This window comes from Geotrypetes seraphini, chromosome 2 (genome assembly GCF_902459505.1).
Source record: "Geotrypetes seraphini chromosome 2, aGeoSer1.1, whole genome shotgun sequence".
In the NCBI taxonomy this organism is placed as follows: Eukaryota; Metazoa; Chordata; class Amphibia; order Gymnophiona; family Dermophiidae; genus Geotrypetes; species Geotrypetes seraphini.
In genome coordinates, this window is record NC_047085.1 from 183,834,549 (window position 1) to 184,122,906 (window position 288,358).

The 288,358-nt window shown below is 43.6% G+C and overlaps 2 protein-coding genes across 2 annotated transcripts; one reads left to right on the forward strand and one right to left on the reverse strand.

The window, feature by feature from the left end:
- The first annotated feature begins 29,038 nt into the window (after positions 1–29,038).
- Positions 29,039–212,851, forward strand: RIPOR2 (RHO family interacting cell polarization regulator 2). The gene is made up of 22 exons (XM_033934958.1): positions 29,039–29,277; positions 72,533–72,659; positions 86,563–86,715; positions 94,751–94,829; positions 97,815–97,838; positions 104,002–104,055; positions 116,423–116,572; positions 118,244–118,307; positions 129,633–129,676; positions 135,568–135,693; positions 139,186–139,334; positions 148,864–148,990; positions 159,870–160,547; positions 176,935–177,119; positions 177,736–177,904; positions 181,625–181,760; positions 189,598–189,759; positions 190,457–190,615; positions 193,495–193,694; positions 200,996–201,079; positions 203,563–203,653; positions 209,294–212,851. The coding sequence occupies exons 2-22, from the start codon at positions 72,559–72,561 to the stop codon at positions 209,392–209,394; spliced, it is 3,036 nt and encodes a 1,011-aa protein (XP_033790849.1). The 5' UTR covers positions 29,039–29,277; positions 72,533–72,558; the 3' UTR covers positions 209,395–212,851.
- A 23,428-nt stretch (positions 212,852–236,279) lies between these two features.
- GMNN (geminin DNA replication inhibitor) lies at positions 236,280–280,263 on the reverse strand. Its single transcript, XM_033934972.1, has 7 exons — positions 280,126–280,263; positions 276,364–276,427; positions 251,047–251,148; positions 239,464–239,611; positions 239,034–239,116; positions 238,829–238,939; positions 236,280–236,798 (listed from the first exon to the last, which is right to left on the reverse strand). Exons 2-7 carry the CDS (start codon positions 276,418–276,420, stop codon positions 236,631–236,633), a joined length of 669 nt encoding a protein of 222 aa, XP_033790863.1. The 5' UTR covers positions 276,421–276,427; positions 280,126–280,263; the 3' UTR covers positions 236,280–236,630.
- Positions 280,264–288,358: the final 8,095 nt, after the last annotated feature.

Consider the following 288,358-nt stretch of genomic DNA (forward strand, 5'->3'; position numbering starts at 1 on the left):
CATCAACAGACACAGTACCCGAGACACCTGCAGCCTCCATTTCCCACACTTGTCACAGCCACGCTATGTACACTACAGAGCTCCTAGCACACGTCGTGCTGCTTCAAGCACTGAAGTGAAAGTGAAACAAGGTTTACTGCAATTGCATCATCCACTCCCCAATGTTGCCTACCTGTGCATTATTTATGAAATGACCCTCATAGATTGAATAGAAGGAGCCTTCAATAAGTCTCTAGATTGTAACTGCAACAGATGACCGGGTACATACTTCTCCTGTAACGAAACATCCACTTCAGGCAGTAATCTGTGTACTGATTTATATACCACAATCAATATCTTAAATTAGGCTCTCCATATTATTGGTAGCCAGTGAAGTTCTGCAAGTAGAGGGGAAACATGTGCAGAGCGAGGTAGTCCACCAATCACTCTCGCCGCAGCATTTTGAGCCACCTGAAGGGCGTCTCAGTAACACATTGTAGGCTCTGGATAAATGTGATCAGTAGGACTCTAGTTCTTTTTTTTTCTTGTTGTTATTGTTGTAATTATTGTTTGTTAAACACGCATAAAAGATGAGATTGATTATCCATATTGCTTTCCTAGCTTACTACAAATTTTTTCTTTGCCATTGTTGAGGGTTAGATTTCACTGCAGTTTTCTGTGCAGCATGTGGAGTTAGGTGTAGGTATAAGACAGGATGACCATTAGCAGCACCATCAAAACAAAACAATGTGATATGCTTTATAAAATCAGTTCTGGCCCTGAGTAAGCAAGTAGAGTTTCTTATCAAAGTGGCTTTATTTAATAATGTCAAATAATTATTTTTATGATACTACTTAAAGCTCGTTCTAAAAGGCATTAGCCTTTCCAAGTCACTTAATCCTCCATTGTCCCCAGGTATAAAATAAGTACTTGTATATACGCAAACCACTCTGAATATGGTTTTATAATTACATAAAAGCAGTACAGGCAGTCCCCGGGTTAAGAATGAGTTATGTTTTTAAAGCTGTTCTTAAGTCGGATTTGTATGTAACTCAGAACTTGTAGGTTTTAAGATTCTTGCTCTTACCTCTGCTCCTGACAAACGGGCCAACTGTCCCTACCAGTGATCCCTTTAAGGTACAGCATTCCCAACCACACACTGTCCTTAATTGTGGCCATGAATCATTCCAGAATCTACTAAAGGAGAAGTGTAGGAGTCTATGCCACTGGAAATACTGTTCAGTGAAATCAAATGAAGCCGCAACTCTGTTCTTAAGTTCGAGTCATGCTTAAGTTGAACGTCTGTAATTCAGGGGCTGCCTGTATACAAGTGACTGGAGTAGAGAGACCAGATGGACCAGTCCAGATCACATTAAGTCTGACTTAAACTTATATGTGGTTAAGCTTGCAGATCATAAAGTAAAAGTAGAAATATCTCTGCTACCAACACAAGGAGCTCCAAAGCCCTGACTTGTTCTCACAATTTCCACACTGTAGCAATGCATGTTGTAAAATTCATTCATACCCCCCTTATGACATGTCATTGGCATCCTGGTGCCTCACTCAGTCCTTCTATATTATACACTGGATACACAGCCAGTAGTTTTCCATCAGGACTAGTGTCTTCTAGGATGACTTTTCCACCCACTGCTAACAGCTCAGCAGATCTAGTAGATAAATTTTGTTTTGGTTTCGGGGGGGGGGGAGGGAGGAAGGTTGTTCATTTGTTTTATGTTTTTTGTTTTTGCCTTGTTGTATCCAAATTTCCTCCAGGTCAGAGCTGGTGAATTCTTGTATTTGGTATCCCTGAGTTTGTAGATGTCATGATATATTCCAGTATGGGAGTAAAGCAGCAAAACAAGGGATTCACTTCTAGATTTGAGAGGAGAGATAATGCCCTCTAGGATTTGCCTGGAGGTAAGACAAACTGTGACAGTATGGTGTTGGATGTCTCGGGTCAGAGCCCTCCCTCTAATCCTTCAGTTTTCTCCATGTCACTTCCAATCTCTCTGGTCTTTTCCAGTTACTCCAATCAGTTCCAGTCACTCTGATCACCTCTGAACACTTTAGCCCTGCAACCCTGTTTATCATTGATTAGGTTAGGCTTACTGGGGGTTATGCATATATCAGCATTCATCCCCTTGAGAGTCACCTGAGAGCCCAAATGGCTTTCCCTCCCCAGCCTTAAAACTCATGGTGGCCTAGTCTTGATTCCCTTTCTTGCTCGGGGTGAACCTTCATCCACTACTCTTTGGGAGAGGTCAGGGAATTCCCTTCTCCTTTCTTTTATCCTAGGACTCAGCCACTATTTCCAGTCCCTTTCTGTCTTCTACTGAAAGCCTTTCTGTTCATCCAAACCCAGTTACCTTTCCCATAGGAAATATGAATGCAAATGAGTTTGTTCCCAGTTTTTAGACCCAGGTTGTTTTACAATATTGGTTTTCTAATAGTTGTGCCTTCTTCTCTTACTGCTGGTGGCGGGATGTACATCCTGTCACAGACAGATCATTAGTGATTAACTCTGGTGAACTGACCATCAGTAAACTGATATTAAATCTGGAAAAATATGTGTGCATATACTTTAATCCACATTTTGGGGAGGCATTTCCAGTGATATGTTTTGGGCAGAGTCAGACTGTGATATATTTCACTATTATTAATGTGAGAGCCATTGAAAAGCAAGGGTATTTTAAATGAGAGAGCTAAGTGGAGCTCAACATTCAATCTGCTGCTGCTAGAACTTATATAATTATCTACCTCCATGCCTGAAATCAATTTTTGTAAAGATGACTGTTCAACTTAAACTAGTGATGTTACAGTGGTAACCGGTTTATGTGTCTTGCCAGACTAAAATCCATGGGAGTGAATTGCTTCTCTGGACATTGATTTGAAGACAGAAGGTTATCGGAGAGCTGCGGTACCATGGCCTACCCAAACCACTTAGGAGCTACCAGTCTACACATTGATCTGACATGATGTATTCACTTCGTATACTGCCAACTAGAGAATGACACGGTGACAAAATTCATCACCGTTCCCGTCCCCGCGGATAACCGCGGGAAATAATCCCTTGTCATTTTCTAGTGTCTATTTCAACCTCAGTCCTTCTACACCAGCATTCTTCAAAGCAAAGCTTGTGGGTCAGTGGTTGTGGCCATTCATACTCTGATTCTTCCCTCTCTCCTTAAAGAATGACATGAAGATGGTTTCCCGCGGTTATCCGCGGGGATGGGAACGGTGATGAATTTTGTCACCGTGTCATTCTCTACTGCCAACCTCAGAAACAATAATAAAAAAAAAAAAAACATTTAAAAAATCTTAAGTAACCAACTTTGGGTTCAGGGATTTTTAGTTAGGAATGAATTCCAATCGCTTAATCCATAGTTCAAAGGAAAATTCAAGTCTTAACTTTCCTCCTAAAATGGGGGGTCATTCTGATCTTGGCTCTTTCAGAAGTTTATCCCCCAGTTTAGGACTGCAAACCAGCAGACACGTACAGCCAGTGGTGGTGATGGTATGTTACTATTGGTTCTTGAAAACAAACATTTGCAGTTATTAGTGCTAAAAGATGTCAGTGATGGATTCACTCTGTTTTGGTGTCTAACAGGTGTTAGGCTTGCTGGCGCTGTGTTTATATAAAACATGAAAAACCCCCAAGGGATCTTTTGCAAGTGAGAATGATCCTTTGGGTATTTCTTTGCAAAGAACTGTTACTGCATCTAACATAAAAGATTGCTTTAATTACAGTGTGTAGCACAGTCCCTGGAACACTACACATTTTTCAGGAGGAACATGCTGGAGAGGCATAAGCTTTTAAGGCAAGAGTCCACTTCAAATATTGTTACAACATATTCCTAGAAACATAGAAACATGATGACAGATAAAGACCAAATGGCCCATCCAGTCTGCCCATCCGCAGTAACCATTATCTCTTTCTCTCTCTAGGAGATCCTACGTGCCTATCCCAGGCCCTCTAGAATTCAGACACATTCTCTGTTTCCATCACCTCTACTGGGAGACTGTTCCACGCATCTACCACCCTTTCTGTAAAAAAAAGTATTTCCTTAGATTACTCCTGAGCCTATCAACTCTTAACTTCATCCAAGGCCCTCATTGCAGAGTTTCCTTTCAAATGAAAGAGACTCAACTCATGAGCATTTACATCACGTAGGTATTTAAACATCTCCATCCTATCTCCCCTCCCTTTCCTCCAAAGTATACAGATTGAGATCTTTAAGTCTGTCCCCATATGCCTTATAATGAAGACCAGATACCATTTTAGCAGCCTTCCTCTGGGCCTGGATATCAGGGCCTCAATACCACAGGGGTAGGGAACTCCGGTCCTTGAGAGCCGTATTCTAGTCGGGTTTTCAGGATTTCCCCAATGAATATGCATTGAAAGCAGTGCATGCAAATAGATGTCATCCATATTCATTGGGGAAATCCTGAAAACCTGACTGGAATACGGCTCTAGAGGATCGGAGTTCCCTATCCCTGTCATAGAGGTTCTCAATCATAATCAGAAGGCCAAGGAAATGTATCCAGCTCAGAGGCATGGACCCTGAGGCCAAGAGGAAATTGAAGGGATGCTTTCTCAGATTTTATATCCTGCAGGCTATGGCATAGCTTAGATTCCAGCGCTGCGAAATTCATAGAAGCACAGAAAATGACAGCAAATAAAGACCATATGACTCATTCTGTCTGCTCATTTATACCAACTATTAATTTCTACGGTCTCTTTCTCTCCCTTAGAGAACTTCTGTGCTTGTCCCATGTTTTCTTCAATTCAGATACAGTCCTTATCCCCACCACTTCCATCGGGAAGTTGTTCCACCCATCCACAACCCTTTCCATAAAGAAGTATTATTAATTTGGTTTACCATAGAAAGAGTAGAATCCAAAACAAATCTCAGAATTCTAGATGAATATTCAATCTTTAGAGAGTCACCCGAACCTAATCGTATAGAAAAAGGAGAATTATTTGTAACAGGACCAAACCATAACAGCTATATGAATAAAACAAACTAAACATTACTTCCTTTTCAGAGGGTTTTCAGTCTGCTAAATTGTCAAACAACAAAAAATGTAATCATAAAACAATATTTTTTTTTCATGCATTTACTCCCATATTATAACTTTTATATTGGTGCTTAGGGTTACCATATGGCTCCAGAAAAAAAGAGGACAAATAGAGACATCCAGGTTTTACTTCCATGGTAAGACCCGGATATCGCAATCCGTCCTCCTTTTTTTGGAGCCATATGGTAACCTTAGCTTTGGTCATAAATTCATGGAGGCGTATCCTAATGGTTAGAGCAGTGACCTGAGAAGCAGGGAAACCTGGTTCAAATGCCCTCCGTTGCCTTATATACAAACCTACAGGATGAACATAAGAATTGCCATACTGGGACAGACCAAGGGTCCCCTCAAGCCCATCATCCTGTTTTCAACAGTGGCCAACCCAGGCCCTCAAATATCTAGCTAGATCCCAAGTAGTAAAACAGATTTTATGCTGCTTATCCCAGGAATAAGCAGTGGATTTCCCCATCTAGAGATAGAAAAATAGTTAGGGCCTGTTTTACAAAGCCGCACGGTAACGGCCCCGAAGCCCATAGAGATTTAAAGGGTTTCAGGGCTGTTGCCGCGCAGCTTTGTAAAACAGGCTGTTACTGTACCTGAATATACACCACTTCAATAGCTTGAAGATATTTCTATAAATAACAACACCTACATTTAGTTTAGCAAATGATAGTTAACCCTCAAATGTATTAGAGGTTTACTGTAGAAAACATTTACTTGTTCTTACTCTCAGGGATCCAGTTATTTATTTATTTAATTCGTTTTCTATCCCGTCCTCCCCCAAAAGGCCCAGGACAGGTTACAGGTCAACATACACAATATACAGTTAACAGGTTACAATTTGCCATAGCTACAGTACAATTTTTTTCAGTTCCAGAAAGGACTGCTTTGCAATAGAAAGGTATTTTCTCTCTGGAAATTGAACTCTTTGAATCTGCTGGTACGCAGGCCTGATCGGGGTACCCACTACTGAATTCTCTGCACTAGTGTTTCTCCTGAATAGATGGTTCTCTCACTGCTGCTCTCCTTAATTTCTCCTGCAAAGATAATGTCCTCTCCTTTGACACAGCTCAGCATTTTATAGGGTCAGTCACTGATTTTCACTTCCTTCATTCCCCTGTGCATTGCCTGTGTTATTCAGGCACCGGCTCCTCCTTGAAGTAGCCAGGGAAGCAGAAAACCAAAGGCCAGGCCCCATCCATGAACTAATTTTCTGGTCCTGAGTCTCCTTCCTGCCAAATGGTATCTCCTGTTACTGCATAAGGGATCAATCCTGGTGCATTTTGGGAACTGCAGCACTGATGTCAATGGATAGAATTATGGACTGCAAATACTACACTGCTTTGGGATGTCATTTTAAAACCAGGACTGGCCATAAATTCTCCCTTCTGGAATGGGTAACCAGATCACCCTACACCAGAGGTGTCAAAGTCCCTCCTCGAGGGCCGCAATCCAATCGGGTTTTCAGGATTTCCCCAATGAATATGCATGAGATCTATTAGCAAACAATGAAAGCAGTGCATGCAAATAGATCTCATGCATATTCATTGGGGAAATCCTGAAAACCCGACTGGATTACGGCCCTCGAGGAGGGACTTTGACACCCCTGCATTACATAATGCCAAGCTGTCTCTGACAAGAAGAATATCTAAACCAGAGGTGGGCAATAAAAGTCCATGAGGGCCGGAATCCAGGCGGGTTTTCAAGATTTCCCCAATGAACATGCATTGAAGCAGTGCATGCAAATGGTCCTCTTGCATATTCATGGTCTAAACGCTCAACACTCCAAATGAGAACTATAAAAGTCCTCTCTCTCTCTTTTTCTCTCTTGGGAAAACTAGAAGAGTAGCAGTAATCGAATTGAACCCAGTCCAAATCAAAAAAATTCCTGAAGCATTATTAACCTTTTTTTTTTTAACCTACAGAGCCTTGTATTAGCCTACAAACCACTAACTTCTCTGATAAAAACTAACAATCATATTCCAAATTCCACTGTGTAATACCTGGTTACATTCTTGGCAGGAAGTGCTAGCAACTGTTTGCAAACAGATCAGAAGGGTGGAATTAGAAATTTAAGCATAGTGTGGTCTTCAGTTTTAGAATACTGCAAAACTTGATGGTTACAATGGTATTGCATGCTCCTATTTACTTCATGGAAATTATGTTAATACTCATGTCTTAGTTTAATGTTCACGATGTCAATCTAACTGAGATATATGTACCTGCATACATTAATTCCTTTATTCAACTGCTCTCTGCAAGTCATGTTTATTGTTCTTTGTTTTTGTACTTTTGTGTTTTGATTAAATTCAATAAAAAAGATTGAACTTTAAAAAAAAAAAAAAATTTAAGCATAACTTACCTTCTTTCCATTGGATGTTTGGGCCCCTGTTGCAAATGTTTTCAAACCTCTGTTCCTTTTGTATGCAAATTATAATCCTTCTTGCCAGAGATCTGAGCACAAACAAGTATGACATGCTTTGTCATCCTGCTGCGAAACACTCAAATCCCACCCCCCCATTCCACTGCATTATTTTCAAAACAGAAGCCTCCAAATGTACCCTCTGAAGATTATTGATAATTTGTATTCATTTCTTCAGAATAGGTGTAAACTTGCGCAAGAGCATTTAGTCACCAAATCTATTTTCTAAAGATACCTAGATGTCTATTAAATAGAATCAAAATGAGCATGAGTTAGGATCTTTCACACAGCCACCCTGTTTTGCATTTACCCCCATGAAGGCAATTTCCTGGGTAGATGAGATATTTGAAAAGTTCCATCCTCCCTGGGAGGTAAATGTTATGCAGTGATGGTTCTTTGAGTTTGGTTATCAAGACCTGTTATTTTGGTTTGGCTTCAGCTGCTCTTTGCTACCCTGGACTAGTCTGTCTAACAATGATATTAGCCCTGCCTGGCTCCTTTTCATCTCCCCTGATGCAGGGTTGTTTTTACTGCATTTGGAGAAGGAAGGGATGACACTCAGGGGCTGATGCAGAAAACATTACCCTAGGTTTAACTTGGTTGTTACTGAGCAACGCAGAAATTATTTCAGTGTGGGTCTTAACTTGTGCAGATACCTCTGTCCTCTTTTTCTCTAATCCCCCACACCAACCCCTTTACTTTTTTATTTTTTTGCTTCTCTTTTCTTTCCTTATAATCTAAATTGTATTTTCTCTCTGCCTGGAATTTGGTCTGTGGTAAACTGCCCTGATTGCCACACACAGAAAAGAGAGATATAACAAGAAACTAATTGAGCATATCGCATTATAATGCATGCTAATGTGGTTATTAACGATTCTGTGGCCATGCAGAACAAAAGGTTGTTGACGCACATTGTGCTTGGGAATCTTTTCACCAGGTCGGAGACAGTGTAGAAGGGTTAATTGAGAGAAGTCAGTAGATGTCTAATGGCATCCTCTTTCTCCAGCTCGACCGCCTGCCCTGGACTGCTTTATGCAATGGTCTTGGTGGTCTCTCGACACTGTTCCCTCTAAGCCAGTGGTCTCAAACTTGTGGCCCAGAGGCCACATGCGGCCCGCCAGGTCCTATTTTGAGGCCCTCGGTACGTTTATCATAATCACAAATGTAAAATAAAACAGTTTCTTGATCATATGTCTCTTTAGCTATAAATTGCAATATTATTGTTAAGACTTAGCTAAAAGGAAAGATTTATAAACTATAAAGAGTTTTACCTCATGCAAAATTGTTATTTCTTTAATAAGACATTAACTATTTTTTCTGAGGCCCTCCAAGTACCTACAAATCCAAAATGTGGCCCTGCAAAGGGCTTGAGTTTGAGACCACTGCTCTAAGCTGAGTGGGAAGTCCTGCAACCATAGTCCTGCAAGTAGGTGGTGCTGTTTCAGCATCCTGTTTTCAATAGTGAGGGGGACAGGCAAACTCTGAAGCACTCCAGGGAACCTTTGCCTGTTCCTAGCAAATGAAAACACAATATTGAAGCATCACCCTCTACTGGCAGCATTGTAGTTGGAGGACTCCCACTCAGCTTACAGCAGTGGTCTCCAATGTGCAGCCCCCTAAGGTCTAGATTCACTAAACGGACCTACCGATCTGATCCGGGTCTGATCTATGTCTGGGGGGCTGATTCACAATGCGTTCTCAAACAAATGAGGATGCTCGGAATCACACCCCCGACTGCAGGGATCGCTGAATAGCGATCCCCACGCATGCGCAGACCATCTGTAGATGATCTGCGCATGCATACAGAGCAGCAACCTTTTATTTTTTACTTTTTTTACTTTTCTTTTTCTCGGCGAGCCCGTAGTTTTAGCCCACTTTAAACCCGCAGGTTAAAACCACAGGCTCGCAGTGCAGGGAAAGGCAGGAGAGTCGGGACAGCAGGAGAGATTCAGGTCAGAGAGCAGGGCGGCGAGAGGAGAGTCGGGGCAGGAGAGCAGGAGAATCCAGGCGGAGAGCAGGAGATGCAGTCGGAAAGCAGTGAGCGACTGGTCCTCAGCAGTCGCTTCTTTTGTTGATCGGCCAGCCCAGTCGGCGTTCCAGATTTGTTTAGTGAATCGCTGCCTACCTACATTTGAATGCCATTCCCCCTCATTTGCATGCGCAGATCGAGGGATGATCGGGCACAGGTTAGTGAATCGGGTCAGAGGCAAAGGGGTCGCTAAGTGGTCCAGACTTGATCGATGGGCTTAGTAATCTAGCTCTAAGGTCCTCAAACTGTTGGCTCAAACAGTGGTGTAGTGGAGGTGGGAGGCGCCCAGGGTGGTAGCACCCCCCATTTGCCCTCTTCTACACCCCCTCTCCTTCCCTGCCCCCTCCTGCTGGGCGCATTCCCCTTCCTTTCCCCGTACCTGTGCGAGCAGCATCTCTAACTTGCTGACCATTCTAGCATTGGCTCTCCCTTTGATGTCACTTCCTAGTCACAGGACCCGGAAGTAATATCAGAGGGGAGCGCCGAGGCCGGCATGAGCAGCAAGTTGGAGCTGCTGCTCATGTCAGCAAGAGCTGGAGATACAGTGGCAGGGAATTGAAGGCGCATGTGGAGCGGAGGAGGAGTAGGAAGGAGCATGGGAGGGGAGGTGCTGGCACCACCACCAAGATGGCGCCTGGGGTGGTCCGCCCCTCCCTCCTTACTATGCCACTGGACTGAAATGCTCTTCAAATCTTGTAAATGCATTCATTTCAATCTTGCCCCATGTGATATAGTAACTGCAAGAATTTTCTACTGTTGACAATACAAAATAAAGTGAGTTTTTGAAATATATCCTTAAATGTTGTAGAATCAATATCAGCATAAATTTTTAATGTTTAATATCCAGTCTGAACAAACAAGTCAAGACGGTCTACAAAGTTAGTAATATGTGTAAGCTTGAAATCTTTTGTTGGCCCTAAGGGGCAAATTCTATGAAAAGCGCCTAAAAGTTAGGCGCGGTGATGTAGGCACTATTCAGCGCGATTCAAGTACAGTTGGGTGCTGTTTAGTGAATCGCACTGAGCAGCACCTATTTGGGCACCTATTTTGGAGGCTAGCTCTAGGCACAACTAAAAGTTAGGTGGCCCTGCGAGTACTTAAGCATGCTTAAGAGCAGCAATTCTGTAACAAGGCGCCTAACATGTATAGCGCCTATTTTTTTTGAAGACCGCCTAAATTTTTAGAGGTGCCTAGTTACAGAATCATCCTTTCTTGCTAGGCGCCTAAGTTTCAATTATTGCTGATTAAAAAAGCTTAATTGGGCTTGCTGTTCAATTTAGATAGGCGCCTATCTAGTTGGGCCCATCCAAAATAGGTGACTAACATTAGGCGCTGGTTACAGAATTTGGGCCTAAGAGCTTTTTTGTATTCACACTTTGGTCCTCTAAATCAGTGTCCAACAAACTTTCTCAAGCCACGACACATTAAAGTTAGTGGTTGTGGTTTGAGGCACCTGGAAGTGCGAATATCACCATGATGACATCGCATGCATGTGTGACATCATCATGTCGCAGTCCGAATGTGTGTGAAGGTCCTCCAGGCAGGCCCTGAGACACCAGTGGAGGGGGGGGGGGTGCCAGAAGATAAGAGGGCCAGAGAGAAGGATAGGTGCTGGCGTCCACTGATTGCCTACAGGACATGCCTCTCACCACGAGAGGCATGTCCTGTAGGCAGTCAGCTGGTGTCGGCACCATTCCTCCTCCCCAGTGAACCGCAGCACACCTGAAATCTCAGGAGGCACACTAGTGTGCCGAGGCACATAGTTTGAGATGCACTGCCTCATCTTCATGCTCTGCTTACATGGTTAGCTTTTATTCATGTGAAGTGCCATAGATGTACTCTTCCACTCCCCATCTATGCAAAACAACAACAGTTCACGAGCTGTGACGTTCTTGATGGTGCTGAAATTTCTTCACACACTCTTGGAGAAAGGACTGTTTGTTGCTTACTCCACACACACACCTTCAAGTTGACAACTGTGGTAAAGGTTTCTGTTTTTTAACATGACACGTGGATAATTTGGTATTGATGTATCCAATTTTAATTAATAACGTGAGGCAGATTTACTGTAGTATGCTCTGTCAAGCTAAAAATAGAACCCTTGCAGGGGGGGAGGGATACTTAAAGGGTTGAAGATTCAGGACAGGACTTTCCAAACCTCTCTATTGACCGAGAGCCAGATAGGCTTATGATATAGTCACAATCCATAGGCATGGAGATTAATGTATGCAAATGTATTTCATGCATACGCTTTGTGGATATCTTTAAAACCAGGAAAAGGTCTTACTCTGATGCACCATTTACCATTAACATAATGGTTCCTTTTACAAGTGTAGTTTCTGTTGAATCACTTGGTAGAATGCTCTCAACCCCACATCCTCACTTTCTTCTGTCAGACTCCGACTTGAGGTTTACTTGTCATCTTTTGGCTCAGTTTGTAATTTCACTAGGCAAAAATACTTCCACCGGCCATGCCATGTTCAAGAAGTTCCAGAGTGCACCGTCACCTTTCAGCTACAAACTGCTGGAGAAAAAAAAAAGTCCTTTACAGCAGCTGTAGGAGCAGAAAAGGTGATGTGGGAGGAGAGCCTGAAGGGCAGAGGCCTACAGGAGGTAAATAATAGCAAACAATATGTGTGGGGAGAAGAAATGTGAAATTATTTGCAGACAGCATAGCAGGTGCATGTACAACAAATCTAGCGATTCTACTTATTGCCATGGTTTGGGTCACGGCAACTGAGCACTTTCCCCACAGACACAAAGGCCTCTAGACTTCGTATCTCTGTTGTTATGATTCAGTTGATTGGCTCAGAGCCTTTCCCCTGCTCTCCTTTTCAGCGCTAGATAGTTTCAAGGTGCTTAGCAAGAATATTAAGTGGGAAAGCATGGCATGCTTCTGCGGAGGCACATGTGCCCGCTTTGCACTTGGTTGCTAAGCAATGTGGTGAGCTGCAAAGTGCAGCTCGCTCCAGCCCTCTTGTGTCTCTGTCCCATGGGCCACTTGAAACACCGATCATAGGAGGCAGAAGGATGCTGTGGATCGGACATCCCCTCGCAGTTTGCACAATTTGCAAAGTGCAGTTTGTCATAGTTTTTGAAAGCTTTAGGAGATGATGTGCAAGAAGGTGCAGCCTGTGTATATCTATTTAATGTATAATGAAGTATGGGGGAGCGTATCGATTATATGCTTGAATGAGATGAAAGATAAATGAAAGAGTTCCCTGTTTTAAGTCTTGTATTTCCTCCAAAGCTACATTTTTTTGCCAGTTTGAACGGCATTGATCCTAACATCGTGTGCTCTGGGAGTGTTTTGCTCTCCCGCTTCTTCCCAAATACTGGCTTACAGCTTCTTCTTTTTATAATCCTTTAATTAATCAGATCCTTATTTCTTCCTCTGCACTTGCTCTTGGCAGAATAAGGATGGTGCCTTGAGATTTTCTGTCAGGAAGTGTCTCTTTTCTTTGGGATGAGCTCAGATGACCCTCAAGTGCAAGGCTGAAACCTGAGAGTGGATGGAATCAACAGAGCAGAATCAGTAAAGAGCAGACTAGAAGATTTTTACAGTACACTTCTCTCTCCGTATTAACGGTTTCAGCATTCATGATTTCGATTATTCACGATTTTTAGCTTGCTGGCTCCTCCCCCAAAATTACATCAGCTTGCATAGAGAAATCGCTGATTCCAAGCATTTACAGAGAAAATCGCCAATTCCCAGCACTTTCTTCACCATGTTTTGCCTCTCCTTCAGGAACAGGCCAGGTCTCTCACCATGTTATTCGTAATTTCACCATATTCACGATGGTTTTTAATAGAAAACAGCGAATAACATATGAAAAAGTTATTTGAGGTTTTTCTGTATTTGCGATTCTGTTAATCCCCTATCACAACGAATACGGAAGGAGAAGTGTACTTATCTGTTGCCTTTTTCTGCTTCTCTGATATCCTAGCAGCTCTTCTAATTGCTGTGGATGTTTTAGAATCTGGCAGATTCCCAGTGCTGTTCTGGGCTTCCCACTCATTTGGAACCAGGACTGGGAATTTGCTCCATTAACAACCTGGGATTTTTCTCTGATTTTATATCATTTCCTGCTTTAGTATGATCTGTATATGAAGGTGGTTTGAAACGTATGGTAAAAAAAAAGCAAGTTAAACAACGTAGTCTCCATCGAGGACTATACATGTACTCCGGCGAGTTTCCAGTTTTATCGTATCATAGGAAAAATAGCGTACGCAAAAACTGGAAACTCGCTAGATTACATGTATAGTCCTTGATGGAAACTGAACCCTAAATCTGATCATCGGGTGTCACTGTTACCACTGAGCCACCATGCCCCTCCTCAGGTAGCTGTGGACTTAGAAGTCTAGTGATTTGGCGGTAGAGTTTATTAGTTCAAACAGAGGATTCATAAATCACCTCAAGTAATAATTTTAAATCCTACTTCTACCAATCCTTTTGCAGCCTTGAACTTGGCAAATAACCTCAGGGAAAGAGATTGGGGTAGACTATTAGGGATATTAACCAGGCATCAAGAGAATATCTGAAACACTCGAGTTCCAATCCTGTTCCCTGCTGACTCTGTAATATCAAATCCAAGTTAAAAGCCCACTTTTTTTGAAGCTGCTTAACTCCCACTCACTGTCAGATACCTTTACCCATTGTATCATTCCTTCTACTAGAAACTTCCCAACCCTGAGATGTCCTATGTCTGTCTGTTCAAATTAGATTGTAAGCTCTTCTAAGCAGGGACCATCTATTGAATGCTTAATGCACAGCACTGCATATGCCTTTCAGCATTATAGAAATGATAAATAGTAGTAGTAGTTATCTTTCTGTGCCTCTGTTTACTCAACAGTAATTGGGACATGAGACTAGCATTGCCCCATGTCTAGGGTTACCATATGACTCCAAAAAAAGGAGGATATATTGAGACATTTGGGTTTTACTTCTACTAAAAGCAATGGAAGTAAGGAGGACAGATAGAGACATCTGGGCTTTACTTCTATTGAAAGCAATGGAAGTAAAACCCGGATGTCTCAATCCATTCACCTTTCTCTGGAGCCATATGGTAACCCTACGTCCCCCTCACTAGGGTTACCATAACCATATGGCTTCAGAAAAAGGAGGATGGATTGAGACATCCGGGTTGTACTGTCATTAAAAGCAATAGAAGTAAAACCCGGATGTCTCAATCCGTCCTTTTTCTGGAGTCATTTGGTAACCCTACCCCTTACTATTAGAAGCTGCAAAACTGGTAAGCAAACATTCCACTGCAGAGGTAGCAGCTTGTATGTTCCTAAAATATTAAACCATGGCACATCACAATCTAATTTGTATGAAAAGTGTTTTGTGAACCAAATTTATTATTAACCTCCTGGTATTTAACATTATAACCTATGTAAAATTTCACTTATCTCTCTATAGATCAGAGACCTTAGAGTGCCAACATCTAATTTATATTATGACTAACTTTGAGCAGTATTTTAATTAGCATCTTTTTTATTTTTATTTGGGTTTTTGACCTAACTAAAAAAAAAAGTACCCCTTGTGTGGTTTATATTTTTGTCTGCAATTTTGTTGTGTGGCATCCTGAACAGCATTGTACATCATAAATTAAATTACTAGTGGTACCAGAACTAATTGCCACAGAAAAGCTTCCCAGCTTTCACATTGTTATGGATGAGGATGCTGATTTATTTATTTAGATTTATATCCAATCCTCCAAATAATACAAAAATGAAAAAGATTAACCAAAAACAATCAGATACACAAAAGGTTAATCAGCAAGGAGATTGAATTAATTAAATGAAGGAAAGAATCTCAGAATTGCCATTCCAAGGATCATAATATTATTATCCATATAAGGAACCTTCATATATTGGAAGTAACTGTGTATAATACTTTTCTTCAAAATTTAGTAATTACTACTCAAAAAAAATTTGTAATTACTTATTTTTAATTTAAAAAATTTTTTTTAATAAATTATCTTTTTTATTGACTTTTGTTTTTTAATGAGAAACAACTTGTGAAAAAATAACTTTTTCGAGAGAAACTTGTGCAAATAGCATTATTAAGAACACTGTTAATGGTTCAACATATAGATTTGTGCAAATAACGTTGATATTTCAACAAGTTAATGCAAAAAGCCTTTTTCTCTCATCATTGGGTCACAGCCAACAGTTATAATTGTAAGCAAAAGCACTTATCTTTCAGCTTGAGTTAAATTGTTGAACGGCACTGGGTGGATTGCCGCAATAGCCCCCAAGTACAGTTATTAATACAATGAGGTCATAGTTACAAATACATAGCTACAAGTTCATCGTTATGTCCCAGGAATTGCATAGGACAGTTTAGAAATGGGCTTTTACAATTACCATTTCAGTTACTTCAAGGTTGGCTCCCTGTCTTGGTACAGAAATGCTTTTAAAAAGTTTTCTGAACCTGAGATAGTGGCCACAAGATCATTGTGTAAGTGGCAGTTGGATGGATAAGGTAATTTGCATGGTAGACTTTAGCTAAATCCCCTCACACCTGTAATGAACCTTGAAGCTATTGAGAGTATTCAGGCCTAGGGTAATGGTGCAAGTTTAGAACATAAGAATAGCCTTACTGGGTCCATCAAGCTCAGTAGCCCAATCTAGGTCACTAGTACCTGGCCAAAACCCAAGGTGTAGCAATATTCCGTGCTACCGATGCAGGGCAAGCAGTGGCTTCCCCCATGTCTTTCTCAATAACAGAATATGGACTTTTCCTCCAGGAACTTGTCCAAACCTTTCATAAAACCAGCTTCGCTATCCGTTCTTACCACATCCTCTGGCAGCGCGTTCCAGAGCTTAACTATTCTCTGAGTGAAAAAAAAATTTCCTCCTATTGGTTTTAAAAGTATTTCCATGTAACTTCATCGAGTGTCCCCTAGTCTTTGTAATTTTTATCGGAACGAAAAATGGATCCACTTGTACCCATTCTACTCCACTCAGGATTTTGTAGTGTTCAATCATATCCCCCATCAGCTATCTCTTTTCCAAGCTGAAGAACCCTAACCATTTTAGTCTTTCCACATACGAGAGGAGTTCCATCCCCTTTACCATCTTGGTCGTTCTTCTTTGAACCTTTTCTAGCGCCACTATATCTTTCTTGAGATAAGGAGACCAGAATTGAACGCAATACTCCAAATGAGGTCGCATCATGGAGCAATACAGGGGCATTATGACATTCTTAGTCTTGTAAACCATCCTTTTATTTAATAATTCCCAGCATCCTGTTTGCATTTTTGGTCGCCGCCGCACATTAGGCGGAAGGTTTCATCATATTGTCTACAATGATACCCAGATTCTTTTTTTGAGTGCTAACCCCCAAGGTGGACCCTAGCATCCAGTAACTGTGCTTCAGGTTATTCTTCCCAATGTGCATCATTTTGCATTTGTAAACATTAAATTTCATCTGCTACTTGGATGCCCAGTCTTCCAATTTCTTAAGGTCTGCCTGATTTTGCTTGATGTCTCAGTAAACTGCCTAGTTTATAGGGTTCCAGTAGCATCTTGTTTGTGTCAGAGTATGTCCCTGTGGTCATGTCACTGGAGGCATAGAGAAACTTCAGCTGCACAATCTGTAGTTCTGTCACAGAGTTGATGAAAGAGCAGCTTGGATTGGATCCATGGATAAGCAGTTACTAGAGAGAGTAGGAAAGTGCACAAGAATGAGATCCTTGAGCAGTCGATAATCAGTGCACATATTTGGGGTACCTAGAAACAATTATTAAGGCTTCAACCCCATTTGTCTGGGAAAATATGTCGACCAGTGCTTTCAAGTATAGAAATGAATGTGTCTTTTGTTCTGAGCCCTGTTTCATCACTCTCCTTCCCCCCCCCCCCTCCACTCCCTTTATTCTGGCATTTGCTGCGTACTGGTGACCCAGATGAGCCACCAAACTTTGGTCTGACTCAGCGTGGCTTTTCTTATGTTCTTATTTTATCTTATTTCTCAATTCTCCGTCACAGCTGCCCTAAGCCTATCATCTCTGCTACTGCTAAGTGTTTTCATGCACAGCTGCTTCCTGCAGGTATCAGTTTCTCAAAAGCTTTGCGAAACCACACTCTTCCTTGGTTGAAGTATACGTCAATAAAATATCAAAAGATATGCTTTAGAAGAGGACATGTGAAAAACTGTATACGTTAAAAATACCAGATTAAAAGTTCATCCTTGTAGGGTGATCGTCATAGTTTTCAATTATTTTATTTTTTTTAGCTCATACATTTGTCAGTAGTAGTTCAAGGTACAGTATGTATTTCTCTGTCCCTAGAGGGCTCACAAACTAAGTGCAATGGCTGGTTTAGAGGGGCATTTTCAATATGACGTCTAAATCCGATTTGGGATGTTTTGGGGAAAACATTCAAAACTCCAGTATAGAAAATGACCATTTTAAAATTAGAAAAATGTCTTTATGTTTGAAAATGACCATTTTCTAGATATTTTGGACTTTAATGCGTTTATCTTTTAAGACCATTAAAAAAACCCCACAACAACATCCAACAGAAAAATGCACGCAAACAAGCCATTGGGATGTAAGATCATAAGAATTACCATACAGACTGATGGTCCATCAAGCCCAGTATCCTGTTTCCAACAGTGCCAACCCAGGTCCCAAGTACCTAGCTAGATCCTAAGGAGTAAAACAGATTTTATGCTGCTTATCCTAGGAATAAGAGTGGATTTCCCCAAGCCATCTCAATAATGGCTTCCCTTTTAGGAATTTGTCCAAGCCTTTTTTAAACCCCTCTAAGCTAACTGATTTCACCACATTCTCCAGAAATGAATTCCGGAGTTTAATTATACGTTGTGTAAATAAATATTTTCTCTGGTTGTTTTAAATCTACTACTTAATCCTAGTATTTTGGGAAAGAATAAACAAGTGATTCACATCTACCCTTTCCACTCCACTCAGTATTTTATAGACCTCTATCATATTACCCCTGAGCTGTCTCTTCTCCTAGCTGAAGAGCCCTAGCTGCTTTAGCCTTTCCTTATAGGGAAGTCGTCCCATCCCTTTTATTCAAGGACACAGTGAGTGAGGTGCAAAATCTGTATATCCCCCAGATTCAGAAAAGGGTGCAAAAAGAGCCGAACAAAAGACCCGGCGTGGATAACTAAAGAAGTGAAGAAAGCGATAGGGGATAAGAAGAATTCTTTCAAGAAATGGAAAAAGGGCAAAACCGAAGAGAACTGGAAAGAACACAGGAAGTATCAAAAAGAATGTCACCTCGTGGTTAGAAAAGCAAAAAGAGAATATGAAGAGAGGCTAGCCAGGGAAGCACGAAATTTCAAACTGTTCTTCAGATATGTTAAAGGGAAGCAGCTGGCTAGGGAGGAGGTGGGACTGTTGGATGACAGAGATAGGAAGGGAGTGGTGAAGGAGGAGAAAGAAGTGGCGGAAAGACTAAACATGTTCTTTTCATCAGTATTTACAAAAGAGGAACCTGAACAAATCTTCAAAGGAGGCCAAGCAGAAAAATTAACATCCACGAAAGTAAGCCTCAAAGACATACACAGGCAGATAGAAAAATTAAAAACTGACAAATCACCAGGCCCAGAAAAGAACTAAAGGAGGAAATTGCGGAACTACTACAGCAAGTCTGTAATCTATCCCTGAAAACAGGCGTGATCCCGGAGGATTGGAAGATAGCCAATGTTACGCCCATCTTTAAAAAGGGATCGAGAGGTGACCCGTGGAACTACAGACCGGTAAATCTGACCTCGGTCCCGGGGAAAATGGCAGAAGCACTGATAAAAGATAGCATCGAGGAGCATCTAGAAAGGAATAAACTTATGATAACAAGCCAACATGGCTTCTGCAAGGGAAGATCGTGCCTGACGAACTTATTTCATTTCTTCGAAGGAATTAACAAACGGATGGACAAAGGGGACCCCATAGACATCGTATACTTAGACTTCCAAAAAGCCTTTGACAAGGTACCCCATGAACGCCTACTTCGGAAACTGAAGAACCATGGGGTGGAAGGAGACGTACACAGATGGATCAGGAATTGGTTAGAGGGTAGGAAGCAGAGGGTAGGAGTGAAGGGCCACTACTCGGACTGGAGGAGAGTCACGAGTGGTGTTCCGCAGGGGTCAGTGCTTGGACCGCTGCTATTCAATGTATTTATAAATGATCTAGAAACAGGGACATAGTGCGAAGTAATAAAATTCACAGACAACACCAAACTATTTAATGGAGCTAAGACTATAGAAGACTGCAAAGATTTACAAAGGGTCTGAACAAACTAGGGGAGTGGGCGACGAGATGGCAGATGAAGTTTAATGTAGAGAAATGTAAAGTCTTGCACGTAGGAAACAGAAACCCGAGGTACAGCTACACGATGGGAGGGCTGTCATTGAGTGAGAGTACCCAAGAAAGGGACTTGGGGGTAATAGTGGACAAGACAATGAAGCCGTCGGCACAGTGTGCAGTGGCCGCTAAGAAAGAGAATAGAATGCTAGGTATAATCAAGAAGGGTATTAAAACCAGAACAAAAGAAGTTATCCTGCCGTTGTATCGGGTGATGGTGTGCCCGCATTTGGAGTACTGCATCCAATATTGGTCACCGTACCTAAAGAAGGATATGGCGATACTCGAGAGGGTTCAGAAGAGAGCGACACGCTTGATAAAGGGTATGGAAAACCTTTCATACGCTGAAATATTGGAGAAACTGGGGCTCTTTTCCCTGGAGAAGCGAAGACTTAGAGGGGATATGATAGAGATTTACAAGATCATGAAGGGCATAGAGAAAGTAGAGAGGGACAGATTCGTCAAACTTTTGAAGACTATAAGAATGAGAGGGCATTCAGAAGAATTAAAAGGGGACAGATTTAAAACCAATGCTAGGAAGTTCTTCTTCACCCAGAGGGTGGTGGACACCTGGAATGCGCTTCCAGAGGGCGTGATAGGACAGAGTACGGTTTTGGGGTTCAAGAGGGATTGGATGATTTTCTGAAGGAAAAGGGGATAGAAGGGTATAGATAGAGGATTACTTTACAGGTCCTGGACCTGATGGGCCGCCGCGTGAGCGGACTGCTGGGCATGATGGACCTCTGGTCTGACCCAGCAGAGGCATTACTTATGTTCTTATGTTATCATTTTCATCACTCTTCTCTGTACGTTTTCTAATTTTTGAGAATTGCACACAGTATTTGAGGTGCAGCTGTACCATAGATAGATACAAGGGTATTATGACATTTTCATCTTTGTTTTCCTAACATTCTATTTGCTTTCTTAGCCGCCACACATTGAGCTGATGGTTTCAACGTATCCTCAACAATGACACCCAGATCCTTTTCCTGTGCAGTGATCCCTAACATAGAACCTTGCATCTGGGGGTCCTCCACCCATCGCAGGCAGCCTTTTGGCCTACTCTCTTTTTGTGGGCATTGTTTTTTGTGGTTGATCTATAATAGTTGTATTTGCATTCCCATTCCTGGACTGTTTGGCTTGGATTCTGTATAGGACGCCTGTCCCGGATGTCCTATACAGAATTGGAACAAAACCTGCCCAAAGTAAACCCAATTCTGTAACTGACATCCATGTTGCAGATGCCGGTTACAGAATCAGGTTTTTGTTTAGATGCGGCCGCTATACTTAATCACGGCAAGGGATCTCTCTTCTGCGATTAGTATAACGGCCACGGCTATGGCCACCAGTCTCCCCTCCTCACCCCACCTCCCCGACATTTGCGGCAGGAGGGTGCCCAACCCCTCCTGCTGAAAGAACCCGCCAGCCCCGAAGATCGCCGGCAGGAGGGTACCCAACCCCTCCTACTGGACCCTCCTATAGCGGGAGGGGCCTTAGGCACCTGGGCCAATCAGACCCTAGGATCCTGTGGGCTGGGCAGGGGAAGGGCGGGTCCGCCTCATTTGGACAGAGGAGGGCCTGCTGGCCGGATGGTGTGAAGACCCGCCCGGCCAATTTGGAGGTAAACCTGAGGGGGGTTCCGGGGTGGAGGTTTCATTGGGGAGTCTGGCAGGAGGTGTTGGGCACCCCCTGCCGGCGATCTGTGGGGGGTCCAGCAGGAGGGGTTTGGCACCCTCCTGCTGGTGATCTTCAGGGGACTATTGGGTGGTCCGGAAGGAGGGGTTTGGCACCCTCCTGCCGGCGATCTTCGGGGAGGCCGTTGGGGGGGTCCAGGAAGGGCAGTTGGGGCATTTTGTTTGGGGGGTTGGGGGGGTCCAGCAGGAGGGGTTGGGTACCCTCCTGCCGCGAACATTGGGGGGGTTGGGGAGACTGGCGACCATAGCTATGGCTGCTATACTAATCGCGGCAGGGAGATCCCTTGCTACAATAAAGTATAGCGGCCGCGTCTACTTACCATGTAGGCCAGCATTTTGCTAGCCTACATAGTAAGCAGCTCCCTCTCTGCTAGGGAGACCCGTAAGGCCACCTAAGGCTAACGACTAGCCTTAGGTGAGCTTAGGCGGGCTTGCGGGCCTCCCTAGGCTTCCGGAGGCGCCTTTAATATAGGCGGCCTTCCTTGGGAGCATTATTTTAGAAAATGTGCCTCCCGATTGGCTGATTAGACAACTGTAGGACGCCTACAGCTGCCTACAATTGGGACGCACTTTGCAGAATCAGGGCCTCTGTGTTCTGGCTGCGTCCTGTTTTCTATGCTTCTTGTTTATTGGTTTGTCTTGGCTGTTTTATCAATAAAAATTATTTACAAAAAAAAATAGAACCTTGCATCACAAAATTACGGTTTATTTTCCTCTTTCTCACATGCATCACTTTGCACTTGCTCACTTTTTTTAAATTTATTTATCAATTTTACATAATATTAACAAGCATATACATCTTGTACAGAAAGATTGCTTAAATTAAGAAAATGATTTTATATAATTGAACAAAAGGAAAAAAGAAAGAGATATAAAATATATTCCCCATTTCTAATTTAAGCAATCACTAGTCCACAACATCCATATCTATGATCCAAGACTTTCAAAGAGTGATATTTAACAAATTACAGGAAATCAATTTAAAAGAGGAAAAAAGAGTGACTGAAAACTATGCCCGGGAGTAACCTAATCATTAGATCTCAGTTGTTCCTTCTTTCTTAAGATGTTTCAAAGCTATGAAATTAGTTAGGTGGGTAGAATTGAAGAAAACATATTTGTTGCTTTTTTACATTGTGGAAATTAAGAACCATAAAAAATATTTTGATCCTTTATCGTACAGACTATTGGTGCAGGCATTAGTTTTATCTATTTTAGACTATTGTAACATTATCTATTTAGGAGCAGCCAAAAAAATTCTAAGGAAATTAAGGATAATTCAGAATACAGCTGTTCGATTGATTTTTGGTTTAAAAAAGAACGATCATATTATCGTTTACTTCATTAGCTGCCTTTGGAGGCAAGAGTATTATTCAAATTTTCCTGTATCTGCTTTAAGCTGATATCGGGATTGTCTCAAGCTTACCTTTTTCCTCATTTTGTGTTGCATAGACCATCAAGAGAAACTAGAAACTTCTACTTATTTGCTTATCCAAAAATTAATGGGTGTAGATACAAAACCTTCTTAGATAGGACCCTAGCATTTCAAGCTGGTAGGCAACAATCTTGGTTAGGTAAGCTATGTTATAAGAACATAAGAACATAAGAACTGCCTTCTCCGGATCAGACCTTCGGTCCATCAAGTCCGGCGATCCGCACACGCGGAGGCCCTGCCAGGTGTACACCTGGCTTAATTTATAGTCCACCATATCCTTATATGCCTCTCTTAAGGAGATATGCATCTAGTTTGCTCTTGAAGCCTAGGACGGTCGATTCCGTCATAATCTCCTCTGGGAGGGCATTCCAGGTGTCAACCACTCTCTGAGTGAAGCAGAACCTCCTGACATTAGTCCTATTACAGTTTTCAGAAATTAATTAAGACCACTTTGTTCGATAAGTTTATTACTTAGTGAGTTTTATTATTGAAATTCTATTTACAAATATTTGTATTTTTTACTGTATTATTGTATTTCGCTGATTGTCCAGCTCTTTTTAGTGTAAACTGCCTAGAACTTTTGATTATGGTGGTATAAAAGAATAAAGTTATTATTATTATTATTATGCACAATACACTTACAAGGAAACCTAAGAAAAAAACATACCCCCCTCCCACTGAAATTACACCAGATTTTAGTAATAAGAACTGTCATCTTTGCTTTTGGGTCTCTTTGGTGACATCTGGAAAGATCTGTATCTTTTGACCCAGAAACTCTTTGCTCCTATTTTTAAAGAACATCTTCATTATCCAGTTTTTATCTGGTGCCAATGAAACAGTTACCAACAAAGTTGCTGGTTTTTACCAGATCTTTTACTGAAGTTTCCAATAAAGTGGTAACATCTAATTGAGGTTCATGTTGCACTTGATCCACCAACTGTTGCTCCAAAATTCTAGCAGGCAGATAATATGCTTGAGTAAATGGTGGAATGAACTCCTCAGAAACTACCAAGATTTCTAGGAAATATTTCTTTAACATCTCCCTATGGGACATAGAAAAAAACCCTAGGGAAATTTTTGAACCTCAAATTATTGGCTCGATGGCCATTTTCAATCATCTCCAGCTTCTGCCTTATATTAACACAGTCCTTAACCATAATGTCTTGTACTTGTTTGACCCCTTTTGTTTCAACTTCATTTTTTTTCCAACTTAGATTTAATTGAGGTCATTTCCAAATGTATCTCTTTCAAGTCTTGCTCTTGTTTATTTAACTTCTTTTCTACCTTGTTAATTTGTGGAGTCAAAGAATTTCCTAATTTAATAACTAGGTCCCAAAGAGACTCCACTGTGATTTCAGCGGGTTTTTCAACCATAATAGAACTAGCGTGTTTTGTAAGCAAAGTCTCACCTCCCAAATTTCTAGTTTGTTGGTCTTGCTCTTCCTCCCTCTTCTTCGATGTTCCAGCCACAATATCACTCTCAAGACTCAAAAAGTCTTTCGGGATATCCGTCTCCAAGCCTCACGGTCTACAGACGCTGCCTCGTTGGACGTGCCTGATTCCTGTGGTGAGCTGGTACGTTGTGGTTGGGGGGAGTGTCTCTAGCTTCAGGGCTCAGCGTGACCTCTAGCCCTAAGACTTCCTTAGTGGCGTCACTCCGCGCCGCTGGGTCCAGCGGGCGATTCCCCGATATTGCTGACTTCTGCTGAAGGTGGTTCAGGAACTGCTCAATTGTTACTGAAGGGGGATTCTCTGGTCGCCGCAAGGCTCCTGCGACACTTCTCCTCCTCCTTTTCGGCACTGAGGAAAGTCTCAGTCGAAACTGAGAAGCAAAAAAGCAGGTAAATTTTCAAAATTGTAATGAGTGCTTCGGGTAGCTTTCCCGTGTTTAGTCACTCGCAGCTATCTTGGATTGCACTTGCTCACATTAAATGTCATCTGCCATTTTGTTGCCCAGTTTCCCAGTCTCTCAAGATCCACTTGCAATTTTTCACACAGATATCTCAGCAGAGTAGTGGGGTACCCTAGAGGTCACTGCAAAGAACTTCAGATAAAAGATCTCAGGTACACATCTCACCATAACCCGCTTATATTGTATAATGAGTCCTCCAAAACCCACCCCAAACTTACTATACCCATCTGTATACCACAGCAATAGCCCTTATGCTATTGTAGTTCTTCCTTTTACCCTCTCTAAAAAAGTTTGTCATGGGTAATGTCTCTCGTTTACATGTTTTAAGATGCCTATTTTTCAACTGTAAATCGCTTAGAAATTTCATATAAGCGTTTTTATCAAAATTGTAATAAAACTTGAAACTTGATGCCTGCAGGTGTCATCTTTATGTAGGTACAGTAGTAAGGCATTATTAAAGCGCCATTGTCTGGGCTTTGGAGGAGGTGCCATGCCTTTAATATTCAAAACAATGGCTGCGTGATCAGAGATGGTGATTGGTAGGATCTCAGTATCTTGAACGGCAGTGCATAAGGAATCGCTTACTAGGAAGAAATCAATTCTTGAGTACGAGGCATATGGGGGAGAGTAGAAGGTGAAAGCCTCTGTATCTGTATGCATATGTCTCCAAATATCTAGCAGATTGGTATCATTTATTAAGTCTTGTAAGGCGTACCATGCTCTAGTTTTTTTATATGCGCATTTTGATTTTCTGTCTATATTGGGATTCAAGACCAGATTAAAATCGCCTGCCACGATCAATTTTGAGGTAGATTCTTCTAATAGTGATTGAGTAATGTTATGAAAGAATTCTGGGCGATCCACGTTCGGACCATATACATTAAACAGGCACATGATCTCACCTGCAATGCAAATCCTGACTTTCACCCAGCGCCCATTCAAATCTGTAAAGGAGGAAATAATGGTTATATTATTATTCTTTCTGATTAGAGTGATAACACCACCTTTCCGATCCACAGCAGGAGAAAAATATGGAGACAAAAACCAGGGCAGGTGAACCTTGGCTGATGCAGTGGCGTCCAAGTGAGATTCCTGCAACATGATAATATCAGGTTTAAGACTGTCTAGATAAGTCAGTATTTTTTTTTTGTTTGATTTTGTTGTTGAGATCCTTTGTATTTAAAGATATGATTTTAAGAGACATAAATAAAAGAAGTACAATTCAAATGCATGAAAAATAGAACAAGTAGTACAAGTGGATAACGTACCAGACGTGCACACATCTTAAAGGAAAACCATACACATATTGGGAGGCATGACAATTGATTCTGAGACTCAGAAGTGATATTAACTTGTGATAGACACTCTGTACTAACCGAGGTGGTCCTAGAACCACCTTTACATAACAAAAGTGTGAGTGCAGCAGAGTGAGGCATGATGCCAGCACAAAACCCAATGCTCCCTCACTATATGCAGATTTTAATATGAAAAGGAAAAACAATTAAGTTCAGAGTAGAACGCAGACAGATAGTAAGCAGTGATCAATGGCAATAGAGAACATCATATTGCTGAGTTATCAGCATCAGTCAGGCAGAAACATACAATTAACTGATATTACAAGTAGACTAAATAAAATGTACTACTATTGTCATAGGCACTATCAGTCAATCAGTCAGACCTGATTTATTGGAGTTGGTGAGTGTTGCTCAATAAAGGTGGCCAGCTCTTCCGGATCAAGGAAATCTTTGGTGGTATTGTTCAGGGTGACTCTCATGCGGGCCGGGTAGAATATTCCAAATCTGGCATTCAAAGATTTGAGCTGCGGCCTGTAAGAAAGGAGCTGTTTACGCCGTCTAGCCGTTGTTTTACTCAGATCTGGAACAAACAAGATGGTGGAACCCTCGTGTTTAATCGGGGCTCTGATCTTTGCCCTCTGCATTATCTCTAAGACATGCTGGTATCTTAGAACTTTAAGCACCACAGGTCTAGGTCGTGTATCACCGGCCGCAAGGGAGGATGGTACCCTGTGGGCCCTTTCAATTTCAAATTCTCTGTGGAAGGTGAGATCCAGTAGTTGAGGTATTAAAGATTCAAGCTGTTTGATAAGACCGGTATCTCTCCCATTCTCCGGCAGCCCTAGAATTCGAACATTGCAGCGCCGGGATCTATCACTGCTGTCCTCCAGCTCTCTTTCTAACATTGTAATGCGTTTCATCTGTTTTCTGAGATCAACTCCCTGTTGCGTGGTTGTCTCCATCTTGGTCTCCAACGTGCACACGCGGGTCTGTAGTTGGGTAAAATCAGCCACCAGGTTCTTTATTTTTTCATTCATATCATCAGTACTGGCCTTTGTTTCTGTGACAAGCTCCTTCAATTCGCGGAGCTCCGCTAAGATTTCGGCGTTAGTATCGTTGGTGGAGTTAGGGAGCGGGGCCTTAGAGGGATAGAGCGGCTCAGGCTTATGCCTTTTACTCACTTTTTTTTCTGCCATTTCGGTGAAAAGACGGTTTGTGGCACTGTTTAGTCCTTTGTATGGACGTGGCTGCGCTCTGCATTGATTTTAGACCGCGTTCCGATATTGTTTTTCTCTGCTTTTAAGGAAAGCACGCGGGAGCCAGGATCTTATGCCGCCATTGCGCTCGGGCTCGAACACGCTCCCCATGTAGGTACAGTAGATTTTGGAGGGCTCATACATTTCTCCAGAAGTGTACTAAGTAGATTGGGATATAGGCCCGGTTCTCCGTCTCTACAGTCCACTGCACCGACCACTAGGCCATTCCAGGAACTTGCTTACTGCTCTAAAAGGATTGGCCATAACATCTGAATTTGTCATACAAACTGTTATGTACTGTTTCTTTCACATCTTTGGGTGTTAGGAGGAGATCAGTGACCACTAGGAGAGTAAGGGTGGGTCATGCCTTAATCCCTCCAGTGGTCATCCTGGTCAGTTTAAGGACCTTTTTGGCACTTATTTGCTATTGAAACAGGTCTAGCCTAAAATGTCCAATGTTTGCCCCGGATATTTTCTACAATGTTCCATTATTGCAGAAAAATTGCCAAAATTATAAGCCTGCCCTAGTCCGACCCAAACCATGCTCTGAACATACTCCCCTGAGATTTAGACACACTGCAGACAGACTGTATAGAAAAGCGTCTACAATATGGGTTTTGAAAATAGCAATGTTTTAGTGAGAAAAACTTCCAAATGCCACTTTATTGCATTTTAAAAAAATGATTTCTCTTTTGAAAATGCGCCCTTTACTCAGGACCGTCCTGAGCCGGAAATGTGCCCTGTGCAACACGCTCCCTAGAGCTCCTATCCTGCCCACTGTGTCGCAGCCGAGTAGGGAAAGCAAGAGACGCAGTTTTGGAGCCCCCCGACTCTCTTGTGCCTTGTGAGGCTGCATTGCCCACACACGCAGCTTGCTATGGCCCTGATTTACTGTACTAACAGGGGTCACTGTGGCACAGACTCCCATGCCACTGGTTGACTGGAGTTTAAAGTTGAACACCACCACATGTCACCCAGGAGAGGAATCAAGAAACCCAAAACCTGCTGTCTAGGAAAGAAATGGGATAAGCACCGTGAATGGCCACAGGATCTGAGTTTTATATAAGGCAGAGAAGACAAAATCCTGGAGAAGTGCCTGATGAGAGCCTTAGGGGAGTACAGAGGGGCAGCTTTCATCAAAGAAAAGCATGGATCATCTATATGAACAACACACTTATCTTTGACAGTTCTTTCTCCAAAGTCTTTGCTTTTCTTATTTGAGCACTTTGTGACTGAAGCAGCAGTTATACCAATTAATTTGTCCCCGCAGTTTCTTCTGAGATATTTTGAGCACACCAGATCAGCCAACATGGCACAGCTCACAGCCACTAGAGCCATCCCTGTGCAGCGGGGATGCCAAGCCTGTATCTAAGGAAATGCGGTTTTGCTGAAGTGTCTGTGAGGACCAGGTGCTTGAATGAACTGCTGAGAGGAAACACACAGGCGGTTGTGCTTAGTGAGAAGTGGATGGCAAGCAGCTGCCTCCAGCTCTCTCCACAAAGCGCACATGACACCACCGTCAAGAATCTCTCTTGCTCTCCCTCCCCCCCCAGTTACTTTACCAGAGAGAACAGTAGCTGTGTGCACCAGTGCCAGTTAGACCAGCCAGTGATTAAAGACACGCCGCTGAGTGATCTTTTTTTGTTTTCTTTTTCTTTCTTTTGGTCATTTGCTTGGTTTTGTTTTGTTTTTACATGGAACTAGCTAGCACTACCTGAAGTCGGCTAGAAAACCCAAGGAACATTTACTATGACACTTTTCTGGCCAAGAGGGAGTTTAAGCACTGAGCCAGGGGCACTAACCTCCAGCCCCTGCCATGGAGTGAAGCTGCAAGCTTAGGTAGGTACCTGTCTGCTGTTTTTACTGAACTCTGTCGCAAACTGAAAGGGGTCTGCATGTTATTTCTCATTTCCATTAACATGTTTTTCACTCCATCTTTTGCTGTAATTTTGTGTGTCAGATATCCTGTTGCTGGGTTACCATTACTGGAGCAAGAATGCTTAGCTAACTGCTGAAATGAACTGAGATTATAAGAAAGAGAGAGGGAAGAAGGGAAAAAAGAACGAGAGAGAAAAGTCTTTGTGGTTGTACTGCAAAACAATATATGTTACATTAGCAACATATGAGGAGACTTGGAGGAATGCAAGTGTTAGACTCGTAGCGGTGAAGTGCTTCAGAGTAGGACCATAGAGTATATTGGTCTGAAAGGTACCAAAAGGACTGGAGATAGCATCGTTGTTTTGGTGTACTGAGACCTGGGTTCAAATGCTAAGCTTGACATCTGCTCCGTGAGCTGGCCTAGTGCCAGGGGTTCCGCTGTGGCAGCATTCACTGCGCCTGGTGAGGCGGGATTTTCAGCAGTGATATCTAGTGGCTGGAACTAAGATGCATGAATAGGGCAACATATTTGCAAGAGAGTCATGGTCTGCATTCCCTGACCAGGAACTTCCACTGCGATGGCTGGCCTTAATGGGCCTGAATGTTATAAAATAGGAGATAAATTGATTATGGGTAGATGCAAATGAAGGTGCCTGGTCCCCCACAGACTAAGTCTGACTGAGCTGAAAGCTCAAAGAAGTAGGAGAAACCTACTGGGCCAAACGAAGACATAAGATGTTCTGAAAATTTATCAATGTGCATAAAACTGAGGGATATCTACTTATCACCACTGTGAAATACTTAGATGGAAAATACTAGATGTAAAGGAAGAGAAGACACGAATACAGCAACAGCTTATTTTAAAATGTCTACGTGCCGGCAGTTACTAGGAGGTATTGGTCCACAGCTTTGGAATCAGTTGCCATGTAAAATTTGAGATTTGCACTGTTATATCTCTTAGAAAGGCAGTTAAAAGTTATCTTTTTTTCCCTATATTTATCACATAAGTAATCTGGAATTATATGGGTTTTATCTATTGATGCTTTTTAAGAAATTTTGTATTTGATCTTGTCTTATTGTAATCCGTCTTGAGCTGATTGGTTAAGCAGAATATAGAAATGGCTAGATTAGATTAGAATGTAGTACAGCTCCCCAACATTGCTACACCTTCTTGCTTAGAGATGTAATGGATGGAAATCTGGGTTTGTGCTCCACTTTTGAGGTTATAAATATCCAGTGAATAGCATAGACATAGAATGGCAACTAAATTCATGCAGTGGCATAGCAAGGATGAGAGGTGCCCGGGGCGGTGGTGCTCCTCCCAGCCTCCTTCTCCGCCTTCCCCCCCCACCTCCACACACTCTTTCCCTGTCCCTTCCTGCCGCACGCGTGTCACTTCCTTTTCCCTATACCTCTGTAACATTCCTGGTGCGAGCAGCAACCCCCAAGTTGCTGTTGCACCAGTGTTGGCTCTTCCTATGATGTCATTTCCTAGGCATGGGTCCAGGAAGTGACATCAGAGAAAGAGCCAACACCGGTGCGACAGCAGGTTGGGGGATGCTGCTCATGCCAGGAATGTTACAGAAGTAAGGGAGAAAGGAAGCGTGCGGCAGTGTGGGTCGGGGAAGGAGCAGGGGGACAGAGGGAAGGAATGGTGCCTGTGCCCTCACCAAGATGGCAACTGGGGCAGCCCCCCATCCCCCGGCCCTCTCCCTTATTATGCCACTGAATTCATATAAACCATTTTGAGCTCCTGGGAAAACTGTAAAGATAATTGAATGAATAAATAAATAATATTGGGTAGAGCACGGCAAACTGCACTGTTTACACAAGAAGCCCTTTGCTTTTCTTCTAAAAGTTGTTTATTGTTTATGTTTATTGCCATGTATAGACCACTCTGCTTTAACATCAGTGCAGTTTACAAAAAATTATATAGGAAAAGAACACCATATTCATAAGTATAGGATAACAGAATTTAATTTAAGAACAAACTTATATACCGTAAATCTACAATTCTCTGCATTGAGAAAAAAAAATCCCTAAGGGTTTAGTAGTAGCTGTAACATTACAGTCCTCCATAAGCATCTATCGAAATGCTAAGCCAAAAAGGTAAAAAAAATAATAAATGAAGACTTCAAGACATTAGCTGTAACATTATAATCCTTCCTATGGCATCTATGAGAATGCTGAGCTAAAAGATAAGTTTTCAAAAGACTTTTTAAACTTACAGTAAGAGAGTTCACACCGTATTTCAATTGGAAGAGAATTCCACAATGGCAGAACAGAAGCAAAGAAGGGAAAATTGCGGGTGGATACTAACTTAACTAGATGAACTGAAGGCAGAGTCAGTTGATGGGCCCTGGATAAATGTAAGTTTAGATCTGGTCTGTACGGAACCGGACATTTTACCAAGTAAGCAGGTTGACCAGTAAGTAGTACCTTAAATACTAAAGTCAAAGCCTTATGCATTAACCAGAATTTCACATGGAACTCTTTAAGAAGAGGAGTCACATGATCACATCTATGGGCATTGGTTAGAATTCTAATAGCAGTGTTTTGCACTGTTTGTAATTTTTTGATAACTACTGATGGAAGCCCAATACAAGCCCAATACATTGCAATAATCTAGCGTGGAAGTGACCAAGGTGTAAATGAGACTCACAACAAGATTTATCGATATAAGAATGAATAGATCAAATTTGACACAGTGTGAAAAAACAGGAACTAATCACTGATTTCAGTGATTGTTGTGGATGAAATGGCAATGATGAATCTAATTGGACTCCTAAAGACTTCATAGTATTCAATAATTGAATAGGCTCAGAGCGCAAAAAGGGAGCAACAGATGGGGAATTAGGAGAGCCGGAAATCCACATCCAAGTAATTTTCTGCAGATTCAAAACTAATTTATTTTTATAGCTCATTCATCGATCATGTCAAGACATAATTGTATCGGGGCTAAATTAAGATTGGCTAGACTTTGAGGAAAAATTAACAAAATATCATCAGCATAAAAATAACTTTTAATTTGGTGTTCCTGAATCCTTAGAGCAAGAGGGCTCAGAAAAATATTAGATAGCAAAGGGGAAAGGACAGAACCGTAAGGTACTCCATATGGGAGGTTACAAAGAGATGAAAATGATACTTTAAATGTAATGACAGGAATGATTCAAACCAACTAAATACAGTACCAGAGATTCCAATGAATATCGCTCAATTTGACCAGAGAAATAGGCATTGCTACTCTACGGCACTGAATTAACTATTCACGTCTTCTTTGGAGCTGGTTAATCTTGCACATATCCAGGTGTGTGGTCTTCTGTTGGTGGCAACAGTAACTATGTTGTCATGAAGAGGAAACGTTGGACTCCTGCATTCTCTCAAGAGAGTCTTCCTTTCTTTTCTTCTGTTGAACCACAGGAAATGTGCTAGATGTTGATATCTGTCAATCACACCTTTATGGCCATGCCCAACTGTACCGCTCATGTCAGATTACTTAAACTATTTAGACACATTTATAAAAGTGGTTTGTGCAGGGTTGTTCTTCAGCTTTATGTGCGATTAACCAATTCATACACTTTTGTAAATGCAACAAAGAACTCAGCATTAGAGCTCAATGATGACCAAAGGTAGACCCAAGACTTTCAAGGAACATTTTTATAAATCTGCCATTAAAATGTGGGTATTTAATCAGGAATTTTCTAACCAATGGCTCGACACCTCGGTTCCTTGGGTACTGGTTAATTATGATCTATTTTTTAATGCTTATCCTATTGAAAGAATTGTAGTTCCTTTCTTATCTCTGTTTTACATTGTATTTTTTCTAGATTGTTCACGGCTTTGCTCTGCTACTTACAGTTAAAGGTGGTTTAAAAAGTCCTAAATAAATAAATTGGCTTTATTCAATGATGACTTTTTCCATAGACACAGAATAAGGTTCCATACTGCTATAGGTTGCACATGACTTGACTAGTATACTATGGCCAAGACAGAAAAATAAAATAAACAATTCAGTGCCTTAAAGTAGCAATGCCTACTTCTCTACTTTGACCAAATTGAGTGATATTCTGCCCAATTCTATCAACATTAGTAGGATAATCTCATATGTTTGAGATTATATTTAGAAGATCCAGTGTAACTACGCTTGCTATTGCTGATCTCTTTCTCCAGTGAATAGCTATACATTTACTCTATGCTACTGAATAAGAATCACTATTATGAGGGTGTGATGAGAGGGTTAAGGATATAACGGATGTATTGAGCAGAGAAAAAGTGAGGCCTAGCAGCTCATGTCCTTAATAGCACAAGAAAATAAAAACACTTGGCATTATAAATGAAAACAATTGACACAATGTGTGGCCTGTTCTATTTGGTATCAGTTGTGAACTAGGTCTGATTGGTGGGGATGAAGGGTGACATAGGTGGGAACGAGGCAGGACAGATGATGACACTGTTTTAGATTTTCTTTTCCTTTACTTAATCTGCTGATGATGATTGAGTAGTCTGAGTCCAAAGTAGAGGGGGGCGGGGCTCAGTCAGGCCCAACTATTGCTATGGCCTCAGAGCTATTCTTTGGGTTTTTGCCAGGTTCTAGTGACCTGGATTGGCCACTGTGAGATGAGCTACTGGAATTGATTGATCATTGGTCTGACCCAGTAAAGCTATTCTTATGTTCTTATATTGACTGATTTTATTTATTTAAATAATTATAATCAGTAAATCCACAATTCCAAGCGGGTAACAAAAATCTTACATACATAATAAGAACATACAAATTGCCGCTGCTGGGTCAGACCAGTGGTCCATCGTGCCCAGCAGTCCGCTCATATGGCACCCCTTTGGTCAAAGACCAGTGCCCTAACTGAGACTAGCCCTACCTGCATACGTTCCGGTTCAGCAGGAACTTGTCTAACTTTGTCTTGAATCCCTGGAGGGTGATATAAGCCACAAAAATACAAACAAATTCATAAAACAAACTCCTCCCCCTTAACAAAACACACATTGGGATGGTTTTTGTGGCCCAGCAGTTTTCCTCACTCCTTTCAGCTCCCAGATCAGCTGAAACCAGCTTTACTGGGCTACAGTGCTTGGAGCTTTCATTTGGAACAATCAAGAAATGTTTCTGATATAATTCCCAACCCAAGGTCCCCATTACACTGATAGTCCTTGACCAGAGGCCACAAGCCATAGTCCCCTGAAATGCCTGGTATACAAGGACACTATGTCTGGCCAATAGGTGTCAGAGGTGAGCAAAAGGTTGGATTACTTTTCCCCAGAAGCTCTGAACACTGCCCTTACTTTATCCTTACTGGACCAGGGAATAAAAGCTACACCCTGGGATTTTCTACAGGGTCTCTCGTACGAAGAGAGACTGAACAAATTGCAACTCTACACTCTCGAGGAACGTAGGGAGAGGGGAGACATGATCGAAACATTTAAGTACCTCACGGGACGTGTCGAAGTGGAAGATGATATTTTCTTTCTCAAGGGACCCTCGGCCACAAGAGGGCACCCGCTCAAACTCAGGGGCGGAAAATTTCATGGCGACACCAGAAAGTATTTCTTCACAGAGAGAGTGGTTGATCATTGGAACAAGCTTCCAGTGCAGGTGATCGAGGCAGACAGCGTGCCAGACTAAGAATAAATGGGATACCCATGTGGGATCCCTACGAGGGTCAAGATAAGGAAATTGGGTCATTAGGGCATAGACAGGGGGTGGGTAAGCAGAGTGGGCAGACTTGATGGGCTGTAGCCCTTTTCTGCCGTCATCTTCTATGTTTCTATGTTTCTATGGAAATGAACAGTGCTGCAACTGAGTCGCCAGACCAGCCACACTTTTCAATTACATCATCAATAAAACTAATACCAAAGAAAAGAAAATAATTCAGAACAAAGAAGTACCAAAAAAGCAACCTCTGAGAGCAAGGAAAAATCTTTTATTGTAGCTTATTTTTATAAATTTCCATTACAAAGCCAAGTAAATCCAAGTAACACAATTGTCCAATCAATGCATATTGTTCAAGGAAACAAACCAATATTTTAAAGTCCACATCATGGAAAGAGAAGAAGCACAAACCAAAGCATAAAACAATTAAAAAAAAAACAAAGCCATAAAAAACTTAAATTCAATATATCTCTCTATGGAGCACTTTTACTAAGCAGCATTAAGCAGCAATACTGCTTACCACCTCTTAAAAATGCTGCTAGCAGGCCATGATCAGGAACCACAAACTAACTGCAGGATTAGTACATGCAAATTTATTTTTTAGCATGGGGGCATGTTTGGGCATAAATTGGTTAACATGTGGACACTGGCGTACGCTGGCTGATTAGTGCAGGATTAATATGGGAGCTCTTACCGCCTACAAAATAGGTGACGGTAAGGGCTCACACGCTAATGGCCACATGTAAATTTTAAAATTAGTACATGGCCATTATAGGAAACGTCAAATTGGGGCCATTTTAGAAACATGCTAAACGGTGGCCTAGGCCCCAAAATGTCTCCATCATAAAGAAAATCAATTTTCTTTGCATGGCCTTATTTGTCTTTTAAGAAATTTTCCAACTGTAGCAGCTCAAAGAAAACAGTTCCCTGATGGGTAATCTAGCACTTATAAGGAAGATCAAGAAAGAAAGTCATCCCAACTGTTATCACTTTGGGCTTTAATATTTTTCCTACATTCCTACAAAGCTGTGGTAGTGGATGCTGCTGTGGTAATCGCTCCGATGTCCAAAGGAATTTAATGGGCCTCAGAGTGATAAAAGGGCCCCAACGTGAATATATTGAAATTGCTTTTCATTGAAAAAGGATATTGCTTTCTGTGGACAGAAGATCAACATATTTTTTGATGTGTCTAGATCAGGGGTAGGCAATTTCGGTCCTCGAGAGCCACAGGCAGGTCAGGTTTTCAGGATATCCGCAATAAATATGCATGAAATAGATTTGCAACTCAAGGAGGCAGTACATGCAAATCCATCTCATACATATTCATTGTAGGTATCCTGAAAACCTGACCTGCCTGTGGCTCTCGAGGACCAGAATTGCCTACCCCTGATCTAGACACATTGATCTTCTGTCCACAGAAAGCAATATCCTTTTTCAAAGAAAAGCAATTTCAATATATTCATGTTGGGGCTCTTTTATCACTCTGATGCCCATTAAATTCCTTTGGACATCGGAGCGATTACCACAGCAGCAGCCACTACCACAGCTTTGTAAAAGGAGCCCATAATCACTGGCATAGCAAGGGTGGGAGGCACCCGGGGTGGTAGACCCCCCCTTGCCCTCTTCTCCGCCCCTGCTCCTCCCCCCACCACATGCACGCCCCTTCCTTGTACCTGTTTAGTTTCCCTTGTGCGAGCAGCATCTCCAACTTCCTGCCTGCGCCGGCTCTCCCTCTGATGTCACTTTCTAGTCATGGGACCCGGAAGTGACATCAGAGAGGCATGCTGGCAAAGAGCTAGAGGTACGGTGAGTGGTATTGAAGGAGTGGGGGAGGAGTGAGAAGGCAACTAATAAATTGTATATGAATAAATGGATTTATAATATGTATTAATACATCTACTTCAAAAACAATATCACTGATTTCCTTATTGAGTATTTAAGTGAAATACTCAATAAGGAAATCAGTGATATTGGTTTTGAAGTAGATGTATTAACACATATTATAAATCCATTTATTCATATACAGTTTATTAGTTGCTATAATGACTAAAATCAGTTCAAGACTTTATTTAAATCGATTGATTGTTATTGAATAATATTTTCCCCCCCCTTTTTTTTTTTGTTATAACTCTTTCGATATAAGGGGTTGATATATTTTTAAGACTTTATTGTGTAATATCTGCATGGAGGAGTGAGAAGGAGCAGGGAGGCAGAGAGGAGGAGAAGTGCCAGCACCCCCCACCAAGATGGTACCTAGGGCGGTCCGCCCCTCCCCTACTATGCCACTGCCCATAATTAGCATGTGCTGAATGTTAAGAAGCCCATAGGTATTAATGAACTTCTTAGCTTTTAAAGTGCATTAATTCTATTAGCGTGCACTAAGCTTTAGTCAAAGATCCCCTTTATCAGATTCTTTAACACAATCAAGGTGGCCCTAGAAGATACAGTATATCATCATGGGATGATTCCAAAAAAAAGCTGTTAAATCAGAGTCTTATCACATGAGTAGAAGATATAGCAATGGGAATTCAACCACACAAGGATCTGGGATACTTCCAAGATCTGCTTCAAGGCTAGTTCAACCTTATTGTTACTCTAGAGAGAAGTGTTTGGGTTGTTTTTTTTTTTGTTTTTACCTTTTACGCAGCCTTCAGGAGAAACATGGCTACGTCAGGCACATGTGATTGTTTGAATTAAAGCCCTTGCCCTTACATTATATTTTTGTTGGTCTGCTGTTTGATCTGCCATTCCTTGATAATCCCAGGCACCTGGCATATTAGTGGCACCAAAGGGATAAAATGTTCCCCTTTGGTTACGCCCCTTCAGTCGCAGACCCACACTTGTTCCACAGAGAGACTACCTAGTATTTATATAGGAGAGATGGTGCCTCCAAATGGCATTAGAGGGGATGGAGATAACTCCCTAGCAGACCCAGTCCTATTCCAGCTATGCCATCAGTCTCTGGCTTACACCCCAACTACCTCCATAAACATAGTGCCATCTCCCAGGATCCATGCTGGTTACTACCTTCTCTCTTCAAGGAAAGATAATTTGATGGGCCATTATTAAGACAGAATTAGTGAAATCCACTGCTTATTCCTAGGGTAAGCGGTATAAAATCTGTCACCTGGGTTGGCCACTGTTGGAAACAGGATACTGGGCTTGATGAACCTTCAGTCTGGAAACTCTTATCTCTGAGAGGCCCTATTGCCTTAAAGTAGGAGATACAGATGGAAAGGAAAATAAATGTCTATGAAATGTAATAAAAATGTATAGCATGAAAAAACAGCAAGAGACTGATGAATTGTCTTTTAAAATTTAGTGAAGAGAAGAAAAATATTTTAAATTGTATAGAAACCGAGAAAATATTGGCAGTTGAAGACCATCTGGCCTATCCAGTCCACCCATCCATACTATGTACTATCACTTCCTCTCCTTTAGAGATCATCTGTGCTTGTCGTATGCTTTCATGAATTCAGTCTTGATCTCCACCCCTCCACACATCCACCACCCTTTTTAAAAAAAAAGTGTTTCCTTTGTTTATTCCTGAGTCTATCCCTTTTTATCTTCATTTTATGCCCCCTCATTCCAGAGCTTCCGTTCATTTGAAAGAGACTTGTCTCCTGTGCTTTTACGGCATGGAAGAATTTAAATGCCTCTATCATATCTTCTCTTTGTCGCTTTTCTTCCAAAGTATGCATATTGAAATTGTTAAGTTTGTCCCCATATTATTTCTAATGAATACCACTGACCCTCTGGACCAACTCCATCCCATTTATATCATTTTAATGGTGTGGTCTCCAGAATTCTACATGATACTCTAGATGAGGTCTTACCATATTCTTATGCAGGGACATCATCCTTTTTCCTTCTGATCATTCCTCTTCCTATGCACAAAAGCATCCTTCTGGCTTTTTTCTTGTTGCTTTTTCTACCTGTTTGGCCACCTTAAGATCAGTGGCATAGTAGGGAGGGGGCGGTCCATCCCAGGCATGGTCTTCCTAAGGGCGTGGCACCCCTCCTCTTCTCCTTGCCGTGTGCGTGCACCCCTTGCCTTCCCGCGTTGCCCACATCAGCATCAGCACTCTCTCTGATGTCACTTCCGGAATACGAGTTCAGGAAGTGACATCAGAGGGCGAGCCGACACCAACATGGGCATGCTGCTCATGCCAGAGAAGTTAAAAAGTTACAGGGAAAGTGAAGGGGGCAGGGCATGCACGGCAGGGAGGGGTGGAGGGACACCACTGCTTACCCTTACTACACCACTGCTTAAGATCATTAGATAAATCACTCCCAAACCTTGCTCTTCTTCCATCTACCATTCATTCTGTATACTGTACTGCTTTCTCAACCCTGTGTCTGCCACTTTTGTACTTCCTTCTATCACTAACATATCTAAAAAAAATGTTTTGTATACCCATGCTCCCATTTTACCCTATTGACTGACTACATTCGGCTCCTCTGTGGATGAAGTGGTGTGGTAGCCATGTTAGTCCCTTTTAAAGGTAAAAAATAGAAACAAAAAAACAACAAAGATGATGCCTTTTTTAAAATTAGTCTTAGGTCCTTTTTTACTAAGCCATGGTAGAAGTATCTATCACAGCCCAGAGCACTAAATATTCTGATGCTGCTCCGACGCTCATAGGAATTCTATGTGCGTGAGAACATGTAGCGCTTCAAGCTACAGTAGAAACTTCTACCGCAGCTTAGTAAAAAGAGAGGTTAGTCCAATAAAAATAATATCATCTTATTTTCATTTCTTTTATTTGTTTTATTTCTATTTATAATCTTCTATGGAACTTGACATATTTTATATTGTATGTAGCACATGCGCACCAGATATAAGGATATTGAACACTCTAGGTAAACTTTCAGTCTTAGGTTCCCTTCAGTCTGTGTATATATGATAATGACAAGAGAGTGAGGGTAGGAGGTAAAACTACAAATTTTCAATAGGATGGGGGGAAGGGAAATAACATGGTGTCTGTCAAGATCCAGCCTAAAAGATTAAAGGAAGGTCTTCAATTCAGAATTAAATCAATCTATGGATGTCTGGAGTTGGAGCGATACAGGGAAGGAATTCCAAAGCTGAGGTCCGTGAACTGAGAAAATTCCATGTCGAATATGATCGTGGATTGTTTCGCGATCTGTAGTAATCATAAGCTGAGTCTGGTGGATTGATCTATGAGATCTGGATGGGACATAAGGTATGAGTAAATGTGTTAGATAGGGTGGCTCTCCTGAGCTAAGTACTTTATGAATTATTAAAAATGTTTTATAAGTGATATGATGAATGATGGGAAGCCAATGAGCTTTTTTTTTTTTAGAAGAGGAGTAATATGATCGAATTTCTGAGCATTATGGATTAATTGAATGGCCATATTTTGATTCATTTGTAACCTACGGAGATCTTTTTGCCTAATGCCTGCATAAAGAGAATTACAGTAGTCAAGTTGTTTTATAACTAATGAGTGGAGTAAAATGTTTAATGCTGAAGGATAAAGTAAAGAGCAGATCAAACATATCATACGTAATTTGAAGAAAGAATGTTGCACTACTTGAGCGATTTGAGAACTGAATGTCAACTGTGAGTCTAATGTTACACATAAGATGCAGTCTTAAGTAGCTGAAGGGATGGGAACTTCATGAAGGAGAGGGCAGGTAAACATGATGGACTTCGATTTATTTGGGTTTAATTTGAGTTTGTGTCGGGTTAGCCAAGTTGTGATGTGAGTGTGTTTATTATTAGTCTTAGTAATTTCATGGGAAGAACAGGTGTCCAGTGCATAGAGAACTTGGATATTATCCACGTAAACAAACATATTGAGTCCAAGTGTTTGTGCCGTTAGCAATGGTGACAAGAATAGATTTAATAAGAGAGGTACCTTGGGGTACACCTAAATCAGGTTTGAAATGCCTGGAAGAGGAATTGAAAGTCTTGATAGTATAAGACCAGTCTGTAAGATAGGAAGTAAACCAGTCTAGAGAAGTGTTTGTGCGAACTATTTGACATAGACGATTAAGGAGAAGAGAATGATCAATAATTTCAGTCTTCTAGGCCCCCCCCCACCTCTTCCACCCCCCAAGATTTTAAAAATTAAACTTAACTCTAATATCATCCTTCTCAAAATTATCCTGTAATGTAAACACATACATTGGACACCTCACTTTTTAATATTACATTAGAGATTTCTATTCCGCAATTACCTTGTGGTTCAAGGCGGATATTAAAGTTAAAAACATACATTGATGGTTCTCTGAATTTGTGTGTCTGTCAGAATCTATTATGGTTTGACTATACTATAGCTGCTTCTTGCCCCACCCCCGGAGATTCCACCTTAGGCAGCTGCCTGGTTTGCTTGATGGTTAAGCTGGCCCTGATCAGATATATTCCAGAAGAGCGTGAATGCTTCTGATTTGAGCCTTACTGGTAGTATCCCTCACAGCATTGTGAATGTGATGTGTAAAGAATGTTCAAGTCTGCTTGAGGGTAATTTTATAAACATTTTTCTACAAATATGCTCCTTACCAAATTACTCCATGCGTACAAGTACACACATTTAATGTGGGCGTGTCCTGGGTGGTTTGGTTAGAGCATGAGCAATTGAGTAGAGTCTTCATTTAGGTGTGTACTTTACAAAATACATGTATACCTCCTCCTGAATAGGGGACGATGTATGGGAGTTCACTTTGCCCATGATTTCTGCAGGAGTTTTGCTAGTATTTTATAAACATATACATAGAGAATAGGCATTTCGAGTGCTCGTTATTCTGTCTACACAAAGGTCCCTTTACTAAAAGATTGGTGCATGTATGCAAGGAGGCATAGCCCCTGATGAAATCAGGTGTGAAACGGTTGTGCAGCCATCGGGCATGAAAGATAAGTGCCTTCCTTTCATAGCACCATAAGCACTTTAAATTTATACTGGTATTGAGCCTGTGAAAAATTAAAGAAAAGTTTGGGGCATACGTCATTTGACCAAGACCAATGATGAATACACTACCCCAGTAAGGGCATGAAAAATATTCAAGTAGTGCCTTGGGTATTTGAGGTCTGGTAGTTCAATATCACTTGATATCAATTTGGTCTCTATATATATGATTATTAGTGTTTTGAACAAATTTGAATTTTTCTTCGTTTGGAGTAGTATTTTATAAAAACACATAGGTACGTACAGCATGTCTCTTTATGAAATAGACTACAAATAAGCAATTTTATGGGGAGGCACGATGGCGACAGCAGAGCGTGTGAGTGCAGGCTCCAGCTTCAGCGGTACAATTTCTTTGTAAAAGTTGTTCCTACTTACTTTTCTGATGCCTAAAAGAAGAGGGAGGCAGAGGATTAACCCTCCACTCCTATCTGCAACATCTACACCATTCCAGACTAATTAATCCTTTACAGTCCCTTCAGTGATTTTGGGCGCTTCTGCTGCTGAGCCGCAGGAAAGGCTCAGCTTGGACGGCAAAACTTTGTTGAGCCCATTGGGGCCTGACCCTCCCCTAGCTCCCGGAGAGGTGGCTGGGACACACCTTCATGTAGAGGGCTCTCGGGAATTGCCAAGGAATTGTCATTGACCGCAAACCCGGAAGGGGAAGCCTTGATGCTTTCGGCATCATTGCAATCTAGCTGGGGAGGTGCACTGAGGAGGAGCGGTGGTGAGTCCGGAGGAGACACGAGCCTAGATGGAAACCAACAAGAGCCGTCCTACTTACCCGAGCTCAAGCCGCTCAAACCCTCCAGTGGTTACACTGGATTCTCTTTGGGCAGCAATTGAAAATCTTCATTTGGCATGTACTGACTTCATATCATTAACTCTAAACATTCCAACAAAAATGACACAACTTGAGACTGAGGTTCAAAAACACATTGAGAAAATGGGGAAAATTGAGAAATCTATCTCTAAGATGAAAAGCGTAATGAAACAACAAGTTATGGACAAAGCTTTGTGTCTAAGAAAAACTGAAAATTTGGAAAATCAAAATAGGAGTTTGAACTTAAGGTTGTTGAATTTTCCTGTTCCTAAATTCATAACTCCAAGAGACGTTTTTAAAAGTTTCTTGACAACTTATTTGAAGATTCCTGAATCTAAGGGCTCCTTTTACTAAGCTGCGGTAGCGTTTTTAGCACACGCTGCAGATTAGCGCGTGCTGCCCCCCACGCTATGCATAAAAACTAATGCCAGCTCAAAGGTGGCGTTAGTGTCTAGCGCGCACGGCATTGCAGCGCGTTGTAAGCGCACGCTAAAACCGCTAACGCAGCTTAGTAAAAGGAGCCCATAGTATCTCATATGTTTCTTCTTTGGATAGATATGCTCTAGAATTGAAGTAACATTTTGTGAAATCACCTTCTATGGCTGACTTGTGAACACTGGTGAGATCGTGAGCACAACACTATTACTCTGTGAAGATTCAAGCAAGGTCATATTAGCCCTGAAGAAACGGCTTAGTGCTGTGAAACGTTGGCTTTTTAACAGACTGCTTTAAACACTCACAGTGGTTTCAGTTGCAAAATATCTCAGTCCTCAATTATTTTAAACCTCAACAGCGAGTTGTCACTCTATGGAAGTTTTTTAGCCAATGATGTGGAGATGGTGGTTTGAGCTTGAGCTCTGCAAAAAAACCTGAGGCTTTTTCTTCCATTTGAGCAGACTCTCAGCTATCTTTAAGTGGAGGTTTGTGTTGTTGTTTTTTTGCACTACTTGACTTGTAAAGCAGCATAAAAGAATAGCTGCTTGCATATGGAGCTAAAACAGAGAGACTTCCAGAGACTGGAAACTAATAATAACTTTATTCTTTTATACCACCATAACCAAAAGTTCTATGCCGTTTATACTAAAAAGAGCTGGACAATCAGCGAAATACAATAATACAGTAAAAAATACAAATATTTGTAAAATAGAATTTCATTTATAAAACTCACTAAGTAACAGTGGCGTAACAAGGGGGAGGCGGGGGGGCGGTCTGCCCTGGGTGCAAGCCCCAAGAGGGTGCACAACTGGCCACCCACCAGGGAATAGGCTGCCGTCGGGGAATAGGCTGCCACTGCCGCCATCAGGAACAAGCCGGCACCGAGTTCTCTCTCCCTGCTTTTCTTCCCCGCGGGGCCGACCAACTCTCATCACCCGATGTCAATTCTGACGTCGGAGAGGACATTCTGGGCCAGCCAATCGCTGCCTGGCTGGCCCGGAACGTCCTCTACGACGTTAGAATTGACGTCGGGCGGTGAAAGTTGGTCAGCCCAATGGGGAAGAAAAGCAGGGAGGGAGAACTCGGCGCCGGCCTGTTCCCGATGGCGGCAGTGGCAGCCTTTCCCCGGCGGAGGTGGCAGCAACATGTTTCCCAATGTCGGTGGCATGGGGGAGGGCAGGGAGAAAGAAAGAAAGGGGGCAGGGTGAAACAAAGAAAGAAAGAAAAAAATGGGGCATGGAGAGAGAGAAAGACAGACAGAGAAAGAAAGGGGGCATGGAGAGAGAAAGAAAGAAGGGGGCAGGGTGAAAGAAAGAAATGGGGAATGGAGAGACAGAGAAAGACAGACATACAGAAAGAAAGGGGGCATGGAGAGAGAAAAAAAGAAGGGGCAGGATGAAGCAAAGAAAAAGTTGGAGGAGGGAAAGAGGTCTGGAGGAGAGGAAGCATACAGGAGGCTCAAAGAAGGGAAGAAATATTGGATGCACAGTCAGAAGAATAAAGTGCAACCAGAGACTGATGAAATTACCAAACAAAGGTAGGAAAAATGATTTTATTTTCAATTTAGTGATCAAAATGTATCTGTTTTGAGAATTTATATATGTTATCTATATTTTGCACTATGGCCCCTTTTACTAAACCGCAATAGCGGTTTTTAGCGCAGGGAGCCTATGAGCGTCGAGAGCAGTGTGGGGCATTCAGCGCAGCTCCCTGTGCTAAAAACCACTATCGCGGTTTAGTAAAAAGGGAGGGGGTATATTTGTCTATTTTTGTATAGTTGTTACTGAGGTGACATTGCATAAAGTCTGCCTTGTCCTCTTTGAAAACCCGCGGAATATAAATGATAATTAGCATTTTCTCTGTGTACAGTGTGCTTTGTGTTTTTAAAATTTTATTGTTGGTAGATCATTTTGACTTGGCCACAAAGGTAAGGGGGAGGGAGGGGAGCTGCTGAAAGACATCTAGTAATCCTTGCAGGCTTGACTGTGCAGGAATTATTTTTGTAAAATCATGTTTTGTTATGTGACTGGCATTATTTAGACTTTAATTTCTATGAATGAATAGAGTGAAAATGATATAAAATTACTTGCTTGTTTTTATGTGCGTGCGCTGAAGGAAAGTGGAGAGAGAGTGGGCTGAGAACGCTGAAGGGAAATGGGGAAGAGAGAGTGGGGAGAAGACGCTGATTTATAAATTGACAATTGTACAGAATATTGTTTCTTTTTATACTTTAATATAATAAGTTCAATATAAAACAATTCAAGGCTTGTGTGGATGGAATCAGGTGGTTTGCGAGGATGGGGACCGAGCATACGGGGATTAGTCCAATAAAATGGTATTTTCTTATTTCTCGTTATTTGTTTTATTTTTATTTGTTAATTTGTAAAGTGGTGATTGTTATGTATCAGTTTTTTCAAATTTACATCTACTGTCTATATTTTGCACAGTGTTAGAGGACATGTGTTACTGTTTTTGTAGTGTTGTGGTGTTGCATTGTATGCAGAGTCTGTTTTCTTGGCGGTTCAGTTTAACTTTTGTCTACATATTTCTATTTTTAGTTTGTGATTATTCCATATTGGGCGAGGGTGTATCTCTGTTCTGTTTTAGAGGTCTGCACGGGAACGGGGATCGTGGGAATCCCCCCCTAGCCCACAGGACTCCCACGGGGACCCCCCTCTAGCCAACGGGACTCCCTCTTTGGAAGCAGGGTTCATCCATATAATATAATGGACACGTCAGCCTTAGTAAAAGAGGGGGGTTTATAAGTTAATTACCTGAACAGAAAACAAAAAAAGGGTTCCATCAAAGAGATTCCACAAGGAAAACAGCAGCGCAAACACAAAAGAAACTGTGGAATTGATGATCCTGACAGAAATAATTGCTGCTTTTTATGGGGACGGGCGGAGATGGGGGTAATTCTTTGTGGGGATGGGTGGGGACGGAGAGGATGCTGGCGGTGACGGGTGGGGACGGAGAGGATCCTGGCGGGGACAGGCGGGGATGGGTGGGATTTCTGTCCCCATGCAACTCTCTATTCTGTGTGTATGAAAAGAACATAGTTTTCAGTTCGCATTGACTGCAGGATCAATTGACTGTGCGGGATCTGGCTTGTTTAGTTTTACAATGTATGTGTTGGTGTTCTAGTGCTCACTGCAGTGTTTAAGATGCTGCCTTTTCCTAGGTACACTCTTGTTGTGCGATATGTGGATTGTTACTAAAAATCATATTTTTATATAGATGGGGGGGTGTCAAAAAATGATGGACCCCGGGTGTCACATATGCTAGGTACGCCACTGCTAAGTAATAAACTTATCGAACAAAGTGGTCTTAATTAATTTCTGAAAATTGTAATAGGATAACATAGCTTGCTGAATACATTTACCTAACCAAGATTGTTGCCTACCAGCTTGAAATGCTAGGGTCCTATCTAAGGTCTTATATCTACACCCACTAATTTTTGAATAAGCAAATAAGTAGAAGTTTCTAGTTTCTCTTGATGGTCTAAGCAACACAAAATGAGCAAAAAGGTAAGCTGGAGACAATCCCGATATCAGCTTAAAGCAGATACAGGAAAATTTGAATAATACTCTTGCCTCTAAAGGCAGCCAATGAAGTAAACGATAATATGGACTAATATGGTCATTTTTTTTTAAACCAAAAATCAATCAAACAGCTGTATTCTGAATTATCCTTAATTTCCTTAGAATTTTTTTGTTGGCTCCTAAATAGATGATGTTACAATAGTCTAAAATAGATAAAACTAATGCCTGCACCAATAGTCTGAACGATAAAGGATCAAAATATTTTTTTATGGTTCTTAATTTCCACAATGTAAAAAGCATTTTTTTACCACTAAGTTCATGTGTTCTGCTAGTGTTAAAAGTCGGTCTAGCGTGACTCCCAGAATTTTGATAGATTTAATAATCGGCTAGTCATGACCATTAAGATGAAGCAATGAGTTTGGTTTTTTGTCATTGGGACTAGCCAAGAAAAGTTTGGTCTTTTCCGTATTGAGTTTCAGTTTGAAATTAATTGTCCACTGTTCTATCTGAGTCATAATAGAAAATTTCTGGTTTAAAATCTCATACTGAAGATTCTGTGAAGAGTGTCTGATCAGTGTGGACATGGAACAATGAGCACAAGCGAACCCCCTCAGCACGCTGTGAGGGTAACATGAGGATTCCCAGGAAATGTTCTCTAGCAAATGAGTCAGAAGGTCACTTCCTTTGAGAAACAGCATGCTTGAAAATTTCATAGCTGTACTCTGAGCAGGATATCTAACACTGGAGTAAAATACATATCAATGATTTTACTATTGAACTGCAAACATTGATCCTGAAGCTCTAATTCAAAGCCATTAACAGAAGAAGGTTTATTCTGGAGAAAGAGCAGCATGCTTGGATATCCTTGAGAACCTTATCTAGAAAAGGAATGAAATCAGATACCTCTGAAATGGAATTCTGAACTTTACCCACTTGACTAGCATTGGAAGATCTCAAACTGTGTCCACTGGTATATTCCCTGTGTAGAAACTCAATAAATATTTTGTGCGTAAAGAAAAGCCAGAGCAGATGGAGCAACAACTTTGGAGTTCTCCAAAAGTTATGTCTGCAAGGGGGTGCTGAAAAGTTCTCAGCCCAACCAACCAACTTCCTAAATTCTGAGCATTATTTTGCCACTGTAGCTGAAGAGAGTGTTATCTTATTTTGTTAAGTGTCAATTTACAAAAATGAAATTCTATGTTTTGCCATCGTTTCGGTTCATTGATTGAACCATGCCCACGTCATTTTCTTCTTGGTTGGGCTGAGGACTTTTCAACACCCCCCTCGTAGTACTGGATCTAGCTATCAGTACTGTCACTCTTCCTTTGGGTACTTTTACCCACAGTTCCCTATACCATCTGATCAATCACTTTTTAAAGAATCTATTCTGTCCACACATTGTATATTCTTTGCATTTATACTATACTGCCACCTTGTGACATGTTTCAATTAAGGGAAAGGGATTGAGATTTGTGTACTGCCTTTCTGTAGTTATACAACCACACTCTACTACTACTACTGCTACTACTATCATCTAGATTTATACTTTCTAGAGTGCCGAAAGGCTTGTGCAGTGCTGTACATTTAAATATTCAATAGACGGTCATTACTCAGAAGAGCTTACAATCTAATTTGGACAGACAGGACATCTCAGGGCCGGGGAGTTTCTGACCGAAGGAATAGATATCTGGAAATAGATATCTGACAGTCATTGGGGGGTTAAAGGTTGAAAGCAGCTTCACAAAAATAGGTTTTTAGTTTGGATTTGAATACTGCTAAATACGGAGCATGACGCATTGACTCTAGCAGCCTGTTACAGGCATACTGCGCGGCAAGAAAGAAAGGACAGAGTCTGGAGTTGGCAGTGAAGGAGAAGGGTACGGATAAGAGGGATTTGCCTGATGAACGGAGTTTGCAGGGGGTGGGGGAGTATGGGGGGAGATAAGTATGGAGAGATATTGACAGACTACAAAGTGAATGCACTTGTAAGTTGGTATGAGGCATTTGAACTGTATTCGGAAACGGATGGGGAGCCAATGAAGTGATTTGAGGAGAGGGATAATGTGAGCATGGCGGCTTTCAGGGAATAGGAGTCATGCAACAGCATTTTGAACAGATTGAAGGGGAGAGAGATGGTTGAGTGGAAGACCTGAGAGAAGTTATCTAAGCAGGAAGTGATGAGACTGTGGATAAGGGTTTTGGTAGTATGGTGAGAGAGGAAATTTTGTTAATATTATAGAGGAGGAGGCGACAGGTTTTAGCGGTTTGTTAGATCTGAGTAGAGAGGAAGAGAGAAGAGTCAAAGATTACTCCAAGGCTGCGAGCTGACAAGACAGATAGGAGGAGAGTGTTATCCACAGAAATAGAAAATGGTGGGAGGTGGGAAGATAAGGAGTTTAGTTTTAGCCATATTCAATTTTAGATGGCAGTGAGACATCCTAACGGCAATTTTGGTCAGGCAGGCTGAGATTCAGGCTCAAAATGGTTTACCATACATACAGGTACATCCCCTATCTGTCCTGGTGGGCTCACAATCTAATGTACCTGGGGCAGTGGAGGACTGAGTGACTTGCCTAGGAGCAGTGCAGGATTTGAACCCACAACCTCAGGGTACTGAGGCTGTAGCTCTAACCACTGTGCCACACTCACCTTCTAGCATTTAGCTGGACCCTTTGATCCAGTTGGCCAGGGCAGTACAGTAGAATCTTATATATCTGGCCCCCATGGGGATTGGCTGATACCGGATTACTGTTTTTCTGGTTAATTGAGTGTGTGTTAGAAATCTTCTCTAACACACTCTCAATGACTGGCCAATACAACTCCATCACCAGACTATAAATGTTCAAACCAATAACTTCCCTGTAATCTTCTGGATATGACCCGAATCTCATCCTTTTATAATCCGCCTAGAACTGCAAGGTATTGGCAGAATAAAAGAAACAAATGTAATGTAATGACCCCCCTTTCTCATTCCGAAGCACCAGTGTGACAGCAGTCCTGAGCCGCAAAGCCCTTACTCCCTCAAGCCCCGAAGTGGCAGTAGCAGGAGGCGATCCTGAGCTGCAAACTCCCTTGCTCCTTCCCTCCCTCCTTCCCTCCCTTCCTTACCCAAGCGCAGTTGGTCAGCAGGAGGCAGTATCAAAACAGGCTGCTCGTGGCCTGCCCTGGCAGGGCCTTTCCTCTGATGTGTCGGAAGTGACGCTTCAGAGGATAAGCCCTGTCAGGGCTGGCCACGAGCAGCCTGTTTTGAGGCTGCCTCCTGATGACTGGCTGCGCTCAAGTAAGGAAGGGAGAGAAGGAGGAAGGGAGGAAGCGAGGGAGTTCAAGGCTTAGGACCCCTGCCTGCTGCTGCCACTTCGGGGTTTGAGAGAGGGAAGAAGGCTTTGTGGCTCAGGACTGCTACCAATAGGAGTCAATATTTTCTCACTCAGAGAATAGTTAAGCTGAGGAATGCATTGCCAGAGGTTGTGGGAAGAGCGAATAATGTAGCTGGTTTTAAGAAGGGTTTATTTCCTGGAGGAAAAATCCATAGTGTGTTATTGAGAAAGACATGGGGGAAGCCACTACTTGCCCTGGATCGGTAGCATGGAATATTGCTACTTCTTGGGTTTTGGCCAGATACTAGTGACCTGGATTGGCCACCGTGAGAACAGGCTACTGGGCTTGATGGACCTTTGGTCTGACCCAGTAAGGTTATTCTTATGTTTTTTTGTTCTTATATTCTAGCCCAGTCTCCTTTTTGCAACAGTGGCCAATCCAGGTCACAGTACCTGGCAAAAAACCAAATAATAAGAACATTCCATGCTACCAATCCCAGGGCAAGCAGTGGCTTCCCCCATGTCTGTCTCAATAGCATACTATGGACCTTTCCTGCAGGAACTTGTCCAAACCTTTTCTTAAACCTAGCTATGCTAACTGCTGTAACCACCTTCTCTGGCAACGAGTTCCAGAGCCTTGGGGTAATCTCTTCATAAAGGCGATTAATAAATCACAATAAATAAATGAAATAGCATGGCATGAGTACACAGCATGCTGTGATAGATGGTGAGAACTGGGCAAGTTATGGGCAGAGAATGGAGGTGGGCTCATTGGCATTAGCACATTTGCCGAGCAGTCACTTATGCCTGTACCTACATGTAAACGACGGAATGCTGTATGCCAGTTAGGATTTTGTGGGCACACAGAAATCAACATGACTTGCCATGCTCCACTGGCTATTGTACACCTCATAAGGTTAAATAAAACACCTGCCTTACTATTAACTTTTTGTGACATGCACTGCTTGTATTTTGGATTTAATTCATGAAAGGGCTCAGCCTTCCCTGCCCAAGCCCGCGCACGGTTATTCTTATGTCCTCTCACTCTGCTCATTTAAGAGGCAAACTTACACAGAAGACAGATGGGCAGAAACAGGGACTGACTCTCCCACCCACAGACCTGTAGCAGTGGACAAGAAAAGAGCTCAGTCTAGTTTGTCCATGCGTTTACTTCCACCCTTAGAGCAGAGGCATCAAAGCAGTGTACAAAACCAAAATATAACACAAAATATTAAAGGAGCATCATAAAGTTTCAAGTTTCAAGTTTATTAGATGGCTTGATTAACCGCTTTAGACAAAGTTTCTAAGCGGTGAACATTTAAAAAGCTACATAGCTTAGGTAACAAAACAGTCCATACAATTAATAAATAAACTTATTATACTAAAAATTAACATTGTTTAACACAAGGTAAGGAGGGATGAAATACAATTTGTAAAGTAAAGAGGAGACATCAAAGGGAAATACAAAAGGGTAATAAGACATTTAGGGGAATAAAATAAGCAAAGCAATAAAATAAAAGATTAACTTGCAAATGCATAAATAACACAAGTAGAAAACACAAAGCTTAAAAATAAATAGTAACTGGAGCCAATTAAATGCCCTAATCCAGGACTTCAACAAGAGATGTTTTATTGTCCTCTGGAAACTGCGTACTATTAGGAAATATTTTGATTTTATATCATTTAAAATCCTGGTTCAATCTTCAATCCTTTCAATATTGGATAATTGTAATGTTATTTATCTGGGCTCGTATAAAATTACTACTAGGCAACTAAAAATCATACAAAATACAGCTTTTCGTTTGATTTTTAATCTGAAAAAACACGATCATATCAGTGTATATTATCAAAAGCTTCACTGGCTACCGTTTGAGGCTAGAGTGCTATTTAAATTTGGATGCATTTGTTTTAAAGCTTTATTTGGCTTAGCACCGGCTTACCTTGTTTCTCATTTTAGTTTTTTTATTTCTAAGAAAAATATTTGTTGATCTGGTTGGTTTTATTTTCCTTCAGCAAATGCATGTCGTTACAAAAATTTTTTAGATAGGACCTTAGCATTCCAAGCAGGATTAATGAATTCATGTTTCTCCATTTCTTACTATCAAAGGTCTTAAAACCCACTTACTTAAGCAATATAATATACATTATTGATTTTTATATTATCGTGTAGTTATAATGTACTTTTAATCTTTTTATCTATACTTATTTTAGGGCTCCTTTTACAAAGGTACGCTGGGGCCTTAGCGCATGGAATAGCGTGCGTTAAATTGCCACGTGCGCTAGCTGCTACCGCCTCCTTTTGAGCAGATGGTAGATTTTTCAGCTAGCGCACGCTATAGCACGTGCTAATCCGGTATGTGCGTTAAAAACGCTAGCGCACCTTTGTAAAAGGAACCCTTAGTTGATATTGTATTTTCCTTGTTCATTAGTTTTAATGCTTGTATTAGTTACTTAGAATTTTATTATGCATGATGTTATTATTATATTGTATGCTGAGTACCTATTGTGTAAACCGCTATGAACTGCTGGTGAGGCAGTATATAAAAATAAATTATTATTATTAATGAAAAAGAAGGTCTTTTAGATCCTGCTTAAACTTATGGTAAGTGTAGAGTACAAGAAACCTAGACGAAAACAAGAGAATTGACCCAATGATCTCCACAGACAAATCCAAGAAGAAACAAAAAAACAATGTGGAGAAATGATGTTCCTGAGATGGGCTTTATTAATATTAAAATAATATTAAAACTTGGTAAACCACATGAAAACCTCTAGGACGTAGTCCGCTGAAAAGCTTTGGACCCTGGACCCAACACAGTTCGTGTTTGTCTTCTTCAGGGGTCCCTATGAAGTCCTATGGTAAAGATACGTGGATAAAAATGCCAGTTGGAAATAAACTGATCCCTAAAAGCTGTTTGCAGGACAGGAGCTCAAAAAGCCAAGAAACTTGACACTCGGACATTGGGTTTTTTATTTTGTTTTTTTGGTTTGTCTGTTTAGTTGGTTCATTGGGACTGGGGGGGAGGTTACCTCTATTGAACTTCTGTTTTCCTTCTATCCCCTCTCCTGGGATCCAGTTGCCCTCCCTCTCGCATCCTACCAACATTGACCATCAGACCTCTTGCCAGCCCCCTTTTACATTATTTTTAAATAAATAGGAGTAGCATTGAGCTAATTTTAAGTATAGTTTGTGAAGCCTCCACATTCTATTTAGCAGTCAGATGGATAAAGTGCTTAGACACTACCCTCCCGATTCTATAATCTTGCATACACATTTTCACACGTGGAGGGGCATAATCGAAAGGGACATCTAAGTCCGTTTACGTCCATTTCGCAAGTTGTCCAAAGTCAAAAAGAGCCTAAATCCCATTTTGGAAAGAGACGTTCAACGCAACGTCTTTTGACTTTCGAAAATCGTCCAATTATACGTCCTGAAGATCTGATCGTCCAAGCTGCTAAAACATCAATCTTTAAAGCACATTTTCGTCCAACTGTCCGTCCAAGTCCAAAACGTCTAGAACAAGCCCTGTTGGACGTGGGATGGGCCTGCAAAGTGATGGACAGAATACTCAGACAGGGCACCTAAATAGTGGGTACCTTACTGCTGTGAACTTCACAAACAGGGTGCCATGTCTTCTCCTCACTACAGCTCCCTTATAGGTGACGGTGAGCTCCCCAAACCACCTCCAGAATCCCCTAGACCCACTTATCTACCACCTCAATAGCCCTTATGGCTGCAGGAGCCACTTATATGCCAGTAAAAAAGGGTTTTGGGGTGTATAGGGCAGTGCACATGTTTAAGTATCAATGCAGTGATTACAGGGGCTTATGGGCATGGGTCCTCCTCTCTATGGGTCCCTAACCCACCCCCAAGATGACTTAAGCTGCCTCTGTGCTGGACGACTAGGCTTTCCTATGCCAGGCGGCCAGGTGATGATGATCTGGAGGCTGAATTTTAAAGTTGTGATTAAAATTTTTATGGGGGGGGGTCGGTGACCACTGGGGTAGTGTGTGGGGGTCTGTTTTATGTGTTTTCAGTGCATATCTGGTGAGTTTAGGTGGTTTTTTGTGACTTAGACCATGTTTCAAATGGTCTAAGTCACAACATCCAAGTTCCGTCGATCGTGGGCTGTATCACTTTTGGTTATACATGCTGTACGACTAAGTCTAAGCCAGCCCACGTCCTGCCCAACTCCCGCCCTCGACATGCCTCCCGAAATGCTCCATTTAGCTTTGGACGTTGAGCGGCACTATGAGGGCCTAAGTCATTTAGAAATACATCCAAAACCCGGTTTGATTATCAGCGCTTGGACGTTTTTGAGAAATGTTCGTCCAAGTGCCGACTTAGGCCGGTTTTTGGACGTTTTTCTCTTTCGATTATGAGCCCCTTAGTGCACAAAATTTCACACAGAGGCTGTAGAATAGGTGCAATTATTGGACTTAATTGGCACTAATATAGATCAAATCAACTCCCTGGTAAACATGCTCTTCTTCAAGCTGAGGCAACTAAGAGCTATATGATCCCTTCTCAACCAAAGTAACTTTAGGATGGTTGCACAGGCTGTCTTGCTACCACAGCTGGATTACTGTAACTCCTTGAACTGTGGCATCACTGAAAAGGAAAAAAGATTGCAACTACTCTAGAATACCATGACCAGACTAATTTTTGGAGTAGGCAAATTCGAAAGGGTCAGCCCACTGTTGGGAAAACTGCACTGGCTGCCAGTGAAAAATAGAATTTCTTTCTTTCTTTTTTTTTTTTTTAAATTCTTTATTCATTTTTATAACTTACATCAAGTGTAACAAAAAGTAACATCATTTTAATTTAAATAGATCACTTGAAATTCTATAATTAATCATACTCAATATATTTTATCCCATTCCCTCCCAACTCTTCAATATATTATAACACATATATCATATAATAAAGACTTTCCTTTCATTCAAAGCACCTAGTGAAAATTCAAAAAATTATCCCCCCACCCCCCATTTTTTCATTTGTACTAACCAGGGAAATTATATTTATTAATTGTAATAATTTGTTAATGGCCCACACACATCTTGAAATTTATTAAAATTTCCTTATTGAAGAGCTAATGTTCTTTCCATTTTATAAATATAAAAAAAAAAAAAGGAATTGACCCCGAAATATCCACAAAGAAGAAAATCCAGAGAAAACCCAAAAAACTCTATGGAGTGACGATGTTCCTAAATGGACTTTATTTGAAAGTGTCAAAGTTCCAAAGGTACACTGAAATCATCCACATAAAATAATTCCATCCACTTAAAAAAAAATCATCCACATAAGAGCCTTAAAGGACCTAGTCCGCTAGGGATACAGGACCCAACACGGTCCACGTTTTGACAAAAATGCAAGCAGTGTCTCACTTCTGGCTCACCACACAATTGTTTCCCACGTACTCGCCTTTATAGGACCCCCAGGGACCCCTGAAAAAGACTTTTTGTCGAAACGCAGAGCGTGTTGGGTCCTGTATCCCTAGCGGACTAGGTCCTTTAAGGCTCTTATGTGGATGATTTATTTTTATGTGGATGGAATTATTTTATGTGGATGATTTCAGTGTACCTTTGGAACTTTGATACTTTCAAATAAAGTCCATTTAGGAACATCGTCACTCCACACATTTTATAAATATGACACACTGAATTCCAACAAAAACTAGAATTAATTTCAAGATTGCCTGCATGATCTATAAAGCGATCTACAGAGATAATTCTACAGGACTTGTATTGGACATTAAGATTCCCTGTTCCTTCCACACCGCAAGAACAACGTAGCACTTTAAGCTGTCCTTCCCCTTACCTAAACATGTTAGACAGAAAAAAAATTATTTGAGTCCACATTTGACTCCCTGGGGCCCAGTGTGGAACAGCCTACCCCTAAGCTTACGTCAATCTCCTTCTTATTACAACATCAGAAGAGCTCACCTCTTTTCCTCATAATGACTGATCTCAACCCAACCCCGCCTTGGGCATGCTTAAGCATCCCTATGCATCTCTGTAGATATGCTACAGATGCCTACAATGAGGGCATCTGTTCTCACTCACTTTTTTTCTAAAAACATACATCCTAATTGGCTGCCAGATGAAATTTAGGCCCACATTTATGAAGCCATGTTAGCCTTTATTATCATCAGCTGTGGCAGTATTAGCTCCAGCGCTCATAGCAATTCTAAGAGCGTCAGAGCTAATTCCGCCATGGCTGGCAATAATAAAAGCCTAACGCAGCTTCATACAAGGGGGAGGAGGGGGGGTTAGTGCATTTGCCTCTTTATTGTTTTACCTACATTCAGGTTTGACACCCATCTCATGTTATTGCTTTTCCATTTAACTTTTCTTTCAGATCTTGTTGCGTGGGTGATTTCTGCCAGATTTCTACCCTGCCTGCCATAATGCTATTTAGTCCTATCTAATCTCTGTTCTCTTTTTGAGGCTCTCTCCCATTGAGAAGCTACAACTGTTGCACTTGCTCTGTGTTAGGAATAAACAGGATCTGGAGGAGGAGAGAGAGAGGATCTAACTCTTTGAACATTTGATGAAATGCCAGGCCACATTTCATCTTCATGCTGTTTCTTGTATCCCCTGGGGGGGGGGGTTCTCTTGTGTATTTTTGCTAGAGAGCAAATGGTGAGGCAGTGTAGCAGCCCAATATGTGAACATATTGTATGACCATCTTGTGCGTGGAAGGATTTTCAGACTGTGCAATGATAAGTGGAATCTGTATGCTTTTGATAATGTTTATCTAATTGGTGCTTGCAGGGTCTACAGATATTACTCTTCTCCCTCTGTATTCACTGTGATAGGGGATTAACAGAACCGCAAATACTGAAAAACCGCAAATAACTTTTTTATATGTTATTTGCTATTTTCTATTAAAAACCATCATGAATATGGTGAAACCGCAAATAATACAGTGGGAGATCTGGCCTGTTTCTGAAGGAGAGGCAAAACACGGTGAACAAAGTGCTGGGAATAGATGATTTTTTTTTCTGTAAATGCTTGGAATCAGCAATTTCTCTATGCAAGCTGATGTAATTTTGGGGGGAGGAGCCAGCAAGCTAAAAACCGTGAATAATCGAAACTGCGAATACTGAATACGGAGGGAGAAGTGTAATTCATCTGCTGCTATTTTCAAGACTGACTGGAGGCATATGTGAGCTCATTTCTTCTGTCCCCGGCTGTGCAGACCTGAAAATAAAAATGACACTTATCTACCGTCAGCTGCCACACTCCTTCCTCACAGTCACCCACACTCAGGGTTCCTTTTACTAAGGCACGCTAGCTGATATAGCGTGCGCTAATTGATTTAGCACACGCTAAAGATTAGCGTGTGCTAAATGCCAATGGGCCCTTAGAATATAATGGGCGCATTAGTATTTAGCGGGCACTAAATCGATTAAAGCGCACTAAATTGACTAGTGTGCCTTAGTAAAAGGCCCCTTCAGTATTGGTCCTAGTTACTCTTCAAAAGTAACTAATCATAGTTACTAGTTACTTCTCGGCTTAAAGTAATTGGTTACAATAATTCCATTATTCCTTTAGGGAAGTAATTGACTACTGATTATAGTTACCTGCTTAGAGTAGCTAATTGCTTTTCATTACTCGACACCACATCCGAGAACACATACGGTAAAAGCCTTATGGTACGTGAAAAGGTAAAATATCTTCTGCACAACCCCAATGTGAATATTGCATAACTTGATGCTTATTTCAAGGAGGTTTCATCAGCTCGTGCCAACCACATCCTCTGTCATGTCAGGTCCTGTTGTTCTAGTTACTGTTCAAAAGTAATTCATTACAGTTACTGGGATTGTGAATAAGTACTTAATGACTTTATTGATTACTGCAAGAAAGTAATAATAATAATAACAGCTTATATACCGCAATACCGTTAAGTTCTATGCGGTTTACAATAGATTAAGCAAGGTACAAATTGATTGAATTTAGGAGGGGGGAAGAGGAGAGTTAATAGGACCGGAAATGCGAAAGTACAGTAAACCTTGGTTTGTGAGCATAATTCGTTCCAAAAACATGCTCGTAATCCAAAGCACTTGTATATCAAAGCGAATTTCCCCATAAGAAATAATGGAAACCCAGACGATTCGTTGCTCAACCCAAAAACTTTCATACAAAATACCGTACTGTATACAGTAAAAATAGAGAGAGTAAAACAAATTAACCTGCACTCGCAAGACCTCGCTCATTTAGAACAGCCACTACACTCCCGCAGCGTCAGAGAGAGAAGAGCCATCGGCTCAGTTGTGACACAAGTATGTAGCGCGCACTTTTATTGCAAGACCTCGCAGCGTCAGAGAATAACCATCAGCTCAGTTATGACACACATATGCAGCGCGCACTTTTATTGCAAGACCTCGCAGCGTCAGAGAGAGAAGAACCATCGGCTCAGTTGTGACACACGTATGCAGCGCGCATTTTTATTGCAAGACCTCGCAGCATCAGAGAAAGAAGAACCATCGGCTCAGTTGTGACACACGTATGCAGCGTGCATTTTTATTGCAAGACCTCGCAGCGTCAGAGAGAGAAGAGCCATCGGCTCAGTTGTGACACACGTATGCAGCGCGCATTTTTATTGCAAGACCTCGCAGCGTCAGAGAATAACCATCAGCTCAGTTATGACACACGTATGCAGCGCGCACTTTTATTGCAAGACCTCGCAGCGTCAGAGAGAGAAGAACCATCGGCTCAGTTGTGACACACGTATGCAGCGCGCATTTTTATTGCAAGACCTCGCAGCATCAGAGAAAGAAGAACCATCGGCTCAGTTGTGACACACGTATGCAGCGTGCACTTTTATTGCAAGACCTCGCAGCGTCAGAGAATAACCATCAGCTCAGTTATGACACACGTATGCAGCGCGCATTTTTATTGCAAGACCTCGCAGCGTCAGAGAGAGAAGAACCATCGGCTCAGTTGTGACACACGTATGCAGCGCGCACTTTTATTGCAAGACCTCGCAGCGTCAGAGAGAGAAGAACCATCGGCTCAGTTGTCATGCATATATACTATATGTACTTGTATTGCAAAACAACACTTGTTTATCAAGTTAAAATTCAATAAAACATTTTGCTCGGCTTGCAAAACACTCGCACACCAAGGGCTCCTTTTACAAAATGTGTTAGGGCCTTAACTCGTGCCGCTACTGCCTCCTCATGAGCAGGCGGTAGTTTTTCAGCTAGCGCGCGCTAATCCGGTGCGTGCGCTAAAAACACTAGCGCACCTTTGTAAAAAGGAGCCCAAAGTTACTCGCAATCCAAAGTTTTACTGTAATTAACTGCGGTGACTAATAACTGATAAATCAGTATCACACAACACTGCCCACACTAAGGGGTCCATGTACTAAGGCGTGCTAGCCATTTTAGCATGCGCTAAACGTTAACGTGTCCATTAGTCTATGGACACGTTCGCATTTAGCGTGCGCTAATATTTAGCACCCGCTAAAATGTCCAGTGTGCCTTAGTAAAAGGACCCCTAAGTTGCAGACTGGTTTGTGACTGGTCAACCAGTAATGAGAACCAGTGGGAAGTAGATTAGGATGCAGCAGAATGCGGCAATACCTTCTAAACAAGAGGCATATAATTGCTGCAGGAGAGAGAAATGAAGTCAGGGTTCAGATCCCCTCTGGGCAAGTCACTTAATTCTCCATTGGATCAGGAACAGGCTTTATTTTATTTTATTATTTTTTTGTATTTCTTGCAATCATCCTATAATTCTGAGCGAGTTACAATACAACATACATAAGAGCTAAATATCACTAACAAAACGTCATAAAAATAACTTCACAGTGAGCAAGCAATAAAAACGGTGACATAAAAGAAAGTGAACAACTCTATCATTCAAGGAAAACGTTTCTTAAATAACATAACCCCTCTTTTACAAAACCGCAATAGTGCAGCACTCTATGAGTGACGAGAGCAGCGCAGAGAATTCAGCCTGCACTAAAAAATGAGATCACAGTTTGGAAAAGGGGGGGGGGGGGATAGATGCCAGTGTGAGCGAAAGAGGTGGCAAGATATAGGTAGACACAACAAACAGAGGGAAATTGAGGATTGGATAGTAAGAAAAAATTAAATGGACAGAGGCAGAAAATAGATTGAAGAAAGCTGAAAGGAAAAGGAGAAGAGAAAATTGTCAAGTGAACAGGAAATGCTGGCAAGACGAGGAAAGCAGAAACCAGAGATTGATACCATTACAACTGAAAAAAGTAAATAGCCAGACAACAAGGGTAGAAAAAATAATTTTAATTTTAGTTTAAAATAAAATAGTGTGGTAGCTGTATTAATAAACATCAGTACGTAAATTTAGGAAAATGAAATACAAGGGGCCGCTGAAATGTTCTCAGCCCAAGCAACAAAGTTGGGATAGTCTCCATCAAGGGTTATACACTTACCCCCTCATACTAAGGGCTCCTTTTATCAAGCCGCGCTAGCGGTTTAACACGCATAATAGTGCGCGTTAAACTGCCGGCCGCGCTAGCCGCTACCGCCTCCTCTTGAGCAGGCGGTAGTTTTTGGCCAGTGCGGGGGTTAGCGCGTGATGAAACATCACGCGCGTTAACCCCGCTAGCGCGGCTTGATAAAAGGAGCCCTAAGGTGCGCTAACTGATTAGCGCACGCTAATCGAATTAGCGCATGCTTAACGCTAACGTGTCCATAGACTAACATGCACGCATAAGCGTTTAGCGCACACTAAATCGATTAGCGCGTGCTAATCAGTTAGCGCACCTTAGTAAAAGAGGGCCTTAGTCCAGCAATTTTCCACTTTTTTTTGTTTCTTATTTTTCTGACAGAATGAAAAAAAAAAAGTGCAAAATCACTGGGACAGTCTCGAAGGAGACTGTCCCAACTTTGTTGGTTGGGCTGAGAACTTTTCAGCGGCCTCCTCGTACCATTAGTAACAGAAGTACTGCGAGAGGCAGCTGGTAGACAATGAAGGGATTCTTCTCTGTTGTATTCAAAAGAGCCCCTACTGTCCCTTTTGAGTGGTTCTCATACAGTGGGGAGCAGTGTTCTTTTTAAGTTGAACTAAGCATTCACTATCTGAATTTAACTCAGAGCAACTATAAACTACGGCGGAACAAATAAAGAAAACATGCACACGGATTTCTTTCCAAGTGCTTGTGTGCGTGCGCATGTCTGTGATGTATCTGAAGAAATGTTCCCAAGGTAAAGTAGAGAAAATTTTTGCTCACATCAGCTCAGAGGGACCATTGGAATCAAGTATTTTGGCTAGCCTAGTCATAGTGGTCAGAGACGCAAAGAAGTGGTGAACGGTGACAAGGTTCATGAAGCTTCTGCACAGAGGTGTAAGCTGGAACAGGAAACCAGCTCCTACCACCCCCACCACTTCTAAGAAATAAAGGAGAAAAAGGAGGAGCAGTTGAAGAAACTGAACGAACAACAGGGGATCCTGGTCCAGAGAAACGGGAGAGGATGTAGAGCAGTGGTCTCAAACTTGCGGCCCGCCAGGTACTATTATGAGGCCCTCGGTATGTTTATCATAATCACAAAAGTAAAATAAAACAGTTTCTTGAGCATATGTCTCTTTAGTTACAAATGACAATATTATTATTAAGACTTAGCCAAAAGGAAAGATTTATAAACTATAAAGAGTTTTACCTCATGCAAAATTATAATTTCTTGAATAAGACATTAACTATTTTTTTCTGAGGCCCTCCGAGTACCTACAAATCCAAAATGTGGCCCTGCAAAGGGTTTGAGTTTGAGACCACTGATGTAGAGGATGTCCCTGGGATCTACAAAGAAAGGAGGCTGACGGTGGTGTTCCCATGTGGACTAAGCCAACATCTGAAAGTGTACAGTAGTAAAAGAAAATAACAGAGCCAATATAGAGCAGAAAGCCCTGAAGGAAAAAAACAAATGACTGTAAGTGCTGTTATTATTTTTGCTCTATGACTTTGCCTATAGATTTTTGCTGTTGCGAATTTTGCCACTTTTGCATAAAGGCTCTATTTGAAGTAAATCTTTGGATTCAGAATGCCATTTCTGGCCTGGACTGAATTAATGTGTGGAGTGTGGATTAATTTTGCTATCATCTCCTTAATGTACAGATATTGGACCTGCCCTGAACCCACCAACAAATCAAATATATTTTATGTAAGTGCTCCCTTCCCCCTTAAGACTGATCCAGGCAGGGAAGGATTACACCCAGTTAACCCACTTCAGGTGACAAAGCCATTGTATTGTAAGGCCCAATGTAATGATGGTTTTAGAGCAGGGGTCTCAAACGCATACCCTTTGCAGGGCCACATTTTGGATTTGTAGGTACTTGGAGGGCCTCAGAAAAAATAGTTAATGTCTTATTAAAGAAATGACAATTTTGCATGAGGTAAAACTCTTTATAGTTTATAAATCTTTCCTTTTGGCTAAGTCTTAATAATAATATTGTCATTTATAGCTAAAGAGACATATGATCCAGAAACTGTTTTATTTTACTTTTGTGATTATGATAAATATACCGAGGGCCTCAAAATAGTACCTAGCGGGCCGCGAGTTCGAGATCACTGCTTTAGAGGGCGCATCTTGCTTGGGGCACCAGCACCCCTCCTCCTCTCTGCCCCCTTCCCATTACCTCCCTTTGCTGTGCGCACCCCTTCCCTTCCCCCTTTCTAACCGACGCGAGCAGCCACCAACTTGCTGCCCACGTCAGATTCGGCATTCTCTTTGACATCACTTCCGGGACCTGCACTAAAAACTCAACTTTTTTGTGTTTGATTGAACCAGCCTTGTACTAACAAAAGGACTTGTTATCTGTGGATTACAACATTACAGTGACCCCTGATGCAGGGGTTTTTCATTCGCTGAAACACAATACTGTGTCGGGTCCACAGTTTGTGTATGTCCTTTATTGGAATAAACAAGACTCTTTTACATCAGTGATCCTTTGTGGAGTGTTCATTGTCCGTTCCCACTGTTTTTTGTGTTTCTCCTAGCCAGACCAGATTCTCAGAACATAGGGACTCTGGCAGGAGTGGGAAATCCCTGCATATTCTCTGACTGTGTCTGCTCAGATGTGGACATCCTGGAAAGCAGGGTGAAGATTATTTCATCTCATAGACACGAACCAGGGAATCCCCTTTTGTATATCTGTTCTAAGACACAGGTGTTGCAGAGCACCAAAATGTGCATTTTTCATTATTACTTTTATTGTGCCATTTGCTTGTGAGTGTTAATTGTTATCCTTTTATGTACCATCATTGGGGACTTTCCAGTTAAAGGAATATTTTGATAGAGGGTGGTGGAGTCCTTTGTGCATTTTCCTTGTTCAGTTATTGGATTGTGTTTTCCCAGTGTAGACATTGATTCTCCGGGACCCATGTGGTATGCTCTGTGTGCTGGAAGCCAGGTTTTTAAAGAATTTTCTTATAATTTAAAGCAACAGGCACCATTGAATAAATTAGTTTGTAGGGTTTCTGAGGAAACCTTGCCCCCCAATGAACAGAACACTGATTATAAGTAAGAACATCTAACAAAAAGGTTTGAAAGATCTTTAGGATAACATCAGATATAGTAATTTTTAAAATATGTTCTACATATTCACCTTAGACATTAAAAGAGACCAGAACATGATAAGTAGGAACAAAGTGGTCCTCGACCACCAATGTTTCCAGGTTTTTACTCTGAATACCTGTTCATTTCACACTACTCTGACTTTCCCTCCAGCAGCCCCTTGATTTCAGCTGACATACATCTACATGTTCAGTTTGACTCCTGTAATTAGAGAATGGGGATGGGCCCACATTTTAGAAAGTCCATCTATTTCAACGGACTGAGGCCTAGAAATCCCTGCACAACTTCTACAGTATTATTTGCAACTTGTAGAGCACAGCGTAAATCCAGGATGTTCTGGTGTGCCTAGATAAGTAGTAAAAGCTATTTTGGAAAATATGAAAACTGAGGGCTGTAAGTCAGTTTCTGCAGGGACAGGCCTCTGCAGTGAGGTATTACAAAATGAGAAACTGCCATGCCTAATCAAGCCACACTTACTTTTGGAACTTTATTTCTGCCTCACTAAAAGATTTCGGTAACTAATGGGTAATCTTACGGAATGCTCAGCAGGCTCATGCTGCAGATGGATTCTTTTTCTTTTACTTTTGAATATGGATGAAGTAGGCTTTATCCTGATGCAGACTGGCTTGGCTTGGATGTGGTTGCCATGGTAACTCCTTTACTTCGGCCTGCGCACCATCGTACAGCATATGTGAGACTTCATCGCTTACAATGAGAACATTAGAGGCCTAAGACAATTCTTGGCCACACAGACATTTCTCTCACAAAAAAGGCAAAAATCAGATTAGCTAGTTCAGACTTGTCCAGAGTTTACAGAAATCCATTTTACACATGAATAAATGACAACAGCAATGAATTAAAAGTGGTTACAGCTAACCAGTAATATTCTCTAACTATCTTGTTCTGTATTGGAAGTTAAAACAACTTGTAACAGAGTAAAATATCTTAATGGGAGCATGGTTGAGTGATGGGTAGCCCAGATGGAAGGTACTAGTCAGAGGGATATTTGGCATGAATTTAGCCTGAAGGAAGTGGTTAAAATAAATAAGTAAGCAAACATAGGAAGAGGGAGCATGTGGGAGCCACCTGGATTCTGTACAGCATTGCATTCACGTCTATTGACTGGATGTCATTGCCTGCCTGGAACAATTTGTGATGATAATCAGCAGTAATTCTAGTGTTAAATTTGCTAATCTAATGCCAAATTGACTGGAAACTAAAGACCCTTGCTGGTATTCTAACTCCTTATCCAAGGCACTCTAATCTCCAGGATTTTTGTTTTACTTACAACAGCAGGACAAAGGGCACCTCAGGGAAAAACTAAAGCCCACTAGAATTTCCAACACAAATGGCAAGAATGCCAGAGCATTCAACTGAAACCGCTAGGGGATTATTGCAATTATGATTCAAATTGCATAAAGTTAGAACAGCATTCATTCAGGGAGAACCTCCCTCGGAAGAAACGTGTGCTATGTTGATCAGATTCCAGTGCTTTAGGTGCTCATAAACCATAAAGACGGTGAGGATCAACTCTATAAAGGGCACTAAGAGATTAGATCCCAAAATCTAGGTGCTAAGCTAGTGTTCTATAATAGCAAATTTGGGCCCCTAATACTAGGATGTTAGCAATTAGCATGGGTGTCCAACCTTTTGGCTTCCCTGGGCCGCATTGGCCGAAAAAAATGTTTCTGGGGCCGCACAAACTCGCAAACGCTGCAGCAAGACAGCGGAGGGGGCCGGTAAGACGGTAAACATCCGGAGGCAGCAGAGGAAAACACTGCATTGCCCTCGACCGGGGCCGTACAAAATACTTCACGGGGCCACATGCAGCCCTTGGGCCGCAGGTTGGACAGCCCTGGCAATTAGGCACCTAAATTTATGTCAACACAAGAAAATGTATTAACATGGAAGGCTATTTTCGAAAAGGACTGACTGGCAAGAGAAACACTGCCTTAGAGGGCACTGCTATGAACTTCATATAAAGTAGGGGTGTCAAAGTCAGTCCTCGAGGGCCACAATCCAATCAAGATTTCCCCAATGAATATGTATGAGACCTATTTGCATGCACTGCTTTCAATGCATATCATTGGGGAAATCCTGAAAACCCGACTGGATTGCGGCCCTCGAGGACCGACTTTGACACGTGTGTTATAAAGGATATCAGATGTACATCTCACCATATGCCCCTTATAATTTATGATAAGCCCTCCAAAACTCCCCCAAAACCTACTACAGTATAATCTTGTTATAATGGACTTCAAGGGACCTGGCAAAACAGTCCGTTATATCCAGAGTCTGTTATAACCAGAGTTGCATTTTTTAAAAACTTTATTTGAAACAACGTACAATCAATGAACAACAGTCACTGCAAAAGCATATCAGCAACATCAATAACAGAACTCAGCAAAGCACTGGTATGGCATGAAATGATTGCAAAACCAGAACAACTAAAAGATGTTCTAACTAAAGCATTATATCATACTGTACTGGAAAGAAAAATAATCTGTCATTTTCTTCTGGGCTGCATTTCTTTCATTTGTTTTAGTGAGGTACGCATTTTGATACTGTATCACTGGCATGCCATGCGCCTTGTAGGCAGAGCCTGCATGTCTGTTATAGCCGAACAAAACTACAGCTAAAAGCTAAAATTGTTTGTCTGTTATATGTGAAATTTTGTTATATGCGAGTCCGCTATATGCGGTGCTTTTCTGCATGTTCGTAAAGGTGCACAGCCAGGACCAACGGACCTCGTCTGCTATAAATGATATTCTGTTATAAGCGAGTCCGTTATAACGAGATTATACTGTATGCCTACCTGTCTCCCACCCCAATAGCCCTTATGGCTGCAAGTTTCAAGTTTCAAGTTTATTAAAAGTTTGATTAATCGCTTAATCTACATTCTAAGCGATGTACATGTTATTAAAATTACAATAAAAAGGGGAATCATATACTAAATAAGACTGAACACATTATTGACAGAAAAAAATACAAAACGGGACAAAACATGATACATAAGGAAAAGGGGGGGTAAAAGTTACAATATATGTTAAAGATAGAAAAAAACAGGTAAGGAAAATACATGAGGAAGGGAAAAAACTGAGTATTTCAGTAAAAGATTAGAGGTAAAAGAATTGTTGTTAATTTGTGTAGAGAGGATTAAATAGAAAAGGCATCTTTAAAGAGAAAACTCTTCAGGTTACCTTTGAATTTCTCTATGTTTGTTTCTTCCCTTAGATAGATAGGGAGAGAATTCCAGATTTGGGGTGCTGAAACAGAAAAGATAACTTGTCGTCGAGTATTAATGAATTTAAGAGAGGGGACCGATAGCAGATTTTGTTGTGTGGATCTTAATGTTCGATTAGTAGTATATGCAGGTGGTACCTGAATGGGAATAAGGTAGGGTTGATGTGGGCTCATGTCTTATTATGTCTTTGGCCTCTCATTTCCTCACTTATGCATTTCTCTTTCTGTCATATAGCCTTATTCAGTTTAAATCATTTCATTCATATTTATTTTTGTTCACTCACCACAATCATTGCACCTTCATTTCATATCACTCGTTGTTTTATCTTTATCACTCTCAATATATGATCGCTATTACCACATCACAGACAATTCACCATTAATTCATTCCATTTGGTATAATCATACATTTATATATTCTCATAGGACCCCAGAAGAAGGTTTCTCATTACTGAAACACGGACTGTGTCGGGTCCACACCACAATTTTTTACTGGTGTGTTTTATGGATTCATATTCACTTGCATCGCTTTTATTTGTGAAGACAAACTTTTTCATTAAGACCATCAGTGCCAGTTTTGTTTTTGCTTGGGCTCATACTTAACATCATAGATGTTGTAGTTAGAGTGCCTTATGGGTCTGGCTCCTTCTCTCTGTGGTTCACTAACCCATTCACCTGGCTACTTAAGACACCTGTATAAATACTCTAGGCTTTCCCATACCAAGTGCTGCTGTTCTAGACAGGTATGTACTGTTTTATTCAGATCTTTGGGGGGTGGGAGGGAATTAGTGACCACTGGGGGAGTATGTGGGGTCATTACTTAATCCCTTCAGTGGTCATCTGGTAAGTTTGGGTACCTTGGTGGCACTTAGATGCTTCTAAAACAGGTCTAGCCCAAAATGTCTAAGTTCCATCTAGGATATCCTGAGAAAGGTTTATCGCTGCAAGATGTCCAAGTCTAACCCGCCCAAAGTCCGCACAAAGCCCACCTATAACACACCCATAACATGCCTCCCAAGATGCCCCCTGTGTTTAGCACCGTGAGACACACTTCCTGGACCTCTCAACCTAATGTGGCTCCTTATGATCTTGGGCAAGTCTATTAATCCTCTACTGCCTCAAGTGCAAATGTGGATTGTGAGCCCTCTGAGGATAGGAAAGCTCCTATTGTACCAGACTGAAACTCGCCTGGAGCTATAACTGAAAAGGTGTGAGCTAAATCCACATCCAGTACATATCCAGCTATAACAGGAATCTCAAACTCAATGAATTGATACCTTGTTCAACTCAGTGAGATCAATATTCAAAGCGATTTAACCAGCCGGAAACAGGTCCTGCCAAGTACTCTTATCTTTATGCAATAGCCCATAGCCAGTTAAATACTGAACATATAGGGTTACCAGATTTCTTCTCGAAGAAAAGAGGGCACGTGGCCCTTCCCCCCTGCCATGTTATGCCCCCGGCCCGCCCTGTTTCACCCTTACCCTCACCCCTTCATCTCCTTTCCCAAGTTCAGAGTCTTGTTTGGAGGTGTTCCAAGCATGCGACACAATGATATAACATGTCATCGCCTCACATTCATGCATGCTCGGAGGCCTTCCAGACACGGCCCTGAGCTTGGGAAACGCGGACAAACTACCAGGCTTTGAAAATCCATCTGGACACCTGGACAGCCCTCTAAAAAGAGGGCATGTCTGGGTTTTCCAGGATATCATCTGGTAACCCTATGAATATCGCACTTAACCAGCTATGTGTTAGCTAGCTCCAGAACCCCAGTGCCAGCTCTAGAAACCCGGTGATTGGACATGGCCCAGCATTGTATTTCTGAGTTTAACGCTAGCAGTGGTTAGCAAAGAAATTGATCACTGCTGGATGGATATTGGGCACTGTGCTTTTATTAAGGAGATAGTTACTAATGTGATGGGGAGGAACACACTATTTTTGACCCTTAAGTTGTGTTAGATGGCAAAATCCAGTATTGTAGTATAAGTCCCTATGGGCATAGGGTGTAAGTAAAGAAGGCGTATATAGATTGAAGAGATAGAGTAATAGAGGTTAAAAAATAAGGGACTAATTTTGGAGAATAAAATCCATAAGACATGCAGTTAAAGGATGATTAGCACTTCAAGTTGTGAAACCAGTGAGTTTGCCAGTCTTATTATGATGCTGATTACATGTAGGGGGAATTCATCAACAGACGCTATGCATTAGCATGCATTAATCATGTTAGTGTGCACTAAATGCTAAAGATGTCCATAGGGATATAATGGGCATCTTTAGCATTTAGGCCCAAATTCTGTAACCAGCGCCTAATGTTAGGCACCCATTATGGAGGTGCCCAACTAGATAAGCGCCTATGTAAATTGAATAACAAGTTCAATTAAGCTTTTTAATCAGCACTAATTGAAACTTAGGCGCCTATCAAGAAAGAGCGATTCTGTAACAAGGCGCTTCTAAAAATTTAGGCAGCCTTCAAAAAAATAGGCACTATGCATGTTAGGCATGGGCATGGCTTCGTGTTAGACGCCTTGTTACAGAATTACTGCTTTTAAGCGTGCTTAAGCGCTCACATGGGTGCCTAACTTTTAGTTGTGCCTAGAGCTGGCCTATTTATTGGGTGCCTCCAAAATAAGTGCCGCTCAGCGTGATTCACTAAACAGCACCCAATTTTACTTGAATCGCGCTGAATGGTGCCTAATTTGGTGCCTAACTTTTGAGCATTTCTTATAGAATTTGCCCTTTAGTGCATTATTATGTAAATCAGATAATGCAGCTTGAATTCCACATGCTGCGTTATGCATGGAAAAATAGCAACATCTGAAAGCTGATATTATATTTCTTGCCCAAAAGCATCAGGCTGCTAACACACAGACCTGGGCGCCATCTTAAAGGAACCAGAGCGACCCAGCCTCAGCAGACACATTTTCAAACTTTTTTGCAAAGTCTTCCCACCCTCTCAAAGATCCCTCCAGAGGTCCCCACCCCCAATTGACTGGGTGACCAGAGAGGGAGTGTGCTAGATGCGGTTTATTTAGATTTTGGCTAAGCCTTTGACAATGTTCCTCAGAGGTATCTAATAAATAAACTGAGTGCCCTCAATATGGGTCCCAAAGTGAATGACTGAGTCAGGAAATGAGTGGACGATGACAGAGAATATTGGTCAGTGGAGATCGTTCTGAGGAAAGGGATGTTACTGGCCACAAGGGGTAGGAGTGACTAGGGATCACTCCTATCCTGTTCCACTAGACCTCCAGGGATTGTTTCAGGTAGACTCAGGGTGGGGGTGGAAAGCCTATGGGGAGGGGTCTTTGGCCTAGGATCTTGGACTAGGGTTTACATGGTTGCTTATAGAGAGGGAGACTCAATTCATGGGGAGGTCTTTCCTTGTCGAGGAGGGGAAAGAGAGCTCTGTCTATACAGCTTTGCCCTTTTAAGATATGTGAGAGGGGCTCGATGCTTCTGGCAGGAAAATAATGAAGCTTGCGAGGTTGATCAAATGTTGTGTCATTCATTTACCATGGGAGTCCTTAACTTGTGGTACTGAGTTACCATAAGTTAATGACTTCTGTAGTAAACTGAGCTGTGGTAAAATGCCATATTAGAACTTCCTTTTTAAAAAATATTTATAAAACTTATGTTACCAGTAAACAATTTTGAGTCAGCAAAAACTGATTTTTCCTTATAATTCACAATTTGTTGCTTTAGGGCTCTTTGGACAGTATTTTATAGGAATTTTTTTGTTTTTGTTTGCTTATTATGCTTTTTTACAATTTTTGTATTTTCTTTTATGCTTTTCTTTTTCCTTCCCTTCTTTCTGCTTTTTTTCCCATGCCTCTATCTCAGGGATAGTCATTGAGAGCCGGAGCCAGGTCAGGTTTTCAGGATATCCACAATAAATATGCATGAGATAGATTTGCATCTCAAGGAGGCAGTGTATGCAAATCCATTTCATACATATTCATTGTGGATATCCTGAAAACCTGACCTGGCTCCGGCTCTAGAGGACCGGAATTGCTTACCCCTGATCTATCTAGTTTATCTTCCCCTTTTCGGCTCTCTCTTGCTGGCCCTCCAACCTCCAGGTTCCTTCTTTCCAACTTTTTCCTCTTCCCCAGGTCATCCCAGCAGGTATCAGGAAGTGTCTGAATTTACTCATCTCTGCTTTACGTTCAAATAGTCGCCATTTCAGACAGTGAAGAAGCAACTTTAGAGTGTGCTCAACTGCCCATGTTAAATAAAACAGATACACATTTTAGTTGGATAGCAAAAAATAGTTCATTAATCATTGATATGCACAGTGCCAAATCACTTGAGACAAGTGACATTTCACACAACCCATACAAAAGCAATCATGTATAAGCTTAACTCACTGAAATATCAAATCACAACAAGCTTATTAGCACTGTCAAACAGAAGAACTGGCTTCACTTAGAGTCCAGATGGCTAATGCAAGTGCCAAATTGCCCAGTTCTAGGAGGGAGATTTTAAACCAATCCTAAATTTCTAACAACCTCATCCTCGTACATTATGAGACCTTTACCACTGATTCCAGTGGCAGAATCAAGGATTACAATAGAGATCAACTGAATTTTGGTTTGGGTTTTGATACTGAAATCGGTCCAGAATCCATATTCAACCTTGTTTCAGTCTGGCCAAAAATGCTTGTGCATTTTTGACCTGAAACTGAATTGTGTCCCACCCCTCTCTCAGAAGGAATTGTGTCCCTACCTGCAACTTTTCTTCCCTCCCTGAACAGATAGCGCCATCTTCCCTCCCCCCCCCCCCAACAACAACTAGACAGGGTCATAAGAACATAAGCAATGCCTCTGCTGGGTCAGACCTGAGGTCCATCGTGCCCAGCAGTCTGCTCACGGGGAGGCCCAACAGGTCCAGGACCTATGCAGTAATCCTCTATCTATACCCCTCTATCCCCTTTTCCAGCAGGAAATTGTCCAATCCTTTCTTGAACCCCAGTACCGTACTCTGCCCTATTACGCTCTCTGGAAGCCATTCCAGGTGTCCACCACACGTTGGGTAAAGAAGAACTTCCTAGCATTCGTTTTGAATCTGTCCCCTTTCAATTTTTCTGAATGCCCTCTTGTTCTTTTATTATTCAAAAGTTTGAATAATCTGTCCCTCTCTACTCTCTCTATGCCCTTCATGATCTTATGTCTTATAAGTCTCTATCATATCCCCTCTAAGTCTCCTCTTCTCCCCTCCCAGACCCACCTGTGAGCCATCCCTCCTAGGCCTTCCTTAAATCCTGGTGATCTAGCGGACTAACTAGGGCAGCAGCAGTTCCCAGATGTTCCTGCCCTTACCATCAAAATTGCTGCCCAGGCCTTAAGGGGCAGTCTTGTGTTTGCTGAAGGTTGTGGCAGCTGTTTTGAGAATGGAGCCTGACCAGATAACACAGCAATTTTAAGATAATTTGTTTCACTACAGGTCTAAAAAGCAATACATTAGCAAACAAAATGTTAAATTCATTTCTGAACATTAAATGGACTTCTATAAAATTGCCCACCTATGAGCAGGAAAGCAATGGACATATTTTATAAATGAGGTTCAATTGTCGGCAAATCAGAGATTATGCTTCTCCATATTTTCTGATTCTTCTCACCTGCTGGTTTTGGTTTCTCCATTATTACATCTAATTTGTGCCTCAGTTTGCTTAACTGTTCTTTTGTTGTCTTGCAGAAGTGTCATCCAGACTCCCAGAGATCATGTCAGAAGGATCCCAAACATTCTCCCTGGGAGGCCCCAATGGAATTCTTCGAAGTCAGTCTTTTGCGGGCTTCAGTGGTCTTCCTGAAAGAAGATCCAGGTAAGTGCAATGCCATTTGTAGCCCTAGATATAGAGTATGTTTGTTTGCCCATTAAGAATACATTTCTTCATTTTTAGTTCAGCTTATGATACAATAGTGTTATTAATCATTTATAAAGAAACATCAGCGTCTCTAGCACTCTGCACAGACATGGAGCACAGAAATAGATGAGCATTGTTCACATTGATGTTTTCATGTGCTTCTAATAATATACCACAAGGGGTGGGCTAATAACTTAAAGGAATAGGGTGTGCAAGAGCACAGCTGCTAGAGATAAGAGTCCCAGGGTGATTGCAAAACAGCGACATCTAGTGGTCAGACTCAGGATACATGTGTACTATATTCAGTAGTGCTGCCTGATTCAGGGGAAAGTTTTTCGATTTGATTCAATTTGGCCAATTGAATCAATTTTTCTATTTGATTTGCTTTTCCCACCCTATTGGATGTTTTTTTTCAAATGCCATGGCGGGTTTATTTTATAGCCTCTTCACCCACCCCACCCCCCCTTTGCCCTCTCCAATCCCACACCGATGCTGTGGTGTAAACAAAAAAGACTTTTCCTCTCTCTGTTAGGTCCTAGCTCACGTTCGCTGTTTAACACCAGCTCTAGCAGGATACACATTTCAAATCTGACATATTATAATCACAAAAGAGAAAATAAAATTATTTTTCTACCTTTTGTTGTCTGGTCATTTTATTATTCAAATCATGTTGGTCCCAGGCTCTGGTTTCTGTTTGTCTTCTGTTAACTCACTCACCAGAGTCTTCTCCCTATTTGACATTTTCTTCTTTCTTCATGCTCACCATCCATCTTCCATCTCTATATCTTCCCTTCCACTGCCATGTCAAATATTTCTGTTTCTTTACTACTGTCTACCATCTCTCTTCTCTCTCTCTCCCTGCCTTGTGTCCTGGGTCAAACCTCCCTATTCCTCTCCATACAGTGTCTTTCCCTTTCTTCCTTCCATTACCATGTGAAATAGTTCTTTCTCTCTCCCCATGCACCATCTCTCCCTACCCTCCAACCCAACATTTCTCCCTCTCTCTTCTCCATGCATATCTCCCTCCTCTCCACCATATGCAGGATTTCTCCCTCACACCCCTTTCTATCTCTTTCTTGCATCTCTTCCTTTTCTCCTCTACCCCATGTCCAACAATTCCTCCTCTCGCCTCTCTCCCCAAAAGTGTAGCAGCTTTCCATCCTTTCTATTCCCCTGTGCAGCACCTCCCATCTGACCCCCCCATCCCATCTTCGGGCCTCCCAAAACAGCAGCAGCAGCAGCAGTGGCCGGCAGAGGCAGAGTTGTGAACAGGCTGCTTGCAACCTGCCCTGCCAGGGCTTCCCTCTGCCGCATCATCAGTGATGCAGCAGAGGGAAGAGGGAAGACCCCGATAGGACAGGTGCAGGTCGTGAGAAGCCTGTTCAGAGTGATGCCTCTACTGACCAGCCACCACCACTGCTGCTGCTGCTTTAGGAGGCCCGGAGGTATGTCAGGTCTCACCAGGTGGGGGGGGGGGCTTTTGGTGAGTGAGTCTGAATTTTTCTGACATTAAATCAGTGAATCAATTTGAATCGGCGAATCAGGCAGCACTAGTATTCAGTGTCTGAGGGATCCTACCCAATGGTTCAATTCTCACTGCAGCTCCTTGTGACTCTGGACAAGTCACTTAATCCTCCATTGCTCCAGGTACAAAACTTAGATTGTGAGCACACTAGGAACAGAGAAATTACCTGCAAACTACCACAGAAAGGTGGTATACTTTCCCCTCCATATTCGCGGTGGTTAGGGGCAAAGCTGGCCCGCGAATATTAAAAAACTGCGAATAATATTTGGGCTGCTTCTGCCCCAACCCCCGCTTCCCTCCCAGCTATTTTAAGCTCTGTAAGTCCCCCCTTAAGCCTTACCTGGTGGTCTAGCGGGTTTTCGGAGAAGGAGCGATCTTCCCATGCTCCTGCCCCGTGCAGATCGCTCACAGGAAATGGCTCGAGAGACTATGGGAGCTCAAGGCAGCCATTTCCTGTGAGCGATCTGCATGGGGCAGAAGCATGGGAAGATCGCTCCTGGCCCAAAAACCCACTAGACCACCAGATAAGGCTTAAGGGGGGACTTACAGGGTTTAAAATAGCCTGAAAAATGAAAATGCATTTTTTGGTTTTGAAGGTGCCTTTTAGGATAAGGCCCTCCGTTTGTAGTGCAGAGACTTGAGCCAGAGACTGAAGAGATGTAAAAAGGCTTTTATTAAACAAGCATATATGCTGGACTTCTGGGCAGAACTGGCTGCATAAACAGAAGACCCTGAGGATCTCGGACACAAAGGTTATATAGGGTCCTAACCAGTCCAAACCAGTCTAACCAGCTCTGGCCAAAAGGTAAGAGCAGAGAGAAAAACAAAACCATAAATCCATCCTATAATCTATACATCAAGGCTAGCTAACAGCAGCATCCTGTTGCCCCCTGGCCGTGACTGGTACAAGACAGATACAAAGAACAGGCCTGCATACAGTACTGTGATATCTCAGAGCAATAATATGGAGTCTCAGGTTGCTGTTTTTAGTTTTACTACCCACTGATCTAAGATGGAGTTTCTTCATATACACCGTGACCCAGCTATGTCAGCTAGCTAGGGATCCTTCAGGTTTAAAACCACAAATAAGCAAATCTGTAGATACGGAATTCGCGAATACGGAGGGGGAAGTGTATATCGAATGTTTGACTCTTTATCCTATTGCAGAGGTTAGGCTGGATAGAAGTTGGGAAAAAGTCAAAAATACGAAAAGGCCGCTGGTAATGACATCTGCTACCATGGTAACCCAGGGGAGGCCTAGTTCCTGTCAAATGGAAGGAAATGCTGGATCAAAAAGAGTTGATGCTGAACTGCTTTCTGGCCTATTTTATATAAAGGATTTCTGCATAGAGAGTTGGACATTTGGGTTTTCTATTAGAGGGAGAGAATTGGGAAAAGGAATCGTAAATACCAAAGGTTCTGGCATAGGATAACAGTTTTGAAAATTACCTTTTTGTATTTACAATTTCTGCAGGTATAACAGTGCAGAAATGGGCTTTTACAAAGTATTATCTGGGGTTATGAGCAGATGCACTGCATAGTGCCATTCTGAATGGATTTTTACCTGCTCTAGATGAAGGAGCTCCTTGGGGAGCAAAGGTCAAAACTGCAGACAATGTATAAATGTGTGTAGGTACTTTCCCAGGGACAATTTGCTTTTAATCTGAAAATCCAGCAAAGTGCATGGAGTGAAAAGTATACAGCAGACCCTCAATATTCGCTGGGGTTAGGGGCAGAGCCGGCCCGCAAATATTGAAATATCATGGATAACTTTTGGGGCTGTCTCTGACCCACCCCCCGCATCCCGGACCTTCCCCAGACCTTCCCTGGTGGTCTAGCGGCGACATGGGGCAGAATCGATCGTCCTATGCTCCTGCCCCGTGCAGAGCTGTCATTAAAATGGCTGCCATGAGTTCCTGTTGTAGTCTCAAGACTACAACCGGGAACTTGCAGCAGCCATTTTGATGACAGCTCTGCAAGAGGCAGGAGCATAGACCACCAATGAAGTTCTGGGGAAGATCCAGGATGCAGCATTTCTAAAAAAAAAAAAAAAAAAATTGCAAATAACCAAATCCGCGGGTACTGAAACAGTGGATTTGGAGGGGGCACTGTATATAGTATATATGGGTATGCACGTATATAATTAGACACACAACAGGTGGTTACTATCATGCAGACGGCACATAGAGCTTCCTATGGATGTAGTTTGGGGGAGCTGTGATGCAGTTGCATGTTATAAAATGGGGTCATTGGAGCAGGGGAAGGATTTGAGACTGATTATGGGTATTTATTCTAGAAAGGCACATAGGCTTAGATGCAGTAAGAGGATCAGTAAGACCGTGTGGGTCTGTTCTGACTTGATTTTTTGGCTGATTCAGAAAGAGCTATTGATGCACTAAAAGGTTTGCTTGCACATGATTTGTGCGGAGATTCGTTGAAATCCCCAACTCTCCTGTATGACTGATCACTGTGAGTGCGACTCTCACACATGCGCAGAGCCAGTAGGGGAAGCCCTGAAAGCAGCCTCCTGCCACTCAGCTATTTTGGCAGGAAACCTTTTTTTTTTTTTAATGGGTAAAGATGCTGTGCATGTTACACAGGCATAATATCTGCCCCATTAGAAAAAAAAGAAAAAACCACACACACCCTCCTCTGCTGATGACAGCCCTACCTGATGAACCGGCACTACAAACTGGCACCCCCTCCCCCCCCCCCCCCCCCCCCCCCCACACACACACACAAACACACATGCTCGGTAGTGAAAACAGCAGGAGAAATGCCCATTTCCTCCTGCCATGCCTACTCCACCCCCTACGAAAGAAAATTGGCAGAATGGAAGCCCCCAAGGCAGAATTAATTCGTCGAGGGCCCCTAGGCATACAAGCATACTGGGCCCCCCTGCCCCGCCTCACCCCACCATGTGCCCAGTCGGAAACAGGAAGCTGCGTCAGAGGGAAGCTTTGGGCAAGCAGCACCGCTTGCACAATTACAGTTCCCGTTGCCTTTCTTACCCACGTTGCTTGCTTGTCTTACTTTCCGTCGATGGGGGGGGCTGCGTTGCCGATCGGGGGGGGGGGGCCTGCGTTGCCGATCAATGCTATAGGCGTCCATTGCCATTTGGAAAAAACAATGTTGATGCCTTCCTTCATCAGGCCCCCCTGACCATTTCGGGCCCTAGGCACTTGGCCTATTGGTTAATCCTGCCCTGCCCCCCTCCCCCGAACCATCCTCCTGCTGTTTTCATGCCGTGGGGGGGTCAGTTTGCGGTGCTGGTGCCGGTTCATCGGGAAGGGCCGTCATCGGTGGGGAGGGTGCGCTTTTTTCTTGACCAGTCACTTTTTTTGGATCACTAAAAGCGATCATTTTTTTTGGTGCATCAGGAAGCCATGTTAGAACATTAGTCACTCTACTAGTTTACATGGCATTTTAATATTAAGAGCTTATTTGCACGGTCGGATCGGGGAATGAGCGATCGTGCAGAAAACCATGTGTTGAGCCATTTTCTGCATTGGGTTGGCAAATGCGATCGTCGCTAAGGCAGTTAAAACAGGTTAAAACTTGCTTTAGTGCATCTGAGTTATAGACGGCTGCGGTGCCTCTATAAAACCCTTCCATCAAAACCCCCACAAGCTCAAAAATCTTAAAAATTAACAGCCTCATAAAACAGCTTCAAATACAGTCTAATAATAAGTAACAATGCATACAGCATAACAGTTTCAGAAATATAAATGTACTGTAGGACCATCAGAAAGTGTAACAAAAGAACAAAAATGTTCCTTCCATAATATAATCATCGGTCCTAAAAACTGAAAAATTGGCATTATATTTTTTTAAGCAAAAGCTTCTCCCAAAAATGTAGTAGGACTTTTGTTCAAAAATGCTCAGTTTTAAGTGTTGGGCAAAAGTCCCACATCACATCTTGCACAAGATATTTCATTGATAGAAACATAGAAACATAGAAAAAGACGGCAGAAAAGGGCTATAGCCCACCAAGTCTGCCCATTCCAAATACCCGCCCTCTGGTTTCACTCCCCTAGGGATCCCCTGTGAATATCCCATCTTCTCTTAAAGTCCGACACGCTGTTGGCCTCAATCACCTGCAGTGGGAGTTTGTTCCAATGATCCACCACTCTTTCAGTGAAGAAGTATTTTCTGGAGTCGCTATGGAACTTCCCTCCCCTGATTTTTAGCGGATGCCCCCTGGTGGTCGAGGGTCCCATGAGGTAGAAGATATCTTCTTCCGACTCGATACGGCCCGTGATGTACTTAAATGTTTCAATCATATCACCCCTCTCTCTTCGTTCCTCAAGTGAGTACAGCCTCAGTTTATTCAGTCTTTCTTCATACGTGAGATCCTTGAGCCCCCAGACCATCTTTGTGGCCATTCGCTGAACCGACTCGATTCTCTGCACATCCTTCCGGTAGTGTGGTCTCCAGAATTGAACGCAATACTCCAAGTGAGGCCTCACCATGGACCTGTACAGCGGCATCATAACTTCAGGTCTCCTGCTGACAAAACCTCTACGAATACAACCCATCATTTGCCTTGCCTTGGAGGTAGCTTTCTCCACTTGATTTGCAACCTTCATGTCATCACTAATAATCACCCCTAGATCACGTTCCGTCGTGGTCCTGGCCAAGGTCTCACCATTTAGTATGTAAGTTCTGTGCGGGTTTTTCTTACCCAGGTGCATTACCTTACACTTTTTAGCATTGAAGCCTAGTTGCCATGTTGCCGACCACCGTTCAAGCAGTAGTAGATCTTGCGTCATATTATCAGGTAAAATGCTTTTACCTACTATGTTACAAAGTTTGGCGTCGTCGGCGACCATTGATACCTTTCCTCTAAGTCCTCGGGTAATATCTCTTATGAATAAGTTGAATAGAATCGGGCCCAAGACCGAGCCCTGCGGCACTCCACTGATCACGCCTGACGTTTTAGAAGGGGTACCGTTTACCACCACCCTCTGAAGTCTACCACTCAGCCAATCCTCAACCCATGTAGTTAGAGTGTTCCCTAACCCTATTGATTTCAGTTTGTTCAATAATCTTCGGTGTGGGACGCTATCAAAAGCTTTACTGAAGTCCAAATACACCACATCCATTGATTCTCCGGCATCTAGCTGCCTAGTAACCCAGTCAAAAAAACCAATCAGGTTAGATTGGCAGGATCTGCCCTGGGTGAATCCGTGCTGGTGTGGATCACGTAGGTTTTCTTCGTCTAGGATCATGTCGAGATGTCGTTTGATCAGTGTTTCCATGAGCTTGCACACTATAGACGTGAGACTCACTGGTCTGTAGTTTGCCGTCTCTGTCCTGCATCCCTTTTTGTGGAGTGGGATAACGTAGGCGGTTTTCCAGTCCAAGGGGACTCTTCCTGTGCTTAGGGAGAGATTGAAAAGAACAGATAATGGTTCTGCCAGGACTTCACTCAATTCTCTTAGTACTCTGGGATGTAGGTTGTCTGGTCCCATAGCTTTATCTACTTTGAGTCTTGATAGTTCGTAGTAGATGCAACTGGGTGTAAACTCGAAATCTTGAAACGGGTCCTTCTGGTTGTCTCCCGTTTGAAGCAGTGGACCAGCTCCCGGTGCTTCACAGGTGAAGACTGAGCAGAAGTATTCGTTTAGTAATTCTGCCTTGGCAGAATCTGATTCTACAAGGCTACCGTCCGATTTCTTCAGGCATTCTATCCCGTTTTTGTTTCTTTTCCTGTGACTAATATAGTTGAAGAAGGATTTATCCCCTTTTTTAATGTTCCGTGCTAGATCTTCTTCCATTTGGAGTTTGGCCTCTCTGACTGCTATTTTGACAGCTTTAGATCTGTCTAGATAGTCTTCTTTCGCCTCTCGTTTACCTTTATGCTTGTAGGTGATAAATGCTTCTTTTTTCTTTTTAACGAGGTCCAAAATTTTTGCACTGAACCATTGGGGTTTTTTGTTCCTCCTGTGTTTACTCATTGTTCTTGTGTAGCGGTTTGTTGCTTTGTGTAGGGTGGACTTCAGAGTCGACCACATATCCTCCACATTGTTAGGTAGTGCTTGTTTATGTAACTCCTGACGGAAAAAATCTCCCATACGGTCAAAGTCTGTGCCTCTAACGTTGAGAACCCTAGTTGCCGTGTTTGACCTTGAGAAACCTTTCTTAAGGTTAAGCCATACCATATTATGGTCGCTGGAGGCCAGTGTGTCTCCAACTGAGACATCCGAGACGCTATCTCCGTTGGTGAGTACCAGGTCCAGTATCGTTTGGTCCCTGGTGGGCTCCAACACCATTTGCTTGAGTCGTGCACCCTTTATGGAGTTCAGAATTATTTTAGTGCCACATGTAGTCGCGGAGAGTGTGTTCCAATCTGCATCGGGCATGTTGAAGTCCCCTAACAACACTGTGTCTCCCCGTAGAGTGATGTTCTCTATGTCCTCTATCAGTTCTAAGTCTTTGTCTTCTTGTTGTTTCGGAGGTCTGTATATCACACCAAGGTATAGGCATTTTTCATTTCCTCTGGCCAGATTCACCCAGAGGGATTCCCCAGAGTATCTAACATCTGTAATCCTGGTAGTTTTGATGTTATCCTTAGTGTATAGTGCTACCCCTCCACCTAACTTGCCCTCTCTGTCGCGACGTAGTAGATTGTAGCCTGGTATAGCCATATCCCACACATGCGAGTCTGTGAACCAGGTTTCTGATATTGCTACCACATCTAGGTCAGCGTTTATTATCTCAGTCTCTAATTCTAGAATTTTATTGCCCAAGCTGTGTGCATTAACATACATAGCCTTCCATACCTGTGAAGAGATCCCCTTTTGGGTTAGAGTGACTCCTAAATTATCATTGATATTTCCCTTTAGATTATCATGGATAACATGCGTACCTACCTTAGACCCAGAAGTGTGTGTGTGGCTCGCCTCCTCAGGATGGTTTCTTACTGCTCTGGAATATAAATAAGTGCCCTCCCCCAACTTACCTAGTTTAAAGCCCTGTGGAGTAGGCGGGCCAGGCGATGTCCGAATACGTTCTTACCTCTCCTGGTTAGGTGTAGTCCGTCGGGTCCCTGTAGTCCCTGGAGTGTCTCACCGTGGTCTAGGAATTCAAAGTTCATCTCTGTGCACCACATGCGGAGCCATTCGTTAGTCCGTTGGATACGCTCTTCTCTAGCTCTGCCTTTGTTTCTTACTGGGAGGATCGATGAGAAAACCACCTGCGCTCCTATCTGCTTCAGCTTCTTTCCCAGGGCTCCAAAGTCGTCGGGAATGTTCTCCGTGGTACTTCTGGCAGTGTCGTTTGTACCTACATGGATGAGAAACATGGGAAAATGATCATTGGGCTTTATAAGTTTGTCTAGGCTGGTGGTGACATCCCGGATCCTGGCTCCGGGAAGACAGCAGACCTCTCTTGATTGTAAGTTGGGCCTGTAAATTGGTCCCTCGGTGCCCCTTAGCATGGAGTCCCCAATGACCACCACTCTTCGTTCCTTCCGGAGGGGCTGATCCGTGAGCCCTGGATTTGAGGTTAGGTGCTGAGTATTCTCCTGAGCCCCTTCCGTTATTTCCGTTGTTTCCTCGGTGTTCCCTTCTTGTAGGATTTGAAATCTGTTTCTGAGGGTGAGTTGTGGGGTAGTTGTAGAGTTATCCTGTTGGAGAGAAAAAGAAGAAGAAGAGAGTGAAAATGAGGTGGATTTTCTTTGCTTGCCCGTAGAGGAGGTTACCAGTTGCCAGGGGCCGGCATCTCTAATCATCTCCTGTACTCCAATCATTGATTTTAGGGCTGTAGGTTTGGGGGAGTCAAGGATGGACCTGTCGTGGGTTCGCTCTGTGATGTGAGACAGTTCCAGGATAGCCTCGTCGATGAAGGCCTCGTCATCTCTGATACTCCTCAGTCGCTTTACCTCCTCCCTGAGGTTCAGCAGTTCCTGCACGATGTCCTCGTCTGTGTGTCTCTGTCCCAGCTCCTCTGTCTGCGTAGAGACTGTAGTGAACGTTGGGAGTGGAATGGTCACGGTCTGCACAGAGACCTCTGCCCTCTGATCCGTGTCACCCTCTTTCTTCTGAGTATAGACCTTGGCCATCCCCTGGATCCCTCCGGACGCTGGGGTGTTGATCTTGATAGTAGCCTTGCTGCCACGTGTCCTCCCTGCCATTTCCGGCAGATTTATTTCTGTAAAAGAGAAGGGTTGAGATATCAGAGAGTTTGTAAGGAGAACGGTGGAGAATGAGATATTAGAGAGTATGAGAGATTAGATAGAGAGTAGAGAGTATGAGAGATTAGAGAGTCTGAGGGGTTCTAGGGAATATTGACTATCTGAATGAGAGTATGTAAGAAAAGTGTATGATTGTACGAAGAAAATAAAGGTGTGTCTGATAGAGTATGAGAATGTAAAGTTTATATTAGGTCTGTATAAGGCCCTTCTCAAGACCCTTCGCAAAGGCGCTCTCGCTAAGGCGAGCGCCTTTGCTGCTCGCCTTCGCTGCGCACCGAATGGCTGCGCGCCGTTGGCTCGCCTCCTTTTAAGGAGGGGCCCGGCGCCTACTGCTGATGCGGTGGGGGTGGGCGGAGTTACTCTTGCCGCTAACCCGAAGTTGTTTGCCGCGCGCCTCGCCTTACACGCGCTGCCCCTGCTTGCTGAGAAGTCTCCTGCTTCCTCAGCCCTTCTCAGCCCTCTCGCTGCTCTCGCTGCAGTGGCGAAACCGTCGGCTCGCCTCCTTTTAAGGAGGGGCCCGGCGCCTACTGCTGATGCGGTGGGGGTGGGCGGAGTTACTCTCGCCGCTACCCCGAAGTTGTTTGCCGCTCGCCTCGCCTTACACGCGCTGCCCCTGCTTGCTGAGAAGTCTCCTGCTTCCTCAGCCCTTCTCAGCCCTCTCGCTGCTCTCGCTGCGAGGTTCAAGATCTTTTATAATTTTCCTTAAATTTTCTAATTCTGGCTTATATATTACTACTGAAGAAATATTTCCTATGTACAGCGTCAACATCTATGAGACAAACATGTTTTTTTCTGTAATATAGATCTTTTTGGACCCCTGTTAGGTTACACAAATTAGACAGTTCTAAATCTAATAGATGCTGACATTGTCATCTAGACATTGGGACCAGTGGCGTAACTAACATATGTGACACCTGGGGCCCATCATTTTTTTACACCCCCCCTGTCTGTATGAAAACATGATTTTTAGTAACAATCCACACGTCACACATGAGTACCTAGGAAAAGGCAGCATCTTATATACTGCAATGAGTAGTACATCAATACACCCATTGTAAAACTAAACAAGACAGACTAGTACGGATCAATCCTGCAGTCAATCCTAACAAAAAACCATGTCTTTCGAGCACACAAAACACCTTCACCTAGTATGGAATATGTAATCACAAACTAACCCCTCCCTCTTTTACAAAACTGTAGTGTGGATTTTAGCAACAGAGGTAACAGCTCTGACACTCATAGAATTCTGAGCATTAGAGCTGCTACCACCACAGCTGGCGCTAAAAAACGCTCCACAGTTTTGTAAAAGGGGGGATAAAATAGAAATACTTAGACAAAGGTTAAATTGAACCAGCAAGAAGCTGGACTCTGCATACAATGCACCACAGAAAAAGTGACACATGTCTCCTAAATAAATAAATAAATAGAAAATTTTTTTTCTACCTTTGTCTTCTGTGGTTTCTGCTTTCCTCATCTTCTTGTAACTCTCTTCCTTCCATCCACTGTCTGCTGTCTCTCTTCCCCTATATGGCATCTTCTCTCCTTCTATGCCCCTTCCAGAAACTGTATGCCTCCCCTTCCATCTCTCCTTTCACCCCCATTGGTCTGGCATCTCTCTCCTCTCCTTCCCTCTCCCACACCTCTCCTCTGCAATCCCTTTCCATTTTTTCCCTCATTTTCCTTTTCAATTTATTTTCTGCATCTGTCTAGATTACGTTCTTACTACCCTCTCATCAATTTCCTTTTTTACTGTCTACCTAAAGCTTGCCACCTCTTTCCCTCACCCCTCAAGTGTTTTCCTAACTCAATCCTTTTCTCCTCCATGTGCCCTCCTTTTATTTATCCCCTCCTTCCATCATGTACCCTCTTTCTCTAACCCTTCCATCTAGTACCTTCTCCTCTCTCTGTCTACTTCCATCCAGCGTCTGCTCCCCTCTTTTTCTCCTCCCATTTCCTTCCTGCATTTGCTCCCTTATCTCTCCCATCTGCACTTCCATCCAGCATAGGCTCCCCACTACCATCCAATGTCTGTCCTTTCTCTCTCCATCCACCCCTCTTCAATCAGCATCTGCCCCCTTTCTTTCCCTCCAAGATCCTTCCCCCTTATGTCTCTCCCCTTTCTCTGTACAACAATTCCATCAGCACCACCCTTCCATACCACCCTGCCCCCTTTCTTTCCCTCCACCACTCTTCCATTCCAGCAGTCCTGCTCCTTTCTCTCCCTTCATGCAGCAAGGTCCTGCGATGACTGTAGCTGCCGGCTGCCAGTCCACCCCACTCCGACGTACTTGCTCTGGAGCAGACTTGGCAGCCGCATGCTGGAAGGTCCCGCGATGACTCGTCTGCTGGCTCTGCTCCGGAAGAAGTAAGTTATGTTGGAGGGGGTGGGCCCAGCAGATGCAGGGAGTTGCGGCAGAGTCCCGCAATGACTGCGTCTGCCGGGTCCACCCCCTCCGACGTAACTTACTTCTTCCGGAGTAGAGCCGGCAGACGAGTCATCGCGGGACCTTCCTGCACCTCAGCGCAGCTGCCCACTCTGCTGCAGAGAAAGTAAGTCAGAGGTAACGTGACCATTTATTTTTTTCATCAAAAGGGGACATCTGTCATTTCTTTCTTTCTGCACTCAGGCCCAACAATTGTCCCTTTCTATTCCCTCCCTCCTTCCTTCCCATGTCCTTAGCGCCTCCAGTGCTTCCTTCTCGTGTCCTTAGTGCCCCCAGTGCCTCCATCCTGTGTCCTTAGTGCCCCCAGTGCCTCCTTCCCGTGTCCTTAGTGCCCTAGTGCCTCCATCCTGTGTCCTTAGTGCCCCCAGTGCCTCCTTATGTCCCCCACTGCTTTCCAGATTTTGTCCACCCCCAAAGCCAGCCTGCCTGCCTGCCTAGTATCTCCCTCCATCCCTGCCACGCTAAAGCCAGCCAGCTTGCCTGCCTACATCCTTCCCTCCCTGCCGCGGAAAAAAAAAGCTTCTCCTTCCTTTCCCCCGGTCCGCGCCAGTGCAGTCTTATCTCCCCGTTGCTGCTGCTAATCGCCGACAAGAAGTCTTCTTTCTGATGTCAATTCTGAATTAGCAGCAGCAGCAGGGAGATAAGACTGCACTGGCGCGGACCGGGGGAAAGGAAGGAGGTGCAGGTCCAGTTGCACAGTAGGGCAGGAGGACCCGGATCTGGCTGGCTGTGCACCCCCCCAAGGCGTGCACCCGGGGCAGACTGTCCGTCCCCCCCTTGGTATGCCACTGATTAGGACACTGGATCAACTGTTGTTCTATTGCTCTTTGATACTTAACTTTTGGAGATCAATATGGGGTAAAATTAACAACATATTAGAATCATCAATTCCACTGACGTATGAGGTGATCATATGCAGAACATTATTACATGTTAAGCCCCTATGGATCGATATAAATGCCGTATTTTCCTTATAATGACTTGGATAGCTATGCAGATGGTAACCCGAAATTGGAAGAATTACGATCGTCTAAATTTCCCTTTTTGGTGGGTAAATCTGTGCTCCAGCTATAGATATGAAAAAATGAATGCCGATAGTTTGGGGCACAGTAATTTTTAAAAACTGGTTTGGGGCCCGTTGACATCTTATATTACTTCACTATAGCAGGTCTTTGATTATAAGTCAGTTTTTGTTTCTTTTCATACACATCCAGGGAAGGGAGGGGGGGGATATTTCTGTCCTTTGAATATTTACACTTGGGATGGGTGGGAGGATGGGAGGATATTATTAATTTGGTTAGGGTAAACTTGTTGGGAAAATCTATATCTCTGTGTTTATTGAATAATCATTGAGTGGGTGGTTATGTATAATTGTAAGTAGAATGTGCTTGTATTGACGTATTATATGTTATATATTCATGTATTGCACTACTGAAGTATGGAAAATCAATAAAGAATTTTTTTTAAAAAAAGAAATATTTCCCAACCTTCCCCCTCCCACTGTATTTTAACCTTCCTGCAACCTTCTCACCCCTCGATATTCATGTGCAGTCCTTGAGGCCCACCAAGTTTACAGACTATCCCTAATGAATATGCATGAGAGAGATTTGCATGCCCACTATTTCCATTGTAAGCACTGTATCCTCCTATAAGATGTTTATTGGTCACAGTTGTTTATTGTGGTTATTTGTCTAGGTGTAATTCTTTTCTTGGAAATTCTGCCACACCCAAGAAACCCCAAGCCAAGCTGAAGAAAATGAATAACTTGGGCCACAAAAACTGCACTCCAAAGCAGCCTCAGCCGGAAAGGGTGGAAGAGGTTTACGGAGCCCTAAAAAATGGTCTAGAGTAAGACCTTTTACTGCTTTCAAAAGGCCAGAGTTCCTCGCTTGTTATTATTTCAGTAGACTGTCATCTTTCCATATGATCATGAAATTGCTATTAGAGGTCTGCACGGGAACGGGGATCGCGGGAATCCTGCAGGTCCCGCAGGGGTCCCAGGGGAATCCCCCCAACCAACGGGACTCCCACCGGGATCCCCTCTGGCCCACAGGACTCCCACGGGGACCCCCCTCTAGCCAACGGGACTCCCACAGGGATGGAAGGCTTTGGAAGCAGAGTTCGACCATATAATATAATGGACACGTCAGCCTTAGTAAAAGAGGGGGTTTATAAGTTAATTACCTGAACAGAAAATAAAAAAAGGGTTCCACCAAAGAGATTTCACAAGGAAAACAGCAGCGCAAACACAAAAGAAACTGTAGAATTGATGATCCTGTCAGAAGTAATTGCTGCTTTTTATGGGGACGGAGGGGATGGAGGTAATTCCTTGCGGGGATGGGTGGGGACGGAGAGGATCCTGGCGGGGACGGGTGGGGATGGGTGGGATTTCTGTCCCCGTGCAACTCTCTAATTGCTATGTAACTCTTGAGTGTTTGATCCATTTGCATGAAATATTTACAAAGAAAGGGATTTATATCATACTTCAGCATACAATGGAACACAACTTGTGTGCAGGCCCGATTCACCAAGGTCTTTTCCTGCAGAAGCAGAAGGCATACAGGAATCAGGCCCCTAAAAGGGGAGGGGGGAGGAGTTATCAGCATGATCTCTCATGCACACATACATATTATTTTACTATTAAAACTGGTTTTAATCAGTCTTACTTGCAAGACAGCTCAGCCTCCAGTGCTCAAAAGGGTTCTACAAATCCCAGTAGCAGCCACCGAGAACCCTATGCAAATGCAGTACAAGAGTATTAAAATGAGCACTCCTTGTAATGCTCTGAAGGAAACGCCCACCTCTTACCAGGTCAAATTTTCCAGCAGGCCTGGGGCTGCCCGTAGCTGTTTGTGCATCTGTTGTGTGAGGGTGTGCCCCATGCCTAGGGCTACCAGACTTCCAGATCTCTCTGGACATGTCCTCCTTTTGAGGACATGTCCAGGGGTCCGGACGGCTTTTCAAAACCCAACCCTTTGTCTGGGTTTTCAAAAGCTGTCCTCCACATCGCTTCAGGCAGAAGGGCATCTGCGCATGTGCGGATGTCCCAATGCCCAACGAGAGGAGGGAGTGGGGCTGATGTGGGATTAGGGGCAGGATTGGGGATGGGACTGGTGTGTGATGGGGTGGGGCGGGAATGGTTGGAACTGGGTGGGCCTGGGGGCGGGCAGAGGAAGGAGTGAGCCACGTATACACAAGTTATATTTAGGTTTACCAGTCACCCGGATTTCCCCGGACATGTCCTCCTTTTTGAAGACATGTCCAGGGGTCCGGACGGCTTTTCAAAACCCGGCACGTTGTCCGGGTTTCGAAAAGCATCCATTTAGCCGCGATGTCAGGACGGTATCTGCACGTGCGCGGATGCGTTGTGGCGGTGTCACGTGGATCACGCGTGCGACATCACACCAGCGCGTGCGCAGAGGCCCTCCAGACAAGTGAACGGGTTGAGGGGGGCGGGGATGGGGGGCGGAACGGGGCGCGATTTGGGCAGAATGTGGCAGAGCCAAGTGGAACTGGGTGGGCGGCGCCATAGGTCTGGATTTTTGTTCCCCAAAATCTGGTAACCCCAGTTATATTGTTTGAGATTACAGGATCAGGGCATAAGCCCAGGTGGTAGGACACAGATAAAATAATACAGTAACGTTATTTTCGCTGACCTGGTCCTCACCTAGCTGAACTGTACCTCTCTCACCAGCAGGACAGAAGGAAAAGGGGGGATAGTGTTGCTTTTATATTGACTTTTTGGGGAGAGCGGGGTACGGAGGTGTATAATAATGAGGTAGAAGAAATGTTCCACAAAATAATAATTTACAAACCAAACCACGCCTTTCTGTTACACATAATTTGAATTCATAAATAAGAATAGTCCTTCAACTGCAAGAAATGTTATTTAAAAGAGTTATATTTATGTATTATTCATCTAGAACAGCAGTGGGCAACCGCGATTCTAAAGGGCCACAACCCAGTTGGGTTTTCAAGGCTTCCACAATAAACAGGCATGAGATCGAAGCATATACAATAGAAGCAGTAAATGCAAATCAGTCTCATGCCTATCCATTACGCTTCTATTGGGCGCGGCCTTAACTAACACATATGCTTGTATCTAACTAGAGTTACCCAGAACCATACGAAAAGCAGGCGTTACATGTAGAAAAAATCTACAAAATACTGCCCCCATGTCCTGCACACTATCCGTTCCATTAACACACCATAGCGCCCCTTACAGCCCACGAGCGAGTGCCACTTCTCACTATTCATTGTGGAAATCCTGAAAACTGGATTGTGTTGTGGCCCTTGAGGAGCATGGTCCCCACCCCTGATCTAGAACCTAAAAGGCCTGACACTGAGAGTGGCCAGTTCAAAATTCAACATTCTCAGTGCTCACACATGTATTCATCTAAAAGGCTCTGTTCGTAGTATAAAATAAAATCCAGATATTAACTTTGGATCGTATATTTGAGTTGTAAGCCTCTAGTACACTTTTTTAAAGAAAGAAATGAAATATACAATCAGCTGATATACTAATGAACAATAGAAAACTGTTAACAACAGGATGCAATCATAAGCATCATTATTATTCTGGTTTATTGATGTATGGACTATTGGGCTTGTACACAGTCGAGTCGCACTATTATGACTACCTGCTAATATCCAGAATAACCACCTCTTGGAGCACAGACGGCAGCCAGACACTGTGGGAGTGACTTAATAAGACGCTGGATGGTTGCTAGAAGTATCTGAAGGGGAAGTCAAAACGGGATTGGATGTTGAGAGAGAACAAGAGGAGGACAATAGGAACATGCCACAAGGGGAAGGCAATAGGAATCTACCACAAAGAAAGGCCAAAAGAGACAATACTCAGGAGTTGGCAGGCCAGGAAGGGGACAAAATGAAGAATGAAATGCAAGGTGAAATAGAAAGGAAGAGAAAATGCCAGGACTTGAACTGCATGTATACAAATGCAAGGAGCCTAAAGAACAAAATGGGGGAACTAGAGGTCATGGCCAATAATGAGAAACTAGACATCATAGGGATCACGGAAACATGGTGGAACGAGGAAAACAAATGGGACATAGTACTGCCAGGATACAAACTCTACCGAAAAGACAGGACTTACCAGAAGGGGGGAGGAATAGCACTATACATAAGGGATACAATTCACTCAACCACTGTGGACACAGCAGAGACAAATGCCCAACTGGAGGCATTGTGGATCAAAGTACCAGGAAGCAACGGAGCCGAGATAAAGATGGGACTGTTCTACCGTCCACCTGGGCAAACTGAAGCTGAAGATACAGAAATGGTAGCCGAGCTGAGAAGGGAATGCAAGAACCCAAACACCATAGTTATGGGAGATTTCAACTATCCTGGGATAGACTGGTGTCTCGGAAACTCAAAATGTGCAAGGGAAACGGAGTTCCTGGAAGCAGTACAGGACTGCTTCATGGAACAACTAGTCGAGGCACCAACGAGAGGATCAGCGACTCTGGATCTGATCCTCAATGGGCTGAAAGGCCCCGCGAAGGATGTGGAGATCATAGGACCACTAGGAACCAGTGACCACAACATGATTCAGTTCAAAGTGCAAGTAGGACTACCTATGGGAAAGAGAACCAAGGCAACAACATTTAACTTCAAGAAAGGGAACTATGATGCCATGAGACAAATGGTGAGAAAAAAGCTCAGAAACAGCTCCAAGGAAACGCGGACTGTGGAGCAAGCCTGGTCCCTATTCAAGGACACAGTAAATAAGGCACAAAACCTATATATACCAAGATTTAGGAAAGGTTCCAAGAAAAATCAGACAAAGGACCCTGCATGGATAACCAGTGAAGTAAAGAAAGTGATAGGAGACAAGAAAAAATCATTTCGGAAGTGGAAAAAGGACAAAACTGAAGGAAACTGGAGAGAGCACAGGAAGCAACAAAAAGAATGTCACCGAGTAGTCAGGAAAGCCAAGAAAGAGTATGAGGAGAGACTAGCCAAGGAAGCAAAAAATTTCAAACCATTTTTCCGATATGTGAAAGGGAAACAGCCAGCGAGGGAGGAGGTGGGGCCCCTGGACGAGGGTGACCGGAAGGGAGTGGTGAAAGAGGAAAAAGAGGTGGCTGGTAGGCTAAACAAGTTCTTCTCGTCGGTCTTTACAATAGAGGACACATCCAGTGTGCCAGAACCGGAAAAAATCTTCAGGGGAGATCAGGAGGGGAAACTATCATGCATGGAGGTAAGCCTCGAAGACGTTCTCAGGCAGATAGATAGATTAAGAACGGACAAAGCTCCGGGCCCAGACGGGATCCACCCGAGAATACTAAAAGAGCTTAGAGACGAAACAGCAGAATTACTGCAGCATATTTGCAACCTGTCCTTGAGAACAGGGGTAATCCCGGAGGACTGGAGGATAGCGAATGTTACACCGATCTTCAAAAAAGGATCGAGAGGCGACCCGGGAAACTACAGACCGGTGAGTTTAACCTCTGTTCCGGGGAAGATGGTCGAATCAATGATCAGGGAAGGTATCAACGAGCATATAGAAAAAAATAATCTGATGAGATCAAGTCAGCATGGTTTCTGTAAAGGCCGATCATGCCAGACAAATCTACTGCATTTCTTTGAGGGGATAAGTAAGCAATTGGACCAAGGTGACCCAGTAGACATTATATATCTGGATTTCCAAAAAGCCTTTGACAAGGTGCCCCATGAACGCTTACTGAAGAAGCTGTGGAGTCACGGGGTGGAAGGAAACGTGTACAGATGGATCAAAAATTGGCTGGCGGACAGGAAACAGAGGGTAGGAGTAAAGGGGCACTACTCTGACTGGATAGGGGTCACAAGTGGTGTTCCGCAAGGGTCAGTGCTGGGACCATTGCTGTTCAATATATTTATTAATGATCTAGAAACGGGGACAAAGTGCGAAGTTATCAAATTCGCGGATGACACAAAACTCTCCAGCAGGGCCGGAACTGTTGAAGAATGCAAAGAACTGCAGAGCGACCTGAACAAACTGAGTGAGTGGGCAAAAAAATGGCAGATGAGCTTCAATGTGGAGAAATGTAAGGTCTTGCACATAGGGAAGGGGAACTACATGTACAGCTATACGATGGGAGGGAGGGTACTCGGGGAAGGAAGCCAAGAAAAAGATCTGGGGGTATTGGTGGATAACACAATGAAGCAGGCGGCGCAATGTGCAGCGGCCTCAAAAAAAGCGAACAGAATGCTGGGCATTATCAAAAAAGGTATCACTACCAGAACAAAAGAAGTTATCCTGCCACTGTATCGAGCAATGGTGCGCCCACATCTGGAATACTGCGTCCAATACTGGTCGCCATACCTCAAGAAGGACATGGCAATACTCGAGAGGGTCCAGAGGAGGGCAACGAGGATGATAAAGGGTATGGAGAACCTTTCATATGCCGAACGGTTGGACAGGCTGGGGCTCTTTACCCTGGAGAAGCGGAGACTGAGAGGGGACATGATAGAAACCTATAAAATCATGAAAGGCATAGAGAAGGTGGAGAGGGACAGATTTTTTAGACTAGCAGGGACTTCTCTATGCCTTTCATGATTTTATAGGTTTCTATCATGTCCCCTCTCAGTCTCCGCTTCTCCAGGGTAAAGAGCCCCAGCCTGTCCAACCGTTCGGCATATGAAAGGTTCTCCATACCCTTTATCATCCTCGTTGCCCTCCTCTGGACCCTCTCGAGTATTGCCATGTCCTTCTTGAGGTATGGCGACCAGTATTGGACGCAGTATTCCAGATGTGGGCGCACCATTGCTCGATACAGTGGCAGGATAACTTCTTTTGTTCTGGTAGTGATACCTTTTTTGATAATGCCCAGCATTCTGTTCGCTTTTTTTGAGGCCGCTGCACATTGCGCCGCCTGCTTCATTGTGTTATCCACCAATACCCCCAGATCTTTTTCTTGGCTTCCTTCCCCGAGTACCCTCCCTCCCATTGTATAGCTGTACATGTAGTTCCCCTTCCCTATGTGCAAGACCTTACATTTCTCCACAGAAAAACTGAGAGGAGACAGATTCATAACAAATGCAAGGAGGTTCTTCTTCACTCAGAGGGTGGTGGACACCTGGAACGCGCTTCCCGGAGAGGTGATAGGACAGAGTACAATTCTGGGGTTCAAAAAGGGACTGGATGACTTCCTGGAAGCGAAAGGGATAACAGGGTACAGATAGAGATTTACCTTACAGGACATTGAGTGAACAGGGTATGGGTATTTTAAGTTAGGTAGGGAACACTTTCAGGTCATGGACCTGGGGGGCCGCCGCGGGAGCGGACTGCCGGGCACGATGGACCCCTGGTCTGACCCGGCAGAGGCAACGCTTATGTTCTTATGTTCTTATGTTCATGCAGACTGCAATGCATTCAACATTTGCTGATGGGTGCGTGGTGGTGGATCCAGTCGGTGAACATATCAAAGGAGATGATCCAAAATGTGCTCAATTGAGTTAAGGTCTGGGGAATTTGGAGGCCAGGGAAATAGCTGGACGTCTTTGTTGTGCTTTGTGAACCACTTGTAATCAGTTCTGGTGGTATGACATGTCACATTGCCCTGTTCAAAGATCCCCTCGGCAATAGGGAAGACCATCAACATGTACAGATATATTTGATCAGCAAGAATGGAAAGATACTCATATCGGTTGAGAGTGCCTTTCAGAGGTATCAAGGGACCCAGACCATACCGAGAAAACATTCCCCAGACCATAACACTGCCGCCACCAACTTGTGTGCCTAAGTTGTCAGGTGTTTGTTCTCAGAGGTTTCATGCCTGTCATGCCAACATCCATTCGTTTGATGGAGCTCAAAATATGACTCATCGGAGAAGACAACCCTCTGCCAGTCAGTGCAAGTCCAATGTTGGTACTCCTGTGCAAACTGCAACCATTTTTTTGCGATGAACCGTCATGAGCATGGGTACAATCACCAACCATCTGCTCCAGAGCCCCATTCGTAACAGGCTTCACTGCACAAGTTGTTTTGGACACACATCTGTAAGCTCCCTGGTTTGTTTGGATGGTTAGTTGCTCCATGGTAGCTTGCCAATCAGCCCGCACCAACTTGCACATCCAAAATTCACCTCTTGCATCAATGGATCTTGCTGCCCCTTAGTTACCATGTTGGATCATCGAAAAGGTTCCATTCGTCTATTCATGGTACACTTTAACCACAGCAGCCTGTGAACAGTTCACAAACTCCACCGTTTCAAAAATGCTGCCTCCCTTGGCCCAGTAGTCAATGATCATGCCTTTTTCAATGTCTGATAAATCGTGCTTTTTTCCCCATGACAGCCATGGTTGCTATATTGGCAACTTGCTGTCATCCCAGCTTATATACCTACGAAGTCTATGCATGACACGTGCATTTGTTCATTGACTATGCAGCCCTGACATCAGAGGTAGACAGTGGTCATAATAATGTGACTCAACCATGTATAATTTTTTAATATAGGTACAAGATCCTTTATGCAAAATCCTTGAGACCAGGCATATTTTGGTTTTGAGAGCTTTTCGGTTTTTGGAGTAGTAATGTTGTCAAGAAAAGACAGGCCTTTTCTGCTTCTCACTGCCACCCTGAGTGAAATCTTCAGCTTTCTTTGCCATTTTTTCAGCCCTCCAACTAGCATTGCACAGAGAACAAGAGAAACACATGCACCTGTGTTGGTTTCAGCATGAGTCATGTTGGAGAAGTATTGACTACTTCTGATTTGCATCAAATTTCAGTTTTCAAAGCATTTCAGTTTCAGGAATTTCAGAAAAAGGATCTAGACCTGTACTAAGTAGACAAGTAATCTAGCTGGTTGTATTTATTTTTTTACTGGATTTGGGTTTTGTTCACTATGGGTGTTATTTTCTCTCTCGTGTATGTTAACAGTGAATATCTGGAGGTTCACCAGAAAGAGCTGGACAAGCTGACCATGCAGTTAAAAGACATGAGGAGAAACTCTCGGCTGGTAGGTAACAGCTCATGATTCAAAAGTTTCAACATCATATAATGAGAATCAAAGTTCAGCTCTTCCAGGCACTGCTGAAGTGAAAGACCATCTATATCCCATGCTCTGACAAATTGGAAATTCCAGTTGAAGAAAAACAGATGACATCCTAGATGATATCAGAATTACAAACATTTTAAAGTACAGAATATATTTCTCACAGTGCTTGAGAAAATAATCCATCAGTAGAGCTGATCCAGGTCTGGTACAAGACCATGGGCAAATCATTTTGTGCAGGTGACTGTTGCTCCCTCCCCTTCTTGGCATAGTTTTCAGACTTTTCTCTCCTCCTTTCGCCAAAGCAATCCTCATTCTCCCCCTCCCCCACCTTGTCTATCTGCCTACTATAAAATGTGAAAAACACTTCAGTTTTGTAGGCTTCCTCATGGAGCCATATGAGACTGGCCGGTCCTGGACAACTTGGGGCTCCTTTGCAGTAAAACTTAATGAATAAATTATTTTTATGTTTAAATCTGTTTATTCGTTTCAAAAAACAGTGAAGAAACAATACAAGCAAGATCAGTAAACAAGAAAACTACCTCCCCCCACACCCACCCCCCTCCAGCCCCCCACCCACCCACCCATGGGAACAGTCAATCCAACATCCAACAGTCAGTTAGTTAATTAAGCAGTCTACTACGTACAGAGAGTTGTAAAGTAGAACAAAAAGGCAACCAACATGTGAGGTAAAAGGAGCCAGATTTAGAGTCCATATCTGAAATAGCCAAACGTTCATATCCCGCCAGCTGGATCATTTGAGTCCTCCAATGAGACACGGACGGGGGTGTTAGAAGACAGCCAACATTGTAGAATAGTCTTGATGCCCATAATTATAGCTTTCCGAGCAAACGCTGCAGCACCCGGGCGAACCGGGTGTAAGGACAGCTTCAGTGTGAAGATAAAAGTGTCCGTAGATGACCAAGTACAGTTCCAGAAAGAGATAAGATGGTGAGCGGACTGCTGGGCGCGATGGACCTCGGGTCTGACCCGGCAGAGGCATTGCTTATGTTCTTATGTTCTTATGTGACATACACGTGTCCAAAAAGCCCGTATTCCCGGGCAGAGTCAAAACATATGACCCAATAATGCTCTAGGCGCTGCACACTTGGGACAATGATCAGTAGCGCAAAGGAGAGCATGGAAGGCTCTAACAGGAGCAAAATATGCCCGAACCAGGAATTTGTAGTATCGTTCCTTCTCTGCTATAGACACCAAATATTTTGCCCCCGTGGAAACACTCCGCTTAAGCATATCAGCAGAGATGGGATAAATTATTTTTATTGAGATTTTATAACTCTTACAATACAATGCCACTCAAACACAAAGTACGGTACATCAGTCTCCCAACTACCTCCCCATAAAATCCCTGCCCACTGAAACCTATTGCATCACTTTATTTGAACAGGTAATCCCTAAAAGAGAGACAAACTTAATTTTTGATTTGCAACAAGTTTCAAATTTATTAAAAGTTTGTTAACCTCAGTTACTCTTATGTTTCCAAGGGATTCAAAAGTATACTTCTCAAACAAGAAAGTGACGAGTCCTAGAATGGAGTCCAGATACTTATGAAGCTATTATATATATTTTTTCTCCCTTATTTTGTATGGATATTCTTTCCATGAGAAGATTATGCATTTCATTTTGCCAAAGCATATAACTGGGCACTTCATATTTTATCTAGTGGAGCAACATTTTGCCTTCAGATATGCCTTCCTAACAAACAAACAATATTCATCACATTCCAATTCTAAATAATCTTCTAAATCCAATAAATACCCCCCCCCCCCCCCCCACACACACACACACTTTACAAAGCCCGATAGCGCAGGCCTTTGTGATAACTGACCCGAAATCCATAAGGATTTAAAGGGCTTTGGGGCTTTTGCCATGTGACTTTATAAAAGGAGGTGGGGCACAATTCTTTACTTTTAGGCAAGGGTCCCTTCAATAATTTCTCTAAATGTTTCCATACCTGTCCTCCAAAAAGCAAATGCCATTAACAATTGCTATAAGTTCCATCAAGATCCCCACATTTCACACAAGCACTTTCTCTACGGAGGTCTAATCTTTTATGTATCCATTTCAAATGGGTATACAAGCAATTCAAAATCTTACAATGCATTTCTCTAAGTTGTACTCATTCTACTAACCATTCTCCTCCTCCCCCTACTGCCTCCAAAAATTCTGCCTTTATGCATTCCTCAGTACCAATTTGTGGACTCTATGTACAAAAGAATTTGATGTCAGGGTTTTTTTAAAATATATTCTATATACGTTCCAAGATCCAAAATGCAAAGCAAAATGTATTCACCATATAAAATCATACACTTTATACAAAACCATGATAGCGGGTTTTTAGTGCAGGCCGTCATTCTGAATGCTCTGACACTCAGAGTTCCTATGTGCATCAAAAGCAGCGCAGAGCATTCAGCATGCGGCCTGCGCTAAAAACCGCTATCGCAGTTTTGTAAAAGGGGGGAGGGGGTTAAGGTCCGATATGACCATGTTTCACTCTCTTAAGGGTCGCATCAGGGGCTATAAAAACCAAAAGGTGTTATTCAACAAGTATCAACTATTGGCAATTGCTTCTATCCTCTCCCTTCCAAACTGCAACTGTGCATTGGCGTTTTGGACCTCTTTTCTGATCTACTGGTTTTGTGGATCAACTGCCCGTTTGTTTTCCTGGATCTCTGTGAAAACTGTTAACTCTTTATGAAAAGTGTGCACTCTTTAGGAAGGGTGTGCAATATTAAAATATGGAAAACCCAAAATGTTAATATTTTTTTTTCCTCTCATTTCAAGAAAACATAGCATGAACAATGTGGGAAGTGTCAGTGACATTTCCCATATCATATATATTTTATTTATTTGTATATTTTGTGTAGGAATATAGTAAAGAATATGAAACAAACAGAAAAAAATTAATTGTCTCTCTTTTATCTTCAGGGTGTTCTGTATGAGCTGGATAAGGTAAGTTTGGCTTCTTGAATAGAATTGTTGAGAAAATGTCGCATGACAGAGATGGATGGAAGTCAGACACTGCTCTTAAGATAGCAGGCAATACTATAATCAAGGAGTTTTTTTATTTTTTATTTTCCAATTGTTATTTTTTACATTAAGGGGTTCTTTTACTAAAGATTAGCTCAAGTTATCTGCCAGAGGACTTATTTTATTTCTATGGGCATTGCTACAGATAACATATGCTAATCTCTAGGAAAAAAAACCCTCCTAAATTTTGTATTATTAGATATCTCATTTTTAAGGGCATTAGGGTCCTTTTAGTAAAATGTACTAAAATATGGGTTTTTAACATGTTTTAACACAAGACTGTCCCTTGCACTAAGATCTCCTTTTGCAAAGCCATGGTAGCAATTCCCCCACGTTAAATGCACCAAAGCCTATTCAATTCCTATGAGCTTCGGTGCTTTTGCCACAGCTTTATAAAAGGGACCCTATTTTACGTGTCAGTATAGTCAGGATTTTTTTTTTTCTTTTTTTTGCAGGTCCCATGCTAACTTTTCTATTAGCAAATGGGACATGCGATAAAATAAGACAGGAGCACTAAGGCCCGGATTCTGTATAGGATGCCCGGGACGGGCGTCCTATACTGAATCGGGCCTACACCTTCAAGTTTCAAGTTTATTGGGATTTGTTATCTACGCAATATCATATATTTCAATGTGTATAACAATTGTTTTTAAAATAACAATGAACAAATTGGGGAGGACAAAACAAGATAATATAGACAAATTTTGCCATTCTATTACAAACTGGTACAAAAGGCAAATGGGGTGAACTACAATTTTTAAGAAAAGAAAAAGAAACATTTAAGGAAAAAACACATATGGAGGGGTCATATAAAACATATATGGTAGGATCTCAAATCCAGGATATAAAGTAAAATAAAGAGTATTTTGGTGACCTACACATAATACTCATTAAAAACTAGGATTTAGTACTTGTAGGTAATGTTTTCAATGCATTGAAAGCGTCCTTGTACAAAAAGCTTTTAAGGGAGCGCTTAAATTTTTCTAAAGAAGGTTCATTACGTAAAAATAGTGGTAAATTGTTCCAGAGCTGGGGTGCTATGACCGAAAAGATGGTGGATCTCCTGGTCACTATTATTTTTAAAGATGGAATAGTTAGTAGATTTTGTGTTGATCTGAATGTCCTGGATGAAGAATATGGTGTCAAAAAACGGTCCAAAAATAACGGCACATGTGATTGTTGAATTTTAAATGTTAAGAGTATGATTTTAAAAGTTATTCTGTGTGTGATTGGTAGCCAATGAGCACCTGATTCTGTGTTGTAGATGCCAGTTACAGAACTGGTTTACTGTGGATGTGACCACTATACTTATCGCGGCAAGGGATTTCCCTGCCGCGATAAGTATAGTGTCTGTGGCTGCCAGTCCCCCTCCCCCTGAAAATCACGGTGGCAGGAGTTTGCCCAACCCCTCCTGCCGGGAGAGCCCCATCCCCCACGCGCGGACCCCCTTGGACCTCCCCGCACTATTCCCTCCATCCCCAACCGTGAAATGTTGGCAAGATGGACACATCTTCCCACCGTCTGGCCGGCAAGCCTGCTTCTGTCAAAATGAGGTAGGCCCACCCCTCTCCGACTCAACCCACAAGATGCTAAGGCCTGATTGGCCCAGGCGCCTGGGCGGGCCTTAGGTGCCTGGGCTAATCAGTCCTTAGGATGGGCCGGAGAGGGGAGGGCCTGCCGGCTGGCCAGTGGTAAGACCCGGCTGGCCAGCCAACATTTCACGGTTAAAGGGAGGGTCCGGGGGGGTTTAGTGTGGGGGACAGGGGGGTCCGCGCCTGGGGAGGGCTCTTCTGGCAGGAGGGGTTGGGCACCCTCCTGCTGGCAATCGTAGTGGGGGGTGGGGGCTCACTCGGTAGGAGGGGTTGGGCACCCTCCTGCCTCATTCGTTCAGGGGGAGAGACTGGCGGCCACAGCCGTGGCCACTATATTAATTGCGGCAGGGAGATCCCTTGCCATGATACATATAGCGGCCGCGTCTACGTACAATGTAGGCCAGCATTTTGCTGGCCTACATTATAAGCGTCTCCCGCTCTACTAGGGAGACGCGTAGGGCTGCCTAGGTTCACCTAAAGCTACCGCCTAGCCTTAGGTGAGCTTAGGCAGGCTTGCGGGCCTCCATAGGCTCCCGGAGGTGCCTTCAATATAGGCGTCCTGCCTGGGGTGCATTTAAAAAAAAAAAACATGCGACCCGATTGGCTGATTAGACAAGTGCCTACAATCGGGATGCAGTTTACAGAATCTGGGCCTTACTGCCTCCTATATAGTAGGTGGTACTTTAGTGCTGCTATTTTAAGTTTGGGTTATCCAGTTAGCGGGCACTAATCAGAATTCACTGGCTGGAAAATGTTTCCATGCCTATGACACAGCCTCTGCTGAAAAAATGAGTAAAAATATAAATAATGCCTGATTAGCATGCTTACACAGGCAAATTACCATTCAGACTTAACACTCTTTAGCAAAAGGACTCCTTTGATTTCTAAATGTTGACATCATCCAGCATTCAAAATGTAAGCATGACTTGATCCCCAGGCTGTGATTGTGCTGTCCTAGGAGATTTGTCCCAGGGCGGTAACTAGTTTTTCTTGTATTTATTTATTTAATTCGTTTTCTATCCCGTTTCCCCCAAAGAGCTCTGATCAGGTTACAGGTTAAACATCCATAAAATACAGTTAACAGGTTATGATTCACCGTAATTACAGTACTTGATACATACTAATATACAGTTTATAGGTTACTATTTGCCATAGTTATCCTTACAGTGCAAGTTTTTTTCAATACAAGTTATTATTCTAACTTGACATCCATTAGGGATCTAATACCAATATATAGAGGGCTCCTTTTACGAAGGTGCGCTAGCATTTTTAGCACATGCACTGGATTAGCACGTGCTATAGCGTGCGCTAGCCGAAAGACTACCGCCTGCTCAAGAGGAGGCGTTAGCGGCTAGCGCGTGCTGCATTTTAGCGCGCGCTATTCCACGCGTTAAGGCCCGTACGCGCCTTCGTAAAAGGAGCCCATAATGTACAATTTACAGGTTAACTTTTCCATAGTTACCGTGGAAGATCTTTCAATTCAAGTTTACATCCTAATGTGACACATACCAGGGTCTAGTTCCAGAATACATTTCTTTGTAATCCATCGGTCATGGGCAGGGGATTTGGGTGAAGAGGTATGTTTTTATTGCTTTCCTAAAGTTGTACACCACCTACAAGCAGAAAACTAAATCAAAGCAGGGTACATGAAGGAAAACTAGATATTTTTCTGTCCCTGGAGGGCTCACAGTGCAAGGAGTCCTTTTACTATGCTCTGGTGTAAGCGCTAGCACACACTTACCACAGATTAAAGGACACACTCAGGCATCCAGCAGTACATAGTAACATAGTACATGACGGCAGATAAAGACCTGAACGGTCCATCCAGTCTGCACATAAGTACGTTCACAATCAGTGCAGACTACTCACAAACTAATCAATTTTTTTTTTTTTTTTTGGGGGGGGGGATTAATGCAGCAGCCCAGACCCTTACCCCCTACAAAATAGGTATCATAAAGTGCTCTTGTGTGGATTTGTTTGTTTTTTAATGGCCACATGCTAATGCCTTTAAGAAAAGTGACCATTTTCTAGCTGCGGTACAAGTGGCCTTAGCACGCAGGAAATGTAGTAACATAGTAAATGACAGCAGATAAAGACCTGCGTGGTCCAGTGAGTCTGTCCAACAGTCACATTCATGATCAAGAACATAAGAATAGCCTTACTGGGTCAGACCAATGGTCCATCAAGCCCAGTAGCCCGTTCTAATGGTGGCCAATCCAGATCACTAATACCTGGCCAAAACCCAAGGAGTAGCAATATTCCATGCTTCCGATTCAGGGTAAGCAGTGGCTTCCCCCATGTCTTTTCCCCATGCATAAGGGCACACTAAGGCCACTTTTTACTGCAACTTGGTAAAAGGACCCCTAAATTTCTACCTGAGGTAGTAAAGGGTTCACAAGCAACTGTAGTGGAATTTGAGATGGGTACATTGCGGAAGTTCAGGTTGGTCTCGTGAGATTTGAAACTGCAAGATTAACCCAAACTTCCTGCATTGCATGGCTCAAGCTTATAGGGAGCCAAGTTTCAGCAGGAAAACAGGAATCTTGCTGTAAGTATATGAATTGCCAAGCTTCTGAGGGCCAGAAGAAGGCATTTTAAGGGCCAGGTTCTGGCCCATGGGCCAAATGTTGGACAAATGTGATTTATAATCTACCTTAAATCAAGGCAATAGCAGAATAAAACACATGGGGGCCTTAAAATTCTTAGTTTCTGTTAACATTGCGATTGCAATAGTTAGGTGCTTCAGTGGGTGGGAGATCTCCAGTGAGAATCCTGGGATAGACACATTATATAGTTCCCTGTAAAGAGGAAGAGGGAGAAAGATTAGGTTGCTATAGTTAGCGAAGGTATAAGTCAGAGAAGGAACATGCTGAAATAGACTTTGGCAGAAATATAACCTCAAAGCAGAGGTCCCAGGGCCTCACATGAGTTCTGTGCATTCCGCCTCTCACTTCAGTAACCACACTGATTTTTTTCACATTCCTTCCCAAATACTCATCCCTTTGCTCTTTTCATTCTAAAAGAGATGCATATTTCCTATTCCTGTGACATGGCCAACACATTTCTGTTTCCTATGGTTCAGTAGATTTTTCTATTCAAAACCATAAGCACACACTCAAACTTCATTTCTCATTTGTGGTCTAAAGCTTCCACACCTCTGAATACATGAAACAACCAGAGAACCTATGTTCCTCTTTTGAAAAAGAGTTGTAAGGTTCGTGGCTCAATGAGAATACACAGCTTCCTTCTTCACCCAACCACAAACTGGATCTTCCCAGAAAGAGACAGCAATGAATTTTGCCTTATGTGATAAATTTCAGTAAAGCTAATTTTGACCTACATGAATTTAGTTTGAAGGAACATTCTCTACACTTGTCTTTAATATAGAAAGATAGATTTTGATAGTAATGAACTCAGGGTTCATCTGTCCTGCATGTTTTCCGTTCTTAATTGTTGTATCATATGATCAACCTGATTGCATAGTATAGGGGTGGGGAGGAGGTGAGGAGAGACAGGCAGAGAATCAGGGCAGTCACTCATATTATAATGAGTTCCTTCAGGTTGCAACCGTACTGGAGCCAGCCCCGACTCAGAGCCGACATTAAGGGAGTACAAATAGGGCAATGGCTCAAGGCCCCCCCATTTTACAAGGGACACCAAGCCTACCTCCTGGTGGGTGTTGAGATACCCTTTCAAATTTCCCTGATTCCACTGATACACACCACCACCCTCTACCCTTAGTTTATCCTGGGTAGCTAATTTAAGAATATTCAGGTCAAGCTCATTGAGAGGATGTATTATTCACCTCCCCTGCTCCGTCATGTGGAATTTTAAGCCTTTGGATATCCTGAATAATTGGCTGGAATGAGATGTCTTTGCAAATATTGCATACCTTGGGATAGATTTTACAAAGGGAGCCACAAATTAGGTGCCAAAAATATGGACACTAAGACCCTGATTCTATAAATTGCACCTAAAGTTAGTTGCCAATATCGGTTTCTAATTTAATTGAGTAATAGGCTTAATCAGTGCTAACATTTGCACTTCAACACCTCACAATCAGCTTTAATTGGACTTAATCGAAAGTTAGGCTTCAATTCTATGAAAAGTAGGCGACTAGCCCAAAGCGCCTACATTAAAAATGGTTAGGGGCGGATCATGGGTATGTTTTCCAGTTAGGCACCTCTGTGTAAATCAGGTGCCATTAGGCTCTGATATCGGTGCATAAATTTAGGTATAGAAAACCCAGGCATAAGTTGGAGACACATAAAATTTTAGGATGCTGAGCATCTCATAAGCATGATTCTATAATCGGCGGACTTTATAGAATCAGGATGTTGGTGTCCCTTCTTGCTTGGCATCTCCAGTTGCCACAAACCAGGGAGTGGACCAGCTGCTTGAAAATATTTGTTCACGGGTGGTTGGGGGGGGAGAGAAATAAGCAACACATTTGTTTGGCAATATGCAGTCTTAATCTATTTTTCATTTTCCAGCAAATCAAAGCAATTGAAAGATACATACGACGGCTTGAGTTTCACATCAGCAAGGTAAAGACAGATCTTCTTTTATTTAACCTCAACTGTGCTCCACAGCACAGAGCATTACGCTTTCTCCCATACAGACGCTCAGATGCATAAAAGGTGTACTGAAGTAGATGAGCAGTGCAGTATTTCCACAGCCCTTAAGGAAGAGAAAGACAGAGCTCATAACTCATAACTGGCAAAAGAGAAGCACCTTCAGGCAGCTCTTTGGGCCATTTTTATATCTATTCCCAATCTGACATTTTTGTTCTGAATATAGATAGAAAAATGCCAAAATGGATGAATACCAGTTTGCCCTTAGCACCGTAAAATCAGTTCAGCTTTTAGACCTTGCATTTCTGTAACTGTGGTTGTGGTGGTGGGGAAGGGGGGTATTGTAGCATTACTATTGGAATGAAATTTTTTGGGTTTTGATCCTTTACATTATATTACATTGCATTACATTACAATCATTGCTTATATAAGAACATAAGATTTGCTGCTGCTGGGTGAGACCTTTATAAGTTCAATGCAGTTTACAATTAAGAGTGGAGACAATATCTAGACTAATTATTAAAACATAAAAAAATTACGGTAAAATGCACACATCATGTTGCTTTTAAGACAAATTTACTAAAAAGATATGTTTTTCAGAAAAGTTCCAAAACTCTTATAAATAGTCTGAGAAATAACTTGAACCAGTATGTTTTTCCAAGATTTAGCTGCTTGATAGGCAAAGGTTGACCTAAACATTCTAATTTTTTTTTTTCCTCTCACCTCCGGAAATCGAAATGGGGATATCATTCTTAGATTGTACATCTTTATCTTTGACAAACAAATTCATATAGAAACAGAGAAACATGATGGTAGATAAAGGCCAAATGGCCCATCCAGTCTGCCCATCCAAAGTAACCATTATCTCTTCCTCTCTCTAACTTGGTGCCTTTCCATAATAGAATTTAAATAAAAAAACAAAAGAACTTAAATCATACCCTAGCTTCTACAGGAAGCCAGTGCAACTTCAGCACATATGGTGAAATTCTGTCGAATTGCCATATTTTGTAAAGTTTGCAATCTATGGTGTAAGGATTTTAAGCAATTCAGATATATAATATTACAATAATCAATCAATGACAAAAAATAATGATTGAACAGATGAATAGAATTTTCATGGATAAGTGTACACCACTCATGTAAGTGCTAGCAGGCTGCCTATGTGGTATTCTATAAGGGCACGCATAAGTGGCATGGCAGTATTCAAATTCAGACTGAAAACCCACTTCTTTGAAGATGTTTTCAGTTCCAAACTCCAACCCACCTTCTAAGCACCAATATCTGTCTTATCATTCCCTGAGCACAGTGTATTGATGCACCTTCTTGTCCAGTCTGTCTGACTTGACTAGATTGTCAGCTCTTTTGAGCAGGGACTGTCTCTTCTGTTTTTTGATGTACAGCGCTGTGTATGTCTGGTAGTGCTGTAGAAATTAGTAGTAGTATGAGGTTCATGCCAATAGAATTTTACTGCACTGGCCTTCTCTAGTTCCTGGTTATAGGGGTCTGATCACAGCTCGTCGTGGTTGAACAGATCTCTGCATTAGCATAAAGCCAGCATTCTGTGCCAAGCACTGCTGTCACTCATCTAAGCAAGACAGAAAGTGTGGAAAGCAGGAAGCACACAGACAGGTGGCAGATCTTTCCACTGCCAAACAAATTCATCCCACACACCCCTCCCCCAGCATACACAAACAGAGAAACCAGCATGAGCCCTATACCCTAGTGCTTAAGTGCAGTTTGCAGATATATATAGAATGGAGACAAAAGGTCACGAATGGGGTCAAATCTTTCAGCAAATAAAGGCTCTTGCCATCAGATAGGGTTATTTTGGAAGCTCTAAGGTACATCCTAGCATGATAAGGTTTGCATTTATTCCTCCTTATTAATGATTTATATTCTGCATATCCTACAATTCTATGTGGATTACAAATTATTCAGGTACTCAAGCATTATTCCATAACTGTCCTGGTGGGCTCCCACTCTAACTAATGTACATGGGGCAATGGGGATAAGTGACTTGCCCAGGGTCACTAAGTCTATTCCCTTCATTATCTTGAATGTTTCAATCATGTTCTCTCTCAGTCTCCTCTTTTCAAGGGAGAAGAGGCCCAGTTTCTCTAATCTCTCACTGTAAGGCAACTCCTCCAGCCCCTTAACCATTTTAGTTGTTCTTCTCTAGACCCTTTCGAGTAGTACTATGTCCTTCTTCATGTACGGCGACCAGTGTGCTGGACACAGCATTCCAGGTGGGGGCGTACCATGGCCCAGTACAGCGGCATGATAACCTTCTCCAATCTGTTTGTGATCCCCTTCTTAATCATTCCTAGCATTCTGTTTGCCCTTTTCACTGCCAACACATATTGCACGGATGGCTTCATTGACTTGTCTACCAGTACTCCCAAGTCTTTTTCCTGGGTGGTCTCTCTGAGTACTACACCGGACATCCTGTATTCGTGTATAAGATTTTGTTACCAACATAATCACCTTACACTTATCCACGCTAAACCTCATTTGCCATGTCGCAGCCCATTTCTCAAGCGTGTTTATGTCACGTTGTAGGTCTTTGCAATCCTTCTGTGTCTTCACTATTCTGAATAACTTTGTATTGTCTGAAAATTTAATCACCTCGCTCGTTGTACCAATTTCCAGGTTATTTATAAATATGTTGAAGAGCATGGGTCCAAGCACCGAACCCTGCAGCACTCCACTCGTGACGCTTTTACAGTCTGAGTATTTTCTATTTACCCCAACTCTGTGTTTCCTTTCCGCCAACCAGGTTTTAATCCACGTGAGTATTGCACCTTCGATTCCTTGGCTTGCAATTTTTCGAAGTAGTCATTCATGTGGGACCTTGTCAAATGCCTTCTGAAAATCCAGATATACAATGTCGACCGGGTCACCCTTGTCTATCTGCCTGTTTACTCCCTCAAAGAAGTGCAGTAAGTTCGTCAAGCAAGATCTTCCTTTGCTGAAGAGGTGCTAGCTGGTCCTCATCAGATTGTGTCCATCAAGGTGATCAATGATGTGGTCCTTTGTCAGCGCCTCTACTATCTTTTCCAGTACCGAGGTCAGACTCACCGCTCTGCAGTTTCCCGGATCTCCCCTCGAACATTTCTTGTAGATCGGCATGACATTCGCCACTTTCCAGTCTTCCGGAATCCTTCCTAATTTGATCGACAGATTGGCTATTAGTTGGAGCAGTTCAGCTATAACCCCTTTCAGTTCCTTAATTACCCTCGGGTGGATGATGTTCGGTCCCGGGGATTTATTGTTTTTAAGCCTATCAATCTGCCTGCATAACTCTTCTAGACTGATCATCAACCCTGTCAGTTTCCTGTCTTCGTTTCCTGTGTACTGATATGTTGTGTATATCCTCTTCGTAAATACAGAAGCAAAAAATGTGTTCAGTTTGTCGGCAATGGCTTTGTCCTCCTTTAGTACTCCCATTCTTCCATGATCATCCAATGGTCCCACTGCTTCCTTCACGGGTTGTTTCATCTTGATATATTGAAAGAATGGCTTGAAGTTTTTTGCCTCCTTGGCTATTTTTTCCTCGTAGTGTCTTTTGGCCCCTCTTACCACCTTATGGCACCTGCTCTTATGCTGTTTGTGTTTTTTCCCGTTTTCATCTGTTTTTGACCTTTTCCATTCCTTAAACAAAGTCTTCTTGTCTCTGATCGCTTCCTTCACAGCTACAGTGAGCCACGCCGGTTCCTTGTTCTTTTTCCTCTTGGATCCCTTGTTGATACGCGGTATATATAGATTTTGTGCCTCGGTGACTGTGTCCTTAAAAAGGGACCATGCTTGCTTGAAGTTTAACATATAACAAGTGATTAAATAACTTACAATGAGATTTTACAGAACAAATGATTTCTAAAAGTAAAACATAGATGCAGAGACTAAGGGCTCCTTTTACAAAGCCGCGTTAGCGGTTTAACGCGCATAATACCAGGCGCTAATTTGTTGGCCGCGCTAGCCACTACCCTCTCCTCTTGAGCAGGCGGTAGTTTTTCAGCTAGCGCAGGGATTAGCGCGTGATAAAAAGTTGCATGTGATAAAGCTGCTAACGCAGCTTCATAAAAGGAGCCCTAAAAGCATCTGTGTAGACAATTTTAAATATACATATTTAGCCATAGAATTAGGTAAAGACCAAAGATTAGATAAGATTCGATTAGAACTCATTTTGTTGTTGTTTAACTGTTTATTAAATTTTTATTTTTAAAAAAATATGTTTATTCATTTTAAAGCAAAAATTAAGTGCAACATAATATACAGACAGTTTACATTTTAACAGCACTTAAATTCTGTCTAATTATATTTCATAACAAATATATGTATCATCCCTCCCCTTCTAGATATCCAACAATTGCACTTAACCATAATTAAATTACAAGTATTTTCCCATCCACCCTGGACGTGTATGTTCAAAGGGCAAAATCAACAATCACTCCTTACAGAATTTTTTTTTTTATTATTATTATTGATTGATTTTCAAACTACAAATGCGCAACAAATGAATCACATATATGTACATTGTATAATAGGCACAGCAAACTTTCAAATATTACTACAACAAAGAATTTTCCCCCCTCCCTCCCAGCTAATATAAAAACAAAACAAAAAAAAAAAATCAAAACCTTCATGAAATCACTCATAAAATCCCTGGACCAATTTAATTCCCTTCCTTTACCCCTCCCCCCCAGGATGTGTATGTTTACTTGTTTATAAAATAAATTAAATTAAATTATTCCTCTTTACAGTATTTAGTCAATGGCTCCCACACCTCTATACAATTCTTAATTCGTCCCTGCTGTATGGCCATGCAACGCTCCATTTTATATGTATAACACAGGGATTCCCATCAGAATGTGTAGTTCAACCTATTCCAGTTTTTCCAATTTCTTAAGATAAGCTGCATGGCAACCCCTGTCATCACCAATAGAAGCTTGTTATTATTCGTAGAAAGTTGACTTTTAGCTCTCATAAGAGTACCAAATAATATAGTAACATAAGATAATGCCACTGGATTCTCTAACATATTATTTAGTTGGTCCCAAATAGACCTCCAAAACTGCAAAATCAAAGGACAATAGTAAAGTAAATGATCTAAAGTCCCAGCATCAAGATGACAATGCCAACATCTATTTGACTTGGAACTATCTAATTTATTTAAAAGAACAGGGGTCCAGAAAGCTCTATGTAATAAGAAAAACCAAGTTTGTCTCATAGATGCTGACATCGTACATCTCATCCTCCAAGTCCAAATTCATGGCCATTGAGACGCAGTAATCTGATGCTTAATCTCAATGCTCCAAATGTCACGAAGACCAATCTTTGGTTTTTTATTCATAAATCCAGATATCAATTTATACCACTGAGTGGCCTGGTGTCCCAGGAAGTCCACCTGAAAACATAAGACCGGCAAACTATATTGATTTGTAAGATTCTTCCATTTAGGGAACCTCCTCTGAATGGCCTGCTTCAACTGCAACCATCTATAATTTTGCGAATTATTATGACCAAATTTGTGTTGCAGTTGTGAAAAATCATGCAGTTTACCATCAATTATAACATCATCCAATGTACGTATACCTGCCTTTATCCAGTGTTTCCAAATGACCTTAAACCCGCCTATTTGAATCTTGGAGTTCAGCCAGAGGGTCTGACGCGTGGATTTATGAATTGGAATAGGTGTCAAATTATTGATTAATTTTAAAGTTTTCCAAGTGTCTAATAAAATTCAATTGTCCTTATATAGTCTAGGCATCTTTATACTTAAAACGTGGAGACATGAGTTGCCATTCCAGCCATAACCAATCAGAAAGTTTCCATGAGCTCAGGGAGGATCCAATACATACCTTGATGCATTATATAGGCTTGATGATACCTATAGAACATAAGAACATAAGAAGTTGCCCCTGCTGAGTCAGACCAGAGGTCCATCTTGCTCAGCGGTCGGCTCCCGCGGCGGCCCATCAGGCCTAGTGCCTGAACAGTGGTCCCTGATTAATTTTGTAACTTACCTCTAATCCCATTCCTATAATCTACCTCTACTCTTATCTGTAGAAATTGGGAAAATTTACCCCACCCTCCGCAATTGGTCTTTGTAAAGATACTAGAGCAACTCTCGCAGTTTTCCCCAGCCAAATAAATTTTGTCAAAATACTATTTAACTTTTTGTAAAAGGACCCTTGAAAATAAACAGGCAACATACCCATTTGGTAGCAAACCACAAGCAAAATCATCATCTTGACCGTTTGAACTCTCCCCCACCAAGACAGATGTAGAGGATTCCATTGCTCACACATTTCCGTGAACCTTTAGAAATATGGATTTTTCATTTACTTTCATCGTTCCTTCCAATGTACTTTTTATCCAAATACCTAAATATTTTATACCCTCCTCTTTCCAAAGAAAAGGGAACATATTAAACAATCCTTTTGTACAATGTACATTTAATAGAAGAACCTCTGATTTACTCCAGTTTATTTTATAACCAGAAAATTTTCCAAATCTATCTATCAAATCCAATAAATTTTTTGAAAAAAATACAACTAACATAAAGTGCAGACATAATACATAATAATCGTTATTATATTATTTATTATAGTTGAGATTGATAATTCAACTTTAAAAAATTGAATTTAAGAGATAATTAAAGGTTATGTTGATTGTATAGTGCGTGCGTTTTAATGATGATAAAAGGTAAGATGTGTATGGAGAGTTTTGTGCAGCTGGGAGAAGGGTTTTTGTAGAAATGGACACATACACACACACACACACACCTCTTTTCCAGAAAGCAAGAACAACATGGTTATTATTAAGGGCATAAAGCTTTCATTGAGCTTTCAGAAGTGGAGTGTGTGTCTCCTGTTTCAGAAAGTTGCCCTGCTTCCCCAGTCAGTGTAGCGCATAGCAGGTAAACCCTCAGGAGAGGGGCCTACTGAAATTTCAGAGAACGAGACGAAAATGGATGCATTCAGCTTACAGGTCCCAGGCATTCTTTTTCTTCCATGACAGTCTAATAACGTACAGCTCCTCGTGACTCATACAGCGCAGAGTGCATGCTGTAGGGCACAGGGCAAGGTGGCTTTTCTTGTGCTGCTTATTCTTTTCTGCAGTAATTCTACGGAAAAGTATGGGAGGCATCGTTTAGAAACAATGGCCTGAAATTGCACAGCACTAACATATCTGAGGCAATTTTGTCAAAGGGCCTAAATTGCATATCCCCTCTGTTCTGCCCCCAGGGGATTTCTGCTCCTGCAGTACTCAGGAGGCGGCTATTTCCTTTGTAGGAGGAGGGATTAGCAGAAAGACAAGAGAGCTCAAAAGGACAGGCACAAGGGCCTGATGTAAGGCCTACAATTAGATCAGCCCCTTGTGTTATCCAACAGGAAAATATTGCACAACCCCAAAGTCAGAACCAAAGAGAAGTGAGGTCTGTGGTTACTGCAGGCAGAATCATTTTGAAGGGTTTTTTTTGCACCATGAGGAGAAACATCCGTCCAGAGTGTTGCATGACACATGACACTTTGTTTTAATGAAAGGCTGATGAGCAAAAAACCTGTTCTCTTTGAAGCAGAGAATGCATTCTGTCTTACTGTATGTTTTGGTTTAACCCTTTGAAGTATTCAGCAGATGATGTTTTGTTCCCACTGGGTATCTGTGATTTTAATGTGGTTAGCTCCAGATTTAAGAGTCAAGTCAGGAGCATGGAAAGAGCCTGGTGGGAAGTCTGCTTTCAGAATATGAAAACAGCGCACCCTTGACACAAGCCTTTCATTTTCTGACCTCATAGGGGCAGGGGGTGGGGAGAAGGCACATAACTCTCAAGACTGGACTAAGTTAATAATTACATTTGTGCTGCATCAAAAATATAACCTACAACTTGTATGTTGACCCTTATTTCTGTAACTTCTGGAAAAGCGAACACTTGGCAGAAAATAAACTGTGCAAGCAAAATCATATGCAAAAAGCGCAGAGGAACTCATCCCCCCCCCCCCCCCAATCATTACATTAACATTTCATCAGCACCTACCTTTCCTTATCTCTGAACTCTTTGGGTCTCCCAGAGGGTGCAGGAAAACAAAACATAAGTCAAGTGAGACATAATTTCAAGAATCTCTTCATAAAAGCAGCTAATAAAATCCCAATAAATAAGACCATAACAGGAATTGACATAAAGGCTTGTTCTACTTTTTCCTTCCATTTTGGTTTTCTCCCATGTTGCCAGATTCTTAAATCTAGTCCTAAGCTTATAGTTTGAATTTATAGACAGAAGACTAAAACTAGCAAGTTTTTTAACACAATCACCGGTTTCTGCTCAGGAGGTGTCTCATCGTTAAGAAAGTCTAGGTGGTTGCATGGGAAAAGTCTGTAAGCATAGACACCCAGGAATTAATTCTATAGGCCCCCAAAGGACACCTGGTAGGTGCCTATTCTATAAAAGAACGTAGGTTCCTACTTTCCTTTATAGAATACTAGCGGAGCAGGCCAGATTCACATGTGCCAGACATAGAGTTGGAGTTACTGTGTGCACCTGTGTTTCAGAGATATGTGCCTAATTTGCAGCGTTCTGGAACTCACAGGTGCAACTGTTTGCCCCACCCACTCTACCCAGACTCCACCTGTGTACGCTCACCTGTAAACTATATGCTACCACAGACTATCACAGATTCAAGCAATGATTTTTTGTGCGCTGGTGGGTGCCTTGAAACTCAGATGGAAATGCCATTTCAAGGGCATTTCTTGCTGGGTTTGGGTACCTACCAGCACCTAAAAAGCTGGTGCTTTTTAGAGAATCACCCCCCCCCTCCCCATGGTGTAACCCTAATATATAAAGTCACCTTGGACAACTATCTTGTATATCGTCTAAAGTTCTCCTGTCTAATGTTCACTATATTGTCTTTAGACTTACGGTAAATGTACAATTGTAACCCATTCTGGTCTCCTGAAGAGGATGGTCTAGAAAACCAATAAATAAAATTTATGAGCACATGTGCAGGTTTACATTCATTTCTGCTAGTATTCTCTGCACATAACTGGTATTTAAATGTTAGGGCCTACTTTAACAATTAACCCCTAAGGGCTAGATACTGTAATGGTGCCTAAAGGTAGGTGCCACCATGATCTGCGCTAAGCTAATATTCTGCAAAGGGTGAGCTATGCAGTGTGCCCTTTATAGAATACCAGCTTAGAACGTATTTTGCACCTAACTTTGGGTGCGAGCATTCACACCCACCAAAGGCGGGCGTTAATACTGGCGCCCAACTGACAGCAGTTAGGTGCGCAAAAGCAGGTATTCTATAACACTGTGCATAATTTCTGGGAATGCTTCTACCCCCTCCCCACCAGCAATGCCCCTTCTATGTCTACACCCTCTTTGAAATTGCACTCATGATATAGAATAGGGTGTAGGCAGTGGCGTACCTAGCATATGTGACACCCGGGGCCCATCATTTTTTGACACCCCCCATCTATATGAAAAATATGATTTTTAGTAACAATCTACATATCGCACAACAAAAGTGTACCTAGGAAAAGGCAGCATCTTAAACACTGCAGTGAGCACTAGAACACCAACATATACATTGTAAAACTAAACAAACCAGATCCTGCACAGTCAATTGATCCAGTACAGTCGATGCTATCAGAAAGCCATGTCCCTTTCATACACACAGATAGATACATCTTTGCCCAATATGGAATAATCACAAACTAAAAATAGAAATATGTAGACAAAAGTTAAACTGAACTGCCAAGAAACCAGACTCTGCATACAATGCAACACAACAACACCACAAAAACAGTAATACATGTCCTCTAATACTATGCAAAATATAAAGACGGTAGATGTAAATTTGAAAAACTGATACATAACAATCACCACTTTACAAATTAACAAATAATGAGAAATATGAAAATACCATTTTATTGGACTAATCCCCGTAAGCTCGGTCCTCATCCCCACAAACCACCTGATTCCATCCACACAAGCCTTGAATTGTTTTATATTGAACTTATCATATTAAAATATAAAAAGAAACAATATTCTGTACAATTGTCAATTTATAAATCAGCGTCTTCTCCCCACTCTCTCTTCCCCATTTCCCTTCAGCGTCCTCAGCCCACTCTCTCTCCATTTTCCTTCAGCACACGCACATAAAAACAAGCAAGTAATTTTATATAATTTTCATTCTATTCATTCATAGAAATTAAAGTCTAAATAATGCCAGTCACATAACAAAACATAATTTTACAAAAATAATTCCCTGCAGTCAAGCCTGCAAGGATTACTAGATGTCTTTCAGCAGCTCCCCTCCCTCCCTCCCCGTTACCTTCGTGGCCAAGTCAAAATGATCTACCAACAATAAAATTTTAAAAACACAAAGCACATTGTACGCAGAGAAAATGTTAATTATCGTTTATATTCCGCGGGTTTTCAAAGAGGTCAAGGCAGATGACTTTATGCAATGTCACCTCAGTAACAACTATACAAAAATAGACAAATATACCCCCTCCCTTTTTATTAAACCGCAATAGCATTTTTTAGCGCAAGGAGCTACGCTGAATGCCCCACGTTGCTCTCGACGCTCCCTGCGCTAAAAACTGCTATTGCAGTTTAGTAAAAGGGGCCCATAGTGCAAAATATAGACAGCATATATAAATTCTCAAAACGGACACATTTTGATCACTAAATTGAAAATAAAATCATTTTTCCTACCTTTATGTTTGGTAATTTCATCAGTCTCTGGTTGCACTTTATTCTTCTGACTGTGCATCCAATATTTCTTTCCTTCTTTCAGCCTCCTGTATGCTTCCTCTCCTCCAGACTTCATTCCCTCCCCCAACTTTTTCTTTGTTTCATCCTGTCCCTTTCTTTCTTTCTCTCTCCATGCCCCCTTTCTTTCTGTATGTCTGTCTTTCTGTCTCTCTCCGTGCCCCATTTCTTTCTTTCACCCTGCCCCCTTCTTTCTTTCTCTCTCCATGCCCCCTTTCTTTCTCTATGTCTGTCTTTCTCTCTCTTTCCCCATGCCCCATTTTTTTTTCTTTCTTTCACCCTGCCCCATTTCTTTCTTTCTGGATCCCTGTCCCCCCCCCTTACTTTCTTTCTGGCTCCCTGGCTCCCCCCCTTTCTTTCTTTCTCCCTTCCCTCCCCCATGCCACCATCACTACCACAACCATGCTGCCACCACCGCCAGGGAAAGGCTGCCACTGGCCATCGGAAACAGGCCGGCGCTGAATTCGCCCTCCTTCTTTTCCCGCGGGCCGACCAATTCTGGCTGCCCGACGTCAATTCTAACGTCGGAGAGGACGTGCCGGGCCAGCCAGGCAGCGATTGGCTGGCCCAGAACGTCCTCTCCGACGTCAGAATTTACATCGGACGGCTAGAGTTGCTCGGCTTGGGGAAGAAAAGCAGCAGGGAGGGAGAATTCGGCGCCGGCTTCTTTCTTTCCCCGGCGGCAGCCTATTCCCCGGTAAGTGGCCAGCTGAACACCCCCTTGGGCCTTGCACCTGGGGCGGACCGCCCCCCCACACCCTCCTTGGTACGCCACTGGATGTAGGCGCAGTTCCATGTGTAGCTCCTAATTACTGCCAAAAAGAATGATACAGGGATAGAATTTATCCACGTCCCCTTCCCCGTGGTTAACCACAGGAAATCATCCCCATGTTATTCTTTAAGGAGAGAGGAAAAGCTCAGAGTATGAATGGGCACAACCACTGACCCTCAAGCCTTGCACAGAAGAATGCTGGTGTAGAAGGACTGTGGGTGAGATAGACACTAAAGAATGACAGTCTCTGGTATCCAGAGCAGATATTGTGATGTCATAATGCCTCATTCCACCAATACGTAAGAGCCAACCTCATTAGTGACGTTCATTATCCTATACTTGGCTCACATAAGAATCAGAGTATGAATGGGCTCAGCCACTAACCCTCAAGTCTAGCATTGAAGAATGCTGGTGTAGAAGGACTGAGGTTGAGACAGACACTAAAGAATGACACGGGATGGTTTCCTGCGGTTATCCATGAGGATGGGGACAAATTCTGTTGCTGTGTCATTCTCTGAGGGGATTATTAGTGTCTAATTTATTAATTTGTTTACACACAGATCTGGGATCCACACCCAAATCTGGGCAACCTATGCAGAACTCAGGAATAGGGTTTTTTTTAAACATTTGCTTTCTTGTAAAGTAGCCTGCAGTCAGCACCCGCAGGATATCTTGAGACTGCAGTAAGCTCATCTATCATTATGAAGTGTCTCTGGCTCCTCCCTTTCCTGCAAATGTTACGCTTATTGTGACTTTGGTCTTTTTGTCTTCTGCTTCTCTTGCAACAGGTGGATGAGTTGTACGAAGCCTATTGCAACCGCAGACGCCTCCGAGAAGGCGCCTGCAAAATGAAGCAGGCATTTGCAATGTCGCCTTGCAGCAAGGCTGCCCGAGAGAGCTTGTCTGAAATCAATAAGAGTTATAAAGAGTACACCGAGGTACTCATGCATTGCTCAACTTATTGCTAGTGGTAGCTAAGACCAAATAAGTATACTGAAGCCCACAAAATAATGTGGCAATTAGTTAAAATCAGAGATTCTCAACCCAATTCATGGGACACACCCTGCCAGTCAAGTTATCAGAAATCTGCAATAGCATAGTGTAGCATAGTGGTTAGAGCTACAGTCAGCACCCTGAGGCTGTGGGTTCAAACCCCATGATCCTGGGTAAGTCACTTAATCCTACACTGCCCCAGGTATATTAAATAGACTGTGAGCCTGCCAGGACAGAAGGGAAAATGCTTGAGTACCTGATTTGTAACCCACTCTGACCTTCCTTGGGAGGCTAAAAAAAACTGAATAAATAAATAAAATATATTTACATGTACTGCCACCATTCTAAGCAAATCTCTCTCATGCATATTCATTGTGGGTGTCCTGAAAACCAAACTGGTTGGGTGTGTTCCAAGGACTAGGTTGAAACCATTGGTTAAAACAGATGCATTCAGTTTCCCCTTCTGCCAGCTTCATATCAGTTTTAACATTTCTAGAAGTGCCTACAATTTGACAACTGCATCAATTATGGATTGTTAAGAAGATCAGGACCAACCAACGAGCAGGCTGAGAGGGCGAGGCTAGGGGTGGGGCTAGGGGCAAGACTGAGGCTTGGCGTGGCATGGGCATAACAGGGTGTGGATGGGTGGAACTGGGTGGGCTTGGGGGCGGGTCTATGGGTCCGGATTTTACGTATATAAAATCTGGGATCCCAACCTAAATATAAACCAAGACCCCCATTTTGGGGCCTTTTTTGGGGGGGCCCCAAAATCTCAGTTTATATTCAAGTACGGTATATACAATAATTCTTGGAGGGAGACAAAGAAGCCATATGTTGTTTTGGAGATGTCCAGTTGCACCATCTCCAGCTTCCTGGAATACAATTAATTTAAAGCAAAGAGAAGAGGTGCAACCATAAATAATAATAATAATAATAATTTTATTTCTTATATACCGCTATACCATAAGTTCAAAGCGGTTTACAACAAGATATATACAATGAGAGTGTGAGAAGTTTACAACAAGATACATACAATGAGGGTATGAGATGTTAGGGGAAAAGAAAGTACTTTCTGGGATAAAGTAGAACCCTGGTGCCCTGGATCAAAAATGAGAGTGGGAATCTAGACCTTCTTGATTTCTGAGTCAGTGTGTTTGTGGGAGACTTCCATGACTCACATTGTCTTGTGCTTTCTTTAAATCTCTATGCTGGAGAAGTCCCTTCCTGTGCAAAAGTTAGAGCGATGGCACTTGTAGGGGGAAGTGGGTATATTTTTGTTGCCCTAATGGATCCTTTACTAAGGTATGCTGCTGAGCAGTACACATTACCGAGCCGCCCATTCTATTCCTTTGTAAAACCCGCCAAAGTTCAGGTTTCAAGTTTTATTTAAAATTTGATTAATCGCTTAATGTTAACAATGTACAAAAATAAAAAGTCAGGGAAGCACAATATGTGAGACATGGACTTAACATACCAATACTTACATTGCCAAAGGGGAAGGGAGGTAATATATACAATAGGAAATAGGAAAGGAACAAATATGGGAAAAAGTTAGTACATGTCAGAATCTTTCTGGTATAATGTTGGTCTTGAGTCTAATTTCTTGTGCCCTACAGAATATGTGCACTGTGGAAGCCGAGATGGAAAATCTTCTGGGGGAATTTTACATTAAGATGAAAGGTAATGTCTTTGTTTTAGACAGAATACGAGCCATGTTTCTCAACATTCTTTCAGGCAGCTTGTAGGCTTGTGTATATGCCACTCAGTCAGAGCACTAGAAAATGATAGCTGACCTAACTCGAGTGGTCCAGCCAGCTCATAGACTTTACTGCCTCCAGAATCTTCTTCATGTGGCATTTGCCTCCACTACTGTCTTACTTTCACTTGCTGAAATGAATCCTTGTAATTGTTGGGGGGGGGGTATCTGAAAATGTATACAAAAGCTGAAAGTTAAATAGAGAAAACATACCTTAACATCAAGGGTATTTTAAGTAATTTTTTTGAAAACCTAACAACTCTTATTAGAAGTACTGCAGTGGATTTGCTTGGTGCGTAGAGGTAAATGGTGGTACACGTTTGATATCATAGAGTTATTGAGAGGTGCGTACACGGAGTAAGGGTGGGTGATGAAAACAAAAAAAAAGACCCCCTTTTACAAAGCAATTCCTGGCACAGCAAATGCAATGCAATCCATTCAATTCCTATGGGCTGTGTCACATTCGCTGCGCCAGGACTCACTACCGTGACTTTTTAAAAGGGGCCCAAAATGTGGTAAAACAAACAAAACATCTTTATAGTGATGTACTAAAATTCAGGAGTTCTCAACCTAGTCCTTGGGACCAGTGGCATTGCAAGGAGGCTGGGGGGGAAGGAGGTTGTTTCGCCCTGGGTGCCATCTTCATGGTGCGTGCCGGCACCTCTCCTCCACCTCCCTACAAACCTCTTTAACGTTCACTGGTGCGAGCAGCATCTTTCATTTGTTGCATGTGCTGGCCTCGGCTCTCTTCTGATATGACTTAGAACATAAGAACATAAGAAGCGCCATCTCCGGATCAGACCTTCGGTCCATCAAGTCCGGCGATCCGCACACGCGGAGGCCCTGCCAGGTATACACCTGGCTTATTTTATAGCCAACCATATCTTTATATGCCTCTCTCAAGGAGATATGCATCTAGTTTGCTTTTGAAGCCTAGGACTGTCGATTCCGCAATAATCTCCCCTGGGAGAGTATTCCAGATGTCAACCACTCTCTGTGTGAAGCAGAACTTCCTGATATTAGTCCTGAACTTGCCCCCCCTTAGCTTCATTTCATGTCCTCTTGTCCGTGTCAAATTGGACAATGTAAATAGTTTTTTCTGCTCTATTTTGTCGATTCCTTTCAGTATTTTGAAGGTCTCGATCATATCCCCACGCAGTCTCCTTTTCTCAAGGGAGAACAATCCCAGTGTTTTAAGTCGATCCTCATATTCCAGTTTCTCCATACCCTTTACTAGTTTAGTTGCTCGTCTCTGCACCCTCTCCAGCAGTTTTATATCCTTCTTTAAGTAGGGAGACCAATGTTGGACGCAGTATTCCAAGTGGGGTCTGACCATTGCCCTATAAAGCGGCATTATAACTTTCTCCGATCTACTCGAGATTCCTTTCTTTATCATGCCCAACATTCTATTTGCCTTATTTGCCGCTGCCGCGCATTGTGCCGACGGCTTCAGGGTCCTATCTATCAGTACACCCAGATCCCTTTCTTGTTCACTTTTTCCCAGAGTTGCACCTGACATTCTGTACTCGTATTCCTTATTTTTACTGCCTAAATGCATTACCTTGCATTTCTCCACGTTGAACTTCATCTGCCATTTCTCCGCCCATTTTTCTAACCGACACAAATCACTCTGGAGTTCCTCACTGTCCTCCTGCGATCTGATTGCGGGTCCAAGACATGACGCCAGAAGAGAGCTGAGGTCCGGCGTGATCAGTGGGTGGAAGATGCTCGCACAAGCGAACATTTCGAGAGGTTCACATTGGGTAGGTGCGCTCAAGCAGCAGGGAAGAGTGGGGGGCATACTGTGTGGCGATTTCAGGCGCCACTTCCCTCACTATGTCACTGCTTGGGACACAGCCAGCCATTTGGGTTTTGAGGATCGACACAATGAACATGCATGGAAGAGATCTGCATACAGTGGAGGCACTGCATGAAGTCTGTCTCTAGCATTTTCCTTATACATTGTGGCTACTGACAGTGTGTCCTCATGAACTCTCACTAGCAGTCCACTGTATTTTCCACAAACTTGAGTTGAAACAGGTCAGACTTCATCAAAGTTTTATTGTTCTTACTATTATTACTGTTGGCAGAATGTACCTTCAGTCAATCAACATTGCACACCAGGATTTCTTCCATTTTTCACTGGGTTTTTCAGTTCCAAACAAAAACATGCTTCATTTAAATTCAAAAAGGAAACAACGCTCCAGTAATTAGTCCAAACCACTATTCCCACAATGCCCTTCATTCACTTTTCTTGGTAGATTAATCTGTAATTTCCCAGATCTCCCCTGAAACCCTTTTAAAAAATTGGAATAACATTGGCCACCCTCCAGTCTTCAGGTACTACAGATGATTTTAGTGACAGGTTACAGATCACTAACAGCAGGTCAGCAATTTCATGTGTGAATTCCTTTGGCCCTTGTGGATTTACCGCTATCATGCTGAAAGAAGGGGAAAGAGTGTTGGCGGAGTCTCCCAACGCTCGGCAGTACCCTCGTTCAGCACTATTGATGAAATTATGCGGCGCCTGCAGAGGGAGATAATGCCGGGGAACAGCCCACTGGAGACACCAGCAGTGAGTGACGCTGTGGCGGACATCCGAGGTCTCAATGCCACCCTCAGTCCCGACACTTGAGTTCCGCCCCCTCAACCCCAGAGGGCAAGCTCTCCTCGCGAGCTCAATACGTCCAAAGAGGCAGAGAGTGAACCTCGAGAGGCCAGTGAGGGCTTGTCAGTGAGCTCAGGAGAGGTTTTATTAAACCCGCGGAGCCAGCCTGAGGAAGGAACATCGGAGGGGACGGCTCAAGGCAGACAGGAGGTACGTATGGAATCTGAGAAGCTTCTTGTGCTCCCTACATCTTTCTCAACGATTGTTAAACCTCCTTGTGGGATCACTTTTTAATTTGTCGATTTGGCTTAGTACATCTTCCAGATTCGCAGAAATTTCTTTCAGTTCCTCCGCATCATCATCCTTAAGTACTATTTCCAGTTCTGGAAGATCTCTTATATCTTCTTCCATAAAGACCGAAGCAAAAAATTCATTCAGTCTCTCCGCTATGGCCTTATCCTCCCTGAGTGCCCCTTTTGCTCCTTGATCATCCAACAGTCCCGTGGATTCCCTCACTGGTTTTCTGCTTCTGATGTACCTAAAGAAATTGTTATGAGTTTTTGCCTCTTTGGCAAATTTCTCTTCATATTCTTTCTTAGCTTTCTTTATCAATGCTTTGCATCTAACTTGCCAGTGCTTGTGTCTCTTCTTATTTTCTTCATTCGGATCCTTTTTCCATTCTTTAAAGGATTTTTTTTGGCTCTAATACCTCTTTCACTTCACTTTTTAACCATGCATGCTCTTGTTTCCTCTTCTTTCCACCTTTGCTAATACATGGGATACATCTGGTCTGGGCTTCCACGGTGGTATTTTTAAATAACATTCATGCCTGATTTACAGTCCTAACCTTTACATTGATCCTTTTAGCTTCTTTTTAACCATTTTCCTCATTTTATTATAGTCTTCCTTTCAAAAATTAAATGCCTCTACAGTAGATTTCTTATGCGATGTCACTCCAGGTATCAGCTCAAATTTGATCACATTATGATCACTGTTTCCAAGCGGACCCAACACAGTTAATTCCTGCACTATGCCTTGCATTCCACTAAGGACCAAATTTAAAATAGTTCCCCCTCTTGTCGGTTCCCAGACCAGTTTCTCCAAGAAGCAGTCATGTATGACATCTAGGAATTTTACCTCCCTAGCACTCCCTGATGTAACATTAAACCCTACATCTTCCAGATTCAGAGAGATTTCTTTCAGTTCCTCTACATCATCACCTTTGAAAACTATTTCCGGTTCAGGTACATCTCTTACATTTTCTTCCATAAAAACCGAAGCATAGAATTCATTCAGTCTCTCTGCTATGGCCTTATCCTCCCTGAGTGCCCCTTTTGCTCCTTGATCATCCAATGGTCCCACAGATTCCCTCACAGGCTTTCTGCTTCTGATATTCCTTTAAAAACTGTTATGAGTTTTTGACTCTTTGGCAAGTTTCTCTTCATATTCTTCTTAGCTTTCTTTATCAATGCTTTGCATCTAACTTGCCGGTGCTTATGTCTATTCTTATTTTTTTCATTTGGATCCTTTTTCCATTCTTTAAAGGATGATTTTTTGGCTCTAATAGCCTTTTTCACTTCACCAGGAGACCAGGTGATCCTCATGTCCACCAGTCACCCAGCTGTCTACATGCCTAATGATCAAATCACCAACTACAACTGCTGTCCTAACCCTTCCCTCCAGAGCAGAAGCCCCTAGAAACACTTCCTTGGTGCGAGATCATATTGCACCCCATGGTGGACAGGTGCGAGATCATTAAATATGGAGTCCCCAGGGTGCCTTGCTGTCCCCGCTCCTATACATCAGACTAGTGGTCGACATCGCCCAAAAATACAAAATCAAAATCCATTCCTATGCAGACGACATTCAGTTTCTCCTCCCGCTAGGTATAAACCAAGCAACCCAACTCACCAGCCTTCAACACTGCCTCACCGACATGAAGAATTGGATGACAGATAACAAAATCCAGCTAAATGCTGCAAAAAACTGAACTACTATGGATCAGAAAGAAGAACACTAGTTTCACCTGCCCAACACTATCTTGGGACTCCACACTCTTGTCAGCAAAAGACCAAGTGCATAGTCTTGGGGTGATACTAGATGGCCACCTGTCCCTTTCAGCTCATATCTCTCAAGTGGTCTCTATCTCCTTCTATTACCTGCGCCAGCTAAAAAGGATCAAACCCTATATCACTAAACCTGACCTAGCCAAACTCCTCTATGCCTATATTCTCTCTAGAAAGGACTTTTGTAACTCCATCTTCAATGGAATCACCACCAAAGAACTCAAACGCCTCTAGCATGTCCAGAACTCTGCAATCCACCTACATCTCCCCAGCTCTCCATGCAGAACACTGGCTACCAGTTAACAAATGCTATGTTTTCAAAGTCCTCATGATGGCTACAAGAGAAGTTTTTTGGCACCATGAACCTTAAATAATTGAAGTTCGTTTAATAGATGATGAAATTTTTGTAACTATATGATAATTGAAGAAAATAAGTTGAATCAATGTAATGAAATCAAATGAAATATAAGGGAAAGACAGTTCTGAATAAGAATAATGAGAATGATTTGATGAATTGAGAATTACAAGAACCAGTTGGTTTTGAGTTTCAAAAATGGCATGCTAATTGTGAAGTATTTAAACAATTTTTTAAAGTAAAATAATTTTATAAAGTAATTAATAAATTAATGAATTTTACAAGTATTTATATAATAAGATGAAGATAGTTTTGAAAGTGTCAGTTTATTAAAAATTAATTGAATTGGTAGAGAGGGAAACAAGCCAGTGATGTTATAAGGAGGCAGGAGAATAAGTTATTTCTTTTTCTCATGAAGAAGTCCCAGTATGGGAAAATGTACTCCTAAGTCTGAGGCTTGTCCCCTAATAAATTTGATTCAAGTACTTCAAAATTTAAATTAAGTACTCCCTATTTAATTTAAATTTAATTTAAATCTATATGAAGAAATTTAGAATAGTGTGTCCATTTTTTAGTTTTTGCTAATGGTCTCCATTATATTATTTTGCTACAAGAGATTCCACCACATCACCCCTGCCTACATCACATCAAAACTACCCCAATACACTCCTGTCCACCCACTCCGCTCTGAAGCTGACAAACAACTATGCATCCCTGCAAGAAGATCCCTTCAAATGGAAACAGCGCGCAGACGCTCATACAGCCACTTCGTCCCCCGTCTTTGGAACCAATTGCCTGCCCAGATAAGATCACAAGACTCGCTGATGACCTTCCGAAAAACACTGAAGACTCACCTCTTCAAGTGAACAGCCCCCTCGGACCGCCTTCTCCTTGCTCCTAGCTCCCCTTCCTAACTCTTGGCCCTGTTCTCCCCGCTCCCCCTACATCTCCCCTCCTGTCTTTCTATGACCGCCTATAAACTTTGTCCTATAATTTTATTGTGAATGTCAATTGTAACCCGTTCTGAGCTCCCAGGAGAACAGGATAGAAATCTAAATAAATATTGCACCCCATGGTGGGCAGGTCCTGGCTACTGGACTATTTCCTACCTCACCAGGATGATGATGATCTCCTTTTAGGAGGCCTCCCTCCTCCAAGGCAGCACAAGAGCTGCCAGACTGGAGTTAGAACTTCTCTACAATGTCCCTGTAGGTCTCCCTCAGCTTCTCCACTTCAAAGCTGAATCGATAAGTGTTTAAATTAGGTGTCTAAAAGTTAGATGTCTTACTTAGATACCTGAGAATTTTTATTTTAAGATTATACGTGTGTGTGTGTGTGTGTGTGTGTGTTAGTATGAGTCAAGTTAAGAGAAAAACTTGTATCGAAAAACTTGTACTGTTTGGCAAATTGTAATCTCTTAACTGCATATTATGTATGTTTAACCTGTAACCCGTTCTGAGCTCTTTTGGGAGAATGGGTTAGAAAATAAACGAAATAAAGAAAACCGATGAGCCATTATCAATACTGAAAGATCCACTGCTTGTTGTTCTCTGAAATGACCAGTAGATGACAGGTTCGGTGCTGGGGCCAATCCTGTTCAATATGTATGTAAGTGACATTGCTGAAGGGTTAGAAGGAAAAGTGTGCCTTTTTGCAGATGATACCAAGATTTGTAACAGAGTAGACACCGAAGAGGGAGTGGAAAATATGAAAAAGGATCTGCAAAAGTTAGAGGAATGGTCTAATGCCTGGCAACTAAAATTCAATGCAAAGAAATGCAGAGTAATGCATTTGGGGATTAATAATAGGAAGGAACCGTATATGCTGGGAGGAGAGAAGCTGATATGCACGGACGGGGAGAGGGACCTTGGGGTGATAGTGTCCGAAGATCTAAAGGCGAAAAAACAGTGTGACAAGGCAGTGGCTGCTGCCAGAAGGATTCTGGGCTGTATAAAGAGAGGCGTAGTCAGTAGAAGAAAGAAGGTGTTGATGCCCCTGTACAGGTCATTGGTGAGGCCCCACTTGGAGTATTGTGTTCAGTTTTGGAGACCGTATCTGGCGAAAGACGTAAGAAGACTTGAGGCGGTCCAGAGGAGGGCGACGAAAATGATAGGAGGCTTGCACCAGAAGACATATGAGGAGAGACTGGAAGCCCTGAATATGTATACCCTAGAGGAAAGGAGAGACAGGGGAGATATGATTCAGACGTTCAAATACTTAAAGGGTATTAACGTAGAACAAAATCTTTTCCAGAGAAAGGAAAATGGTAAAACCAGAGGACATAATTTGAGGTTGAGGGGTGGTAGATTCAGGGGCAATGTTAGGAAATTCTACTTTACGGAGAGGGTGGTGGATGCCTGGAATGCGCTCCCGAGAGAGGTGGTGGAGAGTAAAACTGTGACTGAGTTCAAAGAAGCGTGGGATGAACACAGAAGATTTAGAATCAGAAAATAATATTAAAGATTGAACTAGGCCAGTTACTGGGCAGACTTGTACGGTCTGTGTCTGTGTATGGCCGTTTGGAGGAGGATGGGCAGGGGAGGGCTTCAATGGCTTGGAGGGTGTAGATGGGCTGGAGTAAGTCTTAACAGAGATTTCGGCAGTTGGAACCCAAGCACAGTACCGGGTAAAGCTTTGGATTCTCGCCCAGAAATAGCTAAGAAGAAAAAAAAAAAAAAATTTTAAATTGAATCAGGTTGGGCAGACTGGATGGACCATTCGGGTCTTTATCTGCCGTCATCTACTATGTTACTATGTTACTATGGCAGTGCTATTTACCAGAGCCATTTGAACAAAATGAGGTCGCGTGGCTTTATTCAACAATGAATTCAGGTCAGTGAATAAGTAGTAGGTGATACTTTTTTAATTGGTCTAATTTAAAGACATTTATTAATAGCTTGGAGCAAGTGAGCAAACATGACAAAACCCTACTTTACTTGGATCACAAATACTTCGGGTTTCTAACAATTGATTTAGTCCTGAGTTCACTTCTGCCTTCTGTCACATTGCTTATTCATACTGCTAAATCTGAATCAGAATATAATATTAAAAATTGAACTAAGGCTAGTACTGGGCAGACTTGCACGGTCTGTGTATATGGCCGTTTGGTGGAGGATGGGCTGGGGAGGGCTTCAATGGTTGGGAGGGTATAGATGGGCTTGAGTAGGTTTTAACGGAGATTTTGGCAGTTGGAACCCAAGCACAGTACCGGGTAGAGCTTTGGATTCTTGCCCAGAAATAGCTAAGAAGAAAAAATTGAAATTGAATCAGGTTGGGCAGACTGGATGGACCATTCGGGTCTTTATCTGCCATCATCTACTATGTTACTATGTGTGGGAGACATTATATCTTTCTGATCTTTACTATATATATCTTTCCTGAAATGTGGCTTCTATTACAGTATTTTTAATGCCTTGAGATGAGAGTCTAAAGGCCAGGTTATTTGTTTACCAAATCTATTTTTTTTGGGGGGGGGATGAACAATGTCTTTTTACTATGGAAGAGCAAATATGCATACCTGAAATTTTCAGAACCATCCACAAGGAAACATCTTTCATGTTATATCTTTGATGTGTTTGAAGGGTTTGGGGTAATATCTGCTATGCAGTAACATTAGGAGGTTCCTTAGAGTTAAATGCATTTAATTCAGGGAATTGTTAGGAATGAGATAATAGAAAAGAATAAAATGTTGGCCAAAGAAAGATGACTCCCTCCTAGAAAGGAGAATTACCAAACCTGAGTATAAGAGAAATGGTAATTCTGTAATAGCTTGCCGAACAGTACAAAATATTTGTAAAGAAGTGCTGCCATCTAATGGTGATGTGTAGGTTTAGCAGGCATTGACAAGCATAATCTAAAACTTCAGGATGGATGTCTAAACTCATAAATAGAGCTGACAGGATTTCTGTGTGTGCAGAAAGTGAAAAAAGCAAAGGGAACACCCCTATGCAAAGACTGGACCAAATCAAACAAAAGTAGGAGTCAGTCAGATAGCAAATCAAACAGCCATGCTTGTGGCCCTGGAAGTGGAACCTAGACACTGCAGAATGATGGCATCTGGTGGCCAGACTCAGAATGCATGCATGCCAACTTCTAGAGGGCCCCTAATCAAGGACTGTCCCTGCAATGGCTGTTTGACCAAAGAACTGGAATAAGGACAAATGCTGGCTATAGTATACTTGGATTTCAAGAAGGCTTTGGATATTTTCCCAATACAGAAAGTTCATAGATAAGCTAAGCAACCTGAGGGTAGATCCTGTGTCTGTAAACTGACTTAAAAACTGGTAAGATAATAAGTAACAGAGTGTAGTCCTAGACCTATATTTTATAAAAGTGGTTTTGCAGAGGGACCAGTAGGAAAGATACAAATATCAACACTAGGGTGTACACTCCAGATGGAATAGAAAAAAATGAAGAGCAATCTTAATTTGCTCAAAGCATTGTCAAGAATCTGATAATTAAAAGTAGTGCACAGAAAGTATACAGTTAATTCAGTGCAATGCAATACAATGTCTTATATCCCACAATTCTCTACAAGGAATCTATGTGATTTACAATAAGAATTAGATCCAGTTCTTGAAGTTACATTTTTTAAGTCATATCTTATGAATGTCAAAGAGAAGAGGTGAAAGGATAAGAGGTTGGCTAGAGAGAGAAGAGATATGTCTTTAGCTTCTTCTGGAAGTCAGGGTAAGTGATAGGTTGTCTTAGGTGTGTTCAAGGTTGTCTTAGGTATGTCTTAGGTTGTCTTAGGTATGTTCAAGATAAGAGGTCTTTGGTATTCAGAGGTAGCCTTGAACATCTTCTTCCTCTGAACTTATTGAGGTGATGGGAAGGATAATTAGATTCATGCCATTTTTTAAATTTGGATTATAAGCCCACTTTTCCAAATGGTGTTCAAGGTGGCTTACAGTGGTTTTAAAATCCAAGAGGAGAAATTTGAGAGATCTGTACCTAGTTTGGGGTGGGGTGGGGGGTAAGATGTAAGGTACTATTGTGCACCAATCAGGAGAGAAAGATTATCTCTGATCCTGGCAAGTCAATAAAATCTTAAGAGACATAGGGAGAAGCACTACCAGCAGAGGAAGATGCACATCATTGGTTGGACATTATTTGGAGAGATTAGAATAATCATAAGAACATAAGAATAGCCTTACTGGGTAAGACAAATAGTCCATCAAGCCCAGTAGCCCGTTCTCATGGTGGCCAATCCAGGTCACTAGTACCTGGCCAAAACCCAAAGAGTAGCAACATTCCATGCTACCGGTCCAGGACAAGCAGTGGCTTTCCCCATGTCTTTCTCAATAACAGATTATGGACTTTTCCTCCAGGAACTTGGCCAAACCTTTCTTAAAACTAGCAACGCTATCCACTCTTACCACATCCTCTGGCAATGCGTTCCAGAGCTTAACTATTCTCTGAGTGAAAAAATATTTCCTCCTATTGATTTTAAAAGTATTTCCCTGCAACTTCATCAAGTGTCCCCTAGTCTTTCTAATTTCTGACGGAGTAAAAACTCGATCCATTTGTACCTGTTCTACTTGACTCATGATTTTGTAGACTTCAATCATATCTCCCCTCAGCTGTCTCTTTTCCAAGCTGAAGAGCCCTAACTGTTTTAGTCTTATTCATGCAATGTATTTATTAGGTTTTACACTTAGGGCTCCTTTTACAAAGCCACGCTAGCGGGTTTAACGCGCATGACTTTTCATCATGCGCTAACCCTCGCGCTGGCTGAAAAACTACCACCTGCTCAAGAGGTGGCGGTAGCGGCTAGCGCGGCCAGCAATTTAGCACACGCTATTACGCGTGTTAAACCGCTAGCGTGGCTTTGTAAAAGGAGCCCTTAATATGCTGAAAATGGCTAGACCAGACATAAGGACACAGTACCCATCAAAGTTTTATGTAATCAATTATATTACGTACTGATGAAATGAGGCCACAAGCCCATAAAATATATTACACCTAACAATGGATTTGAGCTTTGCAGTTCCATTGCAACACAATCTCTTCAACTGGTCACTTACCATAATTGTTCCAACACACAGTCTCACTCCACAACTATTTATGTATATTTTAAAGCCATAAGGGAACGTCAAAAACCTGCATATGGTGAAGTTAGTCTCAAATGTTGCTTAGTCAGTAACATGTATATATAACTGGGGAAACATCTGCTCCTTGCACAAAGAGATTGATCACTGCTCTTGTCTTTTATCCACAGGTCTGGCAGGATTTGCTCGTCTCTGTCCTGGGGATCAGTACGAGGTGAGTGGGTGTTCCTTAAAAAATAAAGAAATGAACTGCATGATATTTAGACTCCATGGTTGGCATATGTTTAAAGCGTCAGCTGTGCCATTTTAATAAACTACAGATATTCATCACTGTTATCCAGATAGTGAGCGGCACTGAATATTCACATAGAGTAAATCTGAGGCAAGGGATATTACCAGTGGAGTGCCTCAAGGTTCAGTTCTTAGGCCTGTTTATTTTAACATTTGTTGTAAGCGATATTGCTGAAGGGCTGTCAAGTAAGACTTGCTTCTTTGCAGATGATACCAAAACCTGCAATAGAGTAGACACCCCGGATGGTGTGGATAACATGAGGAAGGACCTGGTGAAGCTTAAGGAATGGTCTGAATTTTGGCAGCTAAAATTTAATGTTACGAAATGCAAGGTCATGCATTTGGGCTGGAAAAACCTGAGAAAATGGTACAGTTTAGGAGTGAAGAACTTGTGCGCATGAAAGAGGAGAGGACTTGGGTGTGATAGTATGTGATGATATTAAGGTGGCCAAAAAAATTGAAAAGGTGACGATGAAAGCTAGAAGGATGCTAGGGTGCATAGGGAGAGGTATTGGTAAGATCTCATTTAGAATATTGTGTACAATTCAGGACACAGCACCTTCAAAAAGACATAAACAAGATGAAGTCAGTCCAAAGGAAGACTACTAAAATGGTTGGGGTCTATGTCATAAGGCATACAGGGACAGACTTGAAAATCTCAATATGTATACTTTGGAGGAAAAGTGGGAGAGGGAAGATGTGATTGAGACATTTAAATACCTACCTGGAATAAATATGCATGAGGCAAGTCTCTTTCAACTGAAAGGAAACTTTAGATTGAGAAGGCATAGAATGAGGCTAAGAAATGATAGGCTCAAGAGTAATCTAAGGAAATGCTTTTTTTACAGAAAGGGTGGTAGATGTGTGGAATAGTCTTCTGGTAGAGGTGGTGAAGACAAAGACTGTGTGTGAATTCAAGAAAGCGTGGGACTGGCACGTGGGATCTCTTTGGGAGAGGAGGAAATAGTGGATGGTACAGATGAGCAGAGTAGATGGGACATTTGGCCTTTATCTGCTGTCATGTTTCTTTGAGTGGGTTGCGTTGATGCTATCAGGAAAATTGCTCATAAAGAGCTAACTTTGCCGACATAATGAGAAGCCAGTTCCATGCTGCTTTCTTCAGTCACCCTAAAGCACATCCATTCTCATTCAGATTTTGGGTGGCTAGGATCTTGTGTGAATTTTAGTTTCAATAACAGATGGTGCCTAAGTGACCCAAAGCCAAACTTCATCAGTGGTGAGCAGAGGGTTTTCACCTGTAACGTGCATATGCTCTTACACTGGTCTTGTTATTATCATCAAATTTAAGCAGATCTGATCGTGGTCCCAAAATCCTCATGATCATTCCATCCAAAGGAAAGTATTAGATTTGGTTTGGCAACATACAGATTAACAACTGTGTAAGCTGATGATCATATAATCATAATCATATCACAAGAAAGTCATGATACATGGGCTTGTCATGCCACTGGGGTTTGTGTGCATCCAAGAAACTGAAAGTTATGCCATCAGTAGTTTCACTACCAGTAGGGCCTCCCAAAGTGGACAGGTTTCAGTGGACATGTCAGACTAATGATATACCACCCATCTGGGCAGCAGCAGATGAGGATCATGTTTGATGTGACAACAGTAACAATATCGAATTTATACTGTACAGAAGAAAGGCCCGGCAATCTACTTCTGTATTCAGCCATGAAAACTAGATATCATTATCAAGTTGCTAGGACTTGAACACAAGTCGATGGCACCTAAACTAAGCTGATGATCTTACAATCATAATCATATTACAAAAAGTAGAGTTGATAGGACAAATGTATTTCTGCTATTAACTGAGTACCCCAACCACAGACCTCCCTAGGCCCACCCAATCTCTGCCCCAGATACCATCCCCTTTACTAATTGTAATGCAATTTTTTTCCATTCATTTTTCATATACACACAATATAAACAGCAGATATAAATTCTCAAAACTGACACATTTCAATCACTATATTAAAAATAAAATCATTTTGCCTACCAGTGATCTTCTGCAGGCTGCTGTAATTAGCTTTAAAGGTGAGACCGGGAGGCCAGGGTGGGAAGCCAGAGGACATTAGAGAGAAGGGGGAAACATGCAAGCCTTCGGCGAATCAGGCAGCGCTGGCACTGTACCTTGTAAGAAAGTCAGCTGGCAGGCACCTCTCTTCTTCCTCAGTGTGCCGTGGCACACTTGGAATCTCGGGAAGCACACAGTTTGAGATACACTGCACTAGTCCTATAGCTAAAGTTAATGCCCACCCTTAGATGTAAACATGAACACTGGTAAATTATAGTATTCTACAATTTACATACATACAAGTACGTTCCACCCACACCCGCTGGCAAAGTACACATCATCAGGTGGGGTTGTTGTGCAGCTGCTGAGGTTTTCTATCTCAAGGCATTGGGAACGCTTCCTCCAAAGCTTCCCAATTCCTAGAACAGAATTCAAGATCGGAAATCAACACCAAGGTCTCCTACCAGGACAGCTCATTACATCATTTTTTTAAACATACCTCACTCCTGCTTTTCCATTCTCTCTGCTGGTCAGATTAGCGGGGGTGGGGGGTGGGGGGGTTCTTCTCCTTGTTGACATTGCTTGGTCTTGGAGCACTGCTGCAGATACTGGGATTCCTTTCTGCATATACCTCTGTAGCTAATCAGAAGAGATGCCCAGTAGTAGTGCAGCAGAGTACCAATTGTGCAGGCATGTAGGGTAATTGCTTAAGTTGGTGATGCACCAAAAGATTTTCCTGCTGCCCAGAGCTTTGAGATGCTCCTCTTTATGCTGGTGACGGACATGCACCACTGGGCTGAAGAAAAGCGAACATATCAGTCCCTATTATCGTTTATTACATTGGTTGTCAGTGGAAGCACGAGTAATGTTCAAATTTGCATGCCTTTGTTTTAAATTGGTTTGGGGATTGGCCCCTACCTACCTGTTATTTCATTTCGAGCTATATAATTCCATGAGGGTAACCAGGAATCGTAACTTATTTGCATACCCAAAGATTTTAGGCTGTAAAGTTAGGTCTTTTTTAGATAGAATGCTTGCATTTCAAGTAAGTAAACAACAGTCCTGGTTTGGTAACTACCGTATATTAGTGGAGCTATGTTATCTTACAGCCAGGGCAGGATTAATTCATTGAGGGCCCCTAGGCACACAAGTACACTGGGCCCCCTGCCTCACCTCACCCCACCATTCGCCCAGGCGGAAACAGGAAGCTGCGTCAGAGGGGAAGTTCCTGTTGCCTTTCTTACCCACGTTGCTTGCTTGTCTTACTTTTCATTGATGGGGGGGGGGGGCTGCGTTGCCGATCGAGGGGGGCCCGCATTTCCAATCGATGCTAGAGGGAAAAAACAATGTTGATGCCCTCCTTCATCGGTCCCCCCTGACCATTTCGGGCCCTAGGCACTTGCCTACTCGGCCTATTGGTTAATCCTGCCCTTCTTACGGCACCTTCCGAAAAGAAATTAAAACAGTATTATTTGATAAATTTATTTCTTAATTAGATGTTTTTATTCTTAATATAATAATTTTATCGCCTTTACTTAAATTTTATTGTTCTCATTTTAATATTATACTTCACTAATTGTCCAGCTGTTTTCTCTTGTGTAAACCGTCTAGAATTCTTTTGATTGTGGCGGTATACAAAAATAAAGTTATATTATGTTAAGTTATGTTACTGTGCATGATTGATGACTAGGGTTCAAAGGTTTATCACTAGAACATGTTAATGGTTGACAACGATTTTACTAATGGGTTCAGCAGTTGGAAGCTTTATTATCTTTTAAATATCCTTGCATGTAATCAAATATCAATCAATGCTTTATATTTTTGACTCAGCTAGTTTGACCAGTTTTCTGGCCTCCAAAAGGCCTTTGGTGTCCTTTGCACCCATGTAACTGTCTTTGGTGCTGTTGTAAGAACTCTCACATGCTGTGATTTAATTCTTGCTCAAGTCAGCTCTGTGCTTTTCTTTTCATTATCTTTTTGCAGTTACCTGTTAACTAATTCTTGCTTTTCTTCTTAGATAAGAGAACTGCTTTGTTGCTCTTATGCACCATAATATTTTCTTATTTTTCTTTTTCTGCACCATCAGCTTTACTGCACAAGAAGTCATTCCTTGACTGTTTAATTTGAAATTACTCAAATTAGAAACTGTCTTTGCACTTACTTTCTATCTTGCTTACAATATACTTTTTGTTTCTTCATACAAAATAAAAACAGAAAATGGGTTCTGCTTTAGTTTACAGACATCTCTACAGCTAGAGCAGTGGTCTCAAACTCAAACCCTTTGCAGGGCCACATTTTGGATTTGTAGGTACTTGGAGGGCCCAGAAAAAATAGTCAATGTCTTATTAAAGAAATGACAATTCTGCATGAGGTAAAACTCTATCTATATATATAAAATCGGAGGTATGTATGTGTGTATGTGCCGCGATCACGCAAAAACGGCTTGACCGATTTGAACGAAACTTGGTATGCAGATCCCTCACTACCTGGGATGATATGTTCTGGGGGTCTCGTGGCCCACCTGCACACATGGGCGGAGCTACAAACATAAAATCAGATTTCACCCATTCATGTCAATGGAAAAAATGTAAAAAGCTGCCATTCTCACAGTAATTCAAAAACAGCTTGACCGATTTGAACGAAACTTGGTATGCAGATCCCTCACTACCTGGGGTGATATGTTCTGGGGGTCTCGCGGCCCACCTGCACACGTGGGCGGAGCTACAAACAGAAAATCAGATTTCACCCATTCATGTCAATGGAAAAAATGTAAAAAGCTGCCATTCTCACTGTAATTCAAAAACGGCTTGACCGATTTGAACGAAACTTGGTATGCAGATCCCTCACTACCTGGGGTGATATGTTCTGGGGGTCTCGCGGCCCACTTGCACACGTGGGCGGAGCTACAAACAGAAAATCAAATTTCACCCATTCATGTCAATGGAAAATATGTAAAAAGCTGCCATTCTCACAGTAATTCAAAAACGGCTTGACCGATTTGAACGAAACTTGGTATGCAGATCCCTCACTACTTGGGATGATATGTTCTGGGGGTCTCGCGGCCCACAACTCTATGTTGCTTGCTCAAGGGTGGGTTCACCCAAGAATTTATATGTTCTTGCTCCAGGAGGTGAAACTAAAATTGTTGTTTATAATCACGTTTTGCGTTAGTTGTATTGTATTCAAATTGTCAAATATTTCACATTATAATTTGAATATTGTACTTTTTATTAAGCTGTAAAAAAATAATTTCATTCACCACTATAAAGTATCTTTATTTGAATCCATTTACAGTGTTATTGCTATAATTAAATACCCGTGCAACGCCGGGGCATCAGCTAGTAGTTTATAAATCTTTCCTTTTGGCTAAATCTTAATAATAATATTATCATTTGTAGCTAAAGAGACATATAATCAAGAAACTGTTTTATTTTACTTTTGTGATTAAGATAAATATACCGAGGGCCTCAAAATAGTACCTGGCGGGCCGCATGTGCCCCCCCTCCCGGCCGCAAGTTTGAGACCATTAAGCTAGAAGGTGAGCAGGTCTTCAGTAGTGGGCCTTTGCTCCATTCCAAGAGCTCACATTATCTTCTCATCACATGCACCACCTCCCCTATCTTTCCTTCACAAAAATCTATCAAGTTAGGTTGTAAGCTCTTCCAAGCAGGGACTGTCTTTAAATGTCAAAATGTACAGTGTTGCATACGCTTTTCAGTGCTATATAAGTGATAAGTAGTAGCAGTAGTAGCATTTCAATCTGTGTTTCTTTTTCTTAGATATTCATGAGATATGGGCGCCAGCGGTGGAAATTAAAGGGGAAAATCGAAGTTAATGGAAAGCAGAGCTGGGATGGAGAAGAAATGGTCTTCCTCCCTCTCATCAACGGATTGATTTCAATTAAGGTACTGTGGTAACGTGAACAAGGGCAGGGCCCGGAGTCCACACAGCAGTTGCAGATAAGCAAAAATAACAGGTATTGAAGCTGTAGTTCAGGGGCCCTGTTCCACTCACAGGTAGGGCAAAAAGGCAACATAAAAGTAGACTGAAATGCAATGATGTCCTCAAGCGACCTGTCCTGCAGGGCCACTGTGTACCTTACTACCTCTCAACACAGCAACACATTTTACTTGTCCCTGGCCTGGTCCTCAAATACTCAGGTCAAAATACAAAATCTGCAAGGTTCCACGCGAGCCTTGGCCTACCTGACTGTAGCAGTGGCAATGTTGGATTTTGCTTTACTAGCTTTGCGTCGCACATTTTAAGTGGAGGAGGATACCATACAAGCTGTTTTATACCTTTCATTGCGGTTTATTTTATACCTTAGCAACCATGGACCTCTGAGGAAGAAGTGTTTTCCGAAACACGGACCGTGTCAGGTCCCTTGGTTTGATATAAGGTGGTATTTTCAACTGCATAAAATATTTGGTATAATAAACATTGCCTGCATCTGGTATATAGGAGTCTGCAGTTTGTTTTTTGTTTTTGCTGTAGCAGTGGCAAGTCACATATATAGTAGATCAGGGGTGTCAAAGTCTCTCCTTGAGGGCCGCAATCCAGTCGGATTTTCAGGATTTCGCCAATGAATATGCATGAGATCTATTAGCATACAATGAAAGCAGTGCGTGCAAATAGATCTCATGCATATTCACTGGGGAAATCTTGAAAACCCAACTGGATTGTGGCCCTCGAGGTGGGACTTTGACACACATGCAGTAAATGATGGAGGCATATGCTGTGCGGCATCGCTGCTTGCTTCTCTGGGCCTCCTCAATCTGGCTGGGCCTCTAGCTTTTATACGTTTTTTTGCTCCTGCTCCTCTGGCTCCATCTCTCCTATGTAATTTGCCCCATGGGCCGCACTATAGATCTTAAGGTGGTTCTGACACTGTGAAGGATTATCCTTTTTTTTATTGAGTTTAGAAATAATATACAAGATAACTCTTGCTAAAGAAATACAGATAGGAAAATCAAAATGAGGTATATTTAAAGATAGATAGCAAAAAGAAATATCTTCCTTAGACCACAATAAAGCCCTCTAGGGAAAGGAATCAAAAAATGGTGAAGAGAACCCTCTAAAGCAAAGGTACAGGTATTGGCTTCACAGAAAATTCCAATCTTTTACATTACTGTGTTGTAAGCACTAAACTCCCCCTGTTGACAATTTCTTCATATCTATAAAAGCACTTAGTTGTTCAGGTGAAGAAAAAAAAAAATATTTTGTCCCCAAATACTTTATAATACACTTACAGGGGTTAGCCAAAAGAAAATTCCCACCCAGCTTTACGATTTCAACTCTTAAAGCAAGAAATGTAGGGATGTCACATAGGAAACACACACACGCAGTCTTAGAGTCAGGATGGAGGCGTTGCCAGGGGCTAACTCCGAGTCCCTTTTTATTATGCTTCTAAGCTAATGACATCATAGTAACTCCCTCGTTTGCACATCTCATGATTGGTGGTACAAAGGTACATGCTTTTACATTGGTGGATACAAAGAAAGGTACATGCTTTTACCTTGTGATCACCCTCCCTTTACCTTGTGCTTTTTCCTCGTGATCATCCTCCAACTCAGCACTTAGACAAGGGCCTGATTAAACACGTGGACAGAACCTGAGTCTTTGCACGTCCTCAAGGCATGTCAGCTGATGTCCTTTCCTAATAAGGACTACTCAATTAAGATAAGGGTTAATATGTGATGAGGAATGATTCAGTATTCATACACAAGGGCGAAAGGTCAGTGTGCTGAGCTTGCCTTGTATTAGAACATTACTACAAAGAAATAATTTCCTGCGCTCTTGCGTCTGTCTAGTGACGTCTGGGTAGATCCAGACTTTTTTTCCCTAGGAATGGTACTTGAGGATTACGGAAATATTGCCTAAGTAAAGCAGACATATCCTGCTCAAAAACAAAGGAAACAATTAACGTGGCTCACTCTGAAGTCTCAGTTATTGAACTTTCAAGGAAATCTGTGAGATTCAAAGCAGCTTCTGATAGATTCTGGACACCTTCATCCGGTGTGGCTCCCATGTCCTTTTTTATAAGAGGAGTATAGTAAATACGATTAACTTGTGGAATACAGTCAGCTGAATAGAAGGATTATCCTTAAGGGGAAGAGCTGCACCTATAGACTCCCTCACAGGTACATTCACCACCTTTGCACTGTCTGAGACTAGATTTGATGTCTATTATTACCTAAGAAACTATAATTCTAAATCTTTGTCCTCCAATGAATAAAACAAGTATACTATCCCTAGTGTTAAAGAATATTAAAGTGTGTTTGTTTTACCCAAGTATCAGGTCTAGTGAAATTTTTTGTTCTGCTTAGTGACTCCTCAGAAATGGAGAGTAGGAAAGGAGTCGAATAAGCGGTAAAATCAAAGACAAGGCAGGGTTCATCAAGGACCTGCAGTCACTTATTAGATCACTATTGGCAGTATAATTCATTTTAAAAGAAGGGAGGAAGAATCTGTTCATCTCTTTATTTATTTAGATTTCAATCCTGTCCTCCCGTAAGCTCAGAACAGGTTACATAAAGACATTCAAAGTAAATTACATTAGAAATACATGGTAGTTTAAGGGCATGACTGGTTGGAAATAGACATTCATAGTAAATTACAGAGATGTTTACCATTAATAAAGCTAAATCTAAGAATGCTAGATGTAATCTCGCATTCGTATTGCACCTCATTAACTCAGTATCATATATATCAATCTTCCCGATCCTCAGCGGGGCTACAATGCACTCAATTACTTTTCATAGTGCTTGGCTTTATGCTCCAATTCGTGAAGCGTCACTATACAGCTAAGTACTTTTAGTACATATTTATTTAAATTATTATAAATTAAAACTAAACATAAAATGAATTGATCCAATGACGAATTGATATATATGATATTGAGTTAATGGGGTGCAATACAAATGCGAGATTATATCTAGCATTCTCAGATTTATTTGGAATATAGCTCTTATTAGAACCTTTTTGAAGTAATGCCATAGGCTAACTACCGTTAATAAAGGACATAAGAAGCGTTCACTGGAAGAAGGGTATATAGAGGAGACTGTCTGCTGGTGGACATTTAGTTGAAGAGGAAGGTCTTAACTGCTCTGAGGAAGGTCATCAGTGAGTTCTGTGGTTCCATATCCAAGGGATGAAGTGGCCCCTACCTTCTGACTCTGCCCCTTATTTACACTAGATCAGTGGTTTCAAACTCGTGGCCCGGGGGCTATTTTGAGGCCCTCGGTAAGTTACCATTGTTCTACCGTTTTAAAATAAATAGAGCCAATATCCCTGGGAAAGATAGTGCCTAATTCAAGATAATAGCAGTAAATGACATTCTTGGTTGAACAAAAACAGAAACTGCTCTGATGCCACTTATAATTATCCTATTTTACCAGGTCACAGAGCTGAAAGGCCTGGCCACTCACATCCTAGTAGGAAGCGTAACCTGTGAAACTAAAGACCTGTTTGCAGCAAGGCCTCAGGTGGTTGCTGTTGACATCAATGACCTTGGAACCGTAAAACTAAATCTTGAAGTCTCCTGGTAGTAAGTAGATTTTGCTGTTTCACTTTTTCCCAGTTAGTATCAGAGGGCAAAGCAGATGTGTTTTTTCACTTTTGTTATATTAACAAAGGGACTAAATCATGCAATATTTAAAAATGTGTTTGTGTGTTTTATGAAAAGTATATTTTTCAGAAGTTACTTACAACTTAAGCCCTCCTAAACCAGTTTTCTTTTATTTGTTGTTCTCTGATAAGGTTTAGATCTAGAGATGGGCAGCCACTGTGTGGTCCATGGGCCAAAAGTGGCTCACTTAACCTTAGGTTGCAGCCTACTTGAATTTTTAAGAAAAAATTAAAAAATTACCTAATTAGCCAGCATACATGAATTGAAACTTTACAGAGCTATTATATATACTTGACTGTAAACCCATCTAAATATAAACTGAGATAACATTATCCACCCCCCCCACCTTTTTTAATTTCTTTACCAAATTTTCATAAACAAAATAGCCAATATAAACTGAATACACACACCAAGAAATAAGCAGAGTATTCCCCAAACAATCAAATCAAATCCAAAGTCCCACAGTACCCCAAATACCCAAATCCTACCCCCAACAAACAACAAACCAAAAAAAAATTCCCCCCTCCAATTTAAATAGAGTGCTGTCTCCACCCTCCTTTTTTTAAGGGAAAAGTTAACTCAAATATAAACTGATGGTTTATAGTCAAGTAATCCTCTATCTCTCTTCTTCCTTCGCTCTCTACCTGTGGCATCCACATTCCTAACTTCCCTCCCTTCCCCTAGGTGCCTTCCCAAACTGGCCAACTAGCTCTGCACCCGGTGCCCCCTCCCCTTTCCCAGAAACACCATAGGTCACTTCCAAGTCCTACCTTACAGCTCTGGTGGTTCACTGGTGAACTGGAGCAATTCTCCTATGGTTTTGCCCATGTAGTCTCTGTACCAAAAATGGCTGCCACGAGTTCCTGCAGCAACCTTGTGAGACTGCCACGCGAATTCATATTAAGAAAGCTGAGATGTGAAAATTGGTGGACAACTCATCAACAATCGCTATGCTGCTGATACTCGTTACTGGCTAAAAGTGAAGACAATCTAAAAATCCGTTTATCAAGATCAAGGAACGTGGAAGGGCATAATCGAAAGAAACGTCTAGGTCCATTTTCGTCCATGTCGCAAGTCATCCAAAGTAAAAAAATAGGTTAGGACACATTTTCGAAATATACGTCCATATTTTTTTTGTTTCAAAAATTGTCTAACTATACGTCCTGCCGATCTGATTGTCCAAGCCGCTAAATCGTCCATCTTTATACCACATTTTCGTCCAACTTTTTGTCCAAATCAAAAACACCTAGAACAAGCCCTGTTGGACATGGGAGGAGTCTGCAAAGTGATGGACTGAACACGCAGACATGGCACCTAAATAGTGGGGTACCTTACAGGGCACTGCTGTGAACTTCACAAAAAGGGTGCCATGTCTTCATCTCACTACAGCTCCCTTATAGGTCATGGTGAGCCCCCCAAACCACCTTCAGAATCCCCTAAACCCACTTATCTACCACCCCAATAGCCCTTATGGCTGCAAGAGTCGCTTATATGCTAGTAAAAAAGGGTTTTGGGGGTGTATAGGGGAGTGCACATTTCAATATCAATGCAGTGATTACAGGGGCTTATAGGCATGGGTCCTCCTCTCCATGGGTCCCTAACCCACCCCCAAGATGGCTTACGACGCCTCTGTGCAGCACGACTAGGCTTTCCTATGCCAGGCTGCCAGGTGATGATATTCTGGAGGCACAATTTTCAAGGTGTGATTTATATTTTTATGGTGGTTCGGTGATCACTGGTGTAGTGTGTGGGGGTCTGTATTATGTGTTTGCTGTGCTTATTTGGTCACTTTAGGTGTGTTTTTGTGACTTAGACCATGTTTTAAATGGTCTATGTCACAACGTCCAAGTTCCATCGATCCTGTGCTGTATACCTTTCGGTTATACATGCAGTACGACTAAGTCTAAGCCTGCCCACGTCCCGCCCTCGACACTCTTCCTGAAACGCCCCATTTAGCTATTGGTCATTCAGCGGCACTATGAAGGCCTAGGTCGTTTAGAAATACGTCCAAAACCCGGTTTGATTATCAGCACTTGGACGTCTTTAAATGGGCCTGTTCCTTAACATAATAAGACAAAGAACCCGACAACTGGTTACATGAATAATTTCATTCGTGATGGAGAAGTAATAGAAATAGTAGACAACTTCAACCTGCTTAGAACAATAATCAATAATAAAACAACTAGCAGTCAAGAAACCCAATGATGTACTTCTCGTGGCAGAATGGCTTTGAAGGACCTAGACATGGTCTGCAACTACAAAGATCTATCTATGTATACAAAGATTTGATTTGTTCAGATTATGGTATTTTCAATAATATCATATGGGTGCAAAAGTCACAGAGTGAAGAAGAAAGGCAGGAAGAAAACTGATGCCTTTGAATTACGATGCTGATGAAGAATACTGCATATACTGTGGACTGCCTGAAAAACAAATCAGTCAGGATTGGAGGAGATCAAACCAACTTAAGCTTTCCTTGAAAGCTCAAATGACATGACTTTGACCTTCAATGCTTTGTACACATCATCTGAAGAGAAATATCAATAGAGAAAGATATTTTACTTGGCAAATTTGAAGGTCAGCACAAAAGAGGAAGACCAGCAATGCTTTGGATCAATAAAATAACAGCTATGGATGCCACTCTATCAGTGAGAAGCTACCTAACTGTGAACCAAACACAGTTCATAGCAATTATCCACAGGGTCCCCATGAATCAACACTGACTCAATGTTACTTACAATAACAACATAGCAAGTTAGAATATTATGCGACTGGCACAGAAAGGGATTACTGCTCATGTGGCCCACTATAAAAAAAAATCGATGAAGCCTTCATGCATATGGATTCCTGATCATGTAGCCCACTATTGAAAAAACTTGGATGCCCTGGTCTACAGCAGTGTTCTTCAACCTTTTGACACCTATGGACTGGCGGAAATAAAATAATTATTTTGTGGACCGGCAACAGTCTGCGGACCAGCGGTTGAAGAACACTAGGCTAAGTCGTGGGCCAGACCCCGCCCATCTCCACCCCAGACCCCGCCCCATAATAGTACTAATTGTAACAGCATTTTTTCCATTCATTTTTCATATACACACACACACATAATATAATTTTATTAACAACACATAATGGTTAACCACAAAATTAAACTACACAAAGCACACTGTATGCGTCTCAACATTCATTCCTACCAGAAAACAGATAACCCCATGCAAATACAGCACCAAAAACTAAATGTACTAATATATACAAACAAACCCTAAGATTCAAGACTCTGCATGCAGTACAACCCCAGAGAAAAAGAAACAAATGCATTTCTTCCTGAACAGTGCAAAATACAGGCAGCAGATGTAAATTCTCAAAATTGACATAATTCAATCATGGAAATTTAAAACTAAAATCATTCCCCTTACCTTTGTTGTCTCCCTTCCTACATGCTGTGCCTTAAATACAGCTGGTCTAGTATTTAAACAGCTTTTTGTAATATCCAGTTGACAATTATAACAAAATAATCTTTGATGTTTATTTATTCACAAAAAGATATGAACATTTCTAAAGGCTTCTTTTTCACTTTCATATTATGAAATAGTAACCCCAAGGTGCTGCTTTGAATCTACTTATCACAATATTCCCTTTATGAATATTAAGAAAAGGGCAAACAGAATGCTAGGAATGATTAAGAAGGGGATCACGAACAGATTGGAAAAGGTTATCATGCTGCTGTACCGGGCCATGGTGTGCCCTCACCTGGAATACTGCGTCCAGCACTGGTCGCCATACATGAAGAAGGACACAGTACTTCTCGAAAGGGTCCAGAGAAGAGTGACTAAAATGGTTAAGGGGCTGGAGGAGTTGCCGTACTGTGAGAGATTAGAGAAACTGGGCCTCTTCTCCCTTGAAAAGAGGAGACATAATTCAATCATGGAAATTTAAAACTAAAATCATTCCCCTTACCTTTGTTGTCTCCCTTCCTACATGCTGTGCCTTACCTTTTGGCCTGCTCCCACCTGGCTGTTTTATGCCGCCCCCGGTGTTATCTTCGGGCCGGCTCTCTCTTCCTCAGTGCTGCAGTGCACAAAGACACGAGCAGCGGCTCCTTGCATGTCCTGCACCTCATCTGGAAGCCTTCCCTCTGATGTTGCGACATTAGAGAGAAGGCTTCCGGTTCAGGTGCAGGACGCGCGTAGGAGCCGCTGCCCAAGGCTTTGTGCACTGCAGCACTGAAGAAGAGGGAGCCAGCCTGAAGATAACGCCGCATCGATCACACCGCGGACCGGCGGATGAAGAACACTGTCTTGGGCCTCATAGACCGGCAGGAAATTTCTGCAGACTGGCACTGGTCCACGGACCAGTGATTGAAGAACACTAGTCTAGAGCATTCTTTAAGAATAAAAGAACCATTGAAGAAATCCATACTATATGTCTTTCAGAGTCATAGGAACTCTAGAGCATATTTTGCACTCAAAGTACAGTATGAATCTAAACACTTGGCCAGTAATCATGATAAGGCTCCCTGTATACATGAACAAATCATGCCAGCCAAAAATGTGTGTCCTTACATCAGTGTATGAGAGTGGAACCAGAGACCTCTGTGGCCTGGATGAGAAGATGAGAGAGAGAAAAGGGGCAGAAGAAGGGAAAAGAGATTAACAGGACCAAGGTATTATTCAAATTAGGATATGTTTGTTATAAGATTGGATTTGCTTTAGTTCCTTCTTACTTATATGCCCCATCTTTCATTTTTTTTCTACCAAAATGATCTTTGCAAAATATTACTTATTTTGCAAAATATTACTTATTTTGCAAAATATTACTTATTTTGCTTGTAAAGGCATACAAGTATAAAAGATATGTAACCAATTTACTTTCCTACCAAATGGCCAATGGGAGTCTATATTTCGACCGTTAATTTTACTATCATTTTCTTATATGCATTTTAGAAGATTAATGAAAACTTCATTGTTTAGTAAATTTGGAAAATGATTATTGTACGGTTTTAATTTATTGTACATTCAACAGTTAATGTGCTGGTTTTACCTTTTGTAAATCACATGGGACCGTGAGGTATCTGCAATTCACAAATAAAGTTTTATGTTGTGTTAAGAACCATGTCTTCTCCTTGGAGACCGTTATATGGTGTTCCCCAGGGATCACCCATGTCCCCTATTCTTTTCAACATTTATGTTTAAATATATTTATTGATTTTTAAGTCATATAATCAAGAATTATCTTGTACAGAAAGCAAATTAGCAAATCCACATAGAGCAAGAAACATTCCAATAACATTTAAATCATGTATAAACTAAAATGCTCAAGTCCTCAAATTTGGATCCAAGATTTCTTAGCGAAAACAAAAGAAAAAGAATTGAACAAATGTACACTCTTTCATATAAAGTTAGCTAGAGGGCTGATTGCTGGGATTAATCAATAATCTTAGAGCTTATGATTTTTCTGCCTCCAATCGGGAGAGCGCTAAAAAAGAAGTCATAAGAACATAAGAACATAAGAAGTTGCCTCCACTGGGTCAGACCGAGGTCCATCTCGCCCAGCGGTCCGCTCCCGCGGCGGCCCATCAGGTCTGCGACCTGTGAAGTGGTTTCTGACCACTTCTGTAACCTACCTCAAGTTATATCTGTACCCCTCTATCCCCTTATCCTCTAGGAACCTATCCAAACCCTCCTTGAACCCCTGTACAGAGTTCTGGCCTATCACATTCTCTGGAAGTGCGTTCCATGTGTCCACCACCCTCTGGGTAAAAAAGAACTTCCTAGCATTTGTTTTAAACCTGTCCCCTTTCAGTTTCTCTGAGTGACCCCTAGTGCTTGTGGCTCCCCACAGTTTGAAGAATCTGTCCTTATTCACTTTCTCTATGCCCTTAAGGATTTTGAAGGTTTCTATCATGTCCCCTCTAAGTCTCCTCTTCTCCAGGGAGAACAGCCCCAGCATTTTTAACCTGTCAGCGTATGAAAAATGTTCCATACCTTTTATCAGTTTAGTCGCCCTCCTCTGCACTCCCTCGAGTATCGCCAAGTCAACTGATTAGGCTCAAAGAAAACATATTTAACTGATCGGTGATGCTCTATACACTTACAAGGATGTCGTAAATAGAAAGTAGCACCTAAAGATGTAACACCTGGCTGCAACATAAGAAATTCACGGCGACGCTTTTGGGTCTCTCGTGATAAATCAGGAAATATCTGCACTTTACAACCCATAAATTCTTTCTGTCTATTTTTAAAGAATAGTTTTAACAACCAAACTTCATCAATAGAGAGAGCTACTGTTACAATCAAAGTACTTGGTTCTATAGCCTCTTTATCAGATTTTTCCAATAACTCCGATACATCCAATAATCCTTGGTCCGACGACTTTTTTGCAATTTAATCTTATTAGGTAAGTAATAGACTCGTGATAAAGGAGGTAATGAATCTTCTGAGGCCCCCAAAACTTCAAGAAAATATCTTTTAAACATTTCTCTAGGTGGTGTCAACGGTAGCCTAGGAAAGTTAATTAATCTTAAGTTATTGTATCTGGAGTTGTTTTCCAAATTCTCCATCTTTCTCCTAAGATTTATATTATCTTTCATTAAAGTTTCCTGTAATTGTTTAGATGATTTAATTTCCCGTTCAAGCTTTTGAACAGAGGAATTAGAGGCAGTCATTTCATTTTTCAGTTCTTTAAGTTCAGTAGAGTGTTGAGACAGTTTCCCCTCAATTGACTGAAGTTTGGGACTTATGGTCTTCACTAGTCCGGCCATAAGATCCCATAGTGAGTCCAGAGTTACTTCTGAGGATTTTTCCAAAGAAATTAAAGGTAAAGAAGTGTCATAGTGCTCACCGTCCAGTTGATTAATTTGTCGCTGTGCCTGAAGGCTAACTTGCCTCTCCTTAGATGATTTTTCCTCAGCTTCTTCAAAGGAGCTCATATCCATGAGAGCTCCTGTCAGCAGGCTCTGTGTTGGACTACTTGCCTCAGGGGAAGGCAAAGCCCCGACATCCAGGGTTCCCTTACCCCTTGGAGAGCTGCTTAGCTGAGGCTGCGGGGGCGGCGCCCTAACGTCGGGGCTCAAAGATGTCTCCAATCCCGGAGGAATCACCACGGCCTCGCTGACGCCGCTACTCCTCTGAGGGCCTCCCTCCGACGCCAAAAATGCTCCCTGCATCCGTCTGAGGAGTTCCCCGATATCGCCGACCACGGGGGTGGCAGTGAGCCGCGAGGCACCAGCGGCGCTACGGCCCCTCCGTTTAGGCATCGGGTAAGTGATGTAGCCCACTAAGAAATATTGTTAAGGGAAAGTCCTCAGAGCGGCTCCTCAGCGCGTCTGGCCTGACGCCATCTTGGATCTCTCAACATTTATATGTCTTCTTTGAAATTGTTCCATCTATCTCCCTTTGAAACACTTTTTACATATGCAGATGACATCCTTGTCCTTCTCGAGATAGATTCAAACCTCACTAACCTCACCGAAAATATAATGAAACTCCAATCCTGGACCCTCTCTGTACAAATGAAGCTGAATGAGTCCAAAACAAAACTACTCTGGCTTGGCCCAAAATTAGATCAGTTACCCACGCTCATTCCACTACCTTCTGGTCCCACACTGCAGATCGAATTCTCATGCAAAGTTTTGGGCATCATTATTGACTCTACACTTTCCTTTAATGATCATCTCAACTCTCTGGTAAAAAGATGTTTTTTTTAGTCTTCACATGTGAGGAAAGTGAGATCCTGCTTCTGCCAACAACATTTTGCTGTCCTTGTACAATCAATCATTCTTTCCAGACTGGACTATTGTAATTCCATCTATCTAAGTCTAACCAAGAAAAAATCTTCAAAGACTTCAGCGGATCCAAAACACTGCGGCTAGGTTGATCTTCGCAAAAAGCAAATTCGATCATGTTTTCCCGCTTCTGTTAAAACTTCACTGGTTTCCGGTGATTTCTAGGATTCACTTTAAATTAACCTGCCTAATTTTCAAGATCCTACATGGCATTCTTCCTCCCCTAATCCCAATATCCTGGAATTCTTCAAGACCTGACACTACCAGATCCGCCCACATACTCAAGCTATCTTTCCCCTCGTTAAAAGGCGTCATGTATGCAGGGAAATTAGGGAAATCCCTTTTCTTCAAATTCACTGAGCTTTGGAATAACCTCCCTGCCCTGCTGCGGAACCTAGGCTCATTCCAATTATTCCGAAAGCATCTGAAAACCTAGCTTTTCTCCAAAATGTAAAGCTATCTATTTAAAATGTAAAGCTAGCGATCCTCTTCATAACCTCTAATTTCTTATTATGCCCTTCCCTCATTTATTGAATTACCTGTAAACCGTGCAGAGCTCCATCTTTATGGAGATGATGCGGTATACAAACTTAAGGTTTAGTGTAGTTTAATTTAAGAATCAGGGACGAGAATGTTTATGATGCTGATGTTTAAGATACATTTTGCTGGCTAAAGAGACTCCAGCAAAATGTAAGAGACCTGGATGATAGTGAAGAGAAGGAAGAAAAAAGAAAAGATTTCAAGATCCGGGTGTATGTGTGGGGAAGGATAATGTTGGGATTTTAGATTTGTTTCTGGGAACAGCTGTTCTTAGCATCTTGAGCAGAATACATAAGAGAGCCATACCCAACTGGTACTGTTAAGAATTTCTCAAGTGCCCATGCTTTATCAGTTAAAAATGGTTACTGCTGATTCTTTATTTTCCAACCTCTCCAAGAAGCTGCCTTGTGGTATACCTCCGGGAGCAGCCTTGTTCCAGAACAGCATCTAGAATTATTTCACTTGGAATAGGTTCTGATTGATTTGTGCAGCGTGTATGATGTCATTTAAGGAATCATAGTCAACATGATTGTGACTTTCTTGCCAGCATCAAAAATTACTTCGCATGGAATGGGCTCTGATTGGTTTATGCAGGATGTGTGATAAGAACATAAGAATAGCCTTACTGGGTCAGACCAATGGTCCATCTAGCCCAGTAGTATCCCATCTTCACAGAGGCCAATCCAAGTCACAAGTACCTGGCAAAAACCCAAATAGTAGCAGCATTCCATGCTACCGATTACCAATCCAGGATGTGTGATGTCATTTATGGAATCACAGTCAATATGAACCAATCAGATCCAAGCAATATGAGGTAACTGACTCTCATGCTTCCAAGGACTCAGAGTAATAAAAGTGAGGTAGCCTAAATAATTTTTTTTTTAATTGCCTAACAGTAGCATTTTTAAATGATACTGGATGAGTATTGCTAATTGGGTTCCCATCTGAAATGCTGCATGGTATGCATAGCTGTATTATAAATATCTCTGTGCATATTTTCCTGCTTAAATGTTTCTGATCTGAAATGAACACACTATGATGTGAAAAAGGTTGGAAACAGTGTACAGTGTATATACTGAGGAGGCCACTCTTTCATGATCTAAAGAAAGTAATGTTGCTTTGCAGTCCTTTTGACAGTGAGGACCTGACCCCATCCACAGGCAATGTAAACAAGGCGGCTCTCCAAAGAAGGGCTTCCATATACAGCCAGGGGACTCCAGAAACTCCAACCTTCAAGGAACACTCCTTCTTTGTAAGTATAATTTGGGGGCCATGAGTGTTTGTCTAATGAGAGCTTCAATGGCTTTAGTAAACACTGCACAGTCTAGGCTCATTTATTCTGTCTCTTATGGGCACTTCTGTGAGGCTGTTGACTTACACCTCCAAGTGTTTACCCTGATTCTCATTAGTGAGTGAAGCATTGTCTGCACTGTTAGCCTTATAAGTGTGATCAGAGTACCACATCATTGCAATTGTGCTATAATAGTTTTAGTCATAGGACTAGATTCATGAACCTGCCCGATTGGGCCCGATCCGAGCAGGTCCGATGAATTCCCTAAACTCTAATATGCAGATGGGAGCGATCGGAGGAACGCCCCCATCTGCCGGCACGTATCGCAGGTCTCCGATCCCGATGCATGCGCAGACCATCTGTAGATGGTCTGCGCATGCGTCTAGACCCATCCAGCCACGACTTTTTTTAAAAAATTTTTAACTTTTACTTGATGCGCGCCGACTCCTTCTCTCCCCTTCCAAGCCCTGCTCTTGCCGCGCAGATTCTCCTGCTCTCTGCCACCTTCCCTGCAGTGCGAGCCTGCAGGTTTAAAGTGGGGCTGCACTGCGGCATTGTAGGGAAGGCGGCACTGTAGGGAAGGCGGCAGAGCCAGGGGGAGCAGAGAGGACATGTCAGCTTGCCCAATAAGCACTAAAGACAGGCAAGGGGAGAAGAGAGCAGGGCAGCATGGCAGAAGAGAGGATAGTTTCAGGGCTGCAGGGCTGGGATTTCAGGCAGAGAGTAGAGAGCAGGACAGTCGGAAAAGCAGTGAGAGACTGGTCCCCAGCAGTCGCTTCTTTTGATCGGCCAGCCTAGTCGGTGTTCCTGAAGTTTTCTTTTGTGAATCGCTTCCTTCCTATATTTGCATGCCGTTCCCCCTCATATGCATGCGCAGATCGGATCGGGCAGGAATCGGATCGGGAGTAAGGTTAGTGAATGGGAGCGGAGTCGCAAAGTGATCGCAAACCGATCAGTACACAATCGGTTTGCTTTGTGAATCTAGCCCAAAGTTCTTAAGAAAAATCAAGATCAGTCCCGTTATAAGCTTTGATTATATAACCTTCCAAGATTATCATATTTAAAACCATGTCTGAGTCTGGCACTTGTGCCTGTATGCATTCACTAACTCCCCCTTCTTGCTTTAACTAATAAAGAACTGGCTGCACCCTCCACAAGACAGGCTACGGCTGTCAGTTCTGGAAGCCCTACAGGACACTTTCTTTGACAAGCTGAGAAGAAGTCGCTCTTTTAGTGATCTGCCATCGCTCAGGTTGAGGCCTAGCACAGGCTGTGAGCGATATGTGAGTTGGCTGGGGGAGGAGGGAAGGAGGAGGGGGAAGATGTGTGTGGTGAATGGGTGGTATGGGTCAAGTGTGCATGTACTAGGATTTTTTTTGAGAGGGGGAGTTGCACTTTTCCATTCTTTTCTTTTTTGCTGATTGCTAGTGAGAAATGTTTGGAACACGCCAAACACAATACAGCAAAAAAAAAAAAAAAGCACAAAATACCTCAATGAACATGGACTTATCTTTATTGACCCAATACGAACCATGTTTCGGCATACAACGCTTACATCAGGGGTTGGCCAATGAACAAAATACAATTACCAAACTTTGGGGATCAGAATCAGTCCTAAAGCCCGAGCACAGAGAGTAATCTCAAAGTCCTGTGTTACTTCAGCAGGAAAGTGAAAGTTCATTGAAATCCTTTGTGCTTTTTTTTGCTATATTATGTGCTGGAAAATGTTTTCCATGAAGGAAATATAGCTGCTTGGGATTTTATATGTGCTACAGTTCTGACTTCCATATTCATCTGTAAACAAAAATGCATTGGATCTTTATTTAAATCTGGATATTTTGGACCACAAATGTAACGATACAGTACCCAACTATTGACTACAATCAGCAAAATAGCATTGGGTGATTTTTGCCCTATCTGTCTTTCCACACCTACTTATTTTGCTTCCTTAAATGCCCAGGATATAGCATTTCTGAGAAAAATCCATCCATTCATTCTGAACCCCTAAAATCTCTCTGCATGGATTGAGCCCCTGCAAATGTTCATACGTGAGAAAGCCTTTAGCATTCTATGTTTTTTAAGATTTGAGAAGAGTCTTAAAACCAAACAAAATAGCAACTTCATACATAGAAATCTGGTATGCTTTCTGAACTGTTCATGTCATAGCCAGCTAAATTTTGCTCATTTGAACTTTCAAAAGGAGGATGGTTGGAAACTGTGGTAGCTTTAATCAACACACTAGGACATAGAAAGCAAAGGAATATGATAATTGTTTGGAGTGGGGTAAGAACATAAGAATTGCCAAACTGGGTCAGACCTATTGTCCATTAAGTCCAATATCCTCTTTCCAAAAGGTCACAAGTGCCTGGCAAGATCCCAAGGAGAAAAGCAGATTTTATGCTGCTTATCCTAAGAATAAGCTGTGGATTTCCCCGAGCCACCTTAATAATGGCTTATGGAGTTCTCTTTTAGGAAATTATCCAAACCTTTTTTAAACCCTGCTAAGCTAACTTTTTTAACCAAATTCTCCAGCAACAAATTTCAGAGTTTAATTACAGGTTAAATGAAGAAATATTTTCTCCGGTTTGTTTGAAATCTACTACTTAGTAGCTTCATCGCATGCCCCTTAGTCCTAGTATTTTTGGAAAGAGTAAACAAGTGATTCATTTCTACCTGTTCCACTCCGCTCAGTATTTTATAGCCCTCTATCATATCTCCCCGAGCCATCTCTTCTCCAAGCTGAAGAGCCCTAACTACTTTAGCCTTTCCTCATGGGGAAACTGTCTCATCCCCCTTTTATCATTTTCATTACCCTTCTCTGTACCTTTTCTAATTCCACTACATTTCTCCCTCCAAATCCGCGGTTTCAGTATCCGCGGATTTGGTTACTCGCGATTTTTTTTTTTTTTTTTAAATCATTTTTAATTTTTGGGGCTATTTTTAAGCCCTCTGAGACTCCCCAGAACCTTACCTGGTGGTCTAGCAGGCTTTCGGGGCAGGAGCGATCTTCCTACGCTCCTGCCCCATGCCTGCCTTGAACTCCCGTAGCTCCCATAGTCTCTCGAGACTATGACGGGAGCTCACAGCAGCCATTTCCTATGAGTGATCTGCACGGGGCAGGAGCGTAGGAAGATCACTCCTGCCCCGAAAGCCCACTAGACTACCAGGTACGGTTCTGGGGAGTCCCGGAGGGCTTAAGGTAAGGTCTGGGATTCCAGGGAAAGGCGGGGGTTGGGTCAGAACTGGCCCGAATATTATTTGCGGTTTTTTTAATATTCGCAGGCCGGCTCTGCCCCCTAACCCCTGTAAATATTGAGGGAGAAGTGTATATCTTTTTTGAGATGGAACAGTACTGGAAAATGATAGAGCAGAGGTAGGGGATTGCCAGGCCATAAATATTCTTGAAGATGAAAAATAAGATTATGAATTTGAATCTAGGTCCCTCTGCACCCACTGGGCCATGCTCTTTAGTGTTTTCAAAGCTTGGCAGAATGCCTTCTTTCTTCACTTCTTTGCTATTCCCTGGCCTCTCCCTTCTGATCCTACCTTCAGTGGTTGCCTATGAAATACCAAACCCACTCAAATTCTTATTTTTATCTTTCCATAATATTTATGGCCTGGCAACCCTCTACCTCTATCATTTTCCAGTACTGCCCATTTCACACTTTAAATACCCAGTTCTCCTAGGACAAGCAGAATGAGTCAGCCACATATGGGTGTTGTCCCAACACCTCCCAATTTGCGGATAAGCTCTCTAATAGCTCAGAGAGATTTTTTTTTTTTTTTTTTTCTCTGAGCACGTCAGTGCCCGGGCCCCACTGGGCATGCCCAAGCCCTACCCATTTCCCCCTGCTTCCCCCTAATCCCCAGTCTTTAGTTTCCGCCCGTTCCCATCGGTCGGATTTTTCTACAGCTCTCCATTACAACTTTTCTACTCATCAACTTGAAGATGCCTGAATCATCTAAAGAAACAACTGGGATGCAGGAGGAGGATGAACACACTGGATCCTCATGAATTGTGCGCCCACTGATTGGATCCGGCGCTCGAGGTTTCCGTGTGGCTTGCATTGTGCGCACATGTCACCACGTGCACGCAAGCTAAGGAAGAGGGCACTGAGAGACTTCATGAAGAGAAGTGAGGCCCGAGAATCTTCCTCCAGCAGCCATCCTCATCAGAGCGTAGCAGCGGGGGGATCCACAGACGAATCCGGTGAGGAGCCTCCAGGACATCCTGGCTCAGTCAACCCCCCTGACTGCAACTTGCCCGGTCGAGAAATCTCTCCCGGAGGTCCTGCATGCTGTCGCTAGCCGCCAGCCCCTGCAGGAAGCCGATAGGAGTCTCACCAGACCGAGAGATCTCTCCAGGAGTTCCTGCATGTTACTGCTTACAGCCAGCCTCTGCAGGGCATGAAGAGAAGTGAGGCCCGAGAATCTTCCTCCAGCAGCCATCCTCATCAGAATGCAGCAGCGGGGGATCCACAAGCTACAGTGGCAAGGAGCCTCCAGGATGCCCTGGCTCAGCTAATCCCCCCGCCTGCACTTGGCCCGGTAGAGAAATATCTCCCGGAGTCCCTGCATGTTGCCGCTTAGAACCAGCCTCTGCAGGGCAGCCGATAGGAGTCTCACCAGACCGAGAGATCTCTCCAGGAATCCCTGCATGTTGCCACGCACAGCCATCCTCTGCAGGGCAGCCGATAGGAGTCTTGCATGCTGCTGCGTAAATCCACAGCCTCTGCAAGCAACAGATCGGGGCTTTCACCCTCCAGACGGCATGCTGCCTCTTACAGCCAGCCTCTGCAGGGAGCCGATTAGGGTTCAAAGGTAAGTCCTATCTGCTTGTTTTTGGGAAAACCTCTGATAATCTGTTGCAGCCCCGAGGGCTCTGCCCCACCCTCCTCCCAATCTGAATTTAAGGAGAAAGAATCTCCCATGCTTCTTTCCCTTGGAGGGGACCTGCAGTCCTCTCCCCCCAGTAGGAGACATGCTGCCCCAGAGTTCAGCTCATAAAGGACATGCTGAAAAAAAAAAAAAAACCAACTCGATGTTTCTTTCCCTCTTGGGGTCCTGCAGAGTCTACAATTCACACCTTTCCCACCCCGCCCCCCTCCCCCTCTCATGTTGGGAACGAGAAGTCTGCCTTTCTCAGCAGGGTGCTGATATCATCAGAGATGCGGCATGTCAGACCATGCCTCTCCAAAGGTGGGGGTTTGAAACTCCTCAGTCTAAAAAGCTGTTTGCTCTTCATAAAACCTAGGCAGAGTGCTTTTCCAGCTAGCATGAGGGACTCTGTACTATTCATGATTTCTATAGCACTGAAAGGCATATGCAGCGCTGTACAGTTTAACATACAATAGGCAGTACAGCAGCAGAAGCCCACTCAAGAGGCATTATCACTCCTCTTTCTCTGCCTCCAGGCACAGTGGGAAACGCAGCCAGGAGCACTGGCACAGATGAAGGGGTGCATCCTGCCCCTTCTCTGCAGGCTCTCCCCCCCTCTCAAGAAGGACAGAGAAGGGCGGTGGGGTACATGGAGCCACCCAACCAGTCAAGTGGAGCAGCACATGAACCTGCGAACCACCAGGGGTGGGACCAGCAGCCACAGTTAATCCTCCTGCTGACCCACTCCTCTCTCAGCGGGCTACACTCCCCACTATGCCCCCTTTTAGAGGGAGCCACGCACAACAACATGGCGTGGTTCAGCGGCATGCCATGCACCCAAGCAACGGAGGAACAAGCTACACACCAGCCTCCAGCCAAGCCCCGAGTCACCACCCACAAAAATAAATAAATATTTACTAAAAAAAAAAACCAAAAAAACCACAAACGAGGACTCAACCCAAGTCCCTCCAGAAACTCACAGCCTTTCTCAAGATCCACGTGGGTGGACAACAAGTACCCAAGACAGAGTACTACAAGGCCTGAACTACTAGTACCAGTACTTCACACAGGCAGTGGCGATTCCAGTCCACAAGAACCTCCTGGACTGCAGAGACAAGATTTGGCTGACTCCCTCCTCAGGGCAACCAACATCAAGGAGACTGGGATTGAAGTACCAGATCTTTCCAGCCCAGGGATTCGACAACCCGCAGCAGCCATACATGGACATTGTGGTAGCTTAAGAGAAACAGGGCAGCACGACTCCCCCCTCCAACCCCCGTCAGGGAAGGACCTGAAAAACCCTGGTTTCCACGGGGAAAAAGACCTTCGAGGGCGCAATGCTGAGCGCACGAATTGCTGCGCTCCAGTTCCAGATGCGGCTTTATCAGAAGGCCAGTGAGAGGGAATAAATAAATTAAATAAAATAGAGACTCCAGCTCACAACTGAGCCAGTCCACACTGGCAGCAGTCTGTGCCCCAGCGCTCGCAACAGTAACATAACTGCTATGCAAACAAGCACCGCCCGAGGGGCAGGGGCATCCAAGGGCAGCCCTCTCCCCAAGACAAAAACAGAACCTTGACCACCCTCCGGCCCAGTAGGATCAGATTGTCTGCGAAGGCTTGGCCCAGGATCACCATTGACCAGTGGGCCCTCAGCATCATCAAGCAGGGATTCCGAATTCATCTCCACTCCCGCCCCCCCTCCCCCTGAGTGGGCGGGGCACCCTCCATCTGATGACCCAACTTTCCTGCAGCAAGGAGAGGACCTGCTTCGGCAGAATCAATAGAGGCGGTGACGAACAGAGGAGATCACCAAGGGGTTTCTACTCCAGGAACTCCCGCGTCACCATGGACAAGGACAACGCTCGTCCCTGGATCTCCGTAAGCTCAACAGATGCATACACAAGGTCCAGATACACTCTCTGGGTACAGTCTTGGCCCTGTTACAGCCCGAGTATTGGCTAGTATCCCATGCACCCAGCCCACAGGAGGCATTGTCACTTCTAAAGCCAAGACAGACGCCTCCAGTACAAGGTCCTGCCCCTTGGACTCTCAACGGCTCCAAGAGCGTTCACAAAGTGCATGGCAGTGGCACATCCTCGCCTTCAAGGGGTGCGCGTCCTATCTTATCTCGACAGCTGGCAGCCCCGTCAATCACCATAACCCTCCTCCAAGAACTGGGGTTCCTCATCAACTACATGAAATCCCACCTGATACCCACCCAGGGGATATCGTTCATCTGGGCAGTCATCGACACCACGCAGACCAAGGCCGTCCTACAGGACTACCAGATCGACGCCATGACATCCCTGGCCCAGTGCATCCCTGCCAGCAGCTCATCGTCAGCACGCTCCGGTCTTTGTTGTGCAGCACACCAGACTACTCATGTGATCCCTGAAAGGGCACCTCAGACGTCACTGGGACCAGTGTACCCAACCTCTGACCACCCACCTACTGGAGCTCAGGGCCTTAGGGAATGCCCTCGAAACCTTCAAACAGGCAGGGCAGTCCTCACCCAAACAGAAAACCAGGTGGCCTTGCACTATATCAACAAACAGGGAGGGACAGGGTCAACCTCGCTATGCAAGGAAGCTTGCCACATGTGGGAGTTCTCCAACTCCATTCAATGCCCCATCCAGGCAACTTACCTCCTGTGGGAGCAGAACGACCTGGCAGAAAGACTCAGCCACCAGCTGGATCCCGATGAGTGGTGTCTCAACCCAGCGGCGATGAAGAAGATCTTCAGCACCTGGGGCACACCGAGCATCGACCTGTTTGCAACCGAACCGAACTCAAAATACTCGACCTTCTGCGCAAAGAGATCAACCCATCGCCGTCTCAGCCCCGACGGTCTGTCTGTGAGTTGGAACACCCTAAGTCCTGCAGAAGATTCTTCAGGACAGAGCAACGGTGATCATAATTGCCCTTTTCGGGCTCCTGCAACCATGGTTCCCGTTCCGGCAAGGGATAGCGGTTCACCCACCTCTCCCCACTCCCGATCAGTGCAGTTCTCATTACACAACGCGGGAACCTTACCCTCCACCACGACCTGCGTTCCTTAGCTCTGACCGCATGGATGATGAGAGGATGAACCTACCACAAGACGTGGAGCACACTCTTATGGCAGCCAGAAGACCTTCAACCAGAAAACGCTATGGGTTGAAAGGGAGAAGGTTCCGCTACCAGTGCACAGACACGCAGCGAGACCCCTACAACTGCCCCATACCGGACATCCTGCAGTACATACTGAGCTTATCTCAGGGGGACCTAAAACCCACTTCCATCAAGGTCCACCTAAGTGCAATCACGGCATACCACGCTGGCCTAGACAGCAAACCAGTGTCGACACATCCAGTAATCACAAAATTTCATGAAGGGACTGTCCAATCTGCACCCACCGGTCAGACCACTACCGCCCGGATGGGACCTCAACTTGGTGCCGCATCATCTCACCTCGACCCCTTCAAACCTTTGGGGGAGGCAGATCCCGTATTCCTGGCTGGTAAAACCCTGACCATTGTGTCTACCGACACACTCCCTCATGAGAACAGGGTGGTACCCAGAACCCACCCCCGATTCTTGCCGAAGGTGGCTTCAGCGTGCCTCCCGGCACTCTACATCTCCCCACAGGGAGGCACACTGCCACCTCAGCAACACCTCCTGGACTGTGTGCGGGCCCTGACTATGCAGCAGATTAGACAAGCCTCAATTGTTCGTCTCCTACGACCAAAACAGACCAGGACTTCCGGCCACCAAATGCAGGCGCTCGCGCTGGATATAAGAGTGCATCCCCTTCACCTATAGAAAAGCGCAGCATCAACCGCAGGTGGGAGCCAACGCCCACCAGCGCAGAACCATAGCCAACACAACGGCACATCTGCACCACACACCAATAGGGGACATCTGCGATGCAGCCACTTGGTCCTCCATGCACACCTTCACCAAGCACTACTGCCTCGACATAGCATTCCACGCTCCAAATGCATTCGGCCGAGCAGTCTTGGAAGTGGCTCTTCCCTCCCGGGAGGGACAGCAACCACTAGCACAGCCTTGACAAACACTGATCAAGTAGGGTGTTATAAATATCGACAAATACTGTTCAAGTAGGGTGTTATAGATATTGATTAAGTAGGTCTTCCAGCACTCCTTCCTAGACTGAATGTGGAATAGGCAAGTATGAATTCTCACATGCAAGTACGATTTGTCACTGTTGACCAGTTGGTTTCTCACTGTTCATTGATTGTCATTGACCAATTTCACTGTTCTGTGAGTTAAGAAGGTCTTCCAGCAATCCTGTCTAGTCTGAATGTGGAATAGACAAGTATGAATTTTCATATGCAAGTACGAATTGTCACTATTGACCAGTTATGAATTGTCACCGTTGACCAGTTGGTTTTCTCACTGTTCATTGATTGTCATTGACCAGTTTTCGCTGGTCTGTGAGTTAAGTAGGTCTTCCAGCACTCCTGTCTAGACTGAAGGTGGAATAGGCAAGTATGAATTCTCACATGCAAGTACGAATGGTCACTGTTGACCAGTTGGTTTCTCACTGTTCATTGATTGTCATTGACCAGTTCATTGTTCTGTGAGTATTATTGCTCAGTTAACACAGCACTTTATCTAAAACCTTGTTTCCACAACTTTACCTGCTTTGCCTGATTACCCTGCCAGGCTCAGCCTCCACAGCCAGGCGAGGGATGCACAAAGCGCTAAGGCGCAGGTCCAGTCGGTACATCCCTCGGCTAGGGAGTCACCCATATGTGGCTGACTCATCCTGCTTGTCCTAGGAGAAAGTGTAGTTACTTACCTGTAACGTAGGTTCTCCGTGGACAGCAGGATAGTCAGCCACACAACCCACCCGCCTCCCCATACGGCCGACCCGGCCACAGCTAGGAACATCCTGGGGATTAGGGGGAAGCAGGGAGAAATGGGTAGTGCTCGGGCATGCCCAGTGGGGCCCGGGCACTGCACGTGCTCAGACAAAAAAAAAAAAAAATCTCTCTGAGCTATTGGAGAGCTTATCTGCAAATTGGGAGGTGTTGGGACAACACCCATATGTGGCTGACTATCCTGCTGTCCACGGAGAACCAACGTTACAGGTAAGTAACTACACTTTCCAGACCCACCCTGTACCCTACTCCAAACAATTTTCATTATATTACTTTGCCTTCTCTGTCCTAGCACCACATCTTTGAAACAATCTCCTTTCAGAATTCCAAGATTCTCCATCACTGCCCACCTTCCATTCACATCTAAGGGCACATGTCTCCAAACTCACTTTTGCTACCTGTTAGGTCACTTCCACCATTCACCGTTCTAGTCTAATAGCCAGTTGTACCACTGACTTTATTTTGTAATTCGTAAGTCATTGTGATCAAAGGCACTATTAAATCCATTCATAAATACGGTGGTGCTCAGAATTTGGGATTTAGTCTGAGATTAGTTTGTTTAGAGTGGCTCTAATCTTTATATATGAAGGGGTGCTGAAAAGTTCTCAGCCCAACCAAGAAGAGAATATGTGGATATGGTTCAATCAATGATCTGAAACAATGTCAAAACATAAAATTTTGGTTCTGCAAATTGGCACTTATAAGATAGCACTCTTTACAGCTACAGTGGCAAAATAATACTCAGAATTTAGGAAGTTGGTTGTTTGGGCTGAGAATTTTTCAGCACCCCTACCCCCACGTAGTTTGTTTATCCCAAAATCCAAACCAAGGATTGGAGTTTGAGACCACAGCCTTATTTATTTATTTTAAAATTTATAAACCGCCTTAAACCAAGGCAGTAAAACTTTATTTGACTCATCCTATCTTTGGGCTTCCTAGCTGAGGGTTTTCTTTGACTTTATCATATTTTATTTCATTTGTTCTAGCAATATAAAATCATGGCTTTTCATTAATTGGATTATTGGTTGTTGGTTTTTTTTAAGACTTTTTTTTTCTCTTTATTGCCTTTTCAGTCTAATTTGCCTGATGATGTCTTTGAAAATGGTGAGGCCACCAATGAGAAAAGACCATTGTCTCTCAGTTTTGGTGATCTCCACAATGGTGACTGCACTCCACCCTCCAAATCAACTGCTTCCTCAGTGGCCCTTGGTGTTTCCAACCCTGAAATTACCATCACTCCTCCAGGTCTCACTACCAAAGACATGACATCAAATCACCCATCCACAGGCAACTCCTCTACAGACCCAGTGCTTCAGGAGAAAGACTTGCCCACACCATTAGATCATCTTGATCAGAGGGAAGAAGCCAAGGCAGCAGTATCCAGTGTCAGTCATGAGCATCCAGCTCCAGCCAGTGACAATCTGTTTTTAGATACCTGTGTCTCGGTATCGCTTTTACAAGACCCTGATGAGGTTTCTGAACTGAAGCCTGTAGAACTGGATACCTCTGAAGGGAACATTACCAAGCAACTGGTAAAAAGGCTGACCTCAACAGAGGGGCCAAGGACACAGGACAAGCCACACTATGAGGGCTCTGTAAGCTGTGAATCGGAAGGATACAAGTCATATTTAGATGGAAGCTTAGAAGAAGCCCTTCAAGGGCTTCTTCTGGCTCTGGAGCCTCATAAAGACCTTTATAAAGAATTTCAGGCCTTGGAACAGAAGTTAATGGATTTGGAAGATATTTTAAAGGTAAGCATATTTACAAGTAATACATCTTTTATAGATAAATACCTCAGCATCAGTGGCTGTGTGCAGTCACAGAAGGATACATTGCAAAAGCCATTTCCAAAGCTAAATCAGTGCTTTATCTGAGTTAGATGCCGTTTATAGAATCAGGGCCTGTGTGTATACAGACTGAGGGCTCCTTTTACAAAGGTGTGCTAGCAGTTTTAGCGCACGCTAAAATGCCACACGCACTAGCCGCTACCACCTCCTTTCTAAGCAGGCAGTAATTTTTTGGCTAGCGTGCACTAATCTTGTGCTTGCACTAAAAACGTTAGCGCACCTTAATAAAAGGAGCCCTGAATGTCGGTTCGGTGCCAAATTTTTTTTTTTTTTTAATTTTGAATGCATGGTTGTTTTGTTGGTTTTTTTTAAATATAAAATCTTTATTCATTTTCAAATACTAACAGTGCAATGCCCAGGTATAAGAACATATAACAAGTCAAGAAAAGCACTTTCAACTTACAGATATTCAAAATCAATCATTTTATCCCACCCACCCACCCACTGATTAAACAATAACACAAAGTATATACTCTTTCAATAACCTACCCTTATTTAAAATAATACAAAAGTACAATCCCACCCTGGATGTGTAAGGAAATGGCACAGAAATTAAAGACAAAACCAACTACAGAGAAGTAATAAAAGATGTCAACGGGCCCCAAAACCAATTTAAATACGTTACTATTCAGTGCTGAATTATTAAATTAATTGATGTTTGTTTGTTTGTTTGATTGATTGGCTGAAAACCACCATGGTCAATTACCATGCTGATTAAGCCAATTTAAAAAAAAGTTCTGTGTGGATCCCGAAGTTCAGCATGATGCACTTTTATTTCTTTGGTTACCTTATTTGATTTGATCACCAATAATTATATTTTCTTCTTTCTTCTTTTCAGTGTATCATGCTTTGCACTATTTTACACCATTAGTTTTGCACTACTATACACCTATAGTTTCAAAGGATTAGCACCACTGTACAGTACACAAGTATGTTTAAACTATATAGGGACATTGGACCTTATATATTCTGTAAGACAAACACACTATCACTTTATCACCATGTCACATCATTTTGCCTCTGTAAAGTGCAAACACACTATTAATTTATCACCAGGCTACACCATTTTTATCCATTTAAGTAGTAATTCCAAATATCAATTGTATATTCTTAGGATTGATATTTATATCCATTAGTACCCCTGAGGAAGGCGTGTTATCTAAAACACGGACCGTGTCGGGTCCCTTGCATTTAATTACTGGTATAATAAACATTGCCTGCATTTTGTACATATCTATCTGCAGTTTTTGTTTTGTTGTTTGCTTGCTGCTTGGTGAACTACAGACTTCGTTGGATTTTTCTTTTTTGTATTGTCCGATTGGATCGCGAACTTAGGCATCACTAGGCAGCTTGGTGGCGCCTAATGTAGGTGTCCTATATAGAATCAGGCCCAGATTCTATAAACGTCACATGAAGTTAGGCAACTACACTGGCATGCCTAACTGATCTAGACACCTAACTTAATTATTTAATAGGCTTAATTGTTGCTGATAACAAGCTTAATTGGTTTGATAATTAGCTTAATTTTAAATTATTTGGGTGGTAGGCACCTAACTTGGGAGGCGCCTACCAGGTCTGGATTGACACCTAGCCCAAGGCGCCTACCAGAAAATGGGTGTGGTTAAGGGCGGATTGTGGGCGGATCTTTGGTGTGTTGTCTATGTAGGTGCCTAAAATGGACTTAGACACCTAACTTAGGTGCCAGTATTTAGGCCAAGAAAGCCCAGACATAAATAGGGGTGCCTAAAATAAAAATGCTTTAGCCCATTTTAGGCGCCGTTAGACGTGATTCTATAAGTGGCGCCTAAGCGAAGATTGACAGACACTAGATGCTGCTTTCCTCGGCACCTAATTTGTAGGCACTGTATATAGAATTGAGGCTTTAGTGCCTAGCACTTAGGCATCTAAATGCTAGTTAGTGCAGTCAATCACACCTGTTAGTGCTATTAATCTATAACTTATGCACACGATTGTTGGCTACTTTTTAGGATTCAGTTTGTAGAATTGCCACTAAAGTTTGACCTGCAATGAGAAGGGGTGATCCTGGAGAAGTGGAGTTGGGGAAGGATTTGTATACAAATAACAGCTGTAAATGGAAGTGTATCATTTTCCCAGGGTCAGAGACACACACAGACACTCTCTCTCTCCTTTTATTGTTAACAGCTCTTTAAGCCCGTTACATTAACAGGTACTAGAATAGATGTGTCTGTCTGTCTTTCTTTCTTTCTCTCTCTCTCCTTGGCCGTTTTCTGTCTGTCTTTCTTTCTTTCTGTCTCTCTCTCTCCTTGGCCGCTGTCTGTCTGTCTTTCTTTCTTTCTTTCTCTCTCCTCGGATGTCCACCACCTCCCCTCCACCACCCTTTGCCTGCTCCCCCTGTCCAGCAGCACCTCTTCCCTGAGAGAGTGTCCAGCAATAGCCCTTCTTTGTGTGTCTTTCACTCCCACCTACCTGTCTTTCAGTGTGTGTGTCTCTATTTCTGTCTGTCTGTCAATGTCCTTGCCCTCTGCCTGTCTGTTTATTGTGCCCCTTCTCCCACCTACCTTTTTTTTTTTTTAACTAACGGGCAACTGGCACACAGTAAACCGCCACGCGCGTACTCATTGTAAACCACCAAATACGCACGCGCCGAACCCGTACTAACATTTCTCTGCCGGCCACGGAGCTACTGATCATGGAGGCAGGGATCACGCAGGTAGGAGTGCGCATGCACGCTTAGGGTTTTATTATTAGTGATGTGGGCTGTTCTAAAATGAGTCTTGATTATTGATTTATTGAACAATATGTCACATTTGTAACAGAGGATCAAATTCTATGTGAGACAGCAAAGATAAGAGGCCTTATCAAATGTTAGCATATTCATTTATAAAATTTGGCATATTAACCATGTACCTGCTAGGATTTTTTTGAGGAAGGGGATAAAAGGAACTAGAAAAATAAGTGGTTGGAAAAAGGGGCTTGAGACTTGTAGATCACCTTTTTGTTTACATACAGGTACTTCAAGCATTTTTCTAGTGGGCTCACAGTCTATCGAATGTACCTGGGACAGTGGAGGATTAAGTGACTTGCCCAAGGTCACAAGGAGCAGTGCAGGGTTTGAACCCACAACTTCAGGGTGCTGAGGCTATAGCGCTAACCACTATGCCACACTGTCCTCCAGAAAAGTGAAACAGAAAGAGAAAGGAGGGAGCAAGGTGAATGTTTAAAGGAGAAATAATTAAGGAGCAATAGAGAAATAGTAGGGTTACCAGACGTCCAGATTTTCCCAGACATGTCCTCTTTTTAGAGGACATGTCTGGGCGTCCGGACGGCTTTCCAAAACCCGGTACTTTGTCTTGGTTTTGAAAAACTTCCACCTCGGGACCGCGTCAGGAGGGCATCTGCGCATGCACGGATTAAGTTTCAAGTGTATTGATTTCTTGATATACCGTCTATAAAATACTGTAAATAAGTAAAAACTGTTCCATCCATGCATGCGCAGATGCCCTCCCGACGCGGTCTTGAGGACAAGAACAAGCTGAGGATGTGGGGCTGGGGGGGCAAGGCTAGGGCATGACTTGGGTATAACAGGGCGGGGCTGTGTGGAACTAGGCGGGCCTGGAGGTGGGGCTATGGGTCCAGATTTTACAGGAGGCTTATAACTAGCAGCTCCCGGTAGAGGCACGAGTACTATTCAAATTTTCTTGTATCTGTTTTAAGTTGATTTGGGGAATTGCCCCAACATACCTGTTAACTCATTTTGCATTATACAGCCCAATGAGGATAACTAGGCGTTCTAATCTATTTGCCTATCCAAAAATTAATGGCTGCAGATAGAAGACTTTTTTGGATAAGACTCTTGCATTTCAAGCAAGTAAGCAGCAGTCTTGATGGGGTAATTGTATCGGAGGAGTTATGTTGCCTTATGGTGCATTTTGAAAAGTAATTAAAACAGCGCTGTTTGATAAATTCATTTCCTAAGCGTGGATAAAATTAAGAAATTAAGAAATTGTTGAATTTTTAATTAATTATATTTTGCCGATTGTCCAGCCTTCTTCTGTGTAAACTGTCTCGAAATGGTTTGATTATGGCGGTATAGAAGAATAGAGTTATGTTATGTTAACCAGATTTATAAAAGAGCTCCTTTATTAATGAATATGAGGTCAATCTTCCCTTGACAATGGCACTTCCAAATGCGCAAGAGGTTTATTTCTGAGGAGGCCCTAATAGAACAATAGAATATATTTGTGAAAGTAGAAAGAGGTAGCAAATTTTGGAACCAATTCACAAATACCAGTAATTGCATACAACCACAATATATTTTATCAATACCATGTATGAATATTCCGTGCAACTAGGCACCCAAATTTTAAAATGCTGTTATTTGAGTTTCATTTTGCAAGCCATCATCAGAAATCCATAATCATAAACAAAGACATAGAACAGTGTCTCGCAAACTATCCGGAGCTGCGGCACACTACAGGTGGGCCGCAGCTGGAGGGCACCCAGAAGTGTGCGGATATCGACGCGATGTCACTTGCATGCCCTGCAAACAGGCCCTGAGCCGCCAGTGGGGGGTGGGGGGGTGCTCAACAGGAAAGGTGCAGAGAGGAGGAGAGGTGCTGGGGAGGAGGAGAGGTGCCGGTACTGGCTGATTGTCTACAGGACATAACATAACTTTATTCTTCTATACCGCCACAATCAAACGATTTCTCGGCGGTTTACATTGAAGAGAGCTGGACAATCAGCAAAGTACAAAATACAAATAGCAAAAGTACAATATATTTCTTATATTGTTACATGTTGTATAAGTATTGATTATATGATAGATAAGGGTGGGGCGGGGAAGAGATAAGAGAATATCATATGTATCATTGTTGATTATTAAGTGATATATTTATGGTTATTTGTATGAATATGTTATCACACTTATTATAAGTTTAAAAATGAATAAAGATTAAAAAAAAAAAAAAAATAGGATAAGAACATAAGAATTGCCGCTGCAGGGTCAAACTAGTGGTCCATCGTGTCCAGCAGTCCGTTCACGCGGCAGCCCTCTGGTCAAAGACCAGCGCCCTAATTGAGACTGGCCCTACCTGCGTATGTTCCGGTTCAGCAGGAACTTGTCTAACTTCGTCTTGAATCCTTGGAGGGTGTTTTCCCCTGTGACAGACTCCGGAAGAGCGTTCCAGTTTTCTACCACTCTCTGAGTGAAAAAGAATCTATCCCCTTTCAGAGTAGAATCTATTTAGGAAATAAATCTATCAAATACTACAATCTTAATTTCTTTCTGAAATGCGCTGTAGGTCAAGCTGGCTCCACTGATGTAATTACCTAACCAGGACTGCTGTTTGCTTACTTGAAACATAAAAAGACCTGTATCTACTAAACTAACTAAACTAAACTAAACCTTAAGTTTATATACCGGATGTGGAGCTCGGCATGGTTTACAAGAACTTAAAATATAGGAAGAGAAGAGTTTATATACCGGATGTGGAGCTCGGCATGGTTTACAAGAACTTAAAATATAGGAAGAGAAGGGAAAAAAAAAGGTTTACATGAACTTATATATAGAAGAGAAGAGTAAGGGGGGATAGAATTACATTTTAGTGAAAAGCCAGGTTTTCAGTTGCTTGCGGAATAATTGGGAATAATGAGGGAGCCCAGGTTCCGCAGAGGGGTAGTAAGGTCGTTCCAAAGACCTGTGATTCTGAAGAGAAGGGATTTTCCCAGTTTGCCTGCATAGCGAATACCGTGTAGAGAGGGGAAGGATAGTTTATACCTTTGGACGGGTCTGGTAGAGTCAGGACTCGAGGAGTTATAAGATAGTGAGATTAAGGGAGGAAGGATGCCGTAAATGATCTTAAAAGCTAGGCAGGAGCATATCTACAACCAGTAATCTTTGGAAAGACAAATAAATTACAATTTCTGGTTCTCCTCGTGAACCACAAAATGAGACAAAAGATAGATAGGGGCCAGTCCCCAATCCAACTTAAAACAAATGCAAGAGAATTTAAATATTACTTGTGCCTCCACCGGTAACCAGTGCAGCAGTCTATAGTAGGGACTAACATGATCACTTTTCTTCAGCCCGAATATTAGATGGACAGCCGTGTTCTGTACTAATCTCAATTTTCTCAATATTTTTGTAGGTACACCCAAATAAATGATATTGCAATAATCCAATATAGATAGAACCAATGCCTGCACCAATAATCTAAAGGATAGAGGATCAAAATATTTAGTTTCCATAGTGCAAAAAAGCACTTCTTCACCACTGAATTTGTATGTTCAACCATAGATAAATGAACGTCTAATGTAACTCCTAATATTTTTATAGATTTAGAAATCGGGTAATCTTGACCATTTAAGTGAAGCGATGTTCTAGTTATTTTATCCTTTGGGCTTGCTAAGAAAACTTTTGTAGGCAGTAATCCGGTGCGGGCAACTCACGGCACATCTGCAATCAGGCCAGGGCACACTAGTGTGCCGTGGCACATAGTTTGCGATTCACTGGCATAGAAGGATGCCTTTGACTGAATAATTTCTTAGATTTGGTCTGCTCCTTTGAATTTTATGCTCTGTTATTTTTATTTATCCCCTCCTGATGTTTAACCCCTTATTTGTTTGATTTCTTGTCTTTTTTAAAAAAATCTTTATTGATTTTCAAGTATTAACAGTGCAATACACATGTATCTAGATGTATAATAAAACAAGAAAAGCACATTTAACTTACAGATATTCCAAAGTAATCCTTTCCCCCCCTTTACTTAATCAATAATATAAATCAGTGGTTCCCAAACCCTGTCCTGGGGGACCCCCAGCCAGTCGGGTTTTCAAGATATCCCTAATGAATATGCATGAGAGAGATTTGCATACCTGTCGCTTCCATTATATGCAAATCTCTCTCATGCATATTCATTAGGGATATCTTGAAAACCAACTGGCTGGGGGTCCCCCAGGACAGGGTTTGGGAACCACTGATATAAATACACTTATTCTTCCAATAGCCCACTCTTATTTAAAGTAGTAATATATTCCCACCCTGGATGTGTAAGGAAATCAAACAAAAATTAAAGAGAAATAACAACTATATAGAAGCAGTAAAAGATTTTTCTTTTCTATTAATTGTATTTCTTACCCTTTTTCCCCTTTTGTAGTGTATGTCATGTACGTTGAGTATTGCTTGCATATGTGTTCCCCCTTAAAGTTGTAAAGTTTTTTTAGTTGAACAATATATATCACTTTGAAGTATGATTAAGCGATTAATCAAATTCTAAATAAAACTTGGATGCAACTTACAAAAAGTGAGTACCATGTACAACACTAGCCACCTTACTGGGCAAGAACCATACTGGTCTTTATTTGCCTACATGTTGTACTATGATACTATAAACTTGAAATTTATTTATTTAGGAATTATTAGGAAAGGAACGGAGAGCAAAATTAGAGAACATTGTAGTGCCTTTGTATTGCTTCAAATTTTGTGCACTATTCTGGTTGCCACATATCAAGAAAGATACAGTAGATTTAGAAATGTTATAGAGAAGGGTGACTGAAATGATTAAGGGAATGGAAACACTAATTTTAGGAAAGACTAAAGAGGTTAGGACTCTTCAGGTTGAAGAAGAGGCAGCTGAGGGGAGATATGATAGCAGTCTATAAACTAGAGTGGAACAGATAAATGTGAATCAGTTGTTTACTCTTTCAAGAAGTACAAAAGGCTAGATGCACTAAAGTCTCCGATTGCCTAATGATCGTTGCCACACTGGTTTGACTGGTTTAGTGGCCGATCGTATTTGCCAACCCAATGCATAAAATGGCTCACTGCTTGGTTTTCCACGCAATCACTCTTTCTTTGACTCAGCCATGCAAATTAGGTAAACACCATGTAAACTAGCCAACCGGCACGATGCACAAAAAATAGCGATCACCTCTACCAACCCGAAAAAACTGACAGGTTTAGACTGTGTTACCGACAGATCTGCCTGGGTTTTTATTTTTTTTTTTTTGGGGGGGGGGGTTCCATTTTATTCTATGGGCACATGTGTTGTGTATAACACACACACAATATTTGGACCATAAAAAAGAATTCCCCCGATGACCTACCCTGGAATAAATGGAGGCAGGAGAGTTGCCCACTCCCTCCTGTCACTGTGAAGCCCACCTCACACCAGCCAAAATCGGCAGGAGGGATGCCTACTCCCTCCTGCCACCGCAAAACCCTCCCCTGCTCTGCCATCCCCCATGATCCCCCCGAACCAAACCCTTCCCCGTTCCCCTTCCTAAAAAAAAAAATTGACAGGAAGGGCCTTAGGTGTCTGAGCCAATCAGGGTCTTAGGCCCCTCCCCATTCATCCCAAGATGCACCAGGAAGAGGAAGGCATCCCTCCTGCCAATTTTGGTTGGTGCAGGGATAGAGGGGTTCCACTGTAGCAGGAGGGTTTGGGCATACCTCCTGCCTCTATTCTGTTTCCAGGGGAGGTCATCGGGGGGGGGAGGTCATTGGGGAGGACCATCATCATGAGGGGGGCCAGCAGATATTTTGTGTGTGTGTAACACATGCACAACATCTGTGCCATTAAAAAAAGAGAAAAAAAAACAACAGCTGAGTAGCAGGAGGCTGCTTTGGGGCTTCCCCTGCCACTCAGTTGTTTGGGCTTCCCCAAACCAGCTCTGTGCATTTGTTAAAGTCACTCTCACAGTGACTTATTGGACAGGATTAGGAGTAACCTCCGTGTAAATGCAAATTTGTTGGAACATCAGTCACTGTTCAACGACTGTTTTGTGCATCTAGCCCAAAGACTAGAGGGATACACCATGAATTTGAAAATTAACATATTTAAAATAAAGACTGAAAATATTTTTTCACTCAACACCCGGTTAAACTCTGGAATTCATTTTCTGGATGATGTGGTAATAGAAGTTAGTATAACTGGGTTTTAAAATGGTTTGGACAAGCTCCTGAGAGAATGGTCCGTAAACCATTATTAATAAGCCAGACTTTAGGAAAGACACAGATTATCTGCAGAATTTTGCTAGATACTTGTGGCCTTGATTTGCCACTGCTGAAAGCAGAATGCTGGACTGGATCAACTTTTGATCAGACCCAACAGGGCATTTCTTGTGTAGATTACCAGCCATAACGCAAGAATAAATTAGCTACTGATAATAATGAACTGTTTCTAGGTCATGATACATGATATTTTTCAACATACAGTATAAACTAGAACAGATATTATAAAAAGTTCACAACATTGAAACGTAGATAAATGAAGCATACGCCGACATGGAAAGATAATTGAAATAGAACATGTGAAAGTGAAATGGAAGCAAGTAGCCATCCAAGGTGCTTTCAAGTAGAAATGAGGAGGTTAAGCAGACTGTGACGAGAAGTGTGACTGATCTCATGGCATTCAGCGCTGGCACAAGCCTTGACAACCATGTGACCTGTTTTTCAGGGTCTTTCAACAGTTTCCTTCTCCTCTTCCACTCAAGTAAACAGTAATACTTCTGACAATGATGTCTTTTGTTTGCTTTGGGTATTTTTTTTAAGGTTTCATAAGTGTACATAAGAGATCAATGAAGTCATCTTATTGTTCAAATCTCCGGAAAATGTTTTTGAGAGATTTCTATTAGTTCCTTTTAAGTGGTATATCAAATTTTAAATAAACATGAAACTTGAAACAAATACCAAAAAAAATCTAGAGATGACACTTTGGCCGCTTGATAATGGTGCCTCTGTCTCAGTCCATTTATTATGATAATATACAGGCAATAAACAGAAATTGTAGACTGCTGAGAGCTATCTGTTCTTGCTGTCTAAAATTTCTGAATTTTACGAGTTCAGCTGCAGTAATTAGTGTTCAGTTAAAATATCTAAGATTTATTTGTCACCAAGATAATTTAAAACATGAATTACTAGGCCTGTTGATTAGTGAATTGGCCCCTTTACACATAGGGCTCCTTTTACAAAGGTGCGCTAGCGTTTTTAGCGCATGCATAGGATTAGCGCATGCTAGCCGAAAAATTACCGCCTGCTTAAAAGGAGGTGGTAGCGGCTAGCACATGCAGCATTTTAGCGTGCGCTAAAATCGCTAGCGCACCGTTGTAAAAGAAGCACATAATGCGAGTCATCAGCTTAATGGTAGTGTGAGACACTGTATTTTAGTGAACCAAGGGGAAGATTCTCAAATGTTGGTGGTAAATTCTGATTGTCCGCTGTCGCAGCTGCAACTATAACAATTTCAAAAAGGCGAGTCATTCTTTAAAAAAACACGCATGCAAACGAGGTTGGCGGAGAGTTGCAGAGGGTCACTAAATTTGCATGTGCCGATCACTGGTGATAGTGATCGACACATGCGCAGAATAAACGCACAAATAAAAAATAAATAAAGACCCCAAATTGAAGACTGGCAGGAAGGATGCCCACTCCCTCCTGCCACTGCCATATTACCCCCAGTAACCCCCATGCCTCTGATGATACCCCCCCCACACACACACCCCATTACCTTGTTTACAAAGGAGGGGCCTTAAGCAACCTGGACCACAATACCTTAAACCCCTCCCCGGCATATCCCAGGATGCACCAGGAGGGGAAGGCCCACCATTTTGAAGAGGCAGGCCTGCTGGACAGAGGTAGGAAGCATCCCTCCGGCCGGCCTTTAAGCAATGTAAGGGGACAAGGGGTGTCGGAGGCACGGGGTGGTCATCAGGGGTACAACGGCAGTGGTGGGAGGGAGTAGGCATCCCTCCCACTGCCAGGGGTGGGTAGGAGGGGTTGCTTGGCGGCGGGAGGGAATGGGCATCTCTCCCACTGCTGAAGGGGGGAGGGCCGGGGGTTTGCTTAACAGCAGCGGAGGGAGGGAATGGGCATCCCTTCCACTGACAGGAAGGAAGGTTGATTTACGGTGGCAAAATTTTCTGGCAGGTCAGAGTTGTCAAGCCTTACTTTCCTGTCGATGCCTGAGCCAATCAGCGCTCAGGCACTGACCAAAAAGTAAGGCTAGGACAGCTCAGACCTGCCGAAATATTTTGCTTGCAAAATGTAGGACAGCAAGGTTAGGGAATCACTCAGTGATAATAGAGAATTGTCCAGAGTGCTCATTTAAATATTAATGACCTCACTGTAATACATTTGCATGGCAAAGTCAGATACTGCTGGGAAGCTCGGAAAAGACCACAGTACGCCATCTTGATAATTCTGCCACTAAAATACATGAATGCTAAACCAACTGGAATCAGTATAGCGACCATGTTAAAGCTTTGAAAATCTTCCCCCAAGTGATCTCAGAAGCTGAATCTTCCTTTCCATCAAGCTTGACCACGTTCAGTCCTCGAGGACAGCAAACAGGCCATATTTTCAGGGTATTCCTAATGAATAAGCATGAGAGAGATTTGCATGCCCATTACCTCCACTTAATGCTAATTCTCATGCATAGTCATTAAGAATATCCTGAAAATATGGCCTATTTGCAGTCCTTGAGGCTGAACTTGGACAAGTCGTTTTACGCTGTCCTCTCTGTTGTTGCCCATTTGTTTCTCTCTGATATGCTTAATGGCCCAGGTTCTCTAACTGGTGCCGATTTTCTAGGCATTGGTAGGCATCCAAGCTCAGTAAAAATCACATGTAAATGACGTTTTTAACTGAGTTTCAAGACGCCTACTGGTGCCTAAAAAATTGGCACCGGAATCACGCTTCTGTAGATGCTTTAGGCTGCCTAATGCCACTGTGGGTGTGGCTAATGCCAGCTGAATTGCTTAACAAATATTTCTGTTCTGTATTCACGGCTGAAGCACTGTGAGTGGTACCACAGAAGACAAACACAAATATGGATATAGTAGTGGTAGACCCTGATTGATTTTCAGAGGATTGTATTCGTGAGGGGCTAGTTAAATTAACGGTAGACAAAGCGATGGGGCCGGATGGTGTACATCTGAGGGTGATGAAGGAACTTAGGGAAGTTCTGGTGGCTCCTTTTCAACAAGTCTCTAGAGTCGGGAGTGATACAGGAGGACTGGAGAAGGGCGGATGTGGTGTGGAGAACTGGAGAAGTGGCGGATGAAGGTTTGGTCAATGAAAGACAACCATCATCACTGAAATTAAGGGTGAAAGCCTATATGATCCTTTATATGGTGCTCTGAGAAACATTCCTTCATATAGTAATCTTCACTAATTTGCTTTGTGTGGATCGTATGTTTGTGTGGCAAATTAGTTTAGTTTAGTGGAAGTAAGGAAGAAGTAGGGAATTACATGCCTGTAAGTCTGACTTCCGTGGTAAGCAAATTAATGGAAATGCTTTTAAAACAAAGAAAGGTGAAGTTTCTGGAATCTGGTGGATTACAGGACCAGAGGCAACATGGATTCACTAGCGGTAGGTCTTGTCAGACAAATCTAATCAATTTCTTTGATTAGGTGACCAGAAAATTGGGTAGAAGGAGTGCGCTACATGTGATGCATTTAGATTTTGGCAAAGCTTTTGACAGTGTTCCACACAGAAGTCTAATAAATAAACTGAGTGCTCTCGGGGTGGGCCCCAAAGTGATGGGCTGGATCAGGAACAGATTGAGTGGAAGACAACAGAATGTAGTGGTCAATGGAGATTGCTCTGAGGAAAGGGATGTTACCAGTGGTGTGCCTCAATGTTCTGTTCTTGGGCCTGTTCTTTTTTAACTTTTTTATAAGCGATATTGCTGAAGGGCTGTCAGGTAACATTTGCCTCTTTGCGGACGATACCAAAACCTGCAAAACAGTAAACAACCCGGATGGTGAAAATAACACGAAGAATGGTCTGAAATTTGACAGCTAAAATTTAATGCTAAGAAATACAAGACTGCAAAAACCCAAGTGAACAGTACATTTTAGGGGTGAAGAACATATATGCACAACAGAAGAGCGGGACTTGGGTATGGCTGTATGTGATGATCTTAAGGTGGCCAAACCGGTTGAAAAGGTGACGGCGAAAGCTAGAAGGATGCTAAGGTGCATAGGAAGAGGTATGACCAGTAGGAAAAAGGAGGTATTGATGCCCCTGCATAAAACTTTGTAGGCTGATCATTGCAACTTCTTCATACGGCTGAATGGAGAGCTTCAGATACTAACATCCCTGAGGCAGCCAGTTTAGGTGATACAAGGCTCTTATCGGTGGCTGTGAAAGGACGTGGATGGAACAACGGCTCTGTTAACGTTACTGTGGAATGCGCATGCAGTGATTCATCTTGTTTCCACGTCACAAAGCTAAGTAGAAGTACTTCTCCTTTTTTGCCCTGTGCACAATGGCGGGCTGAGGCCCGATTTGAGAGTAACTTAATTATAGTGGAGTTTTTTTTTTTTGTGCCGATGAAGAAGTTGCAATGAGCAGCCTAAAATCCTTTTGGATTGCTGTTAATGTTACCGGAATTGAGGCTTTTTCTCCACAATTTATAAATATTAAAAAAATACAATAAGAAGAGTTCTCTCAATTTGGGCGGGCCCTGTCACTGGCTAGTAACATTTGCTTTACTATTAATTAATTAATTTTGTTACTATTTGATAGTTTTAGAGACGTTTAGATACCTATGTGGTGTAAATGCGCACGAGTCGAGACTCTTTCATTTGAAAGGAAGCTCTGGAATGAGAGAGCATAGGATGAAGTTAAGAGGTGATCGGCTCAGGAGTAATCAAAGGAAATACTTTTTTACTGAAAGGGTGGTAGATGCATGGAACAGTCTCCCAGAAGAGGTGGTGGAGACAGAGACTGTGTCTGAATTCAAGAAGGCGTGGAATAGGCACGTGAGATCTCTGAGAGAGAGGAAAAGATAATGATTACTGCAGATGGGCCATTTGGCCTTTATCTGCTGTCATGTTTCTATGTTTCTAAGTGACATTAGGTGGCCTAAACTGCCTATAGAGGCGTGATTCACATCAAAGGTAGGTGCCAGAGATATTGGCCTGGAAACCCCTGGCTACATTTCCAGCGCCTACCTTTGCCAGAGGTGCATTTCTGTACCTGGTGCCGTCGCGTGATTGACACACGATTGGCGGCCGCATATAAAACGGCCACTGAAAACAGTTCTTGTTACAGAATCCGGTTCAATACCTTCTCTTCCTTTTCTTCCCCCTTTCACTTTCTCTGTTTCTTTCACAGGATTTTGGCCAGTTTTATTTTTGTTGCTCTTTAATAAATTATATTAAAAATTACAGGTGGTTAATACGTTTGATAAATAAAATGTAAAGCTATTTTTTTTTTTTTCAAACAATTTGATTCCCATTGAGTAGGAAAATCAGTTGATCTCACAGTCTAAATATATTATTTGAATGCAAGAGACCTAAATCACTATCTCTATCTTGAGTTGCTGTGAGATACTGCATAGATCAGTAGAAGGTGGCAATCAGCTATAGGCAGACCAGTGGTGTAGTAAGGATAGGAGGCATCCGGGGTGGTGGTACCCCCCCTGTGCCCTCCTCTCCATGCCCCTACTCCTTCTGTGCCACCTACCCCCATTCCACAATTGTGCTCTCCTCCCCTCCCCGTACCTCTTAATGTTCAGCAGCGCAAGTGGCTTCTGCAGCATGCTCCCTCCCCACCAGCATTGAATTTCCCTCTGATGTCACTTCCTGGCCCCGTGACCTAGAAGTGATTCAGATGGGAACCAGGCTGACGCAAACAACAGGCAGAAGTTGCTTGCGCTAGCGAAGATAATACAGAGGTACAGGGTGGGGGAGGGATGGCGCGAGCGTGGCGTGCTTTGGCAGGGCTGGGCGGAGAGGTGCCAGCTCCCCCCCTGACTTTGCGCCCGGGGCGGTCCGCACCCCCCTTACTACACCACTGAGGCAGACACATGAAGAACAATGGGGAACTTCTTTTTTCTCATACACATGCCCCTAGACCAGTGTATCTCAAACTGTGTGCCTCCTGAGATTCCGAGTGTGCCGCGGCACACTGAGGAGGAAGAGAGGCGCCTGCCAGCTGACTTCCATACGCGGTACAGCGCTAGCGCTGCCCGATTTGCCGAAGGACTGCATGTTTCCCCCTTCTCTCTAGCGTCCTCCGGCTTCCCCCCTGGCCTCCCAGTATCACCTTTAAAGCTAATTACAGCAGCTTCCAGGTAAAATGATTTTATTTTCAATATAGTGATTGAAATGTGTCAGTTTTGAGAATTTATATCTGCTGTGTACAATGTGTGGATATGAAAAATGAATGGAAAAAATTGCATTACAATTAGTAAAGGGGATGGGATCTGGGGCAGAGCTTGGGTGGGCCTAGGGGGGTCTGTGGTTGAGGTACCCAGTTGATATTTGGTAGACTTAGGAGGTACTTAGCTTGAAGTAGTTGAGAAACACTGCTGTAGGTAATCAGCTGGCGCCAGTGCCTCTCCTTCTCTCCGGCCCTCTTCCCTGCTGGCACCCTCTACTGGCGTCTCAGGGCCCATCTGGAGGGCCTCTGCACATGCGCTGACGTTGACATGATGATGTCACGCATATGTGTGATGTAATCACGGTGACGTCCACACACTTCTGGGTACCTCAAGCCATGGCCACTACTTTTAGTTCAAGTTCAAGTTCAAGTTTATTTACATTTGATGGATCGCTTATTACAATATCTAAGCGATGTACAAATTAAAAATCAACAGATTTTGGTATTACATTTAATATGATGGGACAAGACATTAGACAGAGGATTTAGACATACATGAATGAGTAGGTAAGAGGGGAAAAAGTTACAATTGTAATATTTAGTGAAATTACATAAAAAGGGAAGCACATTAGGTAAAAAATGGAATAGATATATTAGAAATTTTAGTTGATTATTATAAGAATGCAGGAAATTGGAATATGTTTATCATAAATCAAATGCATCTTGAAATAAATATGTTTTTAAAATTTTTTTAAAAGAAGTGATATCTTTTTCAAGTTTAATAAAATTTGGAAGGGCATTCCACAAGGAAGGTGCCACTACTGAGAACATATCATTTCGTCTTGTGCCGATAACCCTCAAAGACGGGATTGAAAGCAGATTTAATGAAGACGATCGTAGAGAGCGAGAAGAATTATATGGGACAATCATTTTTGATATGAATTGAGGCTCGTTAAAGATTAATGTTTTATAACATTAATTGCCCCAGCTCGAGAAAATTTGAGAGACACTGCCCTAGATGCTGTGTTTTAATGGTGTCTCCTAGATTCCTATCTAAATCCTATTCTTCTATCAAGTAAATTCAAAGAAAGGCTCTAGCTGGAACCTATTGTTACATCCTTTTTATTATTTACCAATGTCTTTATTTACCTGTGGCCAGAAATGTGTTTGCCCTTCACCAGTTCAATCTGTCTTTGCAGTGCAAGCCAGTTGTTAACCGCAGCAGGTCTTCCAGTATAAGTCTAACAGTTGAGAGCGCTTTAGAGAGTTTTGATTTCCTGAATACCTCTGACTTTGAAGATGAAATTCATGTGGAGGAGGAGGAAGTTTGCATTAGTGGAGGTGCTGACTCTGTATTTTCCGACACAGAGACCGAGAAAAGCAGGTAAGTCACAAGAAGTGACAAGTGGTTCACACTAACTCTTGTGCAGTTACCAAAGAAGCAAGCTCATAGATTGGAAATCTTTTATGTGTAGCATAATTTTTTAAAATGAACCAGACAAGCTGGATCCAAATCAATATCCCAGTTCTGATTTTTGCCATTCCTTCTCCTTACGTGCATGAGATTTTCACCTTGGTTGTGATTTTCTGTGTAGCTGTACCTCTTGTTACAGGGGTGGGGGTGGCCCCAGAAACACTGCGGAAAAGAAGTAAAACATTGGCCCTTAGAAAATACAGAGAAAGATGACCAATATATCAAGTGTAAAGGGTCTAGATTAGGCACTCTCAACCCAGTCCTTGGGTCTAGGCCCAAGCTAAAGTGAGATATACAAATAGCTTAACCACTCAAAGGGCCTCATCTATCAAACTGCACTGCTCCCAATGTTTGATGCCCCTTAAGGCCTGGGGGCCCAGGGTCCTCTGGCCCCATTTCAAACCTCCAGATCATGTTTGCTAACCCTCTATAATATCTCTGAGTTTGATACTAATCATTTTAAAATGACTCTGGTGTTGGTTTAAAAGGCCACCAAGCACCTCATTAGTCATTCCTGTGTTCACAGTTACAGGTTGGATCACTCAGAGGCCAGGGGGCACCTCAGTGAAGCTCTGACAGAAGACACGGGAGTAGGTACCAGTGTCGCTGGCAGTCCTTTGCCGCTGACCACGGGGAATGAGAGCCTGGATATCAGTCTTGTTCGGCACCTGCAGTATTGTACCCACCTTGTTCAGGTATGCCTCAGGTTTCCTAAAGACTCCACAAGAGACCCTTTCAGTAGCAGTTAACATTGTTGAAGCTGATCAAAATGGTGGCTGTTGAACTACGCAGCTGCAGACGTGTGCATCAGGGACAGTACACCATCCCTCTCATTCTGTAACAGGTCGACAAACGTTCAGCACCAATTGGCCTGCATAAGTTATAGAATATTAACGTATGTGTGACTGCTACAGTTAGGCGCCTAAGTGCTAGCAGTGCAATCAGCAATATTTTTTATAACATATGCATACAACTGCCTTAGCAGGGTTGATATTCAAAGTGATTTAAGCAGCTGGAAGAGGCTTCTGCCTGCTTAAATTGCTTGGGGCCAGTTATCTGCTGATAATCAGCGGCTCTTAACAGGGCTGTGCCACTGAAGACTGACACTAACCGGCCATTTTGGAACCAGGCCACACAGGGGTTTTACAGGGGTGGAGTCGAGGAGGATCTGGGAGTTATGTGGGTGCCAGCAATCTTCAGTGCCAGTCTCTTCACAGCTAACCAGACACATAGGACTTCACAAACAGAAGACTTAACTTTGCCCAGCTAGCCATGCGGATACAGGCACTGAATATTGGCTGTGCTCTCCCATCCCTTCCCCCCTCCCCCAAATAACAAAGCCCTCTTCTTCCCTCCTTTGCAAACAAGGCTCACCTTCATTCCTCCTCTGAACCCTTTTTTTTCCATCTCCTCCCTCCCCCATGGCTGGTGCATTGTTTGGCTCACTAGATCCACATCTAGGGGCAGGGCCAGAACAAGAAAGTCTGAACCAGAAATGCAGTCAGCAAAGCAAGTGGTGCAACACAGCAGCTAACATAGGGGCCCATTTATTAAACATGCATTGAGTGCTAATGCCTACTTAGGACTAGATTCCATATATATGGCACTTAAAAAAATTGGCACTGAAAAAAACAAACAAAGGCTGAGTGCTATTCTATAAATGATGCTCAAAGTTATGCAAAATAGTGAATAATGCACACTACTTCAAAGTTTACGGGTATGAGGTCATTCCATGTCAAGTGGTCCAGAGCTCCACACTCGACTACCTCAGAAATTGATGAAATTTTTTCAGGGGCCTCTAATGAAGTTATTCAAAGCTTTGGTGCATGATTTTAACTAGGTCCAGAGTTAGGGACCCCTTTATTTGGGCCACTTTTCTGTGGAAGATGTTAAGTATGGACTCTCCTTGAAATTGGACCAGTTGAAAACTTCCAAATATGTAGACAATAGTTACATATCCAAATAAGATTTGTATGAATTAATACCGAGACCACTAGAGGTGAAAGCCCCAAGGCAGTGTCAATGAGAATATTAATTCACCAAAAACTCTTCATCAGTCCAACTTTCAATGCTTAATCCCAGTAATACAATGCTCCCCCAGTCATTCGCGGTCGGTAATTCATGGTCCCAGTCATTCATGGTATTTTCCTACCGCAGGAGAGGGCAGCCGGAGAGGCCGGAGAGAGCAGCTGGAGCACCGGTGAGTGAAGGAAATCACTCGCGGTATGCTCCGACCGCCTCTTCCTGCACTAAAGTTGGGCCTTCAAATTGTATCTGCTTAGTAAAAGTAGAGTTACCAGATTTTGTCCTCAAAAAAAGAGGATGTGTGGCCCTGCCCCGATACAGTTATAATTATGGTTATTTTATTTGATATACCGCCAATATTAACAAAAAAGTCAAATAAAAGCGGTTAACAATAGATAAAAATCAAAGGGAAATAATTTATAAACCAACACAACATGAAAATGTATACTGTACAATTAACAATACTAGACACAAAGGCCCAGATTCTCCAAAGTGTGACCCGATTTTAGGCAGCTATAGGCGTTCTACAGCTGTCTAGTCTGCCAATCGGGATGTACGTTTTTAAAAAAATCCTCCCCAGGCAGGGCAATCGTCGGGGGTTGGGGGACAGGCAGCCGTGGCCGCTATACCTATCGAGGCAGGGAGATCCCTTGCTGTGATAAGTGTAGCGGCCGTGTCTACTCTAACCTGATTCTGTAACCGGCATCTGTAACATGGATCCTATACAGAATCCAGGCCAAAATGACAATCAAGGGCAGGAAAGGTATACAATATCAAGAGATATGAACAAATAAGGTAAAAACAGTAGGATAGGGAGAAAAAAAAATGCAAGAAGAAGAAAGCAAAGGAAGAACTAAACTATTCCACCCATAGCTCTGCCCCGTTCCACCCCCCCAACACTGGCCCCACACAAAGCCCGTGTGGATGACATCATCGTGTCGCATCCACACATGCACAGATGCCCTCCAGACGTGGTCCCGAGCCCAGTGGTTTCAAAACCCAAAGTTCCGGGTTATGAAAACCCATCTGGATGCCTGGACAGTCCTCCAAAAAGAGGACATGCCTGGGTAAATCCAGATGTCTGGTAACCCTAAGTACACTTCTCCCCCCTGAATTCGTGGTTTCTGCATTCGCAGTTTTGCTTATTTGCGATTTTTGCGCCTGCTAACTCCTCCCCCAAATGGCATCATCCATGAGTGCAGGGGGAGCATGAGGCAGAGAAAGAGCGCAAGGGAAAGGGCTGGAATATCAAGCGCGCGGGGACTGAGAGCTGAACTGGGGGGACAGGAAATGGGCAGGGAGCCTTCCACTTACCTGGTTCTCACGGGAAGAGCTGGACGCTGCGGCAGCGGCTGCTGCTCTCCTAAAAGCCAGGCATGGTGCGAGCAGGCAGAGCGGACCCAGAGCTCGGCGCTGCCGCCTCGTCCATCTCGGTTTGCCAGAAATGAGAGGGGGGGAGGGAGTTGTGCCAGAGCTTGAGCTAGGAGCTCACACCGCCGCCTGAAAGGATGGGTGGGCGAGACCGAGCCCAGCACGCAAGCATGGAGCTTGGTCCTGCTCCAGAGCCCTGGACTTTTCAGCACGGTGGGTCATTGGGGAAGTCTGACTCTGGCTCTGCGGAGGTTCTCTCCCGGTGTGCACAAGGAGAATGTGTTGGAAGCTATTCACGGTTTCGTCATTTTCCCGAGGGTTTTTAATAGAAAATCGCAAATAACTTATGAAAAAGTTATTTGTGGTTTTTCCGTATTCGCGGGTCCGCTCTGCCCCTAACCTCTGCGAATACAGGGGAGAAGTGTAAAAGGAGGGACGGGGGGAGGGGGTTGAGGCAGGCCTTATATTTATCCACATAGAAACAATACTGAGCTGCCATTCAGACAAATTTACCCATTTAAAAGAGGAAGTTGTGAACAGGGGCTACTGTTAAGAGGTGTTAATTTACTGTTAACCCCAGTTATTAATGATTGTATCTAATTACATAAAATGGGGCCTGTGCTATAAAAGCATGAGCTAGTGGTAAAATATTACAACTTAACAGTAGCCCACATTGATAACTACGCCCCTAAGTGGACTCTATAAGTAGAAGTCCTAACTTTACAGGGCAAAGTTACCGTATTCAGCTGTCCTACCTAAATGGGACAGGGCTGCTGAGTCCTGGGCATAAAGAAAAATGGCCGCTCTTTTGAATACTGCCACTAATCTAATTATATTTAACCCTGAAGTCTGTTCGTTCTTTTCTTTTGTTGTGCTTGCCAGTACACTTCAAGCTTTATGAGCAGGTATGTGAGGCTTGTTGCAGCCTGTTGTGGGCAACGGCTCTCTCAGGTGGGTTTTCTTTATGGAGGCCCTGCTGGGGCTTGTTAATAAAGTGGTTCTTGTTTCCTTTTTGGCAGCAAATCATGTGCTCGGGTAAAGCTGCTTTGGTGATAAAAGATCTCCTGGACAGGCTTGCCAAACAGATTCTGGTTCTTGAGAAACTAGCCCAGATCAGCGCCGAGAATATGGGGAACCTCAACTCAGTAACAGAAGGTAAATGGCAAAACTTGAAGGTAACGACAACCCGGCAGCATCTCCCAGTGATGTTATAAGATCGCAGCAAGCCACTGACTGTCCCCAAGAACTGTTGCCCACTGAAGTGAAAATGAAGGCAAGATTGAAATTTACTGTGGCAAAAGGGGGGGGGGGGGGTTATGCTCTGGAGCAGCAAGCCTCAGGGGAGCAAACGGCCTTTCAAATCTCACAACAAAACAACATAATGTGATTTCACTCTTCCAAGGGGTAGTAAAGAACACCTGGCAGGATCAGAAAGTCCTTTATCACACGCCAGATTGTTCAAGCAATGAATTACATGTAATTGGATCATTTCATGTTTTTAAGAAAATAATCTAAGTGAGTTTGGATACCTGCACGCAGCATGAGAAGTCCATGCTCATTTGAGCTGCTGTTTTTAATGTTACTGCAGTAGTATAGCTCTCGTACAACACTGGCACACAGTGGAAAGTTAGATTTGGATCTGTACAGGGACATAGAAGGGGAGAATGTTATTTATACAGTCAGCCTCTCTGTAGACCCCTTAAGAGAGTAACTTTATAACACAATGCCTAGCTTAAGAGGGCAAGTAGGCGTCTAGTGAGGTTTTGTTTTATAAAAGCACATAGGCACCTAGATTATTCAAGTGCATGTGTAAATCAGTATATTTTACAATCTACTCGTGCACTTGAAAACTCTTCCCTGTGTACTCCTACCAGCACAGTATGGACTATCATGTCAATGCACATACTTTTATATTGGTCCGAATTTTCTAACAGCTCATGTATACATCTATGTGGCCCCATAGGTGTGAAAATGACTTTATTAAATGACCCCCTGAATGAGATTTTCTCATGCTAAGGATAGTAGTTTAAATGTTAGGGAAACATAAGAACATAAGAATTGCCTTACTGGTTGCAGACCAAAGGTCCATCAAGCCCAGTATCCTGTTTCTAACAGTGGCCAAACCAGGTCCCAAGTACCTAGTTAAATCCCAAGGAGAAAAACAGATTTTATGCTGCTTATTATCCCAGGAATAAACACTGGATTTCCCCAAGCCATCTCAATAATGGCCTATGGACTTCTCTTTTAGGAAATTACCCAAACCTTTTTTAAACCCTGCTAAGCTAATTGATTCCATCACATTCTCCGGCATGTTGTGTGAATAAATATTTTCTATGGCTTGTTTTAAATCTACTACTTAGTAACTTCATCGCATGCCCCCTAGTCCTAGTATTTTTGGAAAGAATAAACATGCAATCCACATCTACCCTTTCCACTCCACTCAATATTTTATAGACCTCTGTCATATCACACCTGAGCCATCTCTTCTCCAAGCTGAAAAGCCCTAAATGCTTTAGCCTTTCCTCATAAGGAAGTCATCCCATTCCTTTTATCATTTTTGTTGTTCTTCTCTGAATCTTTCCTAATTCCACTATATCCTTTTTTGAGATACGGTGACCAGAATTGCACACAATATTCAAGGTGCAGCCGTACCATAGAGCAATACAAGGGTGTTATGGCATGTTCATTTTTGTTTTCCATTCCTTTCCTGATAATTCCTAACATTCTATTTACTTTCTTAGCCACCGCCGCACATTGAGCTGAGGGTTTCAGCGTAACCTCAATGATGATACTTAGATTCTTATCCTGAGTAGTGACTCCTAATGTGGAACCCTGTATCACGTCGCTATAATTCAGGTTCCTCTGTCCCAAATGCATCACTTTGCTCTTGCTCACATTGAAACAAATATTCCTTTATGACAGAGGAAATGCAGTGCCAGCCCAAAGGTATCTGACACAAATAAGGAAACCTTCAGCTGTGTGACTCCCACCAGAGCTGGCTCACAGCAAGGGAGAAGGATCTTTCTCCAATGATGTGAACAATCTGGACTAAGGGGATGTAGGAGCCAGCTTTCAAAATGATTGAGGGTATGAAATTCTAAACAAAATACTGTTCCCTGGAAATGGTAAAGGTAACATCAAACACCCAGAGAGCTGACACCTACAAAGAGAGGGGAGTCATTGACCGATGATTTGATTGGCCTGCTTGCTCATGTGTTTGTGGAGCAACTGGTGTAACTAAAATGAAATCTTCTCCCCCCACATTCCTCTCTTTCTCTCACTCCCTCTCCCCACCACTCCCCTTTTTTTTTTCAACACACTCTTCCTCAAGTCCCATCCAAATCCTGCACCCACCTCTCCCACCAATTAGCTTCCACCATTATGCCCTCCTCCCCTTCCCCTCCAAGCTGTCACTCCCCTGATTTTGTTAATCCCTCTCCCACATCTGTTACAGAGGCCTGCTGTTGGCATTTACAGAATTGCTCTTCTGCTGACTTCCAGCAATGTGAGCTTCAGCCTTGTGGGAGCCGAACTCCCAGGCTGTTCTCAGTGTCGCTTGGGCACTGTGCACCTTAAACTCACTGAGAGCCACACAGTGCCATAAGAAAACAAATGACATGTTCTGGAAGCAGCACCAGCAACAAGCCTGTGGAGAAGCTGAGGGGGACAGTACATATTGGAAAGACAGAGTCAGGGATCCACGCTTACAGTCAATGGGAGCTGCCACTGGTTCCCGGGTCTTGCAACAAAGAACACTGCTCTAGACTGTGGCGGGCTGCAGCATGCCCCAGCTACAAAGAAAGTAGGATCTTATGACCCCCAAGGCAACATAAAAGTGCAAACTGGTATGAATAGGAGGCTGATTTGCAAGGATTACTGTAAATAAAGAAATCATAATCCAGACAAGCAGGTCAACGGTTCACCTAGAGCACTTAGAGAAAGGAGCCCAGCCTTGTCTGATGACTGCTTCCTGGCAGGATGCCATGCCTGCATCCATAACATGGCTGCCATGCTCAGCTGCACACAGAAATAGCAGGTGGCAACTTGTCAGTCAATGTAGGATTTGTTCATAAAAGAGAAAGAAGGGGTTTTTGTGTGTCGTGTATATATGCTCCTGAACTTAAGTCACTGAGAAAATAAATAATAAGATGATAAATGATACTGGGAAATTGATCATAAATCACTATAGATGAAGTAGTTTATGCTTTGAAATGCAAATCAGACCTGAAAGGTTAATGTTCTCCCATTTTCAACACATTTGTAAGAGGAGAAGTACAATTGAATTTCCTTATTTTTTAAATCTATTATACAAGAAACAAAGAAAAAAAAAAACCACTTCTTAGTAGAGATGAGCAGCTGGAAATTTTTTATTTTGTGTCGTTTCCCCAAGTCATTTATGGGAATTTTGAAGTTATAGGAGCAATGTTAAGAGTGCACCTTCTTTGAAAACAGAAACAGAGAAAAATGAAGACAGATAAACACCATATGGCTTATCTACTCTGACCAACCATGCCATCCATTATCCTCCCCTCTCTCTTAGAGATCCAACATATTTGTCCCAAGCTGTCTTGAATTCAGATACACTTTTCATCTCCACCACCTCCACCTGGGGGCCGTTCCAAGCATTCACCATCTTTTCCATGAAAAAGTATTTTCTGAGGTTACCTTTGAATCTATTCCCTTTCACCTTCAGCCTATGCCCCCTCATTCCAGAGTTTCCTTCTAATTGATACTCTACCTTATGCACATTTATGCCATGTAGGGATTTAAACATCTCTATCATATCTTCCCTCTCCCGCCTTTCCTCCAAAGTATACACATTGAAATCTTTAAGTCTGTCCCTATATGCTTTATGACAGACCACTGACCACTTTAGTAGCCATCCTTTGGACCGACTTCAAACTTTATATATTTTTTTGAAGATGTGGTCTCTAGGATTGTACACAATATTTTAAATGCGCACTATTATGAATAGAACCCCCCCCCCCCCATAAAAACGTTAAGTAGCTTTTCTGCTACCAGGAACGCCTCAGAAAACTGGGACTGTTCACCCTCGAAAAGAGAAGATTGAGAGGGAATTTGATAGAGACTTTTAAAATATTAAACGGATTTGACATAATAGACCAGGAAGAAGCATTACTGACATTTTCAGATGTGACATGGACAAGAGTTCATAGTCTGAAACTGTGTGGCAGCAGGTTCAGGACAAATGTCAGGAAGTTCTGTTTCACACAGCGAGTGATGAGCGCTTGGAATGCTCTCCCAGAGGAGCTTGTGGCGGAGACTAGTATTCAGGGTTTCAAGCGCAAGTTGGATGCACACCTTCTTGCAAATCATATCCAGGGATACGGGAAATCCGGGTCTCCAACAGGGAGCACCTAACTGGGCCTCCGCGTGTGCAGATCGCCGGACAAGATGGACCTAGGTCTGATCCGGTGAAGGTGTTTCTTATGTTCTTATGCTTGTTTTTGTTTATGACATAAGAATAGCCTTACTGGATCAGACCAATGGTCCATCAAGCCCGTAGCCCATTCTCATGGTGGCCAATCCAGGTCATCAGTATCTGGCCAAAAGCCAAGGAGTAGCAATATTCCATGCTACCGATCCAGAGCAAGCGGTGGTTTCCCTCATGTGTTTCTCAATAACAGGCTATGGACTTTTCCTCCAGGAAATTGTCATGCAATGATGTGGGATATGTCATTGACATTTCCCAATTCGTTGCAAATGACAGCCCATCCCTTAGGAGAGGTCATTAAATGAAATTTAAAAATCCAGTAAGCCTCATTTTCCTTTTTACAGCCTATAACAGAAATAGATATGGGTTATAATACATACAGTACTATATTTACTGTGCCATGTTTTGCTGAACTATGCTCGCTATGCTATGTCTCACCATACCATGTTTTGTCATATTATATTTTTACCATTCTTTGTAAAGTTTTTTTGCCATCTTTGTCAGACTTGCCCTAGGTACATTCGATAGATTGTGAGCCCGCCGGGATAGACAGGGAAAAATGCTTGAGTACCTGAATGAATACATGTAAACAATTCTGAGCTTCCCTGGGAAAATGGTATAGAAAATTGAATAAATAAATTGAATGAATATATAAATAAAACTAAAACAAAATAATATAGTTTATCAGTGAATATTAAATGGCAGAAAGAGTTTTTCAAATAATGTCTAAAAGATGTAGGGGCCAATATTCCACAACCTAGGCCCTCTTTTACTAAAAGAGGGGCTAGTGTCTGATTAGGTTTAACCAACCATTCGGAGAATTTATCTGGTTAAGAGGGAAAGTTACTAATGCACATTAATGGACTAATGCACATATAGTGGCCAAAAACATATGATAGTTGCCTTTAACACATGATTTTTTAGCATAATACACATCAGATAATAATGGCATGTAAACATACTAGTGCTTGCAACACAGCTCACTATGACAAATGAATAGCGCAGCTTCTGTTTAACTGAACTATTCATGGAAAGATAATGCCATCTTTGAGCCTGTGTTATCTTTCCTCCACAGGGCAAGGCATGATGCTTTTAAGGAGCTTCTTAACAAATCCGATAGTGAAAAAATGTACACCTTTTCCAATTTCCCAGTCTCCTTCAATATCCCCACCTACAGCCTTTAGTAAAACAGTGGGGAACAGAGACCATTTTGACCTGGATGTCCCCCAAATCCTATGCAAAATGGAATTTAAGACTATGCCCTTACTCATTTCAAAATGATGATCCAAATCAGGCATGTGTGTGTGATGCCTACAAAACACGTTTTTTTAAAGTGCCATCTATGCACAGAAATGACAAACACACACCTTACAAATATTTTCTCTCTCTCTATTCCATTCCTGCCTCCTATGTGGGTTCATGGACAACGGCGCGAAAGGCAAAGGCGCGCCCGGACAATTGAGCGCAGCGCGGAGGCGTGCGCTGCTCTAAATTACTGTTTTTAGGGCTCCGACGGGAGGCGTGGGGGGGACCCCCCCCCCCACTTTACTTAATAGACATCGCGCCGACGTTATGGGGGGCTGTAACCCTCCACATTTTACTGTAAACTTAACTTTTTCCCTAAAAACAGGGAAAAAGTGAAGTTTTCAGTAAAATGTGGGGGGTTACAACCCCCCAACCCCCCACAACGCCCCCACAATGCAGCGCGATGTATATTAAGTAAAGTGGGGGGCTCCCCCCCACGCCCCCCCCATCGGAGCCCTAAAAACAGTAATTTAGAGCGGCGCGCGCACCTCTGCGCTGCGCTCAATTGTCTGGGCGCGCCTTTGTCCCAGCGCGCTTTTGACCTGACACCCCTATGTGTCTTCCCCCCCGATATCTCTCCCCTCAACCTCTCCTCCCTTCCTGTAATATTCCCCTAAAACTCATCAAAGCATCCAGCATCCACTACGTAACTTCTCTGAAACGTAACCCTTATTCTTCTACCCATCTTTTAATCCCTCCTCACGACTCTATTATGTAACCAGCTCCTTAAATTGTAATTTTTCCTGGATATGTCCAGTCATCTTCTGATGTAATCCGCCTTGAACTGCAAGGTACAGGCGGAATATAAGTCAGTAATGTAATGTAATGTAAGTAAAAATACACACATTGAGAAAGGATGCCCCAACTGTCAGGCAGCTAAAAATCCATATACCTGGAGATTATCCTTGGTTTTTTTTTACCTGTGTAAAAGCCATAAGAATAGCCATAGTGGGTTTTATCAATGGTCCATCTAGCCCAGTGTCCTGTTTCCCAACAGTGGCCAATCCAGGACACAAGTACCTGGCAAAAGCCCAAGTAGTAGCAACATTCCATGTTACTGATCCCAGGGCAAGCGGTGGCTTCCCCATTGTCAGTCTCAGTAGTAAACTATGGACTTTGCCTCCAGGAACTTATCCAAACCTTTTTTAAACCCAGCTACTCTAATCACTGCCACCCTATCCTCTGGCAAGGAGTTCCAGAGCTTAGCTGTTCATTGAGTGAAAAAGTATTTCCTCCTGTTTGTTTTAAAGGTATTTTCACGTAACTTCATTGAGTGGCCCCTATTCTTTGTAAGTTTTGAAAGAGTAAAGAATCTATTCACTACTACCATTTCTACACTCAGGATTTTGTAGCCCTCAATCATATCCCCCCCCCCCCTCATCCATCTCTGTTCCAAGATAAAGAGCCCTAACCTCTTTAGCCTTTCCTCATATGAGAGGCGTTCTACCCCCTTTATAATTTTGGTCACTTTTCTTTGAACCTTTTCAAATTCCACTATATCTTTTTGAGATTCAACAACCAGAATTGAACTCAGTATCCAAGGTTCTCTTTAATAACTTACTCAAAGTGCTTTATATTTATATTTATTGGCAAGGCAATCAAATATCCAATAACAAGGCAATGATGTTACAAGACATCATCAATCCACAGAAGAAAGAACCTTTCTCTTATCATGCTGCCAAAGGCCTCAGCCAAACAAATTTGAATTGTAAGTTTTTTTTATTAAGAGTTTAATAACACAATGTAAAAGAGAAAACCACAAGAAAAAGCTATTAGGTACATTCACCACAGGTAAAGGTAAATGCCAGGCAAATAGATCATACATACAGCTTCTAGCCCCCCTCCCCCATCCCATTATACCCACTTCCCTTTGATCCTTCCCTCCCCACAGAATCAAGGCTCATTTATTCTTTATTAGCACACCAAATAAATAGCCATCCATCTTTTGCATGTACCACTCTAAATATGGCACTCCCTTTCCCCCACTAACTCCCTCCTCCCCCCCCCCCCCCATTACAGGGGCAGGCATCGCAATCCATCATGTACTCAATACACATTCTAATACCTTCATACTCTATCTCAGCCCCCCCCCCTTTTCTTCCCCCCTCCCCAGAAGCTTTCATTCATTCCAGCCTTCACAACATATTTAAGGGCAAACTCTGCACCCTAGCTGAAAGAGGCTAATGAAAGCAAGGTGACAAAAATTTTTTGTACTCTTTTTGTTTCTTCCAGCTATTCCTGGATTTCATAAGAAGCAGTCCCTCCTGTCCTTCTGGGCAAAATGCTCAGGACCAACAAGTGTGTATCATACCACCACAGATAAGATGATGAGACAACTTGATGCAAGTTTTGCAGAAATAATGAATGAGGAATGTCCAGGATTTGCAGAGAAAGGTACAAAACAGAAAAACGACAAAGGAATAACAGAGCAGGACTGAGCCCAATGGTGGATTTGTAAAGGTCGGACATTGAAAACCAATTTAACTGTTCCAAACATTTTCCTCAAGGATATATGAAATATAGGTTCTCCATCATCCAAATTAATAAGTTGTTAGTACTCTATAGTTAAACAAAACCATAAAATTAAAAAATATTAGGCAGCATTTTATTTATTTATTTTCATATTGATTTATTAACTGCTTTGATGAAGAGATTCACCCAAAGTGGTGTACAGCAGATTCAACTTGAAATAAAGTATGCAACTTTGTTAACAATATAACAATAGCAAAAAAACCAGATATAAGCATATCATTAATGAGGTGAACTCAGAGATGGCAATTTGAATCCTAATTATAGGACTAACATGAAACAGTATCAGAAATATAAACATTTAATAGCACTGTAACAGAAAACAATCCTGCAAATAGAAAAATGATACATCAGCAGAATCAGAATAATACCATATACAGCATGTAATTATGAGTATTGCTAACTCCATAAAACACAATTGAAACTTACATTCTTAATTTACCATTGTAACACTGAAAGACCTACATAAGCTTTTTTTCTTTTTTTTTTTTAACAAACTTTATTTATATGCTGTCAGTTAATGTCATGAACAAATCTGTCTCTGTTTTTCTGCCACATTCAGCATTTAGAACACTGGTGACCCAAATCTTAGACCAAGTAGATCCAGTCATCTGTCCAAGCCTTGCTTCAGAAGTCATTACTGTTTTCCAGTATTACAACTTTTTCACCAGTCAGAACGTCAGCGACCTCAGGAACTACATAGTGCACCTAGCCAAAGAAGGTAGTGCGTATAATTCTCATTTTTATTTGGTTCTGCAGTACAGGTATTGGGTGTCTTTTTGTGCAGTCCTGTGCTTGGGTATATCTCAGGGTTATTCAGTTATAAACATCTCTATGGATAAGCCCTACATGGAAGTTAAAGTACAAATATCCTAAATAGAAATTGCCAAATGTGACTATTTAAAACTAAAAGTATGGCACTTTTACCAACTATAGTAAATACTGAAGCTTCCTAAAATACTATTTTTTTAAAATGTTTTATATACAAAGATATAAACTATACATCACAAATGGTTAACAAGCCCCCCCCCCCCCACTACAAAAGCATGGGGAGAACAGGCTAACTAAAGCAACATATCATCAGATAAATATAGACATGTGATGTTCAGGAAAGGAAATTAAAAACAAACTGTAAACAAACAAAACCCCCAAATCCTTTTCACCTTTTGCCCCCATTTAACCAGCATAGCTGGAGCTTGGTATAATATAATGCTCAGCAAATCCCAGATATAAATCAATGCACCTAATTTCTCCACTCAAGATAAATATCCCAAACTTTGTGAAACGGTACCACTCTACCATATTTGTATGCAGTTAATTTGGTCATGAGACATATATAATCTAATTTGTGCAAGACCTTAAGTTCTCTATAACAGGAATCTCAATTTGCTTCCATGATTGGGCCAGTGTCAGCTTAGCAGCTACAAAGAGCGCTATAGCAAATTTATGAGCCTGAATTGGAACCCCAGGGGGGCTTACTATGCAATAGACACTAAAATGCTATTCTGATGGATAGAGCAACATCGCCCTCCCCTAGCTTGTAAAGGAATTCCTGTATCTGAAGGGCTCAGTCACCAGATGGCCAGCTCCACTCTTAACAGGAAGGTCTTTTATTTTGAATGTATTCATTAATATATCATGCAGGGGCAGTGGAACACCTTTATAGTTGGAAGGACCAAAAAGTCCAATCTCTGCTCTGCCCCTTCCCCCCAATTGTGTGGGGTCGAGCCTTGGCTCTGGTGACCCTCCCCATCCCACTGCCTCTCCAATGTCTTAAATGTGCATGCTGAAGGTTCCGGATTGTCTGGCTGCTAGAATGTTCCTAGAGCAAGAGTTCTCAACCCAGTCCTTGGAACACCCAGCCAGTCAGGTATTTCATAGGGTTACCATATGGTTCCAGGAAAAGGAGGACGGAAGCCATACTAGAAAGATTTAAGAGTTCCTTGAAAACTTTTCTCTTTAAGGATGCATTTGAAACTTAAATCTATTAGCCTTGTCTTATCTAAACAATTGATCAGTTAATCTTTCAATTTTCTCTATTTTCATGAGAAATTTTTTCTAGTCATATCTCCATCCCTTCATTTTTTTTCCTTTATTGTGAACTTTTCTTTATACCATTGTAGTTCTTCCCCCTCTTTCCCCTTGTTCCTGTTAGTTGTTGTGCAAAGATTGTCTTGTTTGTATTTTCCAACTGTTGCGAACCCCCCTATTTGTATTATTATGTGCAGCGCTTAGAAATTTTATAAGCGTTTTTATCAAATTTCAAATAAACTTGAAACTTGAGGACAGACTGAGACATCTGGGTTTTACTTCCATTGAAAGCAATGGACGTAAAACCTGGATGTCTCAATCCATCCTCCTTTTCCTGGAGCCATACGGTAATCCTAGGTTTTCAGGATACCCACGATGAATGTATATGAGGTAGATTTGCATACAGCAGGGGCAGTGCATGCAAGTTTATCTCATGCATATTAACTGTGGAGCCTTTATTTGGTTATTGAAGAAGTGCCAGTACTGGTGAATATAGTATACACAGAGCTGGTATGAATTTGACAATGGTATTCTAACGGTTCTAACGGTACAACTTCTTGGAGGTTAGGAGTGGCCTAATGGTAGAGCTGCTGCCTCAGCACCCTGAGGTTGTGGGATTGATCCCAGCACCAATGGTGTAGTAAGGGAAGTGCAGGAGTGCGGTCTGCCCTGGGCGCAGTCATCCTCCTTTCCACCCCCACCACCCCCGCTCCTGTCCGACCCCCCCCCCTACTGCGCATGTGCGCCTCTTCTCTTCCATTGAACCTCTTTAATTTTCCCTGCGCGAGAAGCATTACGAACTTGCTGCCTGCGTCGCTGTCACCTCTTTCTGACGTTATTTCTGGGCCCCCACACCTAGGAATTAACATCAGAGAGATAGCCAACATGATGCGGGCAGCAAGTTTGAAAGGTTGCTTGCACCTGGAAAATGAAAAAGATATGGGGGAAGGGAAGGAGGCACATGCACGGTAGGGGGGGAGGCAGGAAGGAGTGGGGGGCGGGGAGGAGGGGGACGGGGAGAGGCGCTACCACCCTGGACCCACTCACCCTCACTACGCCACTGCCTAGCACTGCTCTTTGTGACCCTGGGCAAGTCACTTAATCCTCCAATGCCCTAGGTACAAAATAAGTACCTCTATATACAGTATGTAAACTGCTTTGCATGTATAACCACACAAAGGCAGTATACAAGTCTCATCCCTTTTCCCTTAAACAGAGTTAAATGTCCAGGGTGTGTGAAAGGGTGCAAGACACTATTTGCAGTAGAATCTTCTTTTGTGCCCTTAGCCAGCCATTAAATAATAATACCAGCAACCTGAGTTGGCATGAGGGTGGTAGAGTAAAGAAGCCAAAGACAGAAGACCCAAACCTAGACCAGCTTCAAGAAAATTTGACAGCTTTAACTGGAAATCTTCTGTCCTCTTGCCCTATCCAGATTATCAGCAATATCCCTGACGGTTATAACTTTCTGTGATCCTTCCTATATCTCAGACTTTTCCTACCTGCTTATTAAGAAATCAGGGATAAATATTGACCTGGCTTTGTTACTTTTATTCTTTGCCAACTTAGCCTCGCTGCTTCAGATTCTTCAGTCTTCAAAAGATAACAGCTTGCTCCAAGATATGAGGGACAGAGCAGCCTGTGACCTGTCTCCTCAGCCAGAGATCCTCAGGGCTTTGGCCTTACTTCTCAGTGAAGGTGACAGTGAGGCCAGCCAGGCTGAGAAACTCCTCTTGTCAAATGCAGGAAATAGCCTCTTCAGAAAGAAGGTGAGTGACAATCTAAAAAGTGCAGCAAGAAAGAATAAGAGAAATATGAGCCCTTCAGTTGCTTCTGTATAGGGAAAAATATTGAATCTGGCACTCCATCAGAACATAAGAACATAAGAACATAAGCAGTGCCTCTGCCGGGTCAGACCAGAGGTCCATCCCGCCCAGCAGTCCGCCCCCGCAGCGGCCCAACCTGCCTTAATCACCAGAAGGGGCCCCCTAGGTTTCTCATCGAAGTCCTATCTTCCCATCAATGTCCTAACCCTCCGGCCTTGCACCTGCACGACCTGGTGAGCTGTCTATACTTATGCAACACCCCAGCACCTCCCTCAGTACCCCACGATCCCCTTTTCCCTCAGGAATCTGTCCAATCCCTGTTTGAATCCCTGTACTGTACTCTGCCGGATCACTTCCTCCGGGAGCGCATTCCATTTGTCCACGACCCTTTGGGTGAAGAAAAACTTCCTTGCATTTGATTTGAACCTATCTCCCTTCAGTTTCTCTGAGTGCCCCCTCGTACCTGTCGTCCCTTTTAGTCTGAAGAACCTGTCCCTGTCCACCCTCTCTATGCCCCTAAGTATTTTGAAGGTCTCTATCATATCCCCCCTGAGCCTCCTCTTTTCCAGAGAGAAGAGCCCCAGTTTATCCAGCCTCTCAGCATATGGGAAATTTTCCAGCCCTCTTACCAGTTTCGTTGCCCTCCTTTGGACTCTCTCAAGAACTGCCATGTCCTTCTTGAGGTGCGGCGACCAATATTGAACGCAGAACGCAGAACAGGAAAATTAAAATTCATGTATACAACTTTCTGTGCACTCTCGAGGCTGCAAAGCTAAGAAAAAGTTTATTGGGTTATACACTTCTTATTTACAGACTCTTTCAACTAGGGTACGCTCCATCTTTCTGCCAACCCTGGATCTGTAAGGTCCCTAATGGTAAGCGTTTGGACAGTAGTATTTCATGTATTGTGATTTCCTGCGATTCCAGTTATTCCCGGGGGAGGGAAATGTGGGTCGGGAGCAGCTAACTGCGTACTGTTACTTCTAAAAAGTCATTGTATTGATTAAGTTTCTGTAATTAGCATGATTTCAGATGATGCAATGTTCATGTGTCTTTTTGCTGTTTGGTTTGATTTTGCATTAATAATAATAAAGATATTTCTCCATATTATCCTTGTATACCACTACCTGGTTTGCTACATCTACAGTAAGTGAGTGCAAATGAAGGGTAATTGTATAGATGGGTGCTCACATAAACAAGCCACTTATGCATGTAAGTCACTTATGCAAAGATAAGCTATGCCTGCTTTTCACTCCTTTAGAGATATTTGTATTAGAACTTTGAAATGTTTGCTATCTAAAGGGGTTTTTTTGGCCGATGATAGAAGCATGGGGAAGAGCCGATGAGAATGCCCAGCTTTCTCTCATAGCTCCAGTGCAAAGGTGTGCCCCGTGGCTTCTGAGGCCTTTTTTCCTCTTTTAAAAAAGTTCTTTCAGTGGATTCACTGGCATTTGTGGTGAGGGAAACAATTGGCATAGTACCCAGCATGTGATTAACTGGAGTTTCTTTGAGATTTATAGATTTATTTTTATTCTAGTTAATCCATTTTTTGATTTTGTAATGTATAAAATACTGGCATTTTCATGGATTAGTGTACACGTATGCACATAGGGCTAGAATTCAGGGATCTCAAAGTCCCTCCTTGAGGGCCGTAATCCAGTCGGTTTTTCAGGATTTCCCCAATGAATATGCATTGAAAGCAGTGCATGCACATAGATGTCATGCATATTCATTGGGGAAATCCTAAAAACCCGACGGGATTGCAGCCCTCAAGAAGGGACTTTGAGACCCCTGGTAGATGTTGCTCATCAGTTTAAAAGAAAGTGGGATTCGCTATGTAAAATCTAGAATATCTATTTTCTCAATTGCCGGTAAAAATCTCTGAAATTCAATTCCAGGTATAACGAGATTATGCAAAGATTGTGGGCTCCTTTTACAAAAGCGCGCTAGCGGTTTTAGCGCGCTTAGTGCGTGCGCTAGCCACTACCGCCTCCTTTTAAGCAGGCAGTAATTTTTCGGTTCGCTTTAGCACGCGCTAATCTTGTGCGTGCGCTAAAAACGCTAGCGCACCTTAGTAAAAGGAGCCCTGTTTGTCTTTCAAGAAATTGTTAAACACATTTGTTTGTGGACGCCTTTCTCTAACTCTGTGGGTTGTTTTTTGGGTTTTTAAAAAAAATTTATTTATAAGTTTTCAAATATACAATTCAAGATCAAACTTGTACAGAAAGCGATTTATAGCAAAGAAGATAAAAAGAAATAATAAAAACCATTCCAAAAAGTAAATATTAGCTTAAATCAGCTCAAGTCCACAATAAGCTCCATGATGTAATGTAAACGGAATAATTGAAGAAACCTAACATAAGAAGCATGATGCTAAATTAATTGAAATACAGGTGTCTAATACATTCTATAGCCCTCATTTCTTCAGACGGGATAAAGAGAGAAAAGCCGTCAGCTGGAAAGGTTCAAAGAAAACATATTTTTGAGAATTATACTGAATTATACACTTGCAAGGGTGACAGAGATAGAAAGTCACCCCAAGAGCTATAACTCCAGGTTTTAATAGAAGAAATTATTTTCTTCGTCTTGGTGTGTGTCTTGCCAAGTCAGGAAACATTTGTATCTTGAAGCCCAAGAATTCTTTTTCTTTATTCTTCAAAAGAAAAATCTCAAAAGCCAGTTTTTGTCCAGTGTAAGGGCTAATGTCACTACCAACGTTGCAGAGATAGCTGTTTCCTTATCTGATAGCTCATGTAGAGCTGATACATTTATTGGTCCTTGACTTTTTTCCTGTTGCTGGTTCTGGTGTTTGTTTGGCAAGTAATAAACCTGCATAAATGGAGGTAATGAATCCTGGGGCACTTCCAAAATTTCTATCAGATAACGTCTCAGCATTTCTCAAGGAGTTGCTGTTACAATTCTAGGAAAATTAATCAGTCTAAGGTTATTGAGAAATTTTCAAAATTATCTTTCATTAGTTTCTCTTGTATTTGTTTACAAGATTTTAATTCATTTTGAATAACTTGCAAAGCAGTCTTAGAGTCACCAATATCCTGTTTTGAATAATTTATATTTCTTGCTCTTTTATTTTCCTATCCATCTGGATATGCTGGGTATTCACAGTTTTAACTAAATTGGCAACCAGATCCCACAAAGCGTCCAAAGTGACTTCTTGGGGTTTTACAATAGTAGAACATTGTATGTCTGTTTGTGTAAAGTTCTGCTCACCAGCCGGTAGCTCTTCCCCTCGTCCAATCTCCTGGGCAGGTCCAAACCCCGATATTGCAGTATCCTCCTCCATGTTCAGGCTCCCTTGGAAAACCTGGGGGCCTGAATCGGCATTCACCATACCATTCCCGGAAGCCTCCGGGGGAAATCGCGTCCCAACTTCCGGTGGCTTCTCAACTAGAGAGTTGCGTGGGGACAGAAATCCCACCCATCCCCACCCGTCCCCACGAGGAATCCCTCCGTCCCCACCTGTACCTGCGAGGAATCCCCTCCATCCCCACCCGTCCCCGCGAGGAATCCCCTCCGTCCCCGCCTGTCCCTATAAACTTCAGAAATAGTTATTCATTTAATTATTCTACTGAATTAAAGGCTCTGGTAGAGACCCATTTACAAATAAGCAAAGAGACTTTATTAATTTGGAAATGTTAATTGGGAAGAATACATACTTTGTAAATGGGTTTCTACCAGAGCCTCTAATGTAAATATAAAATATAAATACTCAGCTGATGAGAACCCCCAAGCTGTCAGCTGAGGACTTCCTGTGCAGTTGGCCGGGGGTCCCTTTTGCCAAGCTTGGCAGGCAGCAGTAGCATCCCTGAGTCACAGATGCTGGCACCTCAGTGGCTTATGGATGCTGCCAGTGACTGCTGTGCTTGGTGGAGGGGAGTTCTGGCCATCTCTAGAGGAGGTCCTCTGCTGGCGGTGCTTGGGGATCCCCACCAGTCACAGCAAGGGTCAGCAAGTACTTCAACACTGTAGAAATAAAACCAGAAATGCATTTCCTTTTCTTTTGAACACAATACAAAGACATCTGCTATATACATTTTCCAAAATTAACATATTTTAGTCAATAAATTCCATTTTTTACCTTTGTTGTCTGGAGACTTATTTTCCATAAAGTTGGGTCCAGTTTCTTTTTTCCGCTTTCCCATCTTCTGTAAATTCTTCTGTTGCTGTCCATTGGTTCCTCCTACCATGATCCAGCATTTATCCCTTTCTCATCTTTCGTGCCTGCCCACCAGTCCCATGCCCAACATTTCTCCTTCTATCACCCCTCTCCAGCACCATACCACATCTCTCCCTCCATTCCCTTCACTACTATGTCCAACATTCCTCCCTCTTGCATCCATTTCTATCTGTCCCACTTTCCACCACAATATTTCTCCCTCTCATCTGTACCTCACTCCCTCCCTATGACCAAAAATTCTCCTTTCTTCCATTCCCGTGTACACAACCATCTCTTTCCCTCCCTTTCTCTCTCCCAAGTTCATGCCTTCTGTGTCCAAAAACACATTCCTTCCCCCACCTCAGCATCTCTTTCTCTCCCTTCCTCTCTCCCAAGTTCATGCCTTCTGTGTCCAAAAATGCATTCCTTCCCCCACCTCAGCATCTCTTTCCCTCCCTTCCTCCATCCTCTTTCCCAAGTTCATGCCTTATGTCCAAAAACGCACTCCCTCCCCCACCTCAGCATCTCTTTCCCTCCCTTCCTCCATCCTCTTTCCCAAGTTCATGCCTTATGTCCAAAAACGCACTCCCTCCCCCCTTTTGTGTTCCGCCTCCCAGCCCTCATCTGCAAGCAAATTACCAGCAAAATGGAGCTCGAGCCGCGAGGCTCATCTTCTATTTCCTGCCTGCACTGCCCTAGCACACATAGCCGACCGGAAGTCTTTCCCGATGTCAGCGCTGATGTCGGAGGGAGGGAGGGCTTTGCTTAAGCTCTCCCTCCAACATCAGCACTAACATCGGGGAAGACTTCCGGTCGGCTGTGTGCTGCAGCAGGGCAGGTAGGAAAAAGAAGACGAGCCTCGCGGCTCGAGATGCATCGAACCCCGTAGGATCCCTGCAACCTTAGGAGGCATCCCCACGGGATCCCCGTGACCCTAGGGGGCGTCCCCATGGGATCCCTGTGGGTCCCACGGGATTCCCATCGTCCCCGTTCTCATGCAGCTCTCTATTCTCAGCCCCCGGGGAACTGGTGGCTCGAGGATGTGAGGGAGATGCTCTTATGTCGGGACTCAAAGTAGTCTCAAAGCCCCGTAGAGATGCCTCTATTCCGTTCCCCTGGAGTGTCTCAAGTGGAGGTATCACCGACAATACTGAGACACCCTGCATTCGCCTCAGCAATTCCTCGATATTGCCGAGGGTTGCTGTTCCAGATCGCCACGAGGCTCCAGCGGCGCTCTTACCCCTCCTCTTCAGCATATCGAGGTATTTATTCCCATAAAATAGCACCTAAAAGGAGCATTAGAGGAAAAACTTCCAGAGGCGATCATTCAACTAAATGCAACAGTGGGGAAATTTTGTGGGAGGGTGGACTGAATTATATATTGCATTTTACAGTGTTTGTTTGTGTTTGAAATTGTGGATGTAAATGTTTTTGTACATTGCTTAGATTTAAATGATTCATCAAATTTTTAAAATAAATGTCACTGAAACACTGGCGCAAGAAAAAAAAAAATCAGTGCCCAGCAAGAGGCACCCATAAATCCAAATTACTGCCAATTTGCACCCAGAATTGTTAGCACCCAGTTATTGGTGCTACTTCGCTCGATACTCAAATTGTGCATGCAACTTTGAGCATCATAAATAGAATCTGGGAGGGGAGGTGACCTGTTATAGAATGAGGGGGTAAATATTTAGCGTGACACAGGTTGTGCTTAAGTGTACTGTACACTGAGAAAGACATCCATATTGTTTCTAACGATCCTCATAATGGAGAGGTCTGACACTGAGTAATTGCCTGCAGCCAAAAGAAGATATGCAGAGCTGAAGGGTAGAGTGTTTAGAGAGGTCACAGATAGAGAATGACACGGGGAAAAAAATCTTCCCCCGTCACCGGACCACCGTCCCTTTCACCGCCCCATCCCTGCTGTCCCCTTCACCGCCCCATCCCCGTCCCCGCAGCATCCACCCTTCCCTCTCGCCACCTCACTGCCCTTCGGCACCCCTCGCGGTGTCCATGCATCTCCCTCCCCCTTACCTTCGCAGCGCGTTTTAAGGTTTGAGTAGCTTGTTGAAAGCCGCCGGAGTGTTCGTGTAGTCGTGTGCATGTGTGGGCGGAAACTTCTCCTCTGACACAACCGGAAGTTGCATCAGAGAAGCTTCTGCCCACATGTGATTGCACGTACACTCCGGCGGCTTTCAACAAGTCTCAAACCTTAAAATGCACCACAAAGGTAAAGGGGAGGGAGGGAGGGAGATAGATAGATAGATTCGGGTAGGTAGGAAGGAGGGAGGGGGCCGCGCACGTTCCCTCCCTTAACTGCGAGGACAAGGCCATTCACCGCTCCACGGCCATTCACCGCTCCACGGCCATTCACCGCTCCACGGCTAGCCGCGGGTAACATCCATCATGTCATTCTCTAGTCACAGGCAGTGACTCTGGCGATAGTGTCCTCCAGTAAGATCACTTTTGACTAAAGAGGAGGAAATGGGAGAATTATCATAATATTTGCATTGGTTGCCGGTTGAGACACGCATTATTTTTAAGTTGGATTGTGTCTATTATAAAGTCTTGTCAGGTCAAGCTCCATCTTATTTGATTAATTCATTTTCTTTTGCTACTCAAAAACATTCACATAAAGCTCATGCTTTTTTTTGTTTATCCATCAGTGAAGGGTTGTACGTTCAAAAGATTCCATGAACGAATGCTGCCAATTATCTCTTATGTCTTTCTCATACCTGGAATTTAGAAGGCATTTGAAAACTTACTTATTCTCTAGATTTTTGGGTAATTAAATTCCGTGATGATCGCTCGGTTGTAAGTTAATGTAATCTTTTGTAAACTGCATAGATCTTCAAGGTTATGCAGTCTAGAAGTTGATTTTTATGTTATGTTATATGATACCTTTGTGAAATGTCAAAAAAGCACCTATTTTAGCCCTATTTTATAACAAGAACATGGTCTTAGAACATGGGAAAAACCCACGTAAGAGCTTGCTAAGGCCACTTTTTACCACAGCTTAGTACGAGGATCGTTAGGCTTTTTAGTCATGTTTTCTTATATCTGTTTGCAGGCTTTGGTATATTATTGTGAGGCTCTGACCCATCCTGACCCCCATCTTCAGAAAGCAGCTCAGCTGGCACTGAAATGCCTCCAGGTAAATGTGATTTGTTAAGGACATGAAATCATTCGTACCAGGCTGCTATTTTCTCTTGAAACTCATAAGACAAAACATGCAACATCTTTTTTTTTTTTTTTGGTAGGCTCCATGATGACTCAAACTGAGGCATATGAATTATAGTAAAACTATAAATATGGGGCTAGATTCATAGTTAGCCACTGTGCCCTGTGGCAGATCTCTGGTTCAGCCTCAAGGAAGAGTGAGTCACATTCATTGAACAGAAGCGCAGTTTATAGAATCACGCTTAGTATCTGCATGCGTGACTAACATTTATGAGCACCCATTTAGGCCAATGAAAACCAGGCCTACATACCTGCACCTAAGTTGTGCGTGTATCAGGAGTATTCTATAAGAGTGCACCTAACTTTTAGGAATGCTTATGATCCGCCCATGCTCCTCCTCTGGCCATGCTCCCCCCCCCCCCCCACACATACTATTGAGATTTGCATACCAAAAGTGACATTCACTACTTTATAGAATGCGCTTTGAAAGTTGTGCACATAAATTTTAATTTGGACCAATTAGTGTCAGTTATTAGGTGTTAATTGCCAATTATCAGTTCCAATTGGCTTGTTAAATAATTAAGCTGCGCACACAAAACAGATTTGTGTGCACAACTTAAGATACATTGTACAGAATTTGGGCCTAAGTAGATACCTGGGGCAAGGGGAGAAAAATTGATGACTTACACAGGGGCTATATTGCATCACATATACTGTATGGCCCTGATTCTACAAAGTGCGTCTCGATTTTAGGCAGCTGTAGGTTTCCTACAGCTGTCTAATCAGCCAATCGGGATGCACGTTTTTTTTAAAAAATGCTCCCCAGGCAGGCCGCCTATATTGACGGCGCCTCCCCCCCAAACTGGTAATCGCCGGCAGGAGGATGCCCAACTCCTCCTGCCAGAAAGCCGGACCCCCTCCGGACCCACCATGCTAACGACGACCCCCCCAACTAACTTCCCTCCCCCAACTAACCTTTAAATGTTGGTCGGCTAGACGGGTCTTGCTGCCGTCCAGCCGACAGGCCCGCCTCATGGAAATGAGACGGGCCCGCCCCTTCCCGGCCCATCCCCGCTAAATCTAAGGCCTGATTGGCCCAGGCTCTAGAAGCCTGGACCAATCAGGCCTTAGGCATAGCGGGTCCGCCCATCCCCACTAATCCTAATGCCTGATTGGCCCAGGTGCCTAGCCTGGGGTTGGGTGCAGAGCCTGGCAGGGAGAATTTGGTTCAGAATGTTTTTTTCTTGTTTTCCTCCTCTAAATCTAGGGTGCGTCTTATGGCCAGGTGCGTCTTATAGAGCGAAAAATACAGTAGATGCTGTTTATAGAATTGCACCTAACAGCATCTAAGGTGGACTTAGGCACCCTAACTAGGCATACCCTATTTATGTCAGGGTTTTCTTGGCCTAAATACCAGCATCTAACTTATTGTAGGTGCTTATATGAAAAACACACCCGCAATCCGCCCCTAAGCTGAAAATGGTAGACGCCTTCTGATCTAAGTGCCTACCATCCAATTCATTTTAATTTAAGCCAATTATGAGGTGCTAATTGCATGTTATCGGCACCAATTAAGCTTTTGAAATAATTAATTTAGGTGCTATAATTGACTAGGTGCACTGAACTAGGCACCTAATTTTAGGCGTCTTCTATGGAATCTGGACCTAAGAGCCTATATTTATCTCCACAATAGCTACATGAAAGGTGACATCAGTTTCTCTGCCGATAATCCTATTATAGCAATGGCTGCAGAAATGAATAGGGAAGGATAACATCCAACACATTAGGTATCCATAACAATATGGCTGAAATGGCTGGGAACTAAATACCATGCTGACTTTCCAAAACTGTGGAAACTGTGGAAAGTTCTTGGCACTTCTTTTATTTAGTAAATCCTTAAAAATACAATGTCCACATTTGTCACAGAAGGACCCAACATGGGCCGTGTTTCAGCAAAACACGCCTTCCTCAGGGATCCAAGATATTGAATACACAAGTTTAAACAAATGTGGAGTAACACGAATGGCTGGACAAACCAAGATGACTTTCCAAAACTGCTGGACTTTTGATTTGCTTATACGCAGGATATATTTCAAGGACAAAGTCCTTGAACCCCTCCCCCCATTGCAAAATTTTAAACTTTATTACTAGGAGGTATGTCTCTCAGGCTGACTACTAACAAGAGTGTGAAATTGGGCATCAGTCTGTTTCTGAGAAAGCCAGTTCAACAAGTCTGAACAATTTTAAATTGTGACTAAAGTCATACCAACTTGTTTTTACATTTGGCTACCTCAAAATCTACTTAACCATTTGTCCAAAATGTGGCAGAATGACAGGGATTGAGATTGTATTCTTAAGGCACTAATGATAACCAGGTTAAACATGAGTGTCCTTAGAAACTTAACTTTGCTGTCATAATACCAGTTCTTACACTCTTTTTTTGTGTGTAATTTTCAGGATACAGAAAGTATTTACATGCTTGTGACGCTGTGCCAGTCTCATAAGGAAGAGGTCAGAAAGGTTGCTTCAGAAACCCTGCTTTCTCTTGGTGAGTTGCATCACACACATCAGAGACAGAATTGTTTCACAACTTTGTAGTACAGTACTCCCCCGATATTTGTGGTGGTTCTGTTCCAGGAACCCCCACGAATATCGAAAAACTGTGAATACGGTTTTTCGCCTGGGGAGGCAGGAGAGGGCAGCTGGAGAGGCAGGATAGGGCAGCTGGAGTGCCGGCGAGTGAAGAAAATCACTCGTGGTATGCTCCGACCGCCTCTTCCTGCACTAAAGTCAGGCTTCACCAATCAGGATCTGTTTTGACATGCAGCTCCTGATTAGTGAAGCCCGACTTTAGCACAGGAAGTCCCGGTCGAAGAATACCATGAATGATTGGGACCGTGAACCGCGAATGACCGGGGGAACACTGTACTTCAAAAGAAGCTGCGTTTTATGTCTGACTTGTATATGAATACTACTCTAGACTTTATATCAGTACTGGAAACCATTGTTTTTTTAAATCTTTTTTGTCATTTTTGGTACTTTTGTAAGCCACATTGAATCCATGAGGTATACTGTATGTGGGGAATAAGTATTAAACAAAGTAATTCTATTAGATCAGGGAAGGGAATTTACATATGCTAGAATCATCAGCTGAGTTGAAGATTTGCTGAACGTGAGGGAACACGCCTGTCTGTGGCTCACACAAATGGAGAAAATGAGGGCAGATAAGGATGGCAGCTCCTACACTATACTATTTATTATTTCCCCAGCACAGTGTATCGCAAACTGCGTGCCATATGAGATTTCAGGTGCGTTGTAGGATTTTAAGTGGCATCTTAATTAATGGCCAACATTTCACTCTGGGAGCCCTGAAGAAACGGTCTAATACCGTGAAACGTTGGCCATTAATTAAGACGCCACTTAAAATCCTACAACGCAGTTGTCAGTGTTGCTATTCAACATCTCAGTGCCACATTAAGATTAGCATAGTGGCAATTGTATATTCTCTATGGAAGTTTTTTTGCCGATGATGTGCGTGGAGGAGACTTGACCATTTATGCTCTGCCAGAACAAACCTGAGGCTTTTTCTTCCGTTGGGATAATACTCTCAGCCTAACAAGTGGAGCAATTCTATTTACTGTCATACATTCATACATTTAGGGCTCCTTTTACAAAGGCGCGGTAGGGCCTTAACGCTCGCTAGGAGGCGGTAGATTTTCAGCTACCGCACACAATAGCACGGTAATTTTGTGCATGCGCTAAAAACCCTAGTGCACCTTCGTAAAAAGAGCCCTTAGTATTGTGTGTATTTCTGGTCTCCCAATCTCAGAAAAGGAGACAATGAAACTACAAATGGTTCACAGAACTATACCCCCCCCCCCAAAAAAAAAAAAAAAAGGGAGGGTTAGAACACCTTTCTTATGATAAAAGGCTAAACAGGTTTCCTTTTGAAAAGAAAAGTATTCTTCCTGTTATTAAATTTTGTTTGGAGGGATGTTCAATGTTGAGCCAAAAATTAAGTACAGTACTTGGTCATGGCCAGGGATTTTCCAGTTTGGAGCACTTTTCATTCTAATTTCTAGAATCTAGTTCTTCAATTATTGCTTCAGGTCATTCCATTTTTGCAATAAGGGTCAGCCCAAATTTAAAAATAAAATACAGGAAAATAAACTAAATTGTATTAATTTTTTTCCCATTTCATTTTAAAAGAAAATAAAACATGGAATTTTAATAGAATTCCATGCTTTGTTACATTTCTAACAAAAGCACATTCCCTAGCATTTAGGACCTGATTCTAAAAATGGCGCTCTACCGCTGCCTAATTTAGTTGTTTTAATTGGTTTAAGTGGCACAATAATTGACTGTACCTTTTAAAAACCAAATAAGAATCCATTAAAAAAGGTAGGCACCGGCTAGCACCTACCTTGATAGTTGTCGGAATTACGGCTACATCATGATGCCTAACAGCATCCACGGGCAAAGTAAGCATGGTTATGGCCAGAAATGACCTTAGGCGCAATTCTCAGTCAAACTTAGGCACCAGTAATGTAAGCCTTTAAATCCAGGACCTACATTAACGGTTTCTAAGTTTGACTTAAACTGTGACAGCACCTACACGTGATTGACACGCGGTCAGCGCCGTATTTGGAGACGCCGGCCGATGTAGGTGCCATTTCCAGAATCAGACCCTTAGAGCATTGGGTTGAGAAAGAAGGAAGGGAAGGTTTAAATCATGTTTCTTCCATTGATGCTGCTTATGAATATTCAAATGAGTCCATCCTCTAATGCCTGAAGTACAAATGTAAAGGCTCATTTACCCTCTATTAACCTGTTAATGTGCATCAATGCAACTTAATGCACATTATTTAAAGTTAGAATCCTAATAGTTTGTTGTACAGTGTGCGGCGGCCGCTAAGAGAGCGAATAGAATGCTAGGTATAATCAAGAAGGGTATTACAACCAGAACGAAAGAAGTTATCCTGCCATTGTATCGGGCAATGGTGCGCCCGCAATATTGGTCGCCATACCTTAAGAAGGATATGGCGATACTCGAGAGGGTTCAGAGGAGAGCGACACGTTTGATAAAAGGTATGGAAAACCTTTCATACACGGAGAGACTGGAGAAACTGGGGCTCTTTTCCCTGGAGAAGAGGAGAATTAGAGGGGATATGATAGAGACTTACAAGATCATGAAGGGCATAGAGAAAGTGGAGAGGGACAAATTCTTCAAACTTTTGAAAACTACAAGAACGAGAGGGCATTCGGAAAAGCTGAAAGGGGACAGATTCAAAACCAATGCTAGGAAGTTTTTCTTCACCCAGCGGGTGGTGGACACCTGGAATGAGCTTCAAGAGGGCGTGATAGGACAGAGTACTGTAATAGGGTTCAAGAAGGGATTGGACAATTTTCTGAAGGAAAAGGGGAAAGAGGGGTATAGAGAGAGGACTACTACACAGGTCCTGGACCTGTTGGGCTGCTGCGCGAGTGGACTGCTGGGCCCGATGGACCTCTGGTCTGACCCATCAGAGGCACTTCTTATGTTTTTATGTTCTTATGATTGGTTTTTTTATATAGTTTATTGATTATAATAAAAATTGTTTGAATATAAAGCTATTCTTAAGAAGGACTATTAACTAAATGATTGCATAACTCACATTTATGCAGATTAATAATTAAGGGTCCTTTTACTAAAGCTTAGCATGCTCTAAGGGCCACATGGCACATAAGTATAAAATAAATGCACAGCATTTAGCATGCACTAATCCTTGGATTCTTTATCCTGCAACCAAAGTTGTGCTTGCAAATCTGTGCACATTGCAGATTTTCATGCGCAACATAATTGGTTAACAAGCCAATCAGAGCCAATAATTGCCAATTAACAAGTTCTGATAATTGCCAATGAATATCTAAGGGTTCCTTTTACAAAGGCATGCTAGTGGTTTTAGTGCGCACTAAATGCCGCGCGCTAGCAGCTACCGCCTCCTTTTAAGCAGGTGGTAATTTTTCAGCTAGCACGCGCTAATCTTGTGTGTTCGCTAAAAACGCTAGCGCACCTTAGTAAAAGGAGCCCTAAGTGTATTCTATAAAGTGGTGTGCAGTAGAGAATGACATGGGGAAAAATTTGTCCCTGTCACTGCCCCATCCCCGTGACCACCATCCTTGTTACCGCCCCATCCCTGTGACCACTGTCCCCGCCCCGTCCCTGCAACTACTATCCCTGCAGCATCCATACAAGCCTCAGTACTGCAATATTTAGCTTATTCCTTCCTTGTAAATCAAAGTTCTGGCTGCTGAACTAGAGAAAGATGTTCAGCTGACAGGGCTATGTTTATAAATTTTTATCAACACAACTAATATACTACTTTATCCTAAAGGAAAAAAAAAAGGAAATAAATAAATAGAATTTTTTTTCTACCTTTGTTGTCTGGTTTCTGCTTTCCTCATCTTCTCATTCAAGTCCTTCCATCCACTGTCTGTCTTCTCTCTGTGCCTTCCATTTCTCTGTTACTGTGCCTCTCCCTTCACCCTCCCCCCAAATTGGTCTGGCACCCATTTTCTTCCCTCCGCTCCCCCCATAATCTGGCATCTCTGTCTTCTTCTCTTCCAGCATCTTCTCCCTACTCTCTGTTCCCCATTTCCCTTCAGCGTCTTCTCCCCACTCTGTCATCCCCATTTCCCTTCAGCGTCTTCTCCCCACTGTCTTCCCCATTTCCCTTCAGTGTCTTCTCCACTCTATCATCCCCATTTCCCTTCAGCGTCTTCTCCCCACTCTGTCTTCCCCATTTCCCTTCAGCGCCTTCTCCCCACTCTGTCTTCCCCATTTCCCTTCAGCGTCTTTTCCCCACCACCGCCACCCTTCCCTCTCACCACCTCACCACCCTTCAGCACCCTTCAGCCGGAAGTTGCGTCAGAGGAGAAGCTTCCGCCCACCCACACACACACACAAACAACTGCAGGTAGGTTCGGCCAGCTTCAGCAAGGTACTTTACTAATGCGCTGCAAAGGTAAGGGGGAGGGAGATAGATTCGGTAGGTAGGAAGGAGGGAGGTGACCATGCGCATTCCCTCCCTTATCTGCGGGGACAAGGCCATTCACCGTTCCACGGGGCGTTGGATGGCCTTGTCCCCATGCCTGCAGTGAGCACTTCCCCCCCTCACCATTTTGGCGGGGGCCACCATGTCATTCTCTAGTGTACGGATCTCAAAAGGGGGCATGGCCAGAGGAGTAGGGCAGGTGATGAGCATTTCTATAAGGTGCAGTGTTAATAGACTATGCCTGATCCATGTACACCTTAGGTGCAAGTATGTAGACCTGGTTTTCATTGGCATAAATGTCTGTGTCTAAATATTAGTTGCTCGGACAGGCGCTATGTGTGATTCTATAAACTGTGCTAACTCTGGACATGGTTTATAGAATAGAACTAAGTGCTACATTTTTCTGTGCCAATTTTTTAGGAAACATATATAGAATTTGCTCCTAAGCAGTGGTGTAGTAAGGGAGGGAGGCGAGGAGGATGGTCTGTCTTGGGTGCCATATTGGTGGGAGCACCAGCACCCCTCCTCTCCGCCTCCTGCTTCTTCCCACTCTCCTCACCACACCACACCCCCTTCCCTTCACTCATGCCTCTAGTTGAAGTTGTTGTTCGCGGCTGTCAACTAAGTGCTCCTCTTGACCCCGTTGGCTCTTCCACAGACGTCATTTCCGGCTGCCACACATAAGAAGTAGTGTCGGAAGGAGAGCCGACGGGTCACGAGGAGCACGTGGTTGACCGCCACAATCAACAACTTCAACTAGAGGTACGGGGGAAGGGAAGGAGCAAGGAGGGTGGTGGAAGAGTGCCTCTGCCCGAGTGCTTCTCACCCTCGCTACGCCACTGCTCCTAAGTCCATTAGCATGCACCAAGCTTTAGTAAAAGGGTCCCTATAATAGTAAGCTCTCTGAGACAGTGAAATACCTTCTGAAATGTAACATATTATGAGTTCAAGTATAGAAGGTAATCAAAATGATTTTGTATCAATGTTTATAATAAGTGCATATATATTTGTTCTGAAATTTATCATAACTTTTATCAATCAGAGTTATTCTCCAAAAATGAAGAAATAAACCTAATATAAAACCAATGCACAGTGATAATGATTTCATACATAAAATTCTGTAATTCATATTAATGTTAATATTTTGTTACCAGGAGAAGATGGAAGACTTGCATATGAGCAACTGGATAAATTATCTAAAGGAATGGTTAAATCTGGAGCCTGTCGTGGGACCTCTGATGCCACAGCTTTTTAGATACAACTCTCTCTTCCTATAAGCTCACAGTGTTAATGACTGGTCCATATAAACCAGGATGGTGCTGTAATCTGATAGGGTGAGAACTGTAAAAATTTTGCAATGTGAACAAAATTACTCTGAAGAAGTTCTCAAGTTCCTAATGACTTTTCTTCATAGTTTAGGATGGAACAAGAATGAAAGACAACCTTTTATTTGTTGGTTGCATCTAAGCTTTGAGGGCTGATTAAAATTCCTCTTCTAAATATGTATTTTATTTTTAATTTTAGATTTTGTTTTTGCTTTGCAAATTATTGTACAAGCTTCAAATGTCCGATACATTGCTGAAAATGGAAAGGTGAGGGAGGCTGATGGCTACGGATAGAAATTTATGAATCAGCCTTACCTTAGAAACCAGCGGTGATAAAATCATTGCCTTTGAGTGATATAAACTATGATTATCCAAGGTCAAGAGAAGGGCACTGCCTACTCTACCAGTTAATTTTACAACTGAGATGCACAGACTGGATCTTCAGTTTAGTTATTGCCTCCGAACATGAGATCGAAGATATTGTCTTCAGCTGCTGCCTGTCATCTCTAAGTTACTGAATGCTGAGCTCTGTGGATTTCTCTCGTAGTATGGTTCTGCATTAATTCAGGGATTTTATTGTGCAACTATTCAGCCATGAAGTCTATGGGCTCCTTTTACTAAGGTGCGCTAGCGTTTTTAGCGCGTGCTAACCATGCACTAAATGAAAAATACTAATGCAAGCTTTATGGAGGCGTTAGCGTTTAGCGCGTGCGGCATTGTAGCGTGTGCTAAAACTGCTAGCACACCATAGTAAAAGGAGCCCTATATGTAAGTGAGTATAATATTAAATATACAGACCTTTCTGGATAGAAAATGAATATAGTACTGGCAATGAGGTCTGGCACTTCATTTCTGTAAAAGCAATTAATTGCAAGAAGAGAGCATTAAACAAGTCCAACTTGAGTCTTATGTTATATTTGTTCTAAGAAGCGGGTTTTCATGAATGGATAAAGGGTATTTTATAAGCCTTTTTTTTTTTTTTTTTACATGTAAAAGAGAATTTTACATGCAGAAATAAGCACTTTGAAAATTGTCTGGAGGTTATGCACACAAAAGTGTGCCCTGCTGGCACATGGTTCATAATTTGTGATGTACCTATGAGTGTTCCTGAAAGCAGAGGTTGATTGGAGTAAAGGAAGAATGAGCACCCATAAAATATATGCCTAAATGCCAGTTCCTACCCCCACAAACATGCATAAAGTTATACCTGCCACAGAGCAGGAGTAACTTTGGGTGACAGCTTTCTGATATGCTATTCATTAGAGGCATATAGGTGTATATGTTGTCTTTATAAACCATATAACATCTATATTCCTATACAGTAGATACAATATATTGGACCATCAAACATGGAAGAGCATCAAACAGATAGACAACTCATGGTCATGTTTTCCATAAGCTCAGTATCATCATAAGTCCAACCAGGTTGTGGTTTTTTTTTGTAGGAACAGTAGGTTTATTCAATTGAAGTAAACATTATATACATTAGGCACTTATTACTATTCAGATTCATGCTCCATGTGCCACTCTGACAGGATATCACATTTTTTATGAAACCATCTACATTGGGGTTCTCTCCTGCTCCTGCAATAAACTGGCATCATGTATGTTCAGTCTAATGCAACACTTGGAACATTCAGTATGAATTTGTATAATCAAGATAAAGTACTTAATATATAATATGCCTATTTCAATTGAATAGAGCTGCAGTTTTTGTAAAAAAAAAGTCTAACTGGACTGATGATCACAGGAAGAAATATACTTTCTTTTAATGAATAGTTAAGCTCTAGAATTCATTGACAAAGGATGCGGTAACAGTGGTTTGCATAACTAGATTTTTAAATGTTTGGATAAGTTCCTGGAGGAAAAGTGCTATTGAGACAGACATAGGGGAAGCCACTGCCTGCCCTAGAATCGGTAGCATAAAATGTTGCTACTATATAGGTTTCTGCTAGGTACTTGTGACCTGGATTGATCACTGTTGGAAGCAAAATACTGGACTAGATGGTCCATTGGTCTGACCAAGTATAGCTATTCTTATGTATCTTAAGGAAGATATGACCATGAGATGTCTATCTGTATGATGCTCTCCCATGTTTGATGGTCCAGTATATGATTTCTATAGAAACATAGATGTTATATATATGATTGGTTTTCTCCTGCTGGATTTACTTTTTATCAATGACTTAGCACTTTTACAAAATAGGCATTACATAGTACTATACTAATACAATAACTTATATTCCATTCTTTACCACATTAGACCAAAGGTGGATTGTAAAAGATTTACATAGTCATTTCTATGATGTTGTTACAACAGCATTAGTGCAACTCAGTTCACCAAATTAGAGAAACAAAAAATTAAAGTTTTCTTGATAAAATAATGAATAATTAGTTGAACTCCTAAAGAAAAAATAAGAGTATTTCAAATGGAAGTTGCCTAGTAACCAAATGTAGACGTCAGTTCATATCTTAGATTTAGCACCTTTGACTTCATGAAAATGCAATTATTGGTATATAAAACCCTTTTCATAGAAGTCAAAACAACAAGTTATGTAAGGTGAAATCAGGCCATGTAAAATGTTAAAAACAAAACAATGTATTTAAATTGGATCTGTACGTCCAAGGGCAAGCAATAAAGATCATTTAGCATACCACAGGTATAATTCAATCATATTTCTGTAAGCTACAAAGCATTCTCACTGCAGTATTCTGCAATAGTTGAAGTCTACTAAGTAATCCCACAGACATATCCAAATAAAGAACATTACAGTAATCCAGTTGACTCGAAATAATGAATCAATAGGCACCTATATGTCTTCTTAGCCTAGGCATTCCATTATAAAATCACCCTCTATAATGGCATTACATTAAACTGAGCATGTGACTGTTCAGTGAGTTTTAAGCATATGATTCTTCAGTCCATTTTTAAGTTAATCCCAGTTGTTTGCTTTACAGCAGTTTGTATTTTACTGTTTTGATTCGTAATGTAGACATCCATATTTTGATGACTATCAAGAATACTTCTTGAAAAATGCTATTGGTAAAGAAACTTGCTTGCCAAATAAATTGGCACAAGTTGTTTATTTGACTGTGAATGATATTTTGTACATACATGCAGATTTATGCATATTTATCCTTTCAGTTGATTAAAAAAAAAAAAAAAGTATATTTGTATAGTTTGAGATGCACACTGGCTTGTGGGAGAATTTCTCTCTTTAAATGGGACGTGAAGGGTGAGATGTCCTGGGTTGCTTTGCAATCAAATTATACCTTATTTTGTCTTGCTGATATCTAATCAAAGGTAAATATAATTAATGTTCTCAAAAAATGATCGATATTCTTAATTGTATGGACCTTCAGACGGCAAGCCGGGCACTACGCTATCGGTTGCTATTACTCTTCGTCAGTCCAGCCTTTATGAATTATTTCTTTAAACTCATTTGTTCATCTTCTTATTTGGTTTTTTGTATGTTTTCATTTTCAATATATTAATATCAACAGAAGAACGTCACTTAGCTTTATAGTGATCTGTCCTTCATTCACCTCTCCTGACATGCATGTTTCATAGTGAAACTTTTCTTCAGGGTTGAGGGAAACTACAAAGAAATAAAATAAACACTTCTCTATTCCTTACTTTCTCATAAATGTTTAGACATAATTAGCAAGAGACTGTGCCTCTAATATGCATTAGAATAAACTAAAAGAAGAAGCAAATGCTTACCATTTAAGGGAGCTTATTCAATCTTGTAACATGGCCGCAATTTGAAATTAGTGCCATTAAATACAGCTGGCCCGACGCACACCACAGAACGTATGACATCATCATCAAAGCAGTGCGGGGCTCAGCTCGTACAGGGAAAGAACACCTAGAAAGTTAAAGGAGATCTCTCATAAAATAGATAGCCACTCCATTTCCTCATTCAGTCCTACTGGAGCTAGGGATTTTAGTTTAAATATCCATCTTTGTTCTTTAATCGCTAAAACTTTCTGAATATTGTCTCCTTCCCACCCTACTGTAACTGAATCCATAATTCTCCACTTGATGTCTGACCAAGTATGCCCCATCAGCTGCTAATGTCTAACTATTGGAACGGAGTCCCGCTCAGTACGGACCCGAGATTTATGTTCATTTAAACGGGTCTTAATAGACCGCATGGTGCATCCGACATATATTTTGTTGCATGGGCATTGAATCAAATATACAACACAGGTGGAGTCACAGTTGGTGGAAGCATATGTATAGTATTTGAGCCCAGTGTCTGGATGAACCCAGCATTCACCCGGTATAGTTAGAGTGCACCACTGGCATCTACTGCATATATTGTGGGTACCCCTACTGCGTGGACCTACCGAAAATTTTCTTTTGACCAGCTCCCCAATGTTCCTAGTTCTTTTATATGAGAAAATTGGTCTCTCAGGACACTCAGGTAATTTCAAATCGTGGCCATGTTACAAGATTGAATAAGCTCCCTCAAATGATAAGCATTTGCTTCTTTTAGTTTATTCTAAAGCATATTAGAGGCACAGTCTCTTGTTAATTATGTCTAAACATTTATGAGAAAGTCAGGAAGAGAGACGTGTTTATTTTATTTCTTTGTAGTTTCCCTCGACCCTGAAGAAAGGTTTCACTATGAAACATGCATGTCAGGAGAGGTGAATGAAGGACAGATCACCATAAAGCTAAGTGATGTTCCTCTGTTGATATTAATATATTGAAAATGAAAACATACAAAAAACCAAATAAGAAGATGAACAAATGAGTTTAAAGAAATAATTAATAAAGGCTGGACCGATGAAGAGTAATAGCAACCGGTAGCATAGTGCCCGGCTGCGGTCTGAAGATCCATACAATTAAGAATATCAATCACTTTTTGAGAACATTAATTATATTTACCTTTGATGAGATATCAGCAAGACAAAATAAGGAATAATTTGATTGAATATATAACAGTGGCTCTTATATATAGGACTGGGTTGCTTTGCAACATGCCTGTGTTTGAATTGCTCCTCCCACCATATCATTGTTGTACAGGTCTTTGCTCCATTTTACCTTTAGTTTCATGTCATTTGTACTTGCACTTCTTGTCACAAGTAAGTTATAATAAAGATTATTTTTAAAATACTAATACTCATACATGGTCTTAAACAATTTTGTTTTATATGTTTTTCTCTTGTTTTGAATAAAAGTGGTCCTATGTATAATTATGCCTAGTAGAACAATTCCATCCTTGAGCTGAACTGATCTAGGGTAAGAATTACTTTAACATAGAAACATGAAGGCAGATAAAGGCCAAATGGCCCATCTAGTCTGCCCATCCGCAGTGACCATTATCTCTTTCTCTCTCCAAGAAATCCCACGTTGCCTATCCCAGGCCCTTTTAAATTCAGACACAGTCTCTGTCTCCACCACCTCTTCTGAGAGATTGTTCCATACATCTACTACCCTTTCTTTCCCCATTACATTTGAATACCCAGACTGTGGAGGGGCAAGGCAGGAGATTGTGATTATTGTTGCAGATTACAGGATTTTTTGGCCCATTTTAGTCTACACTCTGGTGAAATTATACAATCTGAGTTTAAGCCTGTGTCAATACGTACATTTAGAGCAGTGGTTCTTAACCTTGTTGGAGGTACTGAACCCCACCAGTTTCATATGCGTGTTCACCGAACCCTTCTTTATTGGAAAAATAAAATATGATTTTTACAAATTCAAAACATAGGTATACAGTGAAGGAAAAAATAATATCAATTTTGAAAACAAAAAAGTTCTCCTATATTTCGAGTAATAACATAATAATGAAATTTACTGCAAATCAGTGTGACTTCTGCTGTTGCCTCTCAGAGACCAGTTCAGAAATGCGCGGCTTTACCTTGGCAAGTGCCACTCTCATGTCATTTTCGCAACAAAGTCTGTTCCTTTTCTTAGTTTTTATGTCCAGCATCCTCGAAAAGGATTGCGCGCTATATGAGTCAGAGGTGTGTTTTGACCTCCGCCAAACCCGCGAGACTGACTCACCGAACCCCTGGGGTTCGGTCGAACCCAGGTTAAGAACCACTGATTTAGAGTAAAGTGGAGGAGTAGCTTAGTAGTTAATGCAGCAGCCTAAGAACTTGGGGAACTGGGATCAATTTCTGTACAATTCCTTGTGACTCTAGGCAAGTCACTTAACACTCCATTGCCCCAAGTACAAAGTCAGTGTACCTGTATATAAAGCACAGTTACTTACCATAACAGATGTTATCTAGGGACAGCAGGCAGATATTCTCACGTATGGGTGATGTCATCCATGTAGCCCCGATGTGTACAGCTGCACAATCATGCTTGAGGAACTTTAGAAAGTTTGCAACTGACCTTACTGTGCATGCGTGAGTGCGTTCCTGCCCAACGCAGGGCAGGTGTCTCCTCAGTTCAGATAGCTAGCTAAGAAGCTATCCAGGGGAGGTGGATTGTGAGAATATCTGCCTGCTATCCCTGCATAACACCTGTTACAGTAAGTAACTGTACTTTATCCCAGGACAAGCAGGCAGCATATTCTGGTTAGCCCTCCAAGCTAACCAGAATGGGATGGTGGGAGTGTTGGCTTTGTAGAAAATCAAATTTGAAAACCTGAGAGGCCGAAAAGGCCTATACCATCTGGAAAAAAGTTCCAGACAAGAATGAAGGTGAAAGAAATTAACATAAGAGACAAAAAGAGCGGATTCATCTATTCTGAATCGAAGTAGATTGAGAAAGGAATACTGAAGCCGCCAAACTGGAACCGTTGAAGAGCTGGGACTTGACTGACTAACAACAGCCCAGCCAAAATATAATAAAACCAGATGCAAGCAGCCAACTGGTTGAATATTAGACCCCTGAAAACAGGAAGCCCCAACTTGTTAATGTCGAAAGAGACAAAGAAGCAGCTAATGCCCGAGTGCAGGCAAAAGTAGGAAGAATAGATTCTCCTAGATGAGAATAAGAGTTGAAAAGAATAGAAGTAGTACAATCAATTGATTAGAATAAAAATCAGTAAAATATGAGAAGTTTGAAATCTGTGACAAACAATGATAAGAACTGTGATTGAGTGTGAAGCACACTGTTGTCGTGTAAGACTGTAAAATGTGGATTTGTTACTCATGGCTCAAGTCCCTTCACTCTGGCAGAAATGCAAGAGAGAGGAAAACTGTTGAAGGAGGGAACGGAAGACATTGATCCCAAGGAAAACTTCCATAAGTGAACAAGAACCACATTGAGATCCCATACCACTAGAAAGTGGTTTTACATTGAAAAGATCTTGCATAAATCTAGAAATGCAAGGACGAGCAGAAATAGATGTACCATTCACTGGCCAACAAAGGCCAAAACAGTACTAAAACGAACTCTAAAAGAAGTGAGTTTGAGTTCAAAATCCGACAAATGGAGGAGAGAAGTCAAAATCAGAGAAAAAAACCCACAGAGATGACTTCAGAATCTAATGAGGCAGAAGATACCTAGTGAAATAAAGGTCCAGTATTGCTGGAAATACTGCAAAATGGCAGGAGTACTGGAAGCTGTGAATATGAATGCAATAGGCTGAGAGAAAAGAGGAACAGTTGAAATCAGCCAGAAAAATAGCAATCTGTCAGGAGATAGAGCTGAAGACTGGAATGTAGACCGAACCTTGACCCTGCATAAGAACAGATTGAAAGATCAGCAGAGGTACTGATATCAACCAAGTTGAAAAGAAATTCAATGTCATCTGAGCCACCAAGGAGCTACTGGAAGCATGGTGGCAAAATTACGCTTGAACTGGACAAGCATCAGAAAGAAAAAGGAAGACTAGGCACAACTGGAACTTGTTCGACTAGTACAAGAGAACAACAGCTACTTGTAGGAGATGAGACTCATAAGCTATTGTGAAATTATCAGCAAGGAAAGGTGCAAGAAAAACTACTTGCGGAGTTTCCCATATAGAAGCAATGAAATGGAGAATTGCTGAACCTAAAGTCCAGGAATTAAGATGAAACCAAAAAATTTTTATTTTTGAAGAGTGGCTGCCAGGAAAAAATCACACTCCCCGAAATGGAAAAAAGAGTTTTGAGAAAAAACTGCTGTGAGAAAGTGTTTAATACCAAACTGTTTAAAGCTTTTGTTAGCTAAAAACAGCAAGAGCGCTCCACTTGGTTAGGTAATATAGCCAATCAGTAAGTGAAGGTCTGCACGGACTAGATCTGAGAAAACAAGACTATGAAGCAAAGAGCATAGCGATGAACTTAGCCATAATTGAGATAGTAATCTGTGACTAGGAGTCACGTAATAAGAAACAACTTGGACTGCAGAGAAAACCTTGCAAAGGGAATCATATAGGGCTCCTTTTACAAAGGTGCACTAGTGTTTTTAGCGCACGCGCTACCCGAAAAACTACCACCTGCTCGAGGAGGCGGTAGCAGCCAGCGCACGCGCTATTCCGCACATTAAGGCCCTAACGCACCTTTGTAAAAGGAGCCCATAGACTGTGAAGGCTAGGCACTCTATGCATAGAGTAGAAACATTGGGCCAGAAATTGCCAAATGTAGATAGGATGTGCTGGTGTTACTAAGTAATGAAAAAACACCCTGAGAGAAGAGAGCCCTAGAGAAAAGAGCAAAACCTGAGACATAAGATGCTGATCAAGCAAGATGATCAGGGGACAACCTCAGAATTTAAATAAAAATGAATATGGTCTAGATCAGGGGTCTCAAAATCCCTCCTTCAGAGTTGCAATCCAGTCGGGTTTTCAGGATTTCCCCAATGAATATGAATGAGATCTATGTGCATGCACTGCTTTCAATGCATATTCATTGGGGAAATCCTGAAAACCTGACTGGATTGCTGCCCTCAAGGAGGGACTTTGAGATCCCTGGTCTAGATGCAAGGTTGATAAAAAAGAAATAAATTCCCTGAGATCGAAAGAGTATAAGCTGTCGATGAGATAGGGAAATAGAAGACATACACTACAGTAGAACAAGTATGTTGTTCATGGATAAAGAAAAGTCCTTGGTGTTCACTAAAAATTAAGGGGAAAAATATCCAAAAAGGATGTAGTGGCCTCCACCTCCCCAATAGCCACTCCCAAACCTCCGGGCTATGATAAACAGGAGGAAGGACAGAGGAGAAAAAACACTGAGGTAATGGAATACCTGTAGAAACAAACACAGGCTATCATTAGTAATACAGTGGAAGCTTGAGTAAAAACAACCCAGTTGATCCTGCATGATAGCAATATCTATCGCAGGATAGAAAAAAAGGGCATAGCGCAAACTGATAAGTTTTCCATCTTTGGTAGTTTTTGCACATCAAGTCGAAAGGAAGTCCAACTGAAGAACAAAACATCAGATGGTGACCTGGTTCAAGACACAGGATTGGTGGTAAAGTTGAGGTTTCTCAAAACCTTTACATTGAACCATCTTACAACAAGAGTCCAGTTTAGCAGGAACTGCTGGAACAGAGTAAGGAGTATCCAAAGGTGTTCGAAAAGTAGGCTCAATGATGCCATTCATAGACAGTTTAAGTGACTTTGTAGGAAGATGAGGAAGCTCCAAATTAGAGAATGACACGGGGAAAAAATCTGTCCCCGTCACCGCCCCGTCACCGGCCCACCATCCTCTGCACCGCCCCGTCACCGCCGTTCCCTTCACCGCCCCGTCACCGTCACCGCCATCCCTTTCACCGCCCCGTCACTGCCACTGCCATCCCATTCACCGCCCCGTCACCGTCCCCGCTGCATCCATATAAGCCTTAGTACTGTAATATTTAGCTTATTCCTTTCTTATAAATCAAAGTTCCTGCTGCTGAACTAGAGAAAGAGATGTTCAGCTGGCAGGGCTTTGTTTATAAATTTTTATCAACACAACTAATATACTATTTTATCCTAAAGCAAAAAATAAATAAATAAATATAAATTTTTTCTACCTTTGTTGTCTGGTTTCTGCTTTCCACATCTTCTCATTGAATTCCTTCCATCCACTGTGTGTCTTCCATTTGCTGTTACTGTGCCTCTCCCTTAACCCCCCCCCCCCCCCCCAATTGGTCTAGCACCCATCTTCTTCCCTCCGCTCCCGCATAGTCTGGCATCTGTCTTCTTCCCACTCTGTCTTCCACATTTCCCTTGGGGGTCTGTTCCTCTCCACCCTCCTTCAATGTCTGTTCTATTCCTTTCCACCACCACCCTTCCCTCCCTCCTTTACCATCTGTTCCTTTCTACTACCCTTCAGCTCCTCTCACGTGGCCTATCTACCTTCCTTCCTCTTATTTTCATGGCACGTTACAATGTAATTTGTGCAAGCCACTGGAGCCTGCAAGCTCGGTCCCTGTCCCATCCCCACAAACCATCTCGCTTCTGTGCTCCTATTTTCTCCATTTCTAATATCTCCCCTATGTATCTGTCATTGCCCCCCCTGTGTCCATATACCATCCCCATGGCATGTCCCCTTTATGTCTCTGTCCCTATGCCCCATGCACATAATTTCCCCTCTTTCTGTTACCTTCCTGTGTCCAGATTTCCCCTATCTTCCTCTTCCATGCCAGTGTGTCTCTTCTTTTCAACCCCATCTAGCTTTTTTCCCTCTTTCTTCCCCCCCCCCTGCTTCTAGCATCTGGCTCACCTGCCAGTCCTTCCCTTTCTTTCCTGCTGTGGGTTTTTCTTTCCGACATCATCCCCTTGGCCCAGAATCTCTTTCCCTTTCACTCCCTCCTTCCAATTTGAGCCGGGAACACTAGCGATCGCACGGTCCCCGCAGCTCACACCCGCCTGCCCAATCGATTCTAGTGTTTAGCCAGCTCTCTCCCTTCTCCTCACCTTAGTTTGTAGATTTTCTTTTTCGGCGACCCGCACGCTATCAGAGAGCCGTACACGTGCGGCTGCTTAGTGTTCAATCTTCTGCTCTGCTGCAACTTCCTGTTTCCGGTTGCGTCAGAGCAGAAGATTGAACACTGAGCAGCCGCGCGTGCGCGGCTCTCTGATAGCGTGCGGGTCACCGAAAAAGAAAATCTACAAACTAAGGTGAGGAGAAGGGAGAGAGCTGGCTAAACACTAGAATCGATTGGGCAGGCGGGTGTGAGCTGCGGGGACCGCGCGATCCTTCATGCCTCACTGCGGGGACAAGACCATTCACCGCCCCGCGGGCGGTGAATGGCCTTGTCCCCGTCGCCGCAGCGACTGCTAGTTTTCTTCCCCGTTTTCGGCGGGTGACCCGCGGCTAAAATGTGGTGGCCGCGGGTAAACCGCCACCGTGTCATTCTCTACTCCAAATCCTCCAAATGTTCTTTTGTATACTTGGAATCAGATTCCAGAGCAATATTAGGATCTTTTACCCATTTGGTGAAGAAATTGAGGAAAAGAAACTGGCTCAGACGGTGAAGAAAACCATGTATGGGCAATTTAAGTGATTCCTGAGGAGGGATGTGGAAACTCTAAGCCCTCCAGTTATTGCTTCGTACGCTTGAAATGAAAATGAATGTCTGAATCCTCAAGCATGGAGAAAGAAAGATAATGCCCTCTAGAGCAGTGGTTCCCAACCCTGTCCTGGAGGAACACCAGGCCAATTGGGTTTTCAGGCTAGCCCTAATGAATATGCATGAAGCAAATTTGCATGCCTATCACTTCCATCATATGCAAATCTCTCTCATGCATATTCATTAGGGCTAGCCTGAAAACCCAATTGGCCTGGTGTTCCTCCAGGACAGGGTTGGGAATCACTGCTCTAGAGTGTTGTGACTTGGAAGGGACAGGTAATGCAGAATGTTTCTTCTGAGTAGTCTGAAAAAGAAACAACCACTTCCATTTTGGTGTGGAAGCTAATTAACTGAGAGTTCCTCCCTCAGGTTGTATAGTGGTAGGGGGCTCTGCGACATCATTCCTGAAACAGAGATCAAATAAGCAGAGAGTTCCTCCAACAGGTTGTAAATTGATGAGAGGCTCTGCTATACTATGCCTGAATTATGTGATGAAGAAACAAGGTTCCTCCGACAGGCTATATACTGATGGGAGGCTCTGCTATAAATCCATGTCAAACTGCACACCCTGGAGGTACTGCAGAGTAGAGTCAAGAACCAGTGTATGGGTAGCTGAAGCAATTCTGTAGGCGGATGATTAATTCTCCATGTTTCTTGGCAAACTTGGAGTCTGATTCTAGGGAAAAAACTCATTCCCAAGAGACAAGATGTTCATCAATCTGTTGTGGAAATTAGGATCCATATCCATAATTTTAAACCGCGGTATCCGTCGCATGGCTACTGACAATGCTGCAAGACATGAAGTCATCACAAAGGCATCAGACACCGCTTGTACCATGTGTATTCCCAGTGAAGATCTCACTGAGATGACATCTGCTTGGACATCGGGACAGCAGTCAATGTTGACGCCTACGATGGCGATGTCTTCCCCAAAGACGATGGTTTGGTAAATGAAGCAGGCAGAGTGCGCATAAGATCCCACACAGCGGTATGGGCCCAAACCTTGAATGTAATCTACCAAATATAGATCTTAACAGCAGAGAGAATCCAACATCTGCTAGGTAAGGATCAGAAAAAAATATCAACACCCTCATGCACTTTTTTTTTTTTTTTTACAGTCCAATGAAGTGAAAAAATAAAAAAAACATATGGGAATGGAAGAAAACTAGAAGGAATGAGAATTTCAGTTGTCTGAAACTGAAAGTACTATAGTGGACAACCTTCATCGTTACGGACAGAAGCACTGATACTAGTGATGAAAGAATGAATATAGTTCGATACCGTCTACACCCTTGATACCCTCAACAAGCATCAGTGCCATCGCAGCATTGGTACCATCAGTGCATGGACCTCGGCACCGTGAACATAGATGTCTGGACACCAGCATCATGGACATCGACATCATTGAAATCAGCTTCAATATTGGTGGCAGATGTAAGACATTAGTACCTATAAGACCTGCTTGCCGGTACTTGAAGTGTCGTATCTCGCCCAACGAGGGAGTTAAGTATAAAATGCAACCCTTATGAAATTAGGCAAAACGCTAGATGGTCGCAGTAAAGTCGGCACGATATGACTCAATGCTATAATGACTTGCGACATAGACCTTCGATGTTGTTGAACAGGTCGAAGATTCCCAAAATAAACAGGACATCGACGAGGAAACTACCACAGCAAAAATTTAATCCAAGGCTGAGGCAGTGTAAGAAGGCCTCCCTGGGAAGAAGTCCTTGAGGGAAATAAAAACTCTTTAGGTTTTTTTTTGTTTTTTTTTTTGGGGGGGGGGGGTTAAATGAAAAAATAATACCAAAAGAAATAAAGAAAATTAGAAAGAAAATATACGCAAGAGCAGGAAGGCAAGGCAATAAAAACGAAGAGCTTTAGAAAAGCCAACTTCTTAGCTCCATGGAAAAATGAGAACCGAGACATGCGCTTTGTGTCGGGCAGGAAGGCAATCACGCATGCACAGTGCGGTCAGTCACAAACTTTCTAAAGGTCTTCAAGCAAGATTGCTTGTGCAGCTGTCCGCATCGGGGCTCCGTGGTTGACGTCACCCATACGTGAGAATATGCTGCCTGCTTGACCTGGGATAATATGTAAAGCACTTTGGGATTGTAACCACAGAAACACAGTATATCAAGTCCCTTTCCCCTTAGGGAGTGATGTTTTTGTCCATCCCATTTTGAAAGTTTGGGCCAATCAATTGGTATTTGCTTCCAGGTTAAGCTCTACCCATATTAAGCCTCAGCCCAACAGTCAATCAGTTTTAATGCCTTTTTCTTAGTCCCTCTTTAACTATACCCACTTCTGCCAAACCATGCCTATAGCCAGTCAGTTTTGATGACATCACAGAAGATCATATCCTTACACATTAATGTCACTCACCTCTGGTAATTATATCAGTGGCATATCTAACATGGTCTCAACCACTATATACTCACATAGGTCTGGTAATCTGAAAAGTGGTATAAAGGAACAGATGGATGTTTTCATGCCAAACCCTTCCAATTCACTATTTTTGAAACCTATTTTCCAGACAAATATATTACTACTACTATTTACTGTATTATTTCTATAGCACTATCAAATGAATGTAGTGCTGCACATTAAACATGCAAAAGACAGTCCCTGCTTGAAAGAGCTTACAATCTAATTATGACACACAGAACAATGGTGAATCTATACACATTGCTCAGGATTATAGAGGGAATAGATATCTATGCTTTTAGTAATTCATCTAAATCTCAAGGTGTGTTGGAGGTGTGGTGTAGGCAGGACTAGGTTAGGCTTATGACTTGGATTTTTCTGCCATAATCAAACATTTAAGAATATGTCCAGTTAGACCAGACATGGGTAACTCCAGTCCTTGAAGGCCAGAATCCAATCGGGTTTTCAAGATTTCCTCCATGATTATGCATGAGATCTATTTGCATGCACTGCTTTCAAAGCATATTTATGGAGGAAATCATGAAAACCCGATTGGATTCAATCCCTCAAGGACCGGAGTTGCCCATGTCTGAGTTAGACCAATGTCTCTCAAACTGTGTGCCACAGAATAGTGGTGTGTCCCAGAGATTCCAGACTTTTATTTTAAAAAATTCCCTTCATAAGTATACACTAGAATAGATGACATGTACACAAGAGTCTGTCAATGTTATGTGTCTGTGTGCGCAAGAATACAACTGCCCAAACAGCATTCTTTGACATGATTGGTCCTTGAAAACTAACAGCAAGTAATTTTATTTTTATTTTTTATGCAGTAGTTATCCTAACTTGAACAAAGCAATCAAGACTTTGTTACCTTTGGATCTTCTTATATTTGTGAATTTGGATTTTCAGCTTTGACAGAAATTAAATCGAACAAAAAAAAAATGACTGCAGATGGTGGATGATAAAATGCATGTTTGCTTGTCAACTATCAAGCTGCGTTTTGAGTTAGTGTGCACACAAAAACATTGATTAGCAATTCTATTCCATCTAATTTAGTTTCACCATTGTTATAATTACCCATGTATAGCTTAAATAACTTTAAATTCTCAATTTTATTTTTTTGTTGGCTTTGCAATTTAGTTACATGCCATGAAAAACATTTGCTCCTTTTAGTGTGCTAAAGCTAAAAAAAAAAAGTTTGAAACACTGAATTAGACTTTTGAGATCTAGACCTGCTTTAAAAATGTGTAAGTGCCAAAAAGTTGCCCAAACTGACTACATAACCATTGGAGGTATGTAAACATGACCCCTCACCCACCCACACTCTTCCCCCCCCAGTGATCACCGACGCTCTCTCATCCCCAAAGATGTAAATTAAACAGTACCTGTATGCCAGCTGCCTGTATGCCAACTTCAGATATTATGGCTAGTCCTAGTAAAGCAGCAAGCAGGCTCCTGAAGTAGCCTGGCGGGGAGGTGTAGTCAACCAACTTTCAAGGTTAGGGGGGGGTGTTCCAGCAGGAGGGATTGGGCATCCCTCCTGCCGTGTTCATTCGAGAGACTGGCGGCCACAGCTGCTATGCTTATTGCTGCAGGGAGATCCCTTGCTGCGTTAAGTGTAGCAGCCGCCTCTACTTACATTGTAGGCCAGCATTTTGCTGGCCTACATTGTACACATCTCCCGCTGGCCTAGGGAGACACATATGGCCTATGTTCCCGGAGGCGCCTCCAATATAGGCAGACTACCTGGAGAGTATTTTTTTTTTATAAAACATGCGTCCTGATTGGCTGGTTAGACAGCTGTAGGACACCTACAGCTGCCTACAATCAGGATACAGTTTACAGAATCCGGGCCAGATTGCCTAGGCTGAAGTGTCAACTTCCTCATCAACCAACAAGGGATCCCACATTACTTCTCTCTCCTCCAAACAGTCTGTCCAGCCACTGAAATTCATTGACCCCAAGTATTGCCCTTGTACCCTACCCCCATCTGGATACTGAATTTGACATCCTAGCCAAAGACTCCCTTCCTAATTCAACTGCAAAACCACTCAAACTGAACTCCTGCTTTGGAGAATCTCTTCAGATGTTTATCCACATAGCTCAAAGGACAAAAGTCCGAGTACACGTTGGCCAAATTAAAGGTCTACCCTGGGAAGAACAAATTAGAGGATAAGAGTACAGAGCTCCTTTCAGGAAAGCACAGTTACTTACCGTAACAGGTGTTATCCAGGGACAGCAGGCAGATATTCTTAACACATGGGTGACGTCACCGACGGAGCCCTCGGTACGGACCTTTTAACTAGAAGTTTCTAGTTGGCCGCACCGCGCGTGCGCGAGTGCCTTCCCGCCCGACGGAGGAGTGCGTGGTCCCCAGTTAGGATAAGCCAGCTAAGAAGCCAACCCGGGGAGGTGGGTGGGACTTAAGAATATCTGCCTGCTGTCCCTGGATAACACCTGTTACGGTAAGTAACTGTGCTTTATCCCAGGACAAGCAGGCAGCATATTCTTAACACATGGGTGACCTCCAAGCTAACAAAGAGGGAGGAGGGATGGTTGGCCATTAGGAAAATAAATTTTGTAACACAGATTGGCCGAAGTGTCCATCCCGTCTGGAGAATGCATCCAGACAGTAGTGAGTAGTGAACGTGTGAACTGAGGACCAAGTGGCCGCCTTGCAGATTTCCTCGATGGGCGTGGAACGGAGGAAAGCCACAGAAGCAGCCATAGCTCGGACTCTGTGGGCCGTGACAGATCCTTCCAGTGAGAGACCGGCCCGAGCATAACAGAAGGCAATACAGGCAGCAAGCCAATTTGAAAGTGTCCGTTTGGAGACAGGACGGCCCAAACGGTTGGGATCGAAAGACAAAAAGAGCTGAGGGGATGTTCGGTGAGCTCTGGTACGATCAAGGTAGTAAGCAAGGGCACGCTTACAATCCAGCGTGTGCAACGCCTGTTCTCCAGGATGCGAGTGAGGCTTAGGGAAGAAGACGGGAAGCACAATGGACTGGTTGAGGTGAAAAGCTGAGACCACCTTGGGAAGGAATTTAGGGTGGGTACGCAGAACAACCTTGTCATGGTGAAAAACAGTGAACGGTGGGTCGGCAACCAGTGCATGCAGTTCGCTAACCCTCCTGGCAGAGGTGATGGCAATTAGGAAAAGCACCTTCCAGGTAAGAAGCCTGAATGAAGTTGTGGCAAGAGGCTCAAACGGAGGTTTCATAAGGGCAGAGAGAACCACATTCAGGTCCCAGACGACGGGAGGAGGCTTGAGAGGCGGTTTGATGTTGAAGAGCCCTCTCATAAATCTTGAAACCAGAGGATGAGCCGTGAGGGGTTTTCCGAGAATAGGTTCGTGAAACGCAGTGATGGCACTGAGGTGGACTCTGATGGAAGTGGTTTTGAGGCCAGCGTTGGACAGCGAGAGCAAATAGTCCAAGACAGTTTCCACCGCCAAAGAGGTGGGTTCTTGATGATGCCGGAGACACCACGAGGAGAATCTGGTCCACTTCTGATGGTAACATTGAAGAGTGGCCGGTTTCCTGGAGGCGTCCAAAATGAGGCGGACCGGTTGAGATAGATTCTCCGGAGAGGTCAGCCCGAGAGAAACCAAGCTGTCAGGTGGAGGGAAGACAGGTTGGGATGTAGTAGAGACTGATTCTGCTGTGTAAGTAGAGTAGGAAACACAGGAAGAGGAATGGGCTCCCTGGAGCTGAGTTGAAGCAGAAGGGAGAACCAGTGTTGACGAGGCCACCGAGGGGCGATGAGGATCATGGTGGCATTGTCCTTGCGGAGTTTGGACAAGGTCCGCAACATCAAAGGAAGTGGAGGGAAGGCATAGAGGAACCGATCCCTCCAGTCGAGCAGGAATGCATCCGGGGCCAGACGGTGAGGAGAGAAGAGTCTGGAACAGAATTGGGGCAGCTGATGGTTGTGAGGTGCTGCAAAGAGGTCCACCTGCGGAGTGCCCCATCGAGCAAAGATGGAGAGTAGAGTCGGAGGGTCCAACGTCCACTCGTGAGGTTGAAGGATGCGGCTGAGATTGTCGGCCAGAGAGTTCTGTTCGCCCTGGATATAGACCGCCCTGAGAAAGAGATTGCGGTCCGTGGCCCAGGTCCAGATGCGCAGAGCCTCCAGACAAAGGGGGCGAGATCCGGTGCCGCCTTGCTTGTTTATGTAGTACATGGCGACTTGATTGTCTGTGCATAGGAGGAGGACTTGAGGACAGAGAAGATGCTGGAAAGCCTTGAGGGCGTAGAATATGGCTCTGAGTTCCAGGAAATTGATGTGATGACGACGCTCCTGTGGGGTCCAAAGTCCCTGGGTGCGTAGATCTCCCAGGTGAGCTCCCCACGCGTAGGGGGACGCATCTGTGGTGATGATCATAGAGTGGGGGGGCAGATGGAAAAGTAGACCCCTGGAAAGATTTGAGGAGTTCAACCACCATTGGAGAGATTGCTGAAGAGATGATGTCACAGAGATGGGATGAGAAAGAAGATCCGTAGTCTGTGACCACTGGTTGGCGAGCGTCCACTGAGGTGTACGAAGGTGGAGACGAGCCAGAGGAAGGACATGCACTGTCGAGGCCATGTGACCCAGGAGGACCATCATCTGTCGAGCAGGAATGGAGGGATGCATGAGTACCTGACGGCAGAGATGGAGCAGGGTCTGCTTGCGATCGGAGGGGAGAAAAGCCCTCATTAGCGTGGTGTCCAGAACTGCTCCAATGAATTGAAGTCGCTGGGTGGGAAGCAGATGCGACTTGGGGTAGTTGATCTCGAACCCCAGGAGGTGGAGGAGAGAGATGGTGTGATGAGTAGCCTGTAGCACAAGTGGAGACGTAGGTGCTTTCACCAACCAATCGTCCAAATAGGGGAACACCTGGAGGTTGTGAGACCTGAGGAAGGCCGCTACCACTATAAGGCACTTGGTGAAGACCCTGGGTGAGGAGGCGAGGCCGAACGGTAGCACCTTGTACTGATAGTGGTGGTGCAGTACCTGGAATCGCAGGTAGCGGCGAGAATGTTGATTGATGGAGATGTGAGTGTAGGCCTCTTTGAGGTCCAGGGAACATAGCCAGTCGTGTTGAGAAAGAAGAGGATAGAGCGTGGCAAGGGAGAGCATTCTGAACTTCTCCTTGACCAGACACCTGTTGAGGTCCCTGAGATCGAGAATGGGACGGAGGTCTCCCGTCTTTTTGGGTACCAGGAAGTAGCGGGAGTAGAATCCCTGCCCCCTTTGATCTGGAGGTACTTCTTCGATGGCATTGAGAAGGAGGAGGGATTGAACCTCCCTCAGGAGGAGGGGGGTTTGAGATGAGTTTGAAGCAGACTCTACGGGAAGGTTGTCCGGAGGCAGAGTCTGGAAGTTGAGAGAGTAGCCGTGGCGGATGATGTTGAGGACCCACTGGTCCGACGTGATGACTTCCCAACGGCTTGAGAAAATGGTGAGACGACCCCCGATAGGCTGTGGAAGAGGCAGCGAGGGTGGATGACTGGCTATGCCCTGGAGAGAAGAGTCAAAAGGGCTGAGATTGTTTAGCAGGCTGAGGAGGCTTGGAGGGTTGGGTGGCCTGAGACCGAGCCTGGGCATGGTGCTGCTGTTGACGGGGTCGCCGAGATTGTTGGGGAGGCGGATTGAGTGGCCTGGCTGAGAACCTCCGCTGGTAGGATGATTGAGGCCGATAGGGTCGAGCAGGCGGAGCCTTCTTTTTCGGCTTGATTAGGGTGTCCCACCTAGTCTCATGGGCGGAGAGTTTCTGGGTGGTGGAATCCAGTGACTCTCCAAAAAGCTCATCCCCGAGACAGGGGGCGTTGGCCAGGCGGTCCTGGTGGTTGATGTCCAGGTCGGAGACTCTGAGCCAGGCCAAGCGACGCATGGCTACAGCCATGGCAGAGGCCCGAGAGGTGAGCTCGAAGGAGTCGTAGATCGAGCGGACCATATACTTGCGCATTTGGAGAAGGCCAGATATGTGCTGCTGGAATAGCGGGACCTTGCGCTCAGGAAGGTACTTCTGGAGGGCAGACAGCTGTTGGACCAAGTGTTTGAGATAAAAGGAAAAATGGAAGGAATAGTTGTTTGCCCTGTTGGCAAGCATGGCATTTTGGTAAAGCCTCTTGCCAAACTTGTCCATGGTCTTACCTTCTCTGCCAGGAGGGGTAGAGGCATAGACACTGGAGCCCTGAGTCTTTTTTAAGGTGGATTCCACCAGAAGGGACTCATGGGGCAATTGAGATTTGTCGAATCCTGGAATAGGGATGACACGGTAAAGGTTGTCCAGTTTACGGGGAGCTCCCGGTACCGTGAGGGGATTTTCCAAATTTTTGTAGAATGTCTCCCGTAAGATGTCATGTACGGGAAGTTTGAGGAACTCTTTAGGAGGTTGCTCAAAGTCTAAGGCTTCTAAAAAGGCTTGGGACTTTTTGGAGTCAGATTCAAGGGGAAGTGACAGAGCAGCAGACATTTCCCTCAGAAATTTAGAAAAAGAGGACTGCTCAGGTTTAGAGGAGGCATCAGGCGCCGATGGTTCCTCATCAGATGAGGAGGGATCCTCCTCGGTACCGAGAGGAGTCTCCTCCCATAAATCCGGATCCCTGACCTCTGGTGCGTGTCGGGACACCGGGGTGGAGGGTGCGGTGTGGTGAGTTTTGGACAAAGATTTACCAGAGCGCACCGAAACGGCACCAGGGGAGGACGATCGGCGTCGTTCTCGGTCCCGAGAAGAGTGCCGTACCGCCTGGTGCCGAGCAGGATCCACTGTGGTTCGAGAATGAACCACAGGATCATCAGGAAGTTGTTGTGCCGAAAGGATCGGCATCGAGGTGTTTACCGGTACCGAAGGAGTGGACACCGGGGGCTCGGTGCGGGGCTCGGGCCGGTCTGGTACCGGAAGGAGCGGTGCCAGGATAGAGGGTAGCAGTTGTTCAAGCTGTTTCTTCAACTGCTCCTGAAGCTGAGTTTGTAGGATGGCCGAGATACGGTCATCCAGGGGTGGCATCGGAACCGCTTTCTTTTTCTTCGGTTCCTTGGATGCCGCTCCACGCCCCGGCGATGAGGAGGCCGATGACGAGGCACTCACCGTTATCGGGGCGGAGCGTTTACGGGACCGGTGCGATGCCGGTATGGACGGTGTCGTCACCGTAGCTGGAGGGCGCTCGAGGGAAGAGGAAGGCTTCTTAGCCGGCTTACCTGGCGCCAGTGGCGCCGATGCGGGATCGGTCGGTGTCGAGCTGGACGGTGCCGATTTCTGCGGTACCGCCGCTGAGGGTGATGAATCCATCGCCGACTCGGAGCCGAAGAGCAGGGTTTGCTGGATTCTTCGGTTTTTAAGAGTACGTTTTTGTAAAGTGGCACAGCGGGTGCAGGAATCTGCCCGATGCTCCGGACCCAGGCACTGCAAACACCAATTGTGTGGGTCAGAAACGGAGATCGGGCGTGCACACCGCTGGCACTTCTTAAAACCGACCTGCGGGGGCATGAAGGGGAAGATAGCCTCCGCAAAATCGAAGTCCGAGGCCTGTATAATGGCAACAGGCCCCGCCGGGGCAAAAACGAAAGAAACAATAAAAATCAAAGTTTTTTTTTTTTTTTTTTGCAATTGAAAGAAAAAGGAAACCCGAAGGTAGAGGAAGAAAAAAATATAACAAAAGCGCGAGCGGGAAGGCAAAAAGTGATTTCAACGGCCGTTGAAAAAATACACGCGTCTTCTTCGCTCCGCGGAAACGAAGAAACTGGGGACCACGCACTCCTCCGTCGGGCGGGAAGGCACTCGCGCACGCGCGGTGCGGCCAACTAGAAACTTCTAGTTAAAAGGTCCGTACCGAGGGCTCCGTCGGTGACGTCACCCATGTGTTAAGAATATGCTGCCTGCTTGTCCTGGGATAAACAAAATAATGTGTCTTCAAGCTAGTACTGGAGAGGGCTGCAACTGGGACTCAATGACTTTGGAATACAAGGACAGTGTTGGGCAGACTTCTACGGTCTGTATCTTGCAAATGATATGGTTTGGAAAGGCTGGAGTAGGCTCTGATGGCAACTCCAGTAGTTGAAACTTAAGGATAGTACTGGGTGGACTTCTATGGCTATAGCCCAGAAATAGCAATGAAGAAAGACAATTTAATCATGAATTTATAATGTGTGTAACTATTGGACAGGCTGGATGGACCATTCAGGTGTTTATTTGCTGTCATTTACTACATTAGTCTTGTAGTTCAGTTTCCCATCTGCTGGAAGGAGAAAGCAAATCCAAGCATCTGGTGGGAAGATAGGTGGGGAAAGAGTTATTCCAGTGGTAATATAAAATAAATTCTGAAAGGGGGGGAAAAAAAAGGTTAGTTGAGCTGGGTAAAAATAATTGCCTAAGTAGCAGGAGGGGCATGGTTAAAAGTACAGGAACTCTTGTTTACATAAATGCCCTTCTTAGAAACATAGAAGATGAAGGCAGATAAGGGCCATAGCCCATCAGGTCTGCCCACTCTACTGACCCACTCCCAAGTCTACTATCCTAGGGATTCCACTCCTGGTGACAGGTTCCCTTGGCTTAACCCTCTAAGGGATCCCACATGGGCATCCCATTTGCTCTTAAATTCTTGCACGCTGTTTGCCTCGATCACCTGCACCAGGAGCTCGTTCCAAGGATCAACCACTCTCTCGGTGAAGAAATATTTCCCGGTGTCGCCATGAAATTTCCCGCCCCTGAGTTTGAGCAGATGCCCTCTTGTGGCTGAGGGTCCTTTGAGAAAGAGAATCTCTTCTTCCATTTCGATACGGCCGGTAATATACTTAAACATCTCGATCATGTCTCCTCTCTCCCTACGTTCCTCGAGTGAGTACAGCAGCAAATTTATCAGCCTTTCCTCATACGATAGATCCTTGAGCCCCGAGACCATCCTGGTGGCCATCCGTTGCACTCTCAGCACATCTTTTCGGTAGTGTGGCCTCCAGAATTGCACACAGTATTCCAAATGAGGTCTCACCATGGTTCTGTATAATGGCATTATGACTTCAGGCTGACGAAACTCCTGCGGATGCAACCTAACAACTGTCTTGCTTAGATGAAGCCTTTTCCACATGATCAGCAGTTTTCATGTCTGTGCTGATGATCATTCCCAAGTCTCGGTCTGTTGATGTTCTAGCTAAGGTCCCACCATTCAAGGTGTAAGTTCTGCACAGATTTCTGCTGCCGAGGTGCATGATCTTGCATTTCTTAGCGTTGAAGCCCAGCTGCCAGGTCAAGGACCAAAGCTCCAACAAATGTAGGTCCTGTGTCATACTATCGGGTGAATTGCCATCTCTCACTATATTGCATAGTTTGATGTCGTCAGCGAATAACGTTATGTTACCTTGAAGCCCCTGAGTTAGGTCCCCTATGAATATGTTGAAAAGAAGCAGGCCCAAGACTGAGCCCTGCGGTACTCCACTGGTCACCTCCGATGTTTTAGAGAGGGTACCGTTAACTACCACCCTCTGAAGTCTGCCACTCAGCCAGTCATTGACCCATGTAGTTAGTGTTTCTCCCAGCCCCATTGATTTCATCTTGCTCAACAGCCTGCGATGCGGGACACTATCGAAAGCTTTGCTGAAGTCTAGGTATACGACGTCCACGGATTCTCCCAAGTCTAGCTGTTTTGTTACCCAGTCAAAGAAGCTAATGAGATTAGATTGGCAGGACCTACCCTTGGTGAATCCGTGTTGACTGGGATCCCGTAGATTCTCCTCATCCAAGATTGCGTCTAATTTACGTTTGATTAGTGTTTCCATGCTGAGCTTTAAGGTCAATTGGAGCCATCAGTACATCATTCATTTATGGCAGTACTTTCCTCTTGTTCATGAAATCTTCACTTCCAAAGGCACCTACAGTATAGCAGTTACTTACTTTGTCCAGAATTCGGCCCTCCCTTCCAGGAGGAGTTCTAACACTGGATGATCTTTTTAGAGCAGACTCAACTAAGAGGGATTGATGTTGTAGCTGAGGTTTATCAAATCCAGAACATGCTTGGACTTTACAGATAGTCAAGTTTTCTAAGAGCCACAGGCACAAGTAGAGGTGTGTCTCAGTTTTGAAATAAGGTATCCTTCATTACATGATGAAAGGGAAACTTTAAGCATCCTCAGGAGTTTGCTCAAAATCTAACGCATCATACAACTCTGCTTTTGGTTGAGATTCAGATTCTATATTCACTGGTAGGGCATGTCTCATTTGGTGTTTGAATCTGGTGAATGACAAACTCTCTGGTGGAGACTTGCATCTAGGAGGTGGAGCAGAAGAATCAGCGGTAACACTATATGATTCTGGTATAGAAATTCTGGATCCGAGTACATAGGATCTGAATCAGTCAGTTCTTTTATGAGGCAAGGCACGTTTTAGAGCAGTGGTCTTTTGATATGAGGGGATATGATAGAGACTTATAAGATCATGAAGGGCATAGAGAGAGTAGAGAAGGACAGATTCTTCAAACTTTCGAAAAATAAAAGAAGAGGACACTTGGAAAAGTTGAAAGGGGACAGATTTAAAACGAATGCTAGGAAGTTCTTCTTTACCCAACGAGTGGTGGACACCTGGAATGCGCTTCCAGAGGGAGTAATAGGGCAGAGTACAGTACAGGGGTTTAAGAAAGGATTGGACAATTTCCTGCTGGAAAAGGGGATAGAAGGGTATAAATAGAGGATTACTGCACAGGTCCTGGACCTGTTGGGCCGCCGCGTGAGCGGACTGCTGGGCATGATGGACCTCAGGTCTGACCCAGCAGAGGCATTGCTTATGTTCTTATATGATTGGTATCGGTACTGACACAAAGACTGCGGTGCCTGGAAGAGCTCCAATTGGTGTCTCGGTACAAATCCATTGAGGAGCGCAAGGAAGAATTATGATGGATGAGAGGCTCTGTACCGGAGTCCTTAGTGGAGTGATGTTCAGGCTGGGACGGTACCGATGGAGCCAAATGCAACATAACCGTCAATTCCTTTTGAAGGAACTTGAAGTTGCTCCTGTAAGGATTGTACCGGTACTATTGTTGGTACAGATGCTGCTGTCAGAGCTGCAGTGCATCGAGGTGTTGGTGATCTCGATGAGGAGGAACGCCTCTGAGGAGATGCCAACTCTGGTGAAGGATACTAACTTATTGCATCGGCTCTTGGCATGCATTGACTAACTCAATGCTTGAGAAGCAGCCAATGTATAAGCCAATGGAGAAGTATTCGCTTCTTAGAATTTTTAGGAGAAGCAGACACCGAGCATGATGTTGGTGCTTTTGTCAAACTATCCTTAGATTTCAATGGCGAAGATGAAGACATCGTTGATGGAGTAGATCAGAAAGGTTTCTCCTGCTGAATAAGCCAGGCCTTCAAAGAACACTTTTTAAGAGCAGGGACAAGTATTGACCCGACTGAAGGCATGAACTGTGCAGATCAGCATTAGAGATGGCCCTGTTGCACAGAACATTTTAAAAAAATCTGCTGGAAGGCTTGGGCATCAATGGAAAAACAATTCCCTGAGGTCAATGCACTCATAGTGAGTCAAGTGAACAAGACCCCCCCCAAATCGATCGATGCATCCAGCCTGCTAAGAGGCTGAGAGGAGCCCGAAGGCCTTCAAAATTGAAATGGATAAAAATTTGATAATTTTAAAGTAGAGTACTAAGGAAATTAAATAGTGAAGAAAATGAAGAGAAAAAAAAAAAGTAAGGGAAGGCAAAAAATATATATCTACTATAATAAAACCCTAGCCGCACATGCACACTCTTACATGCATGTTCCGTGATCTCTGATCTGTGATCAGTAGGTCTGTAGCCGGCAAGGGTGTGTATGCGAGCTTACAACGGCTCCGCATTCATGATCTGGCTGGCTCCCTTACTAAAGTTTTTCGCAGTGGCAGCTCCTATTGCCCTTTGTCCAAAGCTTCTCCGAAGGCTGGCTCCCATGAAAATGTTATTTTTCTGTTTAAAGCCGCGACAGCAGCTTCTCTCAAGAGCCGCACCAGCGTCGGAAACCTCTGATGTCACAAGCTTTGAACACAGGGCCAGATGCAAGAGGAGCCGCCACCTTGAAAAGCTTTAGTAAGGGAGAAAGCCAGACCGTGAGTGTGGGACCGTTGTAAGCGCGGATCGGTCGAGGAGCTGCCGCTGCCCGCAGCTTTGAAATTTGGCAAGGGAGCTGGCCAGAAAAAGAAAATAAATGCTACTGCCCTGCTACACAGGGAATGGGGTGGGGTCTTCTAAAATGTAAGGTGGCCCGGCCTACCAAAAGCCCCAAAGCTGCATGGTTTGCATGTAAGGGATAAGGGTTCCTAATGGACAGTGGGGAAGGTACAATTAAGGGAGAGGGCTAGTGCTGAACAGAGGGAGCAGGGAATGGTGGAGTGCTGCTGGACAGGGGGAGATAAAAGTAAAGGAGAAGGGCTACTGCTAGATAGGGAGAGCAGGGAATATATCTAGCAGTAGCCCTTCTCCTTTACTTGTCACCCCCCATTCCCTGCTCCCCCTGTCCAGCAGTAGCCCTTCTCCCTTACTTGTACCTTCCCCACTGTCCATTAGGAACCCTTCTCCCTTACCTGCAAACCATGCAGCCTTGGGGCTTTTGGTAGGCTGGGCCACCTTACATTTTAGAAGTCCCCCACCCCGTTCCCTGTATATATAAAGTTGTGCATTTGGAGACACTCCATAACACAACTTCTTAGCTCCGTGGAAAACTAAAACCTGATGGTCCCACCAGCCGACATCGGGCAGGAAAGGTCTCACACATGCACGGTAAGGGCCGTCGAGACTTTTGAAGAGTTAAAGTGATACTACACTTTTAGACTGTCCATATCAGGTTCTGTGGATGTTGCCATCCATCTGTGAGATTATGCTGCCTGCTTGTCCTGGGTTAAAAATGAGTACATAGTAAAAACCATATAGACTGTAAACTTCTAGGATGCCAGTTAAAAACAAGTCACAATTTTAAAGGGCAATGTTTATTTAAAGTATGTTCAAATTGTATAGGCCAACCATTTAAAATATTTACAGAGAATACTAAAATACACAGTATTTGCATGCAAAAAAGTGACCAAATGCAACAAGTTAACATCTTTCTGCCAGATGCAGCTGTCGATTGTGCTGCATATTATGCAGAAGAATGCATTCAAAACCCTCCATTGGCAGTTTTAATACAGTTCAAGTAGACAACTTCTTGGGATCAGATGGTAAAATACCCATTGGCAGTTTCCAGTGGTGCAGTAACAAAACAAATTAAAAGCAGCCTTTGGAAACTCAGCACTTTCAGAGTTCTTTGAAAAATAGTTTAAATTCAACTAGTGTCTTCCGAGGGTGAATCTCTTGCATTATTTCTAGAGTCACTGGTGCTCCATGAAGGCCCCCCTTCAGAATCATCTTCTGTAACATCTTCACAACCTTCTTCCTCCAAATCAAGATTTTTCAGTTCCTCAAGGCTATGTGGTGCCTGGCCCGTTAACCTCTATTTCAAAAGAAGTAGAATAATTAACTCTGATCACACTTGAAATGTCTTACTACAATTTTTACCTAGCTGCCAGTAAAGGTAGTATAGAAAGCTCCCAGAACAAATAACTTTGGGGGTTAAATATAAACATATACAAATCACATTTTCTACCTCCTCAGGTAAGCCTAAGGATACTCTGAGAAGGGACTTTTGTCAGATTGTCAACTTGTACAATGAGCACCCAGGTTTAAGCTAGCAAGTGCAAAAATAAATGTAGACTAGAATACAGGAAAAAATCTGAATTCCAAAACTTCTGTATCTAGAAGCACCCATTTTTAGCAGCTATCAAGTGGCAGAGGAAAGATGGACTGTTCAACGTGGCTATTTTTTAATCTACTATGCAGCAACTGTGAACTGCAAGCAACTAATTTATAAACTTGTTTAGCATTAAAATGAGCAAAAGGAGTATATAGAAAAATGTTCATTTGATATGTTCCACATTTGGTAGCTATGAAAACTAAACTCAACCAGCCTGAATATTAACAGTTTCTGTACTCATTTTGATTGATTGATTGATTTATTCATTCAATTTTCTATACCATTTTCCCAGGAGAGCTCAGAATGGTTTACATGAATTTATTCAGGTACTCAAGTATTTTTCCCTGTCTGTCCTGGCGGCCTCACAATCTAGCTAATGTACCTGGGGCAATGGGGGGATTAAGTGACTTGCCCAGGGTCACAAGGAGCAGTGTGGGTTTGAACCTACAATCCCAGGGTGCTGAGGATATAGCTTTAACCACTGTGCCACTCTGGTATGACTATTGTAGCCATTTTAATATTTCATGCATTCTGTACAAATATTATATACAGTGGAACCTTGGTTTACGAGCATAATTCATTCCAGAAGCATGTTCGTAAACCAAAATACTCGTATATCAAAGCGAGTTTCCCCAAAGGAAATAATGGAAACTCGCTTGATATGTTCCTATCCCCAAGGACAGCGGCGCTGCTTCCCCCCCCGGCACCCCCCGCCCAAACAACTTGAGAAACTTACCTCCCGTCTGGCACCGGCACGCAGCCCATAGGAGGTGCCGGTGCCGCTTGAAGAACTTCCTGCCTCTGTGCATGCTCAAGGCCTTCTCATTCTCCCTCTCGCCGAGATTCTCGGAGAGCTCAAGGCCCGGCAGAGGCAGGAAGTTCTTCAAGCAGCACCGGCATGTCCTGTGGGCTGCATGCCGGCCGGTGCCAGACGGAGGGTAAGTTTCAAGTTGCCAGTTCGAGCGGGTGGGGGGGGGAGCGATGCCGGTTCTCAGTTTGAGAGACAAGTTTTGCTCGTCTTGCAAAACACTCGCAAACCGGGTTACTCGCAAACTGTGAATATATTGAAATAAGCCAAAAATTGTTGAACCCCAGTCCAGTGCTACCCAAAATGAACAGCAAAAGTACTACGCTAATAATAAAAAGTGAGCCATTTGTGTTTTTAAAATCACATTAAGGGCCCCTTTTACAAAGCTGTGGTAGCGATGTTGCTGTAGTAAATGCACCTATAAACTTCGATACATTTATCATGGTAGCATTGCTACCATGGCTTTGTAAAAAGGGGCACTAAGAGAGAAACATTGCTAGGAAAACTTCACATCTACTAATATTTCAATACTAAATTTTCAGAACAGCTACCAGTGACTAGTAGCAAACAGCTGTCTAACTAGTAATCTCACTATTTTGAATGATTAGATTGTTTATTTTATCTCTCGTCACCAAACAAGTTTAGCTAAGATGGCATGCCTGAGGATATTAGAAAAGAAGAATTCAAGCTTTACTTCATGATCTAAGGATTGCAGGATTAACACCAGCACCTCCTTTGGATTTCAGGAGGATATGTGAAAATGACTAATAAGTGAATAAAAAGTAAATATTTTCAAAACATTTCATAATCATTTTATGAGAGCGTCAAAAGGTACAAGATGCAGGTATAATTTTCAGACCATCTGAGAGCATTAGAACTAGTGAATGAAAATTTGAAAAAAAAAGAAAAAAAAAAGGTTTACCTCAATCATGCTCGTCATATACTGCACATGGGCTGCCAGTTCTAACAGTTCATCATTTTCTTGCTTTAGATGGGAAATTTCAGAGTCTTTCTGTTCAATTTCTTTGTGCAACTAGAACGGAAACAATTTAAGTATACTTTTTACTTTTTGTCCTGTATACAACAGTACCTGCCCTCACCAAAAACACAAAAAAGGTTTATGTTACCCTTTCATTTTCTTGAAGAGCATCATAGAGCGCCTTCCTTCTTTCTTCAGCCACATCTTTCCAATACTGTAATGATGGATTTTCTGAAAGTAGACATTAAACCAGGTTCAAATCCATTCACAGGCATGTTTTCCTATAGCATTTAATAGGAATTTAACCATTTTGTCAGGATTAAGCTTACTGTTCCCACAGAGAGAAGTAGGGAATAGGTAGATTATCTCTGACTAAAAGCCAAGCAGGGACTGTGCTCAATTCATGCCTAAGACACTATATTTGACCTTAGCCAAAAACAGGCTGGGAAGCTTAAGAGATGTTGACATGAGTGGCTACTATTTAAAAAAAATTGCTCCAAATCAATACATCTAGAATAGAATGATACTGAATTCAGTAGCCTTTCAATACAGGGGGAGGTTTGTGGCATAAGACCTACCTTTTACCATGAGGTCAAAAGCTTCTTGAGAAACCCCCTTAAAATTCTCATTTTCATTGCATTCTGGGTCTACAGCAACTTCCACTTTTGTTTTCTTTAATGTTATCTGGTCATTCCAAAGTTTTCTTTTAGTTGAAGATTTAGTAGACTAAAATTGAAAAAAAAAAAAAAAAAAAGTAATTGTTTACTTCCTATGGACAGAAGACACGTTTTAAAACAGTAGTGGAATAAATCACAGTCTCAACTAATTCCTAACTTCCCTAGGCTGCGATTTCGCTGGTCTATTTTATTCAAGTCTACAAAATTTATTGTATAATGTATGCAATAACCATTATCAAACCAAAAAAATGCTTCTAATGCTATTCAAAAGATTAATACCATACAGATTTTTTTTTGGGGGGGTGGTAACTTAACTAATTCCTGAGGGAAGCTGATATATGAATAGCTCTGGAAGAAGAGGAATTCCTGTTAACTCAGCAAGGAATCAGCAGCTCTCTGGCATAAATAGCTTTTCCCTCAAGTGCCTAGTATTATAGTTTTACACTATAGGGACAATTCTGTAACTGGGTCCCTCTATGTCCTTAGGGAACCTATTCTGTAACAGTTCAATACAGGTTATAGAACCAATGTGTTTAATATCTAAAATTAGGCACTCACTCTTAAGTCAGCTCTATGGCTGGTGTTACATACAAGTATAAACAAAAAACAAACTGCAGACTCCTATGTACCAGATGCAGGCAATGTTTATTATACCAAATATTTTGTGCAGCTGAAAAATACCACCTTATAACAAACCAAGGGACCTGACACGGTCTGTGTTTCGGAAAACACTCCTTCCTCAGAGGTCCATGGTTGCTAAGGTATAAAGTAAACCGCAATAAAAGGTATAAAACAGCCGTTTGTATGGTATCCTTCTCCACTTAGAGTGTGCGACGCAAAACTAGTAAAACAAAAGCTCCGATAAATTGCAGATTCTGAGGGTGCTGAAGTTGAGAAAATTGATTTCGAAACTCAACTGCTGAAGGAAGAGAATTGTTAAGCGAGTCGATGCAATCACTTCTTGAGAGGTTGGATCTGATCAACCAATTGTCCAGATAGGGTCTGGAGACCCCGAGTCCACAATGCCGCCGCCACCACCACCAGACACTTGGTGAGAATGCAAGGCCAAAGGGCAGAACCTTATATTGATAATGGTGTTGTGCCACCTGAAATCTGAGGAATTTCCTGGAGGTTGGATTCACTGGAATGTGGAGTATAAGCCTCTTTTGAGATCTAAAGAGTATTGCCAGTCGTTGCGATCTAAGTGGGGATATAAAGTTGCCAGGGACAACATCCAAAATTTTCCCTTCACTAGAAACCTGTTGAGGCCCCTGAGATCTAAGATTGGACACAAACCTCCCATCTTCTTTGGGATGAGAAAGAGAGTAAAACCCCTGGTTTCTCTGCACAGGTGGAACTTGAGAAGGAGGGGGGATTCTATCTCCCAAAGAAAAAATGACGTTTACTGAGGGTTGAAAGAAGAGACTCTTGGCCGATGATCTGGAGACATATTGATGAAGTGAAGAGAGTATCCCTCTCAAATGAACTTAGCATCCAGAGGTCTGTGGTTATCAGTTCCCAATGGGTATAATACAGCTGGAACCGATCTCCGATTGGTTGAGGAAGAGGCAGACTGAGCAGGCTTTTGAGGAGCTGCTGATTGAGATTTCTGAGGGTGCTGTTTTTGCTTTTTTCTGCTGCAGTCTAGGAAGAACAGATAGTCAAAGAAAAACGCTTAAAGGCTTAAAGATTTAGAAGTTGAAGTCTTAGGCTTGGATTTAACCAAAGCATCCCAATGTTTCTCATCATCAGTAAGCTTTAGTGTGGCATTTTCAATAGAGTCACACCAAACAGCTCATCTCCCAAACAAGGAATGTTCAGTAATCTGTCCTGAAGATTGATGTCCATATCTGAGACTCGTAGCCATGCAAAAAGTCTCATTGCTACTGACATAACTGATGCTCTGGAAGATAATTCAAATGCATCATAAGCAGATCTTGCCATATATCTTCTAGCTAGGGCAAGGGTACGAAAGATGAAATTCCTGCAAATGTTGTGGAGGAATGTATATCAAAAGAAAGCAATTTCTTTTTTTTTTTAATATCTTTATTCATTTTCAATCTTACATCAAGTGTACAAACATCAAAACATTAAAATTAAATATATCACTTGACAATCTTTCTAATTTATCTTATAATACATAAAATTACCTCCCTTCCCTTCCATCGTTTCCGCTATTATTTTTCCCGGTATGAATAATATATAAACCTCCCCCCCTCCCAACATTAGATGGTGTATATTTCAATAGAAAACGGTGTCTACGCATTACAATAAGATGTTAATGGCTCCCAAATTTTATTACAATTATTATAATTCCCTTGTTGTAAAGCTATTTTTCTTTCCATTTTATGTGTGTGACATAATGAGTTCCATCAGAAATTATAATTGAGTCTACTGTGATTTTTCCAATTATTTGTAATATGTTGAATGACGACTCCGGTCATGATCAATAAAAGTTTATTATTATTTGATGATATTTGGCTCTTTTTCCTCATTGACATACCAAATAGTCTTGTATCATAAGATAATGCCACATGCTTTTCCAATAAACAATTTACTTGATCCCAAATTGAATTCCAAAAGGCTAAGATAAAGGGACAATAAAACAAAAGATGATCTAAAGTCCCTACTTCAAGATTACAATGCCAACATCTATTAGACTTTGAACTATTTAACTTTTGTAATCTAACTGGGGTCCAAAATGCTCTATGTAGAAGAAAAAACAAGTTTGTCTCAAAGATGCAGACATTGTACATCTCATCCTCCAAGACCAAATTTGTGGTCATTGAGATGCTGAAATTTGATGCTTAATCTCAATGCTCCAAATATCCCCAAGACCAGTTTTAGGCTTCTTTTTAACAGAAAGCAATTTCTTAACAAGGTGCTTTATATAGCAGGAAATATAGAAATTATAATTTAGAACTATTTGCTAGCATGGAATTTTGGTACAGGCAATGCCCAAATTTGTCCATAGTGCGTCCACACCCTGGTGGCACTGCGGCATAGACTTTAGATGGAGTAGATTTTTTTCAGTCGACTACCACTAAGGACTGGTGCTGAAGCTGTGGTTTGTCAAAATCCAGAGAAGAAATTATTTTATATATAGAGTGTCCAATTTTCTGGGAACCACTGTAATGGTTAGGGGCGTTTCCCAGTTCTTGTGAAGAGTCTCTTTGAGTATACCATGCAAAGGTAGTCTGAGAAGTTCTTTAGGAGGCTCATCATAATCTAAGGCCACCAAGTATTCTGCATTGTAGGCAGAATCAACTTCTAGCTTGACTGGTAGCTCTTTGTCCAACTAGCAAATAAATTTGGTAAAAAAAAAAAAAAAAGTCTCAGTAGGAGATTTAGCCCTTGGTGGAGACTTTTGTGAGGTAGTATCATAAGCCTCCGTTGTAGACTAAGGTAAGTTTTCAGATGAATCAGACTAAGTCAGAGACATAAAAGGGTTTTGGTGAAGAAGTGAATCAAGAAGATCAATGGTGCCGTCGAGCCCGTTGTCAATCCGATGACGAGGATGATGCATGAGGTGACACTCCTTTATGCTTCGAAGACCATGAGGGAGAAGGAGAAATTAGGTTCTTACCTGCTAATTTACTTTCTTTTAGCTTCTCCAGACCAGTAGAGGTTAACTTTACGAATGGGTATATATCTAATCATGACCAGCAGGTGGAGACTGAAAACAAAACTTTGGGACAGTATATCCTAGCCCCTCCTCTCTATTTCCCTCAGTCTGCCGAATAGCCAAGCAGAACCAAGAACTGGAAAACAACAGAGAGAAAAAACAATACTCCGAAAGGAGTAACAAATAACAAAACCCAAAATGCTGTTGGAAAATGCAGAGGAGAAATTCCCGAAGGAAGAATGTCCCCACAGCTCGCCAGCTAAGCCAGCCGAGCCACAGCCGCTGTTCTTCAATTCTCCCCGGCCCTAGAAAAATACTAGAACCCGCAGCAAAAAACCAAAAACTGCCCGCGCAACAGCCCCAACAACAACAACAACAGACAGGGTGGGGACCTCTACTGGTCTGGAGAAGCTAAAAGAAAGTAAATTAGCAGGTAAGAACCTAATTTCTCCTTCTTTAGCACTCTCCAGACCAGTAGAGGTTAACTTTACGAATGGGACGTACCAAAGCAGTCCCTCTCACGGGCGGGACCCCCGAAGGGCCGATACCAGTACACGCTCACCGAACACCGCGTCCCGACGCGCCTGCACATCAACCCGATAATGACGAACAAAGGAATGCAAGGAGGACCAAACCGCAGCCTTACAAATATCCACAGGAGGCACGAGCGACGACTCAGCCCAAGAAGCCGCCTGACCCCGAGTGGAATGAGCCTTGAGAAACTCCGGAACAGGCTGCTGTTTCAGAAGATAAGCGGAAGCAATCGTCTCCTTGATCCAGCGCGCAATAGTAGCCTTAGAAGCGCCAGCTCCCCGACGAGGACCCGCCAGGAGGACAAAGAGACGATCGGACTTCCGGAATTCCTGGGTCCGCTGCACATAAGAGCGAAGGACCCGACCGACATCCAACTTGCGCAGCTGCCGTTGCTCAGAAGAGCCCTCCCGACCACCCAAGACCGGGAGAACCACCGATTGATTGACATGAAAAGGAGAAACAACCTTAGGCAGAAAGGAAGGAACAGGCCGCAAGACGACCCGCTCCCTAGAAAACTCCAAGAAGGGAGTCCTACAAGAGAAAGCCTGCAGCTCAGAAACACGCCTAGCAGAAGTAATGGCCACCAAAAAGACCGCCTTCAAAGTAAGGTCCTTCAAAGAACAGTCGTCCAACGGCTCGAAAGGCGGACGCACCAATACAGAAAGCACCAGATTAAGATCCCAAGAGGGAACCGAGGGCCGTAGGGGAGGCCTAAGCAACTTGGCCGCCCGCAAAAACCTAATCACATCAGGAAGAGCCGATAAACGCTGACCTGACACCAACCCTCGAAAAGCCGACAGGGCCGCAAGATGAACCCGGAGAGAAGACCAAGCCAGGCCTCTATCCAGACCGTCCTGCAAGAACTCCAGAATGTTAGGCAGAGAAGCGCGAAAAGAGGTCACTCCCCGCGCCCGACACCATTCCTCAAAGAGACGCCAAACCCGCACATAAGCCCGAGAGGTAGAAAGCCTCCGGGACCCCAACAGTGTAGAGATCACCTTGTCGGAATATCCCTTCTTGCTAAGGCGACCCCTTTCAAGAGCCACGCCGTAAGACAGAAGGGAGACGGGTCGAACATGGGAATGGGACCCTGCATCAGCAGGTCGTCCGAGAGAGGCAGAGGAAGAGGACCCGCTACCAGGTGCCTCACCAGATCCGCATACCACGGACGGCGAGGCCAATCCGGCGCCACCAGCACCACCAAACCCGGATGGTAAACAATGCGAAGAAGCACTCTGCCCACCAGCGGCCAAGGAGGGAATACATACAACAGCCCCTCCGTTGGCCACTGCTGGACCAGAGCATCCAGACCCTCGGCCAGACCGTCCCTGCGACGACTGAAGAAGCGGGGCACTTTGGCGTTGCCACCCGTGGCCATCAGGTCCATCAGGGGCTGCCCCCAAGCCTGCACTATCAACTGAAACGCCTCGGCGCCGAGACACCACTCTCCTGGATCTAGGAAGTGACGACTGAGGAAGTCTGCCTGAACATTTTCTACTCCGGCTATGTGAGAGGCCGAGAGGTCCAGCAGATGGGATTCCGCCCAAACCATGAGCAGAGCCGCCTCCTGCGCCACCTGAGTGCTCTTGGTGCCCCCCTGACGATTGACATAAGCCACCGCCGTGGCATTGTCCGACAGCACTCTGACCGACTTGCCCCGCAACAGGGAGTGGAAAGCCAACAGCGCCAGACGGACCGCTCTGGTCTCCAACACGTTGATCGACCAGGCGGCCTCCTCCGCGGACCAGGTGCCCTGGGCTGAGTGACCCAAACACTGAGCCCCCCAACCCAGGAGACTCGCATCCGTCAGGAGCACCGTCCACTGCGGGAGATCCAGACCCACCCCCTGAACTAGGTGAGGGGTCTGGAGCCACCAACGCAGACTGCAGCGCGCCAAGCCTCGCAGGGGAACCGGAACATCCATCCCGTGCCTCTGGGGAGACCACCTCCGGAGCAGAGCATACTGGAGAGGACGCATGTGGGCCCGCGCCCACCTCACCACGTCCAGGGACGCCGCCATCGACCCCAAGACCCGGAGGAAATCTCGCGCCCGAGGACACCGGGACGCCAAAAGCAGGCGAATCTGAGATTGCAATTTGCTCACCCGGCCCTCTGGGAGGAAGACCTTCCCCAAGGAGGTGTCGAACAGCACCCCTAGGTACTCCAGACGCTGAGCCGGGACCAACCGACTCTTGGAAAGGTTGACCACCCAGCCCAGCGACCGGAGAAACTCCACCACCCGAGCAGTAACCCGGGAGCTTTCCTGCAACGACTTTGCCCGAATTAACCAGTCGTCCAGGTAGGGGTGTACCAGGATGCCCTCCGACCGCAAGGCTGCCGCGACGACCACCATCACCTTGGTGAACGTCCGAGGAGCCGTGGCCAGCCCAAAGGGAAGCGCACAGAACTGAAAGTGCCGACCCAAGATCGCAAAGCGCAGGAAACGCTGATGAGAGGCCCGAATGGGAACATGCAAGTAGGCCTCCGTCAGATCGAGAGAAGTGAGAAACTCCCCCGGCTGAACCGCCAGAATGACCGACCGCAGAGTTTCCATACGGAAAGAGGGAATCTTGAGAGCCCTGTTGACCCCTTTTAAATCGAGGATGGGCCGAAAAGTCCCCTCCTTCTTGGGCACCACAAAGTAAATGGAGTACCTGCCCGTGCCCCACTCCGGAGGGGGCACCGGAACAACTGCCCTGAGATCTAGCAAGCGCTGAAGGGTCTGGCGAAAAGCCTGCGTCTTCCCCGGAGTCTGACATGGAGAAGCGAGGAAAAAATCCGGTAGAGAGCGGGCGAACTCCAGGGCATAACCGTCCCGCACCACCTCCAGGACCCACTGATCGGACGTGATCTCGGCCCATTTGGGGAAAAAATTCGCGCAGCCGGGCCCCCACCGGAACCAAAGGGGGCGCCGGCAAGGCGTCATTGTGCAGGACGGGAAGCGGGGGAACCGGCGGAGGGATTCCCTGCCCCCCGACGGGCCCCCCGAAAGGGCTGCATACGCTGGAAGAACCGACCCCGGGAAAATCCCGGAGACTGGAAAGAAGCAGCCCCACGCCCAGGGCGATACTTGCGAAAATCCCGCAAACGCCCCCGGGCCGCACCCCCCCGAGACGCCGGGCGGGCACGGTCCTCCGGCAGACGGGGAACTTGTGAGTCCGACAGAGTCTGAATCAACTTATCCAAATCCTCTCCAAACAAAAACGACCCCCGAAAGGGAAATTTAGTAAGCTTAGCTTTGGACGCAGCATCCGCCGCCCAAGCGCGCAGCCACAACACACGCCTTGCGGCCACGCCAAAAGCCATAGACTTAGCCGAGATCCGCACCAAGTCATAGAGAGCATCCGAGAGGAATGAGGCCGCCATCTCAATCTTCGCAACCTCCTGATCCACCAGAGACCAGTCGTCAGACTCTCGATCCAAGACCCGCTCCGCCCACCGAAACACGGCGCGAGCGACCAGTCCCCCACAAATAGCCGCCTGGACCCCAAAGCCAGAGACCTGAAAATTTTGCTTAAGGAGGCCCTCCAATTTGCGCTCCTCAGGATCTCGCAAGGCAGAACCGCCCTCAACAGGCACGGTATGCCGCTTGGAAATTGCCGAGACCACCGCATCCACGACCGGCGAAGCTAACGTAGCCCGATCCCCGTCAGGAATGGGATACAGGCGAGCCATGCTGCGCGCCAGCCGAAACGGCGTCTCCGGCGTTTTCCACTGCTCCAGGATAATATCCCGAATATCCTGATGCATAGGAAAAGAGCGGGAAACGGTACGGATCCCCCGCAACAGGGGGTCCCCCACACGCGGAGTCTCCGGCGGCGCGTCCTCAAAACGCAAAACCGAAGAAACCGGTTGAATAAGGTCAGGCAACTCATCTTTCTGAAAAAGACGCACCACAGACGCCTCGTCACTGGAGAACGGGAAATCCGACAACCCGCCGCCAGCTTCCGTCCCCTCCAGAGAGTCCTGGAATTCCTCAGAAGGGTCCAGGTCCTCCTCCAGACCGACCCGTTCCTCCGACCACAAATTCTCGTCCCACGACACCCGCGGACGCTTGGACAAGGGAGGCGGCGGAGGGGACGTCACGCCAGACGAAAGAGGCAAAGCCGCAGGAAGCGCGGAGGAAAAACCACCCCCCGAGACCCCCTGGGCGCAACCGGGACCCCCAGCCGCCTGAAAATAGGCTCTGCATAAAGAAAAGAAAAATTCAGGAGAAAACCCCCCCGAGGGTCCCAAGGGACTCCCTGCCACAGCAGGGGACCCAGCAGAACCTTGCCCCTGCATAGTCAAAACAGGGGGAAGGTCACCTGAGGTGGAAGACAAAATGGAGGGGCCAGACAGAGAAGATGGCGTCTTTCCCGCCAAAACAGCTCCCTCCACAGCCTGCAGCGGCTGAGAGACCTGAAAAGTCTCAGCCGCTAAAACAGGCAAGCCGGCATCAGCTGTCAAAATATCAGCTGAGAGGGAATCCTCAAAAACCCGACCGTCGGCGGCTCGGGGAATCCCTCCGTGGGCGGACGGAGAAGACCGGGCTTCTCCTCCGTTCCCTGCCGACTCGCGAGGCACCATCGGCGGGGAGCTCTGGGCGCCTGCAGCCGCTGCCGACGGAGCTCCTCCACCGCACCGGCCTGAACACCGCTTGCACAGGCCGGCCGCGAGTGCCTCGCGTCTGGAGCACAATGAGCACTTTTTCCCTTTAGAAGTGCTCATTGCTCCATACGCGACCTAGCTGTAAAAAAGTGCCGGTTAGTTGAAAAAATACAGTAAAATACAGTTTTCTTAAAGGGATACAACCCTCCAGACCAGCACTACCTCAGGATTTTTTTTTTTTTTTACAGAACAGACTCCACAGGCTCTCAAAGCAATAGTCTTGCTTGATTTAGGGGGCAAGGCTTATTGCTGAGGCTCCTCTAAAAAAATGTGGGGAGGTGGAGGAAGTGGGGGGAGGGACCCCGCTCGTGACCCGCCGGGTTTGACACCCCCGAGGTCGGACGAACCCCCAAACAGAGTCCGTCCAAGCTCCGTCCGGCTAAAAACAGGGACAATAAACCCCTTAAACAAATTCCAACAGCCCTACCAAGGGAGATGGGTACAGATCACTCAACACCTGCGGGAGACTGAAAGAAGACTGAGGGAAATAGAGAGGAGGGGCTAGGATATACTGTCCCAAAGTTTTGTTTTCAGTCTCCACCTGCTGGTCATGATTAGATATATACCCATTCGTAAAGTTAACCTCTACTGGTCTGGAGAGTGCTAAAGAACAATGTTTTCTTTTCAAAGTTCCTGAAGAGGAATGATGCTTACTGGACTTGGAGCATCGAGATGACGAGGAAGAGAGATGCCTTGATGAACTGGAGCGGGACCTCAATGGAGAGCTGGACCTGCAATGAGATGGCCTATGCTTGGGCATGGAATGTCGATGCCGCTCTGAAGAGCCAGTGTCGGTACCGCAGGACCTGGTGGCCTTATGCTCAGGCTGGGTCAGAACCAATGGAGTAAATGGCGGGATAAGCAGTTTAAACATATCACTCCATTTTGGTTGACTCTGAGCCTATCACCTCTTAACTTCATCCTATGCCCTTATTCCATAGCTTTCTTTCAAATGAAAGACTCGGCTCATGCGCATTTACATCATGTAGGTATAAATGTCTCTTATCATATTTCCCCTCTCCCGACTTTCCTCCAAAGTATACAAATTGAAATCTTTAAGTCTAGTCATATTATTCAAATCATGTTGGTCCCAGGATCTAGTTTCTGTTTGTCTTCTGTTAACAACTCATTCACAAGGGTCTCCTGCCCATTTGATGTTTTCCTTCTTTCCCCAAGCTCACCATTCATTTTTTGTCTCTGTACCTTCCCTTCCACTGCCATATCCAACATTTCTGTTTCTTTCCCCACTGTCTACCATCTCTCTCTTTCCTGCCTTGTGCCCTGGGTCAAACCTCTCTATTCTCCTCCAAGCAGCATCTCTTCCTTCCTCCCCTCCATTATCATGTGCAACATTTCCTTCTCTCCTTTCCTTCTCTCTCCCCATGCACCATCTTCCCCTGCCCTCCACCCTATGTCCAGCATTTCTCTCTCTCTTATTCATGCATGTCTCCCTCCCTTTCTCCCTCCATTTACTCCTGGCAGAATTCTGTGCAAAAAAATTCAAAAATTCTGCGCACAAAATTACAAATTCTGCAAGTTTGTCAAAATTTAAACAATATTTTTGCTAATTATCTATATTCCATTTAAAAGTTAAAATAAAATGTTTTTCTTCTACCTTTGTTGTCTGGATGCTTCATTTTTCCATCATGTTGTTCCAGCTTCTTTTTTCTGTTTTCCTTTAGTGTGCTAATTCGCCTTCAAGTGGCTGCTCTCCATTTCTTTTCTACTCTCTCCTGTCTATTTCCTCACTACACCTGCCTCAGACATATTTATCATTTCTTTATAGCTTTTTTCCACCTCTTACCCTTCTTTTCCACTTTTCAGTTACCTGTCACATTTCCATCTTCTCTCCCATTCCCCATCTCATTCCTTCCTCAGCCCTCCATTCCTTTTCACCTTTATCATATTTCTACCCTCTGTTATATCTATCCGTTTCCTTGCTCCTCTCCTTCCCCTCAAGGTTCTACCATTCTCAGCATCTTTCTTCCTCCACCCTTATAAACCTGCAATTCCTCCCCAACCTCATAGCCTGACATCTCCCTATCTCTTCCTTGCTGCACTCTCCCATCTTCCCTCACTTTCATTTCCAGGCATCTCTCATCACTCCATTCTGCTACTGGATCCAACATCTCCCTCCTTCTCCCTTTCCTTGGGCCCTACATCTTTCTCTCCCTCTCATCTACTCCCACGTCCAACACCTTTCTACCGTCCCTTCCTTGTGCCTACGTCAAATCTCTATATCCCCCTCCATGCACCATCTCTCCCTTCACTTCCTTGTGCCCTATGTCAAATCTCTATATCCCCCTCCATGCACCGTCTCTCCCTTCACTTCCTTGTGCCCTACGTCAAATCTCTATATCCCCCTCCCTCCCCTCCATTATATGGAATTTCAACCTCTCCCCTCACAATGCATGTCTTCCTCTCCTCCCCCTGTGCCACCATCTTTCCTTCCTCTCACCCTCCCCTCCCCACCAACTTCGCTTATTTGTAAATCGGTCTCTATGAAAAGCTTCTTATTCAGTAGCATAATTAAATGAAATAACTACCTGTGAAGTAAATCGGGATGGGCGGAAATGGGAAAGATTACTTGCGGGGACAGGTTGAATTTCTGTCTAACTCTCTACCTACAACATAACAGTTTACAGCATTTCTACAGGCTAAGTAAAACTGCATACCTCATTTACTCTGCCAACCAGGCACCCTGTTGCAGAGGGCTGAATTATCTTAAGAGTTCGTCTTTGACCAGTTCTGCAATTTCCACTGTCCATGAAGTAGCTCTGTTGAAAATAAAATAGCTGGTGATTTTACCAATAACTGTTTATACAATTAACGCATAGTAACAGTATAAAACGCTATGCAACATTAGCACAGAAAGATGACAAAAGTGGGACCAGCTCCATAACTGTGCTGCAGAAAATTTAAGATCTTCCTAAACAAAAATGATAGCTTGTGCTATGTAGCAAGGAAACTGCTCATACTGAACCACTGGAGAGAGAGAGAGAGAGAGAGAGAGGAGAAATTAGAAACAGTGGGTTAGATCAGAAAATCCTCATGTTATCTACAGAGACAGGAACCTCCAGTTTCAAGATGCAGCTTTCATGAGCCAGAGATCAATGGGGTTAGGGTTTATATAGGACTAAAGTAGCAGGATTCAAGGAGTAGAAATTAAGCATGGGAAAAAGCCAACTGTTCAATACAAAATGCTGACCAAAATGATTAAGGGGATGGAATTGTAGGATGTTGCAAATAAGAAATTTTTAAATAAAAATAAACAAACATTAAGGATAAAGCAGTCAGGACTAGTGCTGCCTGATTCACAATTCGAATCGATTCGATTAAAAAAATAAATAAAAAAATCAGCCTCCCGATTTGATGACTGACCCTTCCCCCGTGCCTTCCTAAAGCAGGAGCAGAAGCGCTGCCTCTTGCTGGCCGTCCGCTGCTGCTCCTGCTTGAGGGGGGAGGGTCAGTCGGAAAGGTCTGCATGTTTCTCCAGCTTCCCCACTCTTACCTTAGGTAGCACGTCCTCAGCAGCACGTTCTCTGCGCTAAGGTCCTGCCCCAACATCAGGGGCAGGATCGCGGCAGAGAGAACGTGCCGCTGAGGACAACGGGCAGCTGCAGGGATCGCTATAGTACCAGCGATCCTGCAGGCTGCCGTATTAGCTGCTTAAGGTAAAAGCAGGGAAGCTGGGGGAACATGCAGGCTTGCGGGGGGAGCAGGCCTTCCCAGTGGGGAGGAAGAGTGCCTTTGCAGCATGGGGAAAGGCCTTTGCAGCAGGCCTGTGCAGATGGAGGAGGAGGAAGAGTGCCTTCGCGGCGGGGAGGCAGGCCTGTGCAGAGGGAGGAGGAGGAAGGGAGATGCCAGACTTGGGGTGAAGTGAAGGGAAGAGAGACCAAACCAAAAAGAGGGGGAGGAAAGCAGAGGACGGAGAGATGCTGGACTAATGGAGAGAGGGAGAGAGAGAAATGCAAGACCACAAGGGGAAGGGTACAAAAGGGAGAGATACTGCTCCAAAGTAGGTGGGCAGAGTGCAGGATGGCAGGAGAGATAGTAGGAGAAAGCCTGTACCTGGAGACGGGGATACAGGAGGTAAGGAAGAGAGAAAGAAGAAGCTAGATACGGGGAGAGAGATGACACAGATAAGATGCTGGGCATGGAGGGAGCATAGGAACAGGGACACAACAGGGGCACTACTGGAGATGAGAATAGGGACAGGAACACAGAAGAGATGCTGGATGAAAGGGTAGTTGAGAAAAGGAGAGATGGAGGATCTGTGGATGGTGGGATCCATCGCTACAGTTGCAGGGGGATAGAAATGAAAAAAAAACGGAAAGATGCCAGACCTCCGGGGGAGGAAAGGGAAACAGAAGGGGAGGACAGAGATGGAAGAAGGATGGTTAGCATAGAGAAAGGAGAGCCTGATCAGAAGACAACCAGAGTCTGGGAACAACATGATTTGAAAAATGACCAGACAACAAAAGGTAGGAAAAATAATTTTATTTTCTGTTTTGTGATTACAATATGTCAGATTTGAAATGTGTATCCTTCCAGAGCTTGTGTTAGACCGCAAACGTGAGCTAGGATTTAACAGAGAGAGGAAAATTGTTTGTTTGTTTATTTTGTTTACATCACAGCGCCAGTGTGGGTAGGAGAGGGCAAAGGGGGTGAAGTTATAAAATAAACCCACCAGGATGTTTAAAAATTGGGAAGGAAAAATCGATTCAATAGTCTAAATTGAATCAAAAATTTTTTTTCCTGAATCAGGCAACACTAGTCAGGACTCTTCAGCTTGGAAATGAGACAAGTGTGTGGGGGAGGGGGGTAGAGTAGTCCATAAGACTATGGTAAAAAATTCCATCAGAATATGTGGTGGAGAGAGGTGCTGCTGGAATGGGAACAGAGGAGAGTGCTGCTGGACTTAAAATGGAAGAGGGAAAGCTGCAGCAGGACTGAGGGGAGAGCAGTGGAGGAGGAGAGTGGATGGGGGAAGAGCAGTGAAGGAGAAGAGTGAAAAGGGATGGAGGGGAAGAGAAATGCTTCTGCAGCACCCAAGTGGGGAGAGAGAGGGAAGGAGGGAGAAGGAAGACCAGGAAGGGAGAGGAGAGGAAAGATACGCCAAGACCATGGGAGGGAGAGATGTCAGGGCATGGGGGGGGGGAAGGAGACAGATGCCAGACCAGGGGAAAGGAAGGAAGTAGAGGAGATGCCAGATAATGGAGAGGGAGAAGAGAGAGATGCCAGAGCAAAGGGGAGAGAAGGGAAACTAAGGAGACAAATGCCAGACCAGAGGGAATGGAAGAAGATTAGGTGCCAGAGCAGAGAGGGAGAGATAGGAGAGGAGAGCGATGGTAGAGCATGGGGGGAGGGAAGGGAAGGAGATAGATACCAGACCATGGGGTGAAGTGGGAAGAAGGAAGGAAAGGAGAAGAGAGATGCCAGAGCATAGGGGAGGGAGTGGAGACAGAAAAATGGAGAGGGGATGAAGCTGAAATGAATCATGTACTAAGGAGAGAAAGGGCACAGGATATATAGTTTATTGAAGCGACATAAAAAGAGGGAAGATGCTGTATGGAAGAGAGAGAGGATGGAAAGGGCGGACAGTGGATGGAAGGTGCAGAGAGAGCAGAGGCTGGGTGGAAGGGACAAAGATAGAGGGCAGATGTTGCATGGAAGGGAGAGAGGAAAGTAAAGAGCAAAGAGAAGATGATTAAAGAAGAAACTACAAAAGATAGAAATACATTTTTTTTGTTGCTTTATATAGAATCAAGTAGTATTGTAACTGTATTGATAAGACTTTATAAATAGAAAATGAAAATAAGGCAATTTCTTTTGGACTAAACCCCTTTCCTCAGGTCAGGACAGGACACCATAACAGCAGTATACTGTACTGCAGGGGTGTCCAATGTCAGTCCTCGAGGGCTGCAATCCAGTCGGGTTTTCAGGATTTCCCCAATGAATATGCATGAGATCTATTAGCATACAATGAAAGCAGTGCATGCAAATAGATCTCATGAATTTTCATTGGGGAAATCTTGAAAACCCGACTGGACTGCGGCCCTCGAGGACCGACATTGGACACCCCTGCTGTACTGTCTTGAAGAAAGATTTGGCCTCTGAAATGTAAATTTGAAAAAACTGATACATAATCACCACTTTAAAAATTAACAAATAGAAATAAAATAAATAATGAGAAATAAGAAAATACCATTTTATAATAAAATGGTATTTTCTTATTTCTCATTATTTGTTTTATTTCTATTTGTTAATTTTTAAAGTGGTGATTGTTATGTATCAGTTTTTTCAAATTTACATCTACTGTCTTTATATTTTTTTTATTCTTTATTTGTATTTAACACCAAAACAAATCAAGAAATAACTTCTTGCTCAGAATATTGAGAAAGACATTACAATATATAAACGTATATAAAATAAAAAGGAAATAGTTTTATTAATCTTTAGTCCATTAAGCACAGTTACTTACCGTAACAGGTGTTATCCAGGGACAGCAGGCAGATATTCTTAACGCATGGGTGACTTCACCGACGGAGCCCCGGTACGGACATTTTTCACTAGAAAGTTCTAGTTGGCCGCACCGCGCATGCGCGAGTGCCTTCCCGCCCGACGGAGGAGTGCGTGGTCTCCAGTTAAGATAAGCCAGCTAAGAAGCCAACCCGGGGAGGAGGGTGGGTCGTAAGAATATCTGCCTGCTGTCCCTGGATAACACCTGTTACGGTAAGTAACTGTGCTTTATCCCAGGACAAGCAGGCAGCATATTCTTAACGCATGGGTGACCTCCAAGCTAACAGAGAGGGAGGAGGGATGGTTGGCCATTAAGAAAATAAATTGTGTAACACAGATTGGCCGAAGTGCCCATCCCGTCTGGAGAAGGTATCCAGACAGTAGTGAGTAGTGAATGTGTGAACTGAGGACCAAGTGGCCGCCTTGCAGATTTCCTCGTTGGGCGTGGAACGGAGGAAAGCCACAGAAGCAGCCATAGCTCTGACCCTGTGGGCCGTGACAGCACCTTCCAGTGAGAGACCGGCCCGAGCATAACAGAACGCAATGCAGGCAGCAAGCCAGTTGGAAAGCGTCTGTTTGGAGACAGGACGACCTAGACGGTTAGGGTCGAAGGACAAAAGGAGCTGAGGAGATGAGCGGTGAGCCCTGGTACGGTCAAGGTAGTAAGCAAGGGCACGCTTACAGTCCAGCGTGTGCAATGCCTGTTCCCCAGGATGAGAATGGGGCTTAGGGAAAAAGACAGGCAACACAATGGACTGGTTGAGATGAAAGTCCGAGACCACCTTGGGAAGGAATTTAGGATGGGTACGCAGAACCACCTTGTCATGGTGGAAAAACAGTGAAAGTCGGGTCGGCAACCAGTGCATGCAGCTCACTAACCCTCCTGGCAGAGGTGATGGCAATGAGGAAAAGCACCTTCCATGTAAGAAATTTGAGTGAAGTTGTGGCAAGAGGCTCAAACGGAGGTTTCATGAGTGCCGATAAAACCACATTCAGGTCCCAGACGACTGGAGGAGGCTTCAGAGGTGGTTTGACATTGAAGAGGCCTCTCATGAACCGGGAAACCAGGGGATGAGCCGTAAGAGGTTGTCCGAGGATAGGCTCATGGAACGCAGTGATGGCACCGAGGTGGACTCTGATTGAGGTCGACTTGAGGCCAGCGTCGGAGAGAGAGAGAGAGCAAATAGTCCAGTACGGTTTCCACCGCCAATGAGGTGGGATCGTGATGATGAAGCAGACACCAAGAGGAGAACCGGGTCCACTTCTCATGGTAACATTGGAGGGTGGCCGGTTTCCTGGAGGCATCCAGAATACGACGGACAGGCTGAGATAGATTCTCTGGAGAGGTCAGCCCGAGAGAAACCTAGCTGTCAGGTGGAGCGAGGACAGATTGGGATGTAGTAGAGACTGATGCTGCTGTGTAAGTAGAGTAGGAAACACAGGAAGAGGAATGGGCTCCCTGGAGCTGAGCTGGAGCAGGAGGGAGAACCAGTGTTGGCGAGGCCACCGAGGGGCGATGAGAATCATGGTGGCTTTGTCCCTGCGGAGTTTGAATAACGTCCGCAACATCAGAGGCAGTGGAGGAAAGGCATAGAGGAACCAATCCGTCCAGTCGAGCAGGAATGCATTCGGGGCCAGACGATGAGGAGAGAAGAGTCTGGAACAGAACTGGGGCAGCTGATGGTTGTGAGGAGCTGCAAAGAGGTCCACCTGAGGGGAGCCCCACCGAGCAAAGATGGAGCGGAGTGTGGGGGGATCCAGAGTCCACTCGTGAGGTTGAAGGATGCGGCTGAGATTGTCGGCCAGGGAGTTCTGTTCGCCCTGGATATAGACAGCCTTGAGGAAGAGACTGCGAGCCGTGGCCCAGGTCCAGATGCGGATGGCCTCCTGACAGAGGAGGGGAGATCCGGTGCCGCCTTGCTTGTTTATGTAGTACATGGCGACTTGGTTGTCTGTGCACAGGAGAAGAACCTGAGGGTAGAGAAGGTGCTGGAAGGTCTTGAGGGCATAGAACATGGCCCTGAGTTCCAGGAAATTGATGTGATGTTGACGCTCCTGAGGGGTCCAGAGTCTCTGAGTGCGAAGTTCTCCCAGGTGAGCTCCCCATGCATAGGGGGAGGCATCTGTGGTTATGATCATGGAGTGAGGGGGTAGATGAAAGAGTAGACCCCTGGAAAGATTGGATGAGTTCAACCACCATTGAAGAGATTGCTGAAGAGACGATGTCACAGAGATGGGATGAGAAAGAGGATCGGTGGTCTGTGACCATTGGTTGGCTAGAGTCCATTGAGGTGTCCTGAGGTGGAGTCGCGCCAGAGGAAGCACATGGACCGTCGAGGCCATGTGGCCCAGGAGGACCATGATCTGCCGAGCTGGAATGGAGTGATGAAGGAGCACCTGGCGGCAGAGGTGGAGCAGGGTCCGTTGGCGGTTGGAGGGGAGAAACGCCCTCATGAGAGTGGTGTCGAGAACGGCTCCAATGAACTGAAGTTGTTGTGTGGGAAGCAGATGCGACTTGGGGTAGTTGATCTCGAACCCCAGGAGATGGAGGAAGGAGATGGTGTACTGAGTGGCTTGTAGCACAAGTGGAGACGTAGGTGCTTTTACCAACCAATCGTCCAAGTAGGGGAACACCTGGAGGTTGTGAGACCTGAGAAAGGCCGCCACCACAATAAGGCACTTGGTGAACACCCTGGGCGATGATGCGAGGCCAAAGGGTAGCACCTTGTACTGATAGTGGCGGTGCTGTATCTGAAATTGGAGGTAGCGACGTGAATTCAGATGGATTGGAATGCGAGTGTAGGCCTCTTTGAGGTCCAGGGAACATAGCCAGCCGTGTTGAGAGAGAAGAGGATAAAGCGTGGCCAGGGAGAGCATTCTGAACTTTTCCTTGACCAGACACTTGTTGAGGTCCCGGAGATCGAGGATGGGACGAAGGTCTCCTGTCTTCTTGGGAACCAGGAAGTAGCGGGAGTAGAATCCCTGACCCCTTTGGTCTGTGGGAACCTCTTCGATGGCATTGAGGAGAAGGAGGGATTGGACCTACCCTTAGGAGGAGGAGGGACTGGGAGGAGTGGGACGCAGACTCTATAGGAGGGTTTGTCTGGTGGAAGAGTCTGGAAGTTGAGAGAGTAGCCGTGGCGGATGATGTTGAGGACCCACAGGTCTGATGTGATGACCTCCCAACGGTTGAGGAAGAGTTGGAGACGTCCTCCGATTGGCTGAGGAAGAGGTAATGATGGTGGGAGACTGGCTATGCCCTGGAGAAAGGAGTCAAAAGGGCTGAGAAGGTTTTGACGGAGGAAGAGGCTTGGCAGGTTGGTGAGATTGAGAGCGAGCCTGAGTGTGTTGTTGTTGACGAGGTCTGCGAGGCTGCTGTTGGGGCGGGTTGAGAGGCCTGGCCGAGAACCTGCGCTGGTAAGAGGACTGTGGTCTATAAGGACGAGCAGGTGGAGCCTTCTTTTTAGGTTTTACCAGAGTGTCCCATCTGGTCTCATGTGCTGAGAGCTTCTGGGTGGTTGAATCCAGGGACTCCCCAAAAAGTTCGTCCCCAAGACAGGGTGCGTTAGCTAGGCGGTCTTGGTGGTTGATGTCAAGATCAGATACCCTCAACCAGGCCAGACGTCGCATGGCAACAGCTATGGCAGACGCTCGGGAGGTCAGCTCAAATGAATCATAAATAGAGCGCACCATGAATTTCCGCAGTTGTAGGAGGCTGGAAATTTGTTGTTGAAAGAGTGGAACTTTGCGTTCAGGGATGTATTTTTGTAGGGCGGATAGTTGTTGTACGAGATACTTCATATAAAATGAGAAGTGAAATGTGTAATTATTCGCCCTGTTGGCTAGCATGGCATTTTGATAAAGGCGTTTGCCAAACTTATCCATCGTTTTGCCTTCTCTGCCAGGAGGGGTGGAGGCATAAACACTGGAGCCCGGAGTTTTCTTTAATGTAGACTCAACTAGGAGAGACTCATGGGGCAATTGAGGTTTGTCACAACCCGGAATTGGGATGACCCTGTATAGGCTGTCAAGCTTACGAGGAGCTCCGGGGACAGTGAGTGGATTTTCCCAATTTTTATAAAAAGTTTCCCGCAGTATGTCATGGACGGGTAACTTGAGGAACTCTTTGGGAGGTTGTTCAAAGTCTAAGGCATCCAGAAAGGCCTGGGACTTTTTGGAGTCGGACTCTAAAGGAATAGAAAGAGCCGCCGACATCTCCCTGAGGAAATTGGTGAAAGAGGATTGCTCAGGCTTGGGAGTGGTATCGGTCACTGAGGGTTCCTCGTCTGTGGATGATGCGTCCTCCTCGGTACCGGGTGGGGATTCTTCCCATAAGTCCGGGTCCCTGATATCAGTGTGCGCACGCCGAGATGTCGGGGTGGAAGGCTCGGTATGGCGGGTCTTAAAAGAGACTTGCCAGAGCGCATGGAGATGGTACCGGGAGAGGAAGACCGGTGCTGATCCCGGTTCCGGGAAGAGCGGTGCCATTCTGGGTCCCGGGGAGACCGGTGCCCTTCCTGGTCCCGAGGAGGATCGACCTCAGAGCGGTCTGTACCACAGGATGAGAACGGGGTGGTTCAGCCGAGAGGACTGGCATGGAAGTGTTGAGTGGCACCGAAGGGGTGGACACCGGTGGGATGGTGCGAGGCTCGGGCCGGTCTGGTACCGAAAGAAGTGGTGCCAAGAGGGTCGGTAACAGGTGCTGGAGTTGTTGCTGCAGCTGTTCCTGCAATTTGTCATGGAGTATGGCCGCGATGCAGTCATCCAGGGGTGGCACCGGGACCGCTTTTTTCTTTTTCGGTTCCATAGGTGCTGCTCCACGCCCCGGCGATGAGGAGGCCGATGATGAGGCACTCACCGAGATCGGGGCGGAGCGTTTGCGGGGTCGGCGTGAGGCCGGGAGGACCGGCGTCGCCACTGTGGCAGGCGGGCGCTCAAGGGAGGTGGAAGGCTTCTTAGCCGGCTTACCTGGTGCCAGCGACCCCGAGGAAGGATCAGGCGTCGTCGAAGTGGTCGGTGCCGTCTTTTGCGGTACCGTCGATGTCGCTGCAGGTTCCATAGCAGATCCGGTACCGAAAAGGATGTTCTGCTGGATCTGCCGATTTTTTAAGGTGCGTTTCTTAAGAGTGGCACAGCGGGTGCAGGTGTCAGCCCGATGCTCTGGACCCAAACAATGTAGGCACCAATTGTGTAGGTCAGTGAGGGAGATCGGGCGTGCACACCGCTGGCACTTCTTAAAGCCCGGTTGAGGGGGCATGAAGGGAAACACGGCCTCCACAAAATCAAAACCGGAGGCCTGTATGGTGACAACAGGCCCCGCTGGGGCCGGTTTCAAAAAATAGAGAAAAATCGAGAGATTTTTTTTTTTTTTTTTTGAAATCCAATAAAAAAGAGAACCCAAAGTGGGGAAAAGAGAAAAAACGAGAAAAAAGCGCGAGCGGGAAGGCAAAAAGGATGTTTTCAACGGCCGTTGAAATTACATGCGTCTTCTTCGCTCCGCAGAAACGAAGAAACTGGGGACCACGCACTCCTTCGTCAGGCGGGAAGGCATTCGCGCATGCGCGGTGCGGCCAACTAGAACTTTCTAGTGAAAAATGTCCGTACCGGGGCTCCGTCGGTGACGTCACCCATGCGTTAAGAATATGCTGCCTGCTTGTCCTGGGATAATATGTAGATCCAAGAATCTTAGTGAGTGAAATAAGGAAAATGGAATCACATCCAATTAAACAACAAAATCACAATTTCCTGACTGTGGTTACAGGAATATCTTTAAATATTAACTTGATGTTATTGGATCCCCTTCAAGGCGTTTCATAGAGAGAAATCCTGTCAGCTGAGATGGTTCAAAAAATATATATGTATTTGATCTATATTTTACAATACATTTACATGGGTATCGCAGAAAGAAAATTCCCCCCACTGCTGTTACCCCTGGTTTAAGGAGCAGGAACTGACGTCAACGTTTTGGGGTTTCCTTTGTCACATCTGGGAACATCTATATTCTGTCTTTATATTTTGCACAGTATTAGAGGACGTGTCACTATTTTCTCTGGTGTTGCATTACTGTATTTTTCACTCCATAAGACGCACTTTTTTTCCACCCAAAAGTGGGTGGAAATCTGTGTGTCTTATGAAGCAAAGGTAAAAAAAATTTAAATTCCCCGCATAGCTGCAACACCCCAAACCAACACACAGCAGCCGCACTGCCCGCCAGCCCCCCTCCCCCAGTACAATTGAAAAAAACACCCCCCATACCACCTTTCAGCACCGCTCGCCGCTGCCCCCATCCAATTAGAAAACACCCCCCGCACCACAGCATCTTTCTGCACTGCTTGCCCCCCCACCCCGTACAATTGGGGGGAAAAAAACAACAACAAAAAACCACCACCCCTCCACATCGCACTACCGCTCGCCACCCACCCCCCCACCTGTGGAATTACAAAACAAACCCGCCGCTGCCATACCTGTTTCCAAGCCCGGTGGTCCAGTGTATATCCCTCCCTCGACGGCTCTGTATTGCTTCCTGGCGCATGAGTCAGGAGCACGGCGCTCAAGGCCAAGCTTTACACATTCCTGCTTGGGCCCCTGCTTCTTTCTGAATGGCTGGCAGCAGTTCTCACAGGACTCATTAGTTCTCGTAGTCTCTCGAGACTACGACAGGAACTCCCCACAGCTATTTCCTATTGGCGATCTACACGGGGCAAGAGCGTAGGAAGATCGCTCCTGCCCCGAAAGCCCGCTAGACCACCAGGTAAGGCCGGGACGCCAGGGGGGGGGGGAAGGCTAAACTATGCGTTTTTTTCTTTTTTTCTGCCTCCCCAAAAATCGCGAATATGTGAAATCGCGATTGCCAAAACCGCGAATGGGGAGGGAGAAATGTACAAGGAGCTTCTTGAGCTCCGAGTAATTTTTCTTGACACTGCCCAGATGCAGATAAAATGAAGCTATCATTTCAAATCCCTGGGGCCTTCCAACATGTATGGTGAATGGCAAAGGCTATGTACAGTATTAAAATATTTCTGTTCCAAAAGCAGTTCTCTTACTGCCAACTTGGCAAGGCATCAAAGAACTGGTTCTCTTCACTAGCCTCATATACATCCGCTACAGGCCTGAAGCACCTCTTTCTGTAAAAGCACCACTCAACGACTTGCTTCTGCTTTCAGAACTCCAGAAATATCCAAAATAAGGCTGCATCAATAACATTCATAAACATCTGTGGTTTTTGTCAGAAATTTTGGCGGGACTGGCCTTTTTTTGATGACAGACTAAAGCACTCAAGTAAAGTCCCAAGATCGCTGCAAAACCTTCAGCTTCACTAATCCACAAGTTTGGTGAAATAATAATAATAATAATAATAACAGTTTATATACCGCAATACCGTGAAGTTCTATGCGGTTTACAAAAGATTAAGCAAAGGTACAAATTGATTGACTTTAAGAGGGGTGGAAGAAAGAGAATTAATAGGACAGTAAATCCATTGTTGAGGAGAAAGTGATCAATAGGACAAGTTAATCACTATTGAAGGGAGAGAGATGAGTGGATCAGCTGTCTAGATGCTTTAGGAACAGGTGTGTTTTTAGACGTTTCCTAAATTCCTCATAAGTAGTGGGCGAAAGCAATTGTTCTAGGTCTTTACCCCACGATGCTGCCTGGTGTGAGAGAAGGTTTTCATGGTGTTTTTTCAGTTTACAACCTCTCACTGGGGGGGAAACGAAGTTGGAATGTGAGCTTCTCTTGTGTCTGTTGGTTGAGAAGGAGAAAAGGTCAGTTATGTATTTAGGGGCAAGTCCGTGTAGTGCTTTAAAGCAGAAGCAGGCGAATTTAAACTTAACGTGTGCCTCCATTGGCAGCCAATGCAGCTGCCGGTAGTCACGTCACGTGGTCAAATTTCTTTAGCCCAAAGATCAGTCTGACTGCTGCATTTTGCATCAATTGTAAACGTCGCATATTCTTTTGGGAAATTGCTAAATAGGCGATGTTACAGTAGTCAAGTAGACTTAGTACGAGGGATTGGACTAGGGTTCTGAATGCCGATGTATGGAAATAAGCTTTAATGGATCTGAGTTTCCAGAGAGTAAAGAATCCCTTTCTGATTAAGGAGTCCACCTGGTCTTTCATGGTTAGGCATTGATCCAGAGTTACACCTAGTATCTTTATGGTGGGATGGATAGGGTAACTAAGTTTATTGATACATAGTGGTGTTTTGGTGTCAAGGAAGAAATGTCAACTACCCTCCCAAGTCACTCAGTCCCATCGACCTGGCATCATGTATAACAAAGAACTTGCAGTATGTTTTCTTTGGCGTTAGACACAAATGGACAAGCAAAGGCTCAACAATTTGGCCACCTAGACTGGCCACCGTGAGGACGGGCTACTGGGCTTGATGGACCTTTGGTCTGACCCGGTAAGGCTATTCTTATGTTCAACTACCAGTATTTGAAGCAGTCAGTGGTTACTATTTGATCGCAGTTTTGGGGAGAGGTTCAATTATAGCAGTATTTAACTAGATCGATAGCATCTGTTCCACTATTCTTGAACATAATTGAGGGGGTAGTGTATGATCTGGCAGTCAGTCAGTCAGATTTTCGTTCAGTAACAGTGTTGGATTATATTTACTCTTTATTCAGTGAAGGTAAATATGCATCGATCCTTCAGGATAAATCTCATGGCTCATGAGATTTTGTTGAGAATGTTGGATAATTTAGAAGTATCTGGGAAAGTTTAAGACTGGTTTAACAAATTTTTACAATCGCAATTTTATCAGGTTATTATATGTAATCAATTATCTAAATAGTGGAGAAATCCATGTGGTGTACTGCAGGGTTCTCCTTTCACCTTCTTTATTTAATGTTTTCCTGATGCCTTTAGGTTATGTATTGACACAGAATGATTTTATTAGCTTCAGTTATGTTGATGACATTACTATTTCATTCCTTTCTCCTCCAGTTTCATCCATTTCCTCTAGAGTAGAGGCTCTTATACTATTGAGGGAGAAATGGATGTTAGAACATCAATTAAAATTACCACATTTTTCGCTCTATAAGACGCACCTGACCATAAGACGCACCCTCATGTAGAGGATAGAGAAAAACCAAGAAAAAAAATTCCGAACCACCTGTCCCACCATCCTGCCCTGTACACTTTCAAACTTGGATAGCCACCATCTCTGCCATGAGCAACTATACAAAATGGTACTGATAGAGGCACCGGATATATCATAGTAACAATGCCAGGCATTAGAAGGGGGGTTACAATCGTGTAACCGGGAGCAGCACAGTGAAAAGCCTAACATTCCTCCTGCCTGGGGCTCGGGGCGGAGGATGAGGTCTGGGGGGAAGAGCGGCAAGGCAAGGCCAGTCCCGTTATCCAATACAGCTTCTTCGCAGCCCTACACTAAAACACTCACCCAGGTCAGAAGAGACTCGTATAGCTCCACCCGATCCAAGGACTCAGCGGTAAGCATCTCCTGGCCCCCACTGCCTCTGGTGCTACAAGTCACCTCCCCGTTGTCAGGAAGAGCTTCACTGGGTGCTGTTGCTGCCGCCCAGACCCGGCTTCTGCAGTGCGGCTACTTTCACTGCGCAGAATCACATACTTGTCCCGGCTGTGCCTCCACCTCTACTCCGGCGCAGACACAAGTGCGCACCTGACCCCTTCCCCCAAGCCCCAAATCAGCAGAGCGCACAGCTTGGAAGGGCAATTGCGCAGCAAGACATCAGAAGGCAGCAGTCCAGTGAGGGAAAGGCAGGAGCACAGAAAGCTCCTGCCGATAGTGTCGGACCGCTGGGATTAAAAAAAAGGTACGGAACGGGGGGGGGGGGGGTATTTGCTCCTAAGATGCACCCTTATTTCCACCCACTTTTTGGGGGGGGGAAGTGTGTCTTATGGAGCGGAAAATACAGTAAACTGACAAAACCAAATTTTTTGTGGCAACCCATGAACCTACTAAGAGAGGAAATGTAGTCCTTCAAGCTTCTCATTCGTTTGTACCCACAATAAGAATTTGGGGGGGTCCATTCGGATGTGGGACTATCATTACAATCACATGAGAATAATCAAACTGTTTTGTTACTTCTTTGTCTCCGACTACCACTGAAATGCTTTCATGTTTCCCTTATATATACTGATGTTGCCAACATTTGCTTATTTCTAATCCGAGGAAGAAGGGTTACCTTTGAAAGCTAATCAAACTACATTAAGACCAATAAAAAAAAAAAAACAACATTTTTTTCTTTTGTGATTGTTTTATTTCTACATATTATGTGGCTATAGTATTAAGAAAAGTGTTAACACTGAAAAAGCTACATGCACTTCTGAGTAACTTTTTTGAACCACAATTCAGACTAAATATTCAAACGTTGCTCAGTACTCTTCATTATTGCAATCTTATTTACCCGAGTTGTCCTCAATATTTATTAAAGCAATTGCAAACAGCACAGAATACAGCTGTTTGGCTGATTTTTCCATTAAAGTAGTATAACCATATAACTGATTACTTAAATTATATCGGTTACCTATTCGAGTTAGGAGTACCGTTTAAATTCACTTGAGTGTTTTTTAAGTTTTTGCATGGCTTGACTCAATCTTACTTAGTTTAGTAATTTTTGTTGGAGTGTCATTCGCAGATCACCCATAATACTAATCATTTTGTTTTTCCTTCTATTCGTAGTTGACCAAATACTGGATTGTTTCTGTGCTGAATCCTATTTATCTTTTAGGCATAACGGAAAAACATACTTGTTTAAAAAATAGTTGTAGGGGGGGAGATCACGCGAGGCAGTGAGGAGTGCAGACGTGAATTTGGCTCCATGGGACCGCATCCTTTTCTTCAGAGGACCACCACAAAGGGGTCTCAAGGCACTCAAGCCATAAAAAAAAGATGAACTTTAAGGAAAAAAAATAAGAAAAACATGCAGAGCAAATCCAAAAGACTTCTGCAGGATTGCTTGCAGAAAAACTGCAGGGGGCTCTAACTCTCTCTCTAAGATGGGAGGAGCATGTGCTCAGAAAAGCATTTGGATTTTTGTAATTCCCGGATTGCAGGAAGGGATTGAACACCTAGCGTACTGAACCCGGAAGGGACGTAACAGAACAGTAGCTGGAAGGGCCCCAAAACAAACTGGGAAGATCCAGGCAGCTAGTGAAGGTATGGAACAATTAAAAAAAAACAAAAAAAAACTGGACATTAAGGCAGTGATAAGAAACATCAAGTAAGCAGGAGAGGGGCTGACTGGCTAAATGCAAAAAAAAAAAAAAAAAATGGTGGGGGGTATGAAACCTGGAGGGTATGAAGGGGAAACCTAAAGGCTGCACAATCTTATTTGTGGAATGCTTCATCTAATCATTCTTTGCCAATACTCATATTAAAACTAGTAAGATCTCTTACAGCAGTCTTACATCCCCTGCATATTTAGGGGTAAGGGTTTATGGATTTGATATATCATCTCTCTGCGATACATACAAAATGGTTTACATATATTCTATTATTATGAATTTGTCTCCCCTTTACTACTCAATTAAGGCTGTTAACACCAAGTAAAAACTACTTTGATTCCAAAACAAACCCCCCTCAGAAAAAAAAAGTATTAAAAATATTCCTCACATAATAGCAACTTTACATAAGCCACCATCTAAAAAAATAGAAAGATTTAAGATTAGAAAATTTGTCTGTAAGTTTATACTGCATACACCTTTCAGCACTATAGAAATGATAAATAGTAGTCTACCCTTTTTGTTTCATAACTATTCAAAAGTCTATTCAAATTTCTTTGCTCAAGGTAAAACTAACACTTTCAGACACTATATTGTCCTGAAAGTGATTTTATTTTAGCCACTTTTGACTTTGTAAATAGTCCACATGTACTCCCACTGAATATGCTGCTTTATTTTTAAAATCATTAGTTACACTGCCACCATAGGATGACAAACAAAGCTAGATATCCAAACAGGGATAGATAGAATTGTGCTCTTTCAATACTAGCGTGAGAAAGTTACCGATTCACACTGTACTTCAAATGACAAGAGCTCACCTTTCCCACGGTAACATTTGCAGATTATTATCTTACTGTTCAGCTAAAGAACAATTGCCAGACACCGTGGGAATTGGCATAATACCACATTTCAGACAATGTTTAAAGCTATTGAAAGTTATGGATTAGTTCACATTCCCCTGAAAGGCTACAATACCAAGAGGTTATATATTATTGGCCCTCATCTTCAGCTTCCTCAATTTAGCCTGCACTTCTAAGAAATCTCAAATGGGCATTTTCACATAATAGGATTAATATTCAGGCAAACTCCCACAGCTTAATTTTTAGCTAACTGAATATATGTAAAAGAAGTGAACTCTCCTTACTTATCTAGGCTTCTTTGCAGTAGAGGCTAGGCTCCTCAGAGCTGAAGTCAAGTAAAGAAAGCAGTATGTTTGAAAGGGTTTTTTTTAGAACAATTTTTTACAGTTCAATACACTGCTGTTCGTTTAATTTTTTCACAGGCCAAAACTGATCATATTTCTCAGTATTTCATACAGCTTTACTGGCTTCCAGGTGATGTGATATTAAAGCTCATGCAAAGGCAAAGCACTAGTCTATGAATGATCTTTTTAATTTTCTTCCAAATCTAGTGATGTTTACATTGAGATATATTAACCAATTCAGTTTCCCTGCTCCAAGAGGGAGAGAATTAAAATTTAAGCCTCCTTTTATCAAACTGTTAGGGTTTTTTTTTATCACCAGCTGCTGCAGTAAAAGCTGCAATACTCATAGAAATTCCTATGAGCACTGGAGTTTTTACCGCAGCGGCTGGCAATAAAAAACACTAGCACAGCTTGATAAAAGGGGGCCTTAATTCCTCTTTCTTTTCAAGCAGCAAAACTCTGGAGAACTCTTTCAACTCAATTTCGGTAATTTTCAGAATAAGGAAAACATTTTGAAAATTCCTAAAAATGTTTTTCAAAAATGTGTTACATGCCAATAGAATTAGAAGGAAACGCTTATGTTTTAATTTTTGTTCTGTAATTTGTGGAATTTTATCCATTCTCTTCATAATTTTAATCGATATTGAACCTGTTTAGGTATATGCAGAATAGCACATTTCACTTCAGTGCTGCAAAACATAAAAATTACTCTTACAATTAAACTCGGTTTTAGTAGAATGATTACCAATAGATACTAAAGTATACTCACAAATCTGTAGTAAAAGAAGTGGAGTTGCTTATCTGTAATAGGGGTTTTCTACAGGCAATAAGGGACTCATAATCGAAAGAGAAAAACGTCCAAAATCCGGCCTAAGTCGGCACTTGGATGAACATTTCTCAAAAACGTCCAAGCGCCGAAAATAAAAACGGGTTTTGGACGTATTTCTAAATGACCTAAGCCTTCATAGTGCCGCTCAATGTCCAAAGCTAAACGGGGCGTTTCGGGAGGTGTGTCGAGGGTGGGACGTGGACTGGCTTAGACTTAGTCATACAGCATGTATAACCGAAAGTTATACAGCCCAGGATTGACAGAACTTGGATGTTGTGACTTAAACCATGTAAAACATGGTCTAAGTCACAAAAATCCACCTAAAGTCACCAGATAAGCACTGCAAACACATAACACAGACCCCCACACACTACCCCAGTGATCACCAACACCCATCACCCCCATAAAGGAGATATTAGGTTCTTACCTGCTAATTTACTTTCTTTTAACTTCTCCAGACCAGTAGAGGTTAATCTTTACGAATGGGTATATATCCAATCATGACCAGCAGGTGGAGACTGAAAACAAAACTGTGGGACAGTATATAATATACTCCCTTCTCTATTTACATCAGTCTGCCGAATAGCCAAGCAGAACTAAGAACTGGAAAACAGAAAGAAAACAATACTCCGAACAGGAGTAACAAACAACATACCCAAATGCTGTTGGAAAATGCAGAGGAGAAATACCAGAAGGAAAATGTCCCCACAGCTCGCCAGCTAAGCCAGCCGAGCAATTCTTTAATTCTCCCCGGCCCTAGAAAAATACTAAAACCCGCAGCAAAAAACAAAAACTGCCCGCGAAACAGCCCCAACAACAACAACAACAGACAGGGTGGGGACCTCTACTGGTCTGGAGAAGCTAAAAGAAAGTAAATTAGCAGGTAAGAACCTAATTTCTCCTTCTTTAGCACTCTCCAGACCAGTAGAGGTTAATCTTTACGAATGGGACGTACCAAAGCAGTCCCTCACATGGGCGGGACCCCCGAAGGGCTGACACCAGAACACACACACCGAACACCGCGTCCTGACGCGCCAGAACATCTACCCGAAAGAGTCTGACAAAGGAATACAAGGAAGACCAAACCGCAGCCTTACAAATGTCCACTGGAGGCACGAGCGACGACTCAGCCCAAGAAGCCGCCTGACCCCGAGTAGAATGAGCTTTGAGAAACTCCGGAACGGGCTGCTGCCCCAGAAGAGAAGCGGAAGAAATAGTCTCCTTGATCTAGCATGCAATAGTAGCCCTAGAAGCGCCAGCCCCCCTAAGAGGACCAGTCAGAAGGACAAAGAGATGATTTTATTTCCTGATCACCTGGGTCCGTTGCACATAAGAGCGAAGGACCCGACCAACATCCAACTTGCTCAGCTGTCTTTGCTCAGAAGAGCCCTCCCAACTACCCAAGACCGGGAGGACCACAGATTGATTGACATGAAAAGGAAAAACTACTTTCGGCAGAAAAGGAAGGAACAGGCCTCAAGACAACCTGCTCCCTAGAAAACTCCAAGAAGGGAGCCCTACAAGAGAAAACCTGTAGCTCAGAAACACGCCTAGCGGAAGAAATGTCCACCAAAAAGACCGTCTTCAGAGTAAGGTCCTTCAAAGAGCAGCCGCCCAACGGTTCGAAGGGCGGGTGCATCAGAATAGAGAGAACCAGACTGAGATTCCAAGAGGGAATAGAGGACCGCACGGGAGGCCTGAGCACCTTGGCTGCCCGCAAAAAGCGAATCACATCAGGAATGGCTGTCAAACGCTGACCTGTCACAAACCCCCGAAAGGTTGACAAGGCCACAAGCTGAACCCAGAGAGAAGCCGAAGCCAGGCCTCTATCTAGGCCATCTTGCAAGAACTCTAGGCACAGAAACGCGAAGAGAGACCACTCCCCGCATCTGGCACCACCCCTCAAAGAAGTGCCAAATCCACACAGAAGCCTGAGAGGTAGAAAGCCTCCAGGACCCCAAGAGAGTAGAAATCACCCTATCTGAATACCCCTTCTTACCAAGGCGACCCCTTTCAAAAGCCAAGCCGTAAGACAGAAGGGAGACGGGTCGAACATGGGAATGGGACCCTGCGTCAGAAGGTCGTCCAAGGGAGGCAGAGGAAGAGGATCCGCCACCAGAGTGTCACCAGATCTGCGTATCACGGATGTCGAGGCCAATCTGGAGCCACCAGAACCACCAGACCCGGATGGCGAACAATGCGGAGAAGAACTCTGCCCATTAATGGCCACGGAGGGAACATGCACAACAGCCCCTCTGTTGGCCATGGTTGAACCAGAGCATCCAGACCCTCGGCCAGTCCATCCCTGCGACGACTGAAGAAGCGGAACACCTCGGCATTGCCACTCGTGGCCGTCAGGTCCATCAGGGACTGACCCCAAGCCTGCATTATCAACTGAAAAGCCACCGGGCTGAGACACCACTCTCTGTGATCTAAGATGTGACCGAGGAAGTTCGCCTGAACATTCTCCACCCCGGCCATGTGAGAGGCCGAGAGGTCCAGATGGCGTGACTCCGCCCCAAAGCATGAGCCGAGCCGCCTCCTCCGCCACCTGAGCGCTCTTGGTGCCTCAACGATTGACATACCGGACTCTGACCGACTTGCCCATCAAGAGGGAGCGGAAGGCTAACAGCGCCAGAGGGACGGCTCTGGTCTCCAACATGTTGATCGACCAGGACGCCTCCTCCATGGACCAGGTGCCCTGAGCTGAGTGACCTAGACACTGAGCCCCCCCAACCGAGGAGACTGGCATCCGTGAGAAGCACCGTCCACTGCGATAGATCCAGACTCATCCTCTGGATCAGATGAGAGGTCTGGAGCCACCAAAGAAGACTGCAGCGCACCAAGCCTCGCAGAGGGACAGGGACCTCCAAACTGAGACTCTGGGGTGACTATCTACGGAGCAGAGCATACTGAAGAGACACATGTGGGCACGCGACCACCTCACAACATCCAGGAACGCTGCCATCGACCCCAAGACTTGGAGGAAATCCTGCGCCCGAGGACACCGGGACGCCAAAAGAAGGCGAATCTGAGATTGCAATTTGCTTACCCGGGCCTCTGGAAGGAAGACCTTCCCCAAGGAGGTGTCGAACAGAACCCCAAGATACTCCAGATGCTGAGCGGGGACCAACCGACTCTTGGAAAGGTTGACCACCCAGCCCAGTGACCGGTGAAACTCAACCAACCGAGCCGTAACTCGGGCACTCTCCTGCAACGACTTCGCCCGAAACAACCAGTCATCCCAGAAGGGGTGCACCAGAATGCCCTCTGACTGCAATGCCGCCGTGACGACCACCATCAACTTGGCGAACGTCCGGGGAGTCGTGGCCAGGCCCAAGGGAAGCACACAGAACTGATAGTGCAGACCCAATATCGCAAAGCAAAGAAAGAGCTGAGGAGAGGCCCGAATGGAAACAGGCAAGTAGGCCTCTGCCAGAGCGAGAGAAGTCAGGAACTCCCCCGGCTGAACAGCCAGAAGGACAGACTGCAGTGTGTCCATGCGAATAAAAGGGAATTCTGAGAGTCCTGTTGACCTCAGTTTAAACCAAGGATGGGCCGAAAGGTCCCCTCCCTTTAGGGCCCCATAAAGGAAATGGCGTACCAGCCGATACCGCACTCCTGAGGGGACACTGGACAACTGCTTTGAGATCTAGCAAGCGCTGAAGGGTCTGGCGAAAGGCTAGCGTCTCCCATGCCACCTGACATGGAGAGGCTAGATATGATCCGGCAGAGAGCGGGCAAAATTCAAGTACATAACCATCCCGCACCACCACCAGGACCCACTGATCGGACGTGATCTTGGCCCACTTGGGAAACAAGTTGCGAAGCCGGGCACCCACGGAAACCAAAGGGGGCGCCGGCAAAGAGACATCGCGCAGGACGGGCAGCAGGGGAACCGGGGGAGAACTCCCAGCCCCCCCGACGGGCCCCCTGAAAAGACTGCAGGCGCTAAACCAACCAACCCCGGGGAAAAACCGAAAGCCTGGAAAGAAGCAGTCCCATGCCCCAGGCGAAACTTGCGAAATTCCCGCAGACGCCCCCGGGCAATGCCAACCCGAGATGCCGGGTGGGCACGGTCCTCAGGCAGACGGGGCACCTCAGAGTCCGTCAGAGTCTGAACCACCGGATCTAAGTCCTCTCTAAACAAAAAACAATCCCTGAAAGGGAAATTTTGGGAAGTTCAGTTTTGGACGCGGCAACCGCCGACCAAGCGCGAAGCCACAAGGTACAGCGTGCGGCCACCAAAAGTCCCAGACTTAGCAGCACCAAGTCACAAAGAACAACCGAGAGGAACGAGGCAGTCATCTCAAACTTCACCACCTCCTGATCGACTAAGGACCAGTCATCAGACTCACGATCCAGGACATGCTCAGACACGGTGCGAGCCACCAGCCCCACACAAACAGCCGCCTGGACCCCCAAGGCAGAGACATCAAAATTATACTTAAGAAATGTCTCTAACGTACGCTCCTCAGAGACCCTAAGAGCAGAACCGTCCATAACAGGCACGGTATGCCGCTTAGTAAGTGCCGAGACCACCGCGTCCCCCATTGGCGAAATTAAGGTAGCCCTATCCCCCTCCGGGATGGGATACCCATGAGCCAAGGCGCACACCAAATGAAACGGCGCCCGTAGGCCACTGCGCCAACACAAAATCCCGAAAATCCTGACGCACAGGAAAAGAGCGGGAAACAGGACAGACCCCCTGAAGCAGAGGGGCCCCCATACGCGGGGTCTCCGGTGGCGCAACTTCAAAAATGCAGCACCAAGGAGACCTGCTACATCAGGTCTAAAAGCTCATTCCTCTGAATAAAAAGCGCACCACGGACGCATCTGCTCTGGAAGACGGGAAACCCGCCGCCCGCGGGCGTCCCCTCTAGAGGATCCTGGAAGCCCGCCAAAGCAGCCAGGTCCTCAACCATGCCAACACGCTCCTCCGACCACCAATTCGCAATCCAAGCCCCCCCGCTGGCGCTTGGATGAGGGAGGAGGAAGAGGGGACGCCAAACGAAAAGAGGGAGGCAAAGCCATAGGGGGCGCGGAGGGAAATCACCCCCGAAACCCCCCAGGTGCACGTGGGACCCCCAATTGTCTGCACAAAGAAACAAATTAAATTGGGGACAAAAAACCCCTGGGGGTCCCCAGGGACTCCCTGCCCCAGCAGGGGTCCCTGCTGAAACCTGCCCCTGTGTTTGCAATACAGGGGGAAGGTCACCTGAGGTTGCAGACAAAATGGAGGGGCCAGACAGAGAAAATGGCGAAGTTCCCGCCAAAAATGCTCCCTCCATGGCCTGTAGCGGCTTAGAAGGCTGAACAGTCCCAGCCGCTAAAACAGGCAAGTCGGCATCAGCTGTCAAAAAATCAGCTGAGAGGGAATCCTTCGGGGAATCCCTCCGTGGGCGGTTGGGGAAGACCGGGATTCCCCACTGCTCCCTGCCGACTCGCGAGGCACCATCGGCGGGGAGCTCTGGGCGCCTGCAGCCGCTGCCGACGGAGCTCCACCATCTCACCGGGCCAAACTACCGATTTCAGTCCGGCCGCGAGTGCCTCGCGGCTGGACCTAATTGTGTCCCACTCCCCCGGAGAAGGGCACAATTGCTCCATACGCGACCTAGCTAGAAACAAAGTGCCGGTTAGAAGAAAAAATACAGTAAAAAACATTAAACTTACAGGGAAGCATCCCTTCAGACCGGCACTACCTCAGGATTTTTTTTTTTTACAGAACAGACCACAGGCTCTCGAAGCAATATGCCTTGCTTGATTTAGGGGGCAAGGCTTACTGCTGAGGCTCCTCTAAAAAAATGTGGGGAGGTGGAGGAAGTGGGGGAAGGGACCCCGCTCGAGACCCGCCGGGTTTGACACCCCCGAGGTCGGACGGACCCCCAAACAGAGCCCGCCCAAGCTCTGTCTGGCCAAAAACAGGGACTAGAAACCCCCTAAACAAATTCCAACAGCTCTACCAAGGGAGATGGGTACAGATCACTCAACACCTGCTGGAGACTGAAAGAAGACTGATGTAAATAGAGAAGAGAGTATATTATATACTGTCCCACAGTTTTGTTTTCAGTCTCCACCTGCTGGTCATGATTGGATATATACCCATTCGTAAAGATTAACCTCTACTGGTCTGGAGAGTTGCTAAAGAAAATTGTTTTCACAACAGCCTCCAGACCATCATCACCTGGCCGCCTGGCATAGAAAAGCCTAGTCGTTCAACCCAGAGGCAGCTTAAGTCGTCTTGGGGGGTGGGTTAGGGACCCATAGAGAGGAGGACCCATGCCCATAAGCCCCTGTAATCACTGCATTGATACTTAAACATGTGCACTGCCCTATACACCCCCAAAACCCTTTTTGACTGGCATATAAGTGGCTCCTGCAGCCATAAGGGCTATTGAGGTGGTAGATAAGTGGGTCTAGGGGATTCTGGAGGTGGTTTGGGGGGCTCACCGTCACTTATAAGGGAGCTGTAGGGAGGAGAAGCCATGGCACCCTTTTTGTGAAGTTCATAGCAGTGCCCTGTAAGGCACCCACTATTTAGGTGACATATCTGGGTGTTCAATCCATCACTTTGCAGACCCCTCCCACATCCAACAGGGCTTGTTCTAGGGGTTTTGGACTTGGACGGAAAGTTGGACAGAAATGTGGTATAAAGATGGACGATTTAGCAGCTTGGACGATCGGATCGGCAGGACGTATAATTAGACAATTTTCGAAAGTAAAAAAAAAGTTGGATGTCTCTTTCAAAAATGTGCCTTAGGCTCTTTTTAACTTTGGACGACTTGCGAGATGGACGTAAACGGACTTAGACATCCCTTTCGATTATGCCCCTCCACGTGAACAGCCACACTGAAACGTGACATCCTTACAACCTATGTTTGAAGCTGTCTAGCTCTGGAAAGCCTTTTAGCTTCCCCCAAAATATGTAAATGATCCCATACTAGGTCAGCTTTCCCCAACTCTTCAGTCCACATTGCAGCAGTTTTTGTAGGATTAGGGGAATGAAAGTGTAGCTGCATTCTCTTGCTGTCTACATGGAGCCAGTGCTGTTGGCAATGATCTCCCCCAGCCTGAATTACTATCTGCTTGCCAGGTGGCTTGGACCTGCTGCATATTTGAGGTTGAGAAGGAAATCTCCTGCTATCCAAAAAGTAGCCTTTTAGTATGTTCTCTTAAAATGTTTGACTTTTTTTATTGTGGTTTTTATCCTCACTAGTCTGCCTTTGACTGGGCAGCTTTAGTGAGTTGAGTTTACAGCCCAACTTTGAATAAAGTTTGCATGCTGTTTAGTCGGTCCCAATGCTCTACCATAGGCTGATCAGTATGAGGGGAATTGTTGTGGGTTATAGGTTCTGCTACTGAAGCCTTTAGAAGCATGGCAGCACTGAAGTGAAATGTGATAACATTATTGATAAGGAGGCAATGAGCTGTTAAGTATTGTTGCTGCTCTTCAGGGATAGTCGTGAGTGGCAAGTAGGTGTCTTTGAGGCTGCTTCTGCAGTCTTAACTACTACTGCTACTACTATTAATTATTTCTAGAGTTCTACTAGACATACACAGCACTGTACAGGGTCACACACGAAGACAGCCCTGCTCAAATGAACTCACAATCTAACTCACTCCTATTAACCAGGTTTGGGTCTTTAGTGTGGCTCTCATTCCCCACCAGTACTCGAGGGGCTGCTGATTTGAAAGCCTGGAGTCACCTGAGCATCTTGCATCAAAGGCTCTCTACCACTTTGATGGTGTCAGTGAAATCTAAAAGTTCTTTAAATTTTCTATATAGAGAAAGGATGATTGTGTACTCCCAAGCTGTGGAAAAATTGAGTGAAAAGGAGAGGTAGTCCACCATTCAAGTGTACCTACATCTCTCCTGCTTGTCTGCAGAGAAATACCCCTCACACCTTCCCTTTTCATCTGAAGTCTTCCCCCTGCTTCCCTTACCTCCAATCCCCTCACTCCTTTGTCCTACCATTTGTTTTCACTATGACAACAGTCTTTTCATTCTTAAGCCTAAAACTCTCCGATTCACCTGTTCTCTGCACCTTCTCTCAACCCAAACCCAGTACCTAAAATCCTTCCTTGTCAGCAAGCATACACAGCACACTTCATGACATGTCAATCTCAACCCTCTAAATTTTCTTCAGCAAAAGTCCTTGCTATGTGTATAACACCAAGATGTAAGACTAGTACACATTTATTTTCAGGTTTTTGTTTGTTTCATACCTTGATATTTCCTGGAAGTTTCTCTGCATCTGTCCTCTGCTTCAAATTTGTATTCATTGTAGAACTGAAAAAAACTGTGAACTGTTACCAAATGCACATTTTCAATATTTGGATAACCGTAAACTAGAACAGTTAATATTTGAAAGAAAAAAAACCCCAACTGTCTTCACTTGGAAACAAGACAGATCATACAGAATTTGTTGAGACTACTGACCTTGCCAGCCTCACTTTAAAGTTACAAGTTCAAACCAATTAGTACCCTAACTGAAACCAGAGCCCAATAAGTGTCTAACTTGGCATCAAGCACAAGTTTGAAGAGCACTGTATAAGCCTATGCATATTTGAACATATTTTAAAGGCCTAGTCCAGTGATAATAAACCTGCAGCCTTTTCTGACTTCTAGTGATGCCCGATATAAAATGGATTAATATAGAAACAAGTTTTGGGTAGGTCGTCTGACGACATGTTCACAGCACAAGTGTCAAGCACTAGAGCTTTTGCGTTCCTGTGCTACTGTAAATCCTGCCATCCCATCACAAATCACTGCCCCCCTCCCCCCAAACACACACACAGTATGGGAGAGGAAGAAGTAAGAGAGCATAGTTTCAGCAGCACAAATGCTCCAATGCTTGATATGGTTTTTAAACCTACTGTTGCTGCATCAGGAGGAAGGAAGGTATGAAAAGGTTGTGCTGGGTCGTGGGGTAGGCAAAGGAGTAAGGAGACTTATTTAATAATGTTAACAGCTGCAACAAGTTAAATATATATTTAGTAAAATGTTTAATATCTGAATTATTAAACTGCTATTATATCAACTGTATTTCTATGGATCTTTTTAATATTTAGTCATTAAGGGGTCCTTTTACTAAGGTGCGCTAGCCAATTTATTCTAGGGATGCATTAATATTTAGCGCGTGCTAAATCAGCTAGCGCACCTTCGTAAGAGAGGGGGTAAGTGTCTACCCCCCTTTTATTTTTTTACTAAGCTGCGGTAGAGGTTTCTACCGCAGCCTGGAGCGCTAACTCAGACACTCAGAATTCCTTTAAGCATCAGAACAGTGTCGGAGCATTTAACACTCTGGGCTGCAGTAGAAACCTTTACCACAGCTTAGTAAAAAAAAGGGGGGAGAGTTTAAATATGTAAAAATAGCTTGCATATTATAAATCACATAGGTTTTTTTCTTTTTAAAATATTTTTGTTGCATCATGTTTAGTGTGTATTTTATCATTAAATTTGTTTGCTCAGTCAGTTACTGAATACTTTTTAGTGTGGTCTTAATTTAGACTATTGTGCAAACTCTTAGGGGTCTTTTTTACTAAGCTATGTTAAATGCTAACATGTGCCCAATAGAGAGAAAAAAAATGGGAGTACCTCAGGATATGCTCAGGTATCCTACAGTAACTTGAAAATTTGCATGCCCTAAATTTTTCTAATATTTTTGAAGGGTCAGGTTATGGGCTCAGAAAGAAATGCCATTTCAGAGGGGTCTCATATATGCAATCTGTAATAGCAGCGTGTGTGCTTAAGTATATACTTTCAGCATATATGCACAAAAACATACATATTTAGTTGTCTTTATTAGAAAAAATAGAAAGCATACTTTGATAACTCAATTCATGAAAGTAAAACTAAACTTTGAGTGGAAGAGAATCTAAAGGTTCCCTTTACTAAACTACTGTATGTGGCCTTAGTGTGCCCTTAAGTGGGGGGTTTTCTCCACATGCTAAAGCCATTTTACTGCAGCCATAAAAATGCTGCCTTTAAAAAAAAAAATTGCGTTAATGGTCATGTTTTAATATTGCCATTAGCACAGATATTTAAAAAAAATATTACCATACGACTATTTCCACCACTCATTTGGTATCCACGTGCTAACCAGTTAACAGATGCCCAATAGCCTTTTCAAATAGGTTCCCCACCTCCATTTTATGATTTATCTAGATATTTTTTTTTTATATGACAAAAAACATCTTCTTATATCATCTAAGCCATCTGGTGCATGAGTTGGAAAAGCAGTGTATACAAGAGCAAGTAAATAAGAAAGTATGATTGCTGGGTATACTCTACAAGGTAAGTGCACCCTGACAATGCCAATGTGTTAAAGCCAAGAGACATAGTAAGCATAAGTTAAGATTGGCTTTATCAGAAGCTATTACTGGGGCCTCAAAAGGACAAGGGCTTAGAAGCACAGAGCAAACATTTGCTGTGCAACCAATAAAAGTGCACTAGCTACATAAAGCAAGCTGACAGTTCCAGCATTCCTTCACTCCAGTTCTATTTCTTTTCTACTTGATGCAAAAACTCTCAAAATAAAATATAACAAACCTTCAGTAGAAAGGGAGGCTGAAGCATACCAACAATGAGCTGGGTTTAGGCCCTCATGTCACCATCATCCATAAAAAAATTTGAGAAGTCTCTACTGCTAATCATCCCTCCTCAGCCTGCACACTTCTTATATGTATCAACTCATAGTTATGCAGCAGAGCAAATATGTTATCCAAGACAAAGAAACAATGGACATAAGCAAAAAAAAGTGTCACCTGCAGGTTGTGCTTGAAATATTTCAGTATGATACTATAAGATCCTAAATACTGAACTTATTATGTTACTGTTTAAAAAGTTTTGATAGTTATTTATATAAGAATGTTAAACGTCATTGTCTGTTTCACATCAAGTGCATATACACTTGCTTTCAGAGGGCATTATACTGATGTAGTAGTGAGTGTGAGTTACTGCTTGCAAGAAAGTACAATCATCTAGCTTAAGGTCTTAAGACAAAATTTTAAAAAAACTTAAATCATAAAGTTTAAGGTCTTTGACAGAAATTCATCATAGAATCACCTATCTAAACCTTTGTTAAGAAATTTCCATTTAAACCTAAGATCTGTATGCTGTACAAAAACCTCATACATTTAACTGACTATGAAGTGGTCTTTATTGATCAATAAGAAAAAAAGCTCTCACCTTTTAAAGTTTCAGCTGAAGGTCATTACATTTAGGTACAACAGGAATTTTCCTGGCCTCAGACGCTTTTGGTTTTGAAACAGCTCTAATCATTAAGCTAAAACCAGAGGAGGTGGGCGGGGGCGGACGCTAAAAAAGGTGATGGATAAGTTTTTCAACCTACTTTCCATAATTCCTTCAAGCTGGCCTTTTTAAGCATAATTTCAGCTTCAAAGGAAATTAAAATAGAGGGCATAGCATCCACACAGGACAGCAGGGCATCTGGCGATAGCAAAAAGAGGGAGGGAGCGTGAGCCTCCCGCCATCACCCACCTCTTTTCAACCGCTGGCACGTAGAAGTTCACTAGCTATGCTGCTGGAGACACTGTCGCTATAAGGAGTGGAACAGTGGCGGCGGTGGAGGGACCACAGGATTCAGTTTTTGAAAGTACCCCATTATCTTTAAACTAACATCTGTTAAGCTAACACTTGAACATGAGCTATCCGTATACAGTGGACACCACAGCTCGAGAGAAACATCTGCAGCACTTTTTTTTTCTTTTTTAAAGAACACTATACTTATTAATAAAGATAAAGTATTTTAACTGAAACAAGGGTATGTACTATCAAAAGTGTAATAACCCTTGCCCAAGAAGAGCTACCATAAGAGCCAGCTCCGTGAGCGCTCGAGTACCCCCAATATTGAGCACACTCTTTTGACTGGGGCCAGGGAAGGATAACGTCCACCGGGTTTAGCACCTCCAGTCCCTGGAAGAGTTGGCTCCTACGACAGCTACGCGCCCTTTACCCGACTATACCTCTTGTTCAGGAGCAGCAGAGAAAGCGGGAACACAGCGAGCGTCGCTTCCCTCCAAGCGCCAGCATGGCCAGTAAAAGAGGCGGGAAGCAGCCACCTCCCCAGATAACAAGACACACGTATTCCTCCGCCCTCACGAGCTCACTCGCCCAGTGCCCCCCCTCTTCATACACAAACCGGCGTCCCCCCCCCCCCTTCGGTCTGGTATCTTTTTCCCTCTCTCTCGTCCGCCGTCCCCGGTTCAGCAAGTGCTTCTCTCTCTTTCCTCACCCGCCCACGGTCCGGTTTAGCGCGTCTCCCACCCCGCCGTGGCCCAGCGTCCTAGTCCGCGTAACCCTCGCCCGTGTCCTTACCTTCCAAACTTTCTTTCCGAAGTCGCTGGCGGCAGTTAACGATCCTTACACGCGACCGACCACGACACTTCACTTCTGTAAGTCCCACCCACCCTTTCAACGCAACTTCTTTCCCTCCGGCGCGTCCAGCCCAGCAGGAAACAGGAAGTTGCGTCGGAGGGGCGGGAAGAGAGTGCTGGGTTGGCTGCATTCGAATGTGTAAATCGCTGCAAATGGCGGCAATGTTAGACAGGTTTGAGAATAGCACACGCAGTAGAAGGGTAGGAGGAGAGAGGCAGGGGGATGCCTGACCAGGAGTGGGGGGTTTAGGAGAGAGAAAAATATCAGTAGGGGGCTGGGGAAGAGGTTTGAGCGTCTGCTTTCCGTGGTTTGGCTCATTGATACTTGGGCTAGTTTAACCCTGGTTGTCTGCGGACTACTTGAAGGGCCAAGATCCGTTCTTGGAAATCCCTAAGGAAAGAGCTGTAATTTGCGAAGGTTCTTAGGTCTGTCTGGCGAAGACATTACGAGCCTCTTAGACTCATATAATTGCACTCGTGTAAGCTCTGCTGAGGAGGGACAGTCTATTGAATGTTAAATATACAGCGCTGCATATGCCTTTCAGCGCTATAGAAATGATAAATAGTACAGTAGTAATTTATGTATTTGTGACCCCCCCCCCCCACCTCCTACCTCCTGAAAAAGGCCCCTTCTACAGAGCAGGGAGCACTGGATTTTTCAGGGTGTCACTGAGTTGTGTGTGTGGGTAGGAGAAGAATGGGAGGTTCCCTTTAGCCTGAGTGAAGGGGGACAAGATTCAGGGCTTTTCGTTATCCTGAACTCTGCCATAGCCCTAGTGCTGAAGGAGATCCTGAAATACTGATTGACTGTGGGGCGAAAGTCTAAGGGGTTTGCAGCACAGCAGGCAACAGAGAGGAGACAGAGGGAACCTAATGAGGTTCACAGCAAAAGAGTTAAAGGACTTTACTTTTCTAAGGGATCACCAGGAGAGGACAGCGACTGAGAACAGACCCTGGGCTGTGCAATCTATGTGGAATGAATCAGCTTGGCAAGGAAGATACAGTGGCCCCCAGGCTGAGGGAAGAGGGTGAGACCCAGGAGTGCTCACCGAATGCATGAAGGAGTTGTAAGAAGAGGTTTTTGAAATGACTTTACCATGGATTGCGTTTGAACCAATTTTAACCTGTATACCTGAAGGAGTTTGTAAATAGTTCCTGTTTGACTCTTCAATCACATTTAATTAAAAGTTCCAGTTATTAATTACACCTTGGTCTCAGCTTGTAGATGTATAAAGAGAAATCTTGGCTGAATGTGAATCTGTTGATAATCTGTAAAAGAAGATTAGAAGAATTTGAGAACAAAGAACCGTATTCTTAGTGGATAGAATCTATATACAGTATATAAAATCGGAGGTATGTATGTGTGTATGTATGTGTGTATGTGCCGTGATCACGCAAAAACGGCTTGACCGATTTGAACGAAACTTGGTATGCAGATTAGAGAATGACATGTGACAAAATTCATCACCGTTCCCGTCGGAAACCATCTTCATGTCATTCTTTAAGGAGAAAGGGATGAATCAGAGTATAATTAGCCACAACCACTGACCCGCAAGCTTTGCTTTGAATAATGCTGGTGTAGAAGGACAGAAGATGAAATAGACACTAGAAAATTACATGGGTTTATTTCCCGCGGTTATCCGCGGGGACGGTGATGAATTTTGTCACCGTGTCATTCTCTAATGCAGATCCCTCACTACCTGGGATGATATGTATCGCGGCCCACATGCACACGTGGGCGGAGCTACAAACATAAAATCATATTTCACCCATACATGTCAATGGAAAAAATGTAAAAAGCTGCCTTTCTCACAGTAATTCAAAAACGGCTTGACCTATGTGAACGAAACTTGGTATGCAGATCCCTCACTACCTGGGGTGATATGTTCTGGGGGTCTCTCGGCCCACCTGCACACGTGGGCGGAGCTACAAATAGAAAATCTGATATCACCCATTCATGTCAATGGAAAAAATGTAAAAAGCTGCCATTCTCACAGTAATTCAAACTACCTGGGGTGATATGTTCTGGGGGTCTCTTGGCCCACCTGCACACGTGGGCGGAGTTACAAACATAACATCAGATTTCACCCATTCATGTCAATGGAAAAATAGTAAAAAGCTGCCATTCTCACAATGGAAAAATAGTAAAAAGCTGCCATTCTCACCGTACTTCAAAAACGGCTTGACCGATTTCAACGAAACTTGGTATGCATATCCCTCACTACCTGGGGTGATATGTTCTGGGGGTCTCGCAGCCCACCTGCACACGTGGGCGGAGATACAAAGAGAAAATCAGATTTCACCCATTCATGTCAATGGAAAAAATGTAAACAGCTGCCAGTCTCACAGTAAATCAAAACCGGCTTTACCGATTAGAACAAAACTTGGTATGCAGATCCCTCACTACCTGGGGTGATATGTTCTGGGGGTCTCGCGGCCCATCTGCACACATGGGCGGAGCTACAAACATAAAATCAGATTTCACCCATTCATGTCAATGGAAAAAACTAAAAAGCTGCCATTCTCACATTAATTCCAACTACCTGGGGTGATATGTTCTGGGAGTCTCTCGGCCCACCTGCACACGTGGGCGGAGCTACAAACAGAACATCAGATTTCACCCATTCATGTCAATGGAAAAAAAGTAAAAAGCTGCCATTCTCACAGTAGTTCAAAAACGGCTTGACCGATTTGAACGAAACTTGGTATGCAGATCCCTCACTACCTGGGGTGATATGTTCTGGGGGTCTCGCGGCCCACCTGCACACGTGGGCGGAACTACAAACAGAAAATCAGATTTCACCCATTCATGTCAATGGAAAAATTGTACACAGCTGCCATTCTCACAGTAAATAATAAACGGCTTGACCGATTTGATCGAAACTTGGTATGCAGATCCCTCACTACCTGGGGTGATATGTTCTGGGGGTCTCTTCACCCAAGAATTTATATGTTCTTGCTCCTGGAGGTGAAACTAAAAATGTTGTTTATAATCAAGTTTTGTGTTTGTTGTATTGTATTCATTTTGTCAAATATTTCGCATTATAATTTGATTATTGTACTTTTTATAAAGCTGTAAAAATATAATTTCATTCACCACTATAAAGTATCTTTATTTGAATCCATTTACTGTGTTATTGCTATAATTAAATACCCGTGCAACGCCGGGTTATCAGCTAGTTGAACCATATAAGTGAAGAATAGCTTTTGTATTTATCTGATGCTATGGTCGGTCCTTAAAGGTTATTAGTTGTGAAATTAGTTCCAGCAACCAAGTTACTGAGGGAATGAAATAATAAGAACATAAGAATTTCTGCTGCTGGGTCAGACCAGTGGTCTATCATGCCCAGCAGTCCGCTCACGCGGTGGCCCTTTGGTCAAAGACCAGCACCCTAACTGAGACCAGCCCTACCTGACTACATTCTGATTCAGCGGGAACTTTTTCTTGAATCCCTGAAGAGCGTTCCAGTTTTCTACCACTCTAAATAATCTATAATTTATAGAAGTTGAACTTTTGCTAGCTTTAGTGGGTAAACTTTAACATCATATTACCTTTGTAATTTACCATACCATATTGTATCATTTGCTTAATACCATCTAACTATAAAAATTGGTACCCACTTGAGGAACTTACCTAGTGCCTCTCATCTATTTCTATTAAATAAATTGTTACTTTTTTTCTTGTTGAATCCCTTGGTTATGTGGAGTTATTTGGGAACCCTACTTAATCACTGTGACACTTCCATCAATTTACATTTATATTTAGTAGTATATTACCACTTCACCACTAGAGGGTCTACATTAGCTTCAGTCCTGGTCCAATGTCTCAAACTTTTTTAGCTCTGGCACACTACATGGAGCAAATGTTTTTCACAGCACATTATAATTTAAATTATAAAATTACAAAAGCAATAAAAAATTAAATTTGAGAGTTATTTATTTAAAGTTCTTTAAGCTATATATAGGTAATTGTAACAACTGTGAAACAAAAGTAGATAGAATTGCTAATCAATGCGATGGTTTTAATGCAAATTAACTCAAAACACAGCTCGATAGTCGACAAGCAAACACACATTTCATCATCTACCATCTTCAGTTGTTCTCTTTTTTATTTTGTCACAACTGAAAATCCAGGTTCGCAAAGATAAGATCCAAACAGTAACAAAGCCTTGATAGTTACTGCATTAAAACTAAAACTAACATTACTTGTCATTTGGTCCTTGAAAATTATCACGTCAAAGAAGTATGCTTGTCTGGACGGTTGTATCCTTATGCAAACAGACACTCATAACATTGACAGACTCTTTCAAGCATGATGTACTTGTCATCTATCCTCGTGTATATGTAGGGAATTTTTAAAAGTAAAATAACATTATGGAATCTCTTCGGGGCACACAGTTTGAGAGACACTGCGCTATCCCTACTTGATCTTGGTTTTCTCTCTGTTCTCAAGTTCCTTCTTTTAAGGATTCTCTTCCAGTCTTCCTTCATCATTTCTCATTCCTCCATTTACAGTATATTTGTATCTTTATGGTTTCTCTCTAAAGCTTTTTTCATCTCACTTTCTCTTCTACATTCTCATCCTTTTCTCACCTTCATGTTTGTACTCTGCACCATTACCCTTTTCCCTCAAGCTGTATTTTTCCCAGTCCCACAAAGCTACATACACTCCATGTCTTTCTCTCTGCAGCTTGTGTCCCCTCTGCCTGCTCTTCCTCTCTCTGCCAGATCATGTCTCTTTAAGTCCTGTAGATCTGGGACAGCAAACTCTATTCTGCAGAGCTACAGGAAAACACAAGAAGGAAGTGCCTTCATATCCTAGTTACTGCTCCCGTATCCCTTTCATTCTATTGGCTAGTGTCTGTCCAATAGACTGCAGAGGAGAGAATTGCTGAGCCTAGCAGCTACCAAAGAGAAGGCAAGTGCAGCAGACTGATACTGACAAAAGGAACAAACAGATTCAAATGACTTTATTGGCAAGACGATTTTATCTATATTGCCACAGTAATACCTATAGCAGTTAAAGTAAAAAAAGACATGTACTGGGAGAGGAATACAAGAAAAAGGAGACAAGGAAGGGGTGAAAAGAATGGCAAAGGGTCCCTGATTAGGAGAGACAATGCTGCTCTGAAATGCTGGCAGACAGCTGTAAAGTGAAGAGAGGTTGGGTGATGGGGACAGAAACTGATGGTAGGATACACAAAGCTCCAACGCCACGTTAAAAAATACTGTGGTGGAAGCAATTTTTTATTTTTTTTTACTGGCGATGCTCAGCATAATAGCATGCGAATTATATGCATGCTATTTGTGCGAAACATCACTGGTAAAAGGGAGAGGAACTGTGCTTAGCGCTTGCTCAGAAGAGCAATTGCTAGCACAGTGCCTCCTCCTATCTGCTCAAACTGCCAAGAAAAGCAGCCCCTGCTTTCCCTGCCTGTTGGTTCAGTTGATCAGGGCAGGGGAACCCCCATCAGCTGAGCCAGCAGGAGGGACCAGTGGATTTTAAGTTCTTGTAAACCGTGCCGAGCTCCACATCCATGGAGATGATGCGGTATATAAACTTAAGGTTTAGTTTAGTCTGTCTGTCTTTCTGTCTCTCTCTCTCTCCTTGGATGCTGTCTGCCTTTATTTCTCTCCTCGGCTGCCCACTACCACCCCTTGCCTGCTCCTCCTGTCCAGCAGTAGCTCTTCTCCCTTCCTTTTACCCCCCCCCCCCTGTGTCCAGCAGCACCCCTTCCCTGCTCCTCCTGTCCAGCAGCAGCCCTTCTCCCTTCCTTTTACTTCCCCACTGTCCAGCAGCATCTTCCCTGTTCCCCCTGTCCAGCAGTAGCCCTTCTGTGTGTGTCTTTCACTCCCACCTACCTGTCTTTCAGTGCGTGTGTCTCTATTTCTGTCTGTCTGTCAATGTCCCTGCCCACTACCTATCTGTTTATCGTGCCTTCTCCCACCTACCTTTTTTTTATCACGGGCAACCGGCACACAGTAACCGCTGCTGGACATAGTAAACTGCCACCGCGCACTCATTGTAAACCGCCGAACGCACCGAACCCGCACTAACATTTCTCTGCCTGCCACAGAGCTACTGATCACGGAGGCAGGGATCACGCAGGTAGGAGTGCGCATGCGCACTTAGGGTTTTATTATTAGTGATGTTATTTACTAGGACATAGGTGAGCCGTGAAAACGTGATATCATCAAGTCGCTAGGACTCGAACATAAGTCGATAGCACCTAACAACATAGGGGAGCAGGAAGGGATTGTGCCAGTATTTGATGTAGTCTGAAAAAATATTTTTAAAATTGCTTCTCTTTGGCAGTTCAGAAATACAGAAACCTATGGTCTCAAATTGAAAGGGGAATAGAGAATAACACCAACTCCTTTTTTATTTCTTCACAAAAATAAGTAGTTTCCTTGTTACATGGGAAACAGTTGTGTTTGACTAAGTGGACTCATGATGTATCATCCCAAAGAAATAGCATGGCAGCAGCAGGAAGAGGTTACAGGAGAGATGGGTGGAATTTGGAAGGAGGTAAGGAGTTCACCCCCCCCCCTAACTATATGTGTTTGTTGGTTTGGTTATTCCATAGGGCCACTTTGGTGTCCTTTTGTCATAAGAACATAAGCTGTGCCTCTGCTGGGTCAGACCTGAGGTCTATCATGCCCAGCAGTCTGCTCACGCGGCGGCCCATCAGGTCCAGGACCCTTATAGTAGCTCTCTATCCAGTGGCGTACCTAGGGGGGGGGGGGGCGGGCCGCCCCGGGTACCAGCCCTGAGGGGGTGTTCCCGGCCTTGCCGCTCAGTCCCCCCCCACGCCCGAAGGACCGCTCGCCCCACTGACCTTCCAGCACACCTATGAAGCAGCCCGCAGCAGGATCGCGACGTCAGCAATCCCGCAGCTGCTTGGGCGCTGCTTCCTGCGCCGCGGTCCCGTCCCTCCTCTGACGTCAGAGGAGGGGGCGGGACCGCGGCGCAGGAAGCAGCGCCCAAGCAGCTGAGGGATTGCTGACGTCGCGATCCTGCTGCGGGCTGCTTCATAGGTGTGCTGGAAGGTCAGTGGGGCGAGCGGTCCTTCGGGCGTGGGGGGGGCAGTAGCTTAAGGTAGCCCGGCGCAGGAAGCAGCTCCTAAGCAGCGCAAAGATAGCTGAAGTCGCGATCCTGCTGCGGCTGCTTCATAGGGAGGCCAGGGGGGCGAATGGTCCTTCGGGGTGGGTCGGGGCATCAGGCCTTCAGGGTGGGGCGGGCGGGCAGGCAGACTTTCAAGGGGGAGGGGGGTGACAGGCAGGCAGGCCTTCAAGGGGGGGTGCAGGTCTTCGGGGGGGGGTGCAGACCTTCAAGGGGGTGCAGGCCTTCAAGGGGGGGGCAGGCAGGCAGGCCTTCAAGGGGGGGACAGGCCTACAAGGGGGGGGGGGGACAGGCCTACAAGGGGGTGCAGGCCTACAAGGGGGGGGGGACAGGCCTTCAAGGGGGGACAGGCCTTCAGGGGGGGTGCATGCCTTCAGGGGGGGACAGACCTTCGGGTGGGGGGTACAATCCTTCGGGGACGGTGCAGGCCTTCAGGGGTGGGGTTTAGGCGTTCAGAGGGGGACAGACCTTCGGGTGGGAGGTAAAGTCCTTCGGGGGGTGCAGGTCTTCAGGGGTGGGGTGTAGCCCTTCTGAGGGGGGACAGACCTTCGGGGGAGGGGGGGTCCTGGTGTAAAAGTACACAGAGGGAGAGAGGGAAGGGGGGGTTCAAAGATACGTGCATATGCCAGACTTTGGGGGTTAGAAATAATGGGTCTAAAAACAGAGGAGTGGGAGAGAGATGGTGCATAATGGGATTTA

What these genes read in the sequence shown, in the direction of transcription:
- RIPOR2 (XM_033934958.1), top strand. Translation starts at nt 72,559, where the DNA reads ATGTCAGAAGGATCCCAAACATTCTCCCTGGGAGGCCCCAATGGAATT. An exon ending in GTCCTGGGGATCAGTACGAG is followed by an intron (nt 129,677 to 135,567) that starts GTGAGTGGGTGT and finishes TCTTTTTCTTAG; the next exon opens with ATATTCATGAGATATGGGCG. An exon ending in AGTGCACCTAGCCAAAGAAG is followed by an intron (nt 190,616 to 193,494) that starts GTAGTGCGTATA and finishes TTGCCAACTTAG; the next exon opens with CCTCGCTGCTTCAGATTCTT.
- GMNN (XM_033934972.1), bottom strand. Translation starts at nt 276,420, where the DNA reads ATGAATACAAATTTGAAGCAGAGGACAGATGCAGAGAAACTTCCAGGA. An exon ending in TTTTGACCTCATGGTAAAAG is followed by an intron (nt 239,117 to 239,463) that starts GTAGGTCTTATG and finishes GTCTACTTTCAG; the next exon opens with AAAATCCATCATTACAGTAT. An exon ending in CTCTTCAAGAAAATGAAAGG is followed by an intron (nt 238,940 to 239,033) that starts GTAACATAAACC and finishes TTTCCGTTCTAG; the next exon opens with TTGCACAAAGAAATTGAACA.